The sequence below is a fragment of the Aquarana catesbeiana genome, linkage group LG04, assembly GCF_042186555.1.
Source record: "Aquarana catesbeiana isolate 2022-GZ linkage group LG04, ASM4218655v1, whole genome shotgun sequence".
In the NCBI taxonomy this organism is placed as follows: domain Eukaryota; kingdom Metazoa; phylum Chordata; class Amphibia; order Anura; family Ranidae; genus Aquarana; species Aquarana catesbeiana.
In genome coordinates, this window is record NC_133327.1 from 87,819,966 (window position 1) to 88,108,323 (window position 288,358).

At 42.9% G+C, this 288,358-nt stretch overlaps 1 non-coding gene across 1 annotated transcript; it reads left to right on the forward strand.

The window, feature by feature from the left end:
* The first annotated feature begins 93,497 nt into the window (after window positions 1-93,497).
* On the forward strand, window positions 93,498-93,693 carry LOC141141788 (U2 spliceosomal RNA). Its single transcript, XR_012244233.1, has one exon. It is a non-coding gene; the product is annotated as a U2 spliceosomal RNA (small nuclear RNA).
* The last annotated feature ends 194,665 nt before the right edge of the window (window positions 93,694-288,358 follow it).

Genomic DNA, 288,358 nt, shown 5'->3' on the forward strand with positions numbered 1-288,358 from the left:
GTGGAGGAGGCAGCACTGGGCCCCATTAAGAAGGCTAATGCGGCCCTGAAAACACCCCCCCGATGCTGAAGAGGCCTATGGCTGCTATGTAGCTGCCAAATTGCAGAAAATGGAGGAGGGCCAACGCTTCATGTGTGAGAATCTAATTTTTCACACCCTTCGGAAGGGGTTTAGGGGCCAAATTAGTGAAAACATGCACTTATGTGTGCTCGCCCATCCTCCTCCTCCTCCTCTTCCTCCTGCCATGAGTCTACCTCCAGAGCCACAGCCTCCAAGGAAGGCTGCAGGGAAGGCTGCAGGGAAGTGTGGAGGGAAGGCTGCAGGGAAGACAAGAAAGTGATGGCCTGGGTTCAGTCTGGTCTGACAGAAGACGCAGCCTGTTGTAGTACCACAGCCTGGGGACATATATGTCATCTGCTGCTGTTCCTAATCTCTGGGAGTCCTGGACCAGATTGTGCTCCCTATTATATGGACTTCTCAGGCTACCAATTTTAATTTACAAAGAGTTGATGTCTGCCCTGGGGGCCAAAGGCTTCGCAAATTCAAGCAGTTTTTTCCAGCGTTGCCTTCCTCTTTATTTTGTTATTATGAGCCAGAATAAATGGAGATTTTTTTTTTATATGAAAATACTTTCCTATGTGTTTTTCTTCAAAAGTAGGCAAGTACATTTCAAAAATACAATGTCAAATTAACAAGGGACACCTACATAAACCAACCTCCTTGAGCTTTATAAAAATACAAGATAATAATGTTGTGGAAACTTGACACACCAAAAAAAAAAATTATGGAGATCACTAGAAACTAATTTAAAAATAATCCCAAAAACAGGAGCTCTTGATTAAAAATAAAAAAAGACGACCATAAAAAATAATTCAAAACATTGATATGGAGATCTGGCTTTAAAAACAAAAAAAGATTATTCATGAGATCACGAGAAATAATAAAGAAATCAGTTTGTGAGAACTCTGTGTGAATATCAACAGCAAAACAACTTCATTATTGTAGCATTATAAAGAACAAAAAAATGCGCTGCATTAAAAGATCCAAAAATTTGCAGCGTGACAAATGTGCTATCTCCATTAGGAACGCTAGTTTTACCAGACCAATCGCTTCCGTCTAGTACTTGATTTTGAGCATGCATGATTTTTTGCGCGTCGGAATTGCATAAAGACAATCGCATTTTCGGATAGGAACTTTTTCCGAAAGAAAAATAGAGAACCTGCTCTCAATCTTTTGCTGGCTTGAATTCGGCAAGCAAAAGTCAGATGGAGCATATACACGGTCGCATTTTCCGACCAAAACCTCTCATCTGAGTTTTGCTGGCGGCATTTCCGTTTGTGTGTACAGGGCATTAGACTGCTGAATTCTAGCACGCGCGTTTCGACACGCTTACAACCATGTGTTGTGGTTCCCAATAATAAAGATCATTTATTTTCTGTGCTGCAATGCAGTGCATTGTTAAAAATACATGATCCCCTATTTTTTTCTGAGTTTTAGTGTGTTAGAATATCCGTAGAAGTCAGTGACATGACATCAAAATGCATAGAACATATCTTTTCATGTGTTTTGGTGCGCTGGCAACAGATAATAGGCCTTGGTCAATGGCTGTTAACCCCATCAACTTCAAAATCTAAATCCAAAAAAGCACTGAAAATGGCCATTAATGTGCATGTCAACACACACCGAAGCCCAAGTTGGAGTATACCAAAGCACCTGTCACCTAGCACCTAGCGCTGTATAGGTATATAGATGTATAGATTTAAATGGGCCCTCAATATGTAGCACCCCTCTGACACTCAAGGTAGGATAGCACTTCAAGAGGCAGGAGTGGGCTAGCATTTCCCCCCAGGGCTAAGTCCTTGGTTAAAAGTGGGGAACTGAAAAGAGATATTGGGCGCCAGTCTCTTTTGTCTTTTTTAAGTTTTATTACAAAACAGTTAAAACGGTGCTCCACCCAAAAGGGGAAGCTCCACTTTTTTGCTTCCACATTTGGTACCTTTCAGGGGGGGGATCAGGTACCCGTTTTTGACAGGTACCCGTCCCCACTTCCAGGAGACCTTGCCACGGTGAGGTCCCTCGGAAGTTCGGCCCCCCTCCTCCTTCCCCTGCCACCGGGCCATTCAGAAAGCACAGCATGCACAATAGGGAACCAACTGTGAAGCTGCAAGGCTTCACTGCTGGGTTACCCTACAATGAATGGTAGTGGCAGCACCCATGAGGCGATTGGAAAATGGGTGCTGACATTGCGGGATCCCTGGACAGGTAAGTGTCCTAATAATAAAAGTCAGTATTTGTAGCTGCTGACTTCTAATTTTTTGGTGGGGGGCTGGACCTCCTCTTTAACGAGGTGATGTTTAGGAGTACCAGATGCCAAAGATCACTAAAAGACTTTCCAGTTCCAGATAAATGTCCAGCTACATAGTGTCAGAACCTTTAAGCAGACATGGGGACACTGTTAGCACTTTTCCATTTTCAGTGTGTCTTCCAAGTGAGTCACCAGGTCCCTCTGAAAGACTAAGCTTTTTCCTGGATCTCTCCAGCAAGGGGCCTCCCCTGGGTCTTCTCGTTGACATAGCTTCCTCCAGTCCAGGCAGGACAGCTTCAGGACCACTTAATCACACATTAGGCCCCAAAACAGGCTATTGGGCCTAACAGCAGAGCTCCATTCAGTAACACCTCCCTAGGCCTCAGCCCAAGGAAATAGAGTGAGCACATGGCCTGTCCCAAATCTCGCCCAGCATACACCAGTGGCATAAACCTCCTACTGGATTGGCTGAAGTAAATATAAGAATTCATAACTTTGTTTTGTTTGTGAAATTTCATACTATAACCAGTGATACCAGTGAAATCTACTGGTGGCTGGTGATGAGAAATCACAAAGAAGGAGAATCAAGAAAAAACTCACGCTATGACAAAATAAACCTACTTCTACTAGTGCTCCTGTTGCCACTGCCCAAGGAATATCAAACTTAAAAATCATAAAGCAATTAACCACAGCGCAAAACCGTGATTATAAAATTCATCTATTAAAGGTCATTACTTCTTTATGCAAAAATATATACACTCCCTGACCACTTGATTAGGTACACCTCCTCAATTGCTTGGTAACACAAATTGCGAATCAACCAATCACATTGCAGACACTCAATGCATTTAGGCATCTAGACATGGTGAAGACACATTGCTGAAGTTCAAAAAGAGCATCAGAATGGGGAAAAACAGAGATTTAAGTTACTTTGAACGCGGCATAGTTGTTGGTGCCAGACGGTCTGGTCTGAGTATTTCAAAAACTGCTGATCTACTGATATTTTCATGCACAACCATCTCTAGGGTTTACAGAGAATGTTCGAAAAAGAGAAAATATCCAGTGATCGGAAGTTGTGTGGAGGAAAATACCTTGTAGATAAAATGCATTTGCGTTTTATTTGAGAAGATAACTGTATTACTTTCCCCCGATTACTGTTTTGTGGGCTGCCCAAACTGTGATGTGTGAGACCGAATTCTTATCATTATCTGTAAAGTACTCTTCCTGGGCTTTGTCTAATAACATGCAGTGTATCGCATTGCTGAGAATGACCTTGTTTAGTCGCCATTTGGACATTCCCTTGACCCCAAGAGCACGCTGAAATAGCAGGGATACATGGAATGATCAGACAAGGACATGTCATGGATTTTGGAAGAGATCTCTAGAGGGGTCACAGCTGATTGTAGGAAGATATGGTCTTTCCTCGAGTATGTACAGTGTGGGGCTGAGTAGTGTATGTAATCCCTGACATGTGGGTTCAGTTCCCTCCAGATATCTATCAAATTGTATGAGTTTAGAAACTGTGCTATTTTTAAGCTCTGTTTGAGAGGTTGCTTTGTTTTCAGGATTCCTCTAGGAGATTTGTCCAGAGAGGGATCCAAAGGTATGTTCGAGTCTCCCCCCATAACCACCGTACCCCAACAGTGTGGCATTAGGGTTTTCATCAGTGTTTCAAAGAATCTCCCCTGACCCTTATTAGGGGCGTAGTAAGAGATGATGGTATAGATCCCTCTATCTATAGATTCTCCACCAGTAGAAATCGTCCCTCCAGGTATTGGATAATATTAGAGGGGGAGAAATGTAAAAGTTTGGAAAAGCATATTGCTACTCCTCTAGCCTTGTTCTCAGCATTAGCTAAAAAGAATTGTGGGTAGCTTTGGTGGATAAATGAAGGACTGTAAGAGGTAGATAAGTGGGTTTCCTGTGATATAAGTGGAATAACTTTCTTCTTTTTACTGGGGAATTAATCCCTTGTACATTGTGGTAGACTACCTGTAGCGTAACCCTGTCAATTGTGGGATTAGCCATGAATCAGAGGGAAGTAGCTCTGGAGAAAGAAATAGCTCACCTTATGCAGACAACCATGGGAGTGATAACACTTTGGTTCCTTTAGAACCCTGTGCCTGGGGATCGGTGACTATGAAGTTCCTGGAAGCTCCGTAGACAAAAGAGCACTGGGAGAGAAAGCAAAGGAAAGACAAAATAGAAAGGGTCAGGAAAGGACTTTACTTCCTGGCCCAAACCAGAAAAAGAGTGATATCCCCCTAAACGGGAAATGTCAGTCTGACCCTGAGGGAGTAACATGGATTCCTCAACGTCTGGTGGAGGCGCGTTGCACGCGCAATGGCTACCCAGCCTAAAACGCTAAAAAAAACCCAGAAACCTGGCCCCAGCCGTAATGTAATGATGTGGCCCATGTGCTAAACGCCCTCTGCTCCACAACCCCATGCCCGACCACCCAAGGCAGAGATATGTTCCCACAGGGTAGGTAGAGATAGGGCAACTACACGCGTCACCCTGGACACTAGCAATAGAACTTTAAACTGTGCTCTTTAAAGTTAGGCCTCTTGTCATAAGGGCAAGAGTCCCTGTTGCTGCATAACTGAAAGGCTTGTATATACTAAGGCATCAGGTAGAGCCAAGTAAGACTGAGTAAAGCAGGCTTCCCAGCTCAATTTGGTACAACTGGAAGTTCTTAAAGTTCAAAAACTCAATAGCTGGGTATGAACTCGTGTTCATAACTAACTTACTCTCCTGGGAGCTTAGTCCGGGGTCCTAAAATTCCACCTGTGCTTAAAGTGGAGTGTCAATTCAGTGTAAAGGAGAGGTTACTCTCTAAAATTCAGTTCCTGAAGATGAAAACTGGACGTCTTTGTCCACATCCTAGGGTAGGGTGAGATTCCCTTGATTTCTTCGACTGCTGTTGCTGCCAGACCGGGCTGAGAGGACTCGTGGGAATGGCCTTTTCGCAGATGAGTTTCCTCTGAAGGTAGATGGGAGTGGGGTTTCTTGTGTGATCAGTCCCAGGTGTAGAAGCAAACGTTCACCCTCTGTGAATGAAGAGAAACTAAAAGGCTTGTTGCAATTAGGGATGAGCCGAACACCCCCCTGTTCGGTTCACACCAGAACACGCGAACAGGCAAAAAATTTGTTCGAACACGTGAACACCGTTAAAGTCTATGGGACACGAACATGAATAATCAAAAGTGCTAATTTTAAAAGCTTATATGCAAGTTATTGTCATAAAAAGTGTTTGGGGACCCGGGTCCTGCCCCAGGGGACATGGATCAATGCAAAAAAAAGTTTTAAAAACGGCCGTATTTTCGGGAGCAGTGATTTTAATAATGCTTAAAGCGAAACAATAAAAGTGTAATATCCCTTTAAATTTCGTACCTGGGGGGTGTCTATAGTATGCCTGTACAGGGGCGCATGTTTCCTGTGTTTAGAACAGTCTGACAGCAAAATGACATTTCAAAGGAAAAAAGTAATTTAAAACTACTCGCGGCTATTAATGAATTGCCGGTCCGACAATACACATAAAAGTTCATTGATAAACACGGCATGGGAATTCCCCACAGGGGAACCCCGAACCAAAATTAAAAAAAAAAAATTACGTGGGGGTCCCCCTAAATTCCATACCAGGCCCTTCAGGTCTGGTATGGTTATTAAGGGGAACTCCGGCCAAAATTAAAAAAAAAAAATGGCGTGGTGTCCCCCTCAAAATCTATACCAGACCCCCCCAAAAATCCTTATCCGAGCACGCAACCTGGCAGGCCGCAGGAAACGAGAGAGCGCCCCCCCACCTAAACCGTACTAGGCCACATGCCCTCAACATTGGGAGGGTGCTTTGGGGTAGCCCCCAAAACACCTTGTCCCCATGTTGATGGGGATAAGGGCCTCATCCCCACAACCCTTGCCCGGTGGTTGTGGGGGTCTGCGGGCGGGGGGGCTTATCGGAATCTGGAAGCCCCCTTTAACAAGGGGACCCCCAGATCCCGGCCCTCCCCCTGTGTGAAATGGTAAGGGGGTACAAAAGTACCCCTACCATTTCACAAAAAAAGTGTCAAAAATGTTAAAAATGACAAGAGACAGTTTTTGACAATTCCTTTATTTAAATGCTTCTTCTTTCTTCTATCTTCTTTCTTCTATCTTCCTTCGGTTTCTTCCTTCATCTTCATCTTCTTCTGGTTCTTCTGGTTCTTCCTCCGGTGTTCTTGTCTGGCATCTTCCTCCGCGGTGCCCGCGTCTTCTTCCCTTCGTCTTCTGGGCCGCTCCGAATCCAACATGATGGGAGGCTCCCGCTGTGTGACGCTTCTCCTCTTCTGACGGTCCTTAAATAACGGAGGGTGGGGCCACCCGGTGACCCTGCCCCCCTCTGACACACAGGGACTTCCCTGTGGCATTCCCTGTGACGTCAGAGGGGGGTGGACAGGGTAGTCACCGTGCGTCACCGGGTAGCCCCTCCCTCCGTTATTTAAGAACCATCAGAAGAGGAGAAGCGTCACACAGCGGGAGTCTCCCATCATGCTGGATGCGGAGCGGCCCAGAAGACGAAGGGAAGAAGACACCGGCGCCGCGGAGGAAGATGCCGGACAAGAACACCAGGGGAAGAACCAGAAGAAGATGAAGATGAAGGAAGAAACCGAAGGAAGATAGAAGAAAGAAGATAGAAGAAAGAAGAAGCATTTAAATAAAGGAATTGTCAAAAACTGTCTCTTGTCATTTTTAACATTTTTGACACTTTTTTTGTGAAATGGTAGGGGTACCCCCTTACCATTTCACACAGGGGGAGGGCCGGGATCTGGGGTCCCCTTGTTAAAGGGGGCTTCCAGATTCTGATAAGCCCCCCCGCCCGCAGACCCCCACAACCACCCGGCAAGGGTTGTGGGCATGAGGCCCTTGTCCCCATCAACATAGGGACAGGGTGTTTTGGGGGGCTACCCCAAAGCACCCTCCCAATGTTGAGGGCATGTGGCCTGGTACGGTTCAGGAGGGGGGGAGCGCTCTCTCGTCCCCCCTCTTTTCCTGCGGCCTGCCAGGTTGCGTGCTCGGATAAGGGTCTGGTATGGATTTTTGGGGAGACCCCACGCCATTTTTTTAAAAATTTTGGCGTGGGGTTCCCCTTAAAATCCATACCAGACCTGAAGGGCATGGTATGGAATTTAGGGGGACCCCCCACGTCATTTTTTTTTAAATTTTGGTTCGGGGTTCCCCTGTGGGGAATTCCCATGCCGTTTTTATCAATTAACTTTTATGTGTATTGTCGGACCGGCAATTCATTAATAGCCTCGAGTAGTTTTAAATTACTTTTTTTCCTTTGAAATGTCATTTTGCTGTCAGACTGTTGTAAACACGGGAAACATGCGCCCCTTTACAGGCATACTATAGACACCCCCCAGGTACGAAATTTAAAGGGATATTACAGGTTTATTGTTTCATTTTAAGCATTATTAAAATCACTGCTCCTGAAAAAACGGCCGTTTTTAAAACTTTTTTTTGCATTGATCCATGTCCCCTGGGGCAGGACCCAGGTCCCCAAACACTTTTTATGACAATAACTTGAATATAAGCCTTTAAAATTAGCACTTTTGATTTCTCCCATAGACTTTTAAAGGGTGTTCCGCGGCTTTCGAATTTGCCGTGAACACCCCAAATTGTTCGCTGTTCAGCGAACTGGCGAACAGCCAATGTTCGAGTAGAACATGAGTTCGACTCTAACTCGAAGCTCATCCCTAGTTGCAATGAGAAAAGTTCAGCCTGAATAGGAAAGGCCATCGGTAAGCAATTTCTTTTTGCGTCAGCACCTAAAGAAGTGGTTTCAAGGATCGCCTTTTTTGGACAGGATAAGGAGACAGATCCGCAAAAATCTGGATTTGATGGCCATGGATGGTGATCTTGTCAGCGTTGTGGAATCTTTTCATTACCTCTTCTTTTACAGCGTAAAAATGGGGTTTGACAATGATGTCCCATGGTAGGCCATCCGAACATAATGGTTGCAGGGCTCTGTTAGCTCTGTCAAGCTTCAAGCGATGATCTGGTATGTTTGGAATTAAGTCCTTTAACAGCATACGGACTGCTGCGTGTACCTCTTTGACTGACTCAGGTAGGCTCCGGATGCTAAAGTTATAGCGCCTTGATCTGTTTTCCAGGTCGTCAATTTTGGACAGTGCAGTCTCCAGATGATCCTGTAGATCCTGAATTATGGCTGAATTTTGATTAATCTTGGCAACCGATTGATCTGTTTTCTTTTCTATTGTGTCTATCCTTGCTCCAATTTGCTGGAGGTCAGCATGTATGGAGTTAGTGATCTGTGTTACTGTTTGTGCTAAGCCCTTTGCTAGCATGCTGGAGAATGCCTCCATCATGGAGGGGAAGTCAAAGGGGGTGAGGGAGTAGCCGGGCGCCCCCATGCTTGGTGTGCTTGGGGTCGTTAACACATTGCTCAGCAGGGTGAGATTGAGGCCTCCCATCGTTTTCCCAAGCAGGGATTTAGTGGATGCTGGGGAGTGGGCAGAGTATTGCCAGTTATTCACTGCGGTGTGCTCCTGTGAGGTGTGTAATGTCCTGATCTGTGTCCTGGTCAGCAATAGACTCTTCTGCCTCCCGGTCCAGGCCTTGCGCAGTTGTGCCCGCCATCTTGATTCGGCCAGGTTGTGGGTTTGCTGAGTTCAACTGATGCGAGAGGTCCCTTAGTGCCAATCCCAAGGACATCGGGTGAGACCCTAGATATTCCCCTCCTTTTCGGTGGCTGTGTGCACTGGGAACAACGTTCCTGTGTGCTGTGGCTGGGGTTAGAGATAGAGAGCCGTTGCGGTGCGGAGCTCCAGGGCTATGCGGCCATCTTGGACGCTCCCACGCATGAGCCTGTCCAATGTTTTATATTTTACAAAATAATATGGTATTTTAATGTGTTTTTGTGTATTCAAATAATTACAGTGTTTTTCTTCCAAAAAAAATTGGTGTTTGAGAAATCGCTGTGCAAATATTGCGCAACATGAAAATATGCAACACCCACCATTTTATTCTCTAGGGTCTCTGTTTAAAAAATATTATATTTTGGAGTTCTAAGTAGTTTTCTAGCAAAAAAAGAGCAGATTTTTACATGTAGGAGTGGAATGTCAGCAATTACCTGGGTTGGAACTGATAAAAGTTAATGTTTTGCTCATACCCACAAAGCAGCCTAATAACTTCACTGCCATCCTCCCCAGCTGCACCAGCACTATTGTGGATGTGGGTGATGCTCCAGGTTATTTGAGTGGTGGAGGAGCAAAGAAAAAGGTTAGTTTGTGGGGAGGGCATGAGCAAAAGACAGGTTCACTTTACGTATAGTATATGGCACAGTACCTTTTACGAAATGTAAATTTAACAAATGAAATTACATTATGCCTACATGAGCTGGCTTTGCAGGATCTTATTTAAATGAACATCTTTATACTAAGTTTCAAAGCTACATTCTTTGCATTGCTAGAAGCAAATCAAAGATGAATTATTGTATCATTTACTATCCCTCTGTAGTTTTTTCACATGGAAAGTAATTGTTCAAAGGCCTTGAATGAGGCTTGATAAAGATGAAATCAGCACAATTGGTCCTCAGTGCACCTGCAGCCCCAGCCTGCATTTATAATGATGTAGTAGCCTGGAGTGAAAGGGGAGGGGCTTCTATGTTAATGGCTCACGCCAATAGATTTATAACATCTGCCGTTTACAATCCATGAAATGGAATTAGTTCCACGTAACATGTGCTGTCTTTTAACTAAGTACAAAGACTACATCTTATTGAAATGTTACTCCTGCTTTGCTATAAAGCAGGGGTCTCCAAATCTTTCAGTATGAGAGCTACATCATATATATTATACAAATATCCCCCAAAATAAAATCAGTTTTATAAATGAATGTATATGTTTTACTTGGATTTTTTTTGTATTTTGTATTCAGCATGTGATTCAGAACAGAGAAATAACTTTGGTAAAACAAAGAAAGGAAAATCCAAATTAACTTGAGCCATTATTAAAGGTTGAACAAAAATACATTCCGAATTCCCCCTTACAAGGTCCTCATCTGAATGCCCCCCTTACAAAAAAAATTCTGCCTATACTACAACCTAGCAATCAGTTCCAGAATTGTACTGCAAGATGATGTCCCCAGTATTTCTTTTATTTATTTATTTTTTTATAATTCTTTATTTAGGACAATAGCAATGGCATAAGAATATAATGGTCCCTCAGGTGCAGCTGAGAATAAGCCAAAACATGTTGATAGTCATGATAGAAATATGACAAAAGTGAATTTACAACACTACTGAAGTTGGCATAATGTTGAGGCATTGTCATTTCATCTGATGACCATTAGTTGCACTGAGGGAAAAAAAATAGAATCTCGCCCAATGCCATCCAATTCTATTCTCAAGTTAAGAGGGGTAGAGGCTAAGGAAGGCAGGCATCAGGTCTAGGGAATGGTGGCCCTATAGGGCACCAAATAAGATGGGTAGGTTCAGGGACTATAGAGGAGGGGGGGGGGCATTTAGAAGGAAATGGAGAGAGGTAGTCAAGGGGTTATATCTAGTATTTCTTTAGAGGTACAAAACATAGATGATAACTACAGTTCAGTAAATCCAACAACAGTTGGTGCCATATTCCATAGGAAATACAATACAAATGCTGTGGGTAAGTGTAAATAGTGCCATACTAAAGTGTTTTCTAGTTATACTTAGAGTTCTTCTTTAAACCGTATTTGAGACTTGCTATTAGAACAGCAGCAGAGACTTTCAGCACTGCTTACTTAGCAATCAAAAGCTGTAAACCCAGGGATTAAGCAGTGCAATGATGCAGATTTTGGCCTAACTGAATTTTTAAACATTGTGGGCAGCTGTAGGAAGTAATCTAAGTGCTGCAGGAGGCAGAGAGGAAGCAACTTTCAGAGGTGCAAATTTGGCACAGAAAGGCAGCGAGGTTCGTAGTGCCTGAATCTCTGGTTGGAAGTAGGCATTGGGTTCTAGCACTTTAGCTTCTGATTTCATAGAAAAGAAATATTACACAGCTACTTTTGCCAGCAGAATTTCTTTAAAGGCTAAGTCCACATGTTACAAAAAATAATACATGCACATACAGTAAATGAGCAGCAGAAAGAAATGTGCATTTATAATTTTTCGGCAAATCATCCTGTAATGTATTGCTACTGCAATAGGTGGATTGTGGGTGCAATACACAGGCTCCTGCAGTCTTTTTCTCCAGCTCCTTGTCCGTCCTTAGGTACGGACCGTCATTTAGAGAACTAGACAAAGTGTCAATGAACTACGAGTGCGATGATCAGCACACTTGTGTTCCATTGAAAACTACATGTCTGTCTGCTTTGTGACAGAAGCGACTTGTAGTTCATTAATTTGCAGATCTTCGCACGCTATCATGGGGAATTTGGAGTTGGGGGTCCCACTTGCACCATGTTATGTATGACACCCTAAATATGGGGGCCACACGTAACATGGTCCAGAAACGTGGAATTAGTCTTTAATCTCGTCATCCCAGGACTTGATCTTAACACCTTAAGAAGATAATTCCTATAAAAGAACATGTAAAAAAAGAAGCAATAAAAAGTAATACATCAATCAAAAAAAAAGGTACGTTAAAAAAGGAAAAGTTGGGTTTTAAGAGCAAACTGAAACCTACAAAAATATAAAACAAACGTTAAATCCCTGTCTTCAATTTGTTGAAATCCTCTGCTGTTTGTATGCAGTCATATTTGTTCATGATATTGTATATTTAACCTCAAGGTGGTCAAATTCAAAACATAGATATAAAAATAGAAGGTACCGCACTTAGGAAAAGAAAAATATGTATATGAAAAGGTTGCAGCCTCCCCTAAAAACCTCGCAAAGGAGAGCTCTTAAAGTGAAAATATAGGTGGAGTGGTTGGCGCTACCTATGTGCAGAAAAAGCAATCTATCAGGTCACCCTTTATATAACCCAAAAGGACTCTACAGCTAATTAGGTCAGTGTGGTATAAATAGGTCTACACCCTAAAAAAGGGGTATATGGGTCCACCTAGATAAGGGCAAACCTCTAGCCTAAAAACCACTAAAGGGTGAATACACAGAGATAAACTTAAAATACATCAGTGCCCTGAAAAGTGATCTACAGGTCACTCTTTATATGGCATGAAAAATAAGGTCACAATGGTATAATGATAAAACCGTACCCCACATGTGGGGGTGAAAGGATGTAAGGGTCCACCTAATGGGGATGAGTGTGCAATGATGCTCCTATGACACCCCTATAAACATACTAAAAAAAATAACATAAATTAAATTAACCAGTGATAATAGTGAATGCACCCTTGTAATTAAAAAAAGAAAAAGATATTATAACAAAAACTCCAAAGTCTGTATATATCCAGTGACTGTAATGTTGTAGATTGTCCAGACACCACTAACTGGTAAAAAGCAAACAGTGCTCCAAAACCGCTATATTGAGTGTGGTGAGAAAAAAGAAATTATTATTGTTTACCAAAAAAATATATTCCAAAAAATATGTCAAAAAACATATGCATCAAAAGCAAAAATCACACCAGTTGCATCAGAGATAAAAATTGCATCAATTGCAAAACCATATGTGCAACCGTTCCAAATGTGAATATTTGTTCGTGCTTAAAACAGATAATAGTTTGTGCTTAAAACAAATAATTGCAGGTGACTTATCCTATATCCTAGATCCTATAACCCCTACAGGGGTAGTGCGCATATAGATCCACAATTTAGGCTGATGTTCCCAGGTTCCAGTCTCTGCAGTCTCTCGTTAAAGTTTAGATCTACTTGAACACAATGAAAGTGTGTGAATTGTATTGGAAGACAATAGACATTGTATTCTTTGATGCCAGGCATGTAATTCCATGTAGACTCCAGTAGAGTTTATTCTCAGCATTTATTCCCTTGTAAATTAGCTGTGATTTTTTTTTTTTATTAGAGCAACTCCCTGTGATGTCATTTAATGCGGTATTGTTTGGAGGAAACCTAGGCACAAGTGGAGACTCAATGACTCAGGGTGGGAATTATTACTAAAGAAGCCAAACCTAGAATGAATCATCAGAACGAACTTGCAATTTTACAGCTCAGTGCTCCCTTTACACTCCAGTTACTGTAATGCAGCTTTGTTTGGTAAGACTTAGGGCAAGATTTGAGCAAACAACAGTTCTTATAGCTGGAATGGTTAAGGCTTACTGTTAAGATCCAACATCTAGCCTGCACCCTCCTGCTGTCTTTGACAACCGGTGTGGCAGTCTGTGCACTTCAATTCATCTCTATGGTGAGCGGAGGTTTTTTCAGGACAAACCACACATTATCTGACCAAAATGAAGTTGTGCACATCTTAGATGTTGATACCTGCATAAGGGCAGGCTATGAGAGTTTAAAAGTCCTTGGTTACATTTTTGTCTTTAGACTTCACCCCGCACAATCGCACACCTGTTGCTTGTGTGGCATTCACAGGGACACCTGCCATTGTTGTGGTTGGTCCTAAAAAATGTTGGCATCTCAGGATTTTTATAAAATCTATGCAAAATCATGACCCTACATTAATATTGATTTTACAGAATTTTAGAGCCAGTCAGTCACAATGCCCTTTTGACATGGCATATCTTCAGGCAAAAGCTAAAAACACGGCTGAAATATACAGTATGTGAACTGTTCAATCTGTCAAAATACCTGTTGTGTCCAGTCATCATTGTGAATTACCCAGCCCCTAACACACTACATAGTCAATGAAGTGACATTATTTTTTTCTGTTAGGGCTTAGCAGCTTTCTGTGTCACCCACGTTGTCAAAAAAGTCAGCAGTGCATGAGAGGTTAGTGGTGAGAAAAGAACTTTGGAGGGAGGTCTACTTATAAAAAAATGCTATCTAAATGTCTCAAGCACTCACATAGCCATCATGAATACAGGCATACCCCACTTTTAAGTACACAATGGGGTTTATTTACTAAAGCTGGAAAGTGCAAAATCAGGCTCACTTCTGCATAGAAACCAATGAGCTTCCAGGTTTTATTACCAAAGCTTAATTGAACAAGCCGGGGTTAGAAGCTCATTGGTTTCTATGCAGAAGTGAGCCTGATTTTACACTTTCCAGCTTTAGTAAATAAACCCCATTGTGTACTTAAAAGTGGGGTATGCCTGTAATTCCCAAATTGTGCGTAATATGTTTATTTCTTATGATTGTCAACACCATCTTGTGGCCTTAATACAGTATTTTCCGGAAACAGCCCAATGAGAAAAATATAGCATTATGGCTACTAGATTGAGCTCATAATCATAAGACATAAACATATTACGCACGATACAGGAATTAACAATGATAAAGAAAAACCAGGGAAGGGGGAAAAAAGAGGGAGAAAGAAAAAGAAAACATTAATAGGACTTTTGAGGCACAACATGTATCTAAAATCATTTATTTGATATCACTAGTCATAAAATACACTCACCGGCCACTTTATTAGGTACATCTTGCTAGTACCAGATAGGATCCCCTTTTGCCTTCAGAAATTCTTTGTGGCATAGATTCAACAAGGTTTTGGAGGCATGCCTCAGAGATTTTGGTCCTTATTGACATGATAGCAGTTGCTTCAGAGTTGTCGGCTACGCATCCATGATACGGATTTCTATTGGATTGAGATCTGGTGACTGTGGAGGCCATTGGAGTACAGTGAACTCACTGTCATGTTTAAAAAACCAGTGGTGAGTTGATTTGAGCTTTGTGACACGGTGCATTATCAGGCTGGAAATAGCCATTAGAAGATGGGTACACTGTAGTCATAAAGGGATGGACATGGTCAGCAACAATACTCAGGTAGGCCGTGAAATTTAAATGATGCTCAATTGGTACTAAGGGGCCCAAAGTGTGCCAAGAAAATATCCCCCACAACATTACACCACCACCACCACCCTGAACCGTTGGTACAAGGCAGGATGGATCCATGCTTTCCTGTTCTTTATGCCAAATTCTGACCCTACCATCTGAATGTGGCAGCTAAAATTAAGACTCATCAAACCAGGCAACATTTTTCCAATCTTCTATTGTCCAATTTTGGTGAGCCTGTGCAAATTTTAGCCTCAGTTTCCTGTTCTTAGCTGATAGGAGTGGCACCCAGTGTGGTCTTCTGCTGCTGTAGTCTATCTACTTCAAGGTTCAATGTGTTGTGCATTCAGAGAGGGTATTCTGCATACCTTGGCTGTAACAAGTGGTTATTTGAGTCACTGTTGCTTTTCTATCATCTCAAACCAGTCTGCCCATTCTCCTCTGACCTCTGACATCAATAAGGCATTTTCCTCCACACAACTTTCGCTCATTGGATATTTTCTCTTTTTCGGACCATTCTCTGTAAACCCTACAGATGGCTGTGCATGAAAATCTCAGTAGGTCAGCAGTTTTTGAAATACTCAGACCAGCCCATCTGGCACCAACAACTATGCCACGTTCAAGGGCACCTAAATTCCCTTTTCTTCCACATTCTGATGCTCAGTTTGAACTTCAGCAAGTCATCTTCACCACGTCAATATCCCGAAATGCATTAAGTTCATTGAGTTGCTGCCATATGATTGGCTGTATAGCAATTTGTGTTACCCAGCAATTGAACAGGTGTGCCTAATAAAGTGGCCAGTGAGTGTATATTTCCTATATTTGTACACAAACTTTTCAAGTCTTGCCACAGATTCTCAATGTGATTCACCTGACATGTGACCTGCTCCGGACAGTGTCAGTGTTGTTGCAGCATTGTTAGGAGAGAGCAGACGTTGAGTCAGCAAGCTCCAGCCATCCAGCAGCCCCAGCCTTTCGGCTGCAGCTATCCCAGGACTATTCCCGGACTCCCCAGGGGAACCTGCGGGGCCCCCCACCTACACACCAGGTATCCATCGCCTTTCCATCTGGAACCCGAGGCCCAACTGGCAGCCGTACAGGCCCTTCCTGCAGGACACTCGGCGGTCGGCCGAGCGCCATTAGGAAACTCCGCGGCTTCGGCCTAGCGCCGGGCCAGGGCCGTCCTGCCCCTTCTCTGCCCATAACCGGATCAGCGGGCCGGCCACCAGGCCCTAGGATCACCTCCTTTCAGAGCGATCCAACCCCCATCGCCATCCGGACGGGCCTGTAGTCGCGCCGGTATCAGAAACAACCGGACAGCCGCGGCTCGGGCCTAGCCGGCAGCCATCTTGGTCCTTCCTCCCGAGGCCACAGCACTCCGCCGGCCGCCCGGAGATCAGCCAGACACCCAGCAACACCACCAGGACCTCGGCCTCAGCGGACCCCCAGCCCAGGTCACCAGCATCCCCACCACCATACTCCCCCTCCGCCGCAGCACTCCCACAGTGGCCCGGGCCTTGGCCGTCGGCCATCTTGGTCCACCCACTCAGCTGTGATCACCACCTCCACCCAGAGCTCATCCACGGACCCCCCAGGCAGGTAGTACTAGGACCTACCACTATCCTTCACAGGACCTGCAACCTCCAGAGAGCGAGCATCTGGACAACCCGTGGCTCGGATCCATCCCGTCAGCCATCGTGGTCCCCCCAGTGCGGCCGATCCTCCACCCAGAGCTCAGCCCGGACCCCCCCCAGCAGGTTAGTACCGGGACCGCCCCCCCCTCCAGGCAAAGATCACCATCCCTCACCCCTCCTCCTCAGCCCACCCGGGGCACCACCGCAGCTGCCGTCCAATCACCCGCTCTCTAGCTGATAGACTTGGGGGACAGACCACGGCTGCGGCCTAGCTCCAGCCACCCAGCACCCACACCTGTCCAGCGGGCCCCGTGCCCCCACTCCTGGAACACCCCCTCCTCTACATTGACTTCACTGCGTGGGCACAGCCTACCACCGGAAACACTGGACCAGACCATCTTAAGTTCCGCCTAAACCCAGTCGCAGCATCACTCTAACCGGTAAGTAGCAGCCAGATCCCCTTACCCCCCACCCCCCGCCACCATCATCCTCCTGACCAGCCTGTACAGGTAAGCCACCGGGGTACCACAGCTGTTGATCCAGGGTCCTTGAGCCGATCGCCCCTCGGGGGGTCAGGAAGGAATTTTTCCTGCTGCTGTAGCAATTGGTCAGCTCAGTCAGAGGTTTTTTCGCCTTCCTCTGGATCAACAGGGAGGGAGGTAAGCAGCCTCCATCACCTCCATCACCCTCCTTCGGCAACCTTCTTGCATCACCATGTGTAATCTCAAGTACACCACAGACGCACTCCACAGGCTAAGAAACATCGGTTCAACTCTACTAACCACCACTCAAAAAAGACTAAGAAAAGAAAAATTACTGAGGACCAACCTTCAAGCTACCATCAAATACAGAGAGACACCAATCCAACTACAACAACTAGCATGCGCCCTGATTAATACGAGATCTGCAGTAAAGCACAGACTAGAAATCCACAACTTCATCATCGACAACAACATAGACTGCCTCTTCATTACAGAAAGTTGTCTAACATCCGACTGCAACACCATTCTAACTGAATTGGTACCAGAGAACTACAGCATCCTTACCGAGCACAGAACAGGAAAAAAAGGAGGAGGCCTAGCAGTGATCTTCAAATCGCACCTTGCTGTCACCAAACCAACCTCACAGAACTCGGTGCATTTCATGGAGATACTCCCCCTGCAACTTCAAACTACACCCCAAAACACCATCCACATATTACTATGCTACAGACCACCAGGACCAAAGACTAATCTCCTCACACCATTTACGGAATTCATTTCAATGCACACCCTGAAAACCAAAAACCTTCTGGTACTTGGAGACTTCAACCTTTGGGCAAACTCCACCCAAGATCCTATTGCGACCGCCTGCATCAACCAACTGGAAGAGCTAGGTCTTCAGCAGCTGATAAAGACTCCCACGCATGGTTCAGGACATACCCTAGAACTCATCTTTAAACAGAACATGGACATCAACATATCCGACAACACTCCACTACCATGGACGGACCACTACGCCATCAAATTCAATATCACCACCAACTCCATCCTCCAAAAACAGAAACATTCAACAACACACTGGAACAGATCCCGGAAGAAACTGCATTCTGAACTCTTCAAAACCACATTATCAAACAAAATACAATCATTAAACGTAGACCTCTCAACGGAACAAACACTCAACTCCCTAAACAAGGCTTTACTACAAACAGCAGACTCAGTAGCACCAAAACGCAGAACACTCATCCGCAAAAAAAAACTCGAGATGGTTCAACGGTACCCTCACTCTACTCAAGCAAGAACGTAGAAGAGCGGAAAGAGCATGGAGAAGAAATCCCACCATGGAAAACCATACAAACTACAAAATACTCACTGTGAAATACCACAAAGCGATTTTCACAGCCAAAAAAGAACATTTCTCAAACACCATCTCAACCGCCTTAAACCGGCTGCGGGAACTTTTCAAAATAGTCGCCCAATCAATGAACCCAACCTGCTTAGAGCCCCCAGCAAACGATACTCAAGAATACTGCAATGAGCTAGCTAATTTTTTCATTGACAAAATCGACAGCATTCGGCAATCAATTCAACAGAAAAAAGCAACCAACCTTACCCAACCAAAGCAAAAAAAAGACATGGACGCGAACAGCACACAACCGCCAGACTTCTTCTTGAGCCCAATCACCACTGACACGACAAAAAACATTATGAGAAGCCTTCGAGACAGCACATCACCAAACTACATATTCCCACGAAACTCCTGAAAGAATGCGCCGACATCCTGGCTCCAACTATAACACACCTCATAAATCATTCATTCAAAGAAGGGATTGTACCAACCACCCTCAAGCAAGGCATCGTCAAACCCCTGCTAAAGAAGCCCAATCTTGACCCTAAAGACCCCAACCACCATCGACCGATAACAAGCCTCAACACCGTCTCCAAGATTATGGAGAAAGCGGTAGTACAACAGCTACAACACCATCTTGACGCATCAACTTCTGGACACTCTACAATCAGGTTTCCGCACAGGCCATGGCACGGAAACAGCACTTCTAAAAGTATGGGACGATGCACTCGAAGCAGCAGATGACGGAGAATCATGTCTCCTGGTACTGTTAGACCTCAGCGCAGCATTTGACACAGTGGACCACAATACTCTACTTGGCCGGCTCACAGCAGTAGCAGAAGCCACAGAGTCTAGTCTAAAATGGTTCGCATCCTTCTTAGAGAATCGCTCGCAGACAGTGAAACTAGGAGCATTTACCTCGGAAACCCGGGCAATCTCCTGTGGAGTCCCTCAGGGCTCCCCCTTGTCGCCAGTGCTATTCAACATTTACATCCGCCCTCTCCTCAATATCATCAGGAAATCAGACCTCTGCTTCCACTCATACGCAGACGATACCCAAATCTACTTTCGGATCACCGGACAAAAAGACCACCATCAGCAACTAGAGAAATGCCTCACTTCAATAGATGACTGGATGACCATTAGTTCCCTCAAACTCAACAAGTCAAAAACAGAACTTCTCTACCTACACGCTAACCAAAATCCCAAAACCAAGACTCCATGGACACATCCCGCCATCTTCGGACAGACCATTTCTCCGAGCACCAAGGCAAAAAGTCTTGGAATTATCTTGGACTCAGAAATGACAATGGATGCGCAAATAGGATCAGTAGTTAGTGGATCGCACCATCTCCTCCGCAAGTTACGCAGACTCATCCCCTTCATCCCAGAAGATGACAAAGAAGCAGTAGTTGGAACAATCATTAATTCACGTCTCGATTACACAAACTCACTCTACCTAGGATTACCCCAATATCAGCTTGCGCGCCTACAGGCCATTCAAAATGCGGCGGCAAGACTAATAACAGGAAAAAAACCCTGGGAGTCCATCTCCCCATCCCTGAGGAGCCTACACTGACTAACAGTAAAGAATTGGATCACTTTCAAGACGCTCTTCCTCACCCACAAATGCATACATGGAAACGCCCCTCAATACCTCCGAGAGAAAATAAAACATTACACAACGAATCGCAATCTGCGATCATCTAGCCAAAACCTCCTCCACATTCCCAAATGCCACTACAAAGCAATGGGAGAACGAAGATTTGCAGTCCAGGGACCTCGGCAATGGAACTCTCTTCCGACTCACATCCGCATGGAAGAAAACCATCTGGCTTTCAGGAAAAAACTCAAGACCTACCTCTTCCAGTGAAGCTTGACAACACAACACATCAGCGCCTTGAGGCGATTCAGTTCGCATTTGCAGCGCTTTACAAATCATTAATTCATTCATTCACAAACTATCATATAAGACATATGTTAAAACATCAAGGTATAATAGAGCAACATATGGCATCAAGGGTGGTTCAGAATATTCTGGGGGCCCACAGAGGGCAGCAACAAGCCCAGACGCACCTAGCTATTGGGCAGCCCTGGTCTATTCCCAATCATACAGTTGGATAATTGGCTCATGTAGAAGACCCTACCATACAGCAAGATTGAACGACAAAGCACAGCATTCAAAAATATATACCTTATTAAAACCAATAAGTAAACTCCCAATGGCCTCATGCAACACAAAATATGCTCCACACTACTATAGAGGAGTGTCAACAAGAATACTATGATAAGAAAACAAAAATAGTGATTTGTCACATCACATATTTAAAGATCTATAGAAATATAAGGTCTCTACATGCAAAATGAACCTACAGACATTTACCTTAAATTAGTGGCAGGAATACAAACTAGGAATGGGGAGTGCCGGTATCCATTTAAAATAAATTATTACATAGTTACATAGTACATAGTAGGTGAGGTTGAAAAAAGACACAAGTCCATCTAGTCCAACCCATGTGTGTGATTATATGTCAGTATTATATTGTATATCCCTGTATGTTGCGGTCGTTCAGGTGCTTATCTAATAGTTTCTTGAAACTATCGATGCTCCCCGCAGAGACCACAGCCTGTGGAAGGGAATTCCACATCCTTGCCGCTCTTACAGTAAAGAACCCTCTACGTAGTTTAAGGTTAAACCTCTTTTCTCTTTTCTTCTAATTTTAATGAGTGGCCACAAGTCTTGTTAACCACTTGCTTACTGGGCACTTAAACCCCCCTCCTGTCCAGACCAATTTTCAGCTTTTAGTGCTGTCGCACTTTGAATGACAATTGCGCGGTCATACAACACGGTACCCAAATGAAATTTTTATCATTTTTTTCCCACAAATAGAGCTTTCTTTTGATGGTATTTGATCACCTCTACGGTTTTTATTTTTTGTTAAAAAAAATTTAAAAAGACAGAATTTTTTTTTAAAAATTATATTTTTTTTATATTTTGTTATCAATTTTTGCAAACAGTTAATTTTTCTCCTTCGTTTATGTACGCCGATGAGGCGGCACTGATGGGCACCGATAGGTGGCAGTGATGGGCACTGATGGGTGGCGGTTATGGGCATTGATGGGTGGCGGTTATGGGCACTGATGGGTGGCAGTGTTGGGCACTGATTGGGCACTGACTGATGGCAGCACTGCTAGGTGGCACTAATAAGTGGCACTTGAGGGCATTGATAGGTGGCACTTGTGGGCATTGATAGGTGGCACTTGTGGGCTTTAATAGGTGGCACTTGTGGGCTTTAATAGGTGGCACTTGTGGGCACTGTGGGCACTGGCAGATGGCACTTGGAGGCACAGATGAGGCATCTGTGCCTCCTTCCTCTTCGGGACCGATGTCCCTTTGACATGAGCCGGTGATCGGCTTTTTTTTCCTCCTCACGCTGTCAGCGTGAGGAGAAAACGAAACCGATCACCGAGCTTTTGTTTACATCATGTGACCAGCTGTCATTGGCTGACAGCTAATCACATGGTAAGGGGCCGGGACCGGCCCCTTACTCGGATCTGTGATCACCCGAGTCTCCGTGACTCGGTGATCACAGCGCGCACACCGCGCGCCCTGCAGGGTGCGCGCGGTGCGCGTGCATAGGGGAGGACGTCATATGACGTCCTCCCGGAGATTGAGGTCCGCGCTGTAGCCGTCATTCGGCTATGGCCCGGACCTCAAGTGGTTAAACTCCCTTCTGCGAAAAAGTTTTATCCCTATTGTGGGGTCACCAGTATGGTATTTAGCCAGACTGCTGGTTGGAAGCTAAACAGTGGGGGCCTTAATTGGAGAGTGAAGAAGTCTTGCTTTTTTCACTGCTGGTGATTGCTGGGTTGCATTTTTAGGTTCTTTTTGGGTTCTTTGCCCAATTATTAACAGATGGAAACCCAGTGGCCTCACATGTATCATATATATATCAATACAGGAATTATTTGTGGCTCCTGTGTGGATGCTTGAGACATTGGAACAGGATGTTTTTTATAAATAAACTCCTTGTTGTGACTGCAATAGAGATGTGTTCTATTGTAACAAATTAAAAAAGGTGCAATATATACATATAACAGTTGGAATGTAAGTCAAACACAATTGTGCAGACAATAGAGTTACTAAGTTGTAGTGGTTTAGAACAGAGATCTATACAGATAAATAAATCTATACCCAGTAGTCTGCAAATCAGCATTAAGCAATGGCAGAGATAACATTAACTGTAATAGTACACGGTGCTGTAATACCTTTCCTGCAACCAGTGCACTCTGCTGTTAGCATGCACTCTAGGGATGACTATGCTAGGACCCAGGTCTACTGCAATGATATCCCTTACTTTAGTCAGTAAGTGAAATTCTTGCAAAACAGCTTGTCTAAAGATATAGTCCTTTGCCCCAGTTTTTCATCCTGCTAACGTTGAGGCCCAGTCTTTATTGTGGTGCACATAAGTACAGTCCCAAAACAATGGCGACCCTAGGGGGGGGCAGAGGGGGCCCTGACCCCCCCAACATTATGCTGTGCCCCACCACGTGCCCCCCCCAAAAAAAAAAAAATTTTTTTTTTTTTTTTTACAAAAAATCAATGTCTAAGAGGGAGAGAGTCCCCAGTCAGCTCCTGCGGGTGATTCCTCCCCCCTCCCCTGCTCGCTGACACTGCATAATGCGAGCGTTCACACAACCATGGCCGCCTGATCTGCTCCTTCACCTGCATCCTCATTGGCAGGGAGAAGAGCGAGTTGCAGGAAGGACTCCACTAGGACTTTCAGTTACTGAAAAAACAGACTGATTTCTCCCATCCTTAGGACAGGAGGACCAGCCTGTAAATTCCAAGAGATGCCAGACCAGAGCTGTCAATAGCAGGGGCAGGACAGCAAGAGGAGGCTGGGGAACCCCACAGTGGCAGAACACCAGGGCCCGGAGGCAAGACAACCTTTGCAACCCTGATAGTTCTCCCACTGCTTTGGATCCTTATATTTTCTTGATATGCTGGTGACATATATCTCTTGTTTTCTGCCACCCTGGGGGACCCCAATACAGTAGGAAGGGAGCTCGCTGCAGAACATGTGAAAGGGCCCATTGTGCGGTCGTAGTAAAGGACCCCAGGATATATATATATGCATTTTATAGTTGCCCCCCTACTTTTGTCCCTGTCCCCCCATGTGCCCCCCCTAAATTTGAAAGCTGGAGACGCCACTGTCCCAGAAGTCTGCATGCAATGGTAAGGGCTGCAAGTTAAATGTCCAGTCTCTATTAGCAATGACAGGCCAGTGGCAGTAGTGCCCTCTTACCAATGCCAGTGATATGGCAGCAACAGCCCCATTGTTCAGATTTTCTCTTGATCTTTCTGCAATAGCTCCAGTACTCAGCCCACAGGTATACAGTGCTCCAATCTCCCTGCAGCAAAGGTCTGTGTGCCACAAAAAGCTCAGTTCTCAGCCTCTGCGCACTCTGATCCACACTTTCATGGTCCCTAGCACACATGACCTCAATCTCTGGCTTAGGTCACGGGCTTGTGTCAGGTGGACACAGGAAGTTCCTTGGTCTGCAGCCTGGGAAATACAGCCCTTCCACTCCCCTCACACTGTCTTCTTTTGGGTACTGCAGTTTAATAGTCCATAGGCTTCCACAACATGGCTCCTATTCAGGGCTTCATCTCCCACAGTCCAATGCGGCCAGTGTACAAGTCTATGGAGCTCCTTTGGCTTGTCTGCTCCCCCTGCTGGCGGTAGTCAGATATTGTTACCAAATCCAGCATAAACAGTTCAGCGAGGGCATAGAAAGCAGCTGCAGCACAGTTTACTCTTTTATGCCCTGTACACACGATCGGACATTGATCGGACATTCCGACAACAAAATCCATGGATTTTTTCCGATGGATGTTGGCTCAAACTTGTCATACACACGGTTGCACAAAGTTGTCGGAAAATCCGATCGTTCTGAACGCGGTGACGTAAAACACGTACGTCGGGACTATAAACGGGGCAGTAGCCAATAGCTTTCGTCTCTTAATTTATTCTGAGGATGCGTGGCACTTTGTGCGTCGGAATTGTGCACACATGGTCGGAATTTACGTGAACAGATTTTGTTGTCGGAAAATTTTATAGCCTGCTCTCAAACTTTGTGTGTTGGAAATTCCGATGGAAAAAGTCCATGGAGCCCACACACGGTCGGAATTTCCGACAACAAGCTCCGATCGCACATATTCCGTCGGAAAATCTGACCGTGTGTACAGGGCATATCTCTCTCTCTCTCTCTCTCTCTCTCTCTCTCTCTCTCTCTCTCTCTCTCTCTCTCTCTCTCTCTTGTCAAGAACCTGGGTACATAATAAAAATAATAAGTAGAGGAAATAGAATCAATACATATTCAAAAATTTTTGTATAAGCAAGTACATGTGACATGTTAATTACAAACAAGGCAGAAGTAGACCTAACACATAAATAAAGACCAACTATAATTATAGATGAGTAACACAGCCAGCTTTGAAGAAGAGGAGTGGGAGCACCAGCAGTAGGCATCAAAGAATGCTCAGAGACAATCCATAGTGTGGTAAGCATTATATAAATTGTGATTTGTCCTTACAAAAAGTGACGCAAGAGTAGCAATAGGTAAAAAGCTACCACGCATACAAAGTTCCTCCACTGGATAATTTTATAATTAATAGGTATATGTTTACTTCCCCACATTTCTCTTTTTTTTTTGCTTTAGTTCATATTATTGCATTTATCTTTGATTTTATCATGGTCCATGTTCCTATATCATTTACAGCTTGTCTGTAATATGTTGTTTTTCTCCATATTCACATTAATGTTTTTAACATTAAACCGTTGCTCTTTATTCATCATTCGGTTCCTATTATTTATCCTGTATTTTACTATTGTTTATGTTGTTACATGAATAATTGCATGATTATATTTTTCTTTTTTTTTTGTTGAACTTCGGTTTATAGTACAAAATCCTCTATTCACAAATATCATGTTGTGCTTCTTTATATTTTTAATTATTACTTTTTTAGCAGTTTTAAAATTCACTTGATGACTATATTGATAATTGGTAACCATTTATTATATGATACTGGTAACTAGTATATACAGGGCCATCTTTAAATCGACTGGACCCTGGGCAAACATTTTTTTGGGCCACCTCTTCCATGCAATTTCGCTCTCTGCATGCTTTGAGACATACAATAAACAGCAGCTAGACTCAAAATCAGTTTACTGAATCAGATCAGACAGTGATTGTGATTGGTTGCCAGAGGTTACAGTGTATCATTACCGCTCACTGACTGGCTGCTAGAGGTTACAGAACACATAATGGCTCACTGTTTATTTTCTAGAGGTTACAGCGCATAACTTGCTGGTTGATTGGTTGCTAGAGATTACTATACATCAATATTGCTCACTGATTGAATGCTAGAGGTTACTGGACATCTATACCACTCACTAATTGGTTGCTAGAGGTTACTGCACATTATTACTGCTCACTGATTGGTTCCTAGAGGTTACTGCATATCCTTACTGCTCAATGATTGGTTGGAAGAGGTTAGTGCACAGCATTACTGTTCACTGATTGGTTGCTAAAGGTTACAGCACATCATCTCCTCACTGCCTGCACACCATGGACTGGGGAGGTGAGGAGACCCATCAATAGACAGAAAATTCCTAGGAATTCTAGTACTCCTGGGATCAGGAGTCCTAGGATTCATGTTGCAATGTTGGGGGGAGGGTGATCAGTGGCAATGCTGAGGGGTTGAGGAGTTTCTACACTGGCCACCAATGTAATGGGGATGCACACTGACCACTAATGTAATAGGAGCATTCACAGTAACCACCAATGTAAAGAGGGATTTACACTGACCACCAATGTAAGGGGGACCTTCACACTGGCCACTAGCGTGAATGAAAGGATTGAAGGATTGTACACCAAGCCCCAATTTAATGAGAAGATTTACACTGACCACCAATGTAACTGAGACATTTAGCCTGCGTTCACATTTGTGTTTGTCGAGAATACATGCAAAATCGCTTTCCTGACACCGCAGAAACTTGCTACCCTTTAGCAGATACACAGAAGAGCCATTGATTGTTAATTACACCCTCATGCATCTGCTGAGATGTGTGTATTCACATGCACCAAAATTCAGGGTGCTGTGGCACCATGTTCTTTTGAAGAAGGGTTCCACCTCCAATTTGCTTACCTTTGCAGAATGAACAGGCTGATGTTAGACTTAATGACTATAGTTGTAGGCAGGACTTTCAAGCATGCTCCTTTACCTCCCCAGTGGGCAGTATTCAGCAGAAGTGATGGTAGATTTGACCCAAGGGGGACATGATATACATATGAATGCCACCTCTATTTGCATATCAATGCCACGGTCCACAACTATTTACATAATAATGACGGCGCAAATTATATATCAATGCAGGTTATTTACATGTAAAAACATGGTCTGCAGGTGAGTCATCTGTACATGCCAATAGGGCACAGCTAGTAACAGAACTTCACACTGAGATATCAGGACACAGCATGGGACTAAAACATCCAGGGATAAGGGAATTTAAACTGGGATAGTTGGCAAGTATGAGGCAGCTGCTTTGGGCCCCACAACAATGATGGGGCCCAGGGCAGCTGCTCCTTTTTTTTTTTCCCTGCCTTAAAAAAGTATATATTTGTTACACTACCAGCACTTTATGTTTACATATACTGTATATTTCTCTCTTTAGTCTTTATTTTGTATTTACATTGCTGATTTAGACAGAATATCTCCTACTCAACATTTGCACAAATATTTACAGGTATATTTTTTTAATTCTATTGTTCACCTTTCCTATAGTCTGATTGATTAATCAGTCTTTAATTTTAATAAAAATGCCCAGCATGGATTTTAAGGGCAACAGCTAGTCCAATCGGATGTGCAGATGAGTGACTTTCTATGGCAGTTTATTTACCAATTGCTACTCTTATGCCGCGTACACACGGTCGGACTTTTCGTCTACAAAAGTCCGACAGCCTGTCCGACAGACTTCCGGCGGACTTTCGGCGGACTTGCAGCAGACTTTCTAACGAACGGACTTGCCTACACACGACCACACAAAAGTCCGACGGATTCGTACGTGATGATGTACACCGGACTAAAATAAGGAAGTTCATAGCCAGTAGCCAATAGCTGCCCTAGCATGGGTTTTTGTCCGTCGGACTAGCACACAGACGAGCGGATTTCGGGGTCCGTCGTAGTTACGACGTAAAGATTTGAAGCATGTTTCAAATCTAAAGTCCGTCGGATTTGAGGCTGAAAAAGTCTGCTGAAAGTCCGGAGAAGCCCACACACGATCGGATTACCAGCCAGCTTTAGTCCGTCCGCGTCCGTTGGACTTTTGTAGACGAAAAGTCCGACCGTGTGTACGCGGCATTAGACCCTATACACACTATTAGATTTTCTGCTTTTTTTTGTCTTCAGATTTACCAAAACCATGTAGTGCAAGGGCTTGCCTGACTACATACAAATTGAAACTCTTAAGGGTTGACCTCATATTATATGGTTTTGGTAAATCTGAAGACAAAAATCTTCAGAGGATCGAATAGTGTGTATGGGGCCTTACTCTTGACTATTCAAAGTAAGCTGTGTAAAGGCTGCACGTGGAGCATTGAAGAGACGTCCTGGAAAGCACCTGTGGCTGCCCATAAAAAGTAAAGTCAGGTACACATGGATTTAAATCTGTCCGGTTCAGCAGGAACTAACCAAATTTAGATCTGGGTGTGGTTAAATTGATTTCTGTTGAATGGTCCTGTTGGAAAATCTCCTTTGAAGGTTTTTGGGTATCCTGTTCCCTCATCCTTTCTGCCATGTGTGTTCGGCAATAAAACTACAACTACAAAATCTAACTAAAATGACTGGCAGCCATCTATATTAACCCTAGCTAAGGATCCAGCCTGGGAGCTTAAATTGATTGTAAATGATCACCTTGTAAAACAACCCATTCAGTTTAAAACTGAAATGAAAGGCAAAACATTTTAGTATAGAGTATAAAAAAAAAAAACTAACTACCTTTTTTCCCTATTTTATAAGTGATCACATTCCTTCTGTTCTCAGCTGCATAAGAGTTGGGAGGAGGAGAAGCAACAGCACACTGATATTCCCCATGAAAGGCTATGCAGAGAGGGCGTGTCAGGACAAGTCTGATCATTGGAGGAGAGCAGGCTGATTTCCCTAATAGTGCTAGAGAACTGACCACGCTGTGCTCTCCTGCTTAGTGTGGTCAGGAACACCAGGGATTTCACAAAAGAATGCAATATAAACAGACCAGAGAACAAGATACTTTTTCATACAAGCACATGGTACAGCAGGCACATATCAGGAATATGAAATGCTGGGATAACAAACACTTTAACTTAAAGTGGTTGTAATGCATTTCCTGCATAAAATGCATGGTTGAGAGCAACGGGGGCCATTGGCTCCTGCTGCTGTCAGTCAAATCATGTGAGGAGGGTGCGGGGCAGAGCTGCACTGTGTGTGTCTGTTGAACAAGCCTGCAGGTGTGCCCCCATAGCAAGCAGCTTACTATGGGGACACACAGAAAAAAGGAGGAGCTAGGAGCATTGGCAGGGGACCCCAGAAGAGAAGGTTCAGGGCAGCTCTGTGCAAAACCATAAAACCAGAGAATGTGTGCCATGGATATACAAAAAAACAGCCTTTACAATCACTTTAAAGTAAGTAGACTGTGGCTTTCCAAGTGTTTACCCACTAGGCTGCTTGGGGGTCATCTCCCCGGGGGTAGTACTGTTACATCTATCTATCTATCTATCTATCTATCTATCTATCTATCTATCTATCTATCTATCTATCTATCTATCTATCTATCTATCTATCTATCTATCTATCTATCTATCTATCTATCTATCTATCTATCTATCTATCTATCTATCTCTGTAGTCCACAAAAAATGTAGACTGTAAACTAAAATATACAAAAAACAGCTACTATTGACTATTAAGTGTGTGGGTAATGGATCCTAGTAGACATTGAATATCCTTTTTCCAAAAATTCATGTAAGATGTACATTATTGATCATAAAATCAGTTGTGAGACAGCACTAGTCTAATGACTGAAAAAGTCATTATACTGGACCAATAAAATTGTTTTGTTTAATAATTGATCTCCTGACATTCTCCATCAGGGGAAACATATGTACTCATCACAGAGACCCAAGCTTAAGATAGTCAATGTATTCCTTATGGCTGTAAATTAAGATATACACTCCTGTAGCTATGTAAATAAATAAGGTTTTTTACTCTCAATTAATTGTAACTAGTAATCTGCAAAAAGCCATTACATTGTGTAAAACAGCCACTAACAGCATTTACAAGTATGCTTGTGCAAGTAAATATACATCTATAATGAATAAAAAACATGTAAATATGTATTGTATACATGAGTATTGTTCTATGGAAGTGTTAAGCCTAGTACACACATGACGAATGTCGGGCGGCATCGGCCGGTTTAGTAGAAACCAGCCGACATTCGGCCCATGTGTACTGCAGCCGGTCCGACAGAACCCGGCTTTTCACCTAAGTTCATTTGAAGGGGCATGACTGCAAAAAGTTCTGCTACTCGGCTCCCGATCAGCGCTCTCAGCCAATAGCTGAGAGCGCTGACGGGAGTGTTCTGGCTGGAGAGCAGGACACAATAGCATAGGAGGGGAGATTGCTGTACTAACATTGCATAGTTAGTACAGTGGCTCCTCCTGAGCTGTCAGTTTTTTTTTTTGTTCAGTCTACTGAGTTGAATGAGAGGAAAAACGAAACAGAATTTGATGGCGTCAGGCGTTCACTATCGCAGTAGTTCTCAGTTTTATTGAGAACAGGACCGATATGTTCTTCTAAAACTGCTCGCTCCCCAACTATAAAAAAAAAAAAAAAAATGGTTTCTACACACTCAATGTAATTCTTGAAGGCTCTGGATGAGGCTGGATGTCACTAAGGAGGATAAAGTTTCTGGCAGGGGTTAGGATACTCTGCAGCAGGGGCTGGGGGCACTGTGAGAGTTTGAGGAGCATTGTGGGCCACTGTGGAAAGTTGGGTGGCACTATGGGTGCTGGGAGGCACTGTGGAAGGTTAGAGGATCTGTAACAAGGTGGAGACTCAGGAGGCAAAGACTGCAGCCTGGCAGTGGGCCAAAGCCCAGAGGTTAAGAACCTTTGCTCTAGCAGGCATCAAGATAGAAGTGACTGGTTTCTGAGTAAGCCACAGATAATGTCTCAGATGGTCCACACAGCAGAAAAATAAAAAACCCTATGGCCGGGTTCACACTATAACACGATACGGATCGCACAGGAGCGCTGTGCGTCCCTGTTCTCCGTTTCAGGGATGAATCAGGGCCAATTCTATACCTGAACTCGGCCCTGAAACAGAGCCAAAGACACACAGCATTTTTGTGCAGTGCGCCCCGCAGCCGCCCCGGAGATATGTGAACTGGCTCCATAGGGAGCCAGTCACATTCTCCTGCTATGGGAATTAGATGCAGGGAAACGCGCATCTAATTCGCATACGTGTGAACGGGGCCTGAAGGAGACATTTATCAGTAAAGTTACATCAGTTGCATCCATTAATGTGCAGCAGTTCACAAATCTGTGGCAGGCTTGAGACTCATTATTTTGATGCAATATGCGAAAGCATGGCAGATTTGTCAAAGATTTTTCAATTTTATACAGTTTGCCCTAAAGATAAAGAATAATATAGATTGGCAGATCAATATATTAATGTTGCTGTAATCTATTTCATGATAATTGTGAAAAAAGTGAGAAAACAGGTTGGTTGCAGACCATCACAAGACAGAAACTGGCATTTCAATTTCAAATATTCAGCGGCAAAAGGTAGAATATGAATTTCAAATGATTTGCAGACATCTGCATAGTGCAACATTTGGAAATAGAACATAATTGCGCTTACAAATGTCCCTATGAGAGTAGTTAAGGTTCAAGAGAGGGTCAAGCCAGCTTGGCTTCCTGAGTACTAAGGATATAATTATAACTATAGCAATTCATGCAACTGCCAGGGGGCTGGGGGAAGGGGGCCCTGTCGGGGTCTACAAAGGTTTTGTAAAAAAAAAAAAAAAAATCATTTTGTTTTGTTTATCGTCAAACCTCCTTCCTTCTTGCTATAAAAAAAAATCAAAGTTGGGTTTGAATAGTGGGGACTACCTGCTGTACATTAGTCCACTCACTAGGGATGAGGTTCGAGTTTGAGTCGAATGTAAGTTCGACTTGAACATTGGGTGTTTGCCCATTCGCCAAACAGCAAATTTTATGGGGAATTTTATTTGTTTGCAGCAAATTTGAGTGCCCTATAATGTACTGCAAGACCACAGTGCATAGCTGTATGATGATTGGCCAAAGCAAACACCTGACCTGCATGCTTTGGCCAATCACAGCACGCTCCTCAGCGAGAGCCATAACTGGCCAAAGGCAGGGTGCCTTTGGCCAACATGGCTTAGGGGGACTAAGTCCATGCCCCACACTATATAAGGCTGCTTAAACAGCGCCTGTATAGTGTGTTATAGTGGACAGAGATAGAGAGATTGAGCTAGATTAGGCAGGCAGGTTAGTTAGTGGCAGTGCTTTTATATATACACATTCAGACTAGTATATATATTGGGACCCTGTGCTACCTGGAATATTGCGGGTTTACACCAGATTTTGGAGAGAAATGCTGATTGCACAGCTGTGTGCTGGGCTATTTAGTTGTGACCTGGCTATGGCTCATTGCCCCACCTGACAGACAGGAAGTCTGTGCATGGGAGTCAGGTGGACTCCCATTCCTCTGCAGGAGTCAGAGACTGCATGGGTGCATCCAGAGCATGCATGTCTGCAGGAGGCAGATGTACTTTGTGACAGAGCAGCAAGGCGCTGATCAGGAGTAAGCTAGGAGAGAACTTAACTCAAGGAAACCTATTTGTTCTAAGGAGCAGACCTAAGGCCTAGGCTACAGGCCTGAAGCAGCCGTGTGGCAATAACGCAAGCCAGGAAGCTGTAAGAGAGAGTGTCACCAGAGGTACAGTGTGGGTAACACACAGGGACACAGTTACAGGGTCAAGAGGACCAAGGTCAACGTCTGAACAGCAGTGATGACCAGAGAGCCAGGTGGCTCGGTATTTCCCAGTTATTTCATTATTGCTTTGTGGAAGAAACCCCTGTGTGGGAATCCTGGATGGACTGTTTTTCTTTTACTTCGATAAACTTGGGCCAAAAAAGCCCTTAAACTGCATATCTGGTGTAGAGCTCACTGGTAAGCTCTACACTGAAGCTAAATAACCCCCAATACCACAATATATACAGTCAGGTCCATAAATATTGGGACATTGACACAATTCTAATCTTTTTGGCTCTGTACACCACCACAATGGATTTGAAATAAAACGAACAAGACGTGCTTTAACTGCAGACTTTCAGCTTTATTTGAGGATATTTACACCCAAATCAGGTGAACGGTGTAGGAATTACAACAGTTTGTATATGTGCTTCCCACTTTTTAAGGGACCAAAAGTAATGGGACAATTGGCTGTTCAGCTGTTCCATGGCCAGGTGTGTGTTATTCCCTCATTATCCCATTTACTAGGAGCAGATAAAAGGTCCAGAGTTCATTTCAAGTGTGCTATTTGCATTTGGAATCTGTTGCTGTCAACTCTCAATATGAGATCCAAAAGGCTGTCACTATCAGGGAAGCAAGCCATCATTAACCTGAAAAAAACAAACCCATCAGAGAGATAGCAAAAACATTAGGTGTGGCCAAATCAACTGTTTGGAACATCCTTAAAAAGAAAGAATGCACCAGTGAGCTCAACAACACCAAAAGACCCGGAAGACCATGGAAAACAACTGTGGTGGATGACCGAAGAATTCTTTCCCTGGTGAAGAAAACTCCCTTCATAACAGTTGGCCAGATCAAGAACACTCTCCAGGAGGTAGGTGTACGTGTGTCAAAGTCAACAATCAAGAGAAGACTTCACCAGAGTGAATACAGAGGGTTCATCACAAGATGGAGACCATTGGTGAGCCTCAAAAACAGGAAGGCCAGATTAGAGGTTGCCAAACAACATCTAAAAAAGCCTTCACAGTTCTGGAAAAAAATCCTATGGACAGATGAGACCAAGATCAACTTGTACCAGAGTGATGGGAAGAGAAGAGTATGGAGAAGGAAAGGAACTGCTCATTATCCAAAGCCTACCACCTCATCAGTGAAGCATGGTGGTGGTAGTGTCATGGCATGGGCATGTATGGCTGCCAATGAAACTGGTTCTCTTGTATTTATTGATGATGTGACTGCTCACAAAAGCAGCAGGATGAATTCTGAAGTGTTTTGGGCAATATTATCTGCTCATATTCAGCAAAATGCTTCAGAACTCATTGGACGGCGCTTCACAGTGCAGATGGACAATGACCCGAAGCATACTGCGAAAGCAACCAAAGAGTTTTTTAAAGGAAAGAAGTGGAATGTTATGCAATGGCCAAGTCAATCACCTGACCTAAATCCGATTGAGCATGCATTTCACTTGCTGAAGACAAAACTGAAGGGAAAATGTCCCAAGAACAAGCAGGAACTGAAGACAGTTGCAGTAGAGGCCTGGCAGAGCATCACCAGGGATGAAACGCAGCATCTGGTGATGTCTATGCATTCCAGACTATAGGCTGTAATAGACTGCAAAGGATTTGCAACCAAATATTAAAAAGTGAAAGTCTGATGGATGATTGTTAATCTGTCCCATTACTTTTGGTCCCTTAAAAAGTGGGAGGCACATATACAAACTGTTGTAATTCCTACACCGTTCACCGGATTTGGATGTAAATACCCTCAAACAAGCTGTTGTTCTTTCACTTCCGGTTTCTGGCAGTCTGGCTGTGGAACGCACGCCGCTGCCTCGCTACTGTCTCGGCTACAGGCTCTTCATTAGCCGGCAGAGCAGTGTCACTTCTCAGTCAGATACCATCCTTTTATGTTAGTTTGTTTTAATGTAAGCTGACTGGCTAAACAATAAAAACTTTTGGATTTACACTATGAGGCTCCTCTCTTCTCCATACATATGGATACGCTTTGGTGGACCTTTCTGAGGGACTAGTGGCATTCCAACCAGGAAGGAGATTGCGGAATTCCAGAGGGGGACACCGATCGATTTCGGCCAGTGGAGTTACATTCATATGCTCATTACCCCTGCAGGGGTTGGGCTTTTCGGTGAGTGGGGACACAAGTGGGGGTTCCAGAAGAGGAGATCACATAACAATCACAACAATTCACACGGGATCCTTTTTGAAGCAAAGACACTTTTCACAGATTTTTTCTTCTTTTTTTCTTTTTTACATATATAAGACTTTATTTTTGTTTGGACAATTATTTGGATTTCTAATTTTTTGGTGCACCATCACGTCAATTATTCAGTACACTATTGATGTCTATAGTACATATATTTTTTTGGTATATTTTGTGTGTTTTCTTTTGGGATTTTTTTAAACCAGCACTTACATGATGCACATATTTATGTATTTGGTATGAGTGCAGGGATTTTCTCTAGGAATATTCACACTCCAGTCTAACTTATATATATTTGCACTTGATTTGATAATAGTATGTGGTGTTTTACACTTGTTGCATTTACACTTGACATACTGTATGTTCACTATTTGCTTCTTATATGCTGCAAAAAAAAAAAAAAAAAATTTTGGGGGGGGTACTATTTTATTTTTATTCACTTTTTGAACAGCGCCACATTCCCCACTAGAGTTTTTTAAAGCTGAAAGTCTGCAGTTAAAGCACATCTTATTCATTTCATTTCAAATCCATTGTGGTGGTATATAGAGCCAAAAAGATTAGAATTGTGTCGATGTCCCAATATTTATGGACCTGACTGTATATACATATACTCTGCATTCGGCGGTGTACAGTTTCTAATACACTTCAGGCGGTATACACAGTATATAATACAGTGTAGTCCGGTGTTAAAAAAAAAAATACCCATCATGTCCGGAAGGCCACCAAGGAGAGGCAGACACTCACAGGCCACTAAAAGAGGGCAAGCAGCCTCTGAAATAATATTTAACATCAAGGACCGTTCCTGCACTCAACAAGAGTAACTGTGAGGGGTTACAGTGTTCTGGCACCACCAACACCTGAGGCCCAATGTTTCTGCCCCTGTTTAACAGGGGCATGCAATTACAATTTTTGAAATAATATTTAACAGCAGGGACCGTTCCTGTGCCCAACAAGAGTAACTGTGAGGGGTTACCGTGTTCTGCCACCACCAACACCTAAGGCCCAATTTTTTAGCAGAGTATATAGTGCAGTCCTTATAGTATATACTGCAGTTCAGAGTATATATTGCAGCCTGTATAGTATATATACTGCAGTTCAGAGTATATAGTGCCCTCAGTGTAGTGTATATATAATACAGTGCAGGGTATATAATGCAGTGTACAATATATAATATAGTGTATTAAAGTGGTTAAGGGGAGCCCTATGGCAGAATTAAGAAAAAAATGGCATGGGTTCCCCCCGTCCATACCAGACCCGTTGGGGGGGACCCCCACGCCATTAAAAAAAAAAAAAAAATTAGAGTTCACCTTAATATCCATACCAGACCCAAAGGGCCTGGTATGGGGGGGAAACCCACACCCTGTTTTTTTTAAAGATTTTTTATGTATATTGCTGGGATCTGGCACAACATTACAGCTGTGAGCAATTTTAAATGACATTTTTTGCTTTAGAAATGTAATTTTGCTGCGGTACTTTTCCAAACATGGGGAAAATTGCGCTACTTTACAGACAGACTAAAGGGACCCCCAGGCACGATATTTAAAGGAATATTTCATTTTTATTTTTTCACTTTAAGCATTCTTAAAATCACTGCTCCTGCAAAAACGGCCGTTTTAAAAACTTTTTTTTTGCATTGATACATGTCCCCTGGGGCAGTATCCGGGTCCCAAAACACTTTGTTTGGCAATAACTTGCATATAAGCCTTTAAAATGTAAAATTAGCACTTTTGATTTTTCACGTTTGTGTCCCATCACTTTAACAGAGATCGCATGTTCGCACAAATTTTTTTGTCTGGTGCGAACTGAACCTGGGGGTGTTCGACTCATCCCTATCACCCACCTAGATTGGCTTAGTTTCATGCAGCATCTCTGAAGAAGGGGTGAGCGTGAGGAGTATAGGCACGATACATAGGCAGTGGTGGGAGCTGTGCCGATAAGAAAGCCATACATAGTTTGAATTTTTTTTGGTCATCAGCTTTGACAGCAGGCACATGCATGATGTTACTATTATCAGTGTTAGTGAGACATTGACCCCTAATGTTACTAGCTAAGATTAGGAGTGTTATATTAGCCACTGAACACCAATGTTTATTGGGGCTCATGTAGGGTTTACCCCTGAAGTAGCAGCTGTTTTCTCAGGTCACCTGTTCCAGTGCCCACAACCTTTTTAAGCAGCACCATGCTCTCTGACACACCAGGGCTGAAGGTTGGGTATTTATTTCAGCAATATACAGAATAATACAATAACCAAAGAAATAGAAACTGGCATTAATCACTGAAACAAACATGTGAAAGAGGAAAAATTTAAATGGAACGACACTTCATCTGAGCACAACAAACCCAAAAATGCTGTTTAATTCACTTTTAATATTCAAAGCAAACGCCCCCATACATCCATGTCTCTATGCTTTATTTTGTTGAAAAAACACATTGAACAAGCAAATATAATTTATTATCCTATCCATTTACCAATGCTAGCAGCATAAGGATTTAAAATAATCAGTGTTGATCGAGAGAGTGAAGTTCCACTTTAAGCATACAATTGATGATAAATAGGTAGACCAGAGAATGATCCCTAATCCTTATACTGGGGAAGGTCCTGTCTAAAGGACAATGTTATGATAATAATCCATCAGGCTTTGCCAAACCATTTCCTACTGGCCAGTAATTTCAGGCCCAAATCTAGTGTTGGAGTGCTCAAATCGAATTCCCTCTCAACCCATGTATAAGTGCCAAAATTGTGTCCTGAATAGGGATTACTGTTCCTTTAAGTACGGTGTGGTAGAATATAGCAGCCTCTCACTAGCTCCTATGATGTTCACTTGGCTCATCCCACTCTCCATCCAGGGCTTAGCAGTGTCAGTTGCAGTGGCGACCTTACCATGATCAAGCAACACCAGTTCAACAGTGGTGTTGATTTACTAAAACCGAAAATGCAAAATCTGGGGCAGCTTCCAGTTTTTTTTGTAAAAGCTGAAGTTAGAAGCTGATTGGCTACCATGCACAGCTGCACCAGATTTTGCACTCTCTGGTTTTGGTACATCAATCCCAATGTGTGCCTTCCAAAAGTTCCTCTCTGCTGCTGCCCCTAGCCCAGGAACAGTCCTTCCTTTGCCTCCCTCCAGAGCTCTGGTAATGCTGGGATCAGTAGTTTCAGAGCTAATCTATTGTGCAGGCTCAATCTCCCCAGGGACTACATTCCCCACAAGTCATAGCTCCCCTCCTGCAGGCTCTGTCCTCCCCACAATACACAGCAGCTCAGTTTCCTCCTTCTCTCTGTGATCCTGAGTGGGGGGGTGGGCTTACTCAGGTTACACCACACAGCCCAGCAGTAGTGATAATGGCCCAGTCCCTGCTGCCAGACAGAGCAAAGCTGCAGACCAGGCTTTACACTCATAGTAAAGTGGTTCTAAAGCCTTAAGGTTTCTTTACCTTAATGCATTCTATGCATTAAAGAGGTTGTAAGGGTTCACATTATTTTAAATAAAAATAACAAACATGTTATACTTACCTGCTCTGTGCAAGGGTTTTGCACAGAGCAGCCCTGATCCTCCTCTTCTGGGGTGCCCCGTTGGTGCTCCTCCTCTTTATCAGGTGCCCCCACGAGAGCTGCTTTCCATGGGGGTGTAGGTAGCCTCCTCACATTTAACTGTGACCGGACAGTCTTGCTGGCTGAGAGGAGAAGCGGGAGATGCGGGACTACAATTGTATCATACTTACTTGCTCAGAAATGCAGAAATGTCATATTATATTCATGTAGCGGTACCCCCGTAAGGGCTGCTGATTTGGTTACTAGCAATCCGCCAATCACCCTGCTGCCAACCCCCATTCACCATTTTAAAGGCAATGAACAGTAATTTTGCCCCGTTTTGTTGCTTTTATTGTAGGGTACAACTTGGATGGGAGAAAAGGGGAATATGAGATGCCCATGATACAGCACATTCTTGAAATTACTCGTGACCTTAGCCTCGTATCTTTGTATTTCTGTGCATTAACTTCTTTACTGACTGTTGCTTCTTCTCTTTGTGGTTCAAATCCTTTACTGCATAGTTACTGAGTTACTAAACTTCACTTCCAATTGAGCAAGAGGAATCACTCTGAATAATTCCTGCTTGTAGACCAGAATGATATTGCCTTCATGAATCACAGAGCCAGATGTACACACAGCCTATCCCTCCAGCCTCTATGAAAATGACAATCACCCAGTCTTTGGAAGGTATTACCAATGTGCTAACCAGGCCAGAGACAACACAGCATCTCACCCCGATGACTTGACACATGGCAATAAGCGGACTACTACTCCCAGCCAGTCCATTACTGACAATGCTGTGTTCCCCGGCCATAGCATTCTACACTGCTCTGACCAGCTTCTTTCCTTATGTTACACTGACCTTCTCCTCCTACAAAATGCTGCTCTACTCTCCTCCGCTTGACTGTTACTTCCTCTGCTTGATCCTCTTTACATCCAAGTCCTGTATTCCCCGGTCACAGCAGCTTGATGCCTCCTTAGAGATGAAGATCCTTATCCTTATTTTTAGCTCCTTCCCAGTGGTTCCTCCATCCCTCCTCCGTGTCCATCGCACCCCCGCCACATGCAGGGGATGCCCAGAATAGCACCTCACTACTCCATGCTGTCTTTCCTGGAACTCCAGACCTCTCCCTGGAAGCATGTGAGATTTTGTCCAACATTTTCTGTTAGCTTCCATATAAAAGAGGGCCCAGCCACCATTTTGAGGAGACGTGTGTGGAATGAGTGAGGGAAAGGTATACTGCCTGTGAGGGAAAGATAGGCCTTACTCAGGGAGAGTGTTCCAGCCTGTAGAAACAGAAAAGGTTTCCTCAGGAGTCCTGCCTATCAGCACTGCTGCTGTGCTTGTGATAGAACCTCATCTAAGACAGTGTATTTTCCTGTTAAATCATCTCTGCTGCATCTGTGGAACCTGCTTATGGACAGAAGCCTATGGCAAGTAATCAAAATGTGCCTTGTATACCACTGATGTGCCTGAAGAGAGCAATAATAACTACAGTGTCACTTTACTGAGCTGCATTCTGTATCTTTGGTGAATGGACTGCAAATCTATGCCTTATATGCTAACAAGAGAACTGTTTACTCCACTTTTGTAACTATAATTTTCCACTGTTGCTTATCTGGCAATTAAAGTTACTTCCTTTACAATACCATGCAGTGTGTTTCCCTTTATAATACAGCCATGCTAATTCCCCCGCTTACAGGGGCACCCGTGCAGGAGCATTCCCGAGTCCCACTGCTGCGTCCACTGACACAAACAGTGGGACTCAGCCCCGTCCCCTGCTTCTGTGCCACTGGATTTGATTCAGCCAATGGCTCCCGCTGCTGTCAATCTATCCAATGAAGACAGAGACAGCAGCTGGAGGTGCTGGGCTCGTGCACATCGCTGGGACAGATGGGCTCAGGTAAGAAAAAAAGGGGGGGTTCTGGGGGGCTGCTGCAGCAATAAAGGTTCTTCACCTTAATGCATAGAATGGAATAAGGTGAAAAACCTTGAGACTTTACAATCCCTTAAAGGTGAAAAACCCTCTGTGCTGCAGCAGCCCCCCAGAACCCCCCTTTTTCCGATTTGATCCAGCGATGTGCAGGAGCACAGCAGCTCCCACTGCTGTCTCTCTCCTTAATGGACAGATTGATAGCAGCAGGAGCCATTTGTGGGGGGTGGGGCCAAGTCCCACTGTCTGTGTCAATAGACGCAGCAGCGGGGCTCTGAGGCAAGCCCACACGGTGCCCCCAGGGTAAGCAGCTTTCCTTGGGGCACCCAATGAAGGGGCTGGGCTTGGAGCACCGGCGGGGGTCCCCAGAAGAAGAGGATTGGGGCTGCTCTGTGCAAAACTATTGCATAGAGCAGGTAAGTATAGGCATGTTTTTTATTTTTATAAAAAAAATTACAAAGGTTTACAAAAATTTTAAGGAAACATGGTAAAGGTATTGTTATTAGATGTATAATATATGCCAGTGGCCTGTCGTAACTATAGGCATGTTTTTTATTTTTATAAAAAAAAATTACAAAGGTTTACAAAAATTTTAAGGAAACATGGTAAAGGGATTGTTATTAGATGTATAATGTATGTCAGTGGCCACAAATTCTAATTTCTGGGAGCCATCAAAGCTTTGCCATGGGGCCCTTTGATTTATAGTCCCCGCTCAGCACCAATAAAATAGACAGGAGTGCAAGCAGGATTCAATATCGACCGACTGACCCTAATGGAAACAGAGTGTAAAAAAAGTGTGGAGCAGAAAGGCAGGTGGAGTTAAAATTAAATCAGGATGCACAGAGGAAGAGCCATCTAGCTGCATTATAAAGAACTGAAGGCTTAGTGGGTAAGTTATATGTGGAATCAGAGGTGGCAAGCAGGGCTCAAGGGGTTCTGCCATTCAGAGCAGGTATCTTTTTCAATTTTTTTTTTCAGCACCTGTTTGCTAGGGAAAGTATAGTTTAATTTCAGAAAGCACATATTCTGAGTTGTTGCAGTCTGTACCTTAAAATCATTTTTAAGGTACAGACACTTTTTAACCAGTTACCAACCGGCCCATAGCCGAATGATGGCTGCAGGGCGATTGGATAACTCTGGGAGGGCGTTCAGTGATGTCCTCCCAGAATCCCACCCCCTGGGGCGCGCACCCGAGAACGGCGCATCACGGATCACGGTAAACAGCTGCTGATATCGGCCGTTTACCACGTGATCGCTCCGTCAAATAGCGTCTTTTTTCTTTTATAGCGCAAAAAATAAAAAACCCAACAGTGATTAAATACCACCAAAAGACAGCTCTATTTGTGTGAAAAAAAGGACAAAAATTTCATATGGGTACAGTGTTGTATGACTGAGTAATTGTCATTCAAAATGTGAGAGCACCGAAAGCTGAAAATTGGTCTGGTTAGGACAGTAGGTATGGGGAGAAGGTCCCCTGTTCGCTGTCACAGCGGAAGATTGAGGGGAGTGTGGCAGGTGCTCTTTGGTAACATGTTACACGAGCGTATCATGTTACCAAAGGTGAACTTATCCTTTATTATGAGAAAGATTAATAAAGCACAACCACGCAGCACTGCAAAGCAGCAAGAAGAAACTAAAAATATGATGACTGGCATTTATATACATATATATATATATATATATATATATATATATGTCTGACTATCAGGGAATTTACAGGTCCAGCTCTCAAGGGCACCAACCATGTCTGATATGTTTCAGAACCTTTTCCACAGAATTTCCTTTTTTTTACTATTTCGGTCTTTTCCTCAACTCTCCCTATTTGCATGGGCTTGGGACTGGCGTACAGAATTTGCATAGCTGATTTGTACATAGTAGACACAATTTATAAATTAAAATTCATTCATGTCTTTGTTGTGTGTGAAGAAACTTAAATACCAGGAGGAAACCCATATGAACACAGGGAGAACATGCAAATTCCATGCAGATAGTTTCCTGGCTGGGATTCGAACCACAGCAAAAATGCTAGCTACTGAGCCACTGTGTTTCCTTTTTAACAATTCCTTTATGTATTTTTGGAACAATTGTATATTTTGACCAGGTTCACATCTATACTTGCCTGCTTTTTGTTTGTTTTTTAATGTGTGTTATAGTGCAATTTCACACATTTTCATTATTCTATTGGAAATCACAACACATAAAAGTGCACAGAACATGCCTCATTTTTACCATCATAGATGTGAACAGTTTCTTTTGATTTAATCTGTAGTGCTTACCCCTGAAGGAGCTACTGAAATGCACCAGTGACATACTACCCTTACTTGGACCCGAGAACAACGACTTTATTGACAAGTGGAAGTCCAGGAAAGCAAAGGTTTGTTAAGCAACTACGTGTAACGGTAGTACCAATACAGGTTTCGATTTGACCCAAGCCAGAGCATTCTCTCGCCTGTTTTTCTCTATAGGCAGAAGTAAAGGACCAAGACCTGTTCAGCAATAACCAAAGCATTAACGACAGTATCGACAGCAGTGTATTCTAACTACTAAATTACTGACCCTGTTTACCACTGGCCATTGGGATACTAAATACGGTCTGGCCAGCGATGGGCCCTTAAGGTGGTACGCTTACTCCACAATGGAATGTTTGTAATCCCAAGGTAGTTAGGAGCTCCAATCCGCTCCAATCCTCTCTGGCAGCGTCATTCAGCAACAGCTGTCATACAAACAAAGTGGCCAAGCGGCCTCTCACAGTCTGGGATTATGATGGAGTTCTTCTCACCTTCCGCTCTCATGATGGTCATAGAGCCCCTGAGTGGTGAAATCAGGCAAAAGGTAGCCCACAACACTAGACCTATTTCTCCAACCTGTGAAGATTCTGTAGTGCCTCTAGGAAGTAATAGATAAGAACAAGAGGCTGTTCTGGACAACAAACGCACATGGAGTGGACAGCCTCTGAAACAGTAACACACTCTGCAGAACAGTAGTACTACTCCCAAACCACAGTAGCAGAATCCCTTGCAGCTTTCTCCAAACAAGCAGACAGTCTTTCTCAGGGCAGTTTGCAGTGATAGCTCTCCCTAAGAAAACAGGCTTGTAGTCCAGGGCTCTTAGCATGCTTGCTCCACAACAATGTGGTCCTGGCAAAGCACATCTTCTGGTCTCTGTAGCTCCCTCTATCACAGCAGCTCTCTCCTCCCCTATGAAGGGCTTATGCAACGTTGTCCTACACAGGACACTGCTCACAGCACAGCAGAAGCAGCACTGAGCTCTTGATGCTTTCAGCCCAGGCTGCACACTGCAATGATCAGGACGACAGCAGCTTCCAGTATTGTGCCCCAGTCTCTAACCACACTCACTGGGGTACACACAGCTGCCCCTGCAGCACAAGGGTCACTACTCCACACTTCCTCAGCTGTCACCCCTTCCCTGGGCCCTCTCTTTCCTTACCCCACATGAACCTCTCCCTCTTACTGGTGGTGGGTGATAAAAATGGCCAGCAGCTAATCGGGTGCCAGCCTGGCCCTGGCAACCCATCAGAAGTACTCCTGCTCCAGGGCTGCTAGGAGCTGGTCCTCTTTAGCTGCAGCAACACCCAATCAGGGCACCGCCAATCTCCTTTCTCCCTGCAGCTTTCTAGCACAGGAGAGAAGAGGAAAACATGTCTTTGCTGCTGTTTATCTTGTCAGCACTGCTGGGCAGGATTTAAAGAGCTCAGTCTAGTGCTACAGCTCTTGAGTGGCTGTGGTGTAAGACTAAGTCACAGCAAGATTTCAGCCAATATAAATCTGCCCTCCAAAAATACCATTCCTGCCTCCACACTGCCAAACAGACCTACTTTATCACTCTCATTACACCCTCTCACGCAGTCCCCGTCAACTCTTTTCTACCTTTACCACTTTACTTCATCGTCCATTACCTCCACCCACTAACTTACTCACTGCCCAGGAGATTGCTAATCACTTCAAAAATAAGATTGAGACAATTTGTCTCGCTATCTCCACTCTACATATATCTCCCTCACTTTACAATCCTTATCCTCCTGCACATTCAATACTTCCCTTTTTTAACCCAGCTACTATAAAGGAAGTCACTAAACTTTTTTCTAACGCCCACCTAACCTTCTGCCCCCCCTGACCCTGTTCCTTCTCAAATACTACGGTCACCATCTGGCTCTTACACTCTTTAACTTATATCTTCAACCTCTCACTCTCTAATGGCATCTTCCCCAACCCTCTAAAACATGCGCTAGTCACTCCCATACCAAAAAAGGCCTCACTAGACCCCACCAATCTTAACAACCTAAGACCCATCTCTTTAATCCCTTTTGCCTCCAAACTCCTTGAATGTTTAGTCTACAACCGACTGAGCGACCACCTCATTGAGAATAACCTTCTTCATCCCCATCAGTCTGGATTTCACCCACAGCACTACACAGAAACTGCCCTCCTAAAACTCACAAACGACTTACTAACAGCCAAAACCAACGGTCATTATTCCGTACTCTTACTCTTGGACCTTTCCGCTGCCTTTGATACTGTTGACCAACCCTTCCTCCTCCTCAAAAAACTCAATTTGCTTGGTTTCCATGGCTGCGCTCTCCATTGGTTTGAATCTTACCTATCTCATCGCACCTTCAGTGTCACTTACAACTCCACTTCCTCCTCTCCAACTCCGCTTACCGTTGGGAACCCCCAAGGTTCTGTCCTTGGACCTCTACTATTCTCGATCTACACGTCCTCCCTGGGTCAGAAGATATTCTCCCATGGTTTCCACTGCCATTTATATGCTGTTGACACCCAAATCTATCTCTCTGCCCCTCAGCTCACCCCATCAGTCTCCTCACGCATCACTGATTTACTAACAGACATATCAGCCTGGATGTCAAACCACTTTCTCAAACTGAATCTATCTAAAACTGAAAAAAATCTCTCGCCTTGACTACTGCAACTTCCTCCTCATTGGATTACCATTACTTAGACTATCCCCTTCAGTCCATAATGAATGCCGCTGCAAGACTCATCCACCTTACTCAACCATTCAATGTCCTCCACCCCTCTCTGCCAATCCCTCCACTGGCTTCCACTCACCCAACGATTAAAATTCAAAGTACTAACAATAAGTTACAAAGCCATCCATAACTCTGCCCCAGCTACATCACTAACCTAGTCCCAAAATACCAACCAAGCCGCTCTCTTCCCTTGTCACCCCCCCAATGCTCGCCTCCAGGATTTCTTCAGAGCTTCTCCCATCCTTTGGAACTCCCTACCCCAATTTGTCCTATAGTCCCCTAATCTATCCATCTTTAGACGAACCCTGAAAACCCTTCTCTTTAAAGAAGCCTATCCTGCTTCTAACTAATACACTGTTTTACTTCCTCCATCAGCTCATCCCTCACAGCTATTACCTTTTGTATCAATTGACCCTCCCTTTTTAGATTGTAAGCTCTAATGAGCAAGGCCCTCTGATTCTTCGTGTACCAAATTGTAATGTAACTGTAATGTCTGCCTTTATTTTGTTAAAAGCTGCGCAAACTGTTGGCGCTATATAAATCCTGCATAATAATAATACATAATATCTTTATGACACATTCGTTCTTTTTTTTTTTTTTTTCTTTTTTTAATTCTTTATTTATCATTTTGTATGAATAACATTGCATTCCCCAGCGGGGATAATTCTTCAAACATAACCACTATAAAATCTATAACAAATGACATGATATCCCCTCCTACCCTCCAACCCACCCTCCCCTTCCCCCCCCCCCTCAGGACCATGCTCATCGAGGAGATAGTGCTTACACAGTTATGCAATTATGTTGGGCTAACAATCTCCTTCAAATAATCCCAGGTTCCTTTAAACTTAATCCAGGCAGCCCATTTCCCTGAGTGCTCCTCTTCTTCGGGTTCGACTCCTTCCTTGTCTAAACGCTCGACGTTATATACTTCGTTGAGGCTGAACAACCATTCTCGAGTACAGGGCCTCGAGACGTTCTTCCAGTTCAACGAAATCTGTCTCTTAGCGATATCGAGCATAATAGGGATCAGGGAGGTTTTGTAGTTCTTTACCGAGTCCGAGGTCCCATGGAAAAGACAAACCCATGGGTCCTCTACTATTACTTTTCCTGTAATGTCTTTTATCAAGCTTAGTATTTTTTTCCAAAAGATTTTTATGATAGGACACTCCCACCAAATGTGGGCCATTGTTCCTAAGGTTGGACAGCCCCTCCAGCAAGTGTTTGATTTAGTCCTATCCCTTTTGCTAACCCTGTCTGGGGTGGCATACCATCTCGCAGGACATTTAAAGTGGCTTTCTGATCTTCTGGTGTCTACTGCAACGTAGTGGACCATCCTCAAGATCTTTTCTATCACAGTTTCACTACATTGAGACCCTAGTTCCTGTTCCCACTTTTTAATGTAAGGAGGTACCTCCAGCTCCTCCCCATATCCCAGGATCTTATATATTTGCGTTATTACCCTTCCTGCCTGTTCCTTCACGCAGAGCTGCTCGAACGGTCTGAGCTCCTCCATACTCCTAAGAGGTTTCGGAAGTCTCTCGATAAAGTGGAAGAGCTGAAGGTACCTCCATCTATTCATTACCCATAGATTGGATTCTAAACTTAATTCTGAAAAAGTGCGAATTTGCCCCTCATTTAAAAAGTGATTCAATTGTACCAAGTCACCCTTCAACCAATTCCCTCCCACCTCCCTCCTCCCTGGCTTGAATAAAGCATTGTCTTTCATGTGTATCAGTGGTGAGTTGTATGACCATTTGTTCTTATTGTGTATCCTATCCCAATGTTTAAATGTGTTAAGCGTTAATAAAGATGTGTGAGTGCTCAGTGCTCTAAATTTTGGGGGATTCCAGAGTGCCTGTCCTAAATTTGTGCCACTCAAAAAGTGCTCAATGTAAACCCAACGTTTATCTGTGTCTTTTTTGTTCCATTCCGTGATCCTAGACAGCACTACTGCGCTGTAATATCTATTAAAGTCCGGTAGAGCAATTCCACCTTTTTTCTTCCCCCTACTTAATACTGTATAGGCAATGCGTGTTTTTTTGCCCCCCCAGACAGCCTCGCTTATTAGCCTCCTAAGAGCTTTTAAATAGTATCCAGGTAAAGGAATGGGTAGCATCTGGAATTTAAACAGGATCTTGGGCGTTAGACTCATTTTTATCGCATTGACTCGCCCAAACCACGAAAGGGGTCTGGCCTGAAGTCTTCTAACTTCTCGCCTGATGTCGTCTAACATAGGAATAAAGTTTTTTACAAATAATTTGTTGGGGGAATTGGCTAATTTAATCCCTAGATATTCCATCTCCTCTTTCCAAGGGAAAGGGAAGACAGCCACCAAGTGATTTTTTTCTTGCTTACTTAAATTGATATTCAAGCATTCAGATTTGTTGGAGTTTATTTTAAAATTCGAAACTTCTCCATATTTTCTGATAATCTGAAGTAAATTTGGGAGGGTTATTCTAGGATTGGTAATAAAGAATACAATATCGTCGGCATAAGCCGCTAGTTTATGCACCTCTGCTCCGACCCTTACGCCGCCGCAGTCCGCGTTGTTACGAATGGCAGACAGCAGCGGCTCAAGGGTCAGAACAAACAACAGAGGGGAGAGGGGGCAACCCTGCCTTGTTCCATTGAACATCCTGAAGGGCTTTGATATCGTCCCATTGAATCTCACCATCCCTGCCGGGTTGCTATATAGAACCTTGACCCAGGAAACAAACCTCTGACCGAACCCTAGGGCCTCCAAAGTATTCATCATGAACCCCCAGTCTACCCTGTCAAAAGCTTTCTCAGCATCCACTGACAGGAATAGAGCTGGGGGCCCGCCTTGTTTGCATACTTCTGATAATAAGACCGCCCTAACCCCATTGTCCCTACACTGTCTCCCATTAACAAAGCCTACCTGGTCCGGATGCACTAAATTTGTCATTTTCTCTTTAAGCCTATTTGCTAAAACTTTTGCGTATAGCTTAACATCTGCATTTAGAAGGGAGATTGGTCTATAACTTGAACACAACTTAACGTCCTTCCCTTCCTTCTGAATTAGGGTGATTGTGGCAGTTAAAGCTTCCATTGACAATTCGCCTCCTGTTCCGAGGCCATTCCAAAAACGGCATAGCCTCGGGACCAGGATATGTTTCATTTTTTCTAAGTAGAGGGAGGTGAAGCCGTCTGGGCCTGGACTTTTTCCCTTCAGAGAATCCCTTAATGCTGCCAGGATTTCCTCTTCTTCCAAAGGTTTATCCAGTAAGTCACTATCCTCAGCTGACAGGCCCCCCAGTCCTGCCTCCTTCAGGAATTCCTTGCTCTTATCTAAACGAGAAGTGTCTCCTACCCCCCGTTGCCCTATCGAATATAGATCCCTGTAATACTTTTGAAATTCCTCTGCTATAGCGTTGCTGGTCACTCTCACTGCCCCTCCCTTACTGAGTATTTTCTCTACGTAATTTCTCCTTCTTTTTTTCCTAATAATCCTGGCCAGATGTTTACTAGGCTTATTGGCCCAGAAATAGTTGTTCCTAGTTACAGCATTCATAGCTCTCTTGGCCTCTAGGTCCATCATATCCCTTAGCTCCTCCCTCTTGGCAACCAAAGCATGGTAACCATCTAGATCTTGGCCCTTTGTTTTTTTGTGCGCTTGTTCCAGGGAGAAAATTTCCTCTATCAACTTTCCTCTTACTTCTCTTTTCTTTTTATTCAAACCTGCACCTATTGAAATCAAAATTCCCCTTGTGTAAGCTTTATGTGTGTCCCATAATATGGCTGGTGACACATCCCCCGTATCGTTTGTCCTAAAAAAGAAGTCTACTTCGTCTTGTAACCTCGCCACAGTTACGGGATCTCTCAGTAGATCCTCGTTTAATTTCCACGAGCAGAGTCGCCCTTGCGCGTCTGGTATTTTAATCTGCATCACGATCGGGGAATGATCGGACAGGGTCATTACTTCTATTTTTGTTTCTCTAATCCAATCCAACAAACTGTGGTCTACGAAAAAATAATCCAGTCTGGAGTATGTCCCGTGCACAGGGGAGAAGAAGGTGTAATCTCTCTCATTGGGATGTTGGAGCCTCCAGACATCCATTAACTGACTATGATATAGCTTGCGCCTGATAGCCCTGAGTGACACCTTCCCTGTCCCCTGGGCACGGGACGTACCATCCAACTCCGGGTCTAGACAAAAGTTTAAATCCCCTCCCAAGATCACTTCCCCCTCTCCGAACTCGGCCAATTTTTTCAATATCTGACCCAGAAAAACCGTGGGCTTCTTATTAGGACAATATACGTTCACTAGGGTGACCAATTTTGGTCCCAGTTTGCCTTTTAAGAAAATGAAGCGACCATCTGGGTCTATCAATCTTTCTCTTAAGGAGAAGTTTGTGACCCTTGAAAGTCCAATGGCGACTCCCCTCGACCCCCTGTCGGGGGAGTCTCCATAGAACCACTGGGGGAACCTAGCAGAAAAGAGCCTTATTCTAGTGTTGAGAGTCAAATGTGTCTCTTGGAGGAAAATTACGTCTCCCCTCAGCAATTCCAGCTCTTTCAATAATTTGTGTCTTTTACAAGGCGAGTTTAGCCCTTTCACGTTATACGAAATGAGTTTAAGTTCCAGCATAACTGGGGGTCTGCTCTTCTGTCATATCCCCTCCTCCTCCTAGCACGTCCTGCTGTACCCCCCCACCCCCCTTTCCCACCCCCCTCCCCCCCCTTCTCCCAATGCCCTCCCCCCCCTGTCCCCCTACCGCCCCCTCCCCCCCCGCCAGTGGTGGAATTAACACCCCGAGTCCCCCGATTTGGAACTTCTCCCATTCCAATCTTCGGAACTCCCTCCCCAGGGTGAAGCTCCAGCGAAAGCTCTAGCGTCTATCCTCCCCCCCTAAGGGAGAGAGTGTATGAGGTATATCTTATCTCAAAAAAAAAAAAAATAATAATACGGTGGGACCACCTCTAGTTCTCCTCCCCCGCCCCACACCCCCACACCCCACCAGGGACAACAATCCGCGACTCCCCCCGGCGCCACCTTCAACCCTTACTTTTGTCTCGAGACTCGAGGCCACCCACCCACACAAAGCCAGCCCCCAAACCCCCCCTAAAGGGGGGGAGAGGGGGGGGGTCGGGCCAACGGGGAGAGGATGTGATAAGGGAGACGAGAAAGAGAAAAAAAAAAAAAGGAAGCTCCTCTCCCCAAGCCGCCCCGCACCCCCCCTCCCCCCCAACAGGTCAAAACATTTTAACATCTTAGTCCTCAAGGTCTCTCAATCAATTTAACCTGAGACATGTCCGGGATGGGAATACCCAGACTGTCGCAAAAGTCCTGTGCCTCATCCAAATATCTCATCCTGGTTGATCTACCGTCTTTTAAAACTATCAGGGATGTTGGAAACCCCCAACTATATTTGAGATTAGCTTTCCTTAGCTGCTCCAAAATTGGTCTCATCTGTCTTCTGCGGGCGAGGGTTCCTGCAGATAAGTCGGAAAATATCTGTAGTGCTTTGTCTTCAAACGTTATGGGGGGAGCTCCCTTTAATTTCTTCCATATTCTCTCCTTATCTTCGTATTGATGGAATTTAACGATCACGTCTCTTGGAGTGTCTTGCTTTACATGCGGAGGCCTTCTTACTCTGTGCACCCTGTCTATCAAGATGGGCTCTTCTTCTCGCTTTCCCATAATAGGGTTAAAGATTTTCCTCATCTTTTCCCCCAGGTCCTCGTTTTGATGCTCTGGGATTGACCTAATGCGCAAGTTTTGTCGCCGACTTTGGTTCTCCTGTTCTTCCATCCGAAATACCATGTTTCGGTTTTCATTCCGCAGTTTACTGACTTGATCCTTTAATTCGGAGATTTCTTTGGTTTGGCGCACTGAGACTTCCTCTACCTCCTCCACCCGACGCAGAAGGTGCCCCATGTCTGCTCGAACATTAGATATTTCAGTTTTTATCACATTTTCTAGCTTAGTAAACATTTCAATGAGTTCTGTTTTACTTGGTACTAGCGCCATTATCCTTTGTTCTTCCGCAGAGCTCCAGGCAGACGCCCCCTCAAAATCTAGTTCTTCGCGGGCTTTGTCCCCCTGACCCCCTTTTTGCTTCTGATGCTCTTTCTTTTTGTCCTTTGACCCTGGTTGTTTTGTCTCCATTCCCGGGCTTTTGGTGTTTACTTCTGTTAAATATTTTTGGATAGAACTGGTGTTAAGACTCTCTCTGGTGCTCTGGGGTTCAGTTGTTCGCGTTGAGCGGCCTCTCATGCTTTCGCCTTTGCCAGCCGTTTTCAACTACCCCTTATTTGAGACTGTTTACCCCGGGCCAGATCTCCACCCAAGGGACTAAGTTTATCCTACCGTTATAACTTCCCTATAGGGCTAACTGGCAGGGCAATCTAGTTATGGGAGGGGAGAGGGGGGGGGAGAGTGCCTCGCCCCCCTGGTCCGTCTGAATAACTCAAGGCTCTGGTCGTCCGATCAGCTTAATGCCGGAAAAGGGTTAGTCACCCCCTCAACCGGCTTAAATATAATTTGCGGGGAGTTGTACTAAGGAAGGTTCATACAGTCCGCCGGCTCCCGGGGTGAGCGGCCTCAAGGCCAGCAAAGGGAAAAAAAAAAAAATGCTGACATAAAATGTGTGTTTTATTTTTCCTTTTCCCTTCCTTACTTCCTCCTTCCTCCTCTTTTTCCCTCCCCCCTCTTCCCTTCTCCCCCTCCAATAAGGGTAGTTCTATAGGACTTTACCTCAAAGTGTCGAGGGGAGGAAAATATATATGGAGAGCTTAGTTTTGGCCAACTTTTTACTGCCCAAAGGAGGAAGATATCAATACATAGCCATGTAGAGACAGTCATGTATCTTCCAGTTTTTCTCTTTTCCCAACGGATAACCTCGCTCTTATGATCACCGGAGAAAACACAGTTCAACTATCAGGCAACTTTCAGTAACTTTCAGTAACACAGTTCAAATATCAGGCAACTTTCAGTATCCATACTGCTAATGTGGGACATGGGTAGCCAAGGTTGTATTATATACATTGCGTCTTTTCATACCTTGTCTCTTTTGTCGGCAGTTTTTTGTTCTGTCACAAGTGCAGCGAGGAACTAGGCAGAAAAGTTGTTCCCTACCGTACCGATGAGAAGGCGCGCTGCTGCTGCAGGATTGGGGTCTACCTGCCTCTGGTCCGTTCACGGTAACCAGCTTCCAGGAGTGTCACCGGTCGGTGATACTGATTGGTGACTCCAAGCCTGGTCACTGCTCCTCTGCCCGGGAGGGGGTCCCGCAGGTGAAGTCTCCTTCTGTCGCTTCTGCGGTGGGGGGGCAGGGGGGGAGGCGAGAGGCGAGGCGGCCTAAGCCAGAGAACGGCTGAACCACCAAGCCCGGTCCGCGTCTCTGCAGTCTCTCACCCAGCGAGACATCCGGACGCTCTGTCTCTGCACCTCCGCCAGAGCTGACGATGGGCTCCTCCCTCGTGCAGCCGTCACACGCCCATCCCCTCTGGCATCCCAGTCTTAATCCGTAGGGTTTAATGACACATTCGTTCTTAAAGCATTTGTTACCCCAACACTTCATATTCCTGATATGTGCCTGCTGTACCATGTACTTGTTTGATAAAGTCTTCTGTTCTCTTTGTATTGCTTCCTCTATGTGACATTCCTAGTGTTCCTGCTAGTCACTCTCCTTTCCTGTTAAAAACTGACCACACTAAGCAGGAGAGCACACCGCAGTCAGTTATCTAGCTATGCTGGGAACTCAGCCTGCTCTCCTCCAATGATCAGATTTGTCCTGACACGCCCCCACTGTAGAGCAATTCACTGGGAAGCTCAGTGTGCAGCTGCTTCACTTCTCCAAGCACAATTGCAGCTGAGAACAGAAGGAATTTGATCACTGATAAAAAAAAAGGGAAAAATAACATTTATAATGTTTTTTTAAATCAATACAAAAATGTTTTGTCTTTCATTTCTATTTTAAACGTAATGTGTTGTTTACAATCATTTTAAATGCAAGGGTGTGAGCCAGGCCTTAAAGTGATACTAAGCTCTGACTAAAAAAAAACTGTAATCAGGTATGTATTCTTAACTCTAATGCCCCGTACACACGGTCGGATTTTCCGACGGAAAATGTGCGATCGGAGCGTGTTGTCGGACATTCCGACCATGTGTGGGCTCCATCGGACATTTTCCATCGGATTTTCCAACACACAAAGTTTGAGAGCAGGCTATAAAATTTTCCGACAACAAAATCCGATCGCGTCAATTCCGACCGTGTGTGGCCAGTTCCGACGCACAAAGTGCCACGCATGCTCAGAAGAAATTCCGAGACGGAACAGCTCGGTCTGGTAAAATTAGCGTTCGGAATGGATACAGCACTTTCGTCACGCTGCAATGTTTTAAATAGTTTAATACAGCGCACTCTGTTCATCTTTATAATGTGAGAAGAATGAAGTAGTTTTGCTGCTCATATTCACACAGACTTCTCACAAACTTCTTTCTTTATTCTTTATCGGGATTCCCTCAATATATTTTGATTTGTCACATCTGAAAAATTTTTTTTTGGTTGTTTTTAATTTTTTTAATTTTTTTTTCAAGGCTGTTTAATTTTTTTTTGGGGTTTGTATTTTTTTCCAAGGCTGTTTTTTTTTCTTTTTTTTAGTTTTTACTCCAGAATATTTTTGTGTGATTGATATATTGTATTATTTAATCTCAAGGAGATTGTTTGGTGTTGGTGTCTCTTGTTAATTTCACATTGTATTTTTGAAATGTACCTGCCTCCTCACAAACAAACTGTCCTTTTTGAAGGAAAACACACATAGGCGAGTATAATTGAAACAAAAATTCCTTTATTTAGGGCTCAGAACCAAAGAGGGAGGCAACGCTGGAGAAACAGCTGAAATTGGCGAAACCTTTGGCCCCCAGGGCACACATCAATTATTTTCCAGCAAAATTGGTGGCCTGAGGAGTCCATATCTAAGGGAGTGCAGTCTGGTCCAGAAGTCCCAGAGATCATGAAAGCAGCAGATGACATGTATGTTCCCAGGCTGTGGTACTACAAGAGGCTGTATATTTGGCCAGACCAGACTGAACCCAGGGCCATCACTCTCTGGTCTTCCTTAGACGCTTCCTTCCACGCTGTGGCTCTGGTGTTGGAGATGTGGAAGGAGGAGGAGTAGGACCCGGAGGAGGAGTAGGAGTAGGGCCTGGAGGAGGAGGAGGACTATGTGTGAGGTCACAAATGTGGGTAGCACATGTTATTTGGCCTCTCAACCACTTATTGAGAGCTTCCAAAATTAGGAACTCACACAGGAGTCATTGGCCCTCCTCCATCTGCATCATTTTGTAGGCAGTTATGCCAGCAAAGTCCTCCTCCACAGTGTGGGGGGTTCTCATGGCCTCTGTAGCCTTCCAAAAGAGGCCTATGGCAGCCTCCTCCAGGTTACTCCTCTTCCTGGCACTTTGTCTTTGAAGGTGTAGGGGAGGGACCTGGATATCACGCAGCCTGCTTGGCCCGGCCACCTCCTGGCTGAGACTTCCCTGTGTATGAAAAAGGGACATGGTTTTTGTTTTTGCTTCATTAATTGCAATCATAAATTAGTACTCCTAACTAACATCTAGTTAACATCATTGATTGGACAACCAGCAATATTTAGAAGAATGCTATACCTGTCTCAAGCTGGGCTCCTCCACATGTTGCTGCCTGGAAGGCCCAGGTTGGGCGTCAGAAGCCTCAGCTGGGGGGGAAGGAAGCATGGAAGGAAGAGTGGAGAGTGCTGGCCTGGGTTCAGTCTGACCTGCCAGAAAATGCAGCCTGTCATAGTACCACAGCCTGGGGACATAGATGTCATCTGCTGCTCCTGATCTCTGGGAATCCTGGACCTTCTTGTGCTCCTTTAGATAAGTGCTCCTCAGGCCACCAATTAGAACCTTCAAATAGGTCATGTCTGCCGTGGGGATCACCGTCTTCACAAATTCCAACAAATTATCCAGCGCTGCCTTCCTCTGTGTTTGGTTCTTATATTCAAGGTGGTTTATCTGCCACAGACAGGGCAGCTCCCTGAACATATCAATGAAGATTGGCATAAAGTCCTTATCTTTCAAGATATTCATTTTCACTGCAAGACACAACACAAAACAAACCCTAATCTCAGCCTAAAGTCTACTAAACTTGTGCAAATACAGGCCTCAATCTAGAAACAGTATAGGCCCAATGTTAAATCTTACCTTTGTTATCACGATCGGCGCCTCCGTTACTCCTTCCACCGCTCACAGATCGTACGGACTACGCACGCGTGTTACGCTTTATAGACACTGCGCATGCGTGAAACTCCGCCCGCCCCTGACGTTCTTTCTAGTCTATTCCCCGCCCCCTCTCGTTTGTCGCAGTGGGGGGAAGAGCACATGGCGGAGACACAGCAGGTGTCAGATAATTACACCAACGAGGAGGAGGAAAGCCCGGAGCCTGAAACGTCCCGATCCAGAAGAAGAAGATTTAAGGCATCAAATATGTCCTTTGGGGAGATGTTGGAGATGGTCGACATAATGAAGAGGGCCAACTATGAGGGGAAGTATGGACCTTACCCCAACCCCAATGTCAGAAAGGCCAAGATCATGGCGAAAGTGGTCAAGAGTCTGCACCGGAATTTCGTGGTATGACAATCGAAAGATCAGCTCAGGAAGCGGTGGTCGGACCTCAAATTAAGGGAGCACGAGCAGTAAAGAAAGATCCGGAGAGTGCTGAAAAAAAGTAAGTAGTTGTGCTGTGTTCCTATTCTTTTTATGTTTATTACGTTCGTGCTGCTCCATGTGCTTTTCTTAACTGTTATCCATTTCTAAATGTGAACTTTCATGTTCATGGGCACATTATTCGTTCGTATCAAACATTGTTCGTTTGGCCTAGAAAACACCATGGTTTTGTCCATATGCATTTGGCCACATTTTTTAGGGCCTACTTGTCTGAAACTAATTTGGTTGGGTAGATGGGTTTGTAACTAGAATGAAATGCAAACTAGATTCTGTGTAAGGAGAGGACACTCAGCATCAGTTTTCACATCTGGATGCTGGAGCACTAGTGTGGGACACAAGAACACCCTTTTTATTAGGGGGCCCACACAGGAGCTCCAGTGTATACTATAGGGGTGTCTCCATCTGTGAAGCTTGTACAAGACAGGTAAAGTATTCAAGCTTGACAAAGGACAGGAAAAATGCTACATCTTGGAACTCTGGCCACAAAAAAATTGTACCCCATTTCCAAACAATGTTTCATATTTATAGTTCTGCCATCAAATATCTGTGTGTTAAGTATACCATTTTTTTTTACATAGGGGAGAAAAGACTTGAAGGACACCCCTCATCCGAGGAGACCAGAGAGCCCCCACCTCTGGAAGAAGGGGAAATCCACCCAAGACAAACAGAGCAGGAGGAGGAAGACGTGGTGGAAATTGGCACCACAACAGGTGAGTGTCTGCGACCACAGGCTCAGGTAAGAGATGGATGCGGGCATATTCATAATATATGTTTTTTTTTGGTTTTTATCTTTTTAGGTGATCGTGATGTTGTGGATCCAGATCCTTTCACCTCGGAAAGTGCACAGATCCTGATCGGGGAGATCATGGGGTGTAATAGGGACTTGGAAAACATCAAGAAAAACATCACTGATGTTCTTCAAAAAAATAAGAACATCATTGATGTTTTGGGGAGAGTTTAAAACCCCTCCAAATCCCTTTGTTTTTTGGTGTGCTACAATTTTGTAACATTTTTTGTCAAATTGGAGAAAAGCCAAATTTTGAAGAGGCACACAGTGTGTCAACATGTGCTATCCTTACTTAATAATAAAGTAGCTGAGAGGAAGGGGTTGCACCCCCAAAACATGTCCCTTGATCCCCCGTGATGGCAGGTCACACATGTTGACATTCGGCTATTTGTGTGCATCTTCAAAATTTGGCTTTTCCGGGGGTGACTTCACCCCATCTGAACGCAATATCAAACACAGTTTCTAAATACTCATGTCTGATATTGCCTTCAAGTTCTACCAAATGTGAACTTTGTAAGTTCAAGATTTGTGTCTTTCTTGTTGGTTTTAAACATGCCTGTTTTATCTTAAATGAACATTTCTACTTTTTGTAATGTGACCCCAAAATTGTTATACAACAAACATGTTGGTTTATTTTAAAAACCTTTTCTAAATGCACGTGTGATTGTGCAGGTATTAAAAAGATTGTTAATCAAGAATGTGTGGATTATTGTCTCAACGCTACAACACTTTTGTGGTGCTCTAATTGCTGTTTTCTGTGACAATGGGTGTTATTTCCTAAGGGCAAATCCACTTTGCACTACAAGTGCAGTTTCAAGTGCACTTGTAGTGCAAAGTGTCTTTGCCTTTAGTAAATAACACCCAACAGTGCTTTGTAAGGTTACACAATCTCGCCATTTTCAGGACTCACCACATTTCTGTCAGGGTCAGTTAAAACAAACACAAGCAGTAAATGTCACCAAAGATTTGCTTTTTTTTTAATTTGAAAAAGGTTTTACACATTGTCTGGCATATTGATAGCCCCCCTACCCGCAAAGAATTCAAGGTATCTTAGCCGGACATCACAGGCACTCAGGGGGGGCAAGCCAGGACGGCCACTTTCAAGCGCCGTCAGGGTTGGTTCATTTTGAATTCCGGCCTCAGGCCCAACTGAGCCAGCATAGTCGGCAGGATGTTACCGTAAAAAGTTGTGTAGAACACAGCACACCAGGATAATGTGATTCAGTTTGTACTCCGCCATATGTATGGGTGTAAGAAATAGGTGGAACCGGCTGGTCATGATTCCAAACGTGTTCTCCACCACTCTTCTGGCTCTGGCCAGCCGGTAATTAAAAACCCTCTGGTCCGGGGTGAGGGTCTTCATCGGGAATGGCCGCATAAGATGGTCCCCCAGCGCAAAAGCTTCATCCGCAACGAAGACGAATGGGAGTCCTTCCACATTGTCTTCTGGAGGTGGCAAGTCCAAGCTGCCATTCTGGAGACGCCTGTAGAACTCCATCTGGGTGATGACTCCACCATCGGCCATCCGGCCATTCTTCCCCACACACAGAAATTCGTAAGTAACCGACACCACCCCCAACATCACAGTACTATTGAACCCCTTATAATTATAATAGTACGACCCCGAGTTGGGTGGTGGGACGATGTGGACGTGTTTCCCATCAATTGCCCCTCCGCAGTTAGGAAAGTCCCACCGCTGGGCAAAGTGGGAGGCCACAGTCTGCCATTGCTGTGGCGTGGAAGGAAACTGTGGAGTAAAACCAAAAAAAATAAGTATTTTTGCACATAAACATGGAAAGCAAATTAGACACAAACATTCTTGGCCAACATCAAGATACCATTTATTTATGGGAAGTTTTAAAGACCAAAGTATAAGGTACACCTATCAGATTCACCCCCCCCCATGGGCCATTTGTAACATTATGGGGGGGGGGGACTCTTGGACAGGTAACCCTCTTCACTTCATTGAGAGATGAATGCCTAAATAATGGGTATTACTTTGGCCAGCCCCTCCTTAGTTACACTATTGACAGCCCACTGGACAGGTAAGAAGTGTCATAATACAAAGATAGAAATACACACTGTACACATTTGAGCACATTTAGAAATTCTGCTATTACCTATCAAGATAATAATAGGATACAAAAACTTTAACCTCCCTGGCGGTATGATTCTTTCGGATTTTAGGTGCTGAAAGCGGTACAATTATTTTGCATGGAAATTTGGCGTTTTATATTGTAGGTCTGTAAATCTTAACAATAACACACTTAAATCTGTCCAAACCAGAGTCTAGTAGATATCCCGGGTATGATAAAGTTTGAAACACAAAAACATAAATTATAATATAATAAATAAAAATAAATAATTAAAAAAAATAAAAAAAAATAGTAATAAAATAAATTTCCCCACAATTCACTATCGCTCAATTCTGCAAGTGTTCTAATTTACTATCGCTGTTTTCTAGCTGGTCTAAAGCCACTTTTGACGTAAAGGGACACTTTTTGGTTGCTATGGACAATCTCCAGTTTCCAGGCAGAAAGAACAGTGTATATCATGTAAAACTGCATGCAGGGCATGGGCCAGAGCACTGGGGACAAAAGGGATGTGAAATCATTTCATACAGTACTGTAATCTGTAAGATTACAGTACTGTATGTGTTATGATTTTGACATTTTTTTGAATTTGCCGCCAGGCTCCGCCCCCGTGCGTCGCGCCGCTCGCAGGTAACGGAGCCTGGCACGGAGAGGCTTCGGAGGAGGACGGAGCCCTCGGACACTGCGGGGGACAGGATCCCGGGGACAAGGTAAGTAAAGCCACCCCAGGATCCTGCAATGCGATCCCGAGTGTGGCTCGGGGTTACCGCTAATGGTACTGAATTTTAACCCCGAGCCACACTCGGGAATACCGCCAGGGAGGCTACACAGTACCATTTGAAAGTATACAGGCAGGCCCTTGCACTACATGCTTTGGGGAATTCATCCATACATCTGACCACTAAAGAGATGGCTATAGTGTGTATGGGTTTGGCAAAGTCAGCAGATAGGTGATTGAGGATAGATAGAGAATTGTTATCAGCTGACTTAGCAGTTGGGGGGAGGGAGGGTTCCAAATGATTAGGGGACCCCAAAAAAAAGCCTCTGGCACTCTGCCTGAATTTAAAGCACAAATCACATTTAAAAACATTTTATGGGGTGTTTGGGGTAAAGCACTACTATGGAGCTGATAAAATACATTGTTAAGTGACTACATGAGGTGAATATAGGGCCAGGAGACCATGCTGGGGAGGTAAGTGAAGGCAAATATGTATGAAGGACAAAAAATTAATTACATGAAAATCCAGCATGCATGAGGACAAAGGTGACATTCACAGCATATTCCAATCATGGTAATTAGGGAATGAGGAAAGAAATATAATATGTTAGCAAACATTAAATACAATAAAATGTGATGTTAAAGGATAAAAATCTTACCTTAATATACTCCTTCTGCAAGACCTGTATGATGGCAGAACAGGTCTCTGGGATAATGATCCCCAGAGCCTGGGGGGAGATGCCTGTCGAGAACTTCAAGTCCTGCAGACTTCTCCCTGTCGCCAAGTACCGCAGGGTGGCGACGAGCCTCTGCTCCGGAGTGATGGCTTGCCTCATGCAGGTATCCTGCCTGCTAATATAAGGGGTCAGCAAAGCCAACAAACGGTGAAATACGAGGTCCGTCATCCGGAAAAGTTCCTGAAATCATCAGGATTATTCTCACGGATCTCACGGAGCAAAGGCATATGACAGAACTGGTCATGCTGAAGCAACCAATTCATGGTCCATGAACTCCTCCCCACCCTGTTCATGGACTGAGCTTGTGTCAAGGTCAGGACCCTAACACCAAGCCCCCGCACAGCACGAACTCTACGAGGAGTACGTATACGCAACATGGCTAGAAAACAGTCGGCTGCTCAGAACAAAGTAACAGGACGCACTGAAGAACAGCAAGGCCTGTGAAGAGCGACCTGAAAAACAGTAACGAGCGCACAAGATCGCACTGAATAGTACAATACGAACTGACTGCACGCACTGAAGAGCAGATACAAACCCACAAGCACAAACTGAGATAATTAAACAAATGCGTCTGCGCTAGAAAAATTATGATAATAAAAGTGAAAATCTGTATGTGAAAAAATATGAAAAAATAATAAATACCAATATATCTAAAACAATATTACATAAATGACAATCTGTGCAGTGTGCATATATGATGCTGGAATCCAAGTGCAAACTTGCTATAAAAGTGCACACTTATTTCAAAGAGTGATTAATAAAGTTCATAAATGATGAATATAAAGTGCAAAAATAACACAGTGTCCATCAATAGTGACATCCATCATGCTCATCCAAAGAGTGTGATAAAAAAAAACCATGCTCCAGTGCTCTTCGGTGACACCCCAAAAGCATATGCGCTCACCTCCGAGCGTGTGACACAGTAACCAAACTATGTCAAATCACGCTTTGGAGCCACTCCTGGGCTCTAAATGATGTGTAGGTGCTGACCTCCAACTTGCTCAGTAAATATCGTTCCAATTCATAAATAGAAAAGAAGAAACTCCATAGTGTAACATTGTAAGGAATTTATTCTAAAAAACGCACTCCCGACATAGGGGTACTCAAATTACCCCGCACCATCCTATTCAAGGCTTCCCAATGAGAAACAGACCGCTGGTATGGCGTGCGGTATGGTATACTCGTCTAGTCTCTTCCTCCATGCTGACAGCTCCATCCTGGCCCCTCCCCTGCGCATGTTCGACACAGGGATCACGTGTCTTCATCAGGGGGATCTCACAAGCACAAACTGAACAGCAGAAAACGATCTGAAAACCACAAGTCTGAAAAAGCGCGAATCGTCTCTCACCAAACTTTTACTAACACGAGATTAGCAAAAGGAGCCCAAAGGGTGCCGCACTTGGTTCTGAAATGGCCTTTTCTAGTCTCGTCATACGTGGTGTACATCACCGCGTTCTTAGCGAGCGGAAATTCCGATAACTTTGTGCGACCGTGTGTACGCAAAACAAGTTTAAGCCAACATCTGTCGGAAAAAATCCATGGATTTTGTTGTTGGAATGTCCGATCAATGTCCGACCGTGTGTACGGGGCATATGAAGTACCTTATTTTGCTCCCAGATTTTTCTAAATCTCCACATTTTTTACGTTTTTTTTTTTTTTTTTTTGCTGCTGCTGTGCTGCTGTGATCAGACATTTTGATAGAGAGGGCTACATTCGTTCTCCATGGTCCCATTGTATGTAGGAACATCCTACAGCCACCCTCACTTGCTTGCTCCCAAAAGGGACTATGGCATGTGTAGTGTGCATAGAGCAGTGTCCCATTATTTACCATACATCCACCTAGACCGCCTGTATTTATTATATGTGAGATTCACAATGAACGCATATCAGGCAGTCTGCAGTAGAAAGATAAATCTCTAGAACCGCAATCTCTCTGATTTACTCAGGATCTTGAGTATCCAATATATGCTCCACTCTAGATTTTTTATTTTGTGCCTAGCACATTTATAACAAATCCTGAACCTGGAGCAAAGATATTGTTATTACGGTGCGGTTGGACACCTGTATCACTGTTTCTCTTCTAATCACAAGAGGGTGCTGTACATCCTTTGGACGTTATTGTCAAGATCAGGAGATTAGATGTGTCTGTCTTTGTAAGAGGAGTTGAAGGAAACACAAGGCAGACTTATAAGCAATCTGTGCTGTCACCCTGAGATAATCAGTGCAGTACATAAATCTGGTGTGTTCGCACCTATCTCTCACTTCTATCAGTTAAGTGACATGAAAGTATCATGATTTACTACTCTGGTCCTTGTCGAGTTTTACTAGCGCTCATCTCAAGTATCTCGCTTACTTACCTGCCACCTGTATGTGATGGCTTTTCTTTTGCTGAACCATTATTCATACGGATACAGACTGCCAATATACCAGGAAATACCGCATTCACTATGACACATCTGTTAATTAGAGCTTTAGGGTATATGTACTGATGGTCATGCATCAATTTCAGGAATGACATTGCGATGTAGAAATGATATGTCAGCATTCAAATAAAAATAGCTTCCATATGTATAAAACACATCAAGTGCTAAAGGAGCTGTGACCAAATGTTTGAATTAACCATTTGCATGCTGCTGAGCACCCTTTCTAGCAAACGTTTGCATTAAAAATAAGGATTCTTAGTTTGCAAATATTGCAATACATATTCAGGCTGGTCAGCTGCATCAAAGTGATTTTGTGGCTAGTCCCTACTCTACTGTGCAAAAGGTCAAATACTTACCTGCTTATGGCATACTTTAATTGACATATAGGGGTTGATTTACTAAAACTGGAGAGTGCAAAATCTGGTGCAGCTAGGCATAGAAACCAATCAGCTTCCACGTTTTTTGTCAAAGCTTAAAGTGGTTGCAAAGGCAAAAGCTTTTTTTATGCATTAAGAAAACAAACAACTGTGCAGCAGCCCCCCCCCAGCCCCCTTAATACTTACCTGAGATTATGACTAAGCGAACCTTGATTTGTGAAACGCGTTAATCTTGCCATGACTGCATAGAGGTCTCATGATGTCTTATGATGTATCTTGATGGATTTTTATCTTCAATAAAGTAATCATCACTGCTTCATACCTGGAAGTATGGTGTCAGGGCTGGACTCAGCCCTTCCTTCTCAGAGCAGGCCACTCAGCTGTCGGTTAATTGCCGGCTCCAATCTTTTCCACCTGATGATGATATCCTGTTCATCAGTCCTGCTGGTTACTTAAGCTGTTCAGTTCAGTTCCTCTCTGCCTTCGCCTTGGTCAGACTCTCTCCTGTGTACCTGTTGAAGACTCCCTTGGCTAACATCCCTTCTGGTTCCTGATCCTGCTTGCTGTTCCACTACACTCATTCTCCAGTTTCCTGATTTCCTGGCCTGTCGTTAAGTACGATGATCTCTGGCTCCCTGATGTTCTGGCTTGTCTGACTATCGGTTACTGTTACCGAACTCTGACTATGATTTGACTATGTTGCTCTGTTTACCTTTTACTATTATTATTATTATTATTAAACAAGTGTGATTTTAACTGCACTTCTGTCTCTGTCTGATTTCTAACATACGGTTAACCTTTCTTTAACAATTGGCTCTTATTCAGGCTGCGGACTGGACCTGCACCACACCGGAATCATTCCCACCTGGAGCGGCACAGCTCTGTCTTTGTATCAATACTTACCTGAGCCTCATCTCATTTCAGGGATGTTGCGCAAGAGCCCGGGCTGCCCGGGACTCTCCCTCCTCATTGGCCGAGACCAGTGGTGGCTGGTGCTCAATATTTTTGGGGGGTGCAAACCAACTCCACCCCCCGCAGGGGATGGATGGGAAGATGACAATCCCCAATTCCACCCCGCGGGAGACGGACGTAAGGGCGGTGATCACCCCCCCCCCCGTGGGAGAAGCATGGACAGAGGTCGATTGGGGGCCAGAAGCATGGATTAGGGGGCGTAAATAAGGGCCGCCATTTGCTGAGACACAGTATCAGGCGCCATTGGCTCACGCTACAAAAAGTTAGCCACTGCCCCCACCTATAACTGGCCTTTGCAGCAAGGAGCATTGGAGGGCAACATATGTAAAAAAAAGGCCAAGGAAAATTCCAAACTCTACTCATCGACCAGCCTGTGACCAACCAAATTGACCTGTATAACAGTATGCGTTAACAGTGGTTCAGTCTGCACGCATTGCATTGGCTCCCACTGCTGTCAATCAAAGTCAGTGAGCTAATGAGGAGAGAGAGGGGTGGGACCGAGCTGTGGCTCTGTATCTGAATGGACACACAGAGCAGAGGTTCAGCTCGGGTGCCCCCACAGCAAACTGTTTGCTGTGGGGGTAGTGGGCAAGGAGGGAGGGCCAGGAGCACTGGCGAGGGACCCGAGAAGGGGAGGATCTGGGCTGCTCTGTGCAAAAAAACATTACACAGAGGAAGTAAGTATAACACGTTTGTTGTTTTACAAAAAACAAAAACAAGACTTTAATATCACTTTAATTGAACAAGCTGAAGTTAGAAGCTGATTGGCTACCAGATTTCACATTCTGAAGTTTTAGTAAATCCTATTGCCAATTAATGAAATAAGTTATTAAAACTACTGAAAAATTCAGATATAGTTTCCTTGATGCTACAGCAAGTGGTGGTGTTCTGGGGACTGGTGTAATTTTTTTACTGCTTTCCCAGGGGATTTCACAGAGCCTGAAGCCAAATTAGAGGCATGCCCTGCATTAGGAGTTTCAGTTTTGGGAAAGAAAAAACACACTTCTTGGTGGGTGGTGTGAGTGGTAGTAAAGTTTGCTTTTTTACTTGTACCCACAGGGAAGCTTATAATAAGGTTATTAAATGATTGAACAGTACTGACTGGCATATTCAAGGCTTTGGATATCTTTTAATACCCTTTTCCATCTTTGTAAAGCTTCATTACCTTGTTGCACAGGTCTTTTGACTGTTCTTTTCTGCTCCCCATGGCTTAGTATCTAGCCTGCTTAGTACATCCATGTGAGAGCTAACAAACTCATTGACTATTTATCCACAGACACTAATTGTGATTTAAAAAGCCACAAATGTGGGAAATTAACCTTTAATAACTATTTGAACCCGTGTGTGCCACCTTCTGTGTCGGTACCAAGGTCAAACATTCCAGGGTATGTAAACTTTTGATCAGGGCTATTTGGGTGATTTTTGTTATCATTATGATTTTAAAAGGAGACAAAAAACTATGTGATAATAAATGGCTTCATGTGATCACGATCCTTGAATAAAAGACAGTTTTTTGACATGATTAGTCATATTTTCAATATAAATGCCAAAATTTCACAATTTCTGCCAGGGTATGCACAACTGTATGTAGCAGCCAGTGATGTCATCAGAGGATGGGCACTGTGCTCTAAATAGATGGCGCATTTGAGTGTGTCATCCATCCAGAGCGCTGTGTGGTGATCGTGACTCCTATGCGCATGCCCAGCCATTCAAACTGCCGAAGTGAGCACACCTGGAAGGAAGGCTAGGTGAAATTTGGAATCCCTGTGAGCGGGGGGGACAGCTTGCTGCTGGAGGGATCTGCTTTACAGGTCAGTATGTCATAATATGCTAGTATGTGGTGCATACCAGCACATTATGGCATTAACCTGCAGGGGACCTTTTTTTTTTTTTAAACAAAAGAGTTTACTACCGCTTTAAGAGTCTTACAGAAGAGATACAGAGGCTGGAGCGTCTCTTATTATGAGATTAATCAAGTTGAGGCAGTCTGTCCTGTTTAGTAGTGTGATGAAAGTACAGGAAAGTATTTCAACAATATCTCCAGAGCAGGAATTGGTAACAATCAGCAATACAGTTTACTACAATCCTTGCAATAGATTCCTTTTAGCTGTCGACAACTGTCAGTTTAATACTTTCCGTAAAAGTTTGGCATAAGTTGACAATCATGATAATCATCATTCAATCATTTCATTCAATTATTGTAAATATATTTTAGTTTTATTTAATATTAACGTCTCTGCTTTGCATGTTTAAAGAATGGAGATGTGTGCATCTACTCTTAAGCCTCGTACACACGATCGGATTTCCCGCAGACAAAGCATCTGACTTTTGTCTGAAGGGCGTGTGCCGTGAACTTGTCTTGCATACAAACATTACACAATTGTCACCAACAAACACGAACGTAGTGATGTACTACGAGGAATTTCAGCTTTTGAGCGCCACCCTTTTGGGCACCTTCTGCTAATGTCGTGTTTGGTGAGCATTGATCCCGAGCATGCATGTTTGTACTTTCAACTTTTGTGTGACGGACTTGTGTACACACAATAGGAAAATCTGACAACAGACCGTTGTCCGCCGAAAATTTACTAGCCTGCCATCCAACATTTGTTGGCGGAAAGTTGGCCAACAATTGTCTGATGGAGCGTACTAATGGTCAGATTTTAGGCAAACAGTCTGTCATCACACAATTCCCTGCCGAAAATCCGATCGTGTGTACAAGGCTTTAGGGACTGTGTGTGTGTGTGTGTGCATAGTGTGCTGGGATCATGTGCATGACACAAACATGTATCACGTTCAGTTTTAGTAAACCAGAGTAAGAAATTTCAGTAACATACAGTAACTATAGATAGCTCATCAATCAAGCATATAACCTTCAAAGATTAGATCTGCTGCTTTAATTCTGGGTAAATATATAGGGAGATTATACTCCTGTTGACAGGAAGACTTCTGTACGTGCAGTGATGTCTGAGGGTTCCTAGCACCACCCACTGGTATTAGGAGAAATTGCAAATTAGACTGCAGTAAATGATAGGTGCACTTTAAAAAAGAAGCACCTACAACACTCCCCTTGCCCTCCTCATTAAAAACTTAAGATTTTTTTCTAATAAAATACTTATTTTCCCATCTTTTTTCCTCCCCTATTTTTGCATGTCAGTGATGCTACCTTTCAATATCATTAAAGTGGAGTTCCAGGCAAAAAGACATCTCTGTTTTAAACAATTGGCCACCGCCCCCCACCCCCTCCTCGTTTTTGGATTTTTTTTTGTTTCTTTTTGGTACCTTTTCGCCTTTTTTCTTCGGGACTACTGTCCTATGTCTCCGCGGCAAGGAACGTCACTTCTGCGGTTGCATCCCCCCCCCCCGCCTTTTGGGACCTATGTGTATCTCAGAAGACGACGGGACCATTCAGAGAGTGCCGCACGACTCTCGCATGTGCAGTAGTAAACCCATAGCTCCCAACTGTCCCTGATTTCGAGGGACTGCCCCTCATTCGGAACAAAGTCCCTCTGTCCCTCTTTCCTCCCCATTTGTCCCTCATTTTGGTCTGATCTATATAGTTGTATATAAAATGCACTACTTATCTATCAAAAAGTGTTTTACAGTGCTAAACCTTTCATCCAGTTTCTAAACTGCTGCATTTGTAAATTTCAAAAGCCAATATAAAGGAATAGTAGTGCTAAAAAAGCACTTGTGGGTTTAACCAGTTGTTTTTTTTTGTACAATTCTCCTTTAACCAGTTGACATCTGCCCTATAGCCAAATTACGGCTACAGCGCGGACCTGAATTCCCGGGAGGCCGTCATATGACGGCCTCCCCTGTGCACGGGCAATACAGGACGCACGTGGAGCGCGCTGTGATCACCGAGTCACTGAGACTCGGGTTATCACCGATCCGAGTAAGGGGCCGGTCCCGTCCCCTTACCATGTGATCAGCTGTCAGCCAATGACAGCTGATCACATGATCAAAACAAAAGCTCTGTGATTGTTTTCTTTTCTCCTCGTGCTGACAGCGCGAGGAGAAAAAAAAGTTGATCACCGGCTCATCAGCAAGGCACATCAGTCCCGAAGAGGAAGAGGCAATTCTGCCTCAATTGTGCCACCTGACATTGCCACCTGACAGTGCCCACAGTGCCCACCAGTGCTACCTATCAATGCCCATGAGTGCCACCTATCAATGCCTACAAGTGCCACCTATCAATGCCTACAAGTGCCAGCTATCAATGCCCACCAGTGGTGCTAATCAGTGCCACCTAGCAGTGCTGCCTTTCAGTGTACCAGATCAGTGCCCGTTATTGCCACTCATCAGTGCCCATCACTGCCACCCATCAGTGCCCATCACTGCCACCTATCGGTGCCCATCAGTGCTGCCTCATCAGCGTATATCAATGAAGGAGAAAAATTACCTTTTTTAAAAATTTTATAACAAAATATAAAGAAAAAAAAATTAAAAAGAAAAAAAATTCGGTCTTTTTACATTTTTTTTAGCAAAAAATAAAAACCGCAAAGGTGATCAAATACCACCAAAAGTAAGCTCTATTTGTGGGAAAAAATGATAAAAATTTCATTTGGGTACAGTGTTGTATGACCGCGCAATTGTCATTCAAAGTGCGTCAGCGCTGAAAGCTGAAAATTGGTCTGGATAGGAGCAGGGTTTAAGTGCCCAGTAAGCAAGTGGTTAAGGAGGGCGTAACAGGAGGTGTGTCCTATGCGTACATACTTTTGCTAATAGGTGTTCCTCATTACCGTCTAAGAAAGTTGGGAGGTATGGTAAACCGGCTGTAATGCCTGAAGGCTTCCCGGCTGGTTTCTCTTACTTACAATGCTGGCGCCTGCACCCGAAGCCGATGGATGGATTGGCTTGGGGTGCCGACATCACGGGCTCCCTGGACAGGCAAGTGTCCTTTTATTGAAAGTCAGCAGCTACAGTATTTGTTGCTGACATTAATTTTATTTTCCCCAGGCTGAAACTCCACTTTAAGCTACTTCTTCTCTTCATGCACTCATTCCTGAGTTGGCTGCATGTCATTGCTCTGGACTATTTTTCTGTTAGCAACAATGGTGGACTATGACTATACAATGTGTGTTGGTACATCGACTTGTAGTCTCCTCCAGGAGTGCATGTGTACAGGGTGACAATGCAGAAGCCCAGTGTTGGGGGATGGTTGTCACCACATGCCTGGAAGGATCAATAAGTATAATTTTAATAAAAGCTGCAGTCTTCTGAGGTCAAAACGATCCGATCAAAAATCCACAACTTCCCTTCCATTCAATTTAGATCCAGTCATAAAGCCAGGTGCTGGGCTACAGTAATATGTAGATGGAGACATTGCCCTTTATTCTTCTCTCCTCTTACTGAGATACTGATGTTATACTGCACCATCCTCCTCAGGGGGAAAGCTAAAGCCAAGCAAGCCCATAGAATTCTATGCAGAGTGCTGAAAATCCTGGAAGTTGTGGTTTGAGACAGCAGCCATATCATGTCTACACTATATTTGGTTGCACTATGTTTCCCAATATACAGTGTGCAGTAGAAGTGGAGAGAAATTTTTTTATTAAACCGCCCGGGAAAGTTTCTCTTCCTGGCACCAAGGAGAAAGGGAGAGCAGCCCACCTCTACCTGAGTATTCACTGGCCAGTGAAGATGTGAGACTGAGAGTGAGGACACCCAGGGGCAGAGCAGCACTGCCCACATCCTGTACTGCTGCCACAGATAGGCTGGGGCATCCATGCACCCTCTATTTCCCACTGCTGATCACCGGAGGTTTTCAGGGAGAGACCGAGGGGGCCCCCCTCTACAGCAAGCAGCATCCTGGGAACTGGATTTTTGACACTGCTAGCAGAAACTGAGCCACTGAGAGCAGGGCACCAAGTGTACCCAATTCATACTGCACCCATACTGCACTCTATACCACACTTATTTCAAACCTAAACTGCACCTATACCAACTCTTTTCTGCATTATACCTAGCACAACTTAACCACATCTACCTTGCACTTGTGCCGATACTATACTGTACCTATACTGCACCTATACTTCACATAGATTAACTGGGACTGTCGTTAAGTGCATCAACGCTCTTAATGGGCCCCAACGATAGCCAGCAGAAGAACATCTCAAACAACTGCCCCTTCTGAAATAATTATTCTACAGGTCTCCCTTTTTTCCCCTGTCGCCTCTGCTACCATCCTCCATTTATTTTAAACAGTGCATACCCAATCATTCTGGGACTAGCATTGCTGCCATAAATGTGCTCTAGCAGTATAGTTCCAGCCCTCAGTACATTAAACTTTACTACTGCTCATTGCTGCACTTGAGGTGACCTTGATACTGTTTATGCCGATCTGGACACCAAATGTCATCTTATGCCTAGTCCCTACTGTTAATCACTTTGTATGCTGAATTGTGTTATTATCATTGTTAATCAATTTTATGCTTGCCTAGTTAACTCTATTGGGTAAGAGTATATATGTAGTTTGCCTTTACTACCTGTCTTGGTGCCTGTTTTCTTTGACACTACTATTAGGTACTAAGTATTACTTTTAGTGATGTCCTGTGATATTGTATATTGTACACTAAACCTGGTGTGTCAGAGGGGCTGAGATTCTTGAGAAGGTTGAGGCAAAGAACAGAGGACCCATCCTAACCAGAGGCTCCTATGGGGGGGGGGGGGTAGCACTACAACATTTAGATTAAATTATATCAAACTGAGTTAATTAGTCATGGATGAAAATGATTAATCATATTGTATCAATGGGTAGCACTAAGAAGATTTGGTCATATATATTATTGTTTTTCAATCAATTGGAACATGACGTTGGTATTGGATGAACAGGGATACGAATGATAACTTACGATCTTATCTTCCAACTATCGATCAAATTCCCAGTGTGTGGCATATCAGTTGAGTGGTTTACTAACAATCAATTATTCCTATCATAAGAAATGGGTCAGAAAATAAATGGATCATTTATACAAATGTCGGAGAGACTGAAAACAATTTTTGACATTGCATAATCATGTAAAAGCTTACATGAGATTTAAGTGATTGGGGTTAGATCTACTTTAAATATACTTATACACATCCAATACAGATGCACATGCTCACTAGTGGAAAATGATTATAGCACCAGGCATAGAACATAATGGACATTTGTTGAGCATACTTGGTGGCCAGTCTCGATGATGCAAGTGTTATGCCCAGTACACACGGTCGGAATTTCCGACGGAAAAAGTGCGATTGAATTGTATTGTTGGAAATTCCGATCGTGTGTGGGCTCCATCTGACTTTTTCCGTCGGAATTTCAGACACACAAGGTTTGAGAAAGGGATATAAAATTTTCCGACAACAAAATCCGATCGGTTAAATTCCGATTGTGTGAACACAAATCCGACGCACAAAGTGCCATGCATGCTCAGAATAAATGAAGAGACGAAAGCTATTGGCTACTGCCCCGTTTATAGTCCTGACATTACGTCACCGCATTCAGAACGATCGGATTTTCCGCCAACTTTGTGCGAACGTGTGTATGCAAGACAAGTTTGAGCCAACATTCGTCAGAAAAAAAACATGGATTTTGTTGTTGGAATGTCCGATCAATGTCCGATCGTGTGTACAGGGCACGTACAGAAGCAAGCTATATGCATTGCACAGCTACCAAATATGCCTCATTTAGAGGAAATATCCCTTTTTCTGATCTGATGTACAGGCCTCTATAAAAATGTACTAATTAACTATCACAGGTATTATAATACACTAAACCATACAGACAGACAAGCTCTAATGATTGTGTTTGTTAACCACTTCAATACCAGGCACTTAGACACCTTCCCGCCCAGGCCAATTTTCAGCTTTCAGCGCTGTCGCGATTTGAATGACACTGTACCCAAACAATTTTTTTTTCTTTTGGTGGAATTTGATCACCTCTGCGGTTTTTATTTTTTGCGCAACAAATAAAAAAAGACCGTAAATTTCGAAAAAAAACAAGTTTTTCTTTGTTTCTGTTAAAATTTTTTGTAAATAAGTACGTTTTCTTCTTCAATTACGGGCACTGATATGGCTGCACTGACGGGCACTGATACGGCGGCACTGATAGGCACTGATGAGGTGGCACCAATGAGGTGGCACTGATGAGATGGCACTGATGGGCACTGATGATGGGCACTGATAGGTGGCACTGATGGGTACGGATAGGTGGCACTAGTATGCGGCACTGATGGGCACTCATAGGTGGCACCAATGGGCACTCATAGGCGGCACTGATGGGCACTCATAGGTGGCATTGATGGGTACTTATGAATGGCACTGATGGGTACTTATGGGTGGCACTGATAGGTGGCACGGATGGGCACTGATGGGCACTGATGGGCACAGATGGGCACTGACAGGTGGCACCGACGGACACTGATGGGTGGCACTGATGACACTGATTGGTGGCACTGATGACACTGATTGGTGGCACTGATAACACTAATGGATGGCATTGCTGGGCATCACTGAAATATAATGGTGCCAATCAGTGCCCATTTGTGGGCACTGATTGGCACAGATTGGGCACAGACTGGGCACATTGGGCACATGTGGATGGCCATGGGGTACATATCTGGCCATCCACATGTTGCCTCCTTCCCTGGTGGTCCTAGTGGCGTCCCTGGTGGTCCAGTGTGGTCATCTGAGGGGGGGCTGCGCTAATAAACAATCAGTGCAGACCTCCCCGTCAGGAGAGCCGTCGATCGGCTCTCCTCTACTCGCGTCTGTCAGACGTGAGTGAGAAAAAGCCGATCAACGGCATTTCCTATTGACATCGTGATCACTAGTGATTGGACATGGCTGATCACGTGGTAAAGAGCCTCCGCCAGAGGCTCTTTACCAAGATCGGTGGAGCGGTGTGTCAGACTGACACACCGCTCCACAAATCACCGCGATGCGTGCCCCTGCGCGCGGTGGCATGTTATTCTGCTGGACGTCATATGACGCCCAGTCAGGATGACTGAACCACCGCCTGGCCGTCAATCTGCTAAAGGCCGGGTGGGAAGCGGTTAAACCTGAAAAAACAAAATAAAAGAAATGGAGAGATGAATTAAGTCCATGTGGGTTTAACCAATCATTTTCTAATACTCAATTCGTAATGGTCTATATAATTGTCCATACAATTGGGGACATGGCAGGGGTGTGTCCTTTGCTTCCAAACTGTGTGCTGTTATTGACGTCACCGGCTGCATCCCATGTAAATATCTCCTAAACAGTGCAAGTTTAGGAGATATTCACTCACTATACCTACAGGTAAGCTTTATTATAAGCTTACCTGTAGGTACAAGTTGAAAAGTGGACTTTACTACCACTTTAGGGGGGAGACTATATACTTTCCCAGCTGCTGGAATCTTTACTAGAATAAGCTGGCTGCTGGTAGACATCCACTGATGGCCACCGGAAATGTGCCATTCGGCTCTGAAAACAACAGTACCACCAGCAGGTGATCCAAGTCCTGACACTCACTCTATCTAGATTGTTGTTGTTGTGAGATCTCCTTGATTCTGCATCTTTTAAGCCTTGAGTACCCCCTCCCTCTGTCAATTCAATAATGTTGTCAGTGTTCCTACAGCTGACACCCTTGATGATCATTGTTTTATAAAAATCATTCTTAAACTGAACCTGTAGAAGTGAAATAAGCTCAGCAGGGACTTGCCAAACTTTGATCCGTTTGTAGCCCTCCCTGACGAATGAACCACTGAAAAACCTTCTTTGAAGAGTGGCTTGCAGCTAATTGGCTGTAGCACGATCAGTGTCCCAGCAGGGGGTATTCCTGCCTTCACCTCACTTATGTGGATGCAGGAATCTGTTTTTTTTTTGTTCAGCCTCCTGGCTGAGAGAAAAAAACAAACCGCGTGTACCCAGCATTAAAGGGTGTTAGGTGCCATAAGGCCATGTCCTAAGAGCAGGGATGGGCTCATGACTGTTTGGATTCTAGTCTTAACCCACCTAGGTAATCCTGCCAGAAAACTCTTACTGTACAGGGCATTTCCCACCCCACGACTGCATGTATACCTGCCTCTTATATAAATGTGGATGTGGGGTAGGGAATGCCTAGGACACTAATCATTGCCCAAGTGAACAGCTTCCTGATGGAATTGCTCAAGTGGGTTTGGATTAGGATCTAAACATGCCCAAGTTCTTACCTACAGTAGAGGAGTATGTACATTTACTTACTAGTAAAAGCCAGCCTATGTACTGTGAAGGTTGTCCTGGGGAAGGAGCTCACCTTCATTATTAGAAGCCTGTGTAAATTAAGTTTTGGTAATTGTAAGTGTGGGCCTCAAGTCAAATGCAACTAGGCAGTACGCAGCGACCACTGAAATGGTGTTCTCTATCCCAGGAACAGGGGGGAGAAGGCCTTCTACTTGGTAACAAGCTGTCATTGGACTCAACATTATAGGGACTCTGGTCATATCATGTAATAATTTATTTAGATAACAAAATAACAGATAATATAGGATACAGTTAAAGCATACAGACCTTAAAAGAGAAGTATGGGTTTTCTTTTTTTTTTTTAGATTCATACTTACCTCGGTGGATGGCGCATCAGACAGATGCTGCAGCTGTCCCCCGGCGTCTCTGCACTGAGAACCGAGCCACGAACACTCTTATTGACCCCCCATCTCTCCATAAAGAGGACCTGACACAGTTTACATTCCTTGTGGTAGGTATAAAAGTGAACAAAAATCATTTTTTTTAAAGGGACAGTGTAAAAACAAAAAAAGCACTAAAATAAATAATAATAATATATTTTTTTTTTAAAGTGCACCCACCCCCTGGTGATTACATGCATAGTTCACGCCCACATATGTAAATGGTGTTCAAACCACACATGTGATGTATCACTGTGAAAGTCAGAGCGAGAGCATTAACTCTAGCACTAGCTCTCCTCTGTAACTCTAAACTGGTAAATTCTAGAAATTTTTAATGTGTCGCCTATAAAGATTTTTAATTACCGTAGTTTGCCACCATTCCACTCAGCGTAACATCATCTTACATATTTTGAAAAAAATTGGGATATATATATATATATATATATATATATATATATATATATATATATATATATTTTTTTTTTAATTCGCTATAGTGTATTTTTTTCCCAAGAAATTGTGTTTGAAAAAACGTTGCGCAAAAATTGCATGACATGAAAAAAACTGCAACAATCACTGTTTTATTCTCTAGGGTCTCTTAAAAAAAATCCAAGGGTTGTCTTTGGCAAATATATGTGCTGCCAGCATTGCTGCAGAGGTTGAAGGGGTGGGGGGTTAGCCTGTCAGTGCTCCGACTATACGCCGCACACTGCATCAAATTGATCTGCATGGCTGTCATTCCAGAAACAAGCCTCTTCTAAAGATGATGCACAAGAAAGCCTGCAAACAGTTTGCTGAAGACAAGCAGACTAAGGACATGGATTACTGGAACCATGTCCTGTGGTCTGATGAGACCAAGATAAACGTATTTGGTTCAGGTGGTGTCAAGCGTGTGTGGTGGCAACCAGGTGAGAAATACAAAGACAATGTGTCTTGCCTACAGTCAAGCATGGTGCTGGGAGTGTCATGGTCTGGGGCTGCATGAGTGCTGCCAGCACTGGGGAGCTACAGTTCATTGAGGGAACCATGAATGCCAACATGTACTGTGACATACTGAAGCAGAGCATGATCCCCTCCCTTCGTAGACTGGGCCACAGGGCAGTATTCCAACATAATAACGACCCCAAACACACCTCCAAGATGACCACTGCCTTGCTAAAGAAGCTGAGGGTAAAGGTGATGAACTGGCCAAGCATGTCTCCAGACCTAAACCCTATTGAGCATCTGTGGGGCCTCCTCAATTGAAAGGTGGAGGAGCGCAAGGTCTCTAACATCCACCAGCTCCGTGATGACATCATGGAGGAGTGGAAGAGGACTCCGGTGGCAACTTGTGAAGCTCTGGTGAACTCCATGCCCAAGAGGGTTAAGGCAGTGCTGGAAAATAATGGTAGCCACACAAAATATTGACACTTTGGGCCCAATTTGGACATTTTCACTTAGGGGTGTACCCACTTTTGTTGCCAGTAGTTTAGAAATTATTGGCTGTTTGTTGAGTTATTTTGAAGGCACAGCAAATTTACACTGTTATACAAGCTGTACACTCACTACTTTACATTGTAGCAAAGTGTCATTTCTTCAGTGTTGTTACATGAAAAGATATAATAAAATATTTACAAAAATCTGAGGGATGTACTCACTTTTGTGAGATACTATGTATATATATATATATATATATATATATATATATATATATATATATATATTATAAGAGATTTATTAGCAAAAAAAACCCACAAATTTTTACATATATGAGAAAAGTGCGAGAATTGGCCCGGTAGGCAAGTGGTTAAAGAAGCTCTATTATAGCTGGTTTTTGTGTTAGATTTGCAAATGTCCCTAAAGGATAGTTTGCTGCTAAAACCTACCTAATGAATTTGCTATAGAGCCCCATCTTTTGCTATTACATCTGAGTGTCATGTTCTATTTATAACCCACATTAGCTATGCCAAATATAAAGCCTGTTTTTATGCCGGCATTGTCCCCGTTTAGAAAAGAAATATCAAACAAAATTTTTTTTGTATCCATTATCATTGAACATTCCTGCTTTTTGGGTAAATAAAAGTCTCGGAATAAAAGCCAAGCAAATGAATAATAACTACTTAATATTTAATCAGTGTCTGTGTATTTTGTCTTGCTTAGCTCATATCCCGAGCTGTCGCTATACATCAGCTTGCTTGTAGAGAGGAAACGTTGGTGTATTCAGCCAATCACAATCACCTTAAACATAAAGTCCATTCAGACCCGAGCACTAGAAGAGAAATGGAACGGCATAAATTAAAATCTATTCATGTATGTAGCTGCAGAGAAAGACACTAGAAAATAAAATAGCCAGATCACTTCTTAGTGCTGGAATAGAAGTATAGAATTTGATGAGAAGAAAAAGCCTCTTGGCCTACTTTTCTGGCTTTTTATGCTGTTCTGCTACACTGAATCATCTCACTTATTCCCTAAAAAGGATTGTGTTTTCTTCAGTCTTAAATCTAAAAACAGTAGCGCAAAGCTAAATAGGAAAAAAAAAATGTAATATTATATTACTATTACATGCTAAAAGCAATATTATTTATGGCGAGTAAAGTCGGCAGTTTTTACAGAACAAATCCCATGGAACATTTGAAACTGAGCTCTAAATACACAGCTAAAATATGTATAGTATATGTGACATGTCTGACAAAAAATGTGTAATTCTGTTTGGCCACTCTCATGATCTAGGCAGCCTTGCCAGACAGCACAGTTTAAAATCTAGGTTAGTGTTAGGCTAGTTATACACACATAGGGGGTTATTTACTAAAGGCAAATCCACTTTGCACTACAAGTGCACTTGGAAGTGCAGTCTCTATAGCTCTGAGGGGGACATGCAAGGAAAATAAAAAACAGCATTTTAGCTTGCACATGATTGGATGATAAAATCAGCAGAGCTTCCCCTCATTTCAGATCTTCCCCTCAGATTTACAGCGACTGCACTTCCAAGTGCACTTGCAGTGCACTTGTAGTGCAAAATGGATTTGCCTTTCGTAAATAACCTCCATTTCTCTCGGGATGAAGATTCCTTCATACATGCTCACAACGTGGATGGAGGAATCCCTGCTGCCCACAATTGTATTGCATCTGATAGGATGCAGTCACTGTTTGACAATTTTTCACTGGGCTCCTTCAATTTCTCAGTAAATATTTGCAACACCAGGTAGTGCCAACAAGGCCACTTATGGTTCTGATTTAGACCAATTCAGCAGCAATTGTCTGAAATTCAAGTCATATATGGCTAGCAATAAAGTGGCTGCATGGGGAAAGTGCCCCCCCCACCTCTGGAGTAAGGTGTCCGTACGCGCAGCCCTCAAAATTTCCACTTGCCTGCTTGAATTTGGCAAGTGAAAATTAGGAGGGCAATTGTGGGGCAGGGGCAGACTGGGCTTACAGTTTCCTCGCTGATTGCTTCTGGCAGAAGTGGTGCGGCCATCTGAGCAGCCCGGAGGGGGGTTCCCTGACCCCGGGCCACACTGATGTCCTGTACAAAAGGCCGCACCACTTCTGCCAGAAGCGATCAGCCAGGAAACTGCCAGAAGAATCAGGCAGCCGGAGCAGGGATCTCCCGCTAAGGCACGGATTGTATATGAATAGCCAACCACTGTCAAACAAAGTCCCACCCCATAGGCAATGATATGCTGCACTGATGGGCAATGATACGCTGCACTGATGGGCAATGATATGCTGCACTGATGGGCAATGATATGCTGCACTGATGGCAATGATACGCTGCACTGATGGGCAATGATACGCTGCTTAATGGGCAATAATACGCTGCACTGATGGGTAATGAAGGGCTGCACTGATGGGCAATGATACGCTGCACTGATGGGCAATGATACACTGCACTGATAGACAATGATATGCTGCACTGGTGGGCAATGGCACACTGCACTGGTGGGCACTGACATGCTGCACTGATGGGCAATTATACGCTGCGCTGATGGGCAATGATACGCTGCACTGATGGGCAATAATACGCTGTACTGATGGGCACTGATTTGCTGCACTGATGGGCAATGATACACTGTACTGATGGGCAATGGTAGGCTGCACTGATGGACACTGATGTTAACTGATTTTTCTGTGTAAAAAGTGTGTTTTAGGAGGCTGTAGAGAAGAGAAACAGAATAAACAGTTAAAATCTATGTAGGGGGATTTGTTTCATCTTTGTGTATCACCTGAGGCCAGTCACTTCACTGGGTATATGTTTATAAGTTAAAAGAGGAAATCCCACTGTTGAATAGCAGCACTTTGGGTAATAGAATGAACCACATCTGAAGTGTGTAAAGCCTTACCCTATGTTGTCTGATGGTTAGAAAAAAATAACCGTAAGACAATATCCTGGTTGAGATGAAACAAAGAAACCACTTTGACAAGAAAGATGGCTGAAGCCAAAGGACCATCTTATCACGGTGGAAAACCGGGAATAAATCCTTATAGGAAAGAGCAGCCAATTCCAAAACTATGCAACCTGAAGTAACAGTGACCAGAAAAAAAACCTTCTGAGTCTGAAGGACCAAAGGAATACCCCAGATGGGTTCAAATGGAGATTTCCGCAATACAAAATGTACTGGGTTGAGCTCCACAGCTTCAACTTAGTCTAAAATGGTGGAACAACATGCACAACACCTTGAACAGAAGCCTGCAGTAAAGAATGTGAGACACTAGCAAAAAAAACAAAAAAAAAACTGGAGCTTAGCCTAATTCATAGCCTTCAACTGTCCCTGATTCCGAGGGATTGTCCCTGATTTTGAACAATGTCCCTCTGTCCCTCTTTCCTCTTCATTTGTCCCTACTTTTTGCCTGAACTATATAGTTGTATATAAAATGCACTATTTATCTTTCAAAAAGTGTTTCACAGTGTTAAATCTTTCATCCAATTTCTAAATTGCTGCATTTGTAAATGTCAAAAGCCAGTATAAAGGAATAGTAGAGGTTTTAAAAAAAAGCACTTGTTGGCTTAACTCATCTTTTTTTCTTGTCTAATTCTCCTTTAAGGGAGCATGGCGGGGGAGAGGGGTGTCATATGCCTACATACTTTTACGAATAGGTGTCCCTCGTTCCCATCTCAAAATGATGGGAGGTATGCTAATGGAGAGTGGTTATATGTGGAAGGGGACTTCCTGCCTTTTTGTCCTATCGACAGAAGGTGCCAGCATAACCCTATCGTTATGAATATGAATATGCTCTTTGTCCAGGGATGTACAAACAAGAATATAGATTGTGGCTTTACTATAGTGATCTTCTAAAAAGAAAAACTATCACCATCCCCCGGTGACTGTGTAAAGATTATTCAGTACTATGCAAGAGATACCAAGTTTTTGTGTCTATTTCTAGTATTAAATCATTTTTGGATGCCTGTTTTTTTTAATAGACACGTGACTTCCCGTAGCAAACGGCAAAATGATAAATGGAGCATAATTTATGTTTTATGATGAGGAAAGCTGTATCAAAGCCTTGTAAACACATGAAAAGCAGCGCTGATATTATCCAGAAAAAAAGTGTTAGTGCTTAGATAAACATACACAATAAATAAGCTGCTAAAAGACGTAAAGTGCATAAAAATTAATTTGTGCAAACAATTAATTAAAGTGCATCCATTCCACCATATATCCAAGAGTGAATATTCAATAAATGATCCACTAGAAAGTTCATATATGTGATCCAACCGAAATACATATAGGTGCTCCACTTCAAAAAAATGTGACATATGCATCCCCACAAACTACGATTTCTGTGCATACTCCCTTATACAGCCTTAAACTCACTGAGCTGGATGGACCTTTGTCCACAGGACAAAAAAGGCATTATGGTGTAGTAGTTCCTCTCCTTCTTTTCCACAGACCCAGATAAGCTCCACTCATGGAAAAAGAAATAGGGGGGCTCATTGTATAAAATCAAAATATATTTCATTTAAAATCTAAGCCAGCAAAAATGGCTAGTCCGGATATTTTGTGGATGTCAGTGCCGACAGGACCCGACGAAACGCATTTCGCCAATTGGCATCATCAGGAGGCTGAACTTACCGGCACTTTCACAATCATGCTTTAACCTGTTTCTCAGCGGGAAGAGAGCACATGCCGGCTTCCTATACAGCTAAGTGTAGTGGCTGCAGCTTTCACCACATTCTTACGCTGTAATATTGTACCAAAACATTATGGGCGCCAAGAAATGTGAGTGTAATGCAGTTTTTAAAATAAAAAAATTATGATTTCATGGTTTTATATGATGTGCCCGCTTTCTTTTTCCATGGGTTGAGCTTATCTGGGTCTTTTGAAAAGAAGGAGAAGAAATACTACAACATAATGCACTTTTGGATCTGTTGTTTTATGACAAAGCTCCATTTATTGCTGTGAGTTTAAGGCTGTCCAAGGTTGTATGCACAGAAACCATAGTTGGTGTGGCGGAATTGGTCACTTTTTTGGATTGGAGCACCTTTATGCATTTCGAATTATATGAAAATTTTTGGATTATTTTTTGAATAATTCACTTTTTGGAGTGGAGCACACATATGAACTTTGAGTGGAGCATTTCTATGAGCTTTTGAGTGGATTATTTATTGAATATTCTCTTGTGAATATATGGTGGAATGGACGGTTTAATTAATTGTTCGCACAAATTGATTTTTATTCACTTTATGTCGTTTAGCAGTTTATCTAAGCACTAACACATTTTTCTGGACAAGATTAGCGCTGCTCTTCACGTGTTTACATTTGTATTTGGTGTTATCACACTAACTTAACGCAGCAGCTTTTTCTTGTACAAATCTTTTTATATAGTTTGGTATTATTAAGAGGGCTTAGTGCTGTTTACACTTGTATCACACCCTTGTTTGAAGCACAGGGGAGCAAGCAAATTGCTGAATATAGACATAAACAGTATAATGTGGTTCTTAATAAAACTCTTACCTGGGAAAGTTAAAAATCACCATAACCTGGAGAAACTGTGGAAAGTAGTAAGAAATACTGTAGACAGCCCTGAGTATACTTGTTTTTTTTGGGTATAACATCTGCGAGAAAGAAAAAAGCAATAGAGAAAAAAGCTCCTGACCAGTGATCTACGTTTATCACCTGTAGCACTCTCAGTGTACAGAGTAGGAACATTTAGTTGGGCTCCTCTGTAGGCACAGGAGCCGGGGTTAATTTGTTTGTGTTAGCTGGTAGTGCTCCAAGGGCTGGGTCTCTGTTACCTCCCCTGGCTTCTGGAACTTGCTAGTTTTGGAACTAAGAGGGTGGAGGAATAGAGACAAAGCCTGAATATTTATGGAGTCTCCTCCAATTCCTGGGTAGGTAACGCCCAGTAGGTGGGGAGATAAACCATGCATTTTCTGGAGCCTGGCCATGTAGGAGCAGAGTCCAGGGTCCAGTTTCCTGGAGAGGACCCCTGTGCTGGAGGGCTCTGCCCCCGGGAAGAGAACAGAGCAGGAGAGCCAGAGAAAGAGACAAGAAACAGCTATAGCCTTTCAGCCTCAGCTAGGCGTAGCTGAGGCCATCCTGGAAGCCAAGAATGGGACCTGTTCAGCAGGTCTGTTCAGAAGTCACTTGAGCTTCAGGATTCACCAAAGGGATGGCATGAGTAACTTCAACCACTACACCCCCAGAGCCTGATAAAGGAGGAGCAGCAAGGTGCAATACCCTGCTTGCTTACTCCAGAGGGACAGCTTAGTGACATTTAAAGTCTGTAAAGCCACCCTACACCTCTTGCTTGGGGATTTAAAAACTGCCAGGGGCATTAGCATTTCCTACAGAAGAAGCATCTGCATCCAATGTTTGGAACCTTTTGCTACCAGTTGAGCTGATCTGTCAATCCTACTGGAGGACCAATGATGGCTGTCCATAAGGGGCGCAGGGGTGCCACCCCCTAATCCATGAGCCTGTCCCCTAATCTACATTCAGGGTGCCGGACGCATAGCTTCCAATGGGGTTTTGTTTCTTTGAAGCACATGATGGCTCTAATTGGCTTAAAAAAAGGGTGGTCTTGTGCTGCAGAGCATTGCGCCCTGAGCCCACTCAGTTGTGTGACAATAGCGAATTAATATTCTATATTCTCCTCCCAGCCAATCAGGAAGCAGGTCCTGAAACCCGATTGGCCAGGGAGTCTTAGGACTCCCTGGCCAATAGTGTCCCAGTTAGGACATACTTTCTGTTCCTGGTGCAGGCCTGTGGCCAGGGAGGGCTGGAGCTGGCATCATGAAGCTGGAACAAGCATGGAGGTCGAGGCCATGCAGGAGTTGTGGGTCAGTTCACTGGTGCTGGTCCTGGTGGAGCAGATGGTGAATGACACGCTGGGGGTGACCCTGAACTGCGGTGCCATACAGTGGGATTTCCCTGGACTGCCGGAAGAATTGAGTACACCCCCCTCCCATACACTGTAATCTCATTGCTGCATTCTAGTCCGTCTCCCATGCAGGGGGGGTTGGCGTTAGTTTGCCACCCCCCCAAAATATTGAGCATCGTCCACCACTGGGGGGGGAACAACATGGTGACTTTTAGCGGCCAGAGACAGAATCAAGTCATCAGTTCGCAGTTTGCATTCAAGTTACAGTTCTGGGCATTCCATGCCTTCCCTTACCTATGCAAGTTCATCCCGTAATAAACCAAAAACAAAACACCCTGGACTGGTTCTTGAAGTCTGTACGACTGTATTGTTGCCGGGCTGTGTGCGTGAGTGAAGACCAAAAAATCCAGCAGCCATCACGGGGGTAGCGCTTCACACCATTTCTCACAGTAGTGATGCAAGAGGCAACAGCAGCAGGACTGGTGCAAGAGTACCTATATGAAAAGCTTTCCTTCCTCCCCTCACCCTAAAACAGCCATTCTCAGCCAGGGTTCTGTGGAACCCTAAGGTTCCTCAAGAAGTTGCTAGGGGTTCCTTGAGCTGTTGCTAATTGACCTTACATCTGATGGTGTCATTAAAGTTCCAGGTCCAACACCACTTGGCAGAGAGCTACCACCACTGTAAGGGGGAATGTTCTTCCCACAGATCACGAATTTAAGGAGCATTTTCCCAATGCTTTCTAATGGACTAGTCTTAGCAGTGGTTTCCTGATAGGGATGGGCCGAATGGACCCCTGTTCGGTTACCACTAGAACTTTCGAACACTGCGAAAGTTCGGACCTGTAACGAACCCCCATTAAAGTCACTGGACCCGAATGGCAAAAATCAAAAGTTTTGAAGGCTTATATGCAAGTAATTGGGCATACAATAGTTATAGGGGTCTGGGTCCTGGCCAGGGGGACATGTATCAATTAAAGAAAAGTTTGTAAAAAACGTAATTTTTAAATGAGCAGTGATTTTCATTAATGTGAAAGCATAAGAATGAAAAATTCCTTCCAATATAGTGCCTGGGGGTCCCCTTAGTCTACCTGTAAAGTGGCAGACCTGTACCATGTCTAGAATCTGCTGCAGCAATAATTGCATTTATAAAGCCAAAAAAATGACATTTTCCCTACAAGCTGCATTATTTTGCTCAGCAACAGCTGGGGAGCCACTGTATATGATGAGGCCACAATGTAGTGCACTGGGAACAAGATTAGAGATTTTTTGGATACATTCTGGTGTCACTTTGACTTTGGATAGAAGTAACAGGTGCATAAAATTGGTCTTTGTGTGTTGGTGGTGCCTTCCCACCATAACCCTATAGAGGTACTCTTGATGAAAGAAAGAATTGGCCTTGCTGTAAAAAATTGCAATGATATGCACCTGTCAAACAGGTGCAGAAAAACTGGTCTCCTCCATCATCATCATTACCACTGGAGACAACTTGGCAATACTCTGCGGCTGGGGAAACACAAATGCCAATTTGTCTACCAGTGTTCTCCCCCCTCTATAGGCTCATGTTCCTGTCATCCTCAATCTCAGAACCAACATCTGAATCCTGTAATGGCTGGGCATCATCAAGGAGCAAGTGGCTGACACTATGGTCAAATAACTCTGCTGACTCCTCCATGGCTGATGTTGGGGCTATGGAAAGAATAGATGTGGAAAAGGAGGCAGGTTTATTCACTCTGGCAAATGCAGGGGACTACACACTTGTCTCTGCTTGCTTGACAGAGGATGAGGAGGATGAGGAAGGTTTAGTAAGCCAGCCCACCACCTCCTCTGCATGCTGTGACTGGATAGCATGGGCAAACTCACTAAACAGAGGAAATGATGCCCTGCCTGAGGGCTGACCACCACATCCACCTTTGCTTCTGGACATATTTGTTGCAGGACTTCTTACCGTGCCAAGGGAACGTCTGCCTCTCCTTGTTGTCCTCCCAGACATTATTGAGAGGGAGGGGTGGTGCTTATAAGCAAATGTAAAGAAGAAGTGGAAATCTGTATGTAGATGCACTTTAATCAATGTAAAGTGGTGTTTGGTGCACTTTAATTTGAGTACTCAAGATACACAGACACTCCATGGACACACTATAATTTACTGCAATATAATGCGCCAAACGTACACTGACGCACAGAACTATATGGCTTTAAACTGGCAGTAACGCACACATAACTATATGGCATTAAACTGGCAGTAACGTACACAGAAGTAAATGGCGTTAAACTAGCAGTAATGCACAAAAAACTATATGGCGTTAAACTGCCAGTAACACACACAGAACTAAATGGCGTTATACTGGCAGTAACGCACAAAAAACTATATGGTGTTAAACTGGCAGTAACACACACAGACCTATATGGCGTTAAACTGGCAGTAACGCACACAGAACTATATGGCGTTAAACTGCCAGTAACACACACAGAACTAAATGGCGTTATACTGGCAGTAACGCACAAAAAACTATATGGCGTTAAACTGGCAGTAACGCACACAGAACTATATGGCGTTAAACTGGCAGTAATGCACACAGAACTATATGGCGTTAAACTGGCAGTAACGCACACAGAAGTAAATAGCATTAAACTTGCAGTAATGCACCAAACTATATGGCATTAAATTGGCAGTAATGCACACAGAACTATATGGCGTTAAACTGTCAGTAACACACAAAAAACTATATGGCGTTAACCTGGCAGTAACGCACACAGAAATATATGGCGTTAAACTGGCAGTAACACACACAGAGAACTATATGGCGTTAAACTGGTAGTAACACACAGAAATAAATGGCGCTAAACTTGCAGTAACGGACAAAACTATATGGTGTTAAACTGGCAGTAACACATACAGAAGTAAATGGCGTTAAACTGGCAGTAATGCACACAGAACTATATGGCGTTAAACTGTCATTAACGCACAAAAAACTATATGGCGTTAAACTGGCAGTAACGCACACAGAACGATACAGAGTTAAACCGGCAGTAACACACACAGAACTATATGGCGTTAAACTGGCAGTAACGCACAATAAAACTATGTGGCTTTAAACTGCCAGTAATGCACACAGAACTAAATGGCGTTATACTGGCAGTAACGCACAAAACACTATATGGTGTTAAACTGGCAGTAACTCACACAGAACTATATGGCGTTAAACTGGCAGTAATGCACACAGAAGTAAATGGTGTTAAACTGGCAGTAACGCACACAGAAGCAAATGGCAATAAAGTGGCAGTAACACAATCAAATAGACTCCGTTCAACTGTCACTACACTGACACTATCTGAACTGTCCCTACTCTAGCTATACACTAATGTAAAGATTACTGACACAGTCTCACTACACTACACTGAAACTATATGAGCTGTCCCTACTCTACACTAATGTATATATGAAGGACACGGTCTCACTACACTACAGTGAAACTATCTGAGCTGTCCCTACTCTAGCTGCACACTATGCAAAGCTGAATGATGGTCCTCCTCTTTACTACACTCATACTATCCCTAGACTGACACTAATATTCTACACTGACAATTGAAGCAAAATAGCACAGTAGAGATACAAAAAACTCAGTCACTTCAAGCGCTAATAGGTCTTCCAAGGTGTGGAGTAACAGATGTCAAATAAAATGGTGGTGTGAAAGGTATATATTGTATCCAAAACTGGGTGAATCCTGCCTTTCTTAGATGGTGTAACCTGAAAGGAACTACAAGAAAAACTGAAATGGAAGGCGCGCACACCTAGTGCATTACCAAAGATAATTTAATAATAAAAATGTTTCATATAAAAGTGGGTACTCACAAAATGCAACTGACAAAAGGCCATAAAAACAATGCAGGGACATGCACAGAACACGGGGTACAGCTAACGCATTTTGGGGGCGCACCCCCTTCCTCAGAGCTAGCCATTTCTGTTTTTCTTGCAAAATACCACAGTATAGCACACTAACTAACTAATAGCACTGAACAGAGCCCTGTTCTATCTCTCTCCATGCCGAAATCACACTGATAATGGCTGCCATTGAAAGAATACTTTTATACTGTGGGGCGGGAATGAGCCATGATTGGATGATGTCATGATGACAGTGTCCAGTCATGACTCTGACAGTGCTCTGTGCCCTGATTGGCTGAAGCTTTCACTGCTTCAGCCAATCACGGCTTGCAATGCACTGTTCAGCGCTGCAATGCATTGTGGTTGGTTTGTTCGGATGTTCACCAAACGTCTGAACGGCGAAAGTTCGGCCTGAACTTATGCTCGGGTGGAACCGTTCACCCATCCCTATTCCCTGAGACCTGAAAATTATTTTGAAAGGTTCCTCTGGAGTAAAATTAATAGGAAAGGCTGCCTAAAATGTATGTTAAAAATTTCTGCATCCAAATGAGGAAGACCTTGACTACAGTATTTATAATAGTGCAGTTGAGTATTAAACTTAATAAACACACAAGTCCCAAAAAAGCTCAGTTCATAAAAGCATAACAAATCTGGTGTTTTCATCATTTGCTTTTTATTATGATCAAAAAAGATTTTTTTCAATTTGCTAAGGGCATTACCGCACATATCAGCCAAATTTACCGCTTGCACATTGTTTTATTGATTTTTTAGATATTTTGACTGTAAAAGTCAATTCAAATGATTATTGCAGGGGTTTTGCTCATTAAAATGCTGCTAGCTTCAAGTTGTTGATAACTGTGAGCTTTATTGTGATGTCTATTGAGGAGGGCAGGAAAAAAAGTCAATTGATGTGATAAAATAATGCTTTGTGAGATAAAAAAGCAATTCATGAAAACAAATCAGACTTTTACCAACCTAAGCAATATTTATTTTTGTAAATTGAACATTTTTAGGAGAAAACTATCATGAGATAAATATCGAACAGAGTGAAAATAACTCATTAATCAAAGTGACCTGAGCATTAGCGTTTTGAAGTGATACAGTTCTATAGCGTGAAGGAGAGGGATATACACAACAGTTGTTCCGATTTAATATCATATACTGTACATGTATACTGGTGCATCAATCATGCATGAACAAACTATAAACATATGCTTATGGAATTGTATACCCACCTGTGATGCATATGAACACTTGCACACAGGCTACAGTGCATATTTGAAAGTGTGGTTTGCTATGAAATGTAATCTCCAATATCCAAATGTATTCTAGCTAAGCAGTAGTATGCCTAATATAAACATTTTTTCCAATATATTTTGACCTACCCAAGCACTGTTAGCATTTCAAATGAACAAACCAAGGAGGAATACAATTAGTTTGAGTGTGCATGGCTATCATTACAGGAGACTGTAATATCTAGGGATGGGTTGTTCGAATTTCATCTGAATGTTGAACATTTAGGATATTCAGCATGATCAAATGTAACAGCTTCCTGCTGTCAATGGTTGCGAAGGAAGCAGCAGGTGCAAGCACCCACCGCGTCCTTATCAACCATTTATGTCACTCAGCTTATTCAGTTACATTTGCAACTTTTAAGCTGCTATTGTGAAAACTAATATCACAATCAGAATTCCCAAAAAACACTAAAACTCCCAATATGATTAAATGGGAAACAGATCCATCACTAACCTTTTCCTGGGAGCAGTGGCATAATGCTATGATAATTAGTGGTAGAGCATCCTCGTGTGTCGAGCACTGGAGATAAGGCTCAGAAATTTTTAACTAGATGGTACCTGACACCATATAAACTTTCCAAAATATATCCCCCCTCATCACCTACTTGCTGGAGGTGTGGAGAACAAGTTGTGACCCTTTACCACATATCATGGAGCTGTAAAAATTTAAATAGCTTCTGGAAATGAGTCTCTTCTTTTGTATCTACACTTACAGGAAACCTATTTCCTCTCACGCCAGCAATGGCTCTACTGGGAAATGACTTAAATCTATACCCTATGCAGCTTTGGATAGTAGTGGCGAATATCTTGATTGTTGCAAGACTCACTATCACCTCCCTATGGAAATCTAATGATGCCCCCTGACCCCAACCTTTCTGGGGTCATCACTAGACTAAATACACAAGCTCAGTATGAGATGTTGGTAGCTTTTAAAAAGGTCTCTGTGTTAAGACTTAGGAAACTATGGCAAGCGTGGATCTCACACCCTAGAGCTTCTAATTTCCTTAAAGATCCTATTAAATCAATATAATGAGTATATTTTCAGACTATACTATGAGGACATATGACCTTTGGTTGTTTCATTTTGTTTCTTCCAATTCCCTTCCCATTCATTAGTCTTGTTGGAAAGATTAGCATATCCCTTTGTACTTTACCTGTTTACAGTGCGTCTCTGATGGGGTAAACAGGTAATATAACATTATTCATGGGTAAAACATAAAGTGCCTTGAAAAAGTATTCATACTTCTTGAAATTTTCCATATTTTTTCATGTTACAACCAAAAAAAATAAATTCATTTTATTGGGATTTTATGTGATAGACCAACACAAAGTGTCACATAATTGTGAAGTGGAAGGAAAATGATAAATGGTTTTCAATTTGTTTTGCAAATAAATATCTGACGGCAAAACCGGTCGTGTGTACAGGGCAAAAGAAAGCTTTTGTCCCTTATAGCGGACTGATTTGTGTATTTCCTGCTTTCAATCTGGATTTCCCCTGGGTTGGCAATTTCTCCTTTAAGACGGACCCCAAAGAGCAATATCCTCCAGAACATAAGCACACCGTGGGGGTTATTTACTAAAGGAAAATACACTTTGCACTACAGGTGCACTTGAAAGTGCACTAAAAGTGCACTTGGAAGTAAAGTCGCTGTAGATCTGAGGGGGACATGCAAGAAAAATAAAAAAACAGCATTTTAGCTTGCACGTGATTGGATGATAAAATCAGCAGAGCTTCCCCTCATGTCAGATCTGCCCCTCAGATTTACAGCGACTGCACTTCCAAGTTCATTTTTAAGTGCACTTGCAGTGCACTTGTAGTGCAAAGTGGATTTGCCTTTCGTAAATAACCCCCTGTATCTTTAACCTCTTCACCTCTGGAAGATTTACCCCTCTTTCTGACCAGGTGATTTTTTGCAATGCGACTCTGCGTTACTTTAACTGACAATTGCATAGTCTAAATCTAAGGGGAAGATCTGAAATGAGTGGAAGCTCTGCTGATTTTATCATCCAATCATGTGCAAGCTAAAATGCTGTTTTTTATTTTACCTTGCATGTTCCCCTTGGATCTACAGCGACTGCACTTCCAAGTGCACTTGCAGTGAAAAGTGGATTTTCCTTTAGTAAATAACCCCCCAATATTTTTTACTTTCTGCTTTAAAACATATCTAATAAAAAAAAATGAAACAAATGCAAATTTCATTAATCAATTTAGGCCAATATGTATTCTGCTACATATTTTTGGTAAAAAAAACCCCAATACACGTATGTTGATTGGTTTGCACAAAATTTATAGCGTCTACAAACTATGGGATATATTTATGTAATTTTTATTTATTTTTACTAGTAATGGCGGCTATCTGCGACTTATAGCAGGACTGCGATATTGCGGGGGACATATCGGACACCTAGATGATACTTTTTTGGGAACCAGTGACACTAATACAGTGATCAGTGCTAAAAATATGGACTATCACTGTACTAATGACACCGGCTGGGAAGGGGTTAGCATCAGCAATCAAAGGGTTAACTGTGTGCCTAAAATGTGTTTTCTTATTGTAGGGGAGGTGCTTTAACTGGTGGAAGGCATGAATTTGTGTTCCTGCTTTACAGGAACATAGGATTCATGCCTTCTGCACTGACAGAAAGGCAATCTAGTCCCTGAAGCAGCAAAAACGACAGTTATCTACTATGTCCCCAAAATTCATAAAAACCAATCGAATCCCCCTGGTAGGCCCATAATAAGTGGCATAGATTCACTGTTCTCTAGACTAGGAGCATATTTAGATGGATACCTACAACCACTGGTGGCGGAGGGAAAATCCTAGTTAAAGGACAGTAGACAACTGATTGTGGAATTAAGCAACTTTAAAATACATGAAGAGGACAACCTTGTAACTATTGATGTAAATTCCTTATATACGAACATCATACAAAAAGATGGTTTAAGCAGTGTGGAATGGGCATTACACCAACAAACCGACCTAAAGGGGAACAAATTAAGTATATCTTAGATGGGCTAGAATTGGCCATGAGTCATAACTATTTTTGGCACAAAGGTGACTTCTACACCCAAATAAAGGGAGTAGCTATGGGGGCTAAATATGCCCCCAGTGTAGCCAATTTGTTCCTCAATAGGTGGGAGGAAGAAAAGATCTACAGCATAAACAGAAAAAATTTGAAGATGTACCGACGATATATAGACGATATTGTCATAGTTTGGGGCGGCACAGAAGAGGAGCTACAAACTTTTTTCGATGAAATAAACCACAATATCTATGGGCTTACGTTTTCTGGAAACTGGAATAAACAAAGCATAGATAACCTTGACCTACAAGTCTACAAAAATAATAGATATCTAAACACTAGAAAGTTTTTCAAGACTACAGATAGAAACGGATACATCCCAACCATTAGCTGCCATCATCCACAATGGATTGGGAATATCCCAAAAGGACAACTAATGCGAATATATAGAAACTGTAGCAACCCAAATAATATGAGGAACAAGCAAACATTATAATCAACAGGTTTGTGGAGAGAGGGTATAATAAAAAAGAATTAATAACACTAAAGGAGAAAGTGAGAAGAATGGACAGGAGAATGTTAATAGAAGGAAAGTTGGACCACCACAGAAGAAAAAAGAATAAGAACCTTGACATGGCGTTTTTAACAGGATACAATAGACAATATAAAAATATGGAATCCATAATAAAAAAACACTGGCCTATTCTACAATCAAAGTTTTAAATTCCTTACTACCAAGAAGACCAATTTTCATTTACAGGAAGGCCCCATCCCTTAGGAATAAGTTAGTGCACAATGCACTTGACCCACTAAAACAGATCAAAGTAGTTAAATCTAAAAGGTTTTTACAAGTGTGGGAAGTGTAGGGTAGGGTCAGTAAGAAAACTAATAGAAAAATATCAAAATTTAGGTCAACATCCAATGGAAAGGAATATAATATCAAGGAACTAATAACCTGCAATAATACCCATGTCACCTATATACTAGAGTGTCCATGCCATAAACAATACGTGGGAAGAACAACTAGGCAATTACCTGTCAGAATCAGAGAACACATCACCAATATAAAAAATGGATTAAACAAACACAGTGTCTCAAGACATTTTAGAGACTACCACAATAAAGATCCAAACTGTATGGTCTTTTACGCTATCGACAAAATAAAGGGACACTGGAGAGGTGACAACAAAAGAATTAAGATCTCGCAAAATGAAACTAAGTGAATCTTCTAGTTAGACACTCTCCAACCAACAGGAATGAACATTGACGTAGACCTAAACTGTTTCCTCGCCAATTTTTAGCATCAATTATGTTGTAGGTAACTATTATACACCAATAAAAACAATGTCTTATACAAAAAATATTGGAATTAACATCTTTAAGGGTTTTATGGATATATTACATTCGACCCATATAATAGATTGGGACCTATTCTCTGCTTTCAATTTGGTCCCGTACATCATAACCCATTATGATCTATTCTTTGTTTTTCACTTCCTTCAGGACAGCATCCCATAAAAGCCACAAACTAAAAGATTTTTTCCCCATTAACTTCTAGAACCATTAACAAATTTCACCGGTTATGTTAACAGGAATGTGGGCAACATCATATACCATCAAAACCACACCTTATTACTGTATGTATCATACAAGGGAACGGTTCTGAGGGGTTCAGTAATACATTACATCCGACCCACATATGTTAACTCATTAAAACCTGGTTCTAAACATGCACTTTTTCCTTTACGGTAACATCTTCCATGTATCATGAGAAGTAGTCATGGAAAGTTTACTGCCTGCATAACAATTGAGGACACAAATCCTGCATGACCTTTAGCTCATATTAGATCTGCATATTTAACCTTAAGTTTTGGGCTACTCACAATATGGAAACAGTTTCCACTAGTTGACCATGTCATAATCTGTTCAGATTAGGTAAAATTACATTTTTCCTTTTTCATTTAATACATTTTATCTAGTAACTATTTCCTTTTTACTTATTTTTGCACAGAACCCTTATGGGTCCAGAATCTCCCAATCGGATTATCAATCTTCCACCAGAAACAATTTAGCTTCCAGGGATAATATCCACATACCATCCATTCCACTTAGGAAATTCCTCATATATTCTCGTTTTAAAAGTTTTTAAAATTTTTTATCTATAGCGCTTCTTGGCCTTTTGGCTAAGATCAAGTGTAGTATCTGTTCTTATCAGTTTAATATCTGATAAGTCCCCTATCTGGGGACCATATATTAAATGGATTTTTGGAAGAGGAGATGGAGATGGAAGAAGAGCTTGCTCTGTCCACGCCACGCATTGACCTGGTATTGCAGTACCTCCAGGACCGGTGCACCCCCTCAAAAAAAAAAAAAAAAAATTTTATCTATATTTTATATATAATATTTTTAGCATCGAAATAACCATCGAAATAACAAATCCTGAATGTAGATATGCAGTGATTCATTCACATTTGCCTTATACAAACATGCACAATTATATTAATGGTTGATTAAGTAACAAACATGCGGTGTCACTTAACCCGGACACCAGTCTAAACCTCATGAAGGGGAAACGGATGGGTGGCACCACAGTAGATAGTGATTTCCAAGATCTGAATGATGCAGGCTTCGGACTGCAATAATCACAGGCAAAATGGCCACCACCAAACAAAAGTGCGCAAGCGCAATGTGAACACTGCAGACTATTTAAGAACAGGAGGTGTAGCAGGAAGCACGCTCCCGTAGACGTCCAATGACGAAATGCGTAGGGAGTGGCTTGCTAAACGTCTTGCGTTACCTCCAAACCAAACGGACACAGGATATTCTGACGGTTTTTAACTCTGATCTCTCATGCTTATACTAAACGTTAACAATGTGAGTACCATCTTTGTTTACACCTAAAATAAAGTCTTTTAAACAGTTTTACGCTATGGGCACCCCTTCTTTTCCATATGCTGAACGACATTAAAAGCACGATCTGGAACTGCCAGGAGTTGCTACACAGTGGCAAATACTGTGATTGCGCAATACCCCTGTAGGGGTGAGACTATTCGGTGAGTGTATACACATTAGGAGCACGAATAAGCAGCACTATCACTAAGCCAGCACTGGAACAAGAAGATTTACTTTAACAATATTGTTTTACCAGAGGAACAATTCTTTCTAAGCACAAAACCATTTGTACATACAAAAAGACTTTTTAAAGCAATATTGTTCGTCCAGCAAGCACTGGTTTATTATTTTGAGCACAAGTCCCCCCTTATCTTTCACTAAGCACTTTCTTGTTTATGCACTTTATTATCAGGTCCACTTATGTATGGTATGATTTTTTATGACCGCATACGTCTTGCATTTACTAGTGCTATTCACAAGGGACAAATCACACTTTGACAAATTAGTCCCTCTATGTATTGTACTACCTTTAATTACCAGAGGTTGTAACACCACCCAGACACTACAATACACTGTTACAACACACTGCTAGTTAATAGCAGTTCATCACCAATTAGTCATTAGAACAGTGCCACACCTACATCCAACTTTCTCTCTAGAAAGGCAATCTGCCTTGTTTACATAGGCAGATTGCCGTTCTGCTGGTGTACAGAACAATCAGTGGGTGCCGGCGGATATCGGGTTTGCTGGAAACACAACAGGAGCTAGCCACTGGCGGTGTGCACTTGCGCCCGATACCCAGAAGTGCAGGATCGCGTATGTAGTAGTAAATGTGCTATGGGGCGGTTGGCAAGTGGTTAAGAGCACTAATATAATGTATTATTAATCTTTTTTATAGCAAGCCATAAGTACCTGAATCTGACTGATTATCAGCCTCTTCTCTGTACAGCAAAGCTCAGACTGTGAAGGGAAGAAGCACAGAGGAAACATTTAGTTGTATGACAGTGTTCATGAGCTAAAAAGGGGTAAATGAAAAGTTAGGTCTCGTAGACTGCCAGACAGCAGAGCTGTGAAAATCTCAGGTCTGCACTCCAAATACAAATCTCTTGGCAGATAGCTTCCATATTTCCTAAAAATTCCTAAACAGCTTCCATTTCATACTTCTTAACTAGATAACCAGCTTTTAACCCATTATAAGCCTGGACTGGAAAGAATCTGTAGTTCAGCTTTAGTTTTTATTGTGATCGATTTTCACCTGACTGACAGCGCTAAGATGGTTGATACTATCAGTGACATCAGTGATCTCAGTTATTAAATACATATGTAAATTTTGCATTAAATTGTATGTATAACCAAAAATATTTTTTATTTATTTTTGGATAAAGGTAGAAAAGGTTAACATCCCTGTCATAAATAATTCCTTTTATTTTAGTTCCAAAAGACACAACAGGTATGACGAAGAAATCTCCATAAAGTGAGGCGAATTCCCTTCTTTGACAGTTGTTACCAAAACAGGCGTTCCAATTGGATGATTTTCTTTTACATCTTGTTCTAGTGAATGATTATTTTCTATCTCAGTTGGAGTGGTCACCTGGACAAATTGTGAGAATGAATTTACCTAGGAGGAGCACAGACAGCAATAACATCTCAATAGGGGTTTAATCCTTCCCTACTCCAAAATAAATAAAAAACATCTTTGACGATACGTACAGTTTAATATTTGCACTGATGTACAGTATGTGTAACACATCCAAAGATGTTTTTAGAAATGATGATGAAACCCCTGCAGGTGACATTCCGGCTAAATCCCTGAAGATAATAAACATTTATTTGGTACACTCAATGTCTGCACAGAGAATAAAGGTTAGTAGGGTCTTACAACAGAACAATCAATAAAACCAATAAAACATTAGAGGATAACATTAATATATTTTTATTTGGCTCTGTGACCCCTTTTTATAACAATTACTCTTCAGATGTACCAGCATGTCATACACTTTGCTGGAGAAAAAAACTAGGGTCTCCACTAAGGTACGCAAAAGAACAGTCAATATTTTTTTTCTCAATATTGTATTCTACGGGCTTAGGTTATTCTATAAGGAAGCTCAAGAAAGAATAATGAAATCAGAGCTCTGCTGAAACTCAATGTGGTTGTGTTATGGTATATGATGTTTTTCATTAATAAATTGGACTGGACTGGTAAGTGTTTTTGCTACTGTTTCACAATGGAAACTACTTTCTTTAAGAATCATATTTGTTTGACTTGCATGGGGAGGTCATAATGTACGCAGGTGCCGTCTGCTTCCTCCACTGTAGGTGGTGTGGGGCCAGAACGACATCACAGCTTAGAGAGGAAGCCAGTTTCTCTGGGGTTTTCTGGTTTCTGGAGGAATCATTCCTGGTTGGCTGCACTGCATCCAGGTGACCGTTGGTGTCCATCTTGGGTCAGCAGAGTCTTTTTAAATCCCTGCTCCCCAGGTTCTTGGTGCATTCAGGTGTGGGTTGTGTAGGGACAGGTTCCCCATCTGCCAGGATTAGTATTAGCGGCAGGGAGAGGTTCCAGACCAGAAAGAAAAGCTTGGGGATAGCAATTGCCTTGGACATCTTCCTGCTTGGACATGAGACAGCAAGGCCACATTGTGCTCCTCCAGACAGACGCTGTGAGTTTGACTGATACTTGCTCCACTATACACTGTTGGTATTCATGAGTGCTCCCGGTCGGGTCCTCTCCCACCAGAATTGTTGTGAACTGTTTGCTTTGACTACAATCCAAGTTCTGCTTTTGCTACAAGTTACAGTATATTGCTTGCACCTTAGCTGTGTGAATTATTGCCACCGCACCATGTTGCAACCACCTACAATAAGAATGTGATGTCATACTGGGAGAAGTCAGAGTTCTATGATGAATGTAATGGCAGTGGCTAGGGATGAGCATGAACTCATGTTTGACTCAAACATCGGCTGTGCGCAAGTTCGCTGAACAGCGAACAATTTGGAGTGTTCGGGGCAAATTCGAATGCAGCGGAACACCCTTTAAAAGTCTATGGGAGAAATCAAAAGTGCTAATTTTAAATGCTTATATGCATGGTATTGTCATAAAAAGTGTTTGTGGACCTGGGTCCTGCCCCAGGGGACATGGATCAATGCAAAAAAAAGTTTTAAGAACGGCCGTTTTTTTCGGGAGCAGTGATTTTAATAATGCTTAAAGTGAAACAATAAAAGTGTAATATCCCTTTAAATTTCGTACCTGGGGGGTGTCTATAGTATGCCTGTAAAGGGGCGCATGATTCTCGTGTTTAGAACAGTCTGACAGCAAAATGACATTTCAAAGGAAAAAAAGTCATTTAAAACTACTCGCGGCTATTAATGAATTGCCGGTCCGACAATACACATACAATACACACATAAGTTATCTAAGTTTTTTAGAATTTGACTGTAAGGCCTCATGCACACGGCATATTAAAATATTCTATGTACTCCATGTACTATGTGCACTTGATCTTTCTGCTAGGGGCTAGCAGAAAAATTCAGCCTAAAAAATGCTTGTTTTGTAGCGTAATTGCACACTCGCATTTAGAAGCCTATGCACGTAAACTCATTCTGTTGGACAGAATATTCATTTATTCTAGCCACTCAAACGTATAAATGTTCTTTTTTTGAGCATTTGCCCGCATTTATTTATTTATCTGAAATACACTTCTCTTGGAATGCAAGTCTGGGACGTTTTTTTTCATTCCCCCTGAACACAGCATGCAGATCTGTATTTAAACACCTACATGTGCACATTAGCTAACAGGCAGCTGCATTCAGAGGAATAAAAAAAAAATGCCAGATGCCTTTGAAAGCAGCGTTTTTCACACTCGTGAATAGGCATAATAGTGATAGTTGTCTGTAAGCTCCACAAGCTCAGGGTATAATGTCTTTGCCTCTGCATTGTCAGACAACAGTTGTATAATATGTTAGACCTGTATAAATGATTTAAATATGGTAATCAGAAATACAGTAAGGGTCGGTTCACATCTGAATTGCACAGGAACGTGTTCTGTGTTCTTCTGTGATTCCTATGCGACTGACTGCAGTGCAATGACTACAGTGCGATTCAGTGTAGGCAAATGCACTGCCTTTACGATCTGCGTTTGGTTGTCGTTGGAATTATATTGATACCCTCAGCAGATCGCACACCCAGTGCATTATGAATGTGGTGCAGGAAATTTGCTCGGAATGTGGGTTTCCACCCACTGCATTCCAGTGTGAACAAGCCCTTCATGCAAATTGCTGTCGAGGTGGAAGTAGATAATATTTTTACTTTATTCACCAAATCCCTCCCGAGTCAAAAACCTTAAAGTGTTACTAAACCCAGGACCCTGCATTCACTATATCTTCTCTTCCACAGTACACATGGATATGCAATTATTTTAGTAAATATAAACACCTAAATACCTTTTCTCATCAGCAGTATATAGCAGTCTTGTGACTTCTATCAGTGTCTAGTTAAAGCTTGTAGGAGGAGTTTTCATTCTCCACTGATTGTCCTATGAGGTGGCAGGACCCCTGACCTTCTGTCTGGACAGTGCTAACTGGCCCTGTGCTGATCACATGCACTATCCGTAGAAAAAAAATACACACCAAACTGAGCATGTGCAGAGTGTCTCCAAGCCTCTGTACTATCAGAAGATTGATTGGGGACTGTGAAAGAAGGGGAGGATCAGAGAAGATAGGCCTTTTTACACAATGTGGAGGATGAACCCCTTGGGTTCCACAGTGAGTATAACTTGCATGCTTTACTGTATATACAGACTGATTTTACTGTTGTGGGTTTAGTAACACTTTAAAACCTTTTTACAAACAATGTCTATTTTACTAGTCTTGCCTCCATTTTCCTGTTACAACTGTACTGCAAGATGTCTAGATATGATTGTGCAGCCAAATCGGTACCAGAATTAAGCTGGCTATATACGACTTGAAATTTAAACTGTGGGTGATACGATCCAGCTTCACAAGCTTTGATCAGAAAGTCACAAATAAGTCAGCTGAGCAGTGACTGCAGCCCAAGGCTGGGACAAAGGAGGGGGGCAAAAGGGGAAACTGCCCTGGGTGCAGTGTTGCCATGTGGATGGGAGGGGTACTGAGATCTTGTCAGTGTCCCGATCTCAAGGTCCCTGAATGACAGAAGTGATGCTTTCGACAGGGAGCCCACTGTAGGGCTGCAATAGCTGCTGGAGGGAGGATTCTGCTCTCTCCTCCTTCCAACAGCATTGTGTGGGAGAGCAGGCAGGGCAGTGTCCATGCTGAGAACAGAGACACCATCTTCTCTGCTGGAGAGTGAGGTCAGACTGCTGTTCTTGTTTACCTCCCCTTGTCATGTGACATATCACATGACCAGTAGAGGGGAAGTACCCAAGGCTGTTTTCCCAGGCAGGTGCCGCGCTGAGGAGGACTGAGCAGTAAGCACAAAGAGGGTAGGGGAGGAAGTTAGCCTCAGAGATCCTCTCTTCCTCTTATAACCATTCTGTGCCCCTCAGGGTTCGCTTACACTTGTGGTTGTGGAGCAGTAAAAACATTGTTGAACAGCATTTTTACCCCCCCACCCCGCATCCACTGCTCTTTAAGTCGCAAAAGGCAGTGACCAGGGATATACACCTGCCATGAGAATGGCAAGAAATAATCCTACTGTCATATTTGGTGGGTAGTATCTCCGCAGAACACAATCCATTAACGGAATGGGGTCACGCTGCCACCGCATGCAGTCCATGTGGTTGCACTGTGGTGGTGCAGACTTTTAGGAGTTGGCCTTTTAGGGGAGGCCTTCCAATGCGACTTACTGCGATAGCCAGCTATAAGTGAGGGTGGTGGCAATGTTTTTGTAATCACGTTGGGGTGTGTATTGGTCCAGCAATGCACCAGCACCTTTGCAGCCATTGTGCTATTTGCTGGGTGTCTGGTGTGCCCTGTACCTTTAAGAAGGGGTGGGCTCCCTTCAGTCCACCTGCTCTCACTTAACCATCAGAATGCATGTGCCTCCACTGTGGGGACACCCAAATTTTTAGTGTTAGGACCACAGATTACAGGGTGCCGTGACGTGGCTCTGTGGCTTACGCATGCGTTTGTAAATGCGTGCGGACTGAACCCCTGTTTTTAACGAGTACTGTTAGACAGGTTAATTGGTTGTCTGCGAGCTGGTGGTAAGTAGGCTTGGAGTTTTTTTCCTGGGCATTCCCCAGGTTTTGTTGTTATCTTTTAGGGGTTATAATAGGCTCTAATGAGGCAGAATGCTACCTGTTAGACCCCCTCTGAAAAGGGATCCACCATGGATTCTCACCCTCCTAGCCCCCCCCCCCATACCAAATCAATTCCCTCCAGACTAACAACATTGACACAGGAACATTATTCCTTCCAGTGACACAACCAATTTCTGTTGTAGATGCAATTTTTCCCCACACTGATGCCAGGGCATTTCTTTCTAATACACTGTTAGCACCATATCTTACTGCAGAAAAATGTGTACCACTATTAAATTCATATGTAACATATGTTTTGGTGTGGCATGCCATTCATGCACTGCTATTAATTCCACAACACCCCCACTTCACCAGAGGATGAGGGAAGGTGCAGTTTGGCATATTCGCCCTGGGAATCAAAGGTTGATCTTTTCCTGGCACTGACGCAGCCAATCAGCAGCAGTCACTGTTCAGATATTCTGACAACAGCAGCTGCCAGCTGTCAGTATATAATAGCCAACAGTGGGAGATTTGCCTATTTACCCTGGGATAAATTAAAGAAATCTTTAGGTTTATAGCCAATCAATACTGAGTTCAGACCTGGTCAAAAATAACATGCAGGGATACAAAACTATTCAACGATAAATAGCGTGTAAGAATTCAATTGGGCTTTAAGGGGAGCTGTATTTTTCTGTGTACGGTACAGCCCTATAGAGCTTATTCATTTATTTAAAGCAATAAGTATTTGGATAGTGCCTTCATACTGTACAGTGGCTGGAGATTGGTGGGTTAAGCCAAAGAAACTCCAATATATGTGATATAAAGACAACCCTGAACTGATAAACCTATTCAAAACATTGTTATCCTAGAATTCTATTAACATGGCACAGTTTCATGGTTCCTGCAAAAGAGGGCTTAATCAAATCATTTTATTGAAGCCCTCAGGAAACAAGCTAGCCAAATTAAAAATTCTAATTTATGTTATTTTATTACAGCTAAAGAATTAAAATGTTGTTTTCCCAGCGAAAAATTTAATTTAGAAAAACAGATAAAAGTCACACTAAACAGAACAATGTTGTTTAAAATAGAAAAAGGCAGCTTCGGATAAAAAAAATTGCTTTCTTTCACAATTTTTTTATTGAGTAAAAAGGCAAACATACAAAACAGCGAACAGACGCCAAGGCCAGCGACTGAAAGTAGTACGAAAGTGAAATCATACATACCACAGACAAATAGGCCTCTTATATAGTATAAACTATAACAACAGATAAAAGGACAAAAGGTAACCAGGTGAGGGTGCCTTCATACCAATGCAGTCCATTAGGAAAGCAATGATCTGTGCAACCCTCGACAATCAAGCAATTGTTTTCTAAGTGATTGTTCTTCTGTTGTTGGACATTTTGCAAATTACAATTGATTTGTGTCTTTATGAGTGGACTAATTCTGGACAGATTTGAAAATCTTTTCCATTTTTTTCCCCAGGATATCAGCAGCAGTGTTTACATTTGAAGGCTTGAAGCTTGGTAAGTACCAGGTGACATGTTGAACTAAATTACCAAAAAATGTAAAAAATAATTTGGAACTTTGCTTGTGATATATTTAAGACCAATCTGAACAGTTTGATACAATTGTTTGTTCCCACTATAAAGCTGAACTCCAGTTAAATAATTAAAAATGATAGCCCATTGAAAAAAAATGCTTTTGCTGCAATAGATACCCTCAATCTGAAACTGTCCTTCACAGTAATTCTTTTCCACCACTAGATGTCCTTATTCTATAAGGGTGAATGATTGCCAATACCATTCAACTCATTTTCTCTGAGTCCATGCTGTCCTTAACCTATCCCCTGGGGTGGGGGTCACCATACAGCCTGAGCTTTAAATATTACTGCACTAAGCATATTAAGATGTGATCACTGTTCAGTAAAGCAGTTGGGACTGCTCCCCTGTGGCTACCAAAGGAGAAAAGGAAGGATCTGCAATATCTGAAATATCCGAAAACTGGTGGAAAGCATATTTTTATGTTATTGTTATTAATATTAATATTAATATTATTATTGTTCCTGATTTATATAGTTCCAACAGTTTGCACAGTGCTTTACAAAATAAAGGAAGATAGTACAGTTACAATAAAATTCAGTATAAGTGGGCCAGGAGGTCCCTGCTCAAGAGAGCTTACAGTCTAAGGAGAAGAACAGGTAAGAGGGAGTAACTGAGTGGGGTTTAGTTGACAGTAAAATTCAGTTGTTAATTGGAGGCAGGATAGGCTTCCTTGAGGAGATAAGTTTTCAGGAATCACTTAAAGTTGGACAGACTAAGAGATAGCTGGGCAGACTGGGGTAGGGATTTCCAGAAGATGGGAGAGATGCTGGAGAAATCCTGAGGGCGAGCATGGGAGGAGGTTTATGATTGAGCTAGAGAGCAGGAGGTCTGGGGATGAGCAAACAAGACAGTTTAGGTAATATTTTAAGATAAGGTAGGTGGTGTAACTGGAGGAAGAGTTGTGGATAGCTCTAGTATTTTGAATTGTATTTTTTGGGTGAGTGAAAGTTACAAGTATATGGGGGTGCACATAGATAATAAGCCAGACTGGAGGAAGAACACTGAGGTGCTCTATAGCAAGGACCAGAGCCACCTCTTTTTTTTGAGGAGACTGAGGTCTTTCAACATCTGCCGAACAATGCTGAAGATGTGGTGGCCAGTTCTCACCTGTATGCGGTGGCATGCTGGGGATATAGGCTTAGGCTGGCCGACGCCAACAGACTCAACAAACTGATTCGCAAGGCCAATGATGTTGTTGGATTGGAGTTGCAGTCTTTAACAACATTGTTAGAGGGGATAATATTGTCCAAGGTACGTTCAATCTTGGACAACTCCTCCCATCCACTTCTTGATATACTGGTCAGTCTAAGGAGCATCCTCAGTGATAGATTGTTACAACCACATAGTTACATAGTTACATAGTTACCTAGTAGGTGAGGTTGAAAAAAGACACAAGTCCATCAAGTCCAACCTATGTGTGTGATTATATGTCAGTTTTACATTGTATATCCCTGTATGTTGTGGTCATTCAGGTGCTTATCTAATAGTTTCTTGAAACTATTGATGCCCTCCGCTGAGACCACAGCCTGTGGAAGGGAATTCCACATCCTTGCTGCTCTTACAGTAAAGAACCCTCTACGTAGTTAAAAGTTAAACCTCTTTTCTTCTAATTTTAATGAGTGGCCACGAGTCTTGTTAAACTGCGAAAAAGTTTTATTCCTATTGTGGGGTCACCAGTACGGTATTTGTATATTGAAATCATATCCCCTCTCAAGCATCTCTTCTCCAGAGAGAATAAGTTCAGTGCTCTCAACCTTTCCTCATAACTAATATCCTCCAGACCCTTTATTAGCTTTGTTGCCCTTCTTTGTACTCGCTCCAATTCCAGTACATCCTTCCTGAGGACTGGTGACCAGAACTGGACAGCATACTCTTGGTGCGGCCGGACCAGAGTCTTGTAGAGCAGGAGAATTATTGTTTTATCTCTGGAGTTGATCCCCTTTTTAATGCATGCCAATATTCTGTTTGCTTTGTTAGCAGCAGCTTGGCATTGCACGCCATTGCTGAGCCTATCATCTACTAGGACCCCCAGGTCCTTTTCCATCCTAGATTCCCCAGAGGTTGTCCCCCCAGTGTATAGATTGCATTCGTATTTTTGCCACCTAAGTGCATTATTTTACATTTTTCTACACTGAACCTCATTTGCCATGTAGTTGCCCACCCCATTAATTTGTTCAGATCTTTTTGCAAGGTTTCCACATCCTGCGGAGAAGTTATTGTCCTGCTTAGCTTAATATTGTCTGCAAATACAGAGATTGAACTATTTACACCATCTTCCAGGTCGTTTATGAACAAATTAAACAGGATTGGTCCCAGCACAGAACCCTGGGGGACCCCACTACCACCCCTGACCATTCCAAGCACTGCCCATTTATCACCACTGTCTGACCTCACCCTTGTAGCCAGTTTTACAGTAAACGTTTATGGGGAACTGTGTCAAATGATTTTGCAAAATCCAGATACACCACGTCTACAGGCCTTCCTTTATGTAGCTGGCAACTCACCTCCTCATAAAAGGTTAGTAGATTGGCTTGGCAAGAACGATTCTTCATGAATCCATGCTGATTACTGCTAATGATACCGTTCTCATTACTAAAATCTTGTATATAGTCCCTTATCATCCTCTCCAAGAGTTTACATACTATTGATATTAGGCTAACTGGTCTGAAATTCCCAGGGATGTATTTTGGGCCCTTTTTAAATATTGGTGCTACATTGGCTTTTCTCCAATCAGCTGGTACCATTCCAGTCAGTAGACTGTCTGTAAAAATTAGGAACAATGGTCTGGCAATCACTTGACTGAGTTCCCTAAGTACCCTGGGGTGCAAGCCATCTGGTCCCGGTGATTTATTAATGTTAAGTTTCTCAAGTCTAATTTGAATTCTGTCCTCTGTTAACCATGGAGGTGCTTCCTGTGATGTGTCATGAGAAAAAAAACTGCAGTTTTGGTTACTGAAGCCCCCCGACTCCCTCCCTAAATTCAATACCTTCGCCATCTCCCCATCCTTTGTAACCAGATGTCCTTCCTCATTCTTTATGGGGCCAATATGGTCTGTCCTACCTTTTTTACTGTTTACATACCTAAAGAATTTCTTGTCATTTTTTTAGCTCTCTCTATGCTACCACGATGTACCACAGAGCGACACAGGAAATCATTTGTATGTGTGGCCATCAAATTATAAATTTCTTGTGAGTGCTAGATATGAGAATTGGCTTATGATCCAGATTTTTATTTAGCTTTGGTATTAGGTTAAGTATGATTTTTGGGTAATGCTAGAGAAAGTGGTGTAATATTTGCATTTTGATAGTTTGATTTGCTGTTAGTTTTCAATTTTTGTTATTTATTCTGTGTATTATTTTAATAGGATGGTATGGTTTTTTAGAGTATAGTATTAATTTAGTTTTATTCGGTATTAATTGTAAGTTTATTGTTATTATAGTGTCTTGTTTCCGTTCATTATTGTCATTTTGTGCTGTCTTTGTTGAATGTAACTGTATCCTAATAATTTTCCTTTGGGATTAATAAAGTATTCTGAATCTGAATCTACTGAGTCCTGTCCGTGATACTTTATTTATTTGCACTAACATACAATTTTTCAGGACATGTTTTCGGGCTGTACTGATTCAGAAATGTTTTAGCAGAATGTTAAAAAAAAAAAAAACAATCTCTAAGGCATATTAAAAAAAAGAGAAAAACAATTAAACACAAACAAATGTACATGGCAATGTTTAAAAAAGAATAGCATAGTTAGTGAGATAAGACAGAGGGAGAGCTATAGACTGGGGGGGGGGGGGGGGCGGATGAGAGTCACAAAGGGGGTCGTAAGACTGTAGGATAATGAGTAAGGAAACCCATATCTAAATTTAGATAGTTATTTGTTGTGTCAAATAGAAGTATCATTCTTAGTTTAAACGTTTTCCTTTCCTGGATAGTTCTGAAATTCCCTTTAAGGACTAAAACATTGAGGTCTTTGAATTTGAATCTGAAAACCAGCTGAGGGATTGGCAGAGAAGGGTAGCAGACACTTAACAAGTGATATTGTGAATGAGTCTGGCAACAGCATTCAGGATAGAATGAAAAGAGGATAGCCTGTATAGAGGTAGGCCTATGAGGAGTAATTTGCAGTACTCAAGGTAAGGGATAACATGAGAGTGATTTAGTAGCTTGGTTGTGTCATTGGTCAGAAATAAGCATATTTTGGAAATAGTACTGATGTGAAGGTGGCAAGATTTGGACAGTGATTGGATGTGGGGCTGAAAGAAGAGGTCAGAGTCTAGAATTACAATTGGTATGAGGGGGATAGCTATGTTTTTGATTTTGATGAAAAAGTCCACATACAGAAAATACAGCTTCCTCAAGCACCCAAGAACCAGACGAGACTAGATCAGGTGCAATCTGAACTCACTTTATAGTAATCTCACACAGAAAATATGCAATGCAAGATCAATAAGAGTCTGATCACATTATCCTAACAGATGCAAACTGTAAACAGCACATTTAAGGAACAGCTACCATAAACATAAGCAGTGTTCTAATTAAACAGTAAGCTAATCAACATAAACATATAACATCTCACAATAATTCGGTAACAAGAACACAATATTAATCACATCTCCAAGAGATGGGCAGACAGACAGAAACAATAGGTGATTCACTTAACAATGGGAATTCACCCCTAGGAGGCACACAATGGGGAAATGATGCCATGGGAGAAAGACGCCTTAGTAAACAAATTATAGCAGGAGACACCAGAGTCGGGTTGTTTTGAGCTGATTATATTACCATCTGCTTTGAATCTCAAGCAGTCTAAATTGAATCTAAAGCAGTCATTGCTGGTTTGGGCACAAAGGTCCCAAATAGGTGCGTTTTGGGGAGACATAGACCCGAATCCAAAGCAAGACCACTCCAAGAGTCCCCCAGGCACACACCTCTTAAAGAGTAGTGCTCCCTCAAATATCAGGGCCCATAGTCGGTAGGCAAGAGGCTACCCTGCAGTCCCTTCCAAAAGCCCCTGTCCCAGTTGGGTCTGTCACAGGAAGTATTATAACCTCAGTTTAACAAGACTAGCTTTAAGCTTAAATTGATTTTTAATTACAAAATGTACAACTAATTCCTTTGAGAAAAAAATAGATACCAATAGACCTCTCCATACCAGCAGCCATCATCCTTCTTCTCTGATTCAAACAATTGTTATGGATACATACAGAAATGTTTGGATCTGCAGTTGTTTTTAGGGTAAGGTAATCGAGCTTTTTTGATTTCAAATAAAGGCTTTCTCCCAGCTCCTAAAACAAGAAGGGATGATCTTTGTTCTGCACAGAACAAACAGAAGGACTCTATGTAGGGGTTGTTTGACCATTGATGGATTTGCTGAGAAATTACAGACATCCGTTGTTTATATGTTGTCTACAAAAGACATCAGAAGATGTTTATTTTCTGAGGGGGTCATGTGTGATTGACCATTTTTATCACTGTGAAGTTGGCAAAAAAAGATGAGGTATGTTAGAAAAATATGCTTGCATACCCAGCAAAAAACAGCAACTAAAAAATGCCAGTAAAAGGTGATAAAAGCCCTAGAGGGCGATTTTGAAATGTCGATTCATATTCAGTCTTAATATTTCTGCGAAATAATTTACTGGTCTGGGTTATACGTACGCTTCCATTACATAAACCAAAAAAGTGTTTTCAACTTACTTTTTGTGAACTTATTATTGAATCTAAAAAGCACAATGTGTCACAAATTAGACCGACAGGGAGGGGAATTCGGCGGCGAAAGAAGGAAGGCAGGTCCGCCGTGAAGAAACTAATGTTGAAGGCTTTCTCTATAATGTAAAAATGAACTGTCAAAACAAAGAAAATATGTAGCTTGGAAAATAGCAGAGATGTTTTCATCACCGAGAATCATAGAGAAATAAATATCACTTTTCAGGTGGAATGAATTCCAGCCCTTTGAAGAGACTCAGAGCTTCCATACAATTTGACCAGCCGTACCGTCATAATCATTCTCTCTCCTGCGCTGGGGATGAGTATTTAATCAGCATCAGAACATGGAATGTGCTCAGAAATATATTGCTTCCTCTGTTTTTATTACTACAAAAGATATAAGGCAGTACTGACTGCAGACTGGAATTTTATGTGCAATATTATTTGTAATTGAACGTTTTCCTTGGGTTATAATTATAGAGGAACGTTGGTCTTATGGCAAAGCAGGATATTGTTTTCAAAGGAGTTTTTGAAGTCACTAAATACAGTCAAGGATCTGATACCCTGAAAAAATAATTGTGTCTTTGCCTGCCCCCTCCACTACATCAGGTTAGTTTAAAGAACAGTGTAAATATAGAAAAATAATTAAAGCTAAACTCCCAGGCCTATTGCATTAGGGTATGCACCCCAAAGCTCAAACACAGAGCAACAGAGGCAGTGGCTAGGGGTGTGCACATGTCATGGCTGTGATGCTATGCTTCGCAGCCATGGCAGAAATAACAGTGTGCAAAGCACTTCCTTAATATTTTAATTCTTTTTTTATATTTAGTTTTTTTACATTTTTTTTACATTTTTATTTATTTTTTACATTTTTTACTGCCCTTTTTGGGAGGTCTTTGGTGAAATTACAGGGTTCTAAATATACCCTGATATCTTATATTTAAGACTGAGAAAGGGACTGAGAACAGGTTGGGGGAGCAGATGCTAGAACTCATCCCCCTGCAGTGCAGCCAGAGGGAAGGAGAGGAGGAGAGGCTGTCAGCGCTGCAGGGGGAGGAACAAGAGGATCAATACCTGCCATAAGGCAGCACAGCCAGTCCTCCTGCTCGGTTGGTGCCTCAGTCCCCCTTTTGAATACAAGGACACAGGCCCAGTACAGGAAGACAGACTGTACTGCCTTATTATCGGCTCTTGTGAACGGTGTAATTAGGGTGTGCCCAAGCACACCCGGCACACCACCTGCACACGCCTATGCTCCAGGCAGTTTATCCTTTATTAATCCCTATACATCCTTTTTACTGGAAAAGGGATGTGCAGGACTGGGAGGCAATTGCGTGCTGCATAAAAACAAGGAATATTTAGTGAGGAGGAGAGCAGAGTGAGCAAAGGGATGAATCTTCTGCTGCTTTTGCATTGCCTGATGAAAAGGTAATCCTCAATTCCTGTATTCTTTAAAGTGCTTGTAAACCATTAAAAAGAAAAATATACAAAGCATGTCCCTCTATAGTGTGTACTAGCCTCAATCCAAAGCACTAATGCCCTGTACACACAATCGGACATTCCTACAAAAAAATCCATGGATTTTTTTCCGACGGATGTTGGCTCAAACCTGTCTTGCATACACACGGTCACACAAATCTTGTCGGAAATTCCGAACGTCCAAAACGCAGTAACATACAACATGTATGACTGCACTAGAAAAGGGAAGTTTAGTAGCCAGTGCGCCACCCTTTGGGCTCTTTCTGCTAATCTCGTGTTAGCTGAAGTTTGGTGAGAGGCGATTTGCGCTTTTCATACTCGTGCTTTTCCGATCGTTACTGCTCTTCAGTTTGTGCTTGTGGGTTCGTATCTGGTTTTCAGTGCATGTAGTCAGTTCGCATTTGTTTTTCAGTGCCTATTTTATAGTACGTATTTGATTTTGCAACGCGTTCTTGTCCGCTCACACATGCCTTTGTTGCTGAAGATCCAGGAGAATAATCCTGGTGATTTCAGGAATTATCTCTGGATGAGGGACCCCATTTTTCACCGTCTGTTGGCTTTGCTGTCCCCTTATATTACCAAGCAGGACACCTGCATGCGGCAAGCCATCACTCCCGTGTTTATGTTTAATGTTTATGTTAATGTTTATGTGCAAAGTTACAAATTTTTTTTCTTGTTTGACTCCACAGTTTCCTTCAACGCCACAGGAATGGCAGACTGTGGCATCCCAGTTTGCCCAGCGGTGGGACTTTCCCAACTGCGGAGGGGCAATAGACGGGAAACACATCCACATTGTACCACTCCCCAACTCGGGGTCATACTATTATAATTACAAGGGGTTTAATAGTATAGTGTTGTTGGCGATGGTGTCGGCAACTTACGAGTTTCTGTATTGTGGACGTGGGGAAAAATGGCTGGATGTCGGTTGGTGGAGTCATCGCCCAGACGGAGTTTTACAGACGGCTCCAGAATGGCAGCTTGGGCTTGCCACCTCCTGAAGACAATGTGGCGGGACTCCTGTTTGTCTTCTTCACGTATGAAGCTTTTGTGCTGAGGGACCATCTTCTGCGCCCATTCCCGATGAGGACCGTCACCCTGGACCAGAGGATTTTTAATTACCGGCTGGCCAGAGCCAGAAGATTGGCTGAAAATGCCTTTGGAATAATGGCCAGCCGGTTCCTCCTATTTCTGCCAGTGTTCCATATGGCGGAATATAAACTGAATCATATTGTCCTTGCCTGTTGCACTCTCCACAATTTCCTATGGAAAAATGCTATAAACTATTTGGCCTCAGTTGGGACTGAGGCCAGTGTTCCAAATCGAACTACGGTGACCACACTTGAACCTGGCTGTCCTGGTTTGCCCCCCCAAAGCGCACACGAAGTTAGACAGAAGTATCTCAAGTACTTTGCGGGTAGGGGGGCCATTTATATGCCAGACAATGTGTGAAATTTTTCTCAAATAAATATTTTTGTTATAAACTGAACTCATATTTCATTTGATTTACTGCTGTCTCCTTGGTTCTCCAATGGCCTTTTTTATGGCCATTTTCTTCAATAGTGCAAACGTAATTAATTTGAAACATGAGGTGACAAGCTCTTCTTCTGCGAAATATTATATTGTGGGTCTGCTACACACACACCTTGTTTTTGTTGTTAATGTATGTAATGCATTAATGCTAAAAATATTCATCATTTTCAACACCTAGAATACAGAGTCACGAAAATGGCATGATTGTGGCAAATTATAAAGCACTGTGGGAGTTGTTTACTAAAGGAAAATCCACTTTGCACTCCAAGTGCACTGCAAAAGTGAACTTGAAAGTGCACTTGTAGTTCAAAGTGAACTTGTCTTTAGGAAATAACCTCCATTGTCACTGTAAACAACAACTTACTCCAAAAAATGCTATTGAGCATTGAAAGAAGAAGCCACACATTGTTGAGTCTTAAAATGTTTACTCTGTGCACATTCACATGTGCGTTAGAAAAGGGTTTTGGAACAAACCAACATATTTTGGTAATAACATTTTGGTATAGACAGTACAAATAGCCTTTTTTGTGTTAAATAGGCATTTTTAAAACCATAAAACAATACCCAACTCAGGAACTTACAAAGTTCAACATTGAAAAAATGAAGGCAAGATAAGACATTAGTATGTCCAAACTGTGTTGATCTTGCCTTCATCAGATGGGGTGATGTCACCCCTGTGAAAGCCAAATCTTGAAGATGGACACAAATTGAGAGTCAAAATGGGAATTTCCCTCCTGATCCCATGCCTAATGTCAACATGTGCTAGCTCCCATCATGGGGGATCAATCGACGTTTTTCGGGGGTGCAACCTCTTCCTCTCAGCTACTTTAGTTGCGAGGAAGGGGTTGCACCCACCAAATGCGTACATTGATATCCCGTGATGGCAGATGTTGACACACTGTGTGCATTTTCAAAATTTTGCTTTCAAGACACTTCAAAAATTGGTGGAAATTATCAAAAAAAGAAAGACAGGCGGCGTGTCCTGGCCATGGAGGAGTGAAGACATGTGCCTTCTCAGCTCCGTCTCACCGCCGCACTTTCACAGAAAACTACCCGCTCCAGCAGCGAAGTATGTCCCTGAGACACTGGGCGTCCTCCCAGCCACAAAGGACTGACCAATCACGGCAGTCCCAGCTGGATTCCTTTTACTCCGGACACAACGGGGGAGACCGCGAACCTTCCAAGATGGCTCTGGCCGGGAAGACACAGCGTGCACACAAGGCCGCAAAGTCCACCTCCGGCAAGTCTCAGCAGCTGGACGAATCCCCCATACCATCTCCAGGGTCGGCGCGTGACACGGCCCCCACCCCCCGATCTCCCCGGGATCCCACACATCCCAGGACGGCGATCCTGCTGACTTAGATCCCTTAGATCCCTTGGCTGATACAGATATCAGACGCAACATCATGTCCCTACCCACGAAAGCTGATCTTGAACGCTTTGCTGACACGGTAGAAAAAGCTCTTAAAGAGGACATTGCACAGCTTAAAGCTGATACAACTCACCTGGGGGGCAGGCTTGAATCCCTGGAACAAAAATTTGAGGATGCTCTCCCTGTCTTCTCCATGCTTCAAGATAAATGCACTATGCAGGGACACCAGATTGAGGCCCTGTTATGGCAGTTGGATGACACAGAGAACCGTAGCCGACGGGCGAATATCAGGATAAGGGGCTTACCTGAAGCCACTGGTGCTAGGGACATTATCCCCACTCTGGAAGGAGTATTAAAAGAAATTCTGGGTCTGCCTGCCACTGCTACGATCGAAATAGACCATGCGCACAGTGCTTTCAAACCCCCTTCTCAAGATGCAAACAACCCAAGGGACATCATCTGTAAATTACATAAATACATGCTAAAGGACCGTATCATGCAGAAGATGAGGGGGAAACCCTATTTTGATTTTGATGGTGCACACTTGGCTTTTTACCAAGACATTTCAAGACGCACCTTTATGCAGCGCAGATCACTACGTCCTCTCCTGACAGCTATCCAGGACGCAGGCCTAATGTACCGATGGTGGTTCCCTTTTTGTCTCCAAGTCACTAAAGAGGGCAGAACCGTGACCCTTCGCACCAAAGATGACCTCCCACACTTCTTGACCTCCCTGGACCTGGATCCGGTTGACTTTCCTGATTGGAGGTGCTCCTCAGACTCTGTGTCTGCTAAGCTGCCCACTCATCAGCCGTGGCAACCCGCCAAGAATCAAAACCGCAGGAGAAACCACAGGCGAAATCACTCGGAGTCCTCATTGGGTCCAGCCCCATCTGGGAATTAATAGAAGCACTCTTTCTGGTTAACAAACTGACAACGAGTTCTATGTCTTTTTGCATATTGCACTTGGAACTTCCTCCCAACATTAGCTATTAGGCTATATATAGGCTTAAATGCTTTTGAACCTTTAGGATTCTCCATCTCTTGTCTCACCATGTCAGATGCGGTGGACGGAGATGGAGACCCTCTTACCCTCTCCCTAAGACGGCACACGTACCCCCCGTAGGCCGCCCTATCTTTGTGGGTATTGTTCCCCATTGGGATCTTGGGTCATGGTCTGGATTCCCTCCTTTTTTTAGGGGGGGACTCCTCAACATGACCCTTAGTTGTTACACGAGCGTGGATGCTACCATCCACGCTGTTTTGATGGTTGTACTTTTGTTTTTTACCTCATATATGTTTTGTCTCTCTCTACCTTCTCTTCTTTGCCTTCTCTTCTCCCTCCCCCCTCATTACAGGTTTACTTCATCTCGCCGTCTGCAACGGACTCGCTGTCAATCTACACACCTTGACCACCTATGTGTCACCCTATGGCCACATTACGGGTAAGTACATATAATGTCAGGGGCCTTTGCTCCCCACACAAATGAAATAAGCTCTGGGGGGAATTGAAACGACTGAAGACCCAAGTGATCTTCCTTCAGGAAACTCACTTCACGCCGAAATCCCTTCCCAAATTACCCACCCACCTTTTCAACCAGTGGTTTATCAGCACGTCTCCGACCTCCAAATCTAAAGGGACAGCTATCGCCATACACACGACATGCCCCTTTCAAGCCTTGGACCATGAAGTAGACCCCTTGGGCACATACGTCTTTTTGAAGGGCAGTATCGCTGGTCAGAAATACACATTCGCGACAATTTATGTCCCGAACGCTGACCAACTCACCTTCACTGACAATACACTGGACCACCTGGCAGATTTTACAGAAGGCTTCCTAGTTCTAGGAGGCGACTTTAACATAAGTCCTGACTAGGGATGAGCTTCGTGTTCGAGTCGAACCCATGTTCGACTCGAACATCGGCTGTTCGATCGTTCGTCGAATTGCGAACGATATGGGCCGTTCGCGCCAAATTCGTGTGGCGCGTCACGGCCCATAATTTACTGCGGCATCGCAGTGCATTGCTTGCTGATGATTGGCCAAGCATGCACTATGACCCGCATGCTTGGCCAATCAGAGAGCCTTAACAGAGAGCCGTAATTGGCCAAAGCCAAGGAGGCTTTGGCCAATTATGGCTCAGGGGATTTAGTACACGCCCCACACTATATAAGGCCGCCTGCACGGCGGCCCTGTGCAGTGTGTTCCGGTGTGCTGAGAAATAGAGAGAGAGAGAGACAGTGTCATTTCATTTGAGTTAGCTAGATTAGGCAGGACAGTCAGTCAGTTAGCTGCACTTAAAGTGTATTGTCTATATATATGCATCCCAGGTGTTGCATATATATATATATATACACTGTATTCAGTTTAGCTAGATCCGTTCCTGTTATCTTCTAGACTATTTACATTTAGTGCAGTGCGTCCTGCTCACAGTGTTCAGCTAGATCCGTTCCTGTTATCTTCTTACTGACAGGCAGGCTTGTCTTGTTACAGTATTTTGAAGAAAATTACTGGTGTTCTTTTGATCCTATTAGTACCACAGTCAGGCAGCTAGACTATTTACATTAATGCAGTGCGTCCTGCTCACAGTGTTCAGCTAGATCCGTTCCTGTTATCTTCTTACTGACAGGCAGGCTTGTCTTGTTACAGTATTTTGAAGAAAATTACTGGTGTTCTTTTGATCCTATTAGTACCACAGTCAGGCAGCTAGACTATTTACATTTAGTGCAGTGCTTCCTGCTCACAGTGTTCAGCTAGATCCGTTCCTGTTCTCTTCTTACTGACAGGCAGGCTTGTCTTGTTACAGTATATAAAGCTACCTGAAGAAAATTACTGGTGTTCTTTTGATCCTATTAGTACCACAGTCAGGCAGCTAGACTATTTACATTTAGTGCAGAGCGTCCTGCTCACAGTGTTCTGCTAAACCTACAAGTTAGTGGGGTGCGTCCTGCTCACAGTGTTCAGCTAGATCTGTTTCTGTTATCTTCTTACTGACAGGCAGGCTTGTCTTGTTACAGTAAATACAGCTACCTGAAGAAAATTGCTTGTGTTCTTTTGATCCTATTAGTACCACAGTCAGGCAGCTAGACTATTTACAGTTAGTGCAGTGCGTCCTGCTCACAGTGTTCTGCTAAACCTACAAGTTAGTGGGGTGCGTCCTGCTCACAGTGTTCAGCTAAACCTACAAGTTAGTGGGGTGCATCCACCTCACAGTGTTCAGCTAAACCTACAAGCTAGTGGGGTGCGTCCTGCTCACAGTGTTCAGCTAGATCCGTTTCTGTTATCTTCTTACTGACAGGCAGGCTTGTCTTGTTACAGTAAATACAGCTACCTGAAGAAAATTGCTTGTGTTCTTTTGATCCTATTAGTACCACAGTCAGGCAGCTAGACTATTTACAGTTAGTGCAGTGCGTCCTGCTCACAGTGTTCTGCTAAACCTACAAGTTAGTGGGGTGTGTCCTGCTCACAGTGTTCAGCTAAACCTACAAGTTAGTGGGGTGTGTCCACCTCACAGTGTTCAGCTAAACCTACAAGCTAGTGGGGTGCGTCCTGCTCACAGTGTTCAGCTAGATCCGTTTCTGTTATCTTCTTACTGATAGGCAGGCTTGTCTTGTTACAGTAAATACAGCTACCTGAAGAAAATTGCTTGTGTTCTTTTGATCCTATTAGTACCACAGTCAGGCAGCTAGACTATTTACAGTTAGTGCAGTGCGTCCTGCTCACAGTGTTCTGCTAAACCTACAAGTTAGTGGGGTGCGTCCTGCTCACAGTGTTCAGCTAAACCTACAAGTTAGTGGGGTGCGTCCACCTCACAGTGTTCAGCTAAACCTACAAGCTAGTGGGGTGCGTCCTGCTCACAGTGTTCAGCTAGATCCGTTTCTGTTATCTTCTTACTGACAGGCAGGCTTGTCTTGTTACAGTAAATACAGCTACCTGAAGAAAATTGCTGGTGTTCTTTTGATCCTATTAGTACCACAGTCAGGCAGCTAGACTATTTACAGTTAGTGCAGTGCGTCCTGCTCACAGTGTTCTGCTAAACCTACAAGTTAGTGGGGTGCGTCCTGCTCACAGTGTTCAGCTAAACCTACAAGTTAGTGGGGTGCGTCCACCTCACAGTGTTCAGCTAAACCTACAAGCTAGTGGGGTGCGTCCTGCTCACAGTGTTCAACTAGATCAGTTTCTGTTATCTTCTTACTGACAGGCAGGCTTGTCTTGTTACAGTAAATACAGCTACCTGAAGAAAATTGCTGGTGTTCTTTTGATCCTATTAGTACCACAGTCAGGCAGCTAGACTATTTACAGTTAGTGCAGTGCGTCCTGCTCACAGTGTTCTGCTAAACCTACAAGTTAGTGGGGTGCGTCCTGCTCACAGTGTTCAGCTAAACCTACAAGTTAGTGGGGTGCGTCCACCTCACAGTGTTCAGCTAAACCTACAAGCTAGTGGGGTGCGTCCTGCTCACAGTGTTCAGCTAGATCAGTTTCTGTTATCTTCTTACTGACAGGCAGGCTTGTCTTGTTACAGTAAATACAGCTACCTGAAGAAAATTGCTGGTGTTCTTTTGATCCTATTAGTACCACAGTCAGGCAGCTAGACTATTTGCAGTTAGTGCAGTGCGTCCTGCTCACAGTGTTCAGCTAAACCTACAAGTTAGTGGGGTGCGTCCACCTCACAGTGTTCAGCTAAAGCTACCTGTAGAAGGTTGGTGGTGTTCTCATACTACAGGCAGGCAGTTGATTTTGCTAGCTGCAGTATCAGTACATATAATATATATATATATATATATATATATATATATATATATATATATATATATATATATATATATATCCCAGCTTAGTGCAGCTACAGGCCATTAGTATGTCTGGAAGGCCAAGAAGGAGAGGCAGACAGTCACAAGCCAATAAGAGAGGGCAAGCAGGCTCTGTGTCTAGTGCTGGTCGTGGAGACGGTGCATCCTCATCAGCACGTGGCCATGGGACACGCTTGGCATTTTTTTTGGCAGCTGGCCGTGTTGAGCCGCAACATGCGGAAGACTTGGTCGAGTGGATGACCAAGCCGTCCTCATCCTCCTCATCCTCTCTCACCCATGCCCAGGGTACTTTGTCTGGCAAAGCAGCGGCCTCTTCCCTCGGCTCAATGTCATCAGTGACTCCTTCCCTAGCCCCACCATGTCCTCCTGAGGAGTCCCTCGAACTGTTTGACACAGTGTTGGGTACATGCTCCAGGAGGATGCCCAGCGTTTGGAAGGCTCTGATGATGATACTGAGCTCGATGAAGGCAGTAACATGAGCACGGACAGAGGGGGTGCCCAAGAAGGACAGCAATCTGGCAGTCATGCTCCCCCTGCTGCAGCATACTGCCAGGTTTGCTCCAGTGATGAGGAGGGAGGGGATGATGAGGTCACTGACTCAACGTGGGTGCCTGATAGGAGAGAGAAGGAGGAGGAGGAGGAGGCGGCACATCACCAACGAGGCAGGATGCCCTCCAGGGGCCAGCCTAAGGGCAGCACATTGACTGCATCACACCCCAAAGCTCCACATGTGCAGGGCGCTGCAGTCTCTGCGCGTTATTCAAAAAGTTCTTTGGTGTGGGCCTTTTTTGAGATGAGTGCATCAGATCGCACCGCTGCTATTTGCAACATATGTCTCAAGCGTATCTCGCGTGGCCAAAACATCTCCCGCTTGGGTACCACATGCTTGACCAGACATATGTTGACCTGCCATGCAGTTCGTTGGCAAGCGAATCTAAAAGACCCACACCAAAGAACAAAGAGGACCTCTCCTTGCTCCTCATCAGCTGAAATTTCCAACCCCACTAGACCTTCAGTCCTCTCTGAGACCTGCACTGAGAGGAATGAAGGTGTAGAATTAGGTGTGTCACAGCCAAGTACTTGTGGGCAATCTGATTTTGGTACACCAACGTCAGATTGTACCAGGCAAATTTCCCTGCCCCAGCTGCTGCACCGCCGAAAGAAGTTTGCTCCCAGCCATCCACATGCCCAGCGGTTGAATGCTAGCTTGGCAAAATTGCTAGCACTTCAACTGCTGCCTTTTCAGTTGGTAGACTCTGCCCCCTTCCGTGAGTTTGTGGAATGTGCGGTTCCTCAGTGCAGGTACCCAAACGCCACTTTTTCTCACGGAAGGCGATTCCGGCTCTCTACCAGCATGGGGAAGGCAATGTCCATGCCTCGCTGGACAGGGCGGTCAGCGGTAAGGTGCATATTACCGCTGACTCATGGTCCAGCAGGCATGGACAGGGACGTTACCTAAGTTTCACGGCACATTGGGTGACTCTGCTGGCAGCTGGGAAGGATGCAGGACAAGGTGCAGTAGTGTTGGAGGTTGTTCCGCCACCACGCCTCCAAAATGCTAATGATTGTGACACACCTCTCTCCTCCACCCCCTCCTCTTCTTCTTCCTCCATGGCCTCTTCCTCGGAACCAGCGGTGCTCCGTAGTCGTTCAAGGGGCTACGCAAGTACGCAGGCCAAAAGATGCCATGCGGTGCTTGAGCTGGTGTGCTTGGGGGACAGGAGCCACACTGGGGCAGAGGTTCTGTCAGCTCTGCAGGGGCAGGTTCAGAGGTGGTTGACGCCACGCCAACTTAAGGCAGGAATGGTGGTTTGCGACAATGGCACCAACCTCCTCTCTGCCCTCCGACAGGGACAAATGACCCATGTGCCCTGTTTGGCTCACGTCCTTAACTTGGTGGTGCAGCGGTTCTTGGGCAGGTACCCGGGCTTACAGGATGTCCTGAGGCAGGCCAGGAAAGTCTGTGGGCATTTCCGCCGGTCATATAATGCCAGTGCTCGAAGAAGGAAGAGGAGGACTTCCTTAGCTCTCAAGGCCCCCTTTATCCAGACAGTGTTCCTGCGTGCCCGCCGATCACACAGGAAGAGGAGGAGGAGGAGGAGGAGGAGGAGGAGGAGGAAGATTGTGTCAGTATGGAGGTGGAGCCTGGCACTCAGCATCAGAAGCAGTCTTTAAGGGATCAGTCCCAAGAAACACATGGACTTGTACGTGGCTGGGAGGAGGTGGCTGCGGACCATGTCGTCCTTAGTGACCCAGAGGACTCCGGACCGAATGCCTCAGCAAACCTACGCTGCATGGCCTCCCTGATCCTGCAAAGCCTGCGTAAGGATCCTCGTATTCGTGGTATCAAGGAGAAGGACCAATACTGGCTGGCAACCCTCCTTGATCCACGTTACAAGGGTAAGGTTGCGGACCTTATCTTGCCATCGCAGAGGGAGCAGAGGATGAAACATCTTCGGGAGGCCTTGCAGAAAGGTCTGTGCAACGCGTTCCCAGAGACTGGGAGGTTACAAACTCCTGTTTCTGGACAACGTGTTGCTGAGGCTTCAGTCAGTCCAAGAAGGAGCGGTGGAGAAGGTGGCCGTCTGACCGATGCGTTCAGACAATTTTTTGGTCCGCAGCCCCAAGGTATGATCGGTTCCAGCAACCATCGCCAGCGTCTGTTTTACATGGCGCAGGAATACCTAGGGGCAAGATCAGACTTGGACACCTTTCCCACCGAAAATCCTCTGGGTTACTGGGTCTTGAGGATGGATCACTGGCCAGAGCTTGCACAGTATGCAATTGAGCTACTGGCCTGTCCTGCATCCAGCGTTCTTTCGGAACGCACATTCAGTGCTGCTGGAGGCGTGGTAACCGATCACAGGGTGCGTCTGTCCACTAACTCGGTCGATCAACTGACCTTCATAAAAATGAATGAGTCTTGGATCACCACCAGCTACCAAGCACCTGATGCTGATGTAACCGAATAATTTTTTTTGAAATCTCAGATCCCTTCAAAGACTGCCTATGCTGATGCTGAGTGACTATCCCTGAGTAATTATCCTCTTCCTCCTCAATCATCACGCTGATAGCTTGTAAGAACATTTTTGGTTCTGGGTGCCACCACCAGTGCCTAAGGCCCAATTTTTCAGCCCTTGTTTAACAGGGGCGTGTAATTACAATTTTTGATGCAATACTTTGCAGCAGGGCTCGTTCCTGCATTCCAACTAGAGTGTCTGTGAGGGGTTGCAGTGTTGTGGCACCAGCACCAGTGCCTAAGGCCTAATTTTTCAGCTCCTGTTCAACAGGGGCATGTAATTACAATTCTTGATCTAATATTTCACAGCAGAGCCCTGTGAGGGCTTACAGTGTTGTGGCCACAGCAACACCTAAGGCCCAAATTTCTGCTGAGTATATAGGGCAGGACCCTACTTTCAAACAACTAACTTACAAACGACTCCTACTTGCAAACGGAAGGAGACAACAGGAAGTGAGAATAAATCTACCCCTAGGAAGGGAAATTCTCTCCTGTAAGAGTTAATATGGGAAAAACATTTCTCCTTTCCACTGATGCTTTCCAATCCATTGGGACAAAAAGTGAGGTGAAATCTTCTGAAGAGGAGGAAAGACAGCAAAACAAATGTCACAGGGGTGATAACCCTTCCCTATGTTTTCCAAAAAGCTTAAAAAAGATTTTTTGGCTGGAGCTAAACACGTTAAAAATGTACCCGTTCAAAATTACAAAGAGATTCTACTTAACAACAAACCTACAGCCTGTATACTGCTGTTCAGAGTATATAGGGCCTGGTGGCCCCACACCTTTCCTTATTTTAATTTGGGTGCGGGGTTCCCCTTAATATCCATACAAGACCCAAAGGGCCTGGTAATGGACTGGGGGGTACCCATGCCGTTTGTCTCACTGATTTTCATCCATATTGCCAGGACCCGACATTACATTAAACCCGCAAGCAGTTTTAAATGAGATTTTTTTCTTTAAAAATGACATTTGGTGCAGGGACTGTTCTAAACACGGGAAACACGCGTCACTTTACAGGCATATTATAGACACCCCTCAGGTACGATATTTAAAGGAATATTTCACTTTTTTTTTTTTTACTTTAAGCATCATTAAAATCACTGCTCCCGAAAAAACGGCCGTTTTTAAAAGTTTTTTTTGCATTGATACATGTCCCCTGGGGTAGGACCCGGGTCCCCAAACCCTTTTAGGACAATACCATGCAAATTAGCCTTTAAAATGAGCACTTTTGATTTCGAACGTTCGAGTCCCATAGACGTCAATGGGGTTCTAACGTTCGTGCGAACTTTCGGTCCGTTCGCAGGTTCTGGTGCGAACCGAACCGGGGGGTGTTCGGCTCATCCCTACTGGTCACTCTTAAAGTGACAATTTTTTTTTGGGAGGGTGGCGCCCGAGCACCCCCTATGGACGGGCCGCCACTGGTCCATTGGAAGATGCAGCAAGGCTTTTGAAATATTACTTTCCTTGCAAATAGACTTCAGAGCAGGGACGCGCGGTGAGGTCAGTAGCTGGTGAGGCACTGGCTTGTATCAGAGCCAACGTTAGAGCGAGAGCAATAATTCTAGCACTAGACCTCCTCTGTACCTCTAAACATGTAACTTGTAAAAAAAAAATTTTAAGCGTCGCCTATGAAACTTTTTAAGTACTGAAGTTTGGCGCCATTCCACAAGTGTGTGCAATTTTAAATCATGACATGTTAGGTATCTATTTACTTGGCGTAACATTATCTTTCATAGTATACAAACAAATCAGGCTAACTTTAGTGTTTTTTTTTTTTAATCTATATTCATGAAACATTTTTTTCTCCAAAAAACATGTTTGAAAAATTGCTGCGCAAATATCGTGTAACATAAAAAGTTGCAATGACCACCATTTTATCCTCTAGGGTGTCTGTTAAAACAATACATATATATAAAAAAAATAAAAATTCTTCCTCAGTTTAAGCCGCTATGCAGGGGCGTTGCTAGGTCTCAAAAAGATCCGGGGCTAGAGCCCATAGCAGCAAAGTAAAGAAAGTCATACACTTGGATGGGCATACACATGTATAGAATATACTTGTGTGTGTATATATATATATAAATATATATGCAGTATATAATATAGTTACATATCTGAGTGCGGATTCCCCCTTACATCTGTGTCCCCAGAGGGCCCCCCACTTACATCAAGGTCCCCAGAGCCCCCCCTTACATCAGGGTCCCTAGAGAGCCCCCCTACTTACATCAGGGTCCCCAAAGGCCCCCTCATTACATCAGGGTCCCCAGAGAGTCCCCCCTTACATCAGGGTCCCCAGAGAGTCCCCTCTTACATCAGGGTCCTCAGAGAGCCCCCTCTTACATCAGGGTCCCCAGAAAGCCTCCCTACTTACATCAGGGTCCCCGGAGAGCCCCTTCCTTACATCAGGGTCCCCAGAGAGCCCCAGGGCTCAGGAGTTGGCTACATAAAGAATGCAGGGCTCATCTGTGCCCATTTATGCAGCCTCACCAGTGCCCAGCAATGCAGCCTCACCAGTGCCCAGGAATGCACCCCCCACTGTAGTGTCCACTGTCCCCTGCACCCCATCCAGCCCAGTGATTTGGGGCTATAGCCTCAATAGCCACCCCCTAGCGATGCCTCTGCTGCTATGTATTCTTCTACATATTTTTGATTAAAAATGTCACATTAAGCGTATATTGATTGGTTTGTGCAGTGTTCTATGATACTGCAGTGAGAGGACAGCCTCCACTGCAGCATTTTTATTGGACAGCTTGTTCCAATGGTACTTTACCATTGGTCCAAGGCTCCAACCTGTCCATTAAGCTCAGTGCTTCTGACAAGAAGTGAGGAGAGGCACTGTGAGCTCATCCTCTCAGTCTGCTGCAAACAGAGTGTGCCAGCTTGTATTTAACCACTTCCGCCCGGAAGATTTGGCTGCTCAATAACCAGGCCATTTTTTGCGATTCGGCACTGTGTCGCTTTAACTGACAATTGCGCGGCCGTGCAACGCTGTACCCAAACAAAATTGACATTCTTTTTTTCACACAAATAGAGCTTTCTTTTGGTGGTATTTGATCATCTCTGCGGTTTTTATTTCTTGCGCTATAAACAAAAAAAGAGTGACAATTTTGAACAAAAACAATATTTTGTACTTTTTGCTATAATAAATATCCCCAATTTTTTTTACAAAAAGCTAATGTTTTCCTCAGTTTAGGCTGATATGTATTCTTCTACATATTTTTGGTAATAAAAATTGCAATAAGCGTATATTGATTGGTTTGCGCAAAAGTTATAGCGTCTACAAAATAGGGGATAGATTTATGGCATTTTTATTATTATTATTTTTTTTTTTACTAGTAATGGCAGCGATCTGCGATTTTTATCGGGACCGCGACATTATGGCGGACACATCGGAGACTTTTGACACATTTTTGAAACTATTGACAATTATACAGCGATCAGTGCTATGAAAATGCGTTGATTACTGTGTAAATGTCACTGGCAGGGAAGGGGTTAACACTAGGGGGCAATCAAGGGGTTAACTGTGTTCCCTGACTGTGTGTTCTAACTGTGGGGGAAGGGGACTGACTATAGTCACAGTACAGGGATTTGTGTGCTTACACACACGTCCCAGTTCTGGCTCTCGTGCCCACAATCGCTAGTGGCCAGTGGTCATCGCACCTGTCATCGGCACCCCCGCAATGGAGCGGGTGCGCATGCACCTGCTATCCCGTTTAAAGGAGCCGACGTACAGCTACGACGGTTTGCGGGATCGTGCCAACCTGCCGCAGTATATTGATGGCGGCTCTTCGGCAAGTGGGTAAACTGGCAGCTCTGCCTCACCTGCCTCCCTTGACTGTACGTCCCTGCTTCCCTGCTTCAGAGATATAGTAAATGATACAATAATTCATCTTTGATTTGCTTTTAGCAAAGGCAAAGCCAGCTATTGCAGTCTTAATGCAATTTTATTAGTAAAATTGGTAAATGAGGTTTTGTAAAAAGTAATGTAGTATATAGTTACCTTTAAAGTTGCACTGAACTCTGGTTTAAAAAAAATAGTCTATTCAAGTATTTATTCTAAACTCCAAAAAGTACTTTCTATTGCTCTCAGCCTCCTCCAAATTTCCCACTGTATGCAGGAACATAGCCACCCTCTCATGCTTGCTCCTGAGATGGATTTGGGACTGTGTGCTATGGGATTTTTAGTGTACATAGAGCAGTGCAATGCACATAACTGCAACTTAACATGCACTGTACGTTCCAAAAAAACAGACTTGAGGAAGATAAGAAGGGGTTCAGCAGCTCACTGAGCAGTGTTAATTTTGACCTCTAATTTCGATTTCTTTTTAGTCATAGTCTTTTGGCTAAAATGCAATTTTAGTTTTAGTCGTATTTTAGTCATCTGAATTGTTTTAGTCGTATTTTAGTCAATTAAAATCTCCAGTACATTTTAGTCGATAAAAATTTCCAGTACATTTTAGTGAACTAAAATCTAATTTAGTTTAGTTAAATTGTAATGCATTATTTAAGCATTTCTCTAGAATTTCCAAACTCATTATATACTCCTGGAGTAAAAATCTAATAACATGTTGTTATTTATGGTATTAATGTTTGAACAAGCACTACAGACACAGATTTAGCCATTGTGAGATATACATCGAAGGAGAAGCTGTCGCCACTAAGGGGCCATCCACTTTATTACCTGGGACCACAGCGAGTAGCTGAAGCAAGTACCGGAGCAGTATTGTCACCAACCGGGGACGGTAAAGAATCGGGAAACTTCAGCAGGTGTCAAGCCAGGGACCCAGCCAGTGGAGGTGACGCTTGCAGAGCAGCCTTGTGTGTCAATCCAGGGACCGAGCAGACCAGTGGGTGAAGCTTGAGAGGTATCTGGAGTGCCAAGCTAGGGACCCAGCAGAGAAGCGGGGGTGACGCTTGAGGAAGATACTTAAGTGTAGATTGGAAGAGCTCAAGGGATTCGGTGGCAGTGAATCAGCAAGTCTAGTGAGAGACTGGGAGCTCAGTGGGTCAAGAATCTACAAGAAGTGACTGTAGAGAAAGTAAAGGAGTCTGTTACAACTTGTGTTAGGAACTGTTCTAAGACTGTTGCCATAGGAGACAGCATTACTACACGTGCAGATGTGGTGCCTTGCTGGATGCCTTTCCCTGCATGGCTGTCTACCTATAGAGGTCTCGGAGTCTGCTAATTCAAATTGCAACTACTAAAGGGTGTCCTGGCCCTAACCCCCTCTCCCAAAGTTCTGTTCAAGGGAATTAAAATCTCTTTTGCATTCAAGAAGTGTCTGGCATCCATGAATCTACCTTACACTACACTCACTATGCCTTACAACCCACTCTATATGGAAGGATGTCAGCAGCTCTTGGCTCTGAAGGTTCTCATTAGACTAAAGAAGGCCTGGGACCTTGCTATATAAGTAATTTTCCAGCAAAAAAAAAAAAAAAAAACTGATTTAAACTTGTAAACAAAAAGTGCCAGAAAAGGCCTGGTCTTCAAGTGGTTAAAAATGGATTCCCGGGCCATTAACTAGTAGATGCATAGGGATTATTGTTGGGGAATAAGGATACTGTTTAGTGTTAATTTAAATCATTGAGTCTTAGCTTCACGTGTGGGTCTTACCAGCAAGCCTGCCTAGGAGCACCCACTCCTCCAGAAATGTTCCTATCAAGGCATCTGGATATTTGCATAACTACTCCCAAAAGCAGGACCACTGCTTGTTGAGGGCTCTTGAGAGGATTACTGAGGCAGGGTGCTATAATATTTCCAGGAATATTTACAACACCCTGATGGCTCCTCCCACCAGCCATGGTCTTCCTGCATTTTATGAAGAAGCACAGATACCTGGTGATGTCACTGGGTTCTAAAAAAAGGTTTGTAATGAAAATGAAAGGGATTTATTTAAAATTGTTATTAGCGTGTTGATGTTGAGGGGAAAGAAGAATAAGTGTGAGTGAGCTTTGCACATTTCTTGGCCGGGTGGGCAGAAATACAAAGCTTTTGGTCAGTAAAATAGCTTCCATAAATGTATGTACAGCTTCTATAATTGTATGTACAGGGCCGATCCTGAGCGGGTGCGTGGGGTGTATCACAACCAGGCTCTGCAGAGGTGGGGGCATCGAAGTGCCAGAGTGCTCCCCTCCCTTCTCCTCCTCTCTTTGTGTGTTGTCCAGAACACCTGAGTGACTGTGAGCATAAAGCAGCCTGTCCAGCCTGGCAGTGCTCAGGGGGAGGGTCGACTCCTCTTCCTGACACAAGAGTTCTTTTGGTTTCAGTGGCTGCTAATGTGCGGGAATGAATTCCTCACACCGGGACCCTGCACTGTCTCTACCAACTTCAGCTGGATTGCCTCCCCCTTCCATCTCTATCAGAGGCTGCATGGAGAAAGAACCGAGGTGAGTCACTGTCTTCAGTCAGCTGTGTGCTGGAAGATGGTGTATGGAACATGGCATCCCCAGCAACGCTTTACAGGTGCGGGCTCTGGGCTGTCCCCTCTCTAGGAGGTGTTTTATGGCATTATAGATTGTGTGTGTGTGTGTATATGGTATATTGCCATCAATTGTGCAAGTTCTCCCACTTAAAAAGATGAGAGAGGCCTGTAATTGTCATCATAGGTATACCTCAACTATGAGAGACAAAATGTGGAAACAAATCCAGACGATCACATTGTCTGAATTTTGAAAGAATGTATTTGCAAATTATGGTGGAAAATAAGTATTTGGTCAATATCAAAAGTTCATCTCAATACCTTGTTATATATCCTTTGTTAGCAATGACAGAGGTCAAACGTTTTCTGTAAGTCTTCACAAGGTTGTCACACACTGTTGCTGGTATGTTGGCCCATTCCTCCATGCAGATCTCTGCTAGAGTAGTGATGTTTTGGGGCTGTCGCTGGGCAACACGGACTTTCAACTCCCTCCAAAGGTTTCCTATGGGGTTGAGATCTGGAGACTGGCTAGGCCATTCCAGGACCTTGAAATGCTTCGTTGCCCGGGGGGGGGGGGGGGGGGGTGTTTGGGTTCATTGACATGGTGAAAGACCCAGCTACGTTTCATCTTCAATGCCCTTGCTGATGGGAGGAGGTTTGCACTCAAAATCTCACGATACATGGCCCCATTTATTCTTTCATGTACATGGATCAGCCGACCTGTTCCCTTTGCAGAGAAACAGCCCCAAAGCATGATGTTGCCACCCCCATGCTTCACAGTAGGTATGGTGTTCTTTGGTTGCAACTCAGCATTCTCTCTCCTCCAAACACGACGAGTTGTGTTTCTACCAAACAGTTCTACTTTGGTTTCATCTGACCATATGACATTCTCCCAATCCTCTTCTGGATCATCCAAATGCTCTCTAGCAAACCTCAGTCAGGCCCGGACATGTACTGGCTTAAGCAGGGTGACACGTCTGGTGTGGTTCTGGGATTTTTGCTCACCGTTCTTGTGATCATTTTGACCCCACGGGTGAGATCTTGCATGGAGCCCCAGATCGAGGGAGATTATCAGTGGTCTTGTATGTCTTCCATTTTCTAATTATTGCTCCCACAGTTGATTTCTTCACACCAAGCTGCTTGCCTATTGCAGATTCAGTCTTCCCAGCCTGGTGCCAGTATAAAATTTTGTTTCTGGTGTCCTTTGACAGCTCTTTGGTCTTCACCATAGTGGAGTCTGGAGTGTGACTGTTTGAGGTTGTGGACAGGTGTCTTTTTTACTGATAACAAGTTCAAACAGGTGCCATTAATACCGGTCATGTGTGGAGGACAGATGAGCCTCTTAAAGAAGAAGATACAGGTCTGTGAGAGCCAGAAATCTTGCTTGTTTGTAGGTGACCAAATACTTATTTTCCACCATTATTTGCAAATAAATTCTTTCAAAAATCAGACAATGTGATTGTCTGGATTTGTTTCCACATTTTGTCTCTCATAGTTGAGGTATACCTATGATGACAATTACAGGCCTCTCTCATCTTTTAAGTGGGAGAACTTGCAGAATTGGTGGCTGATTAAATATTTTTTTGCCCCACTGTATATACCATATTTATCGGCGTATAGCACGCACCCCAAGTTTAGTAGGGAAGTTTAAGGAAAAGAACTTTTAGGAGGGAAGTATAAGGAAAAAACTTACATTTTAAATGCCCATCAATACAGCCTTATCAGTGTCCATCTGCACCCTTGCCCATCATTGCAGAATGATCAGTGTCCATCTGCAGCCTTGCCCAGTGTCCATCTGCAGCCTTGCCCAAAATTGCAGCATGATCTTTTAAATTATTGCGCCGCCGAGATAGAGCCGGATGTCCTGTGTATTCGGCTTATCTCGGCTCGTCTCGCAGTCCCGCCCAGTCCCGCCCCTTGGCGCGACTCCTATGATGGACACAACACCGGTCGTAAAGGCTAGGAGGCGGGACTGGGCGTGACTGCGAGCAGAGCTGAGTGTACATAATACACTCGGCTCTGTCTATTTTGGTGGCGCTCATTCCCTCCTTATCCTCCGAGGCAGTGGTTCGGCGTATAACACGCACCCACAATTTTCCCCTGATTTCCCATATATATAGATAGATAGATAGGATACACAGCCCCTGTCCTTTCCTGCACCTCAGTAGTCCATCTTCCAAATGTGATGTATAAAGAAATGTACTAATGGGCTCCTTTCACATGGGCAGACTCCAGCTCAAATGCACCTGCTCAGTGGGGAATCTGTCCACTGATCCCTATTGAGCAAGCAGATGACAGGTTCGTGTTGCTATGCAGAGCGGACACGGATAGAACTCACTTTCCTCTATCAGTGGTTGGGTGTAAATGGACCTCCTGTCCATTTACATCCGACTGTCACCTAGGATTGCCACCTTTTCTTCAAGCCAAACCCGAACACCCCAACCGCGGCACGATTTTGTCGCTATTGTTGCCCGACAAATTGCGCAAACAGAATTGCCTATCACCCAAAAGAAGTTTCGCTCACGATTGGGGTGCCATTGAATGTAAAGGGATAGTGAGCATGTTCTGCGATTTGCAACAATTCAGGAATTGTGGGCAGAATCGTGGCGATTCCACTGCAATCCAGAATGTCTAGGTGTGAATGGAGCCTGTCTTATGCACAGAATGCAGGTGACAGGAGTGTGTAGGAGTCATGGGTACAAAACAAAAAGCGTGCAGGAGTCAGGGAGTGCAAAATTTCCTCCACGAGGAATACTCTCCCCCGCTTTACCCTTTCATCAAAAATCCCACTCTTGCAAAAAAAAAAAATCCAGCATTAATCTTTATTCTCACCCTCCACCTCCCACCAGTAAATATCAATTCTCCCCCTCCAAGAGCAACCCCCTCCCCCCAAAAAAAAATTCTTCCCCCTTCCACACCACAATCCCCCCTTCTTCCCCATCCCAGCACTTATCCTATATAAGGATACAGAGCGCTGCAGGAAACTCTTGTGAACTGTCAGCTTCTGATGATGGAACGTGGCTAGGCCTCCGGAACGCTCTGACTGGTCACAGCGTCCCAGGCTGACAGTTCACTGTAGTTTCCCCTCGACTCTCTGTATCCTTATACCAGCTTCCTCCAGCGATTCAGTGATCAGAGTAGCTTGGATCGGAAGAATGCTGGCAGCAGACTTTACAGACTGACATGCTTCCCGCTCTGACATATGGGAGAGGATTATTTTAAACATTTCATTTATTAAAAACTACCAGCGGCTACCTGGCGCCTCTCTCTCCCTTCTTTTTTGTCTCCCCTGCACTGCCGCTCTGATCCCCCCTGCTGTCCGGGTCCCCCTGTGTGCTGGGGCCCCTACAGGAGGCCCCATGGTACCCCCTGTCGGCTGCAGTGGTGTCTGGGTCTTAGGCAGAGGGAAACCCAGGCAGATCATTCTAAACCCTACTGTTACCAATCCACTAGACAGATGGGGAATGTTTGTATGCAGGCAGGTGTTTATGGACAAATATCTATTTACGTCCGCTTCTTCACAGAGTAGAATAGATGGTCCAATCAGGTCCGCCTGAAAAATGGACAGGCGGACTCCTTCGAAACATCTGTGTGAAAGGGGCCTTAAAGCAGTAGTAGAACACATCAGTTAAAAAAAAAAAAAGCACCTGTAAGGCAATGGCATCATGTGCTAATATTTATTGCATACTAGCACATTATGAAAAACTTACCTTAGAATGAAGCCCTCCAGCGCTGCGCTGCCACCAATGGCAGGGCTTCCATCTTCCCCCGGTCTCTCTTTTGGGTTCACGGCCTTTGGCTGTATGAGCACCTGGAGCTGCGATGACCTCACTCCCACACATTCACGTAGGAGCCCTTGGCTCCAGCACAAAGCTCTGTAGGTTCAGTACGGTATGCCGGACCTTCAGAGCACATGCACTGGTGACGTCACAGGCTACATGCAGGGTGAATTTCTCCTAAACAGTGCAGAATTAGGAGATATTCATTTTATCTGCAGGTAAGCCTTATTATAGACTGTATTATAGGTTTACCTAGAGGTAAAAATTACAAAGCCGGCTTTACTTCCACTTTAAAGGTAAACCTTGTACAATGTGTACAACATAGTATAATACTACGCATCAATCAGAACACTTTTGGGGCTTTAAAGTAGAACTAATGGTAAAAGAGGAGCGTTATAACCCTTGTCAGCTTTTATTTATTTTTTTTATTTGTGGGGGAAGGGGAAGATTTGGGACAATCAGGTGCACCTTTGCCTGTGTAGGCAAAAATCCTTGCACTGGCCCTGTATGTGTCACACACACTGCACGAGCTTTGGTCTGAAATGCCCGGCGGCGCTGTAACAAAGTCCTGCCTCCTAGACGGCTACTGTTAGGTAGATAGAACACTGATCCAATGCAGTGAAATTGAATCAGTGTGACGTGTATCATAGGAGCCGCGAGTCGGTCTAGGAGGCGGGACTTTGTTACAGTGGCTGCCCGGGAGATTCAAATCCAAGTTCCGTGACAGTAGGAGATGGTCGCTGCTCTGTGTGATCCAGAGGCACTGGGAGGCTGTAATTGGTGAGCACTGGTAGGCTGCATTTGGTGGGCACTGATCAGCTGCATTTGGTGTGCACTGATAGGCTGCATTTCATGGGCACTGGTAGGCTTCATTTGGTGGGCACTGGTAGGCTGCATTTGGTGGGCACTGGTAGGCTGCATTTGGTGGGAACTAGTAGGCTCCATTTGGTGGGCACTGGTAGGCTGCATTTGGTGGGCACTAGTAGGCTGCATTTGATGGGCACTGGTAGGCAACATTTGATGGGCACTGATAAGGCTGCATTTGGGTGGGCACTGATAAGGCTGCATTTGGTGGGCACTGGTAGGCTGCAATTGGTGGGCACTGGTAGGCTGCAATTGGTGGGAACTGGTCAGCTGCATTTGGTAGGCTGGTGGGCACTGGTAGGCTGTATTTGGTGGGCACGGCACTGGTAGGCGGCATTTGTTGGGCACTTGTAGGCTGCATTTGGTGGGCACTTGTAGGCTGCATTTGGTGGGCACTGGTAGGCTGCAATTGGTGGGCACTGATGAGGCTGCATTTGATGGGCACTGATGAGGCTGCATTTGATGCATTGATCTCTGGTATCATTTCAACAGACTCTCTAACAGAAGCCCTCTCTGTGTCCATCAGAGAGGTCCCCCTCCAGGTCCCAAAAGAGTACTCTGCTTCTCTTCCTGTATTTTGTTTATTGTTAAGAGATCATGGGAGGATCCCATGGTAATGAAGACTCCTTAGGGGAGCATGTGTGTGTTTGAGTCATTGCCATAGAAACATTTGTAAAGGGGAGGGCTTAGTAAGATGACCACGCCCATGTGGGGGTGCCAGAAATATTTCCGCGCCCAGGTGTCTGTGACTCTAGGATCAGCCCTATATACAGCCCCTATACATGTATGTACAGCCCCCATAAATGTATATACAGCTTCCATAAATGTATGTACAACTCCCATAAATGTCTGTACAACTCCCATAAATGTATGTACAACTCGCCAACTCACTCACTGCCCAGGAGATTGCCAATCACTTCAAACGGAAGATTGATATCATTCGTGAGGAGATCTCTACTGTTCAGGACCCTCCACACTTTACACTTCATGCCCACAGGTACAATCATTACTTCCCTCTTTCGACCCCACCACTATAGACGAGGTTGCTAAAATACTTGCTAACGTCCACCTTACCACCGGCCCGCTGGATCCTGTTCCCTCGCAAATGCTACGTTCACCCTCTGGCTCTATGCTACACTCTCTAACCCACATCTTCAATCTCTCCCTCTCTTCTGGCATCTTCCTCAACTCTCTAAAACATGCACTTGTCAGACTCATACTTAAAAAGCCCTTGCTGGACCCATCCAATCTTAACAACCTACGCCCCATCTCCTTGCTTCCCTTCTTATCCAAACTCCTTGAATGTCTGGTCTACAATCAACTGAGCATCCACCTTGTTGATAATAGCCTTCTTGATCCCCTTCAGTCTGGATTTCGTCCTCAGCACTCCACAGAAACTGCTCTCCTAAAACTAACAAACGATCTACTAACAGCCAAAACCAATCAATACTATTCTGTACTCCTACTCCTGGACCCCTCTGCTGCCTTTGATACAGTTGACCACCCCCTCCTCCTTAAAAAAACTCCACACCTTTGGTCTCCATGACTGTACTCTTTGCTGGTTTTCTTCCTACTTATCCAACCGCACCTTTAGCGTTTCTTATAACTCTACTTTCTCCTCTCCTCTTCCTTTCTCTGTTGGGGTCCCCCAAGGTACTGTTTTTGGACCTCTCCTATTTTCAATCTACACCTCCTCCCTGGGTCAGCTTATAGCCTCCCATGGCTTCCAATACCACCTCTACGCTGACCACATCCAAATCTATTTCTCTACCCCTCAGCTCACCCCCTCTGTCTCCTCACCTATCACTAATTTACTATCAGATATATCAGTCTGGATGTCACACCACTTCCTCAAACTCAATCTATCCAAAACTGAACTTATAATTTTTCCTCCCCCAAATGCCCTTTTCCCTTCCCCTGACCTCTCTGTCAAAATCGATGGCACAGCTATAAACCCATCCCCGCATGCCAATGTTCTAGGTGTAGTCCTTGACCCTGAACTCTCCTTTAAACACCACGTCCAATCACTGCCCAAATCTTGCCGCTTCAACCTCGCAACATCTCCAAAATATGCCCTTTTCTAACCAATGACACGGAAAAGCTCTTAATTCACTCGCTGGTCATCTCTCGGCTTGACTACTGCAACTCCCTTCTCATTGGCTTACCTCTACATAGTCTATCACCTCTTAAATCCATCATGAATGCTGCTGCCAGACTCATCCACCTTACCAATCTCTCTGTGTCTGCTACCCCTCTCTGTCAATCCCTCCACTGGCTTCCACTCACCCAAGGAATTCAATTCAAAATACTAACAACTACTTACAAAGCCATCCACAATTTAGCCCCCAGCTACATCACTAGCCTAGTCTCTAAATACCAACCTACTCGTTCTCTTCGTTCCTCTCAAGACCTCCTACTCTCTAGCTCCCTTGTCACCTCCTCCCATGCTTGCCTCCAGGACTTTTCCAAAGCCTCTCCAAACCTATGAAATGCCTTACCCCAATCTGTCCGCTTATCTCCTACTCTATTAGCTTTCAGACAATCCCTGAAAATCCTTCTCTTCAGAGAGGCCTACCCTACACACACCTAACAACTGTATTTTCATTTTCTCCATCAGCTCATCCCCCACAGTTATTACCTTTTGTTCCAATTGACCCTCCCTTCTAGATTGTAAGCTCTAATGAGCAGGGCCCACTGATCCCTCCTGTATTGATTTGTATTATAAGTGTACTGTCTGCCCTCTTGTTGTAAAGTGCTGTGCAAACTGTTGGCACTATATAAATCCTGTATAATAATAATAATAATAATAATAAATGTATGTACAGCTCCAATAAATGTATGTACAACTTCCATAAATGTATGTGCAGCTCCCATAAATGTATGTACAACTCCCATAAATGTATGTAAACTTCCATAAATGTATGCACAACTCCCATAAATGTATGTACAGCTGTAAATGTATGTACAGCTATAAATGTATGCACAGCTCCCATAAATGTATGTACAGCTTCCATAAATGTAAGTACAACTCCCATAAATGTTAGTACAGCTCCCATAAATGTACGTACAACTCCCATAAATGTACGTACAACTCTCATAAATGTATGTACAACTCCCATAAATGTATGTACAACTCCCATAAATGTAAGTACAGCTCCCATAAATGTACGTACAACTCTCATAAATGTATGTACAGCTCCCATAAATGTACGTGCAGCTTCCATAAATGTATGTGCAGCTCCCATAAATGTATGTACAACTCCCATAAATGTATGTACAGCTCCCATAAATGTATGTGCAGCTCCCATAAATGTATGTGCAGCTCCCATAAATGTATGTACAATTCCCATAAATGTATGTGCAGCTCCCATAAATGTATGTACAGCTAAAAATGTATGTTACAGTATCTGTGTATTTAGTTGATTGGTAGGAGTTCTATTCCATCATAGGAACACAATTCACCAACTAGAAGTAAGTGAGTCAGCGCTCACTGACATAAGATGATACAAATATGTGTGTGTGTGTATATATATATATATATATATATATATATATATATATATATATATATATATATACACAGTGGGGCAAAAAAGTATTTAGTCAGCCACCAATTGTGCAAGTTCTCCCACTTAAAAAGATGAGAGAGGCCTGTAATTGTCATCATAGGTATATCAACTATGAGAGACAAAATGTGGAAACAAATCCAGACAATCACATTGTCTGATTTTTGAAAGAATTTATTTGCAAATTATGGTGGAAAATAAGTATTTGGTCACCTACAAACAAGCAAGATTTCTGGCTCTCACAGACCTGTACCTTCTTCTTTCAGGCTCGATTCACACCTATGCATGTTGCTTTTGAGCGTTTTTGGAGGTTTTTTTTTCATGCTTGCCACGTTTTTGAGCAGCGTTTTTGCCGCGTTTTTGCCGCGTTTTTGCCGCGATTTGCATTTTGCGTTTTTTTTTTTTTTTTTTACAGTTTTTTTTTACAGTCTAAAAAAAAAAAAAAAAAAAAAAAACGGCAAAAACGCATCAAAAACGCATCAAAAACGCTGCAAAAACGGTGCACTTGCGTTTTTGATGCTTGTCCATTGAAGTCCATTACATGCAAAACGCTGCTTTTTGCATGAAAAAAAGTCCCCGACCCTTTCCAAAAATGCAGAGAAACAAAAAGGCATTGATGTGAACATGTTCCATAGGAACCCACGTTAAAAAATTCCCGTGCATTTCTGCAAAATGCAAAATGCATCAAAAAACGCGCTAGTGTGAATGGAGCCTAAGAGGCTCCTCTGTCCTCCACTCATTACCTGTATTAATGGCACCTGTTTGAACTTGTTATCAGTATAAAAGACACCTGTCCACAACCTCAAACAGTCACACTCCAAACTCCACTATAGTGAAGACCAAAGAGCTGTTGAAGGACAGCAGAAACAAAATTGTAGACCTGCACCAGACTGGGAAGACTGAATCTGCAATAGGCAAGCAACTTGGTGTGAATAAGTCAACTGTGGGAGCAATAATTAGAAAATGGAAGACATAAAAGACCACTGATAATCTCCCTCGATCTGGGGCTCCACGCAAGATCTCACCCCGTGGGGTCAAAATGATCACAAGAACGGTGAGCAAAAATCCCAGAACCACACAGGGGGGACCTAGTGAATGACCTGCAGAGAGCTGGAACCAACGTAACAAATGCTACCATCACTAACACACTACGCCGCCAGGGACTCAGATCCTGCAGTGCCAAACGTGTCCCCCTGCTTAAGCCAGTACATGTCCGGGCCCGCCTGAGGTTTGCTAGTGAGCATTTGGATGCTCCAGAAGAGGATTGGGAGAATGTCATATGGTCAGATAAAACCAAAGTAGAACTGTTTGGTAGAAACACAACTCGTCGTGTTTGGAGGAGACAGAATGTTGAGTTGCAACCAAAGAACACCATACCTACTGTGAAGCACGGGGGTGGCAACATCATGCTTTGGGGCTGTTTCTCTGCAAAGGGAAAAGGACGACTGATCCATGTACATGAAAGAATGAATGGGGCCATGTATCGTGAGATTTTGAGTGCAAACCTCCTTCCATCAGCAAGGGCATTGAAGATGAAACATGGCTGGGTCTTTCAGCATGACAATGATCCCAAACACACCGCCCCGACAACGAAGGAGTGGCTTCGTAAGAAGCATTTCAAGGTCCTGGAGTGGCCTAGCCAATCTCCAGATCTCAATCCCATAGAAAACCTTTCGAGGGAGATGAAAGTCCATGTTGCCCAGCGACAGCTCCAAAACATCTCTGCTCTAGAGGAGATCTGCATGGGGGAATGGGCCAACATACCAGCAACAGTGTGTGACAACCTTGTGAAGACTTACAGAAAACATTTGACCTCTGTTATTGCCAACAAAGGATATATAACAAAGTATTTAGATGAACTTTTGATATTGACAAAATACTTATTTTCCAACATAATTTGCAAATAAATTCTTTCAAAAATCAGACAATGTGATTGTCTGGATTTTTTTCCACATTTTGTCTCTTATAGTTGAGGTATACCTATGATGACAATTACAGGCCTCTCTCATCTTTTTAAGTGGGAGAACTTGCACAATTGGTGGCTGACTAAATACTTTTTTGCCCCACTGTATATATATATATATATATATATATATATATATATATATATATGTATATAGTGTGTGTAAATTAACAGACAGACACAAGCAAAACACAAAAGTCTATGTAGTCCATAATCTGCTGGAAGGTGGTCGTAACCAGAAGGAAACAGGGGCCAATTAGATGATACAGCAGGTAGTAATTGGGAAAGGTACACACAAGCTGGAAGCTCCTATGGAGGTATGGGATCCCTCAGAAACAGAAACGAAAGAAGAAAAGGGTGCCAGGTCACTGCAGGTAAAAGTAACAACAATTTATTAAGTATACACTTACATCAAAGAAACTTACATGCTGCATGCAGAGGTGTTGTGGTGTCCACAGGGACAGTAGGCAGGATAGCAAGAAATGCCGGCAACTCTTTATTGAGCACTAACAGCAGTGTGACATCTAAAGTGCTAACATATTTCAGCTGGAACATTTCGGCCGGAGCCTGAGGAAGGTTCCGGCTGAAACATGTTCCAGCTGAAACATTGTAGCACTTAAGATTTTCCGAGGCCCCGTCTCCTTCAGGCCTCGGAAACGCCATTGGTCCCTGATGTTTCCCCCTGTGAGCTCCAATCTGCGATTACAGCTGCCTTCCAGTTCATCCTGCCTAATGTCCCTGTGAACAGCACACTACACCACCACTGCACGCAGCATGCAAGTTTCTTTGATGTAAGTGGATACTTAATAAATTGTTGTTGTTTTTACATACACTGACCTGACGTCCTATTCTCCTTTCGATACTGGTGTGAGGGAGTGGCCAGACACTTTTTTTTAAATCTTCCACATGTGCCTAATTGCTAAAGTGGAGCTCCACCTATAGGGGGAAGTTCCGCTTGTCTGACTCCTCCCCTCCTCCGCTGCCATATTTGTCACCTTTTGGGGGGAAGTGGGTACCTGGTTTTGACAGGTACTCGTTCCCACTTCCAGCTCAGTTCACCTCGGTGAACTAAGCTGAAAGTTCATCCCCCTCCTTCTTTCCCCACAGCTGGCCCATTCACAGAGCGCAGTGTGTTTCACGCAGTGCAGTAGGAAACCAGTTGTAAAGCCACAAGGCTTCACTGCTGGTTTCCCTTAGTCAAGATGGTGGCACCAGCACCGCTGGATACCTAGACAGGTAAGTGCCCTAATATTAAAACTCAGCAGCTACAGTATTTGAAGCCTGGAGCTCCTCTTCATATTAATTAGAGCAGGTGACACATTTTTTTAAATTCGGAAACTGTTATAGTTGTAGATTTGAAAATGACAGTAAGCTATATTATGTGCACAGCTGAACTGAAAACAGTGCATGGTGGAGATATTTAATTTGTCTACCCATTACTAGTGGGACTGAAACATTTTAATGCATTTGGTTATACATGCTAAAGAGACATGCGTAATGCTAATAATGTTATTAATGCATTAATATAGTAATGGAAAGTGCAGTATTATTACACACCGTATTTTCTCTGTATAAATTGTAATTATGGAAATACTCAGTGCAGCCTTCTTTGCATGATCATTACAGTCCCTACAGTCTTTTCCTTATTAGTATAATATAGAGTCTTTTGGATCATCTGTTCTCATAGTAAGAGACCTGCCCTGTCTGTCAAGTTGGGTTTGTGTGATGTCACTAATGATAAAAAAACGGAAAATTGTATACTCACCTTTCCGTAATTTTCCTTTCCTGTCGTATCTTCATGGCAGCATACACTTTGGGTTGTGACTCCGCCCCCACAACCTGATAGGACTACATAGCTATAAATTGTAGAGGTGGCCCCTGCCCAGTATTCTCCGTATATATATCACCTTAGACGGGTGGGAGATTGTATGCTGCCATGAAGATACGACAGGAAAGGAAAATTACGGAAAGGTGAGTATACAATTTTCCGTTTTCCTGTCGCATCATGGCAGCATACACTTTGGGGAGTAACTCGCAAAGACTGGGTGGGAATTCAAACTAAGTTTATTTAACAAAGAATAGAGGAATTGGCCTGGATAACGGATCTTCCGAAATCCACCGTGGATAAGCAGGCGGAATCCACCTTGTAATGAGACATAAAGGTGTTCCTGGAGGACCAGGTAGCCGCTCTGCAAATCGTCTCCGCCGAGACTCTACAATATGCCGCCCAGGAGGTTGCCACTGCCCTGGTGGAATGTGCCCTTAAGCCCTCAGGTACTTGATGGTTACTCAGTGAGTAAGATCTCTTGATGGTCTTTACTAGCCATGAAGCAATGGTGCGTGAGGATGCCGCTTGACCTCTCCTGAAACCATGTGGGATAATTAGGAGGCTCTCCAACTTTCTGATAGATTTTGTTGCCGAGAGATACTCCATGATGGTACCTTTAACATCTAATGGATGGGGATCTCCCTGATCCGTGCTGAGTGCTGGAAGATTAATCTCCTGGTTAAAATGGAAAGATGAGGATACCTTGGGGATGAATCGATCCGAAGGTCTTAGGACTAGCCTGTCTGGAAGAACAACCAAATATGGTTCGCTAACCATTAGAGCTTGCATCTCTGACACTCGCTTCGCCGAAGTTATGGCTATTAAAAATGAAACTTTCAGCGTTAGATCCCAGAGGGATATGCTCTGTGTTGGAAAAAAGGGTTCCTTGGATAATGCCTCCAGAACGATTGAGAGATCCCAGACCGGGAATGACGGTTTCCTAGGGGGCCTCTGCTTTAGACAGGCCCTCTGAAACTGAATCACCAGAGGCTCTTGCGCCCATTTAACTCCTGTCAAGGCGGACAGGGCCGATACCTGGACCTTCAGGGTGCTTGACCTAAGGCCTTTTTCTAGGCCTAGCTGAAGGAATTCCAAGATCTGAGACACCGACGGGGAGGACGAGTCCCAACCTTGCTGCTGAGAGAAGGAGACAAATTTTTTCCAAACTCTTCTGTACGTGATGTTGGTAGTAGACCTTCTGGCCTGGAGTAAGGTATCCACCACCTTCTGGGAACAGCCCTGCTCTAAGTACCTAGCCCTTTCAGCCTCCAGGCCATCAAGTGTAGCTTCCCCGGGTTCGGGTGAAGAAGATGTCCCTGGGAGAGTAGGTCTGTCGTCAATGGGAGAGGCAGAGGCTCTGCCGTGTTCAACTGCATGAGGGTAGTAAACCATGGCCTCCTCGGCCAGAAAGGGATCACTGCTACCACCAATGCTGTTGACTTCTTGAGCCTCAGGAGGAATCTCGCTATGAGAGGCGTCGGGGGAAAAATGTACCCCAGGTGAAAGTTCCAGGGGTGTTGGAGGCAGTCCGTCCCCTCTGCCGAAGGAAACGGTACCCTTGATAGGAATCTCTGGCATTTTGTGTTCTCCGGAGTTGCTGCTAGGTCTATCTCTGGAGAGCCCCAGGTCCGGGATATGAGAGCATAGGCTTGTGGACTCAGAGACCATTCGTTGTTGGAGGAGAAATTCCTGCTCAGCGAGTCGGCTAAGGTGTTCTGGACTCCCGGAACATAAACCGCCCTTAGGTCCAGTAGATTCAGCTGCGCCCATTCCAGAACAGGACGGACCTCCTGCAACATGGACCTGCTTCTGGTGCCCCCCTGCCTGTTGACGTAGGCAACAGCCACCTTGTTGTCCATCCTCAGGAGGACGTGCTTCCCCCTCAAGTGAAAACTGAAGGCCAGGAGAGCCTGGAATGCTGCTCTCATCTCCAGAACATTCGACACTGTATCCTGTGCCCTGAAAGGCCAACGACCCTGAGCCGCAAGGTCCTGATAGTAAGCTCCCCATCCCTGTAGACTGGCATCTGAGGTCACGATTTCTTGATAGGGAGTGATTATATGCCTGCATCTTCCCAAGTTGTGAGGTCGTACCCACCACTTCAATTATTGCTTTACCTCCTGAGAGATGAAGATTGGTTGGGACATTGATGTGCCCTTCCAATGACGCAGGAAGGAGATCTGGAGAGGTCTCGAATTCCATTGTGCCCATTGGACCATTGGAATGGTGGAAGCTAGGGAGCCCAGGATACTGAGACATGTCCTGGCCGGGAGCATTGTAGCAGAGATTGCCCTTTTCACCTTTTGAATTAGAGGAGGGATTTTTTCCCCCGGAAGTTCCACTGTGTTCTCCCTCGTGTCCAGTTCGGCTCCCAGAAAGACCATTCTCTGTGTGGGATGGATGCTGCTCTTCTTCCAATTTATCAGCCACCCTAGGGACTGTAACGTGGAGACGAGGATTTCCCTGTGAAGGACGAGAGAATCCTGGCTGTCTGAGAGAAGTAGGATGTCGTCCAGATAATGATGGACCCTCAGCCCCCTTTCTCTCAGGTGGGCTATTACAGGTAATAGGACCTTTGTAAACGTCCTGGGTGCGGTAGAGATCCCGAACGGGAGGCTTCGGAATTGGAAGTGCCGATGGTTTAGGGTAAACCGGAGAAACTTTTGGAACTCGGAATGGATAGGGATATGCAAATATGCGTCCTGGAGGTCGATTGACAGCATCCAATCTCCCAAGTTTATTGCTTGGAGGATTGATTGAAGGCTTTCCATCTTGAATGTTTCTATCTGTATCGACCGGTTGAGGTTTTTTAGATCCAAGACTGGACGAAGGTCCCCTGATTTCTTTTTCACTAAGAAGAGTGGGGAATAGAAACCCTTGCCTCTTTGAGATAGTGGTACCTCCACTATTGCTTGTTTTTGGAGCAACTCCTGAATATACTGGACTAAGGATAGTCTTTTCTGTTGAGAAGGAGGAAGTCTGGTTGAGCAAAATTGGTCTCTTGGAGGACGACCTCTGAATGCCCACCTGTGTCCGAAATGAATGGTGGACACCGTCCATGGGTCCTTTATCATTCCCGCCCAGACCAACTTGAACTTTGTGAGTCTGGCACCCACTACTGCTGGTTGGGCGGGCGAACCTTCAAAAGGACTTCTGGTCATTGGAGGCAGGGGTCTTGGGTTTCTGGAATTTGAGGAAGGACGTCTGGGGGTTCTTCCAGCTCCTTCTGTGTTCCTTCCCGGGTCTATAGGATTTTGCATCCCTGTATCTCTCCGGAAGATTACGTTTAAAGGGAGGTGGCCTTTGTTGTTTCGGCCTTCTGCCCGATGGTACGTCATACGGAATCCTGCACCAGTTAGATTTCGAGGCGGGGTCAGCCGACCAAGGTTTGAGCCACAGTGCCCTTCTGGCCATTACAGAAGCTAACATGGACCTTGATGTGGATCTGATAGTATCTACGGAAGCTTCCGCCACAAATTCTCCCACAAGGCTCAGTTCTTGTAAGGCCTTAGTGATCTGCTCTTGATCTGCGCCCTCAGTGACGAGTCTCGCTGTAGCTGAGGACCAGCTGGAGATAGCTTTCCCAACCGCCGCTAATGCCACCGCTGGCCTGCAGGCACCTCCTGCAAACAGGTAAGCTCTCTTAAGGTCTGTATCCACCTTCCTGTCAAGCACGTCCCTGAACGTTACTGCATCTTCAATGGGGAGCGTCACATGCCTGGCTAGACGCATCAAAGATGCATCCACTACTGGAGGAGAAAGTAAAGGGGATACTTTGGGTTCCTTGAGTGGGTACAGTTTGGTAAGCCTGTTGGACAGACTAAACTTCTTTTCAGGATTCTGCCACTCCTCCTTAATCAGTTCATCTAATTCGTCGATGAATGGGAAGGCCTCCGGGACCTTCTTGAGGTTTGGGAAATACTTTCTCTGTTTTGGCTGTGTCTCCTCAAGCTCCTCCCAGTTAATCGCTTCCTTAACCGATCTGATGAACGGTTCTATGAGCGCAAAATCAAAGCCAGCTGAAGCTTCCAGCTCCTCACCATCCGACGGGAGTTCTTGATCCCTTGATGCACTGGGAATGGTGGGTGAGGTGCTATAGGCCGTAAACTCTACATCAGGAGTTGAGACCTGGGGAGTAGAGACTCCAGTGGGTTCTATGGAATCCGGCTCTTTCTCCCTGGTGGCTTCATCCATGCACTTGCGGCAGGCTAGTTTGTCTGGGAGGGCCGTGGCCCCGCATACCCAGCAAGCGTTCCCGGCTGGGCGGGAAGGATGCGCAGAGGATTGGTGTCCTCGTGCAGGGGATCTTCTGTGGTAAGAACGGCTATGTCTTGAATGGGATCGACTCCGTCTACGACTCCCCTTGTGGCCTGAGCGACTTCTTCCGCGTGAGCGGCTGCGTCTATGGCCGGAGCGGCTTCTCCTGTGCGAAGACTCTCTTCGCCCTGACTTGGATGATCTTGCGGACCTGACAGGGCTGACCAATTAGGTAGCGTTAATACGGTCCTGCTCTCTTTTTCAATCTTCTCTACTTACCACTGGAATCCCCCCCCCTTACCTATTAGGCTGGTGGTGATCTGCTGGGGCAGCGGCCTCCATAGGAGAGGAAGGTGAGCACCTGAGAAGGGTATAGGAAGGTAAGAGCATGCAAACAGGCCCCAAAAAGACAGTGCATAAGTATTAGACACTTACCCAGAGAGGGGATACTTTAGGGATGCAGCAAGTCAAAATACAGCAGTCAGAAGTCTTCCAGGAAGCAAGGAGAGCTCAGAAAAGACAAACAGGGCTTTAAAATTGCCGCCATGGCCGCCGAGGTCACGACCCGCTCGCGCATGCGCAGTAGCGGCGCGAGGCGCCCGGCGCCATCTTGGAAACTGGCAAAATCGAAAGGACGCCCTGAGGGTGCGCACCGCGCATGCGCGGAAGCGCCGAGACGCCCGGGAAGCCTGAAGGGAGGCACAGAGGGACCACAGAGCCCAGCAAAGGAGGAGAAACAAACAAAAGTGAAACACAGTGACATGGAGACCGCTGCACAACAACTAAGCCTGTTTAAGGCTTATACTGGAGCCGCAACATACCCCCGAGATCACCAGAGCGGGGTTCCTTCCATCTAGCTCGTTTAGAGGCTGTACAGGTAAGGACTTCCACCCAGGAGAGGCTAGAACCTGGCTGGGGCGAATTCGGTAAGGGGGTGCTTCTGATATGTTCAGTCCTTCAGGTGAGGAAAAATAAGAGAATACTGGGCAGGGGCCACCTCTACAATTTATAGCTATGTAGTCCTATCAGGTTGTGGGGGCGGAGTCACAACCCAAAGTGTATGCTGCCATGATGCGACAGGAAAGGAGTTTGCGAAATAACTGTGAAAGAATAGGGGAACTGCATGCTGATTGTATTGAACTGTTACTCATGTTCAGCACCCCCTTATAGCTGGAGGGAGAGGGAGCGGTGGTGTCCGCAGATGGATGTTCTGTAGGTAGAGTGGCTTGGCACTCGGCGCACCCTACTGAGCAGCTGAAAGTGAAGAAATGTCATCAGCACACCAAGGATTCCAAAAAAGAGTCCAAAGCTTTATTTTTGTGGTCATGTGGTAAACATACTGCAACATTTCAGAGCCACACAGGGTCCCTTCGTCAGGAATGTGACTGCCACTAGCCTGATGAAGGGGCTCTGCGTTGCCCTGAAATGTTGCCGTATGTTTATCAGGTGACCACAAACATAAAGCTTTCAACCTATTTGAGGAATCCTTGGTGTGCTGATGACATTTCTTCACTTTCAGCTGCTCAGTAGGGTGCGCCGAGTGCCAAGCCACTCTACCTACAGAACATCCATTACCGGCCACCACCGCTCCCTCTCCTGAACTGACTTCTCATCCTTCTTATCACTCCTCACTTCATAACCTCAAGGGTGAACCTATAATTGTACACTTTGTTCCCCAATACACTGTAGAAGCACTCTCATTCACTCTTCAAAAGTAAATCAGACCAGACATCTTCTCTTCTTAACCAGTAACTTCTTTTACTGTAGTGGTATTTTCAGTCCTGAAGCAGTTTCCATAAGAAAAAATTTGATGTAGCATAGAAGATAATCATTACACTTCCATTCTCTCATCATAAATGCTGCAAATATGCTGGACTTGGGCTAAAGTTGAAGTAAACATATTTTTTTAGATAGATAGATAGATAGATAGATAGATAGATAGATAGATAGATAGATAGATAGATAGATAGATAGATAGATAGATAGATAGATAGATAGATAGATAGATAGATAGAGTGGGTAGGAAACCTATAATTTGGACTTGCCAACCAGTCATCCCAGAGTAGGAGGTCGCAAGACAAATCAGCGGGCCACATGTGGCCCCCGGACCAGTGGTTTGGCACCCCTGGCCTATTGCATTAGGGTGTGCACCCCAGAGTACAAACACACATGAGTGTATATCAGCAGAACAGTGGACAGTGTCAGAAGAGCAGAGATTGGTGTCAGTAGGGTAGTGGATGGTGTCAGTAGTTTTTATTTGTATTTTTTTTAAATTATTTTTTACAATTTTACTTTTTAATTATTATTTACAATATTATTATTAATTTGTATTTTCTAGGAGCCCAGTGGGAGGGCTTCGGAAAAATATTAAGGGCATAAACAGAGAGAAAGGGATTGAGGACAGAGCTTCCCCAGTCCCTTTGTCTGCAGCCTCAGCTGTACTGGACAGTGAACGAATGGGAAGTTCTCTGTGCTGAACATCTTCCTGTTCATTCACAAACTGAAGCATAGTAAATATAGTTTACCATGCTTCAGTTAAGAATGAACACTGGAGCGGTTGGTACAGATCACTCACTGTGTTCATTCATTCATCCATACTGAACCATCCCTCGCAGCAGCAGGGAGGAGAGGAGAGGAGGGAAGCTGGCAGCACTGCAGGATGGGAGACAGGAAACAGGGGGAATTGGCACCGCACATGGTGATAAAGGTCTGCCCTGGCACACCCTGTGCGCACGCCCATAACATTTAGTGAGGCTTTTTGTCTTAATTGGTTCAAAGTAAAATAAAAATCCAGTGATCATACCACAGTAATATATTTATAATATTCGTTAGCACTCTCAGGCCTATTCACCATCAAATGAATAATTCATGTGCATAATCCCATCATGTTATGCTTATATAAAATATCTAAATTTTTTATTGTTAGAATTTATGCTATCAATGACTTATTTTACCTAAAGTTCCTTCTGCCTCTAAAATCATGCCCCAGAACACTCTACCGCTGTTTCATTCTACTATTTTGTTTTAACGCGTTCCTTAATGGTACTTTGGTTTTCTTCAGGCTATGCAAAGAAAAGCATGTGGATCAAATACCAGCAGGTTTGTGCTCCTTTATTCCTTTGTAAGGAACCAGGTCGAAGGATCACATCAAGGCTTCCTAGGTGGCCGCCCGGCTTTTACTCTTCTACAGTAACTTCGCATCGCAGCGATCAAAAGGAGGCTTTCTGAATCTCCAAATGGAAATCAAGACAGTATGTCATAAAATTCAATAGGGGAGAATGCATTGCTGAGGACGAACGGGACACATAAATAATATGATATGGCTCACAGGCAATGTATTGTTTTGGGAAATTAAATTGTAAGGATTTTTATTCTGGCAGGCAGGATCTGGAAGGGTTCCAGAGAGTTTTTATTCTGGTTGTCATGGCAACCCAATGATGCATTGATTTTCTTTTTCCTCCTAATGGAGTTTAGGAAGTGGGAAACAGCAGGAAAGTTGCAGGGCATCAAAATAATGAGGGGGTCTTAGGTTCCCTAGTAAGATGGTTAATATATATATATATATATATATATATATATATATATATACACACACACACACAATATATTATATATATTAATTAATACATTTTAAAAGCTGCACTGGTGTTCTTTTTAATAAAGTTAGCATGAAACAAAAAAGCCTGCATGATGCTTATATCAGGTCAGTGACACAAGTGAACAAAATCACTTTAGTGGTTACTGCTTTGCAAAGGCAAGTTGCTCAGATAGGTTTTCCCATCATTTTGACCCACTGAGAGTAATTAATTTTGTAAGGCACTGGTGAAATGCATCTGATTAATACATAGTTGATGAGGTTGAAAAAAGACACAAGTCCATCCAGTTCAACCTGTGTGTGTGTGTTTTTATGTTAATAGTACATTGTATACCTCTGTATGTTGTGGTCGTTAAGGTGCCCATCTAATATTTTTTTTAAACTATCGATGCTCCCTGCTGATACCACCACTTGTGGAAGAGAATTCCACATCCTTACCGCTCTGACAGTAAAGAACCCTCTACACAGTTTAAGATTAAACCGCTTCTCTTCTAAATTTAGAATGGATGGATCTTTTTAAATTCTCTTGCACTGAAAATGATTAATGAAATATTTGCTAGTGGTATTAAAGCACCAGCTCATGCCTGAACTGTTCTCCGATTCTTACAGTGGAAATGTTAGAAAGAGATCACAACTAACTGAGTTCGTTTTTAAATACCCTAATCTAAATGCCCCATTTACTGACCTTAAATCTATGGTCATGTGAGACATCAGGTCCTGAGTCTTCTATCTTCTTCACTGCAGAGGAGGAGAATCCTTTTTCAGGTGTCCACTCCCTGGGTTAAGTGAACACTTCCTATTGGCTGTCTAGTGGCGGGGTCCTCTTAGCATCCAGAAAACTGCAGTACATAGTTACATAGTTAGTAAGGCTGAAAAAAGACACCAGTCCATCCAGTTCAACCTGTGGTGTGTGTGTGTGTGTTTATGACAGTGGTAGAGCATATATCCCAGTATGTTGTGATCGTTAAGATGCTCATCTAATAGTTTTTGAAATTATTGATGCTCCCCGCTAATATCACTGCCTGTGAAAAAGAATTCCACATCCTTACTGCTCTGACAGTAAAGAACCCTCTACGCAGATTACGGTTAAACTGCTTCTCTTCCAATTTCAGTGAATGGCCGCATGTCTTTTTAACCACTTCACGCAAAACGATGTACCTGTACATCTGTACTTTGACGCTAAATACCGGGGTTAGGGCTGCAGCTAGCTGCCATAACCCCAGTATTTTCAGGAACGCCGTGCATTTCTCTTAAAGATAAAAGTGGTTTCCTTGGCAGATTCGCCGCAAGATCACTTTTATCGGCGGCGGGAGAGGTGCCCACCGCCTTACCGGACCCGCCATACTCTCCCGTGGATGCCTGGCTACTAACTGAGGGGAAGATGGCCCCCGCTCGGCTCCATGGCATGGAAGGGTGGAAGCAACGTCAAACTTCACTTCCACCCATAGCTCTTAAAAGAGAAAAAAAATTGTTTTTCGTTTTTTCAATTTTATTGAAAAAACTATTTTTTTATTGCATTTTAGTGTAAATATGAGATCTGAGGTCTTTTTGACCCCAGGTCTCATATTTAAGAGGTCCTTGTAATAGGGATAAAAGTTACCCAGTTTTTCCTTTTTTTTGTTAAACTGTGTCAAAATAAAAAATTAAAAGTAAAATAAATAAGAATTTTTTTTTTTAAAGTGCCCCATCCCGACGAGCTCGCACGCAGAAGCGACCGCATACGTGAGTAGCACCGCATATGAAAATGGTGTTCAAACCACACATGTGATGTATCGTCGCCATCGTTAGAGCGAGAGCAATAATTCTATTCCTAGACCTCCTCTGTAACTCAAAACTGGTAACCTGTAGAAATTTTTAAACATCGCCTATGGAGATTTTTATGTTTGTAAATGTAAATGTTTGTCGCCATTCCAGGAGCGGGCGCAATTTTGAAGCGTGACATGTTGGGCATAAATTTACTCGGCGTAACATTATCTTTCACATTATAAAAAAAATTGGGCTAACTTTACTGTTGTCTTATTTTTGAATTTAAAAAAGTGTATTTTTTCCAAAAAAAGTGCGCTTGTAAGACCTTTGCGCAAATACGGTGTGACAGAAAGTATTGCAAACATGGACATTTTATTCTCTAGGGCAGGGGGATTGAATTAAAATTCACAGAGGTCCAACCAGTAGAATTTCCATCCACCAGAGGTCCGAACCCAATTTTTTTTTCAGCCCTCTCCTCCTATATTACAATCGCTTCCATCAGTGTCCTCAATCCCCCAATCACAGTCCTGTACTTCACATCAGTTTCCCCTTCACAGTAATGTTCTCAGCCCCCTGTATATCACCTCCACCCCCCCCTTTACAATATTGTACTGCAGAGGTCTCCAAACATTTTAAACAAAGGGCCAGTTTACTGTTCTTCAGACCTAAGGGGGGCTGGACTGTGGGCATCGGGAGCAGAAAAGGTCAAGACGTTAGTGGAAATAAACAATGCCCCACCTTTGGTTTCAGTGGGAGGAATAACGTCCCATTGTTGGTGTCATTGGGCCCCATTGTTAGTGTCGTTGGGAGGAATTCTGCCCATTCATTGGTGTCAGTGGGATTGGTATCAGTGGATGAAAATAGTGTTCAAAGAGCCAGATAGAAGCAAGCAAAGGGCCACATCTGGCCCCCGGGCCGCAGTTAGGAGACCACTGCTCTAGGGTATTAGAAAAAAAATATATAAAGTTTGGGGGTTCTAAGTAATTTTCTAGCAAAAAAAAAAACTGATTTTAACTGTTATAAATAACAAGTGTAAAAAAGAGGCTCAGCCCTTAAGTGGTTAAATTCCCTTACACTAAAAAGTTTTTTCCCTATGCTAGGGTCACCAGTATGGTATTTGCACATCGCTATCATATCCCCTCTGAAGCATCTCCTCTCCAGAGAGAATAAATTCAATGCTTGTAGTCTTTCCCCATAGCTGAGATCCTGAGTAGCCTGATGACAAAACTTAACCTGCACAAACTTTAGTAAAGGATTCTCCGGTCATCACTACTGGAAGCTGCACCAATGAGGGAAACAAACAGTAGAGTTATTCGAGTATAATTTAATAAAGACTTCAGAAGGTATTTTTTAGAATAACGGGTGAATGAGTGGAGGTGGACCTTAAAGGAGAAGTACAGACAAAGCTCGTTAGGCTGTACTTTCCCTGTGGTTCACAGGACTGCAGTTCCTTCTGCACTCCTCTGACCCGTTTTCAGCAGACAAGGGGCTGAAGCCCGCTGTCGGCTGACATCACAGAGCCGGTCCAGGCTGGGGAAAGATTGTGACCATATAATCGGGATCCCCCCACATGCGTGGACCGGCACCCGGCTCAGCCTCTTAACAAGCCACGGAGAGCCTATGCCGGCCGCTCCTGTCCCCTCCACAACCCAGCACTCAAGTGAGCATGGTGGGGGGGGGTGCAGAGCAGAGAGCTGGTGACAGTCGCCAGTTCTCTGTTCAGGAAGCTGTGAGAACCGAGCAATCTGCTGTGTTTGATCAATCGGTGCAGCATCGGACCAATGCATCCACCTAGGCAAGTATGATTCTTAAATAAAAAAAAAATCCCATACTTCTCTTTTAAATGAGATATTGTAGTGCCTTCGGAAGTTATTTTATGTTGCACCCTTTCTCTGGGACACACTTCCATGTTCCAAGTCTGGAAAATCATTTTTCCAGACACGGTATGTAATCTTATTATATATTTAATTTTAATCCCTGATTTTTATTACTAGATTGTTATCTACAGCACTGCTTCAGGATTGTTCTATACCCCCTTTGTATATATAGTTTTACTTAGATTGCAAGCTGTCTTGAGACAAAGTGATTCTTATTGTTAAATGTATTGATTGTATAATGTCGTTGTTACAGTGCCTTGCAAAAGTATTCACCCCCCTCGGCTTTTTACCTATTTTGTTACATTACAGCCTTTGGTTCAATGTTTTTTTAATCTGAATTATATGTGATGGATCAGAACACAATAGTCTAATTTGGTGAAGTAAAATTAGAAAAATATATACATAAAACTATTTTTCTGAAATAAAAAAATGATAATTGGCATGTATTCACTCCCTTTGTTATGAAGCACATAAAAAGCTCTGGTGCAACCAATTACCTTCAGAAGTCACATAATTAGTGAAATGATGTCCACCTGTGTGCAATCTAAGTGTCACATGATCTGTCATTACCTATAGGGACCTTTTTGAAAGGCCCCAGAGGCTGCAACACCTAAGCAAGAGGCACCACTAACCAAACACTGCCATGAAGACCAAGGAACTCTCCAAACAAGTAAGGGACAATTTTGCTGAGAAGTACAAGGCAGGGTTAGGTTATAAAAAAATATCCAAATCTTTGATGATCCCTAGGAGCACCATCAAATCTATCATAACCAAATGGAAAGAACATGGCACAACCGCAAACCTGCCAAAAGACGGCCGCACACCAAAACTCACGGACCGGGCAAGGAGGGCATTAATCAGAGAGGCAGAACAGAGACCTAAGGTAACCCTGAGAGACTGGAGTATCTGTACATAGGATGACAATAAGCCGTACGCTCCATAGAGTTGGGCTTTATAGTAGCCAGAAGAAAGCCATTACTTTCAGCAAAAAAACAATATGGCACGTTTTGAGTTTGCGAAAAGGCATGTGGGAGACTCCCAAAATGTATGGAGGAAGGTGCTCTGGTCTGATGAGACTAAAATTGAACTTTTTGGCCATCAAAGAAAATGCTATGTCTGGCGCAAACCCAACACATCACATCACCCAAAGAACACCATCCCCACAGTGAAACATGGTGGTGGCAGCATCATGCTGTGGGGATGTTTTTCAGCAGTCGGGACTGGGAAACTGGTCAGAGTTGAGGGAAAGATGGATGGTGCTAAATACAGGGATATTCTTGAGCAAAACCTGTACCACTCTGTGTGTGATTTGAGGCTAGGATGGAGGTTCACCTTCCAGCAGGACAATGACCCCAAACACACTGCTAAAGCAACACTTGAGTGGTGTAAGGGGAAACATGTAAATGTGTTGGAATCGCCTGGTCAAAGTCCAGACCTCAATCCAATAGAAAATCTGTGGTAAGACTTAAAGATTGCTGTTCACAAGCGCAAACCATCCAACTTGAAGGAGCTGGAGCAGTTTTGCAAGGAGGAATGGGCAAAAATCCCAGTGGTAAGATGTGACAAGCTCATAGAGACTTATCCAAAGCGACTTGGAGCTGTGATAGCCGCAAAAGGTGGCTCTACAAAGTATTGACTTTAGGGGGGTGAATAGTTATGCACATTAACTTTTTCTGTTATTTTGTCCTATTTTTTGTTTGCTTCACAATAAAGAAAAAAAAAATCTTCAAAATTGTGGGCATGTTCTGTAAAGTAATGATGCAAATCCTCAAACAATCCATGTTAATTCCAGGTTGTGAGGCAACAAAACACAAAAAATGCCAAGGGGGGTGAATGCTTTTGCAAGGCACTGTATGGTTCCTTTGGGTGTTCAAGGATCACCATTTCAAATTATAGAAACTGAAAATGTTCTCTTAGCTTTGCTCAGTGCCATCTTGTGTGACAGTCAGTGCCATATCATCATCATCAATCATAAGCCCCCGTTGACACCAAATCCGACTTTGCAATCGTGCCACTTCACTTGCAATCGCACATATCTGCATGTCAGTGCGACTTGGCTGACATGTGTGCGACTTCATGCATATATGTCTATGCAAGTCACACTTGAAATTACCAAAAATAGTGCAGGAACTTCTTTTTCAAATCGGTGCGCCATTGCAATTTGAACAGTTCCATTGCCAACAATAAGGTACGGCTGGTCATGCGATTTGGACTTGGACAAATCGCATGACAAGTCACACTAGTGGAAACGGGGGATAAATTACAGACACAAGATTTGCTGATTGCCTCTGTTCAATGTTTTACAGCGATATAGAATGGATGCCAGCGACCTTATTTTATACAATCTAAAGGCTGTTTCACATGTGATCTCCCATAGATTTCCATTACTTTATGTCCTGCATTTTTGGTGCCTTTTTTGAAAGCGTATCAAAGACGCAGCATGCAGGACTTTTGCTGCACTTTCAGAAAACGTGCGAAAAATTTGAAACGTAATAGAAGTCTATGGGAAACAGTGGGTGGCCCGTGAGTACAGTGCTCTGTAAATGTGCTGAGGCCAAACCCCAGCATGCCAGTGTGAAAGTGGCCTATGTGCATCTGAGGATATTTGTAGTTAGTTTCCTGTGTTCCTTGTGTTTAAACCTCTGCACTCAGTGTATCCAAAGCAATATCTAAATGAAAATATGGACCATTACTTATTGGAAAGTGGCACTCTAAATTATGTCTGAACAGAGCAACACTCAAAACTAAACAAAATATCCCTTTTTGTGACAAACGTGTGCAATCAAGTGCATCAAGTGCATACAAAAAAATTCAATAATAATAAATACTTAATAAAAAACAAAAAATCATACATGCGCAATAAGAATAAATAAGTGCAACAAGAGAATATCTTAATAAAAACAAAAATATGTAATCTTGTTAAAATAAGTACATAAACTATAAAGTGCCAGTGCAATAAAAAATAATTAAAAGTTCATAAAAGTCCATCTAACATCATCCGTGATCATGAAAAGGGAACATGAATCCACCTCAAATTCTTCACACCAACTTCAGTGCTCCTTCACCAAAGAAATATGTACACCATCTGCTTGCTAGAGAAAGAGGCCTTGCAAAGCATTAGGTGAACACACTTATCACCACACGATATTAATCACCAATCACCAAAAATTCATACATGTGCAATAAGAAAGCATCTCATAAGGGAATATCTTAATAAAAAACAAACGGACATGGACATTAATCACCAACATTCTCAGGATGGACGTCAAGGGTTAATAATCTTTGCTTGGTAACAAATGGTTCTCCATGTCAGTTACTGACGGCTCCAGCAAATATAGCAGCAGAAACAGGTATGCGCTATGATATGAAAAAGAATAGAGCATGCTATAGTGCATTATCCTTGCATATAAATGCTTTATTAAAAGATTTACACTTATAGAAGTATAAACGAGAAAGGCATCACGCTTGAAACATAAAACGTGTACGCCGATCAATCTTATGGCCGTGCGTGATGATGTCACTGCCAAAAGCTCAGCTCCGACGCGTTTTGTTCACTAACGTCTTCAGGGGACAGCGGGGCAGAGCTTTTGACAATAACGTCATCACACACATGGCCGTACGATCGAGTGGTATACAAGTTTTATGTTTCATTCTTGATGCCTTTCTCGTTTATACACCTATGTATTTGTATGCCTTGATAATACACTATAGTGCGCTATTCTCTTTCTTATCAGAGTATATTACCACTGCTATATTTGGTGCAGCTGCAGTAGTCATAATAAAGAGCCATTTGTTACTGAGTGGAGATTATTAACCCTTGACATCCATCCTGAGAAAATTGGTTAATACTGTCTGTATCCGTTTGCTTTTTATGAAGATATTCACTTGTACTTTTTGTTTTTTATAAAGTATTTATTATCATTTATTTTTTGTTTTGGATGCATTTTACTGAATATGTTTGTCACTTAAAAGAATGGCGTACCTAAGTTGAAATTGTTTAGTTTCCTGCTTGACCTGTATGTGGTACAACCAACCTGAACACAGAGGAATCCATCATACCCACACTTTCTACCAAAGTGACCATCTTTAAAGCACTATGAATTAGTATAACATTAATTATTTAGGTTTTGCAGAGACAGCATCATTTGGGGATGTTTCTGGGGATATCCTGACCTTTGCCCAGACAAACTAAATTTTTTCAATGTCATGCTTATATTTTTGACTTTTCATATTTCTCTTGCAGTGTTGGACATGTGCTCAGTGTCCCTGTTATGCTCTCTTTTCCATGTATTGTTTTGCCTACACCTCCTACCCCAAGCTTCCCTATTGGTCAGGGATGCTACCCAATATAATATACAGTTGTGCTCATAAGTTTACATACCCTGGCAGAATTTATGATTTCTTGGACATTTTTCAGAGAATATGAATGATAACGCAAACATTTTTCTTTCACTCATGGTTAGTGTTTGGCTGAAGCCATTTATTATCAGTCAACTGTGTTTACTCTTTTTAAATCATAATGACAACAGAAACTACCCCAAATGACCCTGATCAAAAGTTTAGATACCCCCATTCTTAATATCGTGTATTGCCCCTTTTAACATCAATGACAGCTTGAAGTCTTTTGTGGTATTTGTGGATGAGGCTCTTTACCTTCACAGATGGTAAACCTGCCCATACCTCTTGGCAAAAAGCCTCCAGTTCCTGTAACTTCTTGGGCTGTCTTGAATGAACTGCACGTTTGAGATCTCCCCAGAGTGGCTCACTGATATTGAGGTCAGGAGACTGACATGGCCACTCCAGAACCTTCATTTTATTCTGCTGTAGCCAATGACAGGTTGACTTGGCCTTGTTTTGGATCATTGTCATGTTGGATTGTCCAAGTTTGTCCCATGCGCAGCTTCCGGGCTGATGAATACAAATGTTCCTCCAGTATTTTTTTATAACATACTTCATTCATTTTGCTATCAATTTTGACCAAATTTTTTGTGCCTTTGTAGTTCACACATCCCCAAAACATCAGCGATCCACCTCCATGTTTCACAGTAGGAATGGTGTACCTTTCATCATATGTCTTGTTGACTCCTCTCCAAATGTAGCGTTTATGGCTGTGGCCATAAAGCTCAATTTTGGTCTCATCACTCCAAATGAATTTGTGCCAGAAGGTTTGAGGCTTGTTTGGCGTATTGTAAGCGGGATACTTAGTGGCATTTGCATAGTAATGGCTTTCTTCTGGCGACTCTACCATGCAGCCCATCTTTCTTCAAGTGCCTCCTTATTGTGCATCTTGAAACAGCCACACCACATGTTTTCAGAGAGTCCTGTATTTCACCTGAAGTTATTTGTGGGTTTTTCTTTGCATCCTAAACAATTTTCCTGCCAGTTGTGGCTGAAATTTTAGTTGGTCTATCAGACCGTGGTTTGGTTTCAACAGAACCTCTCATTTTCCACTTCTTGATTAGAGTTTGAACACTGCTAATTGGCATTCTCAATCCCTTGGATACCTTTTTATATCCCTTTCCTGTTTTATACAGTTCAACTACCTTTTCACACAGATCCTTTGACAATTCTTTTGCTTTCCCCATGACTCAGAATCCAGAAACGTCAGTGCAGCACTGGATGAAAGATGCAAGGGTCTGTCAGGAGTCCAGAAACTCACTGACCTTTTATACACACACACTAATTACAAGCAAACAGATCACAGGTGAGGATGGTTACCTTTAATAGCCATTCAAACCCCTTTGTGTCAACTTGTGTGCATGTTATCAGGCCAAAATCACCAGGGTATGTAAACTTTTGATCAGGATCATTTGGATAGTTTCTGTTCTGATTATGATTTTAAAAGAGTAAACACAGTTGATTGATAATAAATGGCTTCAGCCAAACACTAACCATGAGTGGAATAAAAGTTTTTGTGTTATCATTCATATTCTCCGAAAAATGGCCAAGAAATCATAAATTCTGCCAGGGTATGTAAACTTATGAGTACAACTGTAAACACAGGATGGTGGGTGTGGCGTGACACCCAAATTTTGAAAAACATTTAAAGCATAACTAAAGGCAAAACATTTTTTCTTAGTTTTGGACAGAATGGAGATGGTTTAGAACACTTGTCAGACTTTATTGTTGTCTGTGCCCCCACCCTTTCTATTTGTCCTGTTTACCATTATCATTAAAAGAGAAAATAAAAAAAAAGTCCCAAATTGTGGATTGTCTCCAGAAAAGTAATAAAGGAGGAAATCTTCCAATGGGAACACTAGTTCTGGTGACCTGGGGTCCCAAAGGAATTCCCTTAATTTTTTTAGAGATTTCCTCTCACTTCCTGTTTGGCTATGGGACAGGAAGTGAAGGGAAATCTCCCCGAATGGATAAAGATGGAAAAAATAAATCTTAAAGGGGTTATAACTCTCCTTTCCTCTGTATAAAAAAAAAAAAAAGTTTTGTCTATAGTTCTCTTTTAAAATTTACATATACGTTCTGATACCTATATGATTGACTCTACTTTGACATGCAAATTTCCTGGAAGATGGTTTCTACTTTATTACTTTTTATCATAAACAGGCTCAGTTTGTACAGGTTTGTGACAGGTTTACAAAATGTTCTGTGTGTGCAGGGTGCTTGTAAGTACACACACTATCTATCTAAAGGCACACATCCATTTAGTTTAAAAAAGAAAAAAAAAGTACTAAACCCACAGCTGATCCAGGAGAAGGCAAAGAAAAACTTAAATACGGTACTTATAAAGTAAGGTGCAATTTGCTATAAGAATAAAGAAAATCGTTCCTGATCCATAAAGGCAGTCAACTAACTCCTTTGATCAACATCATACAATATTATTTGTTTCAAATATTAGTTCTGAATATCAGGGTAAAAACTTAATCTACACAGTTGAGGATTTAATAATCCTCTATTGGATTTATAACTGGATCTTCATCAAATGGCTTACAATTACAATATTTATATAATAATTCTAAAATAAAACCATGAAATAAATAGTACGTGATTTAACAGGCCTGTAAATACAGTATGATGAGTACAACTGCAAAGCAGACTAAATTCTACCAGCCAGAAGCCAGAGCACAGTCCAGTCCAGTAGTCAAATTATGTTGCACATTAAAGGAAGGAGGTATTCACAACCTCAGGTGCACCGGTGTTGCATGCATTCCTGTGCAGGCAGTCAGGGCCAGTGCAGAATTCGTGTCTACACAGGCGAAGGTGCATTTTGCTCCCCCCCCCCCATCCTTCCTCCACCCATCTCTAATGTGATGAAGTGCAGAGTGAAGGGTGTCACACAGCATTGAAAATTTGAGCAATTTTTAAATATTTTTTTTTTACAACTTTATACATATTTTTAAGTATGTATTTGTTCATAATGCTACTGGGGGGCTTTGGTAAAATATCAGGGGTCTAAACCCTTGATGTCTCATTTTTGAGACAGAGAAAGGCACTAAGGATATTGATTCTACCATCCCTTTTTCTGCAGCTTCAGCTGCACTGGACAGTGAATGAACAAAAAGCTCCGTACAGAGGCTCCTGTTCATTCACAAATTGAAGCATAGTAAATGCAATTTACTATGCTTTAGTTATGAATGAATGCATTGAATGATTGGTTCCGATCACTCACTGTATTTATTCACAAAAGGAAGGGGCCCGTAAATTTACATATTTACCAGCCCCTTCCCAGACCCCCATCCTGAAAGCAGCAGCAGCTGGAAGGAGAGAAGAGAATGGAAGCCAGCAGCGCTGCAGGGGGGCACTTGGTGAGAAGGGGCAGCCAGTGGTTAGAGGGTGGTGCACAGAGAGGGTAATCGGTGCAGCGGTAGGGCAAATACAGGAACCAATCTGCTGTGTGTCTTTGCCTTTAGCGGCTGAAAGCCTGCGGGAGGGAGATGAGGAGAAACCAGCTTTCAGCTATTGCAGGGAGAAACATGCAGGGGATTTATTTCTGTATCCCCCCCCCCCCCTCGCTGCATTGATCACCTCCTCTCCTGCTCACATCTAATTCCTCTGCTGCCTGGGCCCCCCTGCTGGCCCTGAACCAGTATAGGGGGGTCAGTGCGACCCCCTTATCAGTGGTACCGTCTGAATCCACAGCAAGTGGCTGGGGATTCGGATTTTACTGCCCCCCCCCATCCTGGCTCCTTAAGGTAGCAGCCTAATGCTGGCAATGGCCCTGAAGGCTGTCCTATAGATGTCAGTTGGGACGCAGTGACCACACAGACACAGACGTTACTCACAATCTGACATCCATGTGGGTGCAGAAGCATGGCCCTGAATGCACACTGTCTGCGTTTGGGGATGTCAGGCTGGGAGCATTGTCTGTGTCTGTGCCACTGGATCCCATCTGACATCAATGGTACTGCCTGCATGGGGATGCGCACAACACCTGTCCATCCCTCTGTGGGCAAACATGGCCCTCTACGAGTGTACGCCCTAATATGCCCCATGAGAATGAGGCCTAATAACTTATTTTTTAGATATTCACCCATCTTAGTAAATTGTGTTAATATCTAAAACATAATTTTTTAACATGCATTTTCTGTTTTTGTGCTACTATCAAACCAAAGACATTGGTGATTACTGAAACCAAATTTTTCTGAACATTAGATAATTGATACCCATTTGTCAGTACCAGTTCTTAAATATGATCTCTTCTTATTGGGCGTTTTACTAATTGTTTTAAAGAAACCACTTGCAATGCCTCCAACATAACTGTTTCTGCTTGAAAGCGCAGTTTGAAAAACTCCAGTTAATGATCAGCATAATGAAGTCACCCATAAATAAAACTTCTCCCTATATTATTATTTAAACTATCTCTTCAGTCAACAGATTATCTTACTCTTCTGACTGTCCTGGGAGCCTGAATACTACACCATTTTTTAATTTTTTTTTTTTATTGAAGTTTTGTGTCAGTGAAAGTCATACAAACAAGTGCACTGTCAACACAGTGGGTGCAATATAAGGCACATCTACATACTATAGCCGTACAAGGAATACCATCCACGCAGGGCCTTACCAATTACCTTTTACTAGACAATCAGAGTTAATACCTAAGTAAAATGCCCCCAAATGAAACCCTGGAATTTCAATCTGGTATATATATTTCCTCCAATACTTCTAAGAGCGAGATTCCTAGCCAGACTGAGAAGTTTGATGTCCACGGTTATAGCTGTAATACCGTTCTGCCCGAGGAGGCCGTGGTTCACAGACATTCTACAGCTGGGTACGGAGGACCCGTTACCTCTCCCAGTAACTCTGGGTTTACTCTCACAAGGCCATTTTCTGCACCCAGCACCGGAAAGACTACACCTGATGGCATGGGAATTGAAAGGGAGAGACTACTAGACCAAGGCTGTTCACTTACAGTGGTAGCTACCTTACAACAGGCTAGGAAGAAATCAACTAACAGCACTTACAATAGAGTGTGGGAAAGGTTTATTGCATTCACACAGCAACAATCCAGGGATCCACTATCAACTACAGTATCACAAGTTCTCAAATTTCTGCAAATAGGCCTAGAAAATGGTCTAGGTTCTAGCATGCTAAAGGTTCAAGTCTCTGCTTTATCGGCCATGATGGGAATCAGATGGGCTTTGAATCCCCTCATAATACAATTCCAAAGAGCATGCTTAAAAATAAGACTGCTAAGGAAACCAACATTTCCTACATGGGATCGATCCATAGTTTTGGAGGCCATGTCGAAAATCCCCTTTTTTCCCATAGAGTCGATATCCCTATGGGATTTAACGCTGAAGTTAACCTTTCTAGTTGCCATAACCTCTGCAAAGAGGGTATCCAAGCTACAAGCTCTCTTGATAAAAGAACCTCATCTGGTCTTCTACCCTGATAGAGTTGTACTTAAATCTTCGGATCAGTTCATACCTAAAGTAGCATCTGCTTTCCACTAGCCAGGAAGATCTACTCCCATTGGATATCAAGACTACTATCTCTGCATACTTGGAAGCTACTAGCACATTCAGAAAGACAGAAAATCTTCTAGTTATACCTTATGGCGCTAAAAGAGGTCAGGCAGCTTCTTCACAGACAATAGCCTCTTGGCTGATAAGAACCATCAAGAAAGCATACGCAGTACAACACCTCCCAATACTGGATGACCTGAAGGCTCATTCTACCAGGGCAGTGGCAATATGGCTTTGGATCAGTTCATACCTAAAGTAGCATCTGCTTTCCACTAGCCAGGGAGATCCACACCCATTGGATATCAAGACTACTATCTCTGCATACTTGGAAGCTACTAGCACATTCAGAAAGACAGAAAATTATCTAGTTATACCTTACGCCGCTAAAACAGGTCAGGCAGCTTCTTCACAGACAATAGCCTCTTGGCTGATAACAACCATCAAGAAAGCATACGCAGTACAACACCTCCCAATACCAGATAACCTGAAGGCTCATCCTACCAGGGCAGTGGCAATATGGCATATTGTAGGGTGTCTCCAGAGACTATATGCAAGGCAGCAACTTAGTCATCAAAAACCACGTTCATGTCGCATTACAGAATAGATCCTGCGCAATCAACAACGGTCGAGTTTGGGACATCAATTCTTCAAGCGAATTCTTCCATAGCATGCGGATAAAATAAATATCTTCTAAGCACCCACCTGTGTAGCGAGTTATTTCCCAGTGTGTGTGCTGCCATGATGCGACAGGAAAACTGAAAATTGTATACACATCTTTCCGTAATTTTCATTTCCTGATGCATCCTATGGCAGCACACAGATGCCCACCTATTTAAGGTGATAGATACTGAGAATGCCGTGGTGGACTTCTCTTCAAAACTTATAGCTAACCAGTCCTATCAGGTTGTGGGGGCGGAGTCACAACCCAGTGTGTGTGCTGCCATAGGATGCGTCAGGAAAGAAAAATTACGGAAAGGTGAGTATACAATTTTCCATTTTTTTAACCACTTCAATACAGGGCACTTATACCCCCTTCCTGCCCAAAACCAATTTTCAGCTTCAATACTTTAACCACTTCAGCCCCGGAAGGATTTATCCCCTTCCTGACCAGAGCACTTTTTACAATTCGGCACTGCGTCGCTTTATGCAATGCTGTACCCAAACGAAATTTGCGTCCTTTTCTTCCCACAAATAGAGCTTTCTTTTAATGGTATTTAATCACCTCTGCCGTTTTTATTTTTTGCGCTATAAATGGAAAAAGACCGAAAATTTAAAAAAAAAATGATATTTTCTACTTTTTGTTATAAAAAAAATCCAATAAACTCAATTTTAGTCATATATTTAGGCCAAAATGTATTCAGCCACATGTCTTTGGTAAAAAAAATGTCAATAAGCGTATATTTATTGGTTTGCGCAAAAGTTATAGCGTCTACAAACTAGGGTACATTTTCTGGAATTTACACAGCTTTTAGTTTATGACTGCCTATGTCATTTCTTGAGGTGCTAAAATGGCAGGGCAGTACAAACCCCCCCCAAATGACCCCATTTTGGAAAGTAGACACCCCAAGGAAATTGCTGAGAGGCATGTTGAGCCCATTGAATATTTTTTTTTTTTGTCCCAAGTGACTGAATAATGACAAAAAAAAAAAAAAAATTTACAAAAAGTTGTCACTAAATGATATATTGCTCACACAGGCCATGGGCATATGTGGAATTGCACCCCAAAATACATTCGGCTGCTTCTCCTGAGTACGGGGATACCACATGTGTGGGACTTTTTGGGAGCCTAGCCGCGTATGGGGCCCAGAAAACCAAGCACCGCCTTTAGGATTTCTAAGGGCATAAATTTTTTATTTCACTCCTCACTACCTATAACAGTTTTGAAGGCCATAAAATGCCAAGATGGCACAAAACCCCCCCAAATGACCCCATTTTGGAAAGTAGACACCCCTAGCTATTTGCTGAGAGGCATGGTGAGTATTTTGCAGCTCTCATTTGTTTTTGAAAATGAAGAAAGTCCAGAAAAAAAAATTTTTTTTTTCTTTTTTCAATTTTCAAAACTTTGTGACAAAAAGTGAGGTCTGCAAAATACTCACTATACCTCTCAGCAAATAGCTTGGGGTGTCTACTTTCCAAAATGGGGTCATTTGGGGGGGTTTTGTGCCACCTGGGCATTCCATGGCCTCCGAAACTGTGATAGGCAGTGAAGAGTGAAATCAAAAATTTACGCCCTTAGAAAGACTGAAGGCGGTGCTGGGTTTTCGGGGTCCCGTACGCGGCTAGGCTCCCAAAAAGTCCCACACATGTGGTATCCCCATACTCAGGAGAAGCAACAGAATGTATTTTGGGGTGTAATTTCACATATTCCCATGGCATGTTTGAGCAATATATCATTTAGTGACAACTTTGTGCAAAAAAAAAATTTGTCTCTTTCCCGCAACTAGTGTGACACAATATAAAATATTCCATGGACTCGACATGCCTCTCAGCAAATAGTTTGGGGTGTCTACTTTCCAAAATGGGGTCATTGGGGGGGTTTTGAACTGTCCTGGCATTTTATGCACAACATTTAGAAGCTTATGTCACACATCACCCACTCTTCTAACCACTTGAAGACAAAGCCCTTTCTGACACTTTTTGATTACATGAAAAAATTATTTTTTTTTGGCAAGAAAATTACTTTGAACCCCCAAACATTATATATTTTTTAAAGCAAATGCCCTACAGATTAAATTTGTGGGTGTTTCATTTTTTTTTTTTCACACAGTATTTGCGCAGCGATTTTTCAAACGCATTTTTTGTGGAAAAAACACACTTTTTTAAATTTTAATGCACTAAAACACACTATATTGCCCAAATGTTTGATGAAATAAAAAAGATGATCTTAGGCCAAGTACATGGATAGCAAACATGACATGCTTTAAAATTGCGCACAAACGTGCAGTGGCAACAAAATCAATACATTTTTAAAAGCCTTTAAAAGCCTTCACAGGTTACCACTTTAGATTTACAGAGGAGATCTACTGCTAAAATTACTGCCCTCGATCTGACCTTTGTGGTGATACCTCACATGCATGGTGCAATTGCTGTTTACATTTGACGCCAGACCGACACTTGTGTTCACCTTAGCGCGAGAGCAGGGGGGACAGGGGTGCTTTTTTTTTTTTTTTTTTTTCTTTATTATTTTTTTGCTTTTTTATCTTATTTTTAAACTGTTCCTTTCATTTTTTTTTTTTTAATCATTTTTATTGTTATCTCAGGGAATGTAAATATCCCCTATGATAGCAATAGGTAGTGACAGGTACTCTTTTTTGAAAAAATTGGGGTCTATTAGACCCTAGATCTCTCCTCTGCCCTCAAAGCATCTGACCACACCAAGATCGGTGTGATAAAATGCTTCCCCAATTTCCCAATGGCGCTGTTTACATCCGGCGAAATCTAAGTCATAAAATGCTCGTAGCTTCCGGTTTCTTAGGCCATAGAGATGTTTGGAGCCACTCTGGTCTCTGATCAGCTCTATGGTCAGCTGGCTGAATCACCGGCTGCATTCTCAGGTTCCCTGTTGAGACAGAAGAGCCAGAGAAAAACACGGAAGACGGTGGGGGGGGGCATTCGCTCCCACTGCTTGTAAAAGCAGTCTAGAGGCTAATTAGCCGCTAGGATTGCTTTTACATGAAAGCCGACCGCTGGCTGAAAAGAATGATACCAAGATGATACCTAAACCTGCAAGCATCATTCTGGTATAACCACTCAAAGTCGTGAATGGCGTACCTGAAGACAAAAAAATGGTTAACAATAAAGCACAGTAAACGGTAAAGTATAAAAAATTGCATACCTGAAAAGCAAACATGATAAAACATAATAACGATAAAACATTGCAGAATAGAATACAGTAAAAAAGAGCAGAACAATAGAGAGAATAGAGAGAGAGAGAACAATAAAACGACAACTATTTTTTTTTATTTTATATTTTTGTTTGTGTTTTTTTTTTTTTTTTTTACACTTTTTTTTGTAACTGTAACTTTTATAACGGTAACCGGTTCCAGGTTCGGGTCTCTCAAAATGCGATGGCATCTTGGGAGACCCTGTGAAAGTGTGCCTAGTCTGTGCAATGCTGTACCCTACGCTAATACTCAACTAGTGTATGGTAGCTTTCAAAACATTCACCAATGCAAAGACCAGGATTGTCAGGACAGGAGGGACAATAATAGCAGGTGTCACGCCTATATCCGCGCTTGCTGCAGACACGACATCTTTTTTGGGGGGGTTCGTTGGGTAGGGGTACTCGGGAGGACATAAAAATGCCTCTCATGCAGCCGACTGCATTTGGTTGGAGATGTGAATGGGGGAAGTACGGGTGCTGCAGAAGCGGTGGGTTCCCAATTAGGATTGGCGAATGCAGCAGGAAGGACATTATGGGCACAACGGGCCTGTGTTTGTCTTTTTGGTGGCAGCGGGACACTACTTGTGCTTGCCACCTCACCAGCTTGAACTGCACTTATGGGACTCGCCACGTCACCAAGTGTTACTGCAGTGCTGGTTTGACTACGACCGGGGTGTACTAGGCCGCTGGTGCTTGCCAGTTCACCAAAACGCTACCAAAAAAACTGTTAGCGATCGCAGGGATCAGGCCTGACTCTGTGTTTTGTAAGTGACAGTGATCGATCGATACGGCACTTGGGTGGGCTGGGCCGGGCCAGGCGGAGGGGCAAAACGCAGGCGCTAGCAGGTATCTGGGCTGATCCCGCTAACACTGCGTTTTTGGGAACCCTAAACTGCTGGGGATGCTAGTATAGATCTGATCGGATCAGATATTGATCCGATCAGATACTATACCACTAAGGGAGGTGTACGGTGCGTGCGTGGGTGTTAGCAGTACTGGCACTAACCTGACGCTGCTTGGGGCTGGTGCTTGCCAGTTCACCAAAACGCTACCAAAAAAACTGTTAGCGATCGCAGGGATCAGGCCTGACTCTGCGAAACGCTGCAGTTATGCGTTTAGTGTTTTGTAAGTGACAGTGATCGATCGATACTGCACTTGGGTGGGCTGGGCTGGGCCGGGCGGAGGGGCAAAATGCAGGTGTTAGCAGGTATCTGGGCTGATCCCGCTAACACTGCGTTTTTGGGAACCCTAAACTGCTGGGGACGCTAGTATAGATCTGATCGGATCAGATATTGATGCGTTCAGATACTATACCACTAAGGGAGGCGTATGCTGCGTGCGTGGGTGTTAGCAATACCGGCGCTAATCTGACGCTGCCTGGGGCGACGCATATCACCGCCGGGTGATCAGGGGGCTAAACCTTTATTCGGTAATAAACGGCGGGTGCCCTGACACTATAAAAAATAAACGAACTAACCAGCGTCACCCGTAACAGTTATACGGTGATCAGTGGTAAAAGGGTTAACTAGGGGGCAATCGAGGGGTTAAAACATTTATTAGATAGTATATGGGGGTCCCTGTCGCTATAAAACGCTGACGGCGAACCTAAATATTTATGTCCCTAACTAGCGTCACCAGTGACACTAATACAGCGATCAGAAAAATGATCGCTTAGCGACACTGGTGACGGGGGGTGATCAAGGGGTTAAAACTTTATTAGGGGAGGTTAGGGGGGTACCCTAGACCTAAAGATGGCTAACACTAACTGCCCTACCACTTCTAACTGTCACAAACTGACACCATGCAGTAATGAGGAAAAAAAAAAAACCTGCTTGGTGTCAGTGTGACAGGGAGGGGTGATTGGGGGGTGATCGGGGGGGGATCGGGGGTGTAATGTATGCCTGGCATGTTCTACTGTGTTGTGTGTGTGTTTTACACTTACTCAGATGTCTTCTCTCCTCGGCGCCGGAACGGAAACTGCCGAGCCGAGGAGAGATGACATCACATCCTTTGCCTCTGTGTACTATACAGAGGCAGGGGATGTTTCTCATTGGCTGGGAGCGATCGCGAGGGGGGGGCCACGATCGGATGGCCTCCCCCTCGCCTCTCAACACTCCCAGACAAATGCCGACCGCCGCTGGCACCGGGGGGGGGGTCCGATTGGACCCCCCGCCTGCGGGAAGGCAATCACGTACCAGGTACGTGATTTTGCCTGCCTGTGCCATTCTGCTCACGTATATAGGCGTGAGGCGGTCGGCAAGTGGTTAAATGACAATTACTCAGTCATGCAACACTGTACCCAAACAAAGTTTTTATCATTTTTTTCACACAAATATCAATTTCATTGGCTCTTTACCCTGGGGGGGGGGGAGCCTGCAGGAGCGGCGAGAACTGGAGGCTGTCATATGACGTCCACCCGGAGGGAGGAAATGTTCCCGCCAGCGTCATTTTACAATGGCCTAGTAAGGAAGTGGTTAAAAGAAAATAACAAACATGCCTATACTTACATTCTCTGTGCAATAGGTTTGCATAGAGCAGCCCCGGTCCTCTTCTTCTGGGGTGCCCTGAATGCATTTAGGTGAAAAACCTTGAGGCTTTACAGCCATTTTGAGGTCATTTTGAGGTCAGAACTGGAAGACAAGAAATACAAATCATTTAACAGGTAGAACAGCTCCCATTTATAGATTTTCTGTATGTTTAGCTGTTTGCCTGGAGTTCCAGTTTAAATTGGTAGTCACCAGAATAAAGACATTGTTCAGAAGATATAGAAACTAACCCAGTGAGGATCACTGGATAAACAAAGAGGTTACTTTGGTAACAAAGGGAAATTTAAGAGGAGTATATATTCAGAAAGATATTTTATTGATATCAAACAATAAAATCATTGGAGTACAATACTCCCACTCAAGTGTGCAGTATATGCATGGTCATACATTACACCAACAACAACATGTTTGTGCAATACATTTCTTGTAAACATCAGACAAAGACACACATATAACAAAACAACACATAATCTATAAAAACTGGACGTCCGGAGCACAAAGAGGATGTCATGCGATAATAAGTTTACAAGGATAAAGGACATCCAATTGGTGCATCGCCCCGGGGTAAAGGCAGCTGATGAAATATACGGGTCTTTTTCAGAATAAATGTGGGGTGATGATGGTAGACCCACTCATGATCATTAAAGTGTGAACACACTAATGGTGGAGAAATGATTAACTGTCTTTTTCAGTACAACAGGGCGGATTCACGGATTAATGCCAAGCACAGAGATGGTATGATGTTAGATGATAACTGTAGGAGCAATGTGACAACTTAGTTCACTGAGAAAGTATTGTGAGATATTAATAGTATTGAAAGAGTCATTGCAATCTTGTTATTGAGGGGACCTGCCGTTCATACACTTATGGGTGATAGGGTCACAAGCAGCGAAGTTCTCGCTGTCAGTAATCACTCAAAGTGCAGAGCTTACATAGTAGGTGAGGTTGAAAAAAGACTTGAGTCCATCCTGTGTGTGTGCTCTTATGTCAGTATTACATTGTATATCCCTGTATGTTGTGGTCATTCAGGTGCCTATCAAATAGTTTTTTTAAATTATCGATGCTCCCTGCTGAAACCACTGTCTGTGGAAGAGAATTCCACATCCTTACTGCTCTTACAGTAAAGAACCCTCTACGCAGTTTAAGGTTAAACCGCTTCTCTTCTAATTTTAATGAATGGCCGCATGTCTTTTTAAATTCCCTTTTAGTTTTATCCCTATTGTGGGGTCACCAGTATGATATTTGTACATTGAAATCATATCTTCAGTGCTCTTAACCTTTCCTCATAACTAATGCCCTCCAGTCCCTTTATTAGCTTTGTTGCCCTTCTCTGGACTCTCTCCAGTTCCAGCACATCCTTCCTGAGGACTGGTGCCCAGAACTCGACGGCATACTCCAGGTGAGGCCTGACCAGAGTTTTGTAGAGTGGGAGAATTATTGTTTTATCTCTGGAGTTAATCCCCTTTTTAATGCATGCCAATATTCTGTTTGCTTTGCTTGCAGCAGCTTGGCATTGCATGCCACCGCTGAGCCTATCATCTACTAGGACCCCCAGGTCCTTCTCCATCCTAGATTCCCCCAGAGGTTCTTCCCCTAGTGAGTAGACTGCATTCATATTTTTGCCATCCAAATGCATTATTTTACATTTTTCTACATTAACCTCATTTGCCATGTACTTGCCCACCACATTAATTTGTTCAGATCTTCTTGTAAGGTTTCCACATCCTGCAGAGAAACTATTGCCTTCCTAACTTTGTGTCATCCGCAAATATTGAGATTGAGCTGTTTATCCCATCCTCCAGATCGTTTATGAATAAATTAAATAGGATTGGTCCCAGGACAGAACCCTGGGGGACCCCGCTTTCACACCGGACCATTCCAAGTACTCCCAATTTATCACTACTTGCCCCTTTAGCCAGTTTTCAATCCATGTACTCACCCTATGGGCCATGCCAACAGACCTTAGTTTGTACAGTAAACGTTTATGGGTAACTATATCAAATGCCTTTGCAAAATCCAGATACACCACGTCTATGGGCCTTCCTTTATCTAGATGGCAGCTCACCTCCTCATAGAAGGTTAATAGATTGGTTTGGTAAGAACGATTCTTCATGAATCCATGGTGATTACTGCTAATGATACCGTTGTGATTACTAAAATCTTGTATATAGTCCCTTATCATCCCCTCCAAGAGCTTGCATACTATTGATGTTAGGCTGACTGGTCTGTAATTGCCAGGCATGTATCCTGGCTCTTTTTAAAATATTGGTGCTACATTTGCTTTTCTCCAATCATCTGGTACCATTCCAGTCAGTAGATTGTTTGTAAAAATTAGGAACAATGGTCTGGCAATTACTTGACTGAGTTCCGTAAGGACGCTCGGGTGCAAGCCATCTGGTCAGTGACTTATTAATGTTAAGTTTTTCAAGTCTATTTCTAATTCTATCCTCTGTTAGCCATGAGGGTGCTTCCTGTGATGAGAATAAACATTGCAGTTTTGGTTACTGAAGCCCCCCGTTTCCCCCCGTGAAGACCAAGCATTTTTACATTGGAGTTAAGCCACCCAGGACTTTTATTAGCTCTTTTAAATTTATTTCCCATTGGCATGCACTGGCTAATACCATTATTTAACCACTTCTCACCCGGCCACTGCACATTTACGGCCGGGTGGGCGCTTCTTCCTTCTGAGTGGACGTTCAGAGGGGGATCGCACGCGCCTGCCCTTGCAGCAGTGTGATCCCGATGCGCTCGTGTCACCCTGACACTGCGCATCTCTGATCAGCAGGAGGGCTCTGTGATTGGCCCTCCTGATCACATGACGGCTGTGTTCAATCTGAGCCTTCATGTGATGTAAACAGATAGCTGGTTGATAGGCGATCAGCTCTCCTCTCCTCACACGGAAGTTGTCAGTGAGGAGAGGAGAGCAGATCGCTGCAGCCAGTTGGTGATCAGTGAGTATGAGCTGTTTTTACAGCTTTTTACACACTGATCACCGTCACAGTGTCCCCACACAAAGTAAACACACACAATGTCCCCAAAACACTGTCCACACGCACATGTCCCTACACAGTAAAAACACCTATCCCCACATATGTAACACTAAAATCATATGTCCCAATGATCACCTGCACACATATGTCCGTGATCATCTGCACACATATGTCAGTGATCATCTGCGCACATATGTCAGTGATCATTGCGTACATATGTCCGTAGTCACACAAACCAATTATTATACACTTAACAGGATTTTTTTTACCAAAGACATGTAGCAGAATACATTTTGGCTTAAATTTATGACAAAATTAGATTTTATTGGATTTATTTTAAAAACAGAAAGTAGAAAATATCTTTTTTTTTCAAAATTTCCGCTCTTTTTTTCGCTTATATTGCAAAAAATAATTAATTGATTTGTGAATAAATACCACCAAAATAAAATTCTTTTTGTGTGAACAAAATGATAAAAAATTATTTTGGGTACAGTGTTGCATGACCACACAATTCTTATTGAAAATGCGAGAGCGCTGAAAGCTGAAAATTGGCCTGGGAAGGAAGGGGGTGAAAGTGCCCAGTATTGTAGTGGTTAATATGCTCTTAAAGCATACCAATTTTATCTCCGTGTTCTTTGTTCTTTGTTCCTTTATCCCATTTAGTACCTTCTAGCAAGGATCGTAGTTTAGGGAAGTTGGCTCTTTTGAAATTCAGTGTCTTTGTATTCCCCTTATGTTCCTATTTGTATGATTTATGCTGAAACTAACTGACCTATGATCGCCGTTTCCTAGATTGCCCTGTATTTCCACATCCGCGATCAGGTCTGTATTGTTGGTAATCAGTAGGTCTAGTAATGCTTTGTTTCTAGTTGGTGCATTTACCATCTGACCCATGAAATAGTCCTGCAAGACATTTAGGAAATGGCGAGCTTTAGATGAATGCGCGGTTTCTTTCGCCCAGTCTATGTCTGGATAATTAAAATCCACCAATATAATGGCACTTACCATCCTTGCCTCTAATCCAAATTGTGATAGTAGGTCTGCCTCCCCCTCCCCCCTCTGGTTAGGGGGCCTATAGCATACTACCAGTATTATTTACCCCTTAGTTTCTCCCTTTGTAGCTCTACCTACAGGAATACCTGATGTCGTCTCTCACATTCACTTGTACATCATTTTTGATATGCAAGCATACCCCTCCCCCTTTTTTATGCTCTAGCCCTGTGATATAGGGAATACCCTTGAATGGTTGCCAGCCAAGAGAGTTGTTGAACCAAGTCTCTGAAATTCCTACAAAATCTAAATCCTCCTCATACAACAGTAGCTCTAGTTCTCCCATCTTGTCTGCTAGACTCCTGGCATTGGCGAACATGCCATGTAGTTTTGACTGGTCGTATACTATCTCCTTATTGGGTGTTCTGAAGTTGTTAATAGGATTTGTTACTGTACCTCCCTCGGATTTAGATGGTTTAGTCAACCTACCACTAATGCCCCCAATATTAACCTCTGGAATTTGTTCCACACTGACTATCTCTACCTCTGGACCCTCCCCCGTGTCGCTTAGTTTAAAAGCCCCTTTAAGTTGTCAGCCATCTTCACTCCCAGCCGATCTGCACCTTCACCATTTAGGTGCAGTCCGACCCTGCTAAAGAGCTGGTAACCGACTGAGAAGTTGGCCCAGTTCTCCAGGAACCCAAATCCCTCCTTTCAACACCAGCTCCTCAGCCACTTATTTACTTCCTTAATCTCCCTCTGTCTTTCTGGTGCGGCTCAAGGTACCAGTAGTATTTCTTAGAATACTACCTTGAAGGTCCTTTTCCTCAATTTAGCTCCTAAGTCCCTAAAATCATTTTTTAGGACACTCCATCTTCCTCTGACTTTGTCATTGGTGCCAATGTGCACCATGACAGCCGGGTCTTCCCCAGCCCCTCCCAGTAATCTGTCCACCAGATCCGTGAGCTTGTCACACTGTGGAGTGGAATAGCGTGTTGGGTCAGAAGATGTATTCAGTTCGGTAGTCTGTGCATTGGTATACAGTCTCACAAGTGTACTCTTCCATCAAGTCTAGACATACTTGTGTATTAGTTCAGCTTAGAGGCATCTAATGGCTGTAGGGCTGGTGGGTATAGCGTGGATGGTACTTTTAACACTCTTGTGAGCCTGTAATGTGCTTTGAAGACTCCACCTTCGTGCCCATACAGATATGTTCTGGGATCTTAATGTAATGCCTCCAGAAGGTAGTCCGTGATGGAGAGGACGTGCTTTACACAGTCCCTCAATCCAAGCGGGCAGCGAGATGCTCCTAAATCTGGCTCATCAACCCAATACAGCGGGGCCTTCCGCATTCGGCATCATTGACGTCCATGATGTCAACAAGCTCCCAAAGCTAAATGTGTTGACGTCACGGACGTCATGTGATGCTGAATGCGGAAAGCCCCGCTGTATTGGGTTGATGAGCGGGACTGAGGAGCAGCTCGCTGCCCGCTTGGATTGAGGGACTGTATAAAGCACGTCCTCTCCATCACGGACTACCATCTGGAGGCATTGCATTAAGGTCCCACCAGAAGATATCTGTATGGGCATGAAGGTGGAGTCTTTAAAGCACACTACACGGGAACGGTAAAGTACCATCTGCGCTATATCCACCAGCTCTACAGCCATTAGACGCCTCTATGCTGAACTAGTACACAAGTATGTCTAGACCTGATGGAAGGGTACACTTGTGAGATTGTATACCAATGCACAGACTACCGAACTGAGTACATCTTCTGACCCAAGATGCTGTTCCACTCCCCAGTGTGACAAGCTCTGCACTTTGATTGATTACTGACAGCGAGAACTTCGCTGCTTGCGACTCTGACTCTTTCACCGATAAGTGTATAAACGGCAGGTCCCCTCAATAACAGGATTGCAATGACTCTTTTTGATTCTATTAATATCTCACGATACTCTCTCAGTGAACTAAGTTGTCACATTGCTCCTACAGTTATCATCTAACATCGTACCATCTCTGTGCTTGGCAATAATCCGTGAATCCACAAACTGCCCCTGTTGTACAGAAAAAGATCATTAATCATTTCTCCACCCTCCCATAGTGTGATCACACTTTAATGACCATGAGTGAGTCTACCATGATCACCCCACATTTATTCTGAAAAAGACACGTATATTTCAGCAGCTGCCTCCACCCCAGGGTGATGCACCAATTGGATGTCCTTTATCCTTGTAAACCCACACAGTAGAATTATGTATGCGATTATTATCGCATGACATCCTCTTTGTGTATCGCAATCAGGTGTCCGGACAGCCAGTTTTTATAGATTGTGTTGTTATGCTATATGTGTGCCTTTGTCTGATGTTTACAAGAAATGTTTTGCACAAACATGTTGTTGGTGTAATTTATGACCATGCATTCACTGCACACTTGAGTGGGAGTATTGTATTCCAATGATTTTATTGTTTGATATCAATAAATTACCTTTTTGAATATATACTTTCTTACATTTCCCTTTGTTACCAAAGTAGCCTCTTTGTTTATACAGTGAACCTTACTGGGTTAGTTTGTATGCTGTTATGGTTACGGTGACAACACCTAATTGGTGAGCAGCTAAGGAGCACCCTCCAATCACATAGTGGACTTTATTGTACCCATTCTCTTTTTGTTTGATGTATAGTTCAGAAGATACATCAAGAATGCTTATTGAAAAGCAATGATGTAAAGAGTGTGGCACATTGATAAAGGGCTAGGACTTCTGCAAATGGAGAAAAAAGATTTGCCTTTACTACTAATTTAACTTCAATTTCAACTTTTGTCTCTAATATTTCCAGGTACGTTTTTTTGCGATTTTTATGTCTGTGACATTCAATGCTTTCACATTTCTCCAGCTTAACTGCTTAGGCTAAAAAAGATAAAGAGAAACTGTGTTATAGTTTGTATCCAGAAAGACTAACAAAGAAATTGTATTAAATTTGCAGTATACAAGGTGCTTTTCTTTATTAAAGAAATTACATACTTTTCAAATACAATATCAAAGGTTACAGATGACTTTCATTATCATATAAAGAGTTCCCAAAGAGAATGCTCTAAACACAGTGCCTTGCAAAAGGCTCCACTGCCCATTTCCCTTAGTTAGGAAGGCGGTGCCAGGACCTGAGAGCCGAGGGATGGGTCGGCTTCGGGCGGCCGACATCGCGGGCACCCAGGACAGGTAAGTACTTATTTAAAGTCAGCAGCTACAGTGTTTGTAGCTGCTGACTTTTAATTTTTTTTTTACAGCTGGAATCCCACTTTAAGGTGGACCTCTACTCTTAGAGAAGATAATACACAATGTACACCGGCACTGCAACTGTTCTCCAGTCTTCTCTTGGTTCCATGTGACAATGTACACATTCTCCATAACTTGCATTTCAGAGGGACATGCTGATTCAATGAACACATACACCTGTCGAGCGCCTTCCACCACAAATCCCCAGCAGCAGAGTGGGGCCCTGCCATGCGCTATGTGCAGGCTCCACACGTGCACTCACGCAACACCTGAACCTCTGCATCTCTGTACAGTATGGGGAACCTTTGAGGTGCAATCCACTCCTGATGCTATGGGAGACAGAGTGCTGACAGAAAGAGTGCCGTCAACATCTCTCTTGCTGCTAGAGGCCGCCACCTATAACAGGTACATGGTATCAATAGGCTGCTTGTTGCGCTTCCGTTACTCTGGGCAACTACTTGTGTCTTCACAAGTCTCCATTCTACACTGACGTCTTTGTACACAAATGTGTTCAAGACCCACTGGTTAACTGTATGTGTGCCAGTTACTTGCAATACACCTCCTTCATAACTTGAGACCAGGCAAGGACAACGTTTCAAATGCTTTACTTAATAAAAGTACAAAAGTAGAAATTCACAGTCCAACAGGCAAGACATAATACTTTCCTATTTCCCTAGCTACAGGCTTTGTGTGCAGCTACAGCATACCTGCAAAGTGAGTCCCACATCTTAAGCCTTCGGAGGCATTACTCCAGCACTGATGTCTTTAGGGTGAACCCCAAGTCAAAAGTCTCTGATGCAGGCAGTCAATGAGAGGCATACTCCTAGTCCTAGGTCTCTTTTTCTCTCTCCATTCTTACGGGTCTCACAACCCAAGGCTGTGCTGAGCTCACTAGGTTTCTCTCTCGTGGATTCCCAGTGAACCAAGCCACTGTCCCAATATATATCCATAGGGCAAGTGAGCTGGACCGAGACAGGAACCCGCCAAAAAATCAGGAGTGCGAGCGGAACAATAACCCTAACCCACCCAGCCAGGACAGCCCCATAATGACCACTTCAACCTGCTTACACATTGATGTCAATGGGTAAGGTGAAATGACAGTTCTTGTTGATGGTTTTAGGGGTGCAATGGGCTTTAAATGGTTTCCAAGGGTTACAGAAGCTCCTTTCTACTACCCTAGACCTGTTCTTAAGCAAGAAAATAGCTGATCGATAACCATATTTTTATTTTTTTTTGCAACCTTCCCAAAAAAAAAATATATATATATTCTTCAAATTAAAAAAAATATAGTACAATGAGCATTATATATATATATATATATATATATATATATATACACACAGTATTTCACAAAAGTGAGTATACCCCTCACATTAAGTATTAAATAAATATTGTATTATATCTTCTCATGTGACAACACTGTAGAAATGACACTTTGCTACAATGTAAAGTAGTGAGTGTACAGCTATAACAGTGTAAATTTGCTATCTCCACAAAATAACTCAACACACAGCCATTAATGTCTAAACTCCTGGCAACAAAAGTGAGTAGACCCTGAGTTAAAATGTTCAAATTCGGCCAGATTAGCCATTTTCCCTCCCCGGTGTCATGTGACTCATTAGTGTTACAAGATCTCAGGTGTGAATGGGGAGCAGGTTTGTTAAATTTGGTGTTATCGCTCTCACTCTCTCATACTGGTCACTGGAAGTTAAACATGGCACCTCATGGCAAAGAACTCCCTGAGGATCTGAAAAAAAGAATTGTTGCGCTACCTAAAGATGGTCTAGGCTATAAGAAGATTGCAAGACCCTGAAACTGAGCTGCAGCACGGTGGCCAAGACCATACAGCGGTTTAACAAGACAGGTTCCACTCAGAACAGGCCTCGCCATGGTCGACCAAAGAAGTTGAGTGCACGTGCTCAGAGTCATATCCAGAGGTTGTCTTTGGGAAATAGACATATGAGTGCTGCCAGCATTGCTGCAGAGATTGAAGGGGTAGCCTGTAAGTGCTCAGAGCAAACGCTGCACACTGCATCAAATTGGTCTGCATGGTTGTCATCCCAGAAGGAAGCCTCTTCTAAAGATGATGCACAAGAAAGCCCGCAAACAGTTTGCTGAAGACAAGCAGACTAAGGATATGGATTACTGGAACCAAGTCATGTGGTCTGATGAGACCAATGTAAACTTATTTGGTTCAGATGGTGTCAAGCGTGTGTGGCAGCGACCAGGTTAGGAGTACAAAGACAAATGTGTCTTGCCTACAGTCAAGCATGGTGGTGGGAGTGTCCTGGTCTGGGGCTGCCGGCACTGGGGAGCTACAGTTCATTGAGGGAACCATGAATGCTAACATGTACTGTGACATACTGAAGCAGAGCATGATCCCCTCCCTTTGGAGACTGGGCCACAGGGCAGTATTCCAATATAATAACGACCCCAAACACACCTCCAAGAAGAAGGTTTAGAAGCGCAAGGACTCTAACATCCACCAGCTTCGTGATGTCATCATGGAGGTGTGGAAGAGGACTCCAGTGGCAATCTGTTAAGCTCTGGTGAACTCCATGCCCAAGAGGGTTAAGGCAGTGCTGGAAAATAATTATGGCCACACAAAATGTTGACACTTTGGGCCCAATTTGGACATTTTCACTTAGGGGGGTACTCACTTTTGTTGCCAGTGGTTTAGACATTAATGGCTGTGTGTTGAGTTATTTTGAGGGGACAGCAAATGTACACTGTTATACAAGATGTACACTCACTACTTTAGATTGTAGCAAAGTGTCATTTCTTCGGTGATGTCACATTAAAAGATATAATAAAATATTTACAAAAATGTGAGGGGTGTACTCACTTTTGTGAGATACTGTATATACATATACATATTACCAGTATGGATGAGAGTAAAAAGGAGGTCTCCTTGTGGGAGAAGTTTGCTGCCATAGGGGTTGAATTACTAACACTGGAGATTACAAAATTTGGTACAGCTCTGCATAGAAACCAATCAGCTTTCAGCTTTTATTGTCAAAGTGTATTTGAAGAAGCTGAAGTTAGATGCCGAGGACACAAGCAAATGTGACAGTAAACACAGCATTCCAAGAATGTAACTATTATTTGAAACCATTAAATCGATGGGTTTATTTCAGCTTTATGATTTACTGCTGTATCAGTGGCTTTGGGCTTAAGCAAAATGGCAGCCTCCAGCAAGAAGAAACAGGAACAATGCTGGAGGCAATTTACAGCACGCACTAATGTTGATAGCATAATTATTCATGTGGAATGTATGTTCCTTGCTAAAGAACATTCTTTTTTTATCAAGTTGGGTAAAATTCCACTTTAAGCTAGCCATGCATGGTATTAAGTTTGACTAGTTCACGGGAGCCGGACGAATTTTGATCCATGTGGTTATCACATTCAAGAGAAGTCGATCTATTGATCAACATTTCATGAACAGGATGTGGAATCAGATTTGGTAATGCCACTACTGATTTCTTTGCTGGAGAGGAAGCTGTACCTGAGGACCTGCACTTTAAGCATCCCCTTACTTCTGCTTCGGCCATTTTTTGAATTTGTGCTTCACCTTCACTTTCCCTGCTGCTTCTCCAAGCCTACAGGCAAAACTGGTAACTAGTCCATTGTCCTCTGCCTGAGTTTTTTTGGGCACACCTTCCACAGTACAGGCCCTATTTGGGTAATCATACATGTGGACTAACTGTAAGGCGGTTTCTTTTGTTTTGAGTTCTTCTTTAAAGCTGCATATATATAAAAAGCAGAAACACTCCACCCCCAGTAATTAAAATGTATGATGGAGACTGAATAACAAAGCAGTTAGATATCCAAAATTAATAGTTTATTACCCAGTAGATCTGTTGTATAAGCATCTTATCTGCTTTGTCTACTGCAAACAAAAGAGAGTTTGAAACAAAAGAATTGTTGCCAAGATTATTAATTGCCTCTCTAACATATTCTTCCTTTTGGGAATTCTCAAACAATAACCCAGGTGAAAGTTAATGGGTACTTAATTGCAATGAAAAGTTTCATAATGGCAGCTAAATGCCGGTGTTATTAGGAAAAAATGAAGTCTTGTTTACAATCAGGTAGTGAATGGTCTGCAAAACCATACTGTAAATTGATAGAAAATTAGAAAAACCTATTCAGAGATAACAGATTCTTTAAACCAAATTATTTATTTATTTCCCTTATTTACATAGCATTAACATAATGTACAGTGCTTTGGTACATAGAATCAATCATCAGTTCCTGCTTCCTTTATTGTCTAATGTAATAACTCCATGCAGAGCATGTCAGTGGTTGGATCTGAACACAGGACCCAGTGGTGCAAGAAAACTAGGTTATTTACTAAAGGTTACACATGTATGCCAGAACATCAATAATGTGCAGACAACCAAACTTTTACTTTATATTAGTTACTATGGGGTTGATACTAAGTATGAAAAATCTTGTGCAGCTTTGCATAGAAACCGCAATACCCGTCCTGTCACTGGGTCCCTGCCGCCTCCGTACACACCCGAGAGATCCCGGAACCGGCCGCGATGGTCTATGGTGGTTCCAAATAAAATCTAAAGCCAAAAACAATCTGGGACGTCATGATCAGGGCCTCCTCCAAGATGGTGAAGGCTGCATTCTCCCAGCCAGCGATACTCCTCACTCCCACACAAACCCGGCTGAGAGTTACACATGAGGGTCGGATGCTGATTATGGGATAACCCCTTTAGCCCTGCAGTTTGACAACTCACAGCCTGAACTCCTGGGACAGTTTGAGCAGCTGCTCACTAAGGCCCTGAAACATACCTCTGACATTATTACTGAAAAACTGACACCTGAAATCAGAGACCTGGGCCAATGCACCACAGAGCTGTAACAGAGGGCTGCTGAGTTTGAAATCCTTACTCACAACCACTCTGCAAAACTGGAAGCCCTGCATGAAGAAAACCTCACACTTCAATCCCGTCTAGAGGACTTTGAAAACAGGTCCAGGCGCTCCGACTTACGTATACATGGCATTCCCGAGACAATCCTAGATTTACAGTCCACAATTACTGTGCTCTTCCAAGAGCTTACGCCATCAATACCCATATAGCGCCTTGAAATTAACTGGATCCATGGAACCCTGACCCCCACGCCCAAAAGATTGCCCTCTCTGCGATGGTTGTGAAACTCCATTATTTTCACACCAAAGAAAGGTTACTGACAGCGTCACATCACAAAGAATCGTTGATGTTCCAAGGCCATCGCTACCAAATCTTTCATGACCTCTCTCAAGTGACCTTGGCAAAATGGAAAGCCTTGAACCCTTATCTACAAATCCTACAACAACACTGTATTATCTATCGCTGGGGTTTCCCCTTCTCCATCCCCTTTTCCTAAAAGGGATCTTCCTGTCTATGCAAGTCAGCAGAAGATCTGCAATCTACACTTCATGAGCTTCATCTGGCTCCAGTGGTTCGGGCTCCCGACATCGTTCAGCTTCTCGCTCCCCGAGGAAACTCCAGGCTTCCCCCGGTCTGAAGGCCCCATCGAGCATCCACAAACGAGGACGTTTCATCTTGCCGGTCCCTGCCCAGGAAGATTCTGTGGACTGATCGCAACTTCTAAGTGGATGAGGCACCCCAGATCTCCTTTATCGCTCTCCTAGCAAATCCTCTTGGGACTTCTACATCACTGTAACTATGTTTTGTCTCCTCAGATCTAATTGCACCTTCTAGGTGCATTTACTCATACAGCCATAACTTTCTCGAAATACTTATAATTCCTTTTTTGTCCCCAAGGACCCCCCCTCGTTTAGTTCTTTTTTTTTTCACATATATTATATGGCTTGAGTCCCATCGCCATCCTAATTGGCATAATGCCCTGCACTAGGGCCTTCGGCCTTTTAGATTGCTAATTTTCTACTCATGATTGTCAAAAATACTGTTAACTGTTACACTTACCTCTACGTTTACTTATTGCCCTGGCTGGGCTTTAGGCTAATTGCCTCCCCAGTTCTCGCAATGATGTTTACACTGGGGTTTACAGCTTATTTCTCATTTTACCAACTTTCATGGTTTCTTTCCATATTCCTTATGGCTTAAGTCTCATCATTATCCTTGTTGACGCAATATCTTACGCTGGGGCCTTAAGCCTTTAGCTTGCTCATGTTTTAATAATGATTGTCTTGAATACTGTTAATTATTAAATTTTTCTCTAAGACATTGCCTTGGTGGGGCCATAGGCCATTTGCACTCCCTGCCCTTGCTTAAAGTTAATTTGTTGTCTTGCCAATGGTCATTAGTTGCCCTTGTTGACATCTTTATTAATCATGGCAGACCCACCTACCGCTTATGTTCCAGTGGACCTCTTGTTATTACATGTATCCCTGCAACATATATTTTTTATCAGGTATCGCTATTTCGTATATTTTGTTATCCTATCAAATAGGCTGTAAGAGTTTCAGAGACTGTTCACTGCTCTCTCCATCAGGTCCACGTATACCCTTATTAGGTATGCTATGGACCCACTCTTGTCCTTGTTGGCACCAGTGCTTACCACCAGTGGACATCTTTTCCTCCCTTTTCATTCAGATTAACCCCCTCCCCTCTCGTCTCTGATTGAGTTGTCTCTACTCCCCTCCCCCCCTTTTCTTATTTCCTTTCTTTTTCTCTCTCCCATTGGGCCCTCGCGGTGGTTTCCTCCTCTCTGCCTCCTTTATTCCAAACTACCCCCCCCCCCAGGAGAGTGCTTACAGACCACAAGCTACCTTTTCTCTCTAACTTTTTCCCTGAAAGGTCCCCTTATTCTCAGCTATTGCACCACTGAATGTTTTCACCCTTCATGTTCAGGGCCTAAATTTTCCCAACAAGCGTATAATGGTATTTTATTCATTTGCATTGGCCACTGCACATGTGGGTTGTTTACAGGAGACTAATTTTACAACACAATCCACACCTAAGTTTTTCGGTCGCCAATATCTACAAGCATTTACAGCTTCGGCTTCCTCTAAAAAGAGGGGTGTGCTCATTGCATTTCATAGTACTACCCCCCTCACACTCCTGGCGGAGATCAGAGACCCGGAAGGTTGCTACCTTATCTTAACTGGACATCTACTAGATAGCAAAGTTACTATCGTCTCTTACTATGCCCCTAATAAACGTACACTCTAGTTTCTTTCCCACTTGTTAACTGTTATTGATTCTCATAAACGAGATACCCTCATAATCTGTGGTGACTCCAATTAGGTTTTATACCCGTTCCTTGACAAATCCCCAGCCTCTTCCTTCCCAGGTCCTAATCACCTCTCCTTCCAGCAACTCTTAAACCGATTCTCGCTCTTGTACACCTGGAGAGAACAAAATCCTGCAAGACGCCAATTTACTCATTACTCACATCCCCATAAGGTGCTTTCATATCTTTCTCACCATTGGCTCTTCCCCCACCCTCCTGGCCTCCTCCATTGTCCCGTTCTCTTGGACGGACTACAGCACAGTACTTACTTCGCTTTCAGCTCTTATCCCCAGTCCTACCCACACTTCCTGGAATATTAACGATAGTCTCTTAGCCAATCCAACCTATTGCCTGGAAATTGAAGCAGCCCTCAAGGACAATATATCAAATAATACTTCTCCAGATACTACTCCCCTCACTCTATGGGAAGCCCACAAAACGTTCAGAAAATGCCTGCAACACAAACGTTTGACGGAAGCCCTGTTTCAGGCTTCAACAGCATTTTAAGCCCAACCCTCTCCCGAATCGAAACATGATCTTGAAAAAGCGCACCTAGAATTGAACCTTTTCTGACAGAGGTGGCAGAAAAAACTCTCAGATCAAGACACACGCTATATATCAAGTCAAATAAACCTGATACAATATTGGCTCTGGCGCTTCGTAGAGCTGAACATACCCCCAAACCCATCAGATTGAAACTAGCTACTAATACTCATTCCAGTAATCAAAAACAATCATAAAGGAATTCCATAGATGCCTTGCAGACCTATATCAGGACACTAAAACTTTGAACCCAGCTCAAGCATATACCCTCTTATCCACTTTTCATATGCCCTCTCTCTCCTCCTCTTGTCGTGAAAATCTCGAACAACCTAACGATTCTCAAATGCACATAGAGGATAAATAATAAAGAGAAAGAATTATTCATTCCTTTGAAGAAAATGGATAAAAAAAAAGAGTAGTCTATACACGGAACAGCCTAATGGAGGAATAAGTCAATGTCATATCTATTGTTCATGCCAAGTGGTAATCTGGTGTGAAGGTACCAGTGAAGAAGTTACCCCTTTTGTCAGTTTTGTTAATTCTAATCATTTGAATTTGGAATTCAATCATGAGTTCCAATGCAATACTATACATTTTTTGGATATTAGTCTGCAAGGTTGTAACTCAGGTGATATAAGTACCAGAACTTATAGTAAGACATGTGCAGGCGATTCATTACTGCTAGCTTCCAGCTGTCAGCTCTCGCACACTATACAGGCAGTGCCAGTGGGAGAATTTATTAGGACCAAACGCAACTGTGGAATGTGTATCATGCCATCTACAATATGTAGGGTGCACTACAAGGGCTCTAAGAACTAGAATAAGTGAACACTACCACGGAGCATCTTATGAGTCAGATAAAGATTTATCAAATGTGTCAAAACACTTTAAATATCACCATTCAGGCGATATGTCATCTTTTACATTTTATGGTTTACAAAACGTTAAAAATCCACCTCAGGGCGGTGACAAACACACTTCTCGAACGTGAGGTATGGTGGATCTTTAGCCTTCACACCAGATTATCACTTGGCATTAACAATAGATATGACGTTGACTTATTCCTCCGTTAGGCTGTTACATGTAAGGACTACTCTTGTGGATTTTTTTTATCCATTTTCTTCCAAGGAAGGAATAATTCTTTCTCTTTATTATTTGATTGTTTTTGCATTTGTTTACTACAGATAAAATTGTTTCACTGTTTTTAGATTGCATTATAACTGTTTTATATATACACTTTGTCTGTTTTTAGAAAATTATGTATATTGCACTGTGTAGGGATTACACACACAGGGATGTTACCCATTTACCTTGATTGAAGATAACATCTGATTGGTAAAGATGAACTTCCTTGTACAAATATATATGTGTTGTGTGTCACTTTTGAATGTACTGTGAACAAGGCCTGCATGCCGAAACGCATCTGCTGTTCTTTTTTTCATGGTCATAAGACAACAATAACATTGAAGATTGGATTTCCAGTGGTGCCGGCTCTTCTATGTACATTTTTGGTTCCTTTTTCAGATGTGGGAGGGACATCCTGAGCCAGAGCACCTGGACTAGGTGTGCCACCATCCATCTCATTGATGGGTTTTCTGTTCAGACCGGTGTGATTTTGTGTTATATCTATCGATTTTCAACCTAGATGTCAAACTCCTTGGGAAAGTCCTGTCCTCCCATCTCAACCCCTACATAGGCTCCTTAATCCACAAGGACCAGGTTGGGTTTATCCCATCTCGCCAGGCTAGCGACAATGTTTGTCGTGCAATGCTCTTGTCCTATGCTGCTCACACACGCCAAACCTCTCGTGTTTTATCTCATTAGACATTCGCAAGACCTTCAATACACTCTCCTGGTCTTACCTGCACATTATCTTAAGCCGTTGGGGGTTTGGTGAACATTTCCTCCAATGGACCTCAGCTTTATACACAAATCCCATGGCCTTTGTGTAATACGCCAGCTTTCTCTCAGGTCCCTTCCCTATAGAACGTGGTACACGTCAGGGATGCCCACTCTTCCCTCTTCTCTTCACCCTGGCGATTGAACCCCTAGCCCTCCTAATCTGCTGAAATCCCAACATTGGCCTGGAAATGGGGGGTCACTCGCATAAGCTTTGTCTTTTTGCGGATGATATCCTTGTCTTCATGACCTACCCCCCTAATTTATGCACCTAACATACTAGACACGCTTTCCAATTTTGGGCTATTTCCAGCCTTAGAATTAATCTCCAATAATCTACAGCCCTTAATATTTTCCTGCTGAACCCCCTGTGAAACCTACTCAGTGCTCTTGGAGGGGATAATAAGGGATTATATACAAGATTTTAGGAATGACAACTGTATCATTATCAGTAATCAGCATGGATTCATTAAGAATTGTTCGTGCCAAGCCAATCGATTAACCTTCTATGAGGAGGTGAGCTGCCATCTAGATAAAGGAAGGCCCATAGATGGTGGTGTATCTGGATTATGCAAAAACATTTCATACAGTTCCCCATAATCGTTTACTTACAAAGTAAGGTCCGTTGGCATGGGCCATAGGTTGAGTACATGGATTGAAAACTACAATCCACTACAGGCTACAGGGGCGAGTTCAGAGGGTAGTGATAAATGTGGAGTACTCGGAATGGGCAGGGGTAAAAAATCTGGTCCCCCAGGGTTCTGTCCTGGGATCAATCCTATTTAATTTAATCATAAATGACCTGGAGGATGGGATAAACAGTTCAATCTCTGTATTTGCGGACAATACTAAGCTAAGCAGGGCAATAACTTCTCCGCAGGATGTGTAAATTTTGCAAGAAGATCTGAACAAATTAATGTGGTGGGCAACTACATGGCAAATGAGGTTTAATATGGAAAAATGTAAAATAATTGCATTTGGGTGGCAAAAATATGAATGCAATCTACTCCCTGGGGGGAGAACCTCTGGGGGAATCTAGGATGGAAAAGGACCTGGGGGTCCTAGTAGATGACAGACTCAGTAATGCCATGCAATGCCAAGCAACTGCAAGCAGAGCAAAAAGGCATGCATTAAAAAAGGGGATTAACTCCAGAGATAAAACAATAATTCTCCCACTCTACAAGACTCTGGTCCAGCCGCACCTGGAGTATGCCATCCAGTTCTGGGCACCAGTCCTCAGGAAGGATGTGCTGGAACTGGAGAGTCCAGAGAAGGGCAAAGAAACTAATAAAGGGTCTGGAGGACATTAATTATGAGGAAAGGTTATGAGCACTGAACTTGTTTTCTCTGGAGAAGAGACGCTTGAGAGGGGATATGATTTCAATGTACAAACACCTGTACTGGTGACCCCACGATAGGGATAAAACTTTTCCAGGTAAGGGAATTTAATAAGACATGCGGATGGGTACAGACTCCATTCTGACCGCAGACGCCTGCCTGCACCTTCCTGCCAGGTTGGGGACAGGGTTTGGCTGTCGTCTCGCAACCTCCGACCTTGTGTTCCCTTTCTGAAGTTCACACCTCGGTTTATTGGGCCTTTTCGTATTCTTCACAGGATTAACCCAGTGGGTTACGTTTCAGACCTTCCTTCTAATATGCGTATTTCAAATGTATTTCATGTCTCCTTATTAAAACCTCTAGTCTGCAACTGCTTTATCACCTCGGTGCCTTGTCCTCACCCTGCACAGGTTGAGAACCATAAGAAGTATGAAGTACAGTCCATTGTTGACTCCTGTAGGTTCAGTGGGCGCATACAGCACCTGGTGCATTGGAAAGGGTACGGCCCGGAGGAGCGCTCTTGGGTCTCATCCTCAGACGTACATGTACCTGTCCTCCTCCATGATTTCCATAGACATTTTCCCCTCAAGCCTGGTGGTCCTCCGAGGGGGAGGGGCCATTGAGGAGGGGGTACTGTCAGGGTGGGCTCAGCCCTTCCTTCTCAAAGCTGGCTGCTCAGCTGTCGGCTAATTGCCAGCTCCTATCGCTCCACAGTGACTCATCTGTTGATGATATCCTGCTCATCAGTCCTGCCTACTTAAGCCGTCCAGTCCAGATGATCTCTGCCTTCGCCTTGGTGACATCTCTAGAGACGCTCTCCTGTGTTCCTGTTAAAGACTTGCTTGACTGACATTCTTTCTGGCTCCAGATCCTGCATGCTGTTCTACTACACTCATCTCTGGTTGCCTGACGTTTTGGCTTGTCTGACTATTGGTTCCGGTTCCTGAACTCTGGCTATGTTTTGACTATGTTTACTCTATTTACCTTTTTTATTATTATTAAACAAGTGTGATTTAACTGTACTTCTGTCTCCGTCTGATTCATGGTTTCTGTCAGAGCTGAAACTGCGCCAAGCGACAGCCAAGAAACCTTAAGGATTTAGAGAAGATCTGTAAAGAAGAGTGGACCAAAATCACTCCTGAGATGTGTGCAAACCTGGTCACTAACTACAAGGAATGTTTTACTTCTGTGCTTGCCAACAACGGTTTCTCCACCAAGTTCTAAGTCATGTTTTGCCCCAGGGATGAAATACTTATTATACTCAATACTTATTATGCAAGTTAATTTATAGCATTTGTTTTATGTGTTTTTTCTGGCTTTTTGGTTGATATTCTGTCTCTATCATGTAAAATACACATATGATAAAAATTAAAGACCCTTCATTTCTTTGTAAGTGGGCAAACTTACAAAATCTGCAAGGGATCAAATAATTATTTTCCCCACTGTATATATTCCTTTTTCTCCCATTCCTACACCAATCACAAACATTCACCTACCAAACCCCATATACATCACCGCACACATCCTATCCCTCCAATCTAACCCTCAGTCATACACTGAAGGTCCATGTTTCAAAACATCAGCAACAAATTTTTTTTTGCATGCAAGGAGCATTGCTGAATATACTAGTATTGAAATCCCAATACTAAAAACTATTCTCTTTGTATTCCTACTGTGCTGTATGTACATTAGGGATGAGCCGAACACCCCCCTGTTCGGTTCGCACCAGAACTTGCGAACAGGCAAAAAATTTGGACGAACACACGAACACCGTTAAAGTCTATGGGACACGAACATGAGGAATCAAAAGTGCTCATTTTAAAAGCTTATATGCAAGTTATTGTCATAAAAAGTGTTTGGGGACCCGGGTGCTGCCCCAAAGGACATGTATCAATGCAAAAAAAGTTTTAAAAATGTCAGTTATTTTGGGAGCAGTGATTTGAATAGTACACATTTTGATTTTATAGTGAAACAATAAAAATGAAATATTCCTTTAATTATCATGCCTGGAGGGTGTCTATGCTTTGGGGGGCTACTCCAAAGCACCCTCCCCATGTTGAGGGCATGTAGCCTGGTATGGTTTAGGAGGGGGGCGCTTTCTCGCCCCCCCTCTTTTCCTGCGGCCTGCTTGGATAAGGGTCTGGTATGGATTTTGGGGGGAACCCCTACACCATTTTTTTTTAATTTTGGTGCAGGGTTCCCCTTATTATCCATACCAGACCTGAAGGGCCTGGTATGGATTTTGGGGGGACCCCCCTTTTATTTTATTTTTTTATTTTTGGTTCGGGGTTCCCCTTAATAATTATACCAGACCCAAAGGGGCTGGTAATGGACTGGGTGGGGGACCCATGCCGTTTTTTTCAATTACTTTTATCTATATTGCCGAGACCCGACAATTCATTACAGCCGTGATCAGTTTTAAATGACTTTTTTCCTTTAGAAATGTAATTTTGCTGTGGTACTGTTCTAAACACAGGAAAACTGCGCCCATGTCCCCAAACACTTTTTGTGACACTAAGCTGCATATAAGCCTTTAAAATGAGCCCTTTTGGTTTTTCATGTTAGTGTTCCATAGACATTAACGGGGTTCCACGGCTTTCAAATTTTCCGCGAACACCGAATAATGTTCGTTGTTCGCCGAACGTCCGAACAACCAAAGTTCAGCCTGAACTTATGCTCGGGCCAAACTGTTCGGCCATCCCTAATGTACATCTGTAAAATATATGTTGAGAATCATCCATGGCATTATTCATTTGTAACCACCCTGTGCTATTCTTAAACAAAAACAAATAAATTCCAGTGAAAGAGAAATTGATGAGACACACGTATCTTGTATCTAAGTGGTGACCGACCCATAGCAAGACTTGTAGTTCTGCAGCTGTAGTATGCATGGGTCTGCAAGCTAACAAAGATAACAAAGATGTGAATACACTTTCCTCGGAGAACACCCTTTAATATCTAGAGGTAATGGTACAGAGTCATTACTTGAGCCCAATTGGCCGTATTTGTGGATGTGTCAAGGACTCTGTTGGCCAGTGTCTAGGCGAGAGCCAGGGGAGATCTTGGACTGGGAATTGTGTAAAAGAGTTTTCTATACATACCCATAACTTTTTATCATTGTGAATATTCCAGTCAACGATTCTAGTGAGATGGCAAGCCAAATAATATTTATAAAGATCAGGCAAGCCTATTCCTCCCCTAGTCTTAGTGCGGGTCAGTCGAGTATATTTGATACGTGGTGGAGAGTTCTTCTAAATGAACGTTGAACAGGCCTGTCTGTATGTCGCGAAGAAGGCTGTCGGGAGATGTATTGGGATGGTCTGCATCAAGTAAAGAAAGTGTGGGAGAATAGTCATTTTAAGCAAGGCTGAACGGCCAAGCCAGGAGACATTTAAATCTGCCCAATCCTTTAGATCTGATTTTGTTTTGTTCAAAGTTACATGAAAAATGTATTTGTACAAATCTGACAGTTTAGTGGTAATCTGGATACCCAGGTATGTGACTGCATCTCTCTTCCGTTGGAATGGGAAGGAGCCCTGGCAACGGTCTGTGTCCTGTGAGGAGAGCGAAACATTCAGTGCATGAGATTTTGTATAGTTGACTTTAAAATTTGACAGAACACCAAAGTGTTCTATATCTTTAAGTAAGTTTGGCAGGGTAATGAAAGGTGACCTCAGTGATAACAAGATGTTGTCCACATAAGCGGCCACCTTAAATTCCCTGTCCCCTATCTGGATTCCCTTGATGTCGGTGTTCAATCTCAGTTTGTTAAGAAAGGGTTCCAAGGTGAGGACATAAATCAGGGGGGATAAGGGACAGCCCTGGCAGGTGCCATTGCCAAGGGTGAAGGCGTCAGACAGGTGGCCATTTACCCATACACACGCGATAGGGTTGGAGTATAATACCAGAATCAGCATGCGTCATTGGAGATCTATCGCTTTCAGAACCTCGCGCAGGTAGTCCCAGGCCACTCTGTCGAACGCCTTCTCTGTGTTCAATGACAAAAAGAAGCCCGGGGTTTTAGATGATGTCATCCAATGGTGGACATTTAATGCTCATATAGTGTTGTCCCTGGCCTCCCTACCTGGGACAAAACCCACCTGGTCTAAGGAGATGAGGTCGGGAAGAAGGGGTAGCAGTCTATTGGCCAGGATCTTTGCATATAGTTTTATGTCCATGTTAAGCAAGGAAATGGGCTTATAGTTTGATACTTGCGTGGCATCTTTACCTTCCTTAGGGAGGACCGTTATATGTGCATCTAGCATGTGTCCTGTGAATGTATTAGGTACTGAGAGGACATTAAAGGTAGAAAGCATCCTGGAAGACAAGACATCCATGAAACACTTATAATATTGTAATGAGAGCCCATCAGGGTCTGGACTCTTGCCTGGTTTCATCTGTTTCATGGCGGTCTGTAGTTCCTGTTCGGAAAGGGGACTCTCCTCCTCAACCTGTTGTTTAGTAATTGCTTGTGGGCCAAATTGGGTTTAAAAACCCTCAATCTCTTCCCTCCTCGATTCCAGGGACATTGGGTTTGTGGCTTCTGAATGTACGTTATAAAGCCCGAATAGTAACATTCAAAACTTTTAGCTATGTCCTCATTAGTCACGTGCAATCTACCATCTCGGGCGCGTATGTGGTGAATTGTGAGAGATGTTCTCGAAGCTTGCACCACCCTTGCTAGAAGTCTTCCACTTTTATTACCGTGCTCGTAGAATACTTTCTGACGGAGTTTATATTGACGTTTTGTACGTTTCCCCAGTTCTTCTAGCAAGAGGGATTGAGTGTGTAGTAGGTCCTGCAATGCTTTTTGAGAATGTGAGTGTTTGTGGACAGTTTCTAGTCTATGAATTTTGTCTATCAGTGTCTGGACTGTTTCCTGGTGTTTTCGTTGAGCATCTGCTGCTAGAGCCAATAGTTCTCCTCGGATCACACACTTGTGAGCCTCCCATAGTGAGGTTGGGGAGATATCATGTGTGTCGTTTTTTCCTGCGAAGTACTGCTGAATTTGCAATTTGAGTCTAAAAAGATTGTCAGGGTCTTTCAGTAAGAAAGGATTTAATCTCCAGGTTTTAGTTCAGCACACTGCTTCAGGGCAGGTCAGAGTGCAAGAGATCGGATGATGATCCGATAAAAACATCGGCTCTATCGTAGCCTGTGTGAGATAGGTTACATCTCTCTGGGAAAGAACGAAATAATCTATTCTAGAATATTTCTGAAGAGGGGTAGAATAGAACGTGTATGTCAGGTACTCACCAAGGCCGAATTGCTGAGAGAGGCTCCCCTTGCAGCTGGGCGCACGATACCCTCTGGAAGAGGCACAGTGGGTATTGGGCACGAAGAAGCACGGGTCACCAGCAGGTAGCAGAGCAGCTGGGAGGTGCTTCAGGTAGAGAAGTGATCCATGCTGAGTGGCTGACACCTCACTGGAACTGGCTAGGCAGGAGTCTGGAGATGAAGACTGGAGCCGGTAGAGGATGCAGAGGGTTAAACACAAAGGCAAAAGTCCAAGAACAGGCCGGGGGTCAAACGCAGGCAGGAGTAATCAGGCTGAAGCTCCAACACTGGGGTAAGGCTGAAGCAAAGTCCAAGAGCAGGCCGAGGGTCAAACACCGGTAGTCAAGCAGGCTGAGGATCAAACACTGGGGTGAGGCAGAAGCAAAGTCCAAAAGCAGGCTGAGGGTCAAACACGGGTGATCAGGCAGGTAGAGAAGTCCAGAAGATTAGCCAAGGGTCAAACACAGGAGAGGTTCAAGGTGAGGTCAGGGTCGATCCGAGTCACAACAGGCTGGCACAGGTACACAGGTTCAGGGACAGGTTACAGGAGCTGAAAAGACAAACCAGCAACAAACACAGGACATAGCAGTCTTTATATAGGCCCCCCCGGGGGGACATCCTGCTGTGCACGCACGCATTCGTGCTGATGCGCTGCGTCGTGCACCCACATGAGTTAAACCATTCGGGACACGCGCTCTTACCCGCCGATCATGTAACGTATGCGCTGATGTGCAACTCTACCACGCAGGCGCATGGGAAAGCGCCCATACTGACAGGCTCTGACTCTGCTATGCCCCTGACAGTGTAGTCTCTTTCTGTTGGGAATAATGTGTGCCATGTATCGTGCAAAGTTAGATTCTGGAGTTGCAGTTTGATCTGACGTAAGGCCCTGTATGTCATTGTGGATGTACCTAATGAAGTGTCTATGTCAGGGTTCAGTGGCACATTGAAGTCCCCTCCCAGGATGATTACTCCCTCTTTAAAGGTAGACAGTAGATTGCATACCTTCCTTATAAATGAAACTTGGTGTTCATTTGGACAATATATGTTGGCTAGTGTTACTGGTTTGGAAGCGAGTTGGCCTTTGATGAAAAGAAATCTACCCTCTGGATCTATGAGGGAATCTTTCATACTGAAGTGGGCATATTTGGAAATCAGAATGGATACTCCCTTAGTTTTCGCTGAGGCGTTAGTTGGAAGAGGATTGCTGTCTGGTACAGTTGATTGTTAAGTTTGGGTACAGAGTCTGATCTAAAGTAGGTCTCTTGGAGGAAGAGGAACTGGGCTTTATGCTTGGAGAGTGCGGACAAGACCTGCAACCTTTTCTGTGGGATGTTTAACCCTTTCACATTGAGCCAAAAGCATTTTAATGACAGGGGATGTTTTTTTGAGGACTTCTGCGTGATTTACTGAGGTGTGGAACTAATAGGGTTTGGCAAGTCAATGAGCAAGAGAGACTTCAAGCCTCTGCAGAGGGCCGACCGAGGGGGGAGCAGAGATGTGCCGGGTGTTCTAAGCAAGGGGGGACTGAGGTTGGGATAGGAGAGAAGGAAAGGGAAAAAAAAGAGGGGGGGGGGGATAGAAGAAAGGAGGAAAGGGAAAAGAGCAGAAGAGAGAAAAAAAAGGGACTAGAGGAGAGAAACAGAGGAAAAAGATAAAATTGTGAAAAAGTAGTTACCAGAGGTGAAAATAGCAATTCTATATCACCTAAAGAAGTGGGGGGGAGGGGGGGGAATAGAGCAGGTGGGTTGGCTGATACAGTATAAATACTGCAGCTAGGGGGGCGATTGTGTGGTAAAGTAATAAAGTAATAAACCAACAATAAAGATTTGACTATGTGAACAGTAAAGACATTGGGGGTTATTAAGAAAGGCAAATCTACTTTGCACTACAAGTGCACTTGAAAGTGCACTGAAAGTGCACTTGTAAGTGCAGTCGCTCTAAATCTAAGGGGTAGATTTGAAATGAGTGGAAGCTCTGCTGATTTTTATCATCCAATCATGTGCAAGCTAAAATGCTATTTTTTATTTTCCTTGCATGTCCCTCTCGGATCTACAGCAACTTTACTTCCAAGTGCACTTGCAGTGCAAAGTGGATTTTATTTTAGTAAATAACCCCCATTGCTTCATAAATACCTTATCTCAAAAACAGAATTATCAACCCTCAACTCCTGCTTAAATTATGAAGCATTTCTGAACTAAGAACAAAAACCAACAATCATTTTTCTCTTATATTTAACCCAAGAGATAGTTGACTGTTCTGTGAGCACTATTCTTTAGGAGAAAGGCTTTAGTCGTTTAGCATTAGGTTAATTTCCACCTAAGCTTGCTATTAGAAAATCAAACAGAAACTTTGTCACTAGGACATTGCTAAAACGAAATGTACCTTAGTTTGAGTAGGCGTATATTCAAGCGTTGCTAGAGGTAAGGGGTGTGGCCCAAAGCCCCGTTCGGAGATGGCAAATAATCCAAGACATAAATGCGTTGAGGTCCCATGGTAGGGGCGCTGAAAATGTAGAAATTCGATTAAACAGCAAGTTAGGAGTACCAACCCCATGTACGAGTTATTACCTGATAATTTAGACTCGCATATGTAAAGGTGTATCATGGAAAGTTTTTATTGCCTTGTAGTGTCGATCTTTCCAGTTAGAAGCAGTGTCACATCCCGGTCCCCTCTACTATAAACACGTTATCCCCAGTAAAGATATAAGCTAATAAAAAGCTTGCTTAAAGGTTATGACCATCTTACTGGGACTGAGTCTTTGAGATCTGGATCTCAAGGTGAAAGGAAAAAAAGGTGTTAGAGTGATTAGGTCATGTGGAGAACTTTGGACACCCTGTGCATGTAGAGTATTTTTCTTCTGGGCTTGTGCTGTGAGAGTCATATCTGCTTGCACATTTTAGTTTGATGTTGGGATAGCTGAAAGGAGTGTCCTAATGTGGAATTACTGTATATACTGGTTAGTTTTCTCCACTTTGCTTTGCTGGGCTTGCCCAGCATTCAGAACAGGTGTCCAGCAGACTCAGTATACATCTCGATAGGTCTTACAAAGGTATAGAGGAGTATCGGGTTGTGTAGGTAATGTTAATTGTGTACAACAGGTACAACATAAGGAAAACATTCCAGTTAGCAGTAATGGTTCCCATAGAACGGTACTTGCGTGCCACTGTGTTATTTTAGGTTTCTGGACGATCTCTACGTGGGGTTCCTGCGATTCCAGGGCTTCGCTGGTTCAGGTCTCTGTGCATGAGGCTCGGGTGAAATAGGATCCAATCTGTGGCGCCTCAAGCGGTGTCTTTGGGCTTTCGGTGATATAGATGAAATAGGAATAGATGAAACTTGACACCAGGGTTCGTTTGGGCAATAGAAGGCATACAATTCCGGCAATTCAATTTGAGGTAAATCAATTTGGTCACAAAAAGATTGTAGATCTTCTGGTGTGCGTAGCAGTGCAGAGTGGCCCCTGGAAGAGGCTGACAGACCAAATGGGAACTTCCATCTATACTGGATGTTACAGGAGCGGAGAGCTTCCAGTAGCAGGCGCAACGCGCGTCTGTTTTGCAGTGTGATTTGGGATAGGTCTTGAAATAGTTTGATGTCAGTGCCGTTGTACATAATGCTCCCTCTTTCCCTTGCCTTCCGGAGAATTTCCTCTTTAAGTGGGAAGTTCACAATACAGCATATAACATGCCTTGGGGGTTCTGAATCTCTAGGTGGAGGTCGCAGTGCACGGTGGGCTCTCTCCATTTCAATGGGGGAGTCTGCTGGGCGGCCTAAAAGGTCATTAAAAGTTGAACAAATAGCCTGTGGTATGGCTGCCGGTTCAATTACCTCCGGGACTCCCCTTACCCGTATATTATGCCTGCGACCACGGTTATCAAGATCCTCCACATGGCAATGCAGTTCTAGTAAATGTGGCAGCTGAGTATCATATGTGCATTGCACTAGTTTAATGGTCGCCGTGTGTAGCTGTGAGGCCTGTTCCACAGTATCGAGGCGGTGAGCTATTGCCTTCACATCAGATTTTATGTCTAATATTGCTGCTGCCAAAGAGCTCTTAATGTCCAGGGCTACAGCCTGCAATTCAGGGAGGCTTACAGGAGGAAATGATCGTGCAGTGCCTGTGTCCTCTCTGTCCGCCTGCATGTCAGACCCGCTACTCGGGGAATGCGGGGCAGAGGCCTGTGAGGCCTGTGAAGCCGCAGACTTGCCTGAGCTCCAAGACCGGCATATGTCAGGTATTTTGTGGCTGAGCTGCGTGTCTGTCTCTTTCCCCATGCGGGGGGTAGAGGTGTTCCTGCTGGGCTTACCCATGGCTTTATCAGCAGTGTTGGATCCCGGGGAGAAGCAGAGTTCTCGGTCTGCAGGAGAGCTCCGTTCAGGAAGCCATTTCGGGTCCCGTCCAGGCCACCGGAAAAATGTTATGTGGACTCAAAAGTACTCCTAAGCAGATTAATCTGCAGACAGAGGATGGTATAGACAAAAGTTAGTGCTGGTGTTCATTGTTGACATAGCAAGCTTGGACTTCAAAGTATTTTTCATTTGGCACTCTTTTTGACCTCTTACACTTACATTTTAATATCTGACAGATTCCATTTAAATCACTTAGAATGATGAAAAGACCTGAATCTGTTTTCAAGGAAATTGATGTTTAAAATTCTATATGATAGAGAACAACCCCGCTCTCAAACCCAATCCCTGGCTAATCTCCTCTGGAAAGCAATGACAATTAATGACATTAAGCCACTAGATGATCGCAAAGAATTATGGGAAGAACACCATACTGATGGGGCAGAATCTTCAGATTTTGAGGATCATCTGTCTGATCAGGCATGTGCCCCCCCCATTAAAAATCCCTCTGATAACTTCTGCTCCCAGGGATTGTAAACCTAAATCTCAAGCTTTCCCTGCTTTACAAGGAAATCCCAATATTTGGGCTTTCACACAAGTTACCAATGAAATTTGTCAAACTGAATGGAGGGGGTTATCTCAATCCAACCTAACCCCAGCTTAACAAGAGGCAGTTGTTTCCCTGCAATAAGACAAACTTTTAATCATGAAACTCTCCGATAAAGGAGGTAATCTTGTTGTAATGGAATGCCAACAGTATGAAACTATAGTTATGATACAATACAAAAAACTGATAAGTTCTGCATGCTATGAAGGACTTTTAAATAAAAAAAAATGGGAGTTTCTAAACGTTCAATCCCCCAAGACACTCACCCTCTATGCATTGCCAAAGATTCACAAAAACTCTACGCATCCGCCGGGACGACCCATAGTTTCTGGTAATGGTTGCCTCACAGAGATTGTAAGCCAATTGATAGATGACTATCTTCGACCTTATGTGGAAGGCCTCACATCCTATCTACAGGACACCATGGACCTTCTCAGGACTCTCGACAGGATACATGTCCCCGAGGGAGCATGGCTGGTGGCTTTTGTAGAGGGATTCATCTCTGAACAAGATCGAAACATCTAGATCTAACCCAACAGATTAATTCTCAATTTGCTCAGATTCATCTTGACTAGGGATGAGCCAAACACCCCCCTGTTCGGTTCGCACCAGAACATGCGAACAGGAAAAAAGTTCGCTCGAACACGCGAACACCGTTAAAGTCTATGGGACACGAACATGAATAATCAAAAGTGCTTATATGCAAGTTATTGTCATAAAAAGTGTTTGGGGACCCAGGTCCTGCCCCAGAAGAAGATGAAGGAAGATAGAAGAAAGAAGAAGCATTTAAATAAAGGAATTGTCAAAAACTGTCTCTTGTCATTTTTAACATTTTTGACAGTTTTTTAGTGAAATGGTAGAGGTAAGTACCCCCTTACCATTTCACACAGGGGGGGCGGGATCTGGGGGTCCCCTTGTTAAAGGGGGCTTCCAGATTCTGATAAGCCCCCCGCCCGCAGACCCCCACAACCACCGGCCAGGGTTGTGGGGATGAGGCCCTTGTCCTCATCAACATGGGGACAAGGTGTTTTGGGGGGCTACCCCAAAGCACCCTCCCAATGTTGAGGGCATGTGGCCTGGTACGGTTCAGGAGGGGGGGGCCGCACTCTCATCCCCCCTCTTTTCCTGCGGCCTGCCAGGTTGCGTGCTCGGATAAGGGTCTGGTATGGATTTTTGGGGGGACCCCACGCCGTTTTTTTTTTTTCTTGCTGCGGGGTTCCCCTTAAAATCCATAACAGACCTGAAGGGCCTGGTATGGAATTTAGGGGGGCTCCCACGTCATTTTTTTTTAAATTTTGGTTTGGGGTTTCCCTGTGTTGAATTCCAATGCCGTTTTTATCAATGAACTTCTATGTGTATTGTCGGCAATGCAATAGCCGCGAGTAGTTTTAAATGGGTTTTTTCCTTCGAAATGTCATTTTGCTGTCAGACCGTTCTAAACACGGGAAACATGTGTCCCTTTACAGGCATAATATAGACACCCCCCAGGTACGAAATTTAAAGGGATATTACACTTTTAATGTTTGACTTTAAGTATTATTAAAATCACTGCTCCTGAAAAAACGGCCGTTTTTAAAACTTTTTTTTGCATTGATCCATGTCCCCTGGGGCAGGACCCGGGTCCCCAAACACTTTTTATGACAATAACTTGCATATAAGCCTTTAAAATTAGCACTTTTGATTTCTCCCATAGACTTTTAAAGGGTGTTCTGCGGCATTCGAATTTGCCGCGAACACCCCAAATTGTTCGCTGTTCGGCGAACTTGCGAACAGAAAATGTTCGAGTCGAACATGAGTTCGACTCGAACTCGAAGCTCATCCCTAATCTTGACCAATAACCTCTTTCTGTTTGGACGTTCCCACTACCTCCAGGTGCACGGGGTGGCTATGGGGACCAAATGTGCCCCATCCTACGCCAACATGTACCTGGGGGGTGGGAATGAGAACTGTTTTTTAGAGAGGAACTGCAATCCTTTTTCAGCAAAATACCAATATGGCATTGCTATATTGACAATATTTTCTTCATTTGGACAGGCACCCAAGACCGGCTTATCCTTTTTGAAATTTTAAAATATAATCAATACAAATGTAAAGTTTACTATGGAATACCACCAACAAAAATTTAATTTTTTGGATGTTCAGATACTGATTAATCAGTCTTGGGTCTACATTGTTCCGTAAGCCATTTGCAGGAAACTCATTATTACATGCCAGCAGCTCTCATCCTGCATCTTTGGTGGCTAGTGTGCCTCTTGGCCAATACTTGAGATTGAGGAGAAATTGCAGTGAAAACACCTAATTTGAGAAGGAGGCAAAAGCACTTCAGTTATGCCTCCATCAACAAGGCTACAGTAAAAAATGTTTAAAAAAAGCTTACATTAAAGCTAAAAACTAAATATAGAGCATTATTGATTCATGGCGAAAAACACCAGAAACTGATGCAGGAATCAGAATGATTATCCGCTTCTCGGGTCAACATAAACAGGTCCGCCAAATTATGAAAAAGTATTGGTTTCTCTTAATGGCTGACAGCACTATTTCAAAACATCTAAAAACACATCCCGAAATAACATTTAAAAGATCAAAATCAATAAAAGACAACTTTGTTCATAGCCACTACGCCCCTAAAACAGGAACTCAGAATAAATCAAAGGGAACCTTTTGTTATAACAAATGTAATTTTTGTAGATGCATTCTCAAAGCAAATCATATCACTCTTCCTGATGGACGTCTTTTTAGACCTCAAGTTTTGGCTAATTGCCGATCAGTAGGAGTGGTATATATTATGCTGTGTGACTGTGGTGCTACTATGTGGGTAAAACCAAAAGACCATTTTTCTATCGGATCCGTGACCATGTGTCTCTAGTGTTCAAAAAGAAAATGGAGACACCAATAAGTCGACACATGGGTCTTTATCACAAATTAGATTGTTCCAAAATGCATTTTTATGCTTTGGAATATATCCCACTAAATGAAAGGGGGGGGGGGGGGAATAATGACAAAATACTCTTGCAGCGAGAGGCTCGCTGGATGCATGGTTTATCTGCATTAAAATACTCTGGCCTAAATTATGATGCGCTCAGCTACAAGCCATTCTTGTAGATGGACAAGCCATTCTTGTAGATGGACAAGCATCATAATACTGTCTCTTCCACAAAGTCTACACAAGCTGATGTATATATATTCTGTAACTATATCTAATTACCTTTATGCTTTGTTATAATTAAGTATTGCTTTATGTGATTGTACATCTGTAATAATAGTATTGATTGTTCAACTTTTTTATGCTTTTGAGATATATAGATGGACTCCCATTGATATCAGGACCAATTTGGGTTTAGCAGTTACATTTCATTGTAAATATTATAAATAAAATCAAAAGTTGAATTATTTTATAAAGCTACTTTTATATCTAATAATTTTGCCCTAATATAGTGGGTTTTAGTGATCACACGGACGCCCCGGGCACTTGTCTTTATAGGTGTTTGATCAATCACATGGATTGACTTGAGTCCTATTGGTATAAGACTGATGAATGGATTGGGATCATAGTCATCTAATAGCGGCCTTCCCCTATTACCCCATCCCTTTAATGCAGGTTATTCCACCCACTAACAGCTTGTGGTGATGATCTGCCCAATCACGTCAGTTTGAGGGCAGAAAAAAATGACGATTCTGGCAATGATGCACTGTGCGCCAGGCCACTTCCGCCATTTGGATCCTGCGCATGCGCATGAGCATCCAAGCCATGTCCGCATTCCGGTAGTGACGTCAAACGCCACCGGAACGTGGGCAGATATGAATGCGGCGAACAGCCCCCATAGTCTGTCAGAGGTGTTCTGAGAGAGAGAGAGTTTGTATCTAACCCCTTCTCCACATTATTTCCATTGATTTCACAAAATTGGTAAACACCCATACTTGCTCCATTACATTTGTTCATGTATTAAGAATTTACTAGCCGATAGTCGGAATTTTTATATTACTATCTACATGGATACAGCCCTTGACCGATGAGGCTTATATGCTTCATTTATCTTTCAGGCTCTATTCAATCGATCTTTATTGTGAAGGGAGAGAACCATCAAGATTCCTAAGTGAAGGGATATTCTGGTGGGTCTTGGTCTCCTTTTCAAGGATACTCAGCAGCAATTTTCATCTCTGTCATCCCTCCATCATTAACATTGGGTCACCCTTCTCTTGAAAGAAGAGGGGGATAAATAAATTGATCCTATTGTACAAATGCAAGTGAGGTAATTATAACCCATACATCCTTGATAGTTAATTTGATGCAAATAGGGAAAAAAATTCTCATATACATATATATCTTTCCTATAGGATATAGGAGCTATATCTGTCTCTCCCCTGTGGTCAGACAATATCCATTGATAGGGCATCTATTGAAATCAATCAAGACTTCTTTGCTTTTTTGACTAACCCAGTTCCAAGTGTATTTGGTATGTCCATCTTTATCTTAATTCACATATTATTTAAAATAGTTTTTTGCTGATAATATCTATGAATAAAACCAAATATGTGTACTTATGTATACCAATATATTATCCCAATCTTGTTGCTGTAAACGAAAGGTTTTCCATCACCAAAGGAAAATAAGAAAAAGGAAAACACCTCGAAGTAGTAGATATCTGCTTACCAGATACCAATGACTCCTTTAGTTAAAAAGAGAGTCACTAGCGCTTGTGCAGGGTTGTGCCTGCTCACATGGATAGCCGGACTGTGGTTGGTATTATAGGCATGGATCGTTCCCGTCAAGCTCATTCAAGATAGGATAAGGATACATAGGAAACAAAAACAGTCTCCATAGCGTAAAACCATTTATTAAAAAAGTAAACAAATTAAAAAGCCAAATGGCCACTTACATTGGTGGGTGCCTACCCGGCACTGGGGCTGCTTGCATGTCAGGGTGACTTCACAGTCAGAAAAAGCCTTTCATGTCTCCTCCACGCTGGCATGCGTTCCAGCTTACACAGGGGGGCAGCCAAAGGATCCGGATGTTGTTGGGTGATAGGACATGTGACCACGTACCGTCACATGTAGAAACATGTAGAGCGGTAGTGTTTGTATGTGCTTATTAATTGAACAAATTATATAACAAGGAATCTTTTATTAACTTTTTATTTTTGTAATAAAACTTATTGAATTTTATCAATTGTAATCAACTTGTTCTTTTGGCACCTTTAAAGTCCCGTGGCTTGTTCCTCCTCTCCTTTTTTCATATGGTAAATTGGGATGTGGCGTAATTTCTGATCTCTTTGCACTTACCTTTAAAACACCTAGAATGATGTTTAGTTTGTTCCTATGAAGGAAATACACACAAGGTGTACTGAAGACAACATAGCACATATAATCCTAAAGAATGATGCAATTAATTCAGTCTATGCAGGACACTTCAGTGCACTTAGATGTATTTATTAAGCTAACAAAAGGTATTATACATTCTACATACTAATGCAATATTGGTCACCTTTACTGAATTTTACATAACATCAAACAAAATGTAAAAATCTTTTTTACAGAAATTACATTCCAAGCATGCTGGAATTAAGTACCCTACATTTTTCCTCTCCATCTCTGTGTAATAAAAGTGTTATTATTGTGACACAGCATGAATTATACAGAAATTACCTGTTAATTGGTTCATGCTCATTTTCATGCTGCATGCATTATTGGTGACTTTCGGGGTGAATGTGAATAGCTTTCCCCATAACAGATTACAGTGACTTGTTAATGCAAGCTATTTAAATGTCTGATTAATTAGGATTCACCGGGAAGCCATCCATGAAAAAGTCAACATTAATCATGAAAGTTTTTGCAGGTAATCCCAAATGGTAAGCCTGGATATATTACATATTGGGAGTAAAGGACTTTGTTGGTGCATCACTTAAAAAAAAAAAAAATAGAATACCAAAATAGAAAACACTATAATGCTCACTGCATAATTCAAAAGTACAAAATGTAAAAATCTAAATGCTGAATATATGCACCACCTATGTAGCTTTTGTTAAAACTGAACTCTGGGCACAAACATGATAATTTGAATATATTACTCAATAGTGACACAGGATAGAAAATTCACTTTGTGTGTACCAAACTCCTAAAACCAAGATAAAAGTAGTGGTAACATCATTACTGTGTTGTACATAGCCTGTGCAGAGCAGAGCTGTGGGACGGACCACACAAACCCACCCACTACAGGCTGCCTGTAGAAAACTACAGGAGGGCTGGAGACAAGACCAGTCACCCTGCACAAGGAAAGAGAACAGTAGTAACTGGTCTTTATTACAGGAAATTTTTGCACAGAGGCAAAGTTTCACACTGGATTACGTTACAAATGTCAGAGAACTAGTGCAGCAGGTGCTCATTCCCATGCAGTAAGTGCTCATTCCCATTTAGCAGCTGCTAATTCCCGTTCAGCAAGTGCTAAATCTAATGTGCACGTGCAGAGTAACAGACCCAGACAAGCAAGGACTGGGGCGCATACATGCGAGCATGTGCGCATACACGTTAGCACGCATCCATAGATTCTGGTGCCCAGCAGCCTATTTAAATTGAGAGTCTGCCTGGCTTCAGTGCTGGATTGTCTTCAGCTTTGGTTCCTGTGCTCCTGATTCTTATCTATGTCTACTGACCTTGTACCTGACCTGGCTATGTCTGACAACTCTCTTGGATCACCCCTGCTTGCTATGTCTGCTTCTTGCTTATGTTACCGACTCCTGCTGGGTTTTATGACTACAGCTCCGCCTCTTGATTTGGTACCCCACCGCCAGCACGTTACTGACTTCTGCCTGTTCCCGACCTTGCAACTGATCCTGATTCTGCACCTGTCTGCCTGGCTCAAGGCTTGTGACCAGACTCCACGCCACCAATGGAAGAACTCCTGTGTCTTCAAGTTACAGCTCACTGCTACAGCTGCCAGGCACCTGCACCCTTCCACTACCCTAGCAGTGCCTGTTTCCACTACCAGGTGTGATTGAACAAGAATTGTGCAAGAGGCCACCCTCATCATCTCGGGCTCCACAGTGAGGTACATGACAACAAAGCTGCAAGATTCAAGCAAGAATACACATTTAGACAATATCTGCTTATTCTATAGTTCAGCTTTAAAGCTGAAGTTTAGGCAGAAACTTAAGGCCCGGGGCCAGATGCTGGACTTTGCCTGCCTTTATCCTGCCCTTGGGGCAGTGTTCCTCTCACTGATGCAAGACACTATTCCAACCACTGACACCAACGATGGGACACAATTCCTCCCACTGATACCAATGATGGGGCATTATTCTTCCTACTGACACCCATAATGGGCCAATTTTCCTCCCATTTGCATCAACAATGGAGTACTATTCCTTCCATTGACACTGATTGGGCATTATATCTCCCACTGACACCGTCTGCCCTCCCTAAGGTCTGAAGGACAGTAAACTGGCCCTTTGTTTTAAAAATTTGGAGACCCCTGGTGTAGATGATGCATCAGTCAGCAGAGTGCAAAAAACACATTTCTAACAGCTTGATGTAAATGTGTCCAGCTTGTTCTGAGAGCACCAAGTGTGGGTCATGTTTATTCTTAATTTTCTGTTAGACACAGTAAAAGGAAGTTGACCTTTGCCACAAACTTTTTTTTTTCCATGTCTATGTAACTATTACTGCAAAAAAAAAAAAGAGGGGGATGTATGATGACTAAAAACAGCATGATACATTATTTATGTGCAGAACCTCTATTAGGGATGAGCCGAACACCCCCGGTTCGGTTTGCACCAGAACCTGCGAACGGACCGAAAATTCGCATGAACGTTAGAACCCCATTAACGTCTATGGGACTCGAACGTTCGAAATCAAAAGTGCTCATTTTAAAGGCTAATTTGCATGGTATTGTCCTAAAAAGGGTTTGGGGACCCGGGTCCTGCCCCAGGGGACATGTATCAATGCAAAAAAAACTTTTAAAAACGGCCGTTTTTTCGGGAGCAGTGATTTTAATGATGCTTAAAGTAAAAAAAAAAAAAGTGAAATATTTCTTTAAATATCGTACCTGGGGGGTATCTATAGTATGCCTGTAAAGTGGCGCGTGTTTCCCGTGTTTAGAACAGTCCCTGCACAAAATGTAATTTTTAAAGGAAAAAATCTCATTTAAAACTGCTTGCGGGTTTAATGTAATGTCGGGTCCTGGCAATATGGATGAAAATAAGTGAGACAAACGGCATGGGTACCCCCCAGTCCATTACCAGGCCCTTTGGGTCTTGTATGGATATTAAGGGGAACCCCGCACCCAAATTAAAATAAGGAAAGGTGGGGGGCCACCAGGCCCTATATACTCTGAACAGCAGTATACAGGTGGTGCAAACAAGACAGGGACTGTAGGTTTGTTGTTAAGTAGAATCTGTTTGTAATTTTGAACGGGTACATTTTTAATGTGTTTAGCTCCAGCCAAAAAATCTTTTTTAAGCTTTTTAGAAAACATAGGGAAGGGTTATCACCCCTGTGACATTTGTTTTGCTGTCTGTCCTCCTCTTCAGAAGATTTCACCTCACTTTTTGTCCCAATGACAAATGTTTTTTGAAAATTTGGGTTTTTTTGTGGAACAAGGATTGGAAAGCATCAGTGGAAAGGAGAAATGTTTTTCCCATATTAACTCTTACAGGAGAGAATTTCCCTTCCTAGGAGTAGATTTCATCAAGTAGGAGTCATTTGTAAGTTAGATGTTTGAAAGTAGGGGCCTGCCCTATATACTCAGCAGAAATTTGGGCCTTAGGTGTTGTTGTGGCCACAACACTGTAAGCCCTCACAGGGCCCTGCTGTGAAATATTAGATCAAGAATTGTAATTACATGCCCCTGTTGACCAGGGGCAGAAAAATTGGGCCTTTGGTGCTGGTGGTGGTGCTGGTGCCACAACACTGTAAGTCCTCACTTGCTCTTGGTGGGCGCAGAAATGGGCCCTGCTGTGAAATATTGGATCAAGAATTGTAATTACATGCCCCTGATGAACAAGGGCAGAAAAATTGGGCCTTTGGTGGTGGTGCTGGTGCCACAACACTGTAAGTCCTTACTCGCTCTTGGTGGGTGCAGAAATGGGCCCTGCTGTGAAATATTAGATCAAGAATTGTAATTACATGCCCCTGTTGAACAACGGCAGAAAAATTGGGTCTTTGGTTGTGCTGGTGGTGCTGGTGCCACAACACTGTATGTCCTCACAGACACTCTAGTTGGAATGCAGGAACGAGCCCTGCTACAAAGTATTGCATCAAAAATTGTAATTACACACCCCTGTTAAACAGGGGGTGAAAAATTGGGCCTTAGGCACTGGTGCTGGTGCCACAACACTGCAACCCCTCACAGATACTCTAGTTGTAACGCAGAAACGAGCCCTGCTGCAAAGTATTGCATCAAAAATTGTAATTACATGCCCCTGTTAAACAGGGGCTGAAAAATTGGGCCTTAGGCACTGGTGCTGGTGCCACAACACTGGAACCCCTCACAGATACTCTAGTTGTAACGCAGAAATGAGCCCTGCTGCAAAGTATTGCATCAAAAATTGTAATTACACGCTCCTGTTAAACAGGGGCTGAAAAATTGGGCCTTAGGCACTGGTGGTGGCGCCCAGAACCAAAAATGTTCTTACAAGCTATCAGCATGATCATTGAGGAGGAAGAGGATAATTACTCAGGGATAGTCACTCAGCATCAGCATAGGCAGTCCTTGAAGGGATCTGAGATTTCAAAAAAAATTATTCGGTTACATCAGCATCAGGTGCTTGGTAGCTGGTGGTGATCCAAGACTGATTCATTTTTATGAAGGTCAGTCGATCGACCGAGTCGGTAGACAGACGCACCCTGTGATCGGTTACAAAGCCTCCAGCAGCACTGAATGTGCGTCCCGAAAGAACGCTGGATGCAGGACAGGCCAGTAGCTCAATTGCATACTGTGCAAGCTCTGGCCAGTGATCCATCCTCAAGACCCAGTAACCCAGAGGATTTTCGGTGGGAAAGGTGTCCAAGTCAGATCTTGCCCCTATGTATTCCTGCACCATGTAAAACAGACGCTGGCGATGATTGCTGGAACCGATCATACCTTGGGGCTGCGGACCAAAAAATTGTCTGAACGCATCGGTCAGACAGCCACCTTCTCCACCGCTCCTTCTTTGACTGACCGAAGCCTCAGCAACACGTTGTCCAGAAACAGGGGTTTGTAACCTCCCAGTCTCTGGGAACGCGTTGCACAGACCTTTCTGCAAGGCCTCCTGAAGATGTTTCATCCTCTGCTCCCTCTGTGATGACAAGATAAAGTCCGCAACCTTACCCTTGTAACGTGGATCAAGGAGGGTTGCCAGCCAGTATTGGTCCTTCTCCTTGATACCACGAATACGAGGATCCTTACGCAGGCTTTGCAGGATCAGGGAGGCCATGCAGCGTAGGTTTGCTGAGGCATTCGGTCCGGAGTCCTCTGGGTCACTAAGGATGACATGGTCTGTAGCCACCTCCTCCCAGCCACGTACAAGTCCATGTGTTTCTTGGGACTGATCCCTTAAAGACTGCTGCTGATGCTGAGTGCCAGGCTCCACCTCCATACTGACACAATCTTCCTCCTCCTCCTCCTCCTCGTCCTCTTCCTGTGTGATTGGCGGGCACGCAGGAACACTGTCTGGATAAAGGCGGCCTTGAGAGCTAAGGAAGTCCTCCTCTTCCTGCCTCTGTTCTGCCTCAAGTGCCCTGTCCATTATTCCACGCAGCGTGTGCTCCAACAGGTGGACAAAGGGGGACAGTGTCACTGATGCATGCACTGTCACTGCTCACCATCCTCGTGGCCTCCTCAAACGGTGACAGGACAGTGCATGCATCCCTGATCATGGCCCACTGGCGTGGGGAAAAAAAACAAGCTCCCCTGACCCTGTCCTGGTGCCATAGTCGCACAGGTACTCATTGATGGCCCTCTGCTGCCTGTGCAGCCGCTGCAGCATGGCCAACGTTGAGTTCCACCTGGTGGGCATGTCACAGATTAGGCGGTTCTTGAGCAGGTTAAACTCCTTTTGGAGGTCCTCCAGCCGAGCACTGGCATTATATGACCGGCGGAAATGCACACAGACTTTCCTGGCCTGCCTCAGGACATCCTGTAAGCCCGGGTACCTGCCCAAGAACCACTGCACCACCAAGTTAAGGACGTGAGCCAAACAGGGCACATGGGTCATTTGTCCCTGTCGGAGGGCAGAGAGGAGGTTGGTGCCATTGTCGCAAACCACCATTCCTGCCTTAAGTTGGCGTGGCGTCAACCACCTCTGAACCTGCCCCTGCAGAGCTGACAGAACCTCTGCCCCAGTGTGGCTCCTGTCCCCCAAGCACACCAGCTCAAGCACCGCATGGCATCTTTTGGCCTGCGTACTTGCGTATCCCCTTGAACGGCTACGGAGCACCGCTGGTTCCAAGGAAAAGGCACAGGAAGAGGCCATGGAGGAAGAAGAAGAGGAGGGGGTGAAGGAGAGAGGTGTGTCACAATCATTAGTATTGGCATTTTGGAGGCGTGGTGGCGGAACAACCTCCAACACTACTGCACCTTGTCCTGCATCCTTCCCAGCTGCCAGCAGAGTCACCCAATGCACCGTGAAACTTAGGTAACGTCCCTGTCCATGTCTGCTGGACCATGAGTCAGCGGTAATATGCACCTTAACGCTGACCGCCCTGTCCAGCGAGGCATGGACATTGCCTTCCACATGCCAGTAGAGAGCTGGAATCGCCTTCCGTGAGAAAAAATGGCGTTTGGGTACCTGCCACTGAGGAACCGCACATTCCACAAACTCACGGAAGGGGGCAGAGCCTACCAACTGAAAAGGCAGCAGTTGAAGTGCTAGCAATTTTGCCAAGCTAGCATTCAACCACTGGGCATGTGGATGGCTGGGAGCAAACTTCTTTCGGCGGTGCAGCAGCTGGGGCAGGGAAATTTGCCTGGTACAATCTGACCAAAAGCAGATTGCCCACAAGTACTTGGCTGTGACACACCTAATTCTATACCTTCATTCCTCTCAGTGCAGGTCTCAGAGAGGACAGAAGGTATAGTGGGGTTGGAGATCTCAGCTGATGAGGAGCAAGGAGAGGTCCTCTTTGTTCTTTGGTGTGGGTCTTTTAGATACGCTTGCCAACGAACTTCATGGCAGGTCAACATATGTCTGGTCAAGCATGTGATACCCAAGCGGGAGATGTTTTGGCCACGCGAGATACGCTTGAGACATATGTTGCAAATAGCAGCGGTGCGATCTGATGCACTCGTCTCAAAAAAGGCCCACACCAAAGAACTTTTTGAAGAACGCACAGAGACTGCAGCGCCCTGCACATGTGGAGCTTTGGGGTGTGATGCAGTCAATGTGCTGCCCTTAGGCTGGCCCCTGGAGGGCATCCTGCCTCGTTGGTGATGTGCCGCCTCCTCCTCCTCCTCCTCTCACCTATCAGGCACCCACGTTGAGTCAGTGACCTCATCATCCCCTCCCTCCTCATCACTGGAGCAAACCTGGCAGTATGCTGCAGCAGGGGGAGCATGACTGCCAGATTGCTGTCCTTCTTGGGCACCCCCTCTGTCCGTGCTCATGTTACTGCCTTCATCGAGCTCAGTATCATCATCAGAGCCTTCCAAATGCTGGGCATCCTCCTGGAGCATGTACCCAACACTGTGGTCAAACAGTTCGAGGGACTCCTCAGGAGGACATGGTGGGGCTAGGGAAGGAGTCACTGATGACATTGAGCTGAGGGAAGAGGCCGCTGCTTTGCCAGACAAAGTACCCTGGGCATGGGTGAGAGAGGATGAGGAGGATGAGGACGGCTTGGTCATCCACTCGACCAAGTCTTCCGCATGTTGCGGCTCAACACGGCCAGCTGCCGAAAAAAAGGCCAAGCGTGTCCCACGGCCACGTGCTGATGAGGATGCATTGTCTCCACGACCAGCACTAGACACAGAGCCTGCTTGCCCTCTCTTATTGGCTTGTGACTGTCTGCCTCTCCTTCTTGGCCTTCCAGACATACTAATGGCCTGTAGCTGCACTAAGCTGGGATATATATATATATATATATATATATATATATATATATATATATATATATATATATATATATATGTACTGTATATACTGATACTGCAGCTAGCAAAATCAACTGCCTGCCTGTAGTATGAGAACACCACCAACCTTCTACAGGTAGCTTTAGCTGAACACTGTGCAGAGCTCGCAAAAAAATAACTTGTAGCTTTTTTAGCTGCCTGCGGTAGTGATAGGATCAGGAAAACACCACCAACCTTCTACAGGTAGCTTTAGCTGAACACTGTGCAGAGCTCGCAAAAAAATAACTTGTAGGTTTAGCTGAACACTGTGCAGAGGTCTCACTACACTAACTTGTAGGTTTAGCTGAACACTGTGAGGAGGACGCACCACACTAACTTGTAGTTTTAGCTGAACACTGTGAGGAGGATGCACTGCACTAACTTGTAGCTTTAGATGAACACTGTACAGAGGTCTCACTACACTAACTTGTAGTTTTAGCTGAAAGCTGTGAGCAGGACACACTACACTAACTTGTAGTTTTAGCTGAACACTGTGAGCAGGACGCATTGCACTAACTTGTAGCTTTAGATGAACACTGTGCAGAGGTCTCACTACACTAACTTGTAGGTTTAGCTTAACACCGTGAGGAGGATGCACTGCACTAACTTGTAGTTTTAGATGAACACTGTGCATAGGTCTCACTACACTAACTTGTAGCTTTAGATGAACACTGTGCAGAGGTCTCACTACACTAACTTGTAGTTTTAGCTGAACACTGTGAGCAGGACGCACTGCACTAACTTGTAGCTTTAGATGAACACTGTGCAGAGGTCTCACTACACTAACTTGTAGTTTTAGCTGAACACTGTGAGCAGAACGCACTGCACTGACTTGTAGCTTTAGATGAACACTGTGCAGAGGTCTCACTACACTAACTTGTAGTTTTAGCTGAACACTGTGAGCAGGACACACTGCACTAACTTGTAGCTTTAGATGAACACTGTGCAGAGGTCTCACTACACTAACTTGTAGTTTTAGCTGAACACTGTGAGCAGGACGCACTGCACTAACTTGTAGCTTTAGATGAACACTGTGCAGAGGTCTCACTACACTAACTTGTAGTTTTAGCTGAACACTGTGAGCAGGACGCACTGCACTAACTTGTAGCTTTAGATGAACACTGTACAGAGTTTGCAAAAAAGTAACTTGTAGGTTTAGCTGAACACTGTGAGCAGGACGCACCCCACTAACTTGTAGTTTTAGCTGAACACTGTGAGCAGGACGCACTGCACTAACTGTAAATAGTCTAGCTGCCTGACTGTGGTACTAATAGGATCAAAAGAACACCAGCAATTTTCTTCAAGTAGCTGTAAATACTGTAACAAGACAAGCCTGCCTGTCAGTAGGAAGATAACAGGAACGGATCTAGCTAAACTGAATACAGTGTATATATATATATATATATATATATATATATATATGCAACACCTGGGATGCATATATATATACACAATACACTGTAAGTGCAGCTAACTCACTGATTGTCCTGCCTAATCTATCTAACTCAAATGAAATGACACTGTCTCTCTCTCTCTCTTTCAAAGCCGGAACACACACTACACAGGGCCGCTGTGCAGGCGGCCTTATATAGTGTGGGGCGTGTTCTAAACCCCTGAGCCATAATTGGCCAAAGCCACCCTGGCTTTGGCCAATTACAGCTATCTCTACCAACGGCGCTGTGATTGGCCAAACATGCGGGTCATAGTGCATGCTTGGCCAATCATCAGCCAGCAATGCACTGCGATGCCGTAGTGAATTATGGGCCGTGACGCGCCACACAAATTTGGCGCGAACGGCCCATAACGTTCGGAATTCGGCGAACGACTGAACAGCCAATGTCATCCCTAACCTCTATGTTGTGGTACTCTAAATTAGTCAGGAGCCTGCAGAGGAAGAGATAAACTGCAGGGAATTTAATGATTCATCTTGTAGCCAACTCCTTCCACCATGTTCTACATTTGGTTTTAGTCACAAGTTTCCAGAGGGCACCAGAAAAAAAAGTAAAAAAGTTAATGTTTATAGTGGCAATTCTACTATCTTACTTGACTCTGTTGCCCACCATCAGCGGCATATTAGCCCTTTCATGACTAAGCCTATTTTTGAAATTTGGTGTTTACAAGTTAAAATCCATATTTTTTGCTAGAAAATTACTTAGAGTTCCCAAACAATATATATATTTTTTTAGCAGAAAATCTAGAGAATAAAATGTCGATTGTTGCAATATTTTTTATCACACGGTATTTGTGCAGCGGTGTTTTAAACGCAAATTTTTGGAAAAGGGACACTTTCATGAATTTTAAAAAATCCAAACAGTAAAGTTACCCCAATTTTTTTGTATAATGTGAAAGATGATGTTACGCCGAGTAAATAGATACCAAACATGTCACCCTTTATAATTGCATGCACTCGTGGAATGGCGACAAACTATGGTACCTATGAATTTCCATAGGCGACGCTTTAAAATTTTTTACGGTTACCAGGTTTGAGTTACAGAGGAGGTCTAGGGCTAGAATTATTGCTCTTGCTCTGACGATCGCGGCGATACCCCACATGTGTGATTTGAACACCGTTTGCATATGCGGGCGCGACTTCCGTATGCGTTTTCTTCGCTGCGCGAGCTCGCGGGGACAGGGGCACTTTAAAAAAAAAATTTTAATTTTATTTATTTTTTTACTTTATAAATTGTGTTTTAAAAAAAAAAATTTTTTTTTTTACTTTTATTGCTGTCACAAGGAATGTAAACATCCCTTGTGACAGTAATAGGTGGTGACAGGTACTCTTTATGGAGGGATGGGGGGTCTAAAAGACCCCCCATCCCTCCTTTACACTTCAAAGTATTCAGATCGCCGAAAACGGTGATTCTGAATACTGTGTACTTTTTTAAATTCGGCGCCATTGGCAGCCGAGTAAACGGGAAGTGACGTCATGACGTCGCTTCCGCTTTTACAATGAGAAGGCTGGAACGAAGCCACCCACAGCTTTGTTCCAGCCCGCCCCCAGCCGCCGAAGGCACAGGATCAGACACCGGGCCTCCCGATCGCACGGGAGGCCCGGTAACAGCGGTGGGAGGCGGCGGGGGGGATGTCCCCTCCCGCTCCTCCGGTATAACAACCGAGCGGCTTTTAGCCGATCGCCCGCTGTAAACAACGGTACCGGGATGATGCCTGCAGCTGCGGGCATCATCCCGGTATAACCCCGGAAAGCCGAGTACGGTCGGCGGGAAGGGTTTAAACATGACTTGCAAAGACTACCAAATTAACCCATAGCTCTCAACTCATCACATGCCTGATAAAGGGGTTCGGGTGGCCCTGAAACGCCAAACTTTATCTCTGTAATGTTATCCAAACTTTTGGATGCAATTCTGAAGATCCATGGCATGCTGTCATATCCTGTATGCTCCCAGCTGTCTCCATTTGGGAACCAAACCCTTCTGTTCCTTTTTCCTATTCAGTTGTCTCTTTCCTGGTATTTTGGTGTATAAATCTCTATAATATATATCTCTATATATTTTGGAAAGCCAATATAAAAGTAAAGAAGTGGTAAAAAAGCACTTTTGGGTTTAACCAATCATTTTTGTGTATTCATTGTTAGTTGTGTGTGTAACTGGGGGCACATTAGGGTTGCGTCCTTATCTTACATAGTTTGATCTAAAAGGTGTCCTCAGAAAGTTGGAAAGTACACGTCCCTATAATTACTGATACAGATGACCTACACAGCATCTTGGATAAAATTAACTCACAGTAAAGCTGATTAAATGGATGAGATAGTAACTCTACATGGCATATATTTAGCTATTCCAAATAATATGATAATACTAGTGCACAGGTATCCAAAATTCATGGTAATCTGAGCTGCTTATTTCACCAATGAGCTATTTGTTACATTTTCACAGGCTGCATCTCTTATGTTTAATGCATGAAAATGTTCTTCACGGGGGCAGGAGGCGGAGCCTAGCGGAGCAGACATGCATTGTTAGAGCTCCACACCGCTGAGGAGAGAAGAGAAGGACAAAGCGGAGCCTGCAGGCTCAAAAGGTATCCATTTGAACCTTTTTGCCCCAGGGAACAAACTGTGAAAGTTTGGGCAGGAAATATGGTACTGGGAGGAAACCGTGGCAGAAATAAAAATCACCTCACAAAGAGCCCACAGGCACTCACTGCAGCTGAAGCAGCTCCAGTCACCTCACAAGATACAGCATCAGGGCGCTCTCACAGACAGAAAATGTCACAGCAAGACTCTCCATTTGAGTCAGATACAGAACAAATCCTCTCACAAACTTCTCCACAAGCCTCCTCAGTATCCACAGTAATATTACTACAATTTGAAAAGATGCTTCATAAGGCTTTAAAACAAACCTCAGACCAAAATAACAAAAAGCCTAACCAAAGAAATAAGAGAGCTGGGAAACCGCACCGCAGCCTTAGAAATAAAAATGGATGAAATTGAAATTACAACCCAAGAAAATATAACAGAATTGAAACAATTAAAAAAAGAGAATTTAATACTTCAAACTAAGCTCGAAGATTACGAAAATAGAGCCAGACATTCAAACTTACGCATAAGGGGAATACCTGAAACTGTGACAGACCTGCAATCTACTATTACTGCTCTATTACAAGAACTAAAGCCATATATCCCTATTGAACGTTTAGAACTGGACAGAGTACACAGAGCCCTCTCAGCCAAAAAGAAAGATGGACCCCCACGTGATATAATCACAAAATTTCATTATTACAGAACGAAAGAACAAATACTAATTGCTGCAAGAGAAAAAAAGGAACTTAATTTTCAAGGACACAATTATCAAATTTTTGCTGACCTATCCCAACTTACTATTACTAAAAGACGATCCATGAAACCCCAACTAATGGAACTGCAACGCCACAACATTATGTATCAATGGGGCTTCCCCTTTTCAGTCAGATTTAACTACCAAGGTATAATTTACAGAAGCAGATCAGCAGATGAACTACAACAAACCCTTTTAAAATTAAATCTGACAGAACCCACAAGCAGCAACACTCCCACACGCAGAAGAATGGCATCATCTTCACCTTCAGGCAGCACCCAGAAAATTTCAGAACAAAATGGGAATCATCATTCTCACAAAAGAGGCCGTTATGCCACAACATCCATGGACCAAGAAGATTCAATGGACTGACATCCTAATTCCTGATATCTCTTCATTTATTATACTAAGAGATGGTTCTCTATAAAAAACCTATATTTATAACTGAATGTAACTGCATTCTGATAGTCACACACTGTGTGGGATCATGTTACATTCCAGTTATATTTCTTATCACTTCTGATTCATATAGCCTTAGAATATATAAGTGAAATAAGGAAATTCTTGTTCAGTTATATATTATCAGGTAATAACAATAGATTTATTACTTTTTAGGACAAATATGTTCAATAATCCAGAAGTAATGGAAGCTTTTTCTTTCTTTTCTTAAAACAAATATATTATTACCTAACTAGTTTCTAGAATTATGTTTTTGTTTATTCTAATCTGAAGCAATACAACCTCAATTTTATGAGTTAACATATCTAAACAGTTACGTATGAATAAAATATGTAATTGTTTACTCTAAAAGGGTTAAAATCCCAAAATAATTCAAACTATCTTCATCAATACCAAAGTTATTAACAGTACCTTTCTAACTGAATTATTTAGCCTAGGGCAAGACTAACCATATACAACCACCCTGGAATAAATAATTTCAACAAAAACTATATTCTGCACTCCAATTAATGAAACATCATTTTGATGTCTTTTGACATAGCACTTCTCTCCTGTAAGCGGAAGATCTGTGTACCCCCATTAGCCCTCCTCATTCTCCCAACCATATTATGTGGGAGTGTGACGAAGGCACTTATTCCCCTGAGAGAGATATTTATTCTCTTTCACGGGTAAATTGTGATTACTTGCAAAAAATAATTTATACAATGTATCATCTAATCTCATATGTTTTTTGTTTACTCTTTACTCCAGAATTCACTGGTTTCTTTTCTATCTATTCATCTCTTCAGTCCACACAGGTTGATCTGCGCAGTCAGCTCTGCATAACAAAAAGTAAGTCAAAACTATTTGATCTATTGCCATGGCACCACTGAATATACTTTCCCTGAATGTTCAGGGAATAAATGTCCCTCAAAAAAGGACCAAAGCCTTCCGTACTTTCCATAACAAGAAGGCTCACATAGTATGCCTCCAAGAAACACACTTCACCAAAGATTCTACTCCAAAATATATTTCTCCTTTTTATCAACAAATTTACACGGCTTCTGCCTGTACCAAGCAAAGGGGAACTCTAATTGCATTTCACCGATCCACATCATTCACCTTATCATCAGAAATTAAAGACCCAGAAGGTAGATACCTGATACTCATGGGTTATATAATGGATACAGCAATCACGGTGATTTCCTACTACGCTCCTAACAAACAACCTACACCATTCCTCTCACATATATTACAAGTGATTAATACACACAAAATAGGAACAGTGATAATGTGTGGGGATTCGAACCAGGTCCTCCTCCCATTTCTAGATAAATCACCTTTTACACCATCCAAAATAACCTCTAGATTACCTTTTTCTCAACTTCTTTCCAAATACAATCTGGTAGATTCATGGAGAGAAAGTAACCCAATGAAAAAGAAATTCACTTATTTCTCGCACCCTCATCAAACCTTCACCAGAATAGATCATATTTTTCTAACAATAGGAATGATACCAGAAATTATTGCATCAGATATAATTCCGATTCCGTGGTCTGACCATAATGCAGTATACACTACTATAGCCTCAGCCATACCAAAAGCGCATGACCCAACGTGGTACTTACCGGACATAATGCTCAAACACCCACTACATCAGATGGCCATTGAACAAGCTTTAAAGGAATACATATCAATTAATAATACAACAGACATCTCCCCAATAACACTGTGGGAAGCTCATAAGCCTGTCTTGCGTGGTACAATACAAAGACAAATGGCACTATTTAAACGGGAACGCAAAAATCTAGCAAAAAAAATAGAACTCAATTTTAATGCAGCCTACATATCATTTCAAGATAATCCATCTCAGAGTACAAAATCTCATCTGGAAAAATCTAGATTGGAATTCGATCTATTTCTCACTGAGTCAGTTGATAAATCCCTCAAACGCTCCAAACACAATTTCTACATGAATACAAACAAACCAGGTACATATTTGGCTCGGGCATTAAATTCAACTAACAAATCTTTCAAACCAATACGTTTGAAATTATCAAAAAATGTTTACACTTGTAATCCAGTTAAAATAGTCCATAAATTTCACTCACATCTTGCAACTTTATACAAGACAAACAATGAATTTAATCCTACAGAGGCTGAATCCTTCTTCTCAAAAATAACCTTACCTGAGTTATCTCAGAATCAAAAAAGCAGTTTGGATGAGCCTATAACTATAGATGAAGTTGCTAACGCCATAAAAGACCTAAAACTTAACAAAAGACCAGGCCCAGACGGCTACTCGGCTATATACTATAAAACATTCTCAGAAATACTCTCTCCCATTCTCACTGAAAGGTTTAACAAACTTCTAGATGGACATTCTTTTCGGCAAGAAACACTAATAGCAATTGTTTGTATGATCCCAAAACCCCTTTCTGATGATACTTCCTGTGTGAATTATCGGCCTATCTCTCTGTTAAACCTCGATATTAAATTATTAGCAAAAATAATAGCAAAACGCCTCAATAGCATTATAGGAAAATTAATACATAGAGATCAAGTAGGCTTCATGCCAAATAGACAGGCAGGCGATAATATACGCAGGGCAGTGTTATTGGCACATATTGCTAAAAAACGGAAAATCCCTTTATGTTTTCTATCTCTCGATATTAAGAGGGCATTTGACACAGTATCCTGGCAATATATGCAATATTCATTACAAAAATGGGGTTTTGGACCCCACTTTTTAACATGGATCAAAGCATTATATAATAAACCCAAAGCCTATATAAAATATGCTGGATACAAATCTGAAGCCTTTAATATCGAAAGAGGTACCCGACAGGGTTGCCCATTATCTCCCTTATTATTTGCCCTTATACTCGAACCCATGGCCCAATACATCAGAACAAACCAAACTATAACTGGCATTGAAGTAGGAGGTATTACACACAAATTATGTATATTTGCAGACAATATATTACTTTTTCTATCATCACCACAGGTCTCTGGTCCTAACTTAATACCAGCTCTTGATGGGTTTGCAGCCCTATCCGGCCTTATGATTAATCCTAAGAAATGCCTAGTGCTTAATATTTCACTCACAAACATGGAATTGATCCCGGCTAGGGCTGCACTCCCATTCACATGGGCAGAAAAATCAATCCCATATCTTGGAATTCATTTAACAGCATCTCATTCTGACTTATTCTCAACCAATTATCCTCCTGTATTAAGACAGATCACAAATCTAATAAAACAATGGTCGCAACTTCCTTTATCCTGGATAGGGAAGATTAATGCAATCAAAATGACTATTCTACCCAAATTGCTTTATCTATTCAGAGTCCTCCCTATTCCAATTCCTTCCTATTTTTTGAGAATAGTACAAAAAAGAGCAACTTCGTTTATATGGGGCTCTTCTAAACCACGTATACCTATACACACACTACATCTTCCCAAAAATAAAGGGGGCCTGGGATACCCTAATTTTACTAACTACTACAGAGCAGCACATTTGGCCAGTCTGTCCAAATACCATGCAAAACAGGAAATCCCATTATGGGTATTTATAGAGGCTTCAGAAAATGACCCTCTATTAATATCAAATTTATTATGGCTTGATCCTAAAGACCGCTTTAAAATTCATAATCCCATAACTAAACACTTCTTATCTCTCTGGGATAAACTAAAAACCAAATATCAGTTACAATCTCCACACAATCCTCTCCTTTCTTTTATCAGAAATCCGGCCTTTTATCCGGCATGGATCTACCCAAATTCTTTTAAAGCTTGGACAACATCAGGCATTCAGACACTAAATGACTTCATAGCATCTAAATCATTCCTTTCATTCCCATCGCTTAAAGAAAAATATGATCTACCAAACTCTGAGATATTTAGATATCTCCAAATCAAAAATTTCTATACACCATTCCTAAAGGGGGATACACCATTATCCCAATTATCCATTTTTGAATCAATCTGTACAAAAGATCCATTTGCTAAAGGTACAATTTCATCACTTTATAATCAATTATATGGAGTAGCAAATCTTAATAGACCCTCTTACGTTCAGAGGTGGGAGGAGGACCTGGGACGAACTTTAGAAGACACGGACTGGTCTAACATATGGCTCACATCTAAGTCATCTTCACCCAACATCTTAGCACTGGAGACAAATTATAAAGTCCTAACTCGCTGGTACCTTGTACCCGCTAGAGTGGCAAAATATTCACCTAATACCTCAGCTCTTTGTTTTCGAGGATGCCCAGAAATAGGCACATATTTACACATATGGTGGACGTGCCCAGTAATCCAAACCTTCTGGAAGGAAGTCTTCGTGATTGCATCTAAAATATTTAAAAAAATAATACAACCAGATCCATATTTAACTTTACTTAATCTAAAACCGGAATGGTTAACACTCTCTCAATTCAAACTTATGATCCAACTAATAACGGCTGCAAAACAAACAGTGGCCAAGGCATGGAAATCTCCTACATTGGTACTAGCAGAAACAATTCACAGAATGAATAATACAATGTCCCATGCTAAGATGGTAGCCATCGATCAAAATCAAATTCCAAAATTTGAAAAACTTTGGCATCCTTGGATAAAACAACAGTTCCTGTCAAACTTTAATGACTCTGTCCTGTTGCCATGGTAACAGATTAAATGACTTATAGAGACACCCATTCTAAGGCTTCAAAGAGAACTAAAAAGAATAATAAACTGACGAGCGGGACAACCTTGTGGACCATACCTCTACCTTTCAACCCTTTTTCTTCTTTCTCTTTCCTTTTCTCCACCTTACGATTAAAGCTCATTATCAGAATTTATTTGACCTATATACACTCTACTTGTAAACAATATGTATAGTAGGTATAAATCATTTAAATACCTACAAAAGTAACTAAGGAAATGATATATATCTTTAATTTAGGTTTACGTGAACCCAATGTTTAATATTTGAAATTTCATGATATTTACCTATAAAAACCCTACTGTAAAACAATGAGCTTACTTTATAGATCCTTGTAAACTTACTTTATGTATCTTTATAACATTGAATACTCAATAAACTTCTTTTGACAAGGAAAATGTTCTTCACAGTATAATGTAGAATTTATTTATTTATTTTATTTTATTTATTTAAGGTACTTATATAGCGCCGTCAATTTACACAGCGCTTTACATATACATTGTACATTCACATCAGTCCCTACCCTCAAGGAGCTTACAATCTAAGGTCCCTAACTCACATTCATACATACTAGGGACAATTTAGATAGGATCTAATTAACCTACCAGCATGTCTTTGGAGTGTGGGAGGAAACCGGAGTACCCGGAGGAAACCCACGCAGGCACAGGGAGAACATGCAAACTCCAAGCAGGTAGTGTCGTGGTTGGGATTCGAACCAGTGACCCTTCTTACTGCTAGGCGAGAGTGCTACCACTACACCACTGTGCCGCCCACCAATAGTACTGGCTTACTAAAGGAGTAGAAACCGTCCAATTTGCAATGTGAACACTTGCTTCTCTTACTGCTCTGCTGAATGTCCACCTAACAATTATAATTTTATTTTCTCAATCAGTCCACCCCCCACAGTTAACCCCTTTGGTATCACTTGACCTTCCCATGTAGATGGTAAGTTCTAACGAGCAGGGACTCTGATTCCTACTGTATTTAATTATATTGTAACCATGCCATCTGCCCTCACGTGTAAAGTTGGCCCTTTATAAATCCTGTATAATAATAATAAAAATGTGCTCTATTGAAGATGAGTTGCCAGCTAAAGTCTGTTATAGAAACCAACACTTTCAGGAGTGTTAATCTCATGGTTCTCCATGACACTCATTGGTTTCCTCTGTTGACCCCTTTAACACAACAGGATAATGAGGTAAGGTAGAAGGGCCAACTTATCAAAGCACTGAGCACAGAAGGAAACCAGAAGATTGACACTCCTGGAAGTGTTGGCTTTTGAAGAGGACGTCAACCAGTTTCCTCTGCAATAGAGACACATTTGGCAATTCAAGCAGGAGAAGAGGTAAGTACTCATATTATTCTGTACAGGCATATGTTTTATACGCACATGCAGTTTCAAGACAGGGTCACTTTAACCACTTGTCTACTGAAGCGTTTTTTTCTATTTTTCGCATATATGTTTATATTTTGCAATTTTTTGCTTAAATTACTTTAAACCCTCCCAAAAAGTATATATTTCCAGATATTAGAGACCCTGGAGGATCAAGTGGTGGTAGTCACATGATATTTGTGCAAATATTTAACATGTGCATATTTTCGGGAAAAAATACACTAATATTAATTTTAGTGTGAAAAAATACAATATGATACCCAATTTTTTAAAATATAAAAGATGGGGTTGTGGCGATAGATACCAAACATGTCAAGCTTTAAAACTGTGCAGGTCTGAGAAATTACAAAAACTAAGGTATCCAAAATTCTCAATAGGCGATGCTTTAGAAGCCCTACAGTTAAAGTATAACTAAAGGCAAAACATTTTTTTCAGTTTTGAATAGAGTGCTGAGGGATTTGAATACTTGTCAGGTTTTATTGCTGTCTGCGTTCCTATTAGGAAGATTCACCCTCTCTATTTGACCTGTTTACTATTATCCTTGAAAGTAAAAGCAAAAAAAAAATCACAAATTTTGGGTTGTCCCCAGAAAAGTAATAGAGGGGAAATCTTCCAATGGGTACAAAAGTTCTGGGGACCTAGAGGTCCCCAAGAAATTTCCATAATTTTCAGGGATTTCTCCTCACTTCCTGTTTGGCTATGGGACAGGAAGTGAAGAGGAATCTCTGCAATGGGACACAGATGGTGAAAAAAATCTCACAGTGGTTATTACCCCCCCCCCCCCCCATCCAAAATGAAAAATAAAAGTTTTTCCTATAGTTCTACGTTAACAGTTTAGAGTTACGCGTAAATGTACTAGTCTCCAGGGGTGGGGGGGGGGGGATTAGAGGACTGTAGGACAGAATTGCTGCGTCACAACCATAAGTGAGACTTTGTTCCAGTATGACATCGGTGGGGACTCTGTGATGACTGATGTTGATGCCTATGTACTCTGTGCATGAAATGTCTGCACAATATATAAGCTGCAAGAAATAGTGAGGTTTTATATCCTAGCTTTATCCATGTTTATTTTATGCTGAGAAAGCTTAAACATGTGTCTACATCAATTTTTATCTCTTGAGTCCTGGTAGAAAACAGTACAGGTTTGACACTGCAGAAACCTTTGTAGGAAAGTTCTATGCTAATGGTTTCAGATCCTGTAAAGACAGCTTGGCTTTACTGAATCTCCTGTGTCCTCAGACCTGTCTTCAGGCCTTACTAAAGAGTTTGGTGTGCGTCTCTTCCTAAAGGATAGAGGGTGGAATCGTTAAGGCCCTAGCAATAAGATAAATCCACTTTGGCTCCTGGGAGCAAACTACATAAAATGAAATAGTAGTGACGCCCGAGGACAGGTCTGGAAAATGCTTGATTAAGTAGTTCATGAATAAAAACAGAAGAGAAGTATTGAAACAGCAAAAAAAACATACAATTTCAGCCAAACCTGTGATAAAATCTCTGTGCATACCAACCAGTACTCTAAATAAAAATAATAGTAATAATCATAATTACATTAATGTGTATTATATTACACTTATCTCAGTATAGAGAAAGCATATGATTAATACAGGTTAAAATCTATTTGATTATTTGTACAAATAAACCAGTTATTTATACAAAAAAGCAATAGCATTAATGTGTATTATATTTGTTACATGATACTTGTTCTGATTAAATGATTCTTCACAGAATTGTGCAATATGATTGAATGTATGAATAATTAAAAAGACGCATACCGTGTCTTCTTCCTAACCTCGGTTTCTATCAGAACTGATTGATTTCATCCAAATTATTCTGAATGGGCTGGAAATCTGATCATAGGAAAGTAAATAGCTTTATATGATCATTAGATGTATGGCGTACCTAGCAATCTTTTCATGTGTTTCTGGTTATTCATTTTATTAATGTGGGGGATTTTTAAATAATCTATTAATGAATACATACTATTAATTTGAAAGCATTTAACTACCTTTAGTAACATTTTGCTTTTATTTGTATGTAACATATCCAAGTTGTGAATACATAAAAGATATTGAAATATCTTTTGCAAAAAAAAACAAGAATGATAGGTGAAAATGCATATTGCTTAATTAGTACCAAATAAAAAACATTAGTGTACAGGTACATCATTATACAGATACCTTTTTAATAGTTCTGTGTTTTTTGTAAATGACAGTGGGGCTGATTTACTAAAACTGGAGAGTGCAAAATCTGGTGCAGCTGTCAGCTTTCAGGGCTTTTTTTGCTCAAAGCTTAAAGTGATTGTGCAGCTCGTTTTGCACAGATTGACCCCAAACCTGCTCTTCTGGGGTCCCCCGGGGGCTTTCGCGGCTCCTCGCCACATCAGATAACCCCCTGGGAGAAGCTTTCTCCGGGGGGGTTACCTTGCCGGCGAGCTCCCGAATCCAGCATTCGGCATCCATAGACGCCGAAAGCAGGACTCGGCTCCACCCCCAGTGTCGGCATCACTGGATTTGATTGACAGCAGTGGGAGCCAATGGCTGCGCTGCAATCAATCTATACAATCAAGAGCCGAGAACCCAGGGCAGAGAGACAGCGCGTCCCCGTGGGTCAAGTTCCAGGGCTCAGGTAAGTAAAGCGGGGGGGCTGGGGGGCCGGTCACTGCCAGGTGTTTTTTCATCTTAATGCATAGGATGCATTAGGGTGAAAAAAAACACAAACCTTTACAACCCCTTTAAAGTGGTTGTAAAGTCAGAAGGTTTTTTATCTTAATGCATTCTGTGTGCAGCAGCCGCTCCAGCACTCCCTAATACTTACCTGAGCCCCATCTCTCTCCAGCGATGTCCACAGGTTCCTCGACTGTCCAGGACTCTCCTCCTAATTGGCTAAAGCACAACATCGGCGCCATTGGCTCCCGCTATTGTCAATCAAAATCAGTTAGCCAATCAGAAGAGAAAGGGGCAGTGCTGAACCGGGCTCCGTGTCTGAATGGACACAGGGAGCTGTGACTCGGCTTGGGTGCCCCCACAGCTTCTTGCTGTGGGGGCACTCAACAGGAGGGAGGGGCCATGAGAGCTGAAGAGGGACCCAAGAAGAGGAGGATCTGGGCTGCCCTGTGCACTTGTAATTTTTAGAGAAAAGAAAAACGAGACTTTACAATCACTTTAAATGACCAAACTGAAGTTAGCTGATTGGTTACCATGCACAGTTGACCCACATTTTGCACTCTTCAGTTTTGTTAAATCAACCCCATTATGTCACATATAAGTATATCACATAGGATAGGAATGGGTCAATTGATTCTTAATATTATATTCTAAACTTGCTTTCGATTGAGTTTGAATATGTGATAAAATTGTATTGAATGATTTTCATTATTATATTGGTGCCTGATTAATCTTACAGTTGTATTTTTTCCCTCAGACAGTAAATCAGTTGACTATATGATCATATATAATATTGCTCAGTGTATGGCCACCATAAGAAAAAATGTTTTCGCTAGACATACTGTTTACCTGACTTCACTTGTTTGATCTATCCAGAGGAGTTTATGAATTATGAGTTTATGAATTCTATGAATTATGAAAGAATATGTTGGAAACAAAAGAATATCCTGACCAAGAAGAAGAAAAGACAGCCAGCCTGCAGTTCTGATGGTGTTGATTTACTAAAGGCAAATAGACTGTGAACTTTACAAGTGCAGATGCTTCAAAGATTAGTAAATGAGGGGAAGCTCTGCTGACTTCCATCATCCAGTCATGTGCTAGCAAAAAAGCAATTTTTTAAACATTTTCCTTGCATATAATTAGGTATTCTATGTATTCTTTTAGGTATTTACTAGGCTCTGGAGCAACTGCACTTGCAGACTGCAACTGCTTTTGCGAAGTGCACAGTCTATTTGCCTTTGGTAAATCAACCCCATTGTCTGAAGGGTAGCATCCCCAACATTCCATCTGGTGGTCTTCATTGCTCATCTATGCAGGTTATACACATCTAAAGTAAAACTAAATATTCTGTGTTTGGTGGGTAGAATAGGTAGAATGGGGAAAGATGAGGGAGGGCTATGGCAGGTACTATGAAGGTTCCCATGTTACAAACAACCATTGGAAATGCTACTACTTATACTAAAATAAAACATATGCAAAATACGTGTGCAAAATGTGACAATGAATAAAAGTGTTCGTTCGTCAATGCCAAAAGCCTGCCAAGCAAAATAGGTGAGTTGGAAGCTTTGGTGCATGAAGAAAGCTATAATTTAATTAGTATTGCTTAATCTTCACATGACTGGGCTGATAATATTCCTGGCTATGCTCTCTTTTGGAAAGAAAGGGTAAAAGAGAAAGGTAGTGATGTCTGTCTCTATGTGAGAAGTGATCTCAAAGCAAGTGTGAAAGAGGACCTAGTTAATGGAGAGTGGGATGAGACTGAAGCATTATGAGTGGAACTGTATATGGGTGCACTATACAAAGGTTATCATTGAAGTTTGTTATAGACCTCCCAGTGTTAATGAGGAGGTGGAGACTCAGCTCCTTGCACAGATAGAAAGGACTGCAAGGCCTGGGACAGTGATAATAATGGGGGGGGGGTTAACTACCCAGAAATTGACTGGAGTAATGGGACTGCTGGAACCGTTAAAGGGCAAAAATGTATAAACCTATTACAAGACAATTTTATGGTACAATTCATAGAGGCCCCAACTAGGAATGATGCTCTGCTGGTTCTGGTAATATCAAACACTGCAGAGCTTATTACTAATGTTCATATAAAAGAACATCTGGGTAGCAGTGACCATAACATTGCATTTATCCAAATTTTCCAAGAATGAGGGCTGCTCTCCAAGACTTAGACAGGGAGGGAATATTGGCATCAATGAACACAGGACAGACATGGGAATGCTTCAAAAAGACTGTATGTGAACTCACTGAAAAGTAAATTCCTATAGACGATAAGTTTCAAAGGTTAAAAAATAAAACCTATGTGGCTCACGGTCAAAGTTAAAAAAAACTATAAATAATGAGAAAAGAGCTTTTGAAAAATATAAAAATGAAGGAACACTATCATCGTTCAAATGTTACAAAGAATGTAACAGAATATGTAAAAAGGAAATCAAGGCTGCAAAGATTCAAAACAAAAGATGGATTTCAAAAGTTGGTAGGACAAATGCCCAAAAAGTCTTCAACTATATTAATAGTAAAAAGGTCAGGTCTGAGCATGTAGGCCTTTTACAAAATAATCTAGAGTGGGTGACTGGGGACAAAGAGAAGGCAAATTTCTTAAATACATTATTCAGCTCTGTGTATACAAAGGAGCATGGGGGAGCTCATGTCCTTAATGAAGATGGTATTGACACAGCCCCAAATGATCCACAATGGCTCAAAAGTGATATGGTCCAGAAATATTTAGACAGAATAAAGGTGGGTAAAGCACCTGCATCAAATGGCATTTACACCCACAGATCCTAACCTCGGGACTCGTTAATGACTGGAATAGTACCACTGGATTGGCATAAGGCCAATGTGGTGCCTATTAAGGATGAGCTTCGAGTTCGTTATGGGCCGTTCGCGCCAAATTCAAGTGGTGCATCATGGCCCAAAATTCACTGCGGCATCGCAGTGCATTGCTGGCTGATGATTGGCCAAGCATGCACTATGACCCGCATGCTTGTCCAATCACAGTGCTGTCTGTACAGAGAGCTGTAATTGGCCAAAGCCATGGTGGCTTTGGCCAATTATGGCTCAGGGGGTTTAGTACATGCCCCACACTATATAAGGCCACCTGCGTGGCGGCCTTGTGTAGTGTGTTGCGGCAGGAAAGAGATAGACAGAGAGACAGTGTCATTTAATTTAAGTTAGATAGAGTAGGCAAGCGAGTCAGTTAGCTGCACTTACAGTGTATTGTGTACATATATGCATCCTAGTTGTTGTGTATATATATATATATATATATATATATATATATATATATATATATATATATATATATATATATATATATACACTGTATTCAGTTTAGCTAGATCCGTTCCTGTTATTCTCTTCCTACTGACAGGCAGGCAGGTGTTTTTACAGTATTTACAGCTACCTGAAGATTATTGCTGGTGTTCTTCTGATCCTATTAGTACCACAGGCAGGCAGCTACAGTATTTACAGTTAGTGTACTGTGTCCTCTGCACAGTGTGCACCTAAAGCTACCTGAAGAAAATTGGTGGTGTTCTTCTGATCCTATTAGTACCACAGGCAGGCAGCTGAAGTATTTACAGTTAGTGTAGTACGTCCTCTGCACAGTGTGCACCTAAAGCTACCTGAAGACAATTGCTGTTGTTCTGATCCTATTAATACCACAGGCAGGCAGCTGCAGTATTTACAGTTAGTGTACTGTGTCCTCTGCACAGTGTGCACCTAAAGCTACCTGAAGACAATTGCTGTTGTTCTGATCATATTAATACCACAGGCAGGCAGCTGCAGTATTTACAGTTAGTGTACTGTGTACTCTGCACAGTGTGCACCTAAAGCTACCTGAAGACAATTGCTGGTGTTCTCATACTAATAATACTACAGGCAGGCAGTTGATTCTGCTAGCTGCAATGTCAGTATATATATATACATCACAGCTTTGTGCAGCTACATCTCACTGCAGGCCATTAGTATGTCTGGAAGTCCAACAAGGAGAGACAAACAGTCACAAGCCAATACAAGAGGGCAAGCAGGCTCTGTGTCTAGAGGCAACAGTGCTGGTCGTGGAGACGGTGCATCCTCATCAGCACGTGGCCGTGGGACACGCTTGTCCTTTTTTTCGGCAGCTGGCCGTGTTGAGCCGCAACATGCGGAAGACTTGGGAGAATGGATGACCAAGCCATCCTCATCCTCCTCATCCTCGTTCACCAAGGCTCAGGGTGCTTTGTCTGGCAACGCAGCTGACAACACAGCCTCTTCCCTCAGCTCAATGGCATCAGTCACTCCTTCCCTAGCCCCACCATGTCCTCCTGAGGAGTCCCCCGAACTGTTTGACCACAGTGTTGGGTACATGCTCCAGGAAGATGCCCAGTGTTTTGAAGGCTCCGATGATGGTACCCAGCTAGAGGAAGGCAGTAACGTGAGCCCAGAGAGAGGGGATGCCCAAGAAGGACAGCAATCTGGCAGTCATGTTCCCCCAGCTGCAGCATACTGCCATGTTTGAGGATGAGGAGTGATGAGGAGGGAGGGGATGATGAGGTCATAGTCTCCACGTGGGTGCCTGATAGGAGAGAGGAGGAGGAGGCACATCTCCAACAAAGCAGGATGCCTTCCAGGGGCCAGCTTAAGGGCAGCACACCGACTGAATCACACAGCAGAGCTCCGCATGTGCAGGGCGCTGCTCTCTCTGCACGTTATTCCAAAAGTTCTTTGGTGTGGGCCTTTTTGAGACGAGTGCATCAGATCCCACCGCTGCTATCTGCAACATATGTCTCAAGCGTATCTGCTGTGGCCAAAACATCACCTGCTTGGGCATCACATGCTTGACCAGACATATGTCAACCTGCCATGCAGTTCGTTGGCAAGCGTACCTAAAAGACCCACACCAAAGAACAAAGCGGACCTCTCCTTGCTCCTCATCAGCTGGGATCTCCAACCCCACTATACCTTCAGTCCTCTCTGAAACCTGCACTGAGAGGAATGAAGGTGTAGAATTAGGTGTGTCACAGCCAAGTACTTGCGGGCAATCTACTATTGGTACACCAATGTCAAATTGTACCAGGCAAATTTCCCTGCCCCAGCTGCTGCACCGCCGAAAGAAGTTCACTCCCAGCCATCCACATACCCAGCGGTTGAATAGCTTGGCTAAATTGCTAGCACTTCAACTGCTGCCTTTTCAGTTGGTAAACTCTTCCCCCTTTCGTGAGTTTGTGGAATGTGCGGTTCCTCAGTGGCAGGTTCCCAAACGCCACTTTTTCTCATGGAAGGCGATTCCGGCTCTCTACCAGCATGTGGAAGGCAATGTCTTGGCCTCGCTGGACAGGGCAGTCAGCGGTAAGGTGCATATTACCGATGACTCATGGTCCAGCAGGCATGGACAGGGACGTTACCTATATTTCACCACGCACTGGGTGACTCTTCTGGCAGCTGGGAAGGATGCAGGACAGGGTGCAGTAGTGTTGGAGGTTGTTCCGCTACCACACCTCCAAAATTCTACTAGTGGTGATTCTGCCACACCTCTCTCCTCCACCCCTCCTCTTCTTCTTCCTCCATGGCCTCTTCCTGTGCTGATTTGTCCTTGGAACCAGTGGTGCTCTGTAGGCGTTCAAGGGGCTATGCAAGCATGCAGGCAAAAAGATGCCATGCGGTGCTTGAGCTGGTGTGCTTGGGGGACAGGAGCCACACTGGGGCAGAGATTCTCTCAGCTCTGCAGGGGCAGGTTCAGAGGTGGTTGATGCCATGCCAGCTTAAGCCAGGTATGGTGGTTTGCGACAATGGCACCAACCTCCTCTCCGCCCTCCGACAGGAACAACTGACCCATGTGCCCTGTTTGGTTCACGTCCTTAACTTGGTGGTGCAGTGGTTCTTGGGCAGATACCCGGGCTTACAGGATGTCCTGAGACAGGCCAGGAAAGTCTGTGTGCATTTCTGCAGGTCATATAATGCCAGTGCTCGGCTGGCTGAGCTCCAAAAGGAATTTAACCTGCCCAAGAACCGCCTAATCTGTGACATGCCCACCAGGTGGAACTCAACGTTGGCCATGCTGCAGCGGCTGCACACACAGCAGAGGGCCATCAATGAATACCTATGCAACTATGGCACCAGGGCGGGGTCAGGGGACCTTGGTTTTTTCCCCACACCAGTGGGCTATGATCAAGGATGCGTGCACTGTCCTGTCACCATTTGAGGAAGCCACGAGGATGGTGAGCAGTGAGTAACAGTGCATGCATCAGTGACACTTCAGTCTTCAAGGGATCATTTAAAGTCCAAAGAAACCCATGGACTTGTACGTGGCTGGGAGGAGGTGGCTGCGGACCATGTCGTCTTTAGTGACCCAGAGGACTCTGGACCGAATGCCTCAGCAAAACTACACTGCATAGCCTCCCTGATCCTGGAAAGCCTGCGGAAGGATCCTTGTATTCGTGGTATCAAGGGGAGGGATGATTACTGACTGGCAACCCTCCTTGATCCACGTTACAAGGGTAAGGTTGTGGACCTTATCTTGCCGTTGCAGAGGGAGCAGAGGATGAAACATCTTCGGGAGGCCTTGCAGAAAGGTTTGTGCAATGCGTTTCCAGAGCCTGGGAGGTTACAATTTCCTGGTCCTCCTGGACAATGTGTTGCTAAGGCTTCGGTCAGTCACAGAAGGAGCGAGAAAGTGGCCGTCTGACCGATGTGTTTTTAGTCCACAGCCCCAAGGTCTGATTGGTTCCAGCAACCATCGCCAGTGTCTGATTCACATGGTGCAGGATTACCTAGGGGCAAGATCAGACTTGGACACCTTTCCCACTGAAAATCCTCTGGGTTACTGGGTCTTGAGGATGGATCACTGGCCAGAGATTGCACAGTATGCAATTGAGCTACTGGCCTGTCCTGCATCCAGTGTTCTTTCGGAACGCACATTCAGTGCTGCTGGAGGCTTTGTAACCGATAACAGGGTGCGCCTGTCCACCAAATCGGTCGATTGGCTGACCTTCATAAAAATGAATCGGTCTTGGATCACCAGCTACCCAGCACCTGATGCTGATGTAACAGAATGATTTTTTTTTAATGTGAGATCCCTTCAAGACTGCCTATGCTGATGCTGAGTGACTATCCTGTTATTCTGAGTGAATTTTCATGCTGATAGCTTGTAAGAACATTTTTGGTTCTGGGCACCGCCACCAGTGGCCAAGGCCCAATTTTTCTGCCCCTGTTTAACAAGGGCGTGTAATTACAATTTTTGATGGAATACTTTGCAGCAGGGCTCATTCCTGCACTCCAACTATAGTATCTGTGAGGGGTTGCAGTGTTGTGGCACCAGTGCCCAACGCCCAATTTTTCAGCCCCTGTTTAACAGGGGCGTGTAATTACAATTTTTGATGCAATACTTTGCAGCAGGGCTCATTATTGCACTCCAACTAGAGTATCTGTGAGGGGTTGCAGTTTTGTGGCACCAGTGCCTAAGGCCCAATTTTTCTGCCCCTGTTCAACAGGGACATGTAATTACAATTCTTGATCTAATATTTCACAGCAGGGCCCATTCCTGCACCCACCAAGAGTAACTGTGAGGGCTTACAGTGTTGTGGCAACACCACCACCACCAAAGGCCCAATTTTTCTGCCCCTGTTCAACAGGTGCATGTAATTACAATTCTTGATCTAATATTTCACAGCAGGGCCCGTTCCAGCATCCACCAAGAGTAACTGTGAGGACTTAGTGTTGTGGCACCAGCACCACCACCACCACCACCACCACCAAAGGCCCAATTTTTCTACCACTGTTCAACAGGGGCATGTAATTACAATTCTTGATCTAATATTTCATAGCACGACCCGTTCCTGCTCCCACCAAGAGTAACTGTGAGGGCTTACAGTGTTGTGGCAACACCAACACCTAATGCCCCAATTTCTGCAGAGTATATAGGGCAGACCCCTACTTTCAAACATCCAACTTACAAATGACTCCTACTTGCAAATGATATCTACCCCTAGGAAGGGAAATTCTCTCCTGTAAGAGTTAATATGGGAAAAACGTGTCTCCTCTTCACTGATGCTTTATCACCAATCCTTGTTTCACTAAAAACCCCAAATTTTCAAAAAACATTTGTCATTGGGACAGAAAGTGACGTGAAAACTTCTGAAGAGGTGCACTGACAGCAAAACAAATGTTACAGGGGTGATAACCCTTCCCTATGTTTTCCAAAAAGCTTAAAAATAGATTTTTTGGCTGGAGCTACACTTTAAAAATGTACCAGTTCAAAATTACAAACAGATTCTACTTAACAACAAACCTACGGTCCCTGTCTTGTTTGCACCGCCTGTATACTGCTGTTCAGAGTATATAGGGCCTGGGGGCCTTTATATAGGGCCTTTTCCTTTTTTTAATTTGGGTGCGGGGTTCCCCTTAATATCTATACAAGACCCAAAGGGCCTGGTAATGGACTGTGGGGGTACCCATGCCGTTTGTCTCACTGATTTTCATCCATAGTGCCGGGACCCGACAGTACATTAAAGCCGCAAGCAGTTTTAAATTACTTTTATTCCTTTAAAAATGTCATTTTGTGCAGGGACTGTTCTAAGCAAGGGAAACACACGCCACTTTACAGGCATACTAAAGACACCTCCCAGGTACGATATTTAAAGGAATATTTCACTTTTTTATTACTTTAAGCATAATTAAAATCACTGCTCCCGAAAAAACGGACGTTTTTAAAACTTTTTTTTGCATTGATACATGTCCCCTGGGGCAGGACCCGGGTCCCCAAACCCTTTTTAGGACAATAACTTGCATATTAGCCTTTAAAATTAGCACTTTTGATTTTGAACGTTCGAGTCCCATAGACTTTAATGGGGTTCTAAAGTTTGCGCAAACTTTCGATCTGTTCGCAGGTTCTGGGGGTGTTCGGCTCATCCCTAGTGCCTATATTTAAAAAGGGATCAAAGTCTTTACCAAGTAACTATAGACCTGTAAGTTTAACTTCTATAGTTAGGAAGATACCAGAGTTTAATAGAAGACCACATAGATGAGTTTTTGCTGGAAAAAAATACTTTAAGCAACAGACAGCATGGATTCATGAAAGAGGGAATTTGTCAAACAAACCTATTTTCTTTTTATGAGGAGGTAAGTAAAACCTTGGACAAAGGGGTGGCTGTGGACGTGGTATACTTGGATTTTGCTAAAGCGTTTGACACAGTTCCCCACACATGGCTAATGTGTAAGGTAAAGTCTACAGGCTTGGAAAATCAGTTTGTAAATGTATAGAAAACTGGCTAAAAGTCCCAATTTAGAGAGTAGTGGTTAACCACTTCAGCCCCGGAAGGTTTTACTCCCTTCCTAACCAGAGCATGTTTTACAATTTGGCACTGCATTGCTTTAATTGGTAACTGCACAGTCATGCAATGCTGTACCTAAACAAAATTTGCATCCTTTTTTTCCCACAAATTTCTTTTGGTGATATTTGATCACCTCTGTGGTTTTTATTTTTTGCTTTATAAACAAAAAAACTACAAACTATGGGAAAGATTTATGGCATTTTTATGGCATTTTTATTATTATTTTTTTTTTACTAGTAATGGCAGTGATCTACAATTTTTAGCGGTATTGCTACATTGCTGATTTACTACATTTTGCCTGTAGTAAATCAACACGATTTTATTGATAATCTCCTTGTTCATAGTCTTACTTCCACCTTCCTGTTACAGCAGCTGAGTAGGATGTCTACACATGACTGTAAAGTCAAATAGACACCAATGCTTGGGCTAGTGGTGACATGATTTTGTTCAAGTCAGTGGGAATCTAAAAACAGGTTTATGCAGCTTAGAAGTAGGTGAAATGTAAGTCAGAAGGAAGTCAAAGGCAGGTTGGATGGACTGAACTGTGAATGATCTTAAAAGCGCTTCAAACTGTTTTCAAACGAAATGCACCTTAAAGCAAGCTGCATTTGCTCATTGACAAATAGACATGTGCATTCGTTATCATCCGAATGCATTTTCATCTGAATTTTATGGGTTTTTTTTAACCAAACGATAACGAACGTGCAGAATCTGAAATCCGAAAGATCTGAAATAAAAAAATGCTTTATTTTCGTATCCATTACATTTTCGCATCGTTGCGACAACAGTTCGATATAGATAGATAGAAGATTTGACATGACGGTGACAATAGCGATCTGTGCCCATTGAACCTGCGGTCGAATGTGCCTAACCTAACTCTCCACGATTATTCGACATAGAGAGAAAAGATTCGACATTATAGAGACGATAGTAAAAGAGCTGTTAGTGGTCGCTGCTTCCACATTAAGATTCGACGAAGCAGCTAAAAGCATACGATCGCCGCGAGTGGACATTTACGGTCAAATGCTCCGCCCATAGGCTATAGAAGAATTCCAATGTTTTTTGACTAGTAATAATAATTATAATTATTATAATTATTACTAGTCAAACAACATTATAATTCTACTATAGCTTGTGGGCGGAGCATTCGACTGGAAATGTACGATCCCGGTGTCATACAGTTTAGCTGCTTCGTCGAATCTCCTTAGAACATTCGACAGATACCATAAGTCTTCAACTGACAGATTCAACCTTAATTTATTTTTTTTTTGGTACAAATACATTTTTTTAACAAAACAAAATAAATAAAAACAAATTTCAGGAGTAATTAAAAAATGTATTTTTCAGATGAAACTAAAAATCCAAAACAAAATATTTCAGTGTGCACATGTCTATTGACAAAACCTATAGTCCTATGGCTCTCAGTAATTCATACTAGGTAGCAGAGCTGGTTTGACCCACCTCCGTACCTTCTTTACAATAGAAATCCATGTGAGGACATTTGTGATGAGGAGTGTGCCTGTTACTCAGCTATGCCAGCACAGAGTACTGCGAGGTAAGGGCACAGGGCGACATTTTCACTGAGAAAAAATGGCATTTTAAAGCATTTCCAAGAAAAAATCAGTTAGAAATCATAGCATGCTCGGCTAAAGAGCGAAAAAGAGATAAAAAAGGGTGAGACTTTTATTGGGGTTTATTCTTACAGTATATAAGAAAAAGACAGACTTCATATGCAGTCACCATGCGACACAATAACTTTATAAAAATGAAAGTTATATCAAATGCATTTTCTTTAACCCCTTGAGCATACGCAGATATGCGCCCTTGACTTTACTGGGTTATACCGGGCGATTGGCGATCGGCTATCCAGGGATAACAACCGATGTGGCTAAAAGCCGCTCGGTTGTTATCCCAGAGGAGCAGGAGGGGACATCTCCCCTTTGCCTTCCGTTGCTCTTACTGGGTCTCCCATCCCACCGGGAGACCCGATCCTCAATTCACCACTTCCGGCGGCTAGAGACAAACTGGCACAAAGCCGGAAATGGCTTTGTTCCAGTCTTCTCTCTGTAAACACGGAAGTGACGTCACAACGTCACTTTCTGTTTACTCGACTGCCAATGGCGCCGGTTTTTAAAAAATATATATTATTCAGAATCATCGTTTTTGGCGATCTGAATACTTTGAAGTGCAAAGGAGTAAAAGAATAGCATAAAGAGTGTGACAGCAATAAAAGTGATAAAAACATTTAAAAAAAAAAAACACAATGTAAAAAAATAAAAATAAATGAAATTTTTAAAAAATAAATACATTTTAAAGCACCCCCGTTCCCACAAGCTCATACAGCAAAAAGCATACGGAAGTCATGCCTGCATATGTAAATGGTGTTCAAATCACACATGTGAGGTATCGCCGCAATCATCAGAGCGAGAGAAATAATTCTAGCACTAGACCTCCTCTTTAGCTCTAACCTGGTAACCATTATTTTTTTTTTAAAATGTCGCCTATGGAGATTTTTAGGTACCGTAGTTTGTCGCGATTCCACGAGTGTGCGCAATTTTAAAGCGTGACATGTTTGGTATCTATTTACTCGACGTAACATTATCTTTCACATTATACAAAAAAATTAGGCTAACTTTACTGTTTCGTTTTTTTAAAATTCATGAAAGTGTCTTTTTCCCCAAAAAGTTGCGTTTAAAAGGCTGCACAAATACTGTGTGACATAAAATATTACAACAATCGCTATTCTATTCTCTGGATTCTATGCTACAAAAAATATACATAATGTTTTGGGGTTCCAAGTAATTTTCTAGCAAAAAATACTGATTTTAACTTGTAAACACCAAATGTCAGAAATAGGCTTAGGCATGAAAGGGTTAAATAACAAACATGTCACACTAGGGTCTCCCGCTGGCTATCCTGGCCACTTCCTCATGCCGAGTACCCTCAGAGCAAGCAGTGCAATGAGGGCACCCAGACAGGCTCACTCCTGAGCCACTGCTCTGCATATTCATTCGCACAGAGTTGCGGCTCGGCCCTGCCCCCTCTCTCTTTTCACTGGCTCCCTGACTTGACTAATGGCTCCCTCTGCTGTCTCACCCAATCTCGTGCACATCGCTGGATCGCAATGGGCGGCTCTGTTGGACAGAGAAGGTTTTTTTACCTTCATGCATAAAATGCATAAAGGTAAAAAATCTTGAGCCTTTAGAACCACTTTAACCACTTCCCAGCCACCATATAGAAAAAAGGTGGTTGGTAAATGGTTGTACTATCCTGACTGGATGTATTATGATGTCCTGCAGGATAAGTCGCTAGCGCGCGCCCGTGGGGGGCATGCAGCGTGGAGATCGGTGGTGTGTCAGTTTGACACACCGCAACTACGACGTAGGCTCTTTATCATGTGATCAGCTGTGTCCGATCACAGCTCATCACACGGTAACCAGCAAGTGCCGTTTATCAGCTTTTCCTCTATTCCCTCTGACAGTCGCGAGTAGAAGGAGAGCCGATTGGCTCCTCTCCTGACGGGGGGGGTCTGCGCCTATAATCAGCACATTGATTATCAGTGCAGTCAAGGATGCCCACTGGAGACCACCAGGGATTCCCACTGCAGACCACCAGGGATGTCAATCCATGCCAATCAGTGCCCATTAGGGATGGCACTCTGTTCCCATTAGTGATGCATGCCAGTGCCTCCTGATCAGTACTGCCTATCAGTGCCATCTATCAGTGCCACCCATCAGCGCCACCTATCAGTGCCACCTATGAGTATCCATCAGTGCCACCCATGAGTGCCCATCAGTGCCGCCTATGAGTGCCCATCAGTGCCACCTATCAGTGCCCATCAGTGCTGCCTATCAGTGCCCATCAGTGCTGCATATAAGTGCCTCGTCATCAGTGCCCATCAGTGCCATTTCATCAGTGCCACCTCATCAGTGGCAATCAGTACTGCCTCATCAGTGTCTGTCAGTGTAACCCCATCAGTGCCACCCATGAGTGCCCATCAGTGCCGCCTATGAGTGCCCATCAGTGCCACCTATCAGTGCTCATAAGTGCTGCCTATCAGTGCCCATCAGTGCTGCATATAAGTGCCTTGTCATCAGTGCCCATCAGTGCCATTTCATCAGTGCCATTTTATCAGTGCCAATCAGTACTGCCTCATCAGTGTCAGTCAGTGCAGCCTCATCAGTGCTCATCAATGAAGGAGAAAAGTACCTATTTATGAAGTTTTGTAACAGAAACAAAGAAAAACTTTATTTTTTTTCAAAATTTTCGTTTTTTTTTATTTGTAGCGCAAACAATAAAAACACCAGTGGTGATCAAGTACCACCAAAAGAAAGCTCTATTTGTGGGGGGAAAAATGATAATAATTTTGTTTGGGTATAGCCTTGCATGACCGCGCAATTGTCATTCAAAATGTGACAGCGCTGAAAGCTGAAAATTGGCCTGGACAGGAAGGGGGCGGAAATGCCCAGTATTGAAGTGGTTAATGTTAAAAACACTTAAAGGGTAACTGGAAGTGGAAAAAAAAAGCAAATTAAAAAAATACAGTGTAGACAATTGCAACACAAGTCATGTTGTATTTGAATGTTATTAAACATTACCTTTCCTTTTTAATCTGCAGTGCTCTAATTTTCTGTAAAATGCAATATGGCTACCTGGAGGTAGAATGTGTACAGAACGCCTCCCAGAAACAACATTTCCTGCTTGTGTGATTGGCTCACTGATTTCCCAGAAGTCTACACTAAGGCTGGCCATACATTATAACATTTTCTTCTATAGTTTTCCTTTAGATTTACTAAAACCTTATACTATGAGGTCAAATCTAAACACTTTCAATTTGTGTGCAATCAGGCAGGCCCTTGTACTACATAGTTGAATGTAAATCTAAAGGAAATTGAATAAGAAAATTGGATAATGTATGGCCAGCTTAAGATACAAGTCAGATATCAGGCATCCCCTGCAACAAAAATGTCTATAGGAAATTATGTCTAAAGGGATGCACACCCTGCAGCTTTCCTCATTAGAACCCTGCAGGTGCAGCAGCTGACCCTGATGCCCACCAGTGGTGCCAATCAATGCCTCATCAGTGCCACCTAGCAGTGCTGCCTATCAGTGTCACCTACCAGTGCCCATCACTGTTCATCACTGCCAGACATCAGTGCCCATCAGTGCCAGCTATCAGTTCCACTTATCAGTGCCACCTATTAGTGCCATTCAATGCCACCTATCAATGCCCTTCAGTGCCACCCATCAGTGCCACCTCTCAGTGCCACCTCTCAGTGACACCACTCAGTGACCACCAGTGCCACTTCTCAGTACCCACCAGTGCCACCTCATCAGTGCCCATCAGTGATGCCTCATCAGTGCCCACCAGTGCCACCTATAAGTGCCCACCAGTGCTGCCTTATCAGTGCCCATCAATGCAGCCTATCAGTGCCCATCAGTGCAGCTTCATCAGCGTACATCAATGAAGAAATTACCTGTTTGCAAAATTTTATAACAAAATATAAAACTGTTTTGTATTTTTATTCAAAAGTTTCTGTCTTTTTTCATTTTTTTTAACAAAAAATAAAAACCCCAGAGGTGATCAAATACCACCAAATGAAAGCTCTATTTGTGGGGAAAAAATTCTAAAAATGTAATTTGGGTACAATGTAGCATGACCGCGTCCTTCAAAGTGGGACAGCGCTGAAAGCTGAAAATTGGTCTGGGCAGGAGGGGGTTAGGTGCCCAGTAAGCAAGTGGTTAAAATCCTTGCAATGTACATAGATCATGGGATAAATAGTGGCGCTTAAAATAGAAATGCTAAATGAGATAAAGAAATGGAAGTGATCTGACAGAGGGACCGGATGTGGACGCTGTGTCGGAGCGGCAGCTGATTCCCCGAAGCCTGTGATCCTCCCCCCTGGGATGGCCGACTAGAGAAGGGCTGTTCCGTGTCTCCTGTCCCGGCCGACTCCCCCCCGCTCCCCCGCTCACTAGCTCCATATGATCCCACTGCGGGTCCCATAACGGTAATTGCTACCACAATGGGCAGAAGATCCTCGTCCCCCAGAGCGTTGGGCATGCACCTGACTCCTTGTGCTTCCATCAAACTGGGAGAAGCTGCACGGATTTACGGAGCATGAGCTATAGACCTAGCTGACAGGTCACGACGGCTGAGGCTGGGAGCACACAGCAGCTGAGGAAAGAGAGAGAAGGTCACTCGGGATGGGATGCCCAAAACAACAAGTAACATTGTCACTGATAAACAAGCTAAGGGAATAAATGTTAAAGCTGTTGAAGTGAGGTGGTGTGAACACGAGTCTGACCGATATAGTCGTGTGGTGTATGGTGAATCCAGGGTACGAAAACGTTAGATATAGGATTGGAAGATCAAAGATTTCCTCACTGAATTGTAGATATGATGATTGCAAAGTAAATTACGTGATATCACAATAACACTAACTAGGTATACCTGCTACGTAAAAGGTGACTGTTTAAACTGTACTGGGAAAATTAAGATCATATAAAAAAAAAGGAGGGGAGAGAAAAGAGTAAAGGCGCCTGTATAGCAACATGGAGAATTGATTACACCGGAAAACACAAAGACCAGCGAGACTGGCCTATATCTAAAAATGTATCCCTCCCAGGTAGAGGTGTACAGAGACAACAAAAATTGATGTTTGCATAGACCTCCTGTCACTGGTGGATGCTCATTGGTAAGTTTCACTCGCGTAGTGACCAAAGCAAAGTTGTTTGACGATACAGAGGTGGGAGGCTGGGGGAGACTGAATCGTGAGTTACCTGATTGAACTACTTCAACGGAAGCGCCTGTACTAAAGAGAAATGAGAGGTAAATCAGTGAAGGGGGCTACAGGGAACCCCCCCAACCTCCCAGGTTAAGCGTAAGCACAGGTACTATTAAAAAATATATGGTACAAGAAGGGAGCAAAGAAAGCCCAGGTAAACAAGTAGCGGCTAAAAACAAAACAACGGAGGGAACCCAAAAGTCTGGCGTAAGAAGACAGTTTGAAGACGCAGATACCAGCCTAGCGAGTAGTGAGGTTCCTGCGGCAGCAGAGGAGGAGGCCAGAATGGAACCCAAACAAAAAAAACAGCTACCAAACAAGAGTGAAATGGCAGAAATGTTTGCAAGATTAGAAACATTCATAAAGGGGGAATTAGCAACCCTGCATGAAGATATTCATCATATTGTTAGAAGGGTGTAAGACACTGAAGTCTTAATCTTAAAGCACAAATAAATGAGATGCAGAAAGATCAGAGACATATATTATACAAAATTGAAGATCAAGAGAACCGGAACAGAAGGAAGAATCTCAGGATTAGAGGTCTCCCGGAGATACAAGGGGAAAAGGAGGAACTGCAGGAAAAAATGGACAAAATATTTGCGCACATGGTAAAGACATCGAGCATAACCAGTAAAATCAAGTTCTAAAGAATACATTGGATTAGAAAATCTGATGAGATTGCTGGGGATACTCCAAGAGATGTCATTGCAAGATTCCATAATATTAAAGATAAAGAACAGTTTAGGGAATGCCTGAAAAATAATCAACCAGTGATATATGGAGAGACAACACTGCAGGTCTTCCCAGACCTATCACCTTAACCAGAAGAAGAATCCTAAAGCCCCTGTTGACCCAGCTTAAAGCACATAATGTCCAATACTCATGGGGTTTCCCTGCTTGCTTAACAGGACACAAAGAAGGCTTCTCTGCAGTGTTAAGGTTCCCAGAGGATACACCAAAATTCTGTAATTGCTTAAATGTGCCATTAATAGAAATCCCGGGCTGGTGGGAAAGAACTGAAAACATAGGCGGTCATGAAATATCGCAAGCAATGGTAACCTGTCCTCAAACCGAAAAGACCAGAAGGAAGGAAGATGTAAAAGCTCAAGGACTTTGTAAATTAGTTCAGAGACGTAAAAGTGTGCCTGAAGAGGCTGGAGGGAGGTGGGCTGTGGGTTGGTGTGGGGTGGGGGGGCGGGGAGGGGGAGCGAGGGGTAGGGGAACACGTAGGGGAACCCCATAAAAAATCCAGGGGAAATAGCGGCTCTGATGGTGGCCAGGCCGAGTTCAACTTCTAGGGGGCTAACCGTGGGACCGGGAGGAGAAAGTGGGGTCTCGGTTGGTTGGGTCATGGGGAGACCTTTGTACCCCAAATAGGAGGGTAGGAATGGGGTAGAGTAGAGCATTCACCTTATCGTCTCCTACTCCTTCGGCCGGTTTGGATCTGTAAACCTCCTACTACTGTAAGACAAGATGTCTAGCTTAAATTTAATTTCATATAACGTAAGAGGTCTGAACTCCCCCATAAAACGTGCTAATATATTGGGTGAATTGAAATTCTTGAAAGCAGATGTGGTCTTGTTACAGGAGACACTCCTCTTTCTTGGTAAGAATCAAAACATTTTTTCCAGGGATTTCTCAGTTTGGTTCTATGGAGACTCTCCGACTAGTGGCGCAAAAGGAGTCGCTATAGGGTTTGCCAAGGAAGTAAGGTTTAAGCTAGAAGAGAGAATGACCGACCCAGAGGGGCGCTTTCTGTTTCTAAGAGGTAAACTAAATGGTTTAGAATGCTCACTAGCAAATATATACGGCCCTAATAAGAACTCAAATAAATATCTACTGCGAGTTCTAGCGAAGTTTGAGGAATTCAAGAGGGGGGGGCCATAATAGCAGGAGATTTCAATCTCTGTCTGGAACCTGGGAAAGATACATGCACGGGGGACGGGAGGGGTATGGATGAACAAACTGAAAAGGAAGCTGCATCAATATCAACTTGTAGATGTATGGAGGATGCAACATAATAATGTAAGAGACTACACATTCTACTCCCCCGTGCATACGACGTACTTCAGACTGGATTTTTTTTCTAGTGGAGCACTGGTTACTTGAGGAGGTTATGGGTACAAATATTGAAACAATGACCTTCTCAGACCATGCGTCTGTGAGTCTGCAACTGAAAATAGGGGAGCGTCAAAATCTGGGCAATAGTTGGGGACGAAATGAGGACCTTCTCCATGACAAATAAATTGATAAGCAAATCAAAGAAGAGCTAGAACTGTACTTTAAAATAAATGTGCCGGGCGAGATATCAGAAGCCACAGTTTGGGAGGCTCATAAAGCGTATGTCAGAGGTATCTTAATGATGGTGGGATCTGAGAAAAAAAAAAGAAAGGAGATAAGATAAAGATAAGAAAGATAAGCTAGCCCTGATAAAAGAAATTTATGATTTAGAACAACAACATAAGAAAACGGGTGATGGGGAGGTTTTGGTAAGGCTATTTAGGAAGAGAGAGGCTATGCGGGACCTAATTGAACAAGAAACCCGTAATATATATTACCTTGTGAAAAAAGAAAGATTCATAGGTGGAAACAAACTGGGTAAATTTCTGGCAAAGGTTTTGAGAAAAAAGAAAAATACCAACTATAAAAACAGAGAAAATAAAAACAAGGACAGGGGATATCAGACACAAAAATAGAGACATCGCAACAACATTTCAAGAATACTACGGGGGGTTATACGCAATTAACAAAAATGATACACAGGAGGCGAGGGAACAAAAACGAGAGAAAATTAAAGATTATTTAAAATACATCGGATTAGCTAAAATTGCAGAAACTGAACAAAGTGTTTTAGAGGCCCCGATATCAAAGGAGGAGTTAAGAAAAGCACTTAAGGAAACGCCAGTGGGCAAAAGAACTGGCCCCGATGGGCTGACAGTCCTATATTGTAAAAAATACGAGGATCACTTAATTCCCAAAATGTGCTCTTATATGAATGGGATTGGGGATAAATGGGAGATGAGGAGGGAAGCGCTGGAAACCAACATTGTCATTATTCTGAAAGAAGATAAGGACAGCACACTTTGCTCCAGCTACAGGCCCATATCTCTCCTAAATGTAGATATGAAATTATTTGCCAAAGTGCTAGCTGAAAGATTGAAACAAATAATTAATAGACATGTGCACACTGAAATATTTCGTTTCGGAATTTAGTTTTTGTCCGAAAAATAAATTTATTTAGTTACTCCCGAAATTCGTTTTTATTTATTTAGTTTTTCGTTAAAAATTGCATTTGTCCGAAAATCCAAATTAAGGTCGAATCTGTCATTGAAGGCTTATGGTGTCTGTCGAATGTTCAAAGAAGATTTGACGGAGCAGCTAAACTGTACAACGCCGTATAGTTTACCTGCTCCGTCGAATCTTCTTAGAACTTTCAACAGACACCATAAGCCAAAGTACGTGTGTACTTAGTTCTAACTATTTTACTGCTCCTCCTCTTTGGTTACAATCAGCCAATAACATTCATCATCATCATTATTTTTATTTATCTTTTCTCCCTCACGTCAAATCTTTTCTCCCCTACGTCAATACTTTTCTCTCTATGTCGAATCTTTTCTCTCTATGTAGAATAATCTTGGACTAATAGAGCTAAGGTTAGGCACATTCGACCACAGGTTTGATGGACACAGATTGTTATTGTCATCATCATGTCGAATTTCCTATCTATATCGAACTGATGTAGCAACGAAAACGAAAATAAAGCATTTGTTTATGTCGGATCTTTCGTTTTTCGGATTCTGCACTTTCGTTATCGTTTGTTAAAATGATAACGAAAATACCTGAAATTCGGACAAAAATGCATTCGGGCGAAAACGAATGCACATGTCTAATAATTATTGAGATCATACACCCAGATCAGGTTGGGTTCATACCAGGAAGAGAGGGATGAGATAACGGTATCAAAACACTATTGGCAGTGCAGAAAATCAAAGATAGTGGAGCCCCAGGACTACTTCTGTCAATCGACGCTGAAAAAGTGTTTGACAGAGTGGACTAGGGCTTCATGATGTGCACACTGGAGGAGACTGGACTTGAGGACAGAATCCTCAGATGGATAAAGGCACTATACTCCCAACCCACAGCGAGAGTGAAGGTAAATGGCTTACTATCTGAGCCATTTGAAATGTTTAATGGCACAAGACAGGGGTGCCCACTTTTCCCATTGTTATTTGTGCTGGCCCGCGAACCCCTCCTCTCTAAGATAAGCAAAAACCCGGATATTAGCGGGTTAAAAATCGGTAAAGATGTGTATAAATTGGCTGCCTTCATGGACGACATTTTGTTTTATGCCACTAATTTTAATGTTCTCTAATTTTAAGGTCAATCCGGCCAAGTTGGAAACGTTAGAAATTAACAAAAGCAACTTTAGAGATTATACATACCAAAAACATTTTCCATTTATATGGGGGAAAAAAGAACTCAATTATTTAAGAGTCAAAATAACTACATCAAAAGAGACCTTGTTCCAGGTTAATTTTATGCCTCTCCTTAACGAGATCAAGAAAGAGCTGAATAGAATCTCATGAGGTCAGTTATCCTGGGGAGGAAGAATAAGATGGTAATTTTACCCAAAATTACATATAAAATGCAGATGCTTCCAATATCACTCCCACAAGCTTACCTCAAAAGTTTGCACACAATGTTTTGAAGATTTATTTGGAGAGGGAAAAAACCTTGTTTAAATTTTACACAGTTAACTAAAGATAAGTTGAAGGGGGGGTGGGGAGCACCAGATATTAGAAAGTATTATGAGGCAATTGCCTTAGCACGAGTAATAGAATGGGTTAAAAAGAATAAAGAAAAACAATGGGTTGAAATGGAAAATAAAATAAGTGAAGTCACGTTGAGTAGGATAGTATGGATTCCACCACACTTAAGAAAATGTAGTGATGAAACACAGGACATTACAAGATATGCACTTAAAATTTGGGATAACCTGCACAAAAGGGAGCACTGGGAGTTTAATTCACCTTTAATCCCACTTAAGGATACAGAATATTTTGTACCGGGGATGGAGGACTTGTGGAAGTGGATCTTGGAGGAGGACGCCCAATTAAAGGACGTCATGAGACAGGATAAAATCTGCACATATCAAGAACTTAAAGATAAGGACAACCTGGTAGTTATAGACCCATGGCGGTACACTCAATTGAGTCATTTCATCGATTCACTCCCGCAGCCAATTAGACCGGCTGAAAACCTACTCCCATTGGAGAAAATATGTATGGAGAAAAAAAGGAAGGGGGGTTCTCTAAGATTTATAGAGTATTAATAGAACTGGGGGACATGGAGGTCCCACCATATATTAAGAAGTGGGAGAAGGAATTGCATAGCAAGCTTAAAGACCCGGAAGTGTGGCAGATATTGAGAAGGGTTAATGCCACTTCGGTCAACAGCAAGTTATTGGAGTTGAACTATAAGTGTCTGGCGAGAATGTACATGACCCCTGATAGAGTACATAAATTCCAGAGGGAAACTTTGCAATTATGTTGGCAGGGATGCAAAGAAATACGGACAATGGCGCATATCTGGTGGCAGTGCCCGGAAATAAAAAAATTCTGGGGGGAGGTAAGGGGAATAATCAGAGATCACTAATATCGCTATCCCAGATGACCCATGGGAGTGCCTATTTCATAAGGGCGAAATGCCCACGAAGACATACCTGAAAACGTCAATACCACAGCTCACTAATGCGGCCAAAAGCCTTATACCTAGATTTTGGCAAGTGAAAGGAAGACCCACGATGCGGGATTGGTTTGATAAAATTAACAAAATTCAAAGCCTAGAGTATCTCAGATTTAGCGAAGGGACGGGAATGGAAGTCTTTGAGACGAAATGGAGGGAATCGGTGGAGTACAAATGTTCATTGAGTGCTGCTGAGGTGTGGGGTATTTAGTTTTGAGGCCCCGATGTTGCTAGATGGTGATTATCAGATATGGAGAGATGAGTGGAAATTTGGTTAAGGCAGGAGCAGAGTGGAGTAGGAGTAGGAGTTGGGTGTGAAGTAAGAGAGGTGAGGCCGGGGTGTGAGGGGGGGGAAGGGGTTGGGAGGGGGGGAGTGCTTTAGGAGGGTTTGAAAGAGGGAAGAAAATTGAAACTGGGTTTTTCTAAGATATTATGTTTGATTTGTAAAAAGTTGACAAAAATGCCACAATGATGTGATGATGTGACGGGACGAGATTGAACTTTAAAGTTGAAACAAGATTCCCGGAAAAATACTTCTCTGAAGTGGCAGAAAAAAAAAAAAAAAAAGAAATAGAAGTGATCTATCTCAATAAAATTAAACATAAAAGTAAAAATAAACAGTGGATAAAATTAAAACAACTGTGTTGCAAATATTCATATCACCTTATGAAAAGTGAAAAGCACTAATATCAAACTTAATAATTTTTAAACAATAATAAGTGATATTACTATACTTCTATCACCCTGTGACAAGTGAGCAAAAAAGCTAAACAAAAGAAGGATTTCTTTTGGTGAACATATACTGTGTATTAAAAAGTCCATAAACAGCGGGGAACAAAAAAACAATCCAATAAAGTGATTCCAGTGCACTGTTCTTCTATTCATCCACCACACCTCTGAGCAAGTGATTCCACTCCCCTTAAGACACGCACTCACCAGCTTGATTTGCCTCACACTCTCGTGTTTGGCTGAAATTGCCTTAAACCACATAAAAAGGGGTTAAAAATAATCTCCGAACTCCAGCCGTGTAAACCAAGGATCTCTCCACATGAAAAAGATAAAGAAGTGCTCCAATAGTGTGATAACGTAAAACCAATTTAATAAAATATTTCGTAATCTTCCACCATTACACTCACATAAATCAAATTCAAAGCAAGCAAAATACTGTCACAGCAAAGAACTTCCATGCAGTTTTAAAGTGATGTATTGTGGTCGCGGTGGACCCAAGGTGTGCGGCAGCTTATAACAATCTCACCCACTCCTCAGACCCGCGCTTCCACTTCCTGGTGCAGGATATCACATCACAGCGTATCGCGTCACACATTGATGATTGCCATACAGCCCCAACTTGTTTCGTCACACAGACTTAGTCATGGGATAAAACTGTTTTGTATTTTTATTCAAAAGTTTCGGTCTTTTTAAATTTTTTTAACAAAAAATAAAAAACCCAGAGGTGATTAAATACCACCAAATGAAAGCTCTATTTGTGGGGAAAAAATGATAAAAAATGTATTTGGGTACAGTGCAGCATGACCTTGCAATGTACATAGATCACCCAGAGGGGAATGTTTTTTTCTCAACATAAGGGAGTTACTCTTTAAGAGCAAAGAAGAACAGCATCAACTGACTTCAAATAGTACATTTTAATGAGTATATTTTTCAAAAAAAGCCAAAATATATCACCTTTAGAATAAAGCGAACTGAGCACAGATAAATTAGTAAAAACGTCAAGACAAATTTAACCTCCCTGGCGGTTTTTCCAAGTATGGCTCAGGGTTACATTTCAGTACCATTAGCAGTAACCCCGAGCCATCAGGTTAAAGCATACACTGATCACCCACCTAACATTGAGTAGGCCCCCTTTTGCCACCAAAACAGCCTTGACCTGTTGAGGTGTGGATCCCACTAGACCTCTGAAGGTATACTGTGTTATCTGGCTCTAAGCCATCAGTAGCAGATCCTTTATGTCCTGTAAATGAGGTGGGGCCTTCAAGAAATCGACTTGTTTTTCCAGCACATCCTACAGATGCTCGATTAGATTGACATCTGAGGAATTTGGAGTTGTTCCTCAAACCATTCTTGAATCACTTTTGCAGTGTGGCAGAGCGCATTATCTTGCTATACAAGGCCACAGCCACCAGGGAATACCATTTCCATGAAGGAGTGTACTTGGTCTGCAACAATGTTTAGGTAGGTGGTACATGTCAAAGTAACATTGCACAAAGCATCACACTGCCCCCGCCAGCTTACCTTTGATGTGGAAATATTGAGCTTCATATTAATATCAGGGGGCTTCAAGGGAACCATTGTGAGGACTTTCTAAGTAAATTTCAGTACCATTAGCAGTAACCCTGAGCCACACTCGGAACTGCATCTCAGGATCCTGCTGCAGTGTACTTATCTTACCCAGGATCCTGCAATGTCCCCCCTGCTGTGTCTGCGGCTGTGTCCTCCGCCCGATGCCTCTGTGTGCCGGGCTCCGTTCCCTGCCAGGATCGCAGTGCATGGTTGCGGAGCCTGGCGGCAAATTCAAAAAGTCCAAAATTCATAACACATAGAGTACACTGTAATCTTTGTCCCTAGTGCTTTGTCCAGTGCCCTGCATGCAGTTTTATATGATATATACTGTTATTTCTGCCTGGAAACTTGAGATTGTCCATGGCAACTAAAAATTGTCTCTTTACATCAAAAGCTGTTTGAGACCAGCTAGAAAACAGCAATAGTAAATTAGAACACTTGCAGAATTGAGTGATAGTGAATTGTGGGGAAATTAATTTTATTATTATTATTATATGATTATTTTTATAATTATTTATAGTTATTTATTATATTATAATTTATGATTTAGTGTTTCAAACTTTATCATACCCAGGATGTCTACTAGACTCTTGTTTGGACAGATTTAAGTGTGTTATTACTAAGAATTACAGGCCTAAAATATAAAAAGTCGAATATCTATGCAAAACAATGTACCGCTTTGAGATGCAAAAATCTGACATAATCATACCGCCAGGGTGGCTACTACAGTACATATACACACTGAGGTTGATTTACTAAAACTGGAGAGTGCAAACTCTGGTGCAGCTCTACATAGAAACCAATCAGCTTCCAGGGTTTATTGTCAAAGCTTAATTGAACAAGCTGGAGTTAGAAGCTGATTGGCTACCATGCAGAGCTGCACCAGATTTTGCACTCTCAAGTTTTAGTAAATCAACCCCACTGTTCCTACTGATGGGAAAGGGAGAACCACCACAAGCAGCCAATAAGTTGAGTTGCAGTGCTTATATGCTAACAAAGGACATGCTAACAGCAAGGAAAAGCAGAACAGACAGATGAGCTCATTAGTTTTATACCTCAGATATCACTGTCCAGTAACAGGCTGGGGGAAGAACAAGACCTCTAAAGCCACGTACACACGATCGGATTTTCCTAGGGGAATTGTGTGATGACAGGCTGTTGGAGGAAAATCTGACTGTGTGTATGCTCCATCAGACAATTGTTGTCGGATTTTCCATGGACAAATGTTGGATAGCTGGTTTTAAAATTTTCCATGGACAAATGCCTGTTGTCGGATTTTTCGAGCGTATGTACACAAGTCTCTTGGACAATAGTCCAAAGTACAAACACGCATGCTCGGAAGCAAGGACGAGCCAGAAGCGGTCGGTCTTGTAAACTAGCATTCATAATGGAGAATTAACATTTGTGACGTGGCAAATTATGAAATCTCGAAATGCAGCGCACATTCTCTTCTTCTTTAATGGGATAATAATGAAGCTGGTGATACTGATGGAGTTATTGCAAACAAATTTTCAAAGGCATTTTTTTCCTAGTGATATCAAGAATAATATTATTATGCTTTTTTTTTTTTTTTTTTTTTGGGGCAAGTTACCACAACACCATTATCCCGCAGTTTTAAATATCAAAGATGCAACTATGTTGGTGTCCCTTGTCAATTTTACATTGTATTTTTTTAAATGTAACTGCCTACTCCCAAACTGTCATTTGAAGTAAAACACATAGCCAAGTATTATTCTACACAATTTTTTTATTGTGAATTAAAAAAAGAAAACAAATAAAATTAGACATGATATCTGCCAACAGAACTTAACCAAAAAGTGCATTCTATGCATCCAAAAATATAGAAAATATACCAAATCAAGTAATTATTCAACCAAAAAAATAATGTAAAAGCAATAACTCCAAGGCCAATAATAAATAACACGTTATCTCCTCCGATTTCACAACATGTCTGGTTGACGAACGGCCGTTCAGAAACGAACTGAAAAGCATGAAATGAAGAGCGCGAACTGAAAAGCATGAAATGAAAAGCGCTAAGTGAAAAGCGCAAATCAACACTCACCAAACTTCTACTAACACAAAATTAGCAGAAGGAGCCCAAAGGGTGGCGCTAAAGAGCTGAAAAGCCACATAGTACGTCACTACGTTCGTGTTTGTTGCCCGACAATTCCTTCCCGTTTGTATGCAAGACAAGTTTGGGCCAACGCCCTTTGGACAAAAGTCCACGGTTTTGTTAGCCAACAATTTTATTGTGTGTACGAGGCTTTAGTGTTTTTTAACTGTATGAGAGAAAAATCAGGTCATCTGCCTTGCCAGACAGAGTTGTGCTGTGTTATAGAGTGGTGTAAATCTCAGGACTGGAGGAGCAGAAATACAAATCTTTGACAAACAAAACAGTTCCATCTATTGGGTTTCATCTGCATATTTTGCTGTTGGCATAAAGTTCAGCTTTAATGATGTAAGAACGAATACAGAGCTGCACTAATATGTGTTTTTTTAATATCCTGCCAGAGTTGAGCTTTTAAACATTGTGAACTCAACTGTAAGTGCCGTGTTACATCCTTGGCTTTTTCTTTATTTGAACATTTAAAAAAAGAAATACAATGCATATGAAGAAGTACAAAGAATAGCAGGAAAGCGATTATCGCTGAAACTATCCAGGCAGGGTGTAATTTGACATTGCTCGCAATTTACTGAACAAAACAATAGACAATAGACAATTGTTCACAGTTCAAACCATGACTTTTACAGTAATGCCTAATTTACCAGATTTCACATGGTGACCATTTTATGGTTATCCAAAGCCACTTAAAATAATTTTTGTTCATTCAAATCATGCTTGGATAAGTGCACTCACTGATGTACTTTTTCTAGAAACATATTTTAGTTATTATGCGTAATAGCTCAAAAATCAAATGCAAACCACAAAAATGATTTGTAAATAAATTTAAGATAGGAATGGTTCCATAATATGAAAAAGTTAAACAGAAAGCAATTTCATACTTCAACTCCAGAAAATTTGAGGAATGTGCTGCTTGGTGTACATAATTACTTTGACTTAAAGCTGTTTTTTTTTTTTTGGTATAATTTTGTGAACAAAGTAGTTTACAATGTGTCACACTTTGTCAAGTGAGTTATGTTTTGTTTTTTTGTTTTTTTAAAGATTTTTATTCTTCTATTTCAATAACAATCCAATAATGTAGCAAAGAAAACAACAATAAATATTGCACAACAACATAAACTGCAGTAAATGACATACTATAAAAACTGAAAGAACATCGCTGACAATTCTCAGAAACTGAATAAGTCTAGGTGTTGGTCATCATGGCCACAATTCAACTGCCATTCTTCTAGGATAGTTCAGAAATGATTTCTTCCTGTGGCAACTGTTCCAGTTATCATTTCCTCAAGCATTAATACATCATCTCTAGTATTTCTTGGCTGTAACCAATGCCAAAAACTTTCAAGTAAGGGATAAAATAATTCTCTGGTTTCAGTTCAGGGCCCTATTTAGACATCAGGTTAAAGCATACACTGATCAGTCATAACTTTATGACCACACACCTAACACTGAGTAGGGCCCCCTTTTGACACCAAAAAAGCCTTGACCTGTTGAGGTGTGGATGCCACTAGACCTCTGAAGGTACACTGTGTTTTCTGGCTCTAAGCCATCAGTAGCAGATCCTTTAAGTCTTGTAAATGAGGTAAGACCTTCAAGAAATGGACTTGTTTTTCCAGCACATCCTATAGATGCTCGATTAGATTGATTCTGGGGAATTTGGAGTTGTGTTCCTCAAACCATTCTTGAATCATTTTTGCAGTGCAGCAGAGCACATTATCTTGCTGAACAAGGCCACAGCCACCAGGGAATACCATTTCCATGAAGGGGTGTACTTGGTCTGCAACAATGTTTAGGTAGGTGGTATGTGTTAAAGTAACATTGCCCAAAGCATCACACTGCCTCCGCCGGCTTACCTTTGATGTGGAAATATCGAGCTTCATATTTATATCAGGGGGCTTCAAGGGAACCATTGTGGGGACTTTCTAAATAAATTACCATGCCCCGTTAGATATATATATATATCTATATAATATATATATAGATATATATATATATATCTATATATATATAGATATATATAGATATATATATATATATATATCTATATATATCTATAGATATATATAGATATATATAGATATATATATCTATATATATCTATATATATCTATAGATATATATAGATATATATATCTATATATATCTATATATATCTATAGATATATATAGATATATATATCTATATCTAGATAGATATAGATCTATCTATCTATCTATCTATCTATCTATCTATCTATCTATCTATCTATCTATCTATCTATCTATCTATCTATCTATCTATCTATCTATCTATATCTATCTATATCTATCTATATCTATCTATCTATCTATCTATCTATCTATCTATCTATCTATCTATCTATCTATCTATCTATCTATCTATCTATCTATCTATCTAGAGAGATATGTGTGTGTGTGTGTGTTTTTACAGGTGTACAAGATGATGTACATAATATATTTTATGATACTATGATGAGATATAGGCCTGGCTCGCAAGACTTCTTTTTCCTGTTTCTAAAAAGCTGTTTGATGTCTTCAAAAGTCAGGTGATAACTAAGTTTATAGAGATAGCCATATCAGACTTTGAGTCCCCATCTGGTCATGGGTCTTTGACATGCTCATTTCGGAACTGGTTATGCTAGGATCAAAGAGGGTTGCTTACCTAACAACCATAAACATGGTAGACAGAGGGGCACTGGAAATTCTGATTCTTGAGCATGGTAGCCAAAGAGGCTTCAGGTGCAGCCAATCAGAATTTAAGGCCACTTCTGAACCAGTGAAAGTAGTCCAAAGTAGTGTGATTGGTGGGGATGGGTAGAGAAGGAACATAACATCAAAACTCCCATTGATTTTAGCTCACTTTCACGGCTTCTCTGTATTAGAATCATCTACGTTATATTTGGTAATATCTGATTATTCTAATGTTTCTTTTCTGTATAAATAAATTAGATCTTTGTATTTTAGCACCATTATCATTCCTTATTGATTTCATGGGCTATAGCTGCAACTGCATTGGCTGATTCTTATATAGACAAGGTTGTAATCACTTATGGTATATATCGTTAGGCATATAAGTGAGGTAGGTAAAAATCGTCATTACACCTTCTACTCATACTGCATCCTGGTGCCATCTCTTCCCCAGACAAGCAATGCCCATGCACCCAGCTACCCACATGATGTTAAAAAAAGTGATTTATCAGATCAGTTTACCTTCTTCCATTGGTCTTTGGTCCAGTACTGATGCTCACGTGCCTGTTGTAGGTGCTTTTGGCTGTGGACATGGGTCAGCATGGGCACTCTGACTGGTCTTCAGATTCAAAGCCCCATACACAACAAACTGTGATCCCATTTTTTGTTCACGTGCTGCTTAATATGTCCTACTGACTTTCAGATGCCAATATAATGAGATAAATAATGCAGTTAACCTGTTAGTGGTCATAAAGTTAAGACTAATCAGTGTATATTGACAGTACACCGTGGATCTTCATCTAGTGTCCAAAAGTCTAATAAAGCCATTCCCATTACAGAGTACAGCTCTCCTGGGTCTCTGCCTCCTCATTGGCTGAGACACAGCAGTGGGAGCCAGTGGCTCCCACTGCTGTCAATTGCAGTCAGTTTGGAGGGAGCTTGGGATGGGGTCAAGCCGGGATCTGTTTGTCTTATAGACACACAGAGGCACCTCAGGAGTGAGTAAGCATGCAAGCAGCTTGTTCTGGGGGCACTCAGCAGGTGGGAGGAGCCAGGAGCACCGTTGGGTGACCTCAGAGGAGGAGGATCAGGACTACTCTGTGCAACGGTTTTGTAAGTAGAACATGTTAAAAAAAAGAAAAAAAATGAACTTTTAGTATCACTTTAATATTGTATTGGTACCAGTTCTCAGCTGGTTGTTTCTACACTACCCACCTGTTATGAGCCAGTATCTGTGTGATGGGAATATTTGTCTCTATTTAGGCATCAAGCTGCCTGATTGATGACACCCTCTTTCACAAGTTCCACCCCTTGTGTCATGTCATGTGATTATGTTTGTAAAAATAAACTATAGAATGTGCTTTTGGAGGTAGAGGGGGTCTACTTTATATACATAGTCCACAGTCCATATTCCCATTGCACATGTTCCTAGAATGAGCTCTTAAGGTATTGGGTGCTGTAACAACAGCCAGCTGGATACTGGAACCTGTATGATAATGTACATATTCGCCAGCAAACCAAGGATCATCAATTTCATCCAAGAGGTTTTTATTAAAGAAAGATTACATCACAAAACAGTGTAGTGCAACATTTCGGAGCCATAGGACCCCTTCGTCATCACATGTCTGACCAAGGGGTCATATGTGGCTCTGAAACATTGCACTACACTGTTTTGTGAAGTGAACTTACTTTGATAAAAAACATTTGGATGAAATTGATGATCCTTGGTGTGCTGGTGAATATCTACATTACTTTATATACATGACTATTTTCAACTGAAAAAAGCAACCACACAATGAAAAAGGGTGATGGTTTTAAGTCTTCTGAACTGCAGTGAGTCTTTTGACTCCTCCCACTTTCCTCTACCTTTTTAAATCATTTAGCATCACGTGTCCAGAAATGATTTGGAAAGGAAAATTAATAAAATGAAGAAAATTATATTACAGTTTGTACATTTTAAAGATCAATTCCAGGATGAGAATCTATGCATTTAGATAAAAAACCTTCCTTAAACAGCAACCTCCTGAGCCACCCCCCCCCCCCATATTACTTAGCCCCATCTCTCTCCAACGATGTCCACGAGTGTCTTAGCCACCTGGGACTCTCCTCCTGATTGGCTGAGACACAGCAGTGGGGCACCATTGGCCCCTGTCACTGTCAGTCAAAGTCAGTTAGCCAATCAGAGGAGAGGGGGTGGGGCGGCTCGGGGCTCCATGTCTGAATGGACACATGGAGCTGTGACTCGGCTCGGGTGCCCCCATAGCAAGTCGCTTGCTGTGGGGGAACTCAACAAAAGGGAGGGGCAAGAAGCAGCGAAGAGGGACCAAAGAAGAGGAGGATCTGGACTGCTCTGTGCAAAACCAACTGCACAGAGAAGGTAAGTATAATGTGTGTTATTTATTAATTTTTTTAAACGAGACTTTACAATCAGTTTAAATACTCATTAAAGTGATTGTGAAGGCAAACTTTAAAGAAAAAAATAACAAATAGGTTTATACATTCCTGTGCTGTGCAGTGGAATTGCAGAGAGTGGCCCCCTCTTCTTGGGTCCCCTGCCAACACTTTTGGCTCCTCCTCTCTGACGAGTGCTCCCAAAGAAAGCTGCTTCCTACGGGGGCACTTATGCGGGCTCTGTCTGCATCTGGGGGGGGGGTTATAATACTATCTAAACATTTTCACCTTATTGCAAGGAGTGCATTAAGATAAAAAAAAAAATTTGGCTTTATAATCATTTGGGTGTAGAGGAAAAGGCTGTATTCCCCAAATTATCCTACACTTTGGCAGGCTCCAGCACTTTGTTTTTCATTCCAATTCTCTGGGCAGTGAGTGGGCCCTTGGTTTCATCATGTACAATGCAGGGCTATTATAGTCCTACATTGTACTTGATGTGACTCCTGGCTTGAGCTCCTTAGAGAGGCGTTTGTGGGGGATTGGTTGGAACCCCACTGGAAGGGTTCTTTTTTCTTGTGTCCAGAGCTTTAAGTCTTGGTGATGACCCCACTAACCAGTGTTGATAACACACAATATTTTTTTTGCTGACAGACCAAAAATTATGGGCAGCCCACATTTCTCCAGGACACTTCAAGAATGCCTTCAAATAATCTTACCTTTTACAGTGATAAAATTAATTGTTAACATCATTAATAACATTTTAGAAAGGAAATGGTGTTAAATGCTTTTGTTTCTGATCTTTTCTAACTGGCACTCTCCCTACTTCAAAAGTAAGAGAAGGCAAAAGTTCAGCTAAACTACAACTGCTGTTATCTTTCTTCAGTGACTCCCCTAGTCAGTTCATTTGGATGGGGTCTTGGAAAACAAGAATTTCTACGTTCAAATTTCTTGCTGTACACACCTTACAAGCAGAAACAGTTGAGGTGTGTGACTGGTGCACTGCTTTACTAAATAAGGCCTAAAGTGTGCAGTAATGGAAGTTGGGCAGAGACGGACCATACAGAAAAACTGGAATCAAAGCCTAATAAACTACAGTTACTCTTCCTCCACTGCACAGTCTATTTTCATGTAAAATCCTTCAAAAGATTGGCTGCATAGTATACCAGTCTAAGGGGATTGCCCTACTTTGAACATCTTCTAATTTTGTTAGTTATAAATATAAACTACTATTAATTGCAAGTCAGGTAAAATTATCTATAAATTGCTTTTAAATGATTGCACCTGTAGGTGATTATCCAATCTGCATAATGAATATCCTTGTTGCCCCCATGATTTCAACGCATTGATTGCAATTACTGGGAAATTATTGCTAAAAATATAATATTGTAGGTTTCGTTCAAGTGATTCACCACTGAATGTCACAGTTTAATAATCTTTTAACAAATGTTGGCAAATTTAAGATAGTGTTATGACTATATTTAATTTATTGACATGCAAAATGTAACGCATCAACTTAAAGGGAAAGCATGATACAAAGTAAACTTCTAATGCATAGAGACAATACTCTTCTGGTGGGTCTTTGGTTATATTGTTCCAATCCATTAAAACCTTTCGAAATATCTATTGTCAAAATGCTTTATTTAGTTCTGGATAGAGTAGAGTACAGTACTCAGGTCAAATGTCCTGTTAGGCACACTAGGTACACCCTATGTTTGGTGGGATCTGCAATCACCTCCCAGTCAGACCTCAATATCTGTGTCAGGTTCTTTGAAGAAACGGGTTGCCAGCACAAGCCCAGAGAGTGACTCCTCTCTACTCCAAGCCAGGTCACTGCATTATTTTAAAGTTTATGTAAACTCTAATCTTTTTCTTATTTGCTGCCTGTGGACTGTTAAATGTGCTATTGTGCAATCTTAGCGAACTTTAACCCCCCCCCCCCCCCAATTTGTGGAGACAATAGGGAGTAGTTCTAATACAGTGTTATGTAGTCCTATCACACTCCCCTAGATTGACAGCTCAGCTCCGTAAAGTTGTCTCCCTAGGACAGGAGGTGAATGATAGGATTACAAGGTTTAAATAAAGGGAAAAAAAAATGAAAAAAGGCTACCTAATGTAGCTACGGCATCTATGGACTGGTAAGCTAAGCTGCAATACTATCAATTTTTGTTCTTGGGTTTAGGTACCGCTTTAAGGAATATTAATGCCATATTTTCATTTAAGAATAAATATAGCATATGGAATTGCAACACAAGCTATTTTATAATTAAATTGTATTAAATATTAACTTTTTATTTTAAATCATGGCCATATATGGCCATATCTATCTATCTATCTATCAATCTATCTATCTATCTATCTATCTATCTATCTATCTATCTATCTATCTATCTATCTATCTATCTATCTATCTATCTATCTATCTCTCTATCTATCTATCTATCTATCTATCTATCTATCTATCTATCTATCTATCTATCTATCTATCTATCTATCTATCTATCTATCAATCAATCTATCTATCTAGATTTTATATATATATAATATATATATATATATATATATATATATATATATATGCTGTATATACCTGTAGATATAAACTATGATAGCGCTGTGCCTTATCATGGTATGAAAAGGATTAGTGGCACCCGGGGTTCTCACCCATGGGGACTCTGGGAAGCTTGTCTTCTATGAAAGAGATTCGATTTTCAATTTCCTCCAGAATTAAAGGATCACTAAAGATACATTTTTAAAAAAAAATAACAAACATGTTATACTTACCTCCACTGTGCAGCTCGTTTTGCACAGAGTGGCCCCGAACCTGGTCTTCTAGGGTTCCTCGGCGGCTGTCTTGGCTATATATATGTATGTATGTATGTATGTATGTATGTGGGTAGCACTCTCGCCTTGCAGTAAGAAGGGTCGCTGGTTCGAATCCCGACCCCGACACTACCTGCCTGGAGTTTGCATGTTCTCCCTGTGTCTGCGTGGGTTTCCTCACACACTCCAAAGACATGCTGGTAGGTTAATTGGATCCAGTCTAAATTGGCCCTAGTATAGGTATGAATGTGAGTTAGGGACCTTAGATTGTAAGCTCCTTGAGGGTATAGGGACTGATGTGAATGTATAATATATATATATGTAAAGCGCTGCGTAAATTGACGGCGCTATATAAGTACCTGAAATAAATAAATATAGTGTACACCCCTCAAATTTTGTAAATATTTTATTATATCTTTTCGTGTGACAACACTGAAAAAATTACACTTTGCTACAATGTAAATCAGTGAGTTTACAGCTTGTAGAAGAGTGAAAATTTGCTGCTCCCTCCAAATAACTCAACACACAGCCATTAACCACTTCAGCCCCTGAGATTTTACCCCCTTCCTGACCAGAGCACTTTTTACAATTTGGCACCGCGTCACTTTAACTGACAATTGGGTGGTCGTGCGGCACTGTACCCAAACTAAATTTGTGTCCTTTTTTCCACAAATAGAGCTTTTTTGGTGGTATTTGATCACCTCTGCGTTTTTATTTTTTGCGCTATTAACAAAAAAAACAGACAATTTTGAAAAAAAAAACATTTTTTTTACTTTCTGCTATAATAAATATCCCCCAAAAATATATAGAAAAAACAAATATCTTTCACAGTTCTAACTGTAGGGGGATGGGCTACCACTGACATGACAGAGATCGATGTTCCCGATGACATGGAACAGAAGATCTCTGTCATGTTACTAGGCAGAACAGGGAAATGCCTTGTTTACATAGGCAGTTCCCCGTTCTGCCTCTCCTCGCCGTGATCACGGACCGCTGGTGGACATCGAGTCCGCTGGACCCACAGGCACACTCCCGCGGTGCGCGGCGGGTGCGCACGCCCGCTATCCTGCTTTTGTGCACTGACATACAGGTACGTCAGTTTGCGCAGGGGTGCCATTCTGCCGAAGTATATTGGCGTGAACCGTTCAGCAAGTGGTTAATGTCTAAACCGCTGGCAACAAAAGTGAGTACATCCCTAAGTCCCAGGTGTGTTAAATTAGGTGTTATCACTCTCACTGTCTCATACTGGTCACTGGAAATTCAACATGGCACCTCATGGCAAAGAACTCTCTTAGGATCTGAAAAAAATAATTGTTGCTCTACATAAAGATGACCTAGGCTATAAGAATATTGCCAAGACCCTGAAACTGAGCTGCAGCACGGTGGCCAAGACCATACAGCAGTTTAACAGGACAGTTTCTACTCAGAACAGGCCCCGCCATGGTCGACAAAAGAAGTTGAGTGCATGTGCTCAGCATCATATCCAGAGTTTGACTTTGGGAAATAGACGTATGAGTGCTGCCAGCATTGCTGCAGAGGTTGAAGGGGCAGGCTGTCAGAGCTCAGACCATACGCCACACACTGCATCAAATTGACTTGCATGGCTGTCATCCCAGGAGGAAGCCTCTTCTAAAGATGATACACAAGAAAGCCCGCAGTTTGCTGAAGACAAGCAGACTAAGGTCATGGATTACTGGAACCATGTCCTGTGGTCTGATGAGACCAAGATAAACTTATTTGGTTCAGATGGTGTCAAGAGCGTGTGGCGGCAACCAGGCGAGGAGTACAAAGAGTGTCTTGCCTACAGTTAAGCATGGTGGTGGGAGTGTTATGGTCTGAGGCTGCATGAGTGCTGCCAGCACTGGGGAGCTACAGTTCAATGAGGGAACCATGAATGGCAACATGTACTGTGACATACTGAAGTAGAGCATGATCCCCTCCCTTCAGAGATTGGGCCACAGGGCAGTATTCCAACAAGTTACCAACCCAAACACACTTCCAAAATGACCACTGCCTTGATAAAGAAGCTGAGGGTAAAGGTGATGGACTGGCCAAGCATGTCTCCAGACCTAAATCCTATTGAGCATCTGTGGGGCATGCTCAAATGGAAGGTGGAGTACCCCAAGGTCTCTAACATCCACCAGCTCCATGATGTCATCATGGAGGAGTGGAAGAGGACTCCAGTGGCAACCTGTGAAGCTCTGGTGAACTCCATGCCCAAGAGGGTTAAGGCAGTCAAAACAGGGAAGGTGATTCACCGCTCAGGTAGACTTGCTCCCAGGTGTGTGTTTAGTAGATCCTTCAGAGGAGGGGAGTCCCAGGTGCTGGCTAAATGCAAATTGAGGCAAGATTTGAAACAAGAGAATCTGGATGCCGCACACTGGATAAAGTTGAAAATTCTTCTTTACTATAAAATCAGGATCATCAAAATCAAAGATACAGGACAATCAGGCAGATGGTACAGACACAGCTGACGCGTTTCGCACTCTGGGTTAAGGCAGTGCTGGAAAATAATGGTGGCCACACAAAATATTGACACTTTGGGCCCAATTTGTACATTTTCACTTAGGGGTGTACTTACTTTTGTTGCCAGCGGTTTAGACATTCAGTGGCGTAGCTAGCACATCTGGCACCCAGAGCTGGTCATTTTTTTGCACCCCCCAAGAAAAATGGTATGTGGCAATATTGCGGAGCCACGCCAAAACTGTGGCTGTGGTCAGATTGCATCGGCAGTGGGAGAGGCTTACATGGCCATATGCTTTAATGACTGTGCCACAAGCGAGTATGTAACGGACAGAACAAATCTCAGTACACTCATTTTAACCACTTGCCGACCGGGCCATAGTCGAAAGACGGCTGCAGCGCGGTCGGCTAGTTCTGGGTGGACGTCCGTGGGACGTCCTCCCAGAATACTGCTCTCGCGCGCCCCCCTGGGGCGCGCACCCGAGAACTTCCGTGACCGCCGGGTCCAGAGGACCCGGCGCATCACAGATCACGGTAAACGGCCGCTGATCGCGGCCATTTACCATGTGATCGCTCCGTCAAATGACGGAGCGATCACATGTCAACAGACCGGCGTCATGTCATGACGCCGGTTCCTCCCTCCCCTCTCTGTACCGATCTGTACAGTGCGAGGGGAGAGGGGGAGGGATCGGATGGCAGCACCGCTGTGGGCTGCATGTGTAGTGCCCACAGCGGTGCTCAGTGACAATTGCAGTCACATCCATCCATCCCTCCATGCTCAGCCATCCCTGCAATACTCTGCATAATACCCCGCAATACTCTGCGTAATACCCCGCAATACTCTGCGTAATACCCCGCAATACTCTGCATAATACCCCGCAATACTCTGCATAAATACCCCGCAATACTCTGCATAAATACCCCGCAATACTCTGCATAAATACCCCGCAATATTCTGCATTATACCCCGCAATACTCTGCATTATACCCCGCAATACTCTGCATAATACCCCACAATACTCTGCAATATACCCAGCAATACTCTGCAATATGCCCAGCAATACTCTGCAATATACCCAGCAATATACCCTGCACTACTCCGCAATACTCTGCAATACCCCGCAATTTTTAACCAGTTCCCGCCCACAGTCATATGACGTCCTTGACTTTGTGCGGGGATATCTGAATGATGGGTGCAGCTACAGGCATCATTCAGATATCAGCTTTTTCAGCCGGCGATTCCCTACACCATAAGAATGATCATAGTGGCTGTTACACTGCTTGATCGATCTTACGGGAGGCGAGAGGGGACGCCCCCCCCTTCCCGCCACCCTCCGGTGCTTCTACCGACTCACCGCTACGATCGAAGCCAAGATCGTTTTTTTTTTTTTTTATTTCAGGCTTCCCAGCCTAGAGGTGAGATGTGAGGTCTTATTGACCCCATATCACACTGTAAAGAGGACCTGTCATGCCATATTCCTATTACAAGGATGTTTACATTCCTTGTAATAGAAATAAAAGTGATCAAAAATTTTTTTGGGGGGGGAAAAGTGTCAAACTAAAATAAATAAAGTAAAATAAACAATAAAAAAAAAAAAAAAAATGTTTAAAGCGCCCACATTCGTGTGCTCGCATGCAGAAGCGAACACATACGTAAGTCCCGCCCACATATGAAAACGGTGTTCAAACCACACATGTGAGGTATCACTGCGAACGTTAGAGCGAGAGCAATAATTTTGGCCCTAGACCTCCTCTGTAACTCAAAACATGTAACCAGTAAAAAATTTTAAAGCGTCACCTATGGAGATTTTTAAGTAGCGACGTTTGGCACCATTCCACAAGAGTGTGCAATTTTGAAGGGTGACATGTTAGGTATCTATTTACTCAGCGTAACTTCATCTTTCACATTATGCAAAAACATTGGGCTAACTTTACTGTTTTATTTTTTTTTAAAGCACAAAACTGTTTTTTTTCCAAAAAAAAAGCGTTCGAAAAATTGCTGCGCAAATACCGTGCGAGATAAAAAGTTGCAACAACCGCCATTGTATTCTCTAGGGTCTTTGCTAAAAAAAATATATATATAATGTTTTGGGGTTCTATGTAATTTTCTAGCAAATAAATTATTATTTTTACATGTAGGAGAGAAATATAAGAATTGGCCTGGGTGCTCCAGAACGCCTGGAGGTGCTCCGTGCATGTTGGGCCTCTGTATGTGGCCACGCTGTGTAAAAGTCTCACACATGTAGTATCGCCATACTCGGGAGTAATAGCAGAATGTGTTTTGGGGTGTAATTTGTGGTATGCATATGCGGTGTGTGAGAAATAACCTGCTAATATGACAATTTTGTGAAAAAAAAAAAAGAAAAAAAAAAAATCTTGATTTTGCAAAGAATTGTGGGAAAAGATGACAATTTCAAAAAACTTACCATGCATCTTTCTAAATACCTTGGAATGTCTTCTTTCCAAATAGGGGTCATTTGGGGGGTATTTGTACTTTTCTGGCATGTTAGGGTCTCAAGAAATTAGATAGGCCGTCAGCACTTCAGGTGTGATCAATTTTCAGATATTGGCACCATAGCATTTGGACTCTCTAACATTCACAAAGACCAAATAATATACACCAAGTTGTACTTATTTTTACCAAAGATATGTAGCAGTATAAATTTTGGCCAAAATTTACAAAGAAAAATTACTAATTTGCTAAATTTTATAACAGAAACAAAGAAAAAATTCATTTTTTTACCAAATTTTCAGTCTTTTTTCTTTTATAGCGCAAAAAATAAAAAACCCAACGGTGATTAAATACCACCAAAAGAAAGCTCTATTTGTGTGAAAAAAAGGACAAAAATTTCATATGGGTACAGTATTGTATGACTGATTAATTGTCATTCAAAGTGTGAGAGCACCGAAAGCTGAAAATTGGTCTGGTTAGGAAGGGGGTTTAAGTGCCCAGTGGTCAAGTGGTTAATAAAATAAAACTGTTCTATTGCATATCCTTTACTACTACCAATAACAAACATGTTATACTTACCTGCTCTGTGTAATGGTTTTGCACAGAGCGCCCCTAATCCTCTTCTTCTTGGTTCCCTCGCTGGCACCCCTGACCCTTCCCTCCTTCTGGGTACCCCCACAGCAAGCAGCTTGCTATGGGGGCATCTAAACAGGCACACTCCCGCCCACTCCATCCCCTAACTGGCTTACTGCCTGTTATTGACAGCAGTGGGAGCAAATGGCTCCCGCTGCTACCAAAAGCCAATCAGGAGTGCGAGTTCGTGAAGAGCCAAGGCTCTTGTGGACATCTCTGGATTGGGAGAGGGCTCAGGTAAGTATTAGGTGGGGCTGGGGGGACTGCTGCACACAGAAGGTTTTCTCCCTTCATGCATTATGCATGAAGGTAAAAAAACCTTGTACCTTTGCAACCACTTTAACAAAGAATGTGCTGTACTTAGAATGCAGTAGTCAGGCGTAAGAAATGTAAAACACAGTGAGGGGAACTTATCAAAACTGATGCAGTCAGCATCTGGAACAGCTGTGCATGGCAACCAATCAGCTTCTATCTTCAGCTTGTTCAGTTTTGAAAATTAAAGCTATGAGCTGATTGGTTGCTATGCACAGCTACTCCAGATTCTGTCTGCTCTAGTACTGATAAAATCCCCTAAGGGCTCATTCAGACAGGCCCTGAGACAGGTCCTGTATGCTGAGCAACTATTCAGTGCATCTGCATCCACCAGAAAGCTTCACCTATAGAAGTGGGTGCACAGATCCGAATGCAGACACTGTGCATTCGGATACATGCATCCCTTCCTGTCTGCATGTCAAATTTTGACATTCAACTATGTCCATGCAGCTGCTGTGTCCCAAGTGACTTTGACTGGACTGCCTGCACGGGGATGCACAGAACACCACGTATCCCCACGCTGTACACAGCCATCACACTGGGCATGGGCGCATATGCGCCATGTGAATGAGGTCCAATTGTCATGTGTGATAACAGGAAAGAGGAGATGTCGGGTATGTGAATTTTTTTTTTAATCATACCTATGTAGGTGGATGCTGCATCTGTCCCCCCCGCCAGTTCTAAGGCTGAGAACCGAGTAATCAAACTGATCACTCAGTTCTTAGTGCTCCCTGAGCAGAGAGCTGGTGGCTGTTAGTCTCTGGCTCTCTGCTCTACCCCCCCACCCCCACACTCACTGAAACACTGGGCTGTGGAGGGGATGGGGGCGGCCAGCTCAGTGGGCTGTTGGCTGACCTCACAGAGCCAGTCCAGGCTGGGGAAAGATTGCAACCATATGGTCAGGAATCACTCATATGCCTGAACCGGCTCTGTGCACTGCTGTGATCCACAGTAGAAGTGCAGACAAACAAACAATAAATCTATCACAGGACCTGTCTCTCTGTATTTGACAATACTTGCAACAATTGATAAATGTCCATATTTATGTTGTGAAACCCCCATCCAGGGGCCTTTGCCACACCAACCACCATTTCCTAGTCAAGGGCCTCTTCTTGCCCCCTCCCCTAGTCTAGGGCTTCCTCTGCACTCCCCTCCTAGTTCAAGGCCTTCTCTACAGCCCCTCCAAGTTAAGAGCCTGCTCTGCACCCTGCCCTCCGAATCAGGGTCCTTTGCCACACCAACACCACTTTTCAAATCCAGGGCCTCCTCTACACCCTCAATCCAGGGTCTTGGGTATACTCCCCTACTAGTCCAGGGCCTCCTCTGCATCACCCAGTCCAGGGCCTCCATTGCACCCCCCCCCCAGTTCAGTGCCTCCTGTTTACTCTCCTCCTAGTCCAGGGCCTCCTCTGCATCCCCTAGTTCATAGCCTCCTCTGCACTCCCCTGCTAGTTCAGGTCCTCCTCTGCACCTCCCAGTCCAGGGCCTCCTGTGTACTCCTCTCCTAGTTCAGGGCCTCCTCCCCTTATCCCTTATCCAGGGTCTTTGATACACCAACCCTTTTCTAGTCCAGGGCCTCCTCTGCACCCCCCCCAGTCCAGGGCCTCCTCTGCACCTCCCCCCAGTCCAGGGCCTCCTCTGCACCTCCCTCAGCTCAGTGCCTCCACTGCATCCCCCAGTCCAAGGCCTACTCTGGAACCCCCAGCCCAGGGCCTTCTCTGCACCCCACCTCAGTCCGGGGGTTTCTTCTGCACCCCCCAGGCTCCCCAATCCTTTGTCATAACAACCCCAACTTCCTAGTCCAGGGCCTTCTGCACACAAACCCTTCTCCTTGTCCTAATAAAGGCCTTCCAGTTCCACTGGAGGAGTAGAGTGATTCAGCGCTAGTGCACCTGTGCAGTCTCCCTCCTATTTGGTTCTCTGGTATTTGGCAAACTATGCAGAGGGCACTGCCTGTCCATTACACTTGATCAGATGACAGTGACTCATTTAAAGCAGCGCTTCCCAGTGCGGGTGGGGGTGACGGTACCCCTCCTGTCACCCCCCTAGATGCCTCAACCGGGGGTTGTCCCCCCCGCCCCCCCCTAGTTTCGGCCCTGTAGACATTAATGGCTGTGTGTTGAGTTATTTTGAGGGGACAGCAAAAATACATTGTTATACAAGCTGTACACTCACTACTTTACATTGTAGCAAAGTGCCATCTCTTCAGTGTTGTCACATGAAAAGATGTAATAAAATATTTACAAAAATGTGAGGGGTGTACTCACTTTTGTGAGATACTGGGTACTGTTTATATATATATATAGCCTTTTTCCAGTCAATTGGGGCAGGAACTGTATTCTATTCCCCGGCCAGCTCCCTGCTCCCAGCCATGACCTAACACTTTCCTTAGAGGAGAAAAGTACAGCGGTGCCAAATAATGGTAATAAGTTAAGGCTTAGGACTATGTATCACACAAGGTACATAGTTAAGGAATGTGTAACACACAAAGTACAGGACTCAGGAGTGCATAACACACAGGGCATAGGAGTATGTATTGTGCAGTAGTGAGAAGTGTGTATCACTTCCCTCAGTTACTCACTTTACCGGTTCTCCTCGCTGCACAAATCCCCCCCCCGCTGCTTTCCCAGTTCTCCTCTCTGCCCAAATGCCCCCCCTCCCCCCCAACTCTCCTCTCTTCTAACATCCCCCCCAGCTCTCCTCTCTACACATATTCCCCCCCCCACACTTTCCCTGTTCTCCTCCCTGCCCAAATGTCCCCCCAGCTCTCCTTCCTGCTACCATCCCCGCCCCCTCAGCTCTCCTCTCCACACTTTCCTAGCTCTCCCCTCTGCACAAATCTCCCCCAATTTCCTAGTTCTCCTCTCTGCACGAATCCCCACCCCCCACTTTCCCAGCTTATCTCAGCACAGTATAATGTGGTCGGAGAGCTCTGCCTATCAGAATTGTAGAGCAGAGCCATGGAGAAGTTTCAGAGGTCTTTACAAAGGTCCGTGCTACAGTGTCTGAGTAGCGGTGGAAGGAGGAGACAGAAGCTGCCTCTCGGATCACCACAGGCAGCTGCAGTTGCGGCGCTAAGATCTGAGGCACTTACCAGGGCTTGAGGGCAGGAGCGCTGGTACAGAGAAGCTGGTAGAGTAAGTGAGCTGTGCAGAATACTTTTTTTTACCTGCTTCTGTGTTAAATGACAGGTTGGAGAGGAGAGGGCTGCCGGAGGTGCCGTAATGGAGTTCTGACACGTGACAGCTAAAAAAAAAAAGCTCTCTCTCTTTCTATCTCTCTCTCTCTCTCTCTCTATATATATATATATTTACAAAGTAAAGTATTCACAGCGCTTCATTTTTTTCACATTTTATGTTATAGCCTTGTTCCAAAATGGATTAAATTCATTATGTTCCTCAAAATTCTACGAACAATACCACATAATGACAACGTGAAAGAAGTTTGTTTGAAATTTTTGCAAATTTATTAAAAATAAAAACATGAAAAAAATCTTATGTACATAAGTACTCACAGCCTTTGCCATTACACTTAAAATTGAGCTCCGGTGAATCCTGTTTCCACTGATCATCATTGAGATGTTATTACAACTTGATTGGAGTCCACCTGTGGTAAATTCAGTCGACTGGACATGATTTGGAAAGGCACACGCCTGTCTATATAAGGTCTCACAGTTAACAGTGCATGTCAGAGAACAAACAAAGCCATGAAGTCCAAGGAATTCTCTGTAGACCTCCGAGACATGATTGTATCAAGGTGTAGATCTTGAGAAGGGTACAGAAAAATGTATGCATCATTGATGGTCCCAATAAGCACAGTAGCCTCCATCATCCGTAAATGGAAGAAATTTGGAACCAAAAGGACGCTTCCTAAAGCAGGCCACCTGGCCAAAATGAGCGATCAGGGGAGAAGGGCCTTAGGCAGGGAGGTGACCAAGAACCCCATGGTCACTCTGACAGAGCTCTAGTGTTTCTCTGTGTAGACAAGAGAACCTTCCAGAAGAACAACCATTTCTGCAGCACTCTACTAATCAGCCCTGTATGGTAGAGTGGCCAGACGAAAGCCACTTCTCAGTAAAAGGCATATGACAGCCCGCCTGGAGTTTGCTAAAAGGCACCTGAAGGACTCTCAGATCATGAGAAACAAAATTCTCTAGTCTGATGAAACAAAGATGGAACTCTTTGGCCTGAATTGCAAGCGTCACATCTGGAGGAATCCAGGCACCGCTCATCACTTGGCTAATACCATCTCTACAGTGAAGCAAGGTTGGGGCAGTATTATGCTGTGGGGATGTTTTTCAGCGGCAGGAACTGGGAGACTAGTCAGGATCAAGATAAAGATGAATGTACAGAGACATCCCTGATGAAAACCTGCTCCAGAGCGCTCTGGACCTCAGACTGGGGTGAAGGTTCATCTTCCAAAAGGATAACAACCCTAAGCACATAGCCAAAATAACAAAGGCGTGGCTACAGGACAATTCTGTGAATGTCATTGAGTGGCTTAGCCAGAGCCTAGACTTGAACCAGATCAAACATCTCTGGAGAGATCTGAAAATGGCTGTGCACCGACGATCCCCATCCAACCTGATGGAGCTTGAGAGGTCCTGCAAAGAAGAATGGGAGAAGCTACCCAAAAATAGGTGTGCCAAGCTTGTAGCATCATACTCAAAAACACTTGAGGCTGTAATTGGTGCCAAAGGTGCTTCAAGTACTGAGCAAACGTTGTGAATACTTATGTACATGAGATTTTTTTAGTTTTTTATTTTGAATAAATTTCAAACAGACTTCTTTCACACTGTCATTATGGGGTATTGTTTGTAGAATTTTGAGGAAAATAATGAATTTATCCATTTTGGAATAATGTTGTAACATAATAAACTGTGGAAAAAGTGAAGCGCTGTGAATACTTATTGGATGCACTGTATATCAGAAAAAGTACATGGCACCAGAGCATGCGGGAACAAAAACTGCAGTTAAAGCAGGACTTAAGTTATTTTTTCAACTTTCCATCAATTAAATCTTCTGCCCCTGTTGTTTTAACTTTGGATAGCAAAACAATTTTTTTCTGCCTGTAAATACCTTATACAGCCCACTTCCTGTTTCTTATCTGGTAAAAAGCCTAGGCTTATGACATCATGCACAGCCCTCTCTCTCAGTTTGCCAGGAAGGGAGGGGGAGTCATAAGAGGGCCAATCAGAGCTACAGAGCTGAAGGTGTGCCTCTGTGTGTCTGTGTAAATCCAGGAGGCAGGAGGTCAACAGAAAACAGCTTCAGCTGCCCACAGTTAAAATGGTTGCATCCAGACTCAGTGGGGGGGGGGGGGGGGGTTGCTGCAGCATATTTGGCAAGTACAGAATCACAGTATATATAAAATAATATGCAAAGTGGTTGGAGGGAAGCTTCAGAATGGCAAATATGTTTTTATTACAAATTATGTGAGCAGACTGCAGTTCCTCTTTAACCGCTTGCCGACCACCTCACGCAGATATACTGTGGCAGAAGGGCTCGTACAGGCAAAACCACGTACATGCACGTTGCCCTTTAAGAGGCAGCCAGCGCGCCTGCCGCACGCTCCATGAGTCGGCTCGCGGGTCCCGCGGACTCGATCGCCGTGGGGATACCAGCGATCGCCTCATGGGAGGAAGAATGGAGAGATGCTGATGTAAGAAGCATCTCCCGTTCTGCCTAGTGACAGTGTCACTCGATCTCTTCTCCCTGTCATCAGAGCAGAGATCAGTGATGTGTAACATGTAGCCACCCCCCCCCACAGTTAAAAACACGCCCCTAGGACAGACTTAACCCCTACACTGCCACCTAGTGGTTAACCCCTTCACTGTCAGTGTCATTTACATAGGAATCAGTGCATTTTTATAGCACTGATTGCTGTATAAATGACAATGGTCCCAAAAATGTGTCAAAAATGTCCGATGTGTCCGTCATAATGTTGCAGTCACAATAAAAATTGCTGATCGCCGCCATTAAAAAAAAAAAAAATTATTAATAAAAATGCCATAAAACTATCCCCTATTTTTTAAACGCTATAATTTTTGCGCAAACCGATCAATAATCGCTTATTGCGATTTTTTTTTACCAAAAATATGTAGAAGAATATGTATCGGCCTAAACTGAGGAAAAAAATTGTTCTTTTATATATTTTTGGGGGACATTTATTATAGCAATAAGTAAAAAATAATGCGTTTTTTTCAAAATTGTCACTCTATTTTTGTTTATAGCACAAAAAATAAAAACCGCAGAGGTGATCAAATGCCACCAAAAGAAAGCTCTATTTGTGGGAAAAAAAGGACGTCAATTTTGTTTGGGAGCCACGTCACAAGACCGCACAATTGGATGCTTCTTTCAGGAGTCAGGGGGAAGCAATCAAACTCCCAGTCTGTTAGACCCTGAACATAAACATATTACTACTTCCATGACTACAAAAGGATGCAGAACTAAATTTGCTTAGCAACCTATGCTAGAAGGGTGCCAATCACCAATTCAAATCTGTCTTTGAGAGGGTGTGGGGGACAGCAGTGGTGCTTAGTGCAAATTTTGGTTAGTGGTCACTCAAAGACCCTCTCTTGGCAATGCTTTTCTAAACCTGTCGTGGTAGGTTTTGTTTACTTTAATTTATGTTAATGGTTGCCAAATGAAGGGCTGCTGTTTAAATACACATCAAGCAGTCCAAGTCATTATATGGGAAAACGAATATGGTATCAACAAATCCATCAATCATGCAACTAATTTTCTTGCTTTAAGGCACACTGTGTTAAGGAAGGCCATACATTTTGAATAAGCTGACAAAAAAAAACACATAAAAAAATGAACTTGCAGCTTTTTCTGTAAAGAAGAACACCATAACACATGCTATGTGCATTGTGGTACTGAAGTTGTGTTGACAACTATAGTACAAGTGCGATGGGGTGCCATTCTAAATAAGTGTGCATTGACATGTGAGTCAATACCATGTTATACTGCACTATCGCAATGCATCAGTTTTACTGCAATAAGCCAAGATCTAATTAGTCAGGCAGGAAGGTTTGTCACAATAAAAGCAGCAGTTTCAAACCAATAATGACACCAACATGGACCATGCTTGTAAAAAAAAAAATTATCACACAGAGGACTATGAATCTGTTCAAATGATCACACTGAGGACTATGAATCTGTCAATTGCCATGTTTGGCAAAAGTATCCTCAATCCCATTCCAGAGGTGGTTGTAAAAACACCACTGCATTTTGCAATATTTTAAACAAATATCCCTTCAGTCTTTCTAGCAAACAAATACTCACATTTTATCTTATGGTATACCTCCGCATCTTACGAGTAAACCTTCAGAGCAGTAACTAAATGCATATGCGTATCATTAATATTTATCATTTTAATAGTTTAAAAACATGTCAGTGTTTCGTTTTGTTATTTTAGCTGACATACGAAGTGCTGTAGCTTCTTCTTCTGGTCTTATCGCAGGTTTTTGATTAAATTGATGGAAGTCATGCATTTTTAATGCACAGCCACAAATCATTTTTATCATGTTGTCTGTTTGCTACAGCGACATAGTTTGTACATACTGTAAGACTGAATAAAAATGACATTTTTTTTTCAAAGGACTCTTACCCTGGTATATTAAAGTCTTTTTTTTTGTTCATAAAAAAAGAGATCACTGAGAAATTAAATTTAGTGTGATGTCGGGAATACTGTGATCATGCTGTCATGTTACTGCAGCTTTTACAGACAGATTTTTTTATGGGGTTAGTATTTTATATTATTTTCATTAACCACCTCAATTGTAGACAAATATAAAGGTGCTATTTAATACAATTTCATATCTCAAAATTTCAAATATTTCAAAATGAATGAAATGTACTTTAAATATAACCAACATAATTAAGTCTTAATGACATCCTCTGCTATCCCTTGCATTACTTAGACAAGGAGAGGGAGGGGAGAATATTAGGAGCCAATTAAAATCTTCTGCGGAACTACAAGTCCCATGAGGCATTTGCAAGGCTGACAGTTACAAGTATGACTCCCATAGGCAGAGGCATGATGGTACTTGTAGTTTTGCAACAGCTGGAGGGCCGCCAGTTTGACACCCCTGCCTGATTATTAGTCATTTATTTTCTTTTAACCAGCAGGTTAAATGGAAAAAAATTTGAACCAATTCCCCCATCCACATATTTAATGTGAATGGGGGAATCACTTTCACTAAGCCTTTGTATTCTGACAGCAGGGAGACTTCCCCGCCATCAAAATTCACCAATCAGCACCACTGGTTATAGCCGGTGGCATTGGTACTGCTGTAGATGATCTTCAGTGGATTGACTTCTCTACAACCAGCCTGCCCATACATGGATCAAAATGTAATAACAAATTGGGAATGTTCCCTTACCTGCACAATAGTTTAATATCCACTATATCACACATATATATGTAATTTGTGTGAATTTCAGAGCTGCCTGTTGTGAGGTTAAACAACCAATAAGTGGTAAATATTATATATAACTGCACTCCCTAGTGCAAAAATATGTCATAAATAAAACATTGACAAATTAAATATAAACATGATCCAATATCAAGTGCTCAAAATAAAGTGCATTGAGTGCAATGTCCATATGCTGCCACCAAATGTCTCCAATAGTTACAGCTGATGTATTAATTGTTATCCTCTTTAGCAGTTCCGCACCAAGGTGTCTAAGTGTCTTTATCCACCAACACCAAGCACACAGCCCACATATAAGTCTGGTGGGTGGGCTGTGTGCTTAGTGTTGGTGGAAGAAGACACTAATTCCTCGTACACACGAACGGACTTTCCGCCAACAAAACTGTGGAATTTTGTCCGAAGGGTGTTGGCTCAAATTTGTCTTGCATACACACGGTTACACAAATGTTGGCCAACAATTATGAACGTAGTGACGTACTAGATGTACTACGTGGTTTTTCAGCTCTTTAGCGCCACCCTTTGGGCTTCTTCTGCTAATTTCGCGTTAGTAGAAGTTTGGTGAGTGTTGATTCGCGCTTTTCTTATTGCGTTTTTCATTTAGCACTTTTCAGTTCACGCTTTTCATTTCGTGCTTTTCAGTTCGTTTCTGAACGGCCGTTCCTCAACCAGACATGTTGTGGAATTGGAGGAGATAACGTGTTATTTATTATTGACCTTAGAGTTATTTTCTGATTTGGTATATTTTTTATATTTTTGGATGCATAGAATGCACTTTTTGGTTAAGTTCTATTGGCAGATAGCATGTCTAATTTTATTTTTTTAATGCACAATAAAAAAATTGTGTAGAATAATACTTGGCTATGTATTTTACTTCAAATGACAGTTTGGGAGTAGGCAGTTACATTTAAAAAATACAATGTAAAATTGACAAGGGGCACCAACATAGTTGTATCTTTGTTCTTAAAAACTACAGGATAATGGTGTTGTGATAACTTGCACAAATTAAAAAAAAGCATAATAATATTTTTCTTGATATCACTAGAAAAAAAAGCCTTTGAAAATTAGTTTGCAATAACTCTATCAGTATCACCAGCAAAGCAGCTTCATTATTATCCCATTAAAGAAGAAGAGAATGTGCGCTGCATTTGGAGATTTCATAATTTGCCACATCACGAATGTTCATTCTCCATTACAAACGCTAGTTAACAAGACCGATCGCTTCTGCTTCCGAGCATGCGTGTTTGTACTTTGGACTTTTGTCCGACGGACTTGTGTACACACGATCGGAAAGTCCGACAACACATATTTGCTGGCGGAAAATTTGAGAACATGCTAGCCAACATTTGTTGGTGGAAAGTCCGACAACAATTGTCCGATGGAGCATACACATGGTCTGATTGTCCACCAACAACCTCACATCCAACATTTCCCGTCGGAAAGTCAGATTGTGTGTACGGGCCTTTAGTCACCTTGGTGTGGAACTGCTAAAGAAGATAACAATTAATACATCATCTGTACCTATTGGAGACATTTGGTGGCAGCATATGGACATTGCACTCAATGCACTTTATGTTGAGCACTTGGTATTGGATCATGTTTATATTTAATTTGTCAGTGTTTGATTTATGACATATTTTTGCACAAGGAATCGCGGTTATATATAATATTTATCATGGATCAAAATTTAGCTGGTCCCTGCTGAACCAGACGAACATCGATCCATGTATGACCAGCTTTAGTGTGTTGTGCTCCTTCACTGTCCAATGAGCAGGCTGCGAGTTGACAACACTGTATTCCTTAACTTCGGAAGCCAACATTCTTTTTTAGTTTTGAATAGAGTAGAAAAGTTTTTAAATCCTGCCAGTTTATTTTTTGCTGTCTGTGCCTTTTGGGAAGGATTCCTTTCATGTCCTGTCCGGGAAAACCTAAGAAATCTTCACAAAGAAAGGGAAATTACTCTTAGTTGCCCTAGAAATAGTGTCCTATTGAAAGATTAACTCTTAACTCTTATGCCCCGTACACACGATTGGACATTGATCGGACATTCCGACAACAAAATCCTAGGATTTTTTCCGACGGATGTTGGCTCAAACTTGTCTTGCATACACACGGTCACACAAAGTTGTCGGAAAATCCGAACGTTCTGAACGCGGTGACGTAAAACACGTATGTCGGGACTCTAAACGGGGCAGTAGCCAATAGCTTTCATCTCTTTATTTATTCTGAGCATGCGTGGCACTTTGTGCGTCGGATTTGTGTACACACGATCGGAAATTCCGACAACGGATTTTGTTGTCGGAAAATTTTATAACCTGCTCTCAAACTTTGTGTGTCGGAAAATCTGATGGAAAATGTGTGATGGAGCCTACACACGGTCGGAATTTCCGACAACAAGGTCCCATCACACATTTTCTGTCGGAAAATCAGACTGTGTGTACGGGGCATTATTCTGGTTACAACTGAACATTTTTGAATTTCCCATCACTTTCTGTCTCGATGACAATGGACAACAGGACAAAAAAAAGGGTGAATCTCCCCAGCAGGGGTACTGACAAAAATAAAAACCTGACAGAAGGTTTAGTCTTAACTGACTCTGCATACATTTAAGGACCAAAGCAGTTTTTGCTTTTTTGTGCTGCCATCACCAACCTTTGCTTTTGTGGGCAATAATACTTTCTGCCTTGAATAAAATAAAATATATACATATTTACTGACACGTTAAAAGTGAGCAAAAATCTGAAAATTTTGTAAGTCATCCCCAATCCATTCAAAATGACAGCGTTAAAGGCAATTAATACTCTTTCAAAAATATAAATCTCTCTAAATTTGGCTTGTTAATGAATTAAGGACTCTGTACAGACCAGTCAAATTCCTCCACCCCAAACTCGCTCATGTCTTTATGGATCTTGCTTTGTGCACTGGTCCAAATCATTTGGTGGAGGGGGGATTATAGCGTGGAGTTGTTTTTCAGGGTTTGGGCTTGGCCCCTTGGTTCCAGTGAAGGGAACTCTTAAGGCGTCAGCATACCAAGACATTTTGGACAATTTCATGCTCCCAACTTTGTGGAAACAGTTTGGGGATGGCCTCCTTCCTGTTCCAACATGACTGCGCACGAGTGCACAAGCAAGATCCATAAAGACATGGATGAGTGAGTTTGGGATGGAGGAACTTAACTGGCCTGCACAGAGTCCAGAACTCAACCTGATTGAACACCTTTGGAATGAATTTGAGCGCAGACTGCGAGCCAGCCCTTCTTATCCTTCTCCTGACCGTCTGAAAAAATGGTCAAACATTCCCATAGACACACTCCTAAACCTTGTGGACAGCCTTCCCAGAAGAGTTTACAGCTGTTATAGCTGCAAAGGGTGAGCCAACTGAATATTGAACCCTATAGACTAAGACTGGGATGCCATTAAAGTACATGTGGGTGTAAAGGCAGGCGTCCCAATACTTAAGGCAATATAGTCTACTTTAGGATAAATAATGGTTATTAATCGTGTATTTTTTAAGGTATTGATTTATAGGGGCATGTGATCATGTTTCATTAATTATTTATCAATTGTGTGCACTGATTTATGTTTCATTTGATTATGAGTACTAAGTTTTTTACCCATTTACAAAACGTCATATAAAAACATTACAACATTTTTCCTGGTGAGTCTTTCTGTACGTATTGCAATACATATCTCCAAGCATTTACCCCTTCCCCCCACCACCCCAATTAACCACCCATAGAACCTTCCATCTAGTTCATCTCACAAATCTATAGCTGTTTTCATGTATATCTATGTATATTATTTTTTTTATTCTAGATTTCACATCCATTATTTCTAACCCTTTTATCTAATACTTTTTACTAATATAGTGCGTATACATATAATGATGTGTGATTCAAATATAAATGCTCAATAAACAATTAACAGTGATACACAAATATATGGAATGTGACAAAGACTATCAAGTCCTTTCAACTTATCAGTGACTATAAATGAATTTTATCTTCAGTTTCAAAGCAACATCCAACACCAAACTGATTCCCAAGGCTCACAGAACTCTCACCTCCCAATAGATGTAATAGCGCACAAGGTGCTTTGGGGGGGAGACAACAACTTTATTCTTCACGCAGAAATGATAATTTTTCGACCAGTCCCAATTTGAGTCGTTCCAAAAATGTGGAATTCGTTAGAAGACAGATATAGGATACAAAATTAAACACATTTCAACAAAATTTGTTACTGTTTCATTTGGAGATTCCAATATATCCGAATCTCTGAAAAACCAAAAGTCAATCCGAATTTATATTCGGACCGAAACTAATTGCACATAACTAGAACAGAATGGGGTATGAGTTTGGCCTAAACTGGCAAAGCGATAGGGTTCCTTTTGATGGTTCAATAAATTTTTATTAAAATATTAAACAATAATACAGGTAAAAAAGATTTATATAGAGACATGTATACAACAGTATCTATGACTATATATTACTGTATATGCTTATCATGTTATCAATCATAAGTCAAAGTATAGTATAAATGGCAATAACGTTTTTAAAGTGAATATAAATCATAGAGTTATACGCATTGTAGTGCTATTTTAGCATAGATAAATGTATAAATGTTGATGTGAGATCAATTAAAGAGATGGAAATGGTAAGAGAAGAAGATAAAAGAGGGAAAGAGAATATACAGTATCTCACAAAAGTGAGTACACCCCTCACATTCTTGTAAATATTTTATTATATCTTTTCATGTGACAACACTGAAAAATGAAACTTTGCTACAATGTAAAGTAGTGAGTATACAGCTTGTATAACAGTGTAAATTTGCTTCTCCCTCAAAATAACTCAACACACAGCCATTAATGTCTAAACTGCTGGCAACAAAAGTGAGTACACCCCTAAGTGAAAATGTCCAAATTGGGCCCATTTAGCCATTTTGAGAGGACAGCAAATTTACACTGTTATAAAAGTTGTACACTCACTACTTCACTTTGTAGCAAAGTGTCATTTCTTCAGTGTTGTCACATGAAAAGATATAACAAAATATTTACAAAAATGTGAGGGGTCTACTCACTTTTGTGATACTGTAAATGAAGGAGGGTCCTGGAAGGCAAATATACACGAGGAATTAGCATATGGGAGATAATATAAGCAATCTTTTGTTTTATATGCATAACAAGAACCTATTAAAGTCTACTGGAAAATATGATTCGATCCACGGAGACCTAAATTTTCTCACATTCAGGGATTTATTTTGAAGTTTGTCATTGGACATATATACCACATGATCTATTTTTTGGCTTGGGTGGAAGTCAATATAGAGGACCACCAAGCCTTCCCCAGAGTCTATTTGGCTGCAGTGAATATGAATTTTAAGAGCTGATATAGATTTTTGGTGCAATTGGAAGGTTTTAATTTCAATAACGATTCTTTCAGATTTTTTTCAAATTCTTTTACTCATTAAAGTATGTATTACTCTATAAATATCTGTTCAAAATTGTTTGATTTAATTAGAGTTTACTGGATATCATCATAAATTATATATTTTTGCCGATGATGTCCTCATGGTTATAACAAATCCTCTAACCACTTCAATACCAGGCACTTTCGCCCCTTCCTGCCCAGGACAATTTTCGGCTTTCAGCACTGTCGCACTTTGAATGACAATTGCGCGGTCATGCAACAATGTACCCAAACAAAATTTTTATTATTTTCTTCCAACAAATAGAGCTTTCTTTTGGTGGTATTTGATCACCTCTGGGGTTTTTATGTTTTGCTAAACGAACTAAAAAAGACCAAAATTTTTGAAAAAAAAAGTTGTTCTTAGGTTCTGTCATAAAATTTAGTTTTCTCCTTCACTGACGGGCACTGATGATGCGGCACTGATGGGGATTTATGAGGCGGCGCTGATGGGCACTGATGAGTTGGCACTGATAAGGTGGCACTGAAGAGGAGGCACTGATATGTAGAATTGATGGGCACTGATGGGCGGCACTGATATGCAGCACTGATGGGCACCGATAGACGGCACTGTTATGCAGACCTAATGGGCACTGACAGGTGGCACTGATGGGCACTGACAGGCGGCACTGAAGGGCACTAATAGGCAGCACTGATGGACACTAATAGATGGCACTGATGGGCAGCACTGACAGGTGTTACTGCTGGGCACTGATTGGCACTGTGGTGCGCTTGCATGTTATTCTGCTGGACATCATATGACACCCAGTCAGGATAACAGAACCACCGCCCGGCCATCAATCTGCTATAGGCCGGGCGGGAAGTGGTTAATAATGATAAGTCTAATGCCGTGTACACACGGTCAGACATTGATCGGACATTCCAACAACAAAATTAATGGATTTTTTCTGACGGATGTTGGCTCAAACTTGTCTTGCATACACACGGTCACACAAAGTTGTCGGAAAATCCGATCATTCTGAACGCGGTGACGTAAAACATGTACTTCAGGACTATAAACGGGGCAGTAGCCAATAGCTTTCATCTCTTTATTTATTCTGAGCATGCGTGGCACTTTGTGCGTCGGATTTGTGTACACAGGATCGGAAATTCCAACAACGGATTTTGTTGTTGGAAAGTTTTATAGCCTGCTCTCAAACTTTGTGTGTCGGAAAATCCGATGGAAAATGTGTGATGGAGCCTACACACGGTCGGAATTTCCGACAACAAGGTCCTATCACACATTTTCCATCGGAAAATCCGACCGTGTGTACGGGGCATAAAGCCCCATACACACAATTAGATTTTCTGCAGATTTTTGTCTTCAGATTTACCAAAACCATATAATATGAGGTTAAACCTGAAAAGTTTGAATATGTATGAAATCAGGCAGGCCCTTGCACTATATGGTTTTGGTAAATCTGAAGACAAAAATCTGCAGAAAATCTAATAGTGTGTATGGGGCTTTAGTCTCTCAAAATTTGTATCCCAGACAATATTCTTTGTCATATCAAAGAAAACTTCCCTTTTCCGTGGGAACATACTTCATTGCCTTACTTGGGAATTTTTCTTACTTCGTCTTACAACTCTCTTTATGAAGCTATGCAGACATATATTCCTATGCGATTATAAGGAATCGTGTACATTTAAGTAAACCTATAGTTTTAGGTGATCATGCAGCTTCATGCGATCAACATCTTTATGTGATCAAACATCTTTATGCAACTAAAATGTTATCAAGCATTTTTTATGCGATTATGTAAAAACTATGTATATCTATACAAACACAATCATGCATCTTTATGTGACCATGTATCCTGGAGTGATCCTGTCACCTCATGTGATCATGTGTCTTTCTGTAAACAACAATAAACATGCTCCATTTCTTGTTTTCACAAAAACATGTCCAACCATGCCATTTTGTACACCCATAATCATGTATCTTTATCCAAACATATGAACTGGTAAAAAAAAAAAAGTTATCTTCAACATCCATGCATTTCAGCAACTGTGTGATTCTGCAGCTGAGCGTTTTTAGCCACTATGTGCTCCAGCAACTGTGCATACCAGTAGTTGTGCGTTTTTATCTAGTTTGCAAGCAAGCACATGTATGAGGAAGGTTTTTAGAGAACCCAAAGGGGAAGCTACCTCTGCTGGGGGCAACTTATACCTGGAATGGACCAACTCCGTAAGGGACTGAACAGTTTTTGAGATTGTGAGGCTGAAAAAAAGCTCTTCTGAGACTGAACCCCCAGAGGAAGAGACATCTGCATGCCTCTCTTGCCGATTCCCCCCCAAGGGTAATTCAACATCTCCTGGCCATTCCTGCAAATGCTGGAAGGTCAGGGTCTGGAGAAGGAGACCTGTCGCGTTTCCTCTCCCCTGGGGAGAGGACGCGATCATCTCAGCTATTTCCCTTCCACCTAGCTAACGCTGATGCAGGGGCTGAAATGTTGGAAGCAGCTGCAACACCTGAGGGTCTGGATAGCTCAGACTGACCAGTTGCTTCAGGTCTTTCAGGGAAGGAAGGTACTGTGGAATGACTAGGATCCTCAGACCCTGGCCGCAGCACCCTTGTGTTCCTCCCTGCTGAATTCCCTGCTTTTAACTTTGGGAAAAGATAGTCCTAAGCACAACAGCTAAGGTACAACATACAATGCATCTACTGGTGAGCATTAGCCCAGCAATGAGTTGTTTATGCTGCTATCACTGCTCAGCCTGATGCTGAGTAGAAGTGTCTTTTAGGAATGCCTATGTCCAGTACACATACAGCTTACATGCCCCATATGCTCTGTGTCCTCTCCAGCAGCCACCAGATTGTTCTAAGAAAAGAACTTTTAAAAATAGGGAGTGAGCCCTGCACCTGCGCTGTGCAACTCTGTGCACGCCGTTCCTCGTGCACGCCAGCCGCTAAGCCATGCCCCCTTTGATGGCTGCTCACAGAGTCAGGCTGCTGCTGCTGGAGAAGCATGGTAAAGTAGATATGCACTTTACGCCCTCTAGTAGAGACAAATAGGCAAGACATAGTCTACCCATAATAGGAAGTCCATAAGCAAACCTGGGTTTCTTTAGGATCTTCCTGACTTACCATTCCCGCTTCAGGATCTGCTGGAAATCACAGACAGACCCAATCTTCATCCATCACGGCGGGCTGCATTTAAAAAGCCTTCAAGGACCGGGTCCCTTTCTATCGGGGTTCCACTCCCTTGGACCCGTATAGCACCCTGCCAGGAAAACTTGATGGTAATGTAAGCATAACCAACGCACTGGATCCCAGGGTCCAGCCCTCCAAAGCAGAGGCGTTACAGGCAAAACCTCATTCTTTCTTCGCAAGGTACCATCCACTTTGGTCTCAGTGGCACTTTGGATAGATCCGGTTGCATAGCTTGCTCCAGCAAGGATTACTCCAGTGGAACTTTTCATAGCACATGTTTACTCCTGACCAACATCTTAGACACTGTCGAAAAAACTAAGGTACTCCTGGTGTGGGAGGGGTTATATAGGGAGGCAACTTCCTATTAAGGGTGTGCTAGTGTCCATCACCTGAAGGTGGCCTATAACCCACATAGTAATTACTATGCTGCTCTGTGTCCCATGATGTACGAAAAAGAAAGTAAAAATGTAAAAAAAAAAAAAAAAAAATGGTGATTAAATACCACCAAAAGAAAGCTCTATTTGTGTGAACAAAATGATAAAAATTTAAGTACAGTGTTGCATGACCACGCAATTGTCATTCAAAGTGTGACAGTGCTGAAAGCTGAAAATTGGCCTGGGCAGGAAGGGGGTAAAAGTGCCCAGTATTGAAATGGTTAAGGAATAGGGTGCTGCTCTCTCTCCATCACCAGCCATCAGACTGAACAGTGAAAGAGCAGCAGCAGACTGGTGAGATCATACCCCTGTTCCTCTTGTCTTTTCCTCTTAATAGCATGCTCCTTGCAAAATATTTGCATATAAGACACCTGATTGCTCCCAGTCCTGCCTCCTCCTCTCCCAGGCAGCATAAGTTTGTGTCTTTTATATCTGCTTAGCTTTACCTGTTTTATTACTGTGAGTGAGTAAAATGCAGGTAAAAGGAACAGCATAAACCAGTGGTTCTCAACCTCATTCAAGTACTCCCAACAGGCCATGTTTTGAGAACTTCCCTTAGATAAAAAAGCTCTTATCAATATCATGTCATTGATATTGATTTATAGTAGCTGTGCAAAGTAAAAGAAAACCTGAAAAACGTGGCCCGTTGGGGTACTTGAGGACTGAGGGTGAGAACCACTGCCATAAACAGGGGGCATCAGTAGGAGAAGAGCCCAGTCTAAGTTTTGCACTAGTGCCAGTGCAAATTTATCTACATCTATCTTATAGCAAATATGCTTCTTCTTTTATGTTAAAGAAAACTGAAAAGAAAGGGAGATGAAGTGAGAGTTTAACTTTGTTAATCGAGTTAAAAGACATACTTTCAATATCTGTCTTGGGAGATCTGTACAAAGTCCAAGCATGCTGAAAACACATCATACATTTTGTCAGATGAAAACATCTTGGAATATCTTGCTCTACTGAATATTTCATGATTTGTTCTGTTGTTCTGTCACTGCAAAGGCTAAATCACATTAAAGGAGATGGCAACTTTTTTTTTTGTAACTTGCACTCCATGTTTTTATACTTATCAATATTTTATGCATTTCCAAGATTGTCCCAGGATCTGGGGGCCATTGAAACATAGCTTTATCCGCAAAATAGATGTGGTTAGGGTTGACCCTGGCAGGGTATATTCATATTTGAAATGTATAAGAAACCATTTTAGTAAATTGAGAAAAATCTAATACCACTGGCTGGTGTGGTTACTTAAAGTGATTGTAAACTATCTTCTTCTAAAACAACCCATTCAGGTTAAAATAGAAATGAAAGGCAAAACATTTGTGTATAGATATTAAAAAACAATCAATACCTTTTTTTCTCATTTTATAAGTGATCACATTCCCTCTGTTCTCAGCTGCATAAGAGCTGGGGGGAGGAGCAACAACAGCACACAGAGCTTCCCAGTGAATGGCTGTACCGGGGGGGGGGGGTCATGTCAGGATGCCAAGTCTGATCATTGGATGAGAACAGGCTGAGTTCCCATCATAGCTAGAGAACTGACCATGGTGTGCTCTCCTGCTTGGGGTGGTCAGTTTTAATAGGAAAGCAGACGGACTGGCAGGAACAAAAGGGCTTTCACACGAAAGAAGCAATACAAAGAGAACCAGATACTTTCTCATACTAGTACATGGTATAGCATGTACATATCAGAAAAATGAAATGTTGCAGGAATCAAACACTTTATAGTGATCTTGTGCTTTGTCCATGCAGGGCAACACAAGTTCACTTAAAAGGAACCCTATCTGTCCAAAATTTATTAGTTTTGGGACAATCCCACCAAATATGTATGAAGGTTCCCTTGCTTGGCAGCCCCTGAAGCATTTGTCAGATATCGAAGGTTTAGATCTGTCTAGGCATTGGGGAACCACATACCAATACATTAGTAGCTTAAAATTAGATTCATTTGCTGCAATATTAATTGAGCAATATGCAGTGGTTTGCCACATGTGATGCCATTCCGTATCTTCAATAACTTTGCCTAGATCATCCTGCCATTTTACAATATATGAATGTGGATAGGGGGTCCATCCTTCCAATATAGATGTATACTATAGATAGATGTAATGAGACCTTTGGCCATGGGGTTATTTAAACATATTTTTTCAAAGGGATTGAGATTACGAAGAGAGGATGATGAACCGATAATATGAGTAACAAAGTTTTTAATTTGAGAATATCTAGGGATTTCCTGATAAGGTGGGTTGTGCAAAGATCTAATAGAGGAGAGGCTTTAAACATTTGTAGAGGAAATTAGGTTATACATTTTGTACATATTATAGGAGACCCACCATTTCAATTTTGCTGGTTTAAGAAAGCCTGGAGTGAACATTGGGTTATATATAATTGGAAGTTGTCCAGAATATTTATAGTTATCCCAAATTGAAAGAGAATGTTTGATAATAGGACTGTGAATTATTTTATGGAATTTTGGTGGCATCCATAAAACAGTTTCAATAGAAATAGGATCCAATTCGAGTGCTTTAATGGAAATTCAATAAGGGGGAACAATAGAATTGTGATATGTTGCTAGTTGAGCGATCTGTGCTGAAAAAAAAAAAGTCGATATGTTAGAGACTGCAAGATCCCCCTTTTTTTGAGCTGGAAAAGAGTATTGCAATTCACACAGGGTTTATACTTATGCCAGATAAAGATGAATATTTGATTTTGTATCTAAATACATGAGAAGGTATCTTGATAGGAAGAATTCAAAATAAATAAAGTCATTTAGGAAGAAAGACCATCTTTATTGCCGTCATGCGCCCCATCAAAGAGATTTGATATTTTTTCCAGCATTCAAGAAGAGTACGTAAATGATGTAAGATAGAGTGGTATACGTGTTGCGTAATGTTGCATAATGGGTTTCATGAACACTTGCTTGCAAAACACTTGCTTGTTCCATGGCACACGTACTACATGAATGTGTGTGTACACCGTGCACTTTTCATATTTTTGCCTAAAAACTTATTTTTGTGAACCCATGCTTCCATAGAGGCATATTGCTTTAACACATGCTGCATACATTAAACTGTATGCATATGTACTAATTTTTCTGGAACTATTTACCTATATTTACATAGGACTACAAAACAGAGTCCCAAGGTCTCCTTACAAGGGGCCCTAGGCCCGCCCGCCTTTTGGGCACCCCCCACGGCCACCCCGGTGCCCCCCTCCGCCCACGGCACGTGGCCCTCCCGCCGGGGAGGCTGGTGCCAATGATCAGGCGCCCCTGCTCGATTGAGGTGGGGTGGAAAAACTTCTGTGGTATTCAGGGGCTTGGCAAAAAGAGATCCTAGATGGGTCATCTCTGTGGTAACCCTAGGCTACTAACTAGAGTTTCAGAAATTTCCTCCGGTTCACTTTCTAAGTTCAGACGTCCCTAAAGACCCAGTGAAAAGAGGGTCTCTATTTCTGGTGCTAAAACTGATTGATGTCACAGGGTGTATTCATAGAGACCCCCTCAGAAGAGCAGGCTATGTGGTTATCTCTTCGTGGTACCGAAACCGAATAGAGATGTCAGACCCATTCTAGATCTCAAAGATCTAAATCAGTTCCTAAACATCCGCTCTCTTTGCATGGAATCAATCCGGTCAGTCGTATCCACCCTGTGGGGAGGAGAATTTCTAGCGTCAACAGGCATCAAAGATGCATATCTGCATGTGCCAATTTTTATCTGTTCACCAGAAGTTCTGTGATTCACAGTGGAACAGCAAATCTTCCAGTTGTGGCCTGACCCTTCGGGTCAGCCACCACACCCTGGGTGTTTTGGACGTTCAGGGCCCGCTTCTAGCAGGACTAAGGGCCCAGGATATAGCAGTAATGGCATACCTAGGCGACCTGTTGCTGATAGATCAATTGGTAGCCCGGCTAGACCAGACTGTGTTCAGCATGGTCAAGTACCTGGGTTGGGTTCTCAACCTAGAAGAAGTCATCCTTACCAGTAAGAAGTCTAGAGTACAGGGGACTCAGCCCAAAAAGAAGAGTCTCTTGGCCCCAGTCAGCGCTATAAGAGAGCTGGTCCATGTGGTCAAGGCAAGGAAGAGTCCTTCCTTTCGCCTTTGCATGGAATTGCTAGGGAAGATGGTGGCTTCTTTCGAAGTGGTTCTCTATGCTCAGCAAGACTGTTGCGAACAGTATTCTGTCTATTTGAAACAAGAAGACCCAAGCCTTACATTATCCAAGGTATCTGACCCCAAAGGTACGCCAGAGTCTCAGTTGGTGGTTGGTAACAAAAAAAAAAATTGCAGAAGGGAAGATCCTTCATACCGGTTACCTGGAAGGTAGTGACAATGGAGACCAGCCTCTTGGGCTGAGGGGCAGTCCTGGAAAAGACCACTGCTCAGGGCAAGGTCCGAGAAAACCTTGTCCATCAAAACCCTAGAGATTCGGGTGGCACGTCTGACTCTAATGGCCTGAATATTTAGGTTGCAGGGTCGTCCTGTCAGAATACAATCTGACAATGCCACAGCAGTGGCTTACATCAATCACCTAGGGGGTACCAGAAGTCACACAGCCAGAGGGAGGTAAACCGTGTTCTGGCTTGAGCAGAGAAGCATGTCTCTTGCCTATCTGCAGTCTTCGTTACGGGAAGTGGAGGATTGACAGACGGATTTCTTGAAACGCCAACAATTATTCCCGGGAGAATAATTGCTACAGCCCAACATTTTCTGGCCATAAGCCAAAAATGGGGTATCTCGATCATAGATCTATTGGTGTACAATTTAACACTAGTTTAGACAAATTTTTGTTAAGGGCAAGGGATTCACCAGCATATGGGAGATGCGTTAGTATTCCCGTGGGTTCAGTTTTCACTGATTTATTCATTCCCGATTCTTCCACGGCTTCTATATAGGATCAAAAGGGAACGGAAGCCGGTAATCCTAGCAGATCGGGCATGACCCAGACGATCCTAGTGTGCAGGGATTGAGAGGATGTCAGTAGGGGATCCATGGACTCTTCCTTCCCATCCAGACCTACTTTTGCAGGGGTCGGTATTCCATCCTGCCTTGCAAACGCTGAATTTAGCAGTTTGGCTATTAAGCCCACATTCTAAAAGAATCAGGCGCTTTCAGGGTCATTGGTATCTACCCAGATTAATGGTCTAGTGGGCCTATGTTCCTGCTGGAAATCAAGGATGGCATCCTCGGAAGTATGTTATATTTAGTGTTCTTGCCTTTCTACAATTAGGAATGGAAATTAAGCTAGCCTTGAGTTCTATCAAGGGTCGGATCTTGGCCTTGTCAGTGCTTTTTTTCCGAAGGCCGCTTGCTTTGCACTCTTTTGATCTGGGCCTGTATATAAGGGGTACAAAACATATTACAGCGCACACATTCAAGAATGACATTTCCTGCAAGGCTAGTTAAAAACACCTGAACATATTCAAAAAAATATGGGGGTTTGGTCACACTATATGATCATATAGTGCTAAGCCCACTTACTGCAACAAAGTACCCCGAATTAGTGGGTCCTACCCTAGTAATAGAATAAAAGATCCTGTGTCTCAACCATGGGAGCTGAACTCCTCTATGTGGGAGAACTGAAGGGGATTCCTCCTATGCACTGGTGGCCACTAAATAAGAGGTAATGAAGAGGGGGGGAGTGCTCCAGCCCAAAAAACCTGGTCAGGGTCTATTACAATATACAAAAACATATTTGGGGGCACACCCTAAAATGTGTTGAGATTCAAGATGGTGCTGCTATAAGACCAACAAACAGTACAAAACATATTACAGCGCACACATTCAAGAATTACATTTCCTGCAAGGCTAGTTAAAAACACCTGAACATATAACACAAGATAGTAAGAGGCATGGCGAGTTGTTTTTTTTTTTTTTTTTTACATACTGACATCAGTGTAGTACAGCATCATCATATAATGGGTGTGGCGATGATAAGAAACACTGACTGGTGACAGAATTTTTTTTTTTTAATGTTTACACTTTTTTTATTATATTTTTTTTCTTTTTTTTACGATTTATTTTACACACTTTGACCAGAACAATATAATGTTGAAATTGAAATTTCATTTGAAATTTCATTCATTCATTCATTTCATTGAAATTTCAATGAATGAAATTGATTCATTTGGTTCGTTTTGTTGTGATTAGCTGTGATTGGTCAGAGCTAATAACATGGTACAGATGGGCTGTTATTAGCCCGGTCTGTACCATGTGATCACACTGACCTATCACAGCTAGCAGCACAACTGTATACAATGGATGGCTTGAATGGAAGCCATCCATTGTTTACAACTGTCATGTGACCTGCTGTGATTGGTTACAGCAGTAACGTGGTACCAGCAGCGGGCCGGTACAGTGATCAGTCATCGGCTGTGTCCGGTGGACCCAGCTGGTGACAGATCGCACCGCTGCGTTGCACGATCCGGGGGGACGTGATACGATGTCCGCCCGGATCGAGGAGAGGTTCATTATGCCATAGGCCGAGTGGGAACCGGTTAAAGTGTCAGCACATATATACAGCAGAGTTTGATTAGCTTCTAGTGCTACTCCTCCCTCTCCTAGGCTGAGAGCCCTGCTGAGGGATAACTCCACAGTTACAGTCCGGTTTACATCCAGACCTGGATTATCCTCACTGATCGGTTCCAATACACGGACAGACAACAATATCTGACCTCCTCCGGTATATATCACCTCAACAAGTTACACATGCAAGGGAAGGCACACCACATCACATAATATTAACCCCTGTAACACCAAACGTTAACTCCTTTTTGCAATATGCACACAAAATTTTAGGCGCCTGCCTACAAACATGTTATTTCAAGTTAACATACATGATGTATGCTTAGGTGTGGTACCAGCCTAACACTTTTTCTTTGATTTAAAGGGATAGAGGAGTTTCTAAAATAAAAATAATATTGAAACAAAGATTTTGGTAATAAACAGTGTTCTGTCTTTACTGAACCCGGAATACCACAATGATCCAGTGTCTGGTTTTAATACTCAGCAATCTGCAGAACTTTAATGTGCAAACACCAGCCGAGCCAGAGAAGCACACACAGCAAAATAATGTAAAACAATGGAAGGAATCGCAGCGTGACTGCTAATCTGATTCCAGCAGCTAACACACCTTTTTTTGAGCCTATGGCCATATCAATCCAACATCTACAGATTCTGCCTTTCAGCCATTACAATAGGAATTTACAGTCCACGGAAAGCATTGACAGTGCTGGCATGTCTTCAAAGGCAGAAAATCCCAGTCATTACAGCACATTTCCCTGAAATATGGCAGTGTATCCTGTCTCTTAGGGCAAACGTTTATTAGCTTTTAATGAACAGCCTAGGGCCAGCAGGTCTTCTGTTCAACTGTACAAATTGCTGGGACATCCAAGCTCCACAACAATTTGATTATGAATGCAATAACAATGTCACACAACTAGATTCATACATCTGCTCTGGATTTATGCAAATGTGTTGATTGTAGGAATCTTTGCCTAAGGTTCAGTTAGGGGCAGAAAGATGCTACAACACTTGTGTCCCTTCCCTGCATTGCCTTGCACATAAATGGCTTGGTTTAATGTAGAAATAAAGGCAATTTTTTTTTTCTCATTTTGGATAAAGCAAGGGAGAGTTAAAACCCGTCAGGTTTTTTTTCTATCTGTATCCTATTGTGGAGGTTTCCCTTCACTTCCTGTCCCATAGTCACAAGAAGAAGTAGCTGGTAATGCTGTTCCCCTCTATTTGTGTCTTTAGATATGTTTTTATGGACTTAACCACTTCAATACTGGGCACTTTCCTCCCTTCCTGCCCAAGCCAATTTTCAGCGGTCATGCTACACTGTACCCAAACAACATTTTTATCATTTTGTTCCCACAAATAGAGCTTTCTTTTGGTGGTATTTGATCACCTCTGGGGTTTTTATTTTTTGCTAAATAAAAATTTTGACGAAATTCTAACGATAATTTTGAAAAAAAAAAAAGTTTTTCTTTGTTTCTGTTATAAAATTTTGTAAATAAGTAAATTTTCTCCTTCACTAGTGGGCACTGATGAGGTTGCACTGATGGGCACTGATAAGGTGGCACTGATGAGCACAGATGAGGTGGCACCAATGAGGTGGCACTGATGAGGTGGCACTGATGATGGGCACTGATATGCAACACTGATAGGCAGCACTGATGGACACTGATAGGCGGCTCTGATATGCAGCACTGATGGGTACTCATAGGCGGCACAGATGGGCACTCATAGGTGGCACTGATGGGCGGCACTGATGGGCACTGAAAGGCTGCACTGATGGGCACTGATAGGTGGGCACTGATGAGCATGGATGAGCACTGATAGGTGGCACTGATGGACACTGATGAGTGGCACTGATTTACACTGATAGATGGCACTGATGAGCATTGCTTCTATTGGGGCACTGGCAGGTATTGCTGGTGGGCACTGATTTGCATTATGTGTGGGCACACATTGGCATCATGTGTGGGCACACATTGCCATCCATGACCACCAGAGATGCCATACCTGGTGGTCATCAGTGGTGGCCATCCCCGGTGGTCCTGGTGGCATCCCTGGTGGTCCTGGGTGGGCATCTATGGGGGAAAAGCACTGATAAACAATCAGTGCAGGCCCCCTCAGTTAGAGGAGCAGCCGATTGGCTCTCCTCTACTCGCATCTGTCAGATGCGAGTGAGGAAAAACTAATAAATGGCTCTTCCTGTTTACATCATGATCAGCTGTGATTGGACATGGCTGATCACATGGTAAAGAGTCTCCGTCAGAGACTCTTTACCTAGATTGGAGTTGCGGTGTGTCAGACTGACATGCCGCAAAACAATGATCGCTATGATGCGCACCCCTGGGGGCGCGCGGCAGCTTGTTACCCTGATCATGTCATGTGACGTCCAGTCAGGAGAATTCAACCACTTTACTGCTGTCATTTTGCTATATGATAGGCGACAAGAGGTTAAATAAAGGTGATTTGCAGACATGGTACAGGAGATGGTCAGAGACTGCAGACATAGTACAGGAGATGATCAGAGACTGCAGACATAGTACAGGAGATGATCAGAGACTGCAGACATAGTACA